Source organism: Ambystoma mexicanum, chromosome 2q, assembly GCF_040938575.1.
Source record: "Ambystoma mexicanum isolate Mex_15411 chromosome 2q, UKY_AmexF1_1, whole genome shotgun sequence".
Taxonomy (NCBI): Eukaryota; Metazoa; Chordata; class Amphibia; order Caudata; family Ambystomatidae; genus Ambystoma; species Ambystoma mexicanum.
The window spans coordinates 468653316-468941673 of record NC_090924.1 but is presented as its reverse complement, the minus strand read 5'-3'; positions in this window follow the sequence as shown (position 1 = coordinate 468941673).

Genomic DNA, 288358 nt, shown 5'->3' with positions numbered 1-288358 from the left:
ACAGACATGCTGCCTGACAGGAGAGAACTCCTCTCCCATCAGTCAGCGTGGTCATGCTGAGCAACGTGAACACACTGACAGGAGAGGAGTCCTCTCTTGTCATTCAGAATGTCCCCGTTGTCAGCTGAATAACGGGAGGCAGCAGGGCTCACTTCTGAGCCCTGCTTCCTCCCATTATTTTGCTGTTTGTTGCAGAGCCAAACGGCTTTGCAACAAACAGCAACATCATTGCACGGGCAGCACAGTCCCCTGTGTGAATAAAGGACACGGGAGGCTGTGCTGCCTTCTCCTTAGGAGAGGGGGCCGCCAGGCCCCCCCACAAGCTCGAGGCCCAGGGCAGCTTGCCCCCCCTGCACACCTCTCGTGACGGCCCTGATCCAGGAAGGTATGCAGCCTGTAGTATTAATACAGGACCTTATGTAAAAGGTACGTGTAACCCATAATAGGCAGAACTCACATTAGCTGCCTCACAGAATGCAAATGTGCTCATGCATGGACAGAGGAGACCAATTGGAAGGAAGGAGAAAGCTACACATACCGTAGAATGGATTAGTGGATGCAGATTAGAAGCTACCAGGAAGGTGTCTTTATCTATACAGACTGAGATTAGAAGTGGGATATGGTTTTCAAATGGTGTTGCCATTAGACATCAAAGGAACAAATGCCTGTGGTGTGTGATACAAATATGCTCACTATTAAAGTCAAAGCAACCCTATAGCCAGTGAACCCACAAATAAGTCTTTTATGAAGATACCCTGAGAAGGAAATCACCCTGAAGGGCTGACGATTTTGAAAGGTTTAGGGATTGGCAATATTGAGAGGTTAGGCAATACAAGATTAACGAGATGCCGAGGATCACACATTGGTTAAGGGGTAAAGCTGAGAGGTGTACCAACTCTGCAATTTCTGCATTCGAACACTTTTTTTTTCCAGTTCTTACCATGAACTAAAACGATCTCATTTTATAAAAATGGACTTGGAAAGTACACAAATCATATTACCAAACATGACTATTTTTAAACAAAATATTATAGAACAGTGTTATGCCAAATGGGAATGGTTCTAGCTTCGTTCGCTCCATCATCAAGGAAAGTATATAAGAACCAGCATACCAATCAATATGATTTACCAAATTTAATCTGGGTTTGTCTTTTGTATTTGAAAGCTTTAAATACTTCCAAAACAATGGCTTGTGACATTTTCATTTATAAACGTGCCTAAAAACCTTTGACTTTTACCAAAAAGCAAACCGTTTTTTGTGTCAAATAAGCAGACCTTAAAATATGCTTGCCTGAGGCCTGCAACATCTGGTCCGCTCTCTTCGGTCTACCAACCCTTCCTCATAAGCCTACATAAGAAGAAAGATCAAGTAATGGGCTAAACGATAACAGCAATGCTGCTGTTATCGTTTAGCCCATTACTTGATCTTTCTTCTTTATGCACAAGAAGGCAAACCTCACAGAAGACAGCACAGTAATGTAAGATATATTAGATGATTTGACCAGGATCACTGTATCGTCTGCTGGCAAATCCAGGATACAAGCATGAACACTTCAGTTCCATAGTCTTGAATTTGGATACTTATTCACCTCTTGGACTAACGGTTTATGCCATTGTTGGAGGTGATTGCCTAGGTTTTACCATACCCCATCTGAACAAACCAATTTCCAGACCTTCACCATTCAGATTATATGTTAGTTTTTATAGCAACCCCCTTCTGGTGCAAGTACATTGCTGATAATACCAGATGTTGTTCTGCAAAACAAAGTACATATGCAGGCAGGTTTATAAAGCTCAGACATAGGAAAGGCTCAGCTCGCTTTGCTGGAATGTGATATTCTGATTTTGCATATGAACACATATCTCTGCAATGGGTGCTTCACACACTGAGCTAACTTCTGAACCATTGTGGCACTCAATTTATCAATATGCATTTCACTATTGCCTATTGAACATGATCAACATAATTCCCATAGGAAGGAAAATATGCTACAGAGTTGTGCCGTAAGGAACACACAAACTGTTTATACCACAGTGATCACAGAAAGCAGTACACAATGAATTGATCAAGGCAGAATGTACTTGTCAAAACAGAATGGCAATGGGTTTAGAGCCTCAGCAGCACCCCATAAAATATCCTGACATGTGCTATTTAAGACTGGTGAACAATGGAATCTTACTTCTTCAGATCAAGCAGCCTTGTGGAGCCCCCTCCAAGGTTGGGGCCCTGGGCAAGTGCCGCTTTTGCCCTCCCATGAAAATGTCGCTGCCGATTGACTATTTCTTTATTATTTAAGGGGCTTAGATTTAGTCACCCTTTTCCTAGGGTCATCCAGACGTGGACCCCTTGTTCACTGTGCGCAGAGAGTCACAGCTCCACCTCACTGATGAGGCCCAACAAGGATGAAACGCATGTATGGGGTTGCTGTTGGTACTCTTGTTCAGAAGGGAATTGCCATAGCATTTCGGTGCTGGACTGCCCATGTGGGCGGGACAAAGACTGATGTGTAAACAGTTATTTCCCATCTGTGAAAGGTACAGTAAGCTAAAGTGTGGCTGCAGACTCTCGAGTGGGTACCTTCCCAAAGAACAGGTCAATGGGCCGTGTTCGTTCTCGCAGAGGGGCACCTATGGAATATGTTTTGACTATATATAGATGGGAGCGGCGCTCAACGATGTTGCTCGGTCGAGCGCTGAGAGCGAAGTGAGCTCTGAATATAGGCACTATGAATATAGGGTTTAGCAGAGTGATGCAGTGATGACGTCACTGAGAGGTTCCGCCTGCTGCGATAGGGAGTGGATATGTATTTTATGTCAAATGGATAACCCCCCAAAGTGTTTGATAGCAATTCTATTGAACTCCAATAACTTTTATATACATTTAATATATTTCAAGAATCCCAAGAATGTTTGCTATACATTTTGATCTAGAGGGATGGCCCTAAGGCTATGATAGCTTGGGGTAGAGCCTTACAACCTGGATATGTAGCCTTTGTGGTAGGGCTGGGAAACACGGGTGCTATTTTCCATTGGCTATTCAGGAAATGACGATTATGAACAGCTACAGTTACGACAAGAGGAATACACCACCTGCCACCCCGGGGATTCAGAGGATAGTTATACCGCTTTTTGCCTAATGGGGTGTGATGAGCTGGACGATGTGCAGGACTTGATGGTGGAAGGAGAGGCCGGTGAGCACTGTGAGAATATGTCTACACTCTCTGTCGGCAGCGAGCCATTGTTCACTGTTATGGTTATGGGGCGCTCTGTTGGAAACTGCATTCAAAACATTAAGGCGCATGTCCCCATAACAGTTGCTAATCTGGAAATGACAACCTGGAATGGTGATGACGTGGTTCTGGAGCAGCTGCTGGGTGTGATACCAGTGCGGCCATCTGCAGCTGATATCGGTTCTAGAGACAGTGGATATAAATCAATGGTTCTGCAGGAGGCCATGATGCCAGTGAGTGACTTCGCCCAACTGGAGCATTGAGAAAAAAGGGGGTCCAAGCGCCCTGGCTATCAGATGGCCTGTTATCTGGTGGGTATATTTTAAAGTGAGCATTTGTATTTTGTAGGGCGTAAGAACTAACTATAGTTAAAACCATGCGTCGCTGTTTTGTTTGCAGCCTCTAACTGATAAAGTGGACGGCATTGCGAAGAGCAAAGCTGTACCAGAAAATATCACTATTTATTGTGTTTGCTGCTCAAACCAAATTGAAAACCTAGGGGATCACTTTAATAGCCTGTGTAAGGCTTGTGTTTTGCTAATGGAGACCGGCAGCATTAAAGATGACACGGTCACATCGGCTGTGACATGGATTGATGTTCTGTCAATACAAGGCTTTACGGCCACAGTAGTGAAACGTGTTTAAAACAACACTTTCACAGATCGTGCTCGGGACATAAAATTGATGACCCCCCAACAGGATACTCATGAGTGTTTGGAAATATATTACACAGATAATTTGCTATGTTAAATATGCAATATGTTGATCTTGATACGCCTTGTAGAAATGATGCAAGTGACACAGCCGTTAACACAGCTAAGGGTTGGCGTAGGGACTGAACAATGCGTATCTAAAACATTATGGGATAAACAATCAGCGAGTAAGCCCCTTTTGAAAATCAAGCAGTTCAGATGGGGATGGCCAATGTGTGTTAGAAGCATCGTTGAGAAAACAGTTTACAAGTGAAGGGGGATAAAGTATATCAAAGACAGTATAGTAAAGCAAAGTTCATGGGGCCCGTAAACTGACCTACGAGAATTGAGACTATAGATGTTTTCAAATGTACTTGGGCTTTTTTTTGCAGGAAAAAAGAATGAATACCTGTTGGAAAGCAATCACTTTAATGTGAAACCCGCCTTTGGATGAGTACAACGATTATTGCTGGAGCATTAAGGAGCTTAAGGAGCATTTGAGTACTATATGTCCAAGGCTGTTGTGCTATCTGGAAGCACCAATGGAAAGATACAGAAGGGAATGTAACAATCCTTTATGTATTGCAAACGTCTGTCAACACCAGCCACCCGCTAATGGGCAACTACTGGCAAAAGCACCACAACGATTTATTTTGCAATTTAAGGTTGCTGGTAGGCCCCTCATTGCGATTGAAGGCGGCCAACCTGCAACAGAGTTTTGAATGCGTTAAAGGACACTGGCTGTTTTTTTTTTTTTTTTTACATCTTTATTTATCAATTTCTCACGAGTACATGTAAGACTGTAATACAAAGCAGATATATACAGTAACATCTGCATATCTTATTATATACATCTATGAAACATCTACCATACCCCAAAAAGCATTCATAAACTAATTAAACATACACTTATTGGGGCAATAAAACTTATTCTAAAAACATTAAATCCCCTACAAAATAATTGTCCATATTTCCTAACATTTAGACAAGAGAAAAACACAAAACAAACACACACACACTAACGACTATAAATACTATTAAGCACTATTGTTAGTATTCGATCACTTAAATCAATGAGATATCCATTCGATGCACCATTACCATATAAATCAACAAAATATTTCCATAAAATCCAATAGGCTTCCTCCTTACCCTTTCTCTTAAACATGATTAATTCAAAATCAGATATTACTACATCATTAATCTAATCTTCCGCTGTTGGTTTCTTTCTGGTCGTCCATACTTTCAATATCTGTTTCACTGCTATAACTAGGATTCTATGTATCCAAGATCCATACAGACGAGCCGTTAAACAATGCCCATTATTTGCTGACAGCAACACTTGAAACGGTCTTCTTGGAAATGTAATAGATAAGGTCATATCCAGCCTATTGAGCACCTCACACCAGAAGGTTAGTACTCTGGGGCAATTCCACAACATATGGAGTAACATCCCTTCTCTTTCCCACATCCACAACATAAATCATCCGTTAATAACCCTAAAGTGCACATACGCTCAGGTATCCAATACAATTGTCCCTAAAAGTTCTGGTGGATAAGTTGTAACTTGAGATCCATTTCGCTACTGTACCCAATCCGTCGCACATATTTCCAGATTTCATCAGTGATAACACAACCCAAGTCTGATTCCTATTTCCACTTCAAGTTATTTCATGAATCTAACACTGGATCATTCTCTGGCATGAGTTTCAAATACGTAGATATATTACCTGGAGACAACCAAAATATGGTCCATCCTGCTGGTTCCTTCTCTTTCGGTACATTCAACATACTGAATACCCGGGTCAAAAGACATTATAATTCCCTAAACCTACTCCTTTCCTTCCCACCTAATTGAAACAATCTTTGAAGTGCCTCAAAGGGCAACAAGTGCCCGTCCCGCAGTAAGTCCCCTAATGATAAGATCCCCTATAAAATCAGCTTCTCCAATACAAAGTCTTATTCCCAAGTTGTAACACAGGGTTATGCCAAATAGATGATTTATGGTTCAAAAACACATTCCCATTAAAATTAAGTGGCCACCATGACGTTAAGTTTTTAGCCACCTTAACAGCTGGTAATTTAACAGACCCTTTAAGTCGTTTTTCCATAGAAAAGGTATTTTCCAATTGAAATTGTAAAAAGGCATACCTCTTAATTGCCAACCAGATTGGTTCCTGTTCTGTCTCTGCCATCACATATAGGGCCGCTTTCTTCAAGATAAATCCCCTGTGATAATTTTCAAAGCTTGGATATCCAAAACCCCCCTCTTTAGTGTCTCTTTGTAAAATAAATTTCGGAATCTTAGGAGCCTTTTTCTCACCCCAGAGAAAATCTTGGAAAACCCTATCAATTTCCTGAAGTCATTTCTTTGAGAAGCTAAGGGGAATTGATTGCATAATATATAACATCTTTGGTAGAAGTGACATTTTTATTGAATTCATCTTTGCCCAGATCCCTAAATCCAGCCTCGACCATTTTCTAATATCTCTCCTAAGAGTTTTTAATAGTCTACATTAAATGTAACCATCTTTTGTACATCTCTAGTAAGGAAGATCCCCAAATACTTAACATGCATCTCAGACCACCTACAATTCCACTCAGCAAAATCCCCTCTTCTAACAGGCATCGAAAGCGGGAACACCTCTGTTTTATCCCAGTTGATTTTATAACCGAAAACTTGCTCACTCTTTCAAGTACTTCCTTAAGAATGACTCTACCCCTCTCAGGATCCGAGAGTACACCACCATATCATCAGTGTAAAAGAGCAATTTAACTTACTTTGTCCCAAAGTTCAGGCCACGTATCCTCTGCTCATTTCATATCGGGGCTACCAAACGTTCCAAGGCAATGTTAATTTAAAAAGGTGATAGAGAACAGCCCTGTCTCGTTCCTCTAGCAAGACTAAAAGCATCCGACAATTCATTATTCACCCAGAAACGTGCCTTAGCAGAGCTCTGCAGACAATGAACCATCCCCCTAAATCTACTTCCAAACCCATTTTCTCCATTTTAAATTCTAGAAAGTCCTAGTTTACTCTGTCAAATGCCTTCTCAGCATCCATGAAGACCAAGGCGGCATTGACAGGTCCATTACTGTGCAGACGTATTATATCCGCTAATGTCCTTATGTTGTCATATCCCAATCTACCCTTCATGAACCCCACCTGGGATTCATGAATTATTTTCCCAATACAGCCACTCAATCTATTTGCCGTTACCTTGGTAAAAAGGTACAGAGAAATTGGTTTATAGCTCTTACATTTTTTACTGTCCCTCCCTTCTTTTGGTATCACTGTAATCATTGCCTCGGTCATTGATTGGCACAAGACCCCTCCCCCTTGTAAAAATGAATTAAACAGCTTACATAATATTGGGGCCAAACATGTATCAAATTTCCTATAAAACTTCACTGGCAAACCATCTAAACCAAGAGATTTTACCAACTGGAGTTGCCCAATTGCTAATAAAACCCCATCAATCTCAATATCCGCCTCCAACACTCTATTATCATCCAATGATAGTTTTTTAATATCAATATGCTCAAATAGGCTCTCCAAATCTTGTTTTGATATTGATTCTTCCTCCATATATAGAATTTTGTAATAATTTCTGAAGCCAGCACAAATCTCAGTATTCTTCCACACTTATCGATCACTTTCATCCTCCATTCCCTGAACAAAGGGTCTCCCATTCATATCCTTCAACCTTTTCGCCAATAATCGTCCACTCCTGTCACCAGTCTCCCAATATTTTTGTCGTGAGAAAAACAGACCCCGTTCTGCCAACAAGTTGGTTGCATTTAGCAATTTTTCCTGAACCAGATTCATCTCAGACCTATCTTTAGTTCTCCCCAGTCGGGCATATTTTTGGTGTCATTTTGTCAATTTTGCCTCTAATAAATTCAGGTAATTCATGGATTTATTCTGAAGGTGGGATGTCCAATTAATAATAAGACCCGTAATCGTTGCTTTAAAACTGTGCCATATAATCCCTTGATCAGCAGAGCCCTCATTAATTTAAAAAAATTGGGTCATACGTGACAGTATATCTTCTATTACATCTTTCTCCTCTAATATCCCTGTCTTTAATCTCCATTTCCTACAGGATGGAGCTTTTATTTCCATCTGCAAACAAAGATCAACTGGTGCATGATCAGAGATTTCCCTCTCCCTAATATTAACATCAAGAGTTTTGTCCATTAACATCTTAGTGATCAATGTATAATCTAACCTAGAGAAAGAATCGTGCACTGGGGAAAAGAATGTAAATTCTTTTTCCAAGGATGTAGCTCCCTCCATATGTCAACCAATCTGAATTCTTCGAGAAAAAAATCAAATTCCTTACAAGTGTTCACATTAGTGTATCTACACAAACTAATTCTATCCAATTTTTAATCACGAACACCGTTAAAATTTCCCCCAAGACAACCATCATTTAATTCAAAAGGTGATCAATTTTTCGACGACCTTTCCCATCCATCACCACCTTTGCAATTTTTTTTTGGAAAATCATATTTTATTAGTTTTTGCGTTATAACAATGCACAACATATTTAAACATGAGTTGACATAGAACCAATTATAACACATCCCCCCTGGCCCTCCCCCCACCCACCCCAGTTCGAGTTCTCATGTACAGTTTGCTTAACGAGTTCTTGAGGAGCGTAGCAGTGTCATTACAATTTGTCACTTTGCACGCCTGTTTTGGGCCAAGCATTAGGGGGCTCTCAGTTGGTCCAGTAGCGGGGGGGGACCCTCCAGTGTGAGTATATTTTGCTAGGCAGGGCGTCCATATTTATCAAAAAAAGGGAGCCATATTTATTCGATATTTGACTTGGACTCGTCAATCAGATGCATGAGGAACTCCATGTCGTAAATGGCCCGTACTTTCGTGACCCATACCTTTTCCCCCGGCATACCTGGGCTTTTCCATTTCTGTGCTAGACAGCACCTGGCCGTTACCAGCATAACCTGTAACATGTGGTCCTGGGTTCCCTCATGACCATCTCCTATGTCATTTCCAAAGAGGTGGAGCCAGGGGCAAGGGAACCTCTCGACTCCGTCAACCCCTTTGATCCAGGATAAAACCTCTCCCCAGTACGTTTTGGACCACCGGGCAACCCCACCACATGTGGATATAGTCCCCGCTCAACGTCCTACACTTCCAGCAATGTGGTTCGTGTCCTGGCCTCATTCTAGCAATCCTCTGCAGGGGGTAGTGCCATCTGTGTAATACCTTAAGGGCCTGGTGACGGTATTGGAGCAAGGCCGTGGAGTGATTGGCCCGCCTGCACATTTCAGACCACCTTTCATTGTCAATGTACTCCCCTAGGTCTCTCCCCCATTGTGTGTGTGCCGGTGGTGGATCCCTTGGGGCAGAGAAACAGAAAGAGTCTGTAGAGGCGAGATATCACCCCCTTAGAGCCCCGGGTGGAAATGAGGAGTTTCTCCTCAAAGTCGGTGAGGTCTCTCCTGAGGGTATCCCCCATGATGGTTCAGTGAGGACTCCCTTGAGTTGGAGGTACCGGAAGGGGGACAGGGTACCTATTCCCAGAGCTTCCTCCAGATCCCTCAAGGGTAGAAATGAGCCCCCCACCCAGAGATGGCCGGTCCTGCTAAGGCCGGCCTCGAACCACTTTTGAAACGCAGCTGGCTCTGCTATTTTGTCTATGAAGGAGGGGGCCCAGATGCAGCTCAGTGGAGAAGGCCAGGTTGTGAGCGAGCGGTAGTAACCACCCTCCTTCCATAGGGACCATAACACTTTTAAGACTGGGTGGTTCAGAACCCTTCTGGGGATGATTTTTCTCAGGACCCAGAGCCATTCCTCTACTGTGACGGGTGCAAGGATCCTGTTATCCATGGCCACCCATTGTTTTTCTGTACCTGGGGTGAAGTGGTCGATCAGTACCCTCAACTGGGATGCTCTGTGGTATGTTTCCAGGTCCGGGTATCCCACCCCGCCGTCTTCCTTTGGCCTGGTCAATACCTCGTAGGAAGGAGATCCTGTGTTTTTTACCCGAACAGAGAAAGTTCAGGAGGACTCGCTTCATTTCCGTGAAGAATGTTTTGGGAATCTGTACGGGGAGCATCTGGAAGAGGAATAGGAACTTGGGGAGAACTACCATTTTTACAAGATTGAGGCATGCCATCCAGGAGAGGCCTAACCTTGCCCATCTCTCTATGTCCCTTCTGATTTCAGACCAAAGTGGGGGAAAGTTGCCTGGAAATAGGCCATGGGGATCACGTGTCACTTGGACCCCTAAGTATCGGAACCCATCTTCCTGTAGTTCCTGTAGTCTGAAGGGGAGCCCACTCACATACGTTGCCTCTGGACCTGAAAGATCTCCCCCTATGAATGCCACCGATTTCCCAAGGTTAACCTTGCACCCTGATAGTTCCCCATAGCGCTACAGACCCTGGAGGATCCTTGGGACCGTCTGGGACAGCCTCGTAATGTAGAGTAGCACGTCATCCGAAAATAGGCAGATTTTGCATTGTGTGTCCCCTATTTGTACCCCTCTGATGGCCTCATCGTTGCGGACAGAGATTGCCCATGGCTCCATCACCAGTGCCTAAATTAGGGGGGACAATGGGCATCCCTGTCGTGTACCTTGCTTGAGGGGGAACATCCTCGATTCTGTCCCGTTTACGACCACTCTAGCTGAGGGAGAGAAATAAAGTGCTGACATCCAGTCCAGCCACCTCAGTCCCATCCCCAGAGCTGAGAAGACCTCCCCCATGAAAGCCCAGCTGACCCTGTCGAAGGCCTTCTCTGCACCGAGAGCCAATAAGAGTGCGCCCTCCTCCCGAACTGCCCTGGAACTGAGCACAAGGAGTTTTCTGCATATTATCAGAGCCCTGTCTATTTAGGACAAATCCCGCCTGGTCAGGGTGTATTAAGCGGGGGAGGCAGCTTTCCAATCTGGATGCCAGGATTCTTGCAAAGATCTTGGCGTCTAAGTTTAAGAGCGAGATGGGTCTATACGACCCGCACTCTGCCTGGTCTTTGTCTTGTTTGGGAATTACGGTGATTAGGGCCTGTAGAAACGTTATTGGGATCGAGTCTCGGTTTCTGATTTGGTTAAACAGTTTGGCCAGTGGGTCTGTTTGTAGAAGTCGGCTGTGCAGCCATCTCCCCCTGGGGCCTTTCCCGCCTTTAATCTCTTAATGGCGCCCTCCACCTCCTCCTCCGATATCTCCCCTTCCAGGGTCTCGCATTCAGAGTCAGACAACCGGGGCAGGGGGTGATCTGCGAAGGTATGTCCGAATGTCCTCCAGCGATTCACCCTCCTGTCTGGAATAGAGTTTTCTATAATAGTCGGCGAAACCCTCTGCTATTTCCTCCCGGCCTCCACAGATTCCACCCTCCGCATCGCTGAGATGGGCAACCCCTCTCTCCACTCTGCAGGCTCGGGCCCTTTGCGCCAAAAGGGTCCCCTCCCCTATCTCCCCTCTCGTAGTACCTTTGTTTGGTGTACCTCATCTTCCTGATGACTTCCCCTATGAGGACCATGTGTAGCTCTTGCCTTTTACCTGCATCTCCACCAGGAGAGCCTCTCGGTCCTCTCCGGGGCGGTCCAGCCTGGCTCACAGGGCACCCAGTTCTGTTAGGATCTTGTTCTCAATTAGGCCTCTTTCCCGCTTGTGCCTTGAGCCCTCAGCTATTAGGAGGCCCCTGAAGGTGGCCTTTGCAGCCTCCCTTACCACGGCCAGGTCCGTCTCCCCATTATCATTCGTCTCGAAATAGGCTATCATTTCTTTCTTCATGAAATCCCGAAATATGGGGTCTCTAAGGAGTGTCGTTACACCTCCATCGCGAAGATCTCGGGGAGACGGGCAGCGACCAATTGGCTATAAGTAGTTCATGGTCTGACCAGGTTATAGCTTCTACCCTCGGTTGTTCGACCTCCCCTCTCCCTTCCATGGAGACTAGCAAGAGATCAATCCTAGTGTAGGTGCAGTGCGGGGTTGAGAAAAAAGTATATCCACCCTGGCCCGGATGTGTCTTGCGCCACACGTCTACCCAATAGTGTTCCCTCAGAAGGGTCTGCATGGCCAGGTTGTCCTTGGAGATTCCCTTGGGTACTCCCCCCCTTCTCCGACCACCAGTCCAGATGGGGGTCCATTATAAGGTTGAAATCCCCACCAAGTATCGTGGCCCCCTCCGCCCATTCGTCCATTACTCTGAAGATCTGAGTAAGGAAGCATACCTGGCCCGAGTTGGGTGCATATAGGGTGGCCAAGGTGATGTGTTCCCCCTCGCAAGTACCTTTAACACCCAGGAATTGTCCCCCGAAGCCCCTCTTGGTTTATATTACTGTGAGGCGGAGCGCCCTGCCCAGGAGAATGCCCACCCCCTCCTTCTTGGCGCTTCTGTGGGAGGCCCAATAATTACTACCAATCTCCTTCCCCTTTATCTTCAACTCCTTTCCCTGGTTGTAGTGTGTTTCCTGTAGGAAGAGGACCATTAGGCGTTGTTTGCGAAACATGTTGCTCGTGAGGGACCTCTGAGTTGAGGCCCTTAACATTCAGCTTGCCTATTTTCCCTTCAATCATTATCGTCTTTTATTTTCTGCTCTTTAAACCCCTTTGGGTGTTTCCTATGTAGAACCATGTTTCAAACTGGCTTTCCCCTTTCCCCTTAACCCTGTCAACAACTCCCTCTCTCCCCCCCTTCTATCTCCCTTACCCATTTTGGAAGGCGTTCGTCGCCGGCGCCCCAGGTGGAGCTAAAGCGAGCAACGAACCGCCAGGGTTGCTACCCTGGCCCCGGGAAAATGTATAATGTGACGCCTTCCAACACGTCCTGCCCTAAGAAGTGTCAAACCCTCTTTGCCGAGAGCGGGGGCCCAGCAATGGCGTCCCCCCACTTCACCTCCCCCCGAGCCCGGCCTGTGGTCAGCTCCGTTTGACCCACATAACACGTCTCGTGGTGCGGGGTCACTATCCTCCGCCATTTCTCAAAAGCAAGTTACCAAGTGTCACCCAAAACAACAATAAAACAGCGTCTTGCCAGTCAACATTACAACTTTAACCTGAATCACTTAAACGAAAACCCACCAACCGCAGTGAAAATCAGCGCAATCCTCAGATCATTGAGATCCCTTGAGGGTCATAAATTGAGCCTCAGCCTGGTGGAAGAACCTTGAATACTACACATGTGATCATGTGGGGCCTCCGCGGTCCGCTTGGGGATGTCTGGTTTTCTGAATTTTCCGAGAGCCCTTAACTTTTAACTTCCCTTGAGTGAGATCTGGGCCCTGAGGGGCACGGCCCTGATCCCAGTTGCCTCCATTCTGGTCTCTTGATGTTCCAGCGAGGTCTCCTGTCAGGTCGTCCGTGGCCCTCTGAATGTCCACCTCTGTGACTAGCTGGTATCTCTGACCCTGCCACTCGAACATTAGGTAGAATGGATGTCCCCAGCGGTAGCGGACCCCTTTCTCCTGTAACCATCTGGTGATGGATCTGCATTTCTTCCTCATCTGGAGTGTGAGGGCCGAGAGGTCCTGATATATTGTCACTCTGGAGTTCCCATATTGAATGTCCCACAGGGTTCTCACCCTCTCCAACAGCCTGGCCTTGTCTCTATAGTAGTGGAATCTTGCCAGCACAGAACGTGGGCCCCTACCGCCCCCGCCCGCCCGATGGACCCTGTCGAGCAGGAGTTTCTCTCCGGAGTCCGACCCCAGGACGATCCTGATGATGTCTTGAACTTTGCTTTCCAAGCCCGCCTGAGTCTCCCCCTCCGTTTCCACCGGGCCAAAGATCCTCAAGTAGTTTCTCCTCTCGCGGTTTTCCATATCATCAACCTTGAGAGGGAGATCTTCCTCATGGCGCTGCAGCTCCTTAAATCTAATTTCCATTTGCGTTTCAAGGAGGTCCGTTGATGCCTGGTTCTTCTCCACCCCCTCCATTTGGTCCTCTAGCATGGAGACCTTGGCCGTGAGGTCGGCCAGTTTGGCACCCACATCTGTCCTCATACCTCTGATCTCCTCAAGGATCGTCTGGATGTTACTCTGCATGGTATTCATGTCTGGGGTTTGCGTGCTGGTGGGACCGGTCTCCATTTTAGGGGGCCCTGGGGAGACCTGGTGCTTCGCCAATGTCTCTTTCCAGCTCATGGGATTTCGGTCGTACTGAGTTGTACCAACCTCTCGGGGCGCCCCCCTGGTGTCCACTCAGGGCCCAGGGTCGTGTGTGCCATTATTTGGGGCAAATCCTTGGGGTTATCTTCAGGTGCTCAAACTCTATGTCGATCCCTGAGCTCTGTTCTGTGGCCCGCAACAATGATCCTACCGATACCACACTCACCCCGTCCCGGTCCCGGGTCGGTGGAGCTTCTGAAACTTCTTTGGTGCCACTCCCATGAGGTCTGGGTGGGTCTTAGTTGGCGTCCAAAGGTTTGATGTTGGGGGTTCTCCTCAGAGGATAGGCCCAGCCTGCTTTGCTCCTCTGTGCCCCCTTAATGCGGTGGAGGGGGAGGCCGATTCCGTGTGGCCTCCTGCGTTACCCCCCATGCTGGATGCCGGTGACAGGGGGCTGCTGGTGGGTGTGCGAGTTCCAGCTAGGCCCCCCCAAGCAGACAGTGTCCCAACCGCTCACCTGGAGCAGCTTACTTGAGTGGTTGGATAGGGCAGCGCCCCAGACGTGTGGCAAGGTGTTGCAAGTGAAGCTCCCTGCAGCGGGGAGCCTGATGTGGCCTTGCGATGTGAGGTGGGGGATCTTCAGCCCCAACACTCACAGGGCAAACACTCCCATGTGGGCCCTTCACCGGCAGCGGGCCGGGGGAGTGGTGGAGGCCACAGGCGCGCTCCCGCGATGGCCCGAGCCTACCCCAGCATTGTCGCGGGCTCCCCCGACCTTTGGTGTGGCTCCTCGGGGGGGGGTTGTTCTGGGCGGGCCATCGCCGCGTTGCTGCGTTGCTGTAGAGATGCGGGCTGCGGAACGGGGGCCCAGGCGCACTCCTGCGTCGGCCCGGACCGGCTTGAGTCTGTGCTGCTTGGGGTGGTGGGATTTCAGGGGGGCACGTCTCCCAGGGCTCCCCGGGTGTGAGTGCGGGGACGTGCGACAGGCTGTAGCAAGTCCACCTCTGCCCGCCTGCCCCTCTCTGATATTAGAATGCTGGGGGCGAGGTAGAGGACCACCGGCGAAGACCTCTGCCGGGCCAGCGGGTCCCCGGAGGGGTACCTCGGCTTCGCTGTGGTGCGTCGGGGGCCTCCGGGCCTCTTCTGATGTGAGCGGGTGCAGGAGGAATGTCCGGCCCCTCCTCCTCCAGCGTCGCCGACCACAGCACGGTCTGCGGCCCGGAGCTTCTGCAGAGGCACCTGGGGGAGGGGGAGGACCGAGGCCCGCAAGCTGCTAATGAAAGAATGGGGGCACCTCCAAAGACCGTTCCAATGCCTCACCGGGTCCCCTTCGTTATTTTCACTGTGAGATGGGGCTTAACGGTCGCCAGAGCATGTTTCTTGGCTTGTTTCCCGGGGCCGTGCAGGGAGCGTGTAGGGACCGTGTAGTTCAGGCAGCCATCTTGCCTGCGCCCACCGGTGGCCTCACAACTTTGCAATTTTATATTGTAAACATTTCCTGAATAGAATACTTACTCCCCTGGAATTGGTAGAGTAACAATTAGATAGTTCTTTATTATATCTAGAGTTAGTCAGCCTTTGCCTAGTCTCATCTACCAAATGTGTTTCTTGTAAAAGGACTATATCAGCCTTGGCCCTCCATAATCTCGCCATCACCTTTCTTCTTTTCCTAGGATAATTCAATCCCTTAATGTTCCACGTTACTACAGTCAAGTCATTCACTCCCATCTCAGTCTATTTCAAGCAATCAATAACACATAGTCCCACAAGATGGCAGTCATAATACCATCCCACTCTTCACCTATAAGCAATATAACACCTATATCGAGGATATAGGCCATCAGTGTACCATGAAGAACATCTAAACCTTGAAATGTCAACAAAATATTTCTAAGCGAGTTGTCAATACATACATACAACATAAAAACAAACATACAAACCACACATCCACGAGACACAACATATAAACACAAAGCAAACAATAACAAGATAGAACCCGGAAGAGATCCTCCAGTGAACAGTGAATACCAATCATCTCTACACATTCCACATTCCAACCCAACCCCTCCAAGGTTGTACCTGCCATATTTACTGCAAATACATTCAATATCTTAATCCCTCCAATGTTAAGTTCAAGAATTTAAGGCCAACCATAAATAGTATAACTAACTATTAGAAAAAGTAAGATAAGTTTCAACCATAACTATTCAAGCTACCACGAAGATCCCGAACAAGTCTAAATAATATGTAATAATATGTGCTAAGCTTTTAAGCGAAAATCCATATCACTCTACCCCTCTATAACATTAGCATATCAGCAGGTACTGTCTTACTTAGCACTCACACCGTTCACATAACAACCCATTAAACTCTAAGCAATCATTAAAAAGGTTTATGTATTGTTCCCCGTCAGAGTTCTCTAATTATACACAGTCAGAAATAACATTTCTAGATAGAGCTTGATGTTTGATGCCTATCACATTCTAGTAATAATAAAATGACATGCATCAGTGTGTGTGTGTGTGTGTGTGTATATATATATATATATATATATATATATATATATATATATATATATATATATATATATATATATAATCACATAACAGATTGGCATGAACATTAATAAGGCCAGTGCAACCACAAATCAAGTCTCTGAAGAGCCAACAGTATCAACTGTATGTATCCAAGGTGTCAATATACAAGCTCTAACCTAACTACAATGGTTCATTCCATTGTTGAAAAACAACCCAGGACATGCCTTACCCTCCACCACTTTAACCTATACCTTGCGGAAACAATAAGTGCACAATGTAGATGACACTATAACCTTCTGCATAATGACCATCAACAGGATATTCATTCATCAATAACAGTATTAGAGTACAAATAAAGCACATATGAAATTATCCCCCATTAATGCTGCTCCATAATATACAGTAGGGCAGGGGTCTGCAACCTTTGGATCTCCAGAGGTTTTGCACTACAACTCCCATGATCCCTCACAGATTACTTTGATGGCTACGGCGTATGGAAATTGTAGTCCAAAATATCTGGATAGCCAAAGGTTGATGGCCCCTGCAGTAGGGTATAAATGAGGCAGACCCCAATATGAAACATAACAAGTGGGTCCATTACCTCACAAACTGGTATTGACTTCAATAGAGGATCTTCAAAAGCATGCCTCAGATTGCCTATATATTCATAAAAATCTTAATATGAGGTGAATTTCATAATATCACCAATTCAAACGGTCCAAACATACTGATGCCACTCCACTATTTAGCATGAAACACAATCTGTCTGCAAACCTCAACTAGTCGGCACACGTGTATATTATGTCATTATCCTGTTAGTTGTGTGCCATCGCAAATGCATAACTCATTCTCAAAAACATATATTAAGTATTGACATTAGTCAAAGGTGTTCCAGTAACTCCAGGATGTATGTCTGTGAGGGAGCTACTCACGCTGCCTGCAGGCCCTTTCGGAGAGGAGTTGGAGAGCCTGTCTTGAAACTGACATCCATTGGACTCACTGGTCAGGTTCTATTTGGAGGCTACCCCGAGCAGGCGTGGCCGCGGGTACAGGTCTTGGCTGCTGACCCCGGAAGTGGAGAGTTCAACAGTAGTCCCTGGTGTTTGACTCCAGAGCCTGGTTGGGGATCCCCTCTTTGTGGGGAATGCACTGCAGGTGGTGGCTATGCATTCGCACTCTGACATCCTACAGGAGGTGCGGATGTCAGACACATGAGTATGCCTGAATATTATTCCCCTGGGCCCTTGGGGTGATAGGTGCCCACAGATTGCCCCCCCTGTCCCCAAGCTTTACGTCATAAGCGCTTCACACGCTTCACACACCGAATACCAACAGTAGTCAGCAACCCGCGGTTATCTTTCTTACCGAGCCCATGTTTTCTCATTAGCATGGATCCATAAGTAAAGCGCCATTGTTGTTCTGTTCTTCCTCGGTAACCGCGTAGAACGGAGATCAGTACACGGAAGTAGTATTCCAAACTCCACGGAAGCCACGTTGTCTCAGTAGATGCTAGGTTCTTTCCTCTAATCACAGCAATGTTATCCATAGCATTATCCCGTGCGCACTGTTCAAATGAAAGCAACAGCAAAACGGATTCAACAACACTGAATCAACATTTATCAACATTCAAACAAATATGAATAAATAAAGCAATTAAAATAAGCATGAATTAAATTAAAACAAAGTTAACTACCGGAATTTCAGACTCTCTGCCGACCGGCACACCATACAGATATCGGCCTCGGGTGTCCAAGCCACCAAGGAAAACAGGGAACCCCAGGCATTTCTGAAAAGAGGACTCCCGTGGGAATCCGCAGAGGTATGATTTGCGTAGATCGGCCCAGAATGTATTACCCAGACACCCCCGCAAAGTCTGAAATGTGGGGAATAAAATGCATTTTCCGCATATTTCGCTCAGCTCACCCATCGAAACACCCCCCAACAACACATGGCCTACCATCCCGCGTTCCCACAGGTGTCCCGATGAAAACAGTACCTCACATGTGTGGGTGCACCTACCTGGGCGCCAAGGGGAAAGCCTAAAACACAGGTAAACCCAAGTCTGTTTTGACACCTGAAATTCACACTTTCTCCGCACACCATACAGATATGGGCCTCGGGTGTCCAAGCCACCAAGGAAAACAGGGAACCCCAAGCATTTCCGAAAAGAGGACACCCGTGGGAATCCGCAGAGGTATGATTTGCGCGAAGTGGCCCAGGATTTATTACCCAGAACCCCAGACAAAGTGAATGTTGTATTTTTTCCCCACGAAATATCACACTTTGTCGGGGATTGTGGCTTATAAAAACTGGGGCAATTTGTGCAAGGTAGACTTCTCTGGATTCCCACGGGTCTCCTCTTTAGGGAAATGTTTTCCTTGCTGGCTTCGACACCTTAGGCCCAAATCTGTAGGTTGCCCACATCAACAAATTGTGCTGTGGCGAAAGGCTTGGGGTTACCAGCGGGTTACCCTTTTCCTAGATTTGGGCCTAGGGTGTCGAAGCCAGCGAGGGAAACGGGGAACCCCATGCATTTCCCAAAAGAGGACACCCGTGGGAATAAACAGAGGTCTGCCTTGCGCAAATTGCCCCAGTTTTTATTAGCCACAATCCCCAACAAAGTGTGATATTTGGTGAGAAAAAAACATAATGTTCACTTTGTCTGGGGTTCTGGGTAATAAATTCTGGGCCGCTTCGCGGAAGTCAGACCTCTGCGCATTCCCACGGGCTATTTTGTCCTCTTCCCTGGGGGCAGATGATCAGCCGTCTGCCCCCAGGGTTGTGCACATATGTGGCCCCATGCATTGGGGGCCAGGTGGGGGGGGAGGGCTGCTTACTTGAAGCAGCCCCCCTCCCCCCAAGTCACAAACCGATCCATGGTGGTCTAGACCAGCAATGCCTCGTATATGTGGTGTCCTTGGAAAGGGGAGAACCTCCTCTTTCCAAGTACACCACTTTTTCCTCTATGCCTGGTGGCCTAGTGGGCCCCAGGGCCCCAAGCCCCCTCCCACCTCCCCCCTTCCCTCAATTTCTATTTATTTATTCATTTTCACCCCTGGGGCAGTGATCATCTGCCCCCAGGGGTCTCTGCCGCTGTGGCCCATGCTTTGGGGCCACAGGGGTAAGGGGGCCGCTTACCTAGTAAGCAGCCCCCCCCGCGTCACAAACGGATCTGCATTGATCTGGTGACATTGCTGCCCACGGATCGCGCGCACTGCGCCCGATCCGCGGACAGCAATGCCACACATTGGGTATTCTTGAAAAGTGGAATATTTCCCCTTTCCAACGATACCCGCCTCAATCTCCGGCTTTAAATACAGCCGGAGATCGAGGCGGAGAAGGGTGAACACTCACCTTCTGTTTTCACCGCAGCAGCCCGAAATGGCTGCTGCGGTAAAAATTACTTTCACTTTCACACCGACCTGCTTTACACACGCCGACATGAAACTTAAGGTAATCCAGCCCCCTGACAGTGAGGGGGGACCTCCCCCTCACATAGCCCGGGGTTTGGATGATAGTTTTGTGCGATCCCTGCTTTGCAGAGATCGCACAAAACAGTGTCTGAAAGGACGAGCTATCTCGTCCTTGGCAACAGGGAGGTAATCCCAAGGACAAGATAGCTCGTCCTTGGCACTAAAGAGGTTAAGCAAGCATGAGCAATTGTGAACACAGCTATAAATATGTTGTGTTGTCTGAAGTTAGATATTCCACAGCATAGCACCAGCACAGACAAGCCGTTTCATCGTCTATGAACACACAGCTGCTCACGTCATATGAATGATCAAATAGATAGGCATGGAGCACATTGGGGTCCGTGATGATGGTTGTGTTGGGCAAATTAACTCTTTGCGCAAACGTACCCCACAACAAATTAAGGTAGTTTTGCCAGCAACCATAGAGCAGGATTGTCCTCGATGTGTTCCATACGCATGTGTCTGCCCTGATGTTTAAAATAATCATCTAAGTAGGTCTGTTTAGAGGCATTGTCCAAACAACCAACAGGAAAGCCAGAGGCTTCCTGTTCTTCTATAGGAACATGCAGAAATAATCACAAAATAGATTGAGGGTGATTGTTTTAGAATGCCATATTTCTTGTGAGTGCCCCAGGTGATATCTCTGTTTCAAAGCCGTCTGTAGCTCGATTGTGCACCAAGTCCCTGTCATCCGTCGCTCTTCATCCGTGTGCCTGCACCCAGTCTGTTTTAGCTCTATGCATGTACGGCAGAGTTGAAACATTAGTTTACAGTCACGGCTATAGGGTAACACAGGTATATAAAGACCTTAGGTGGGTAGACTTTGTACCTGATTAGACCAAAATACTGGTCTATATCAGCAAAATTCCTACAGATAATTTGGATTGTCATTAATCACAGAGGGGTATAGACTGGTAAACTCTAGGTAGTGTATTTGTTCACCCTCTGAGATGCAATGATGTAGCTTTAAAGCATTCGTGTGGGTGCCGTATAACTATCTCAGCAGTTTACGGGGTCGGGCAGATCCCACTCCTTAAGAAAACGGCACACATCAAGATTGCTCTGCACAATCGCACATCACTTGTATTCCCAGATACTGACAACGCGAACACCTCGACTGGTAAGGAAAGTCTGTTTCAACAGGGTGTGTCTATACAGCTGTTCATAAGTAGTGCCCATCAAAGTATTGAAACCCCCTGCAGGGTAACAATTGGGACAACCGTGATAAAAGGAGCTGTTGAATTCATAGGCTGTTTCCACCCCCTGAACCACTGCATAGCCATCCAACCAATATTGCCCGTAGCGTTTCTAACCACCGCCGGTTAGAGCATGTTGTATAGAGAGGTTTTTGTCTCTGAGATGTATAAGAGCCATTGAATTGATGCAGTGGAGTTGCATTAGTGTCACCCATGATATGAATACTGGGGGAGCAGTGTGATTGTTTTAGGTTTTAGGTATAGTTGTCTGTAGATCCGCATACAGCAACTAGCCAACGTAGAGCTTTGAAAAGAATCGATGTATGACACCTGTGTCCCACCCTTTATTGGTGTTTCACGAGGAGTCATCTGAATGATCCCGTCCCTGGAAAAATGTCAAGCTTGTCTTAAAATGTTGACATCTTCTTGACAGTAGGCCCTTAACTCCTGTTGAAAGTCAAACACACTGTGTTCATTCACCTGTGCCATGCCATGAACTGATCTTTCTCGCTAGGCATCATGTATTGAGTGCTATATTGGTCCGGTGGTGGAACTGGACCTATGTAGTTCTGGTTAACCGCTGTGTTGAAATTATGGGGAAAGAAACCCTTTGAACAGGGTAAACTAAAAGCTCTTGGAAGTTTGCTGAGTTTCATGGGTAAAAAGTTAAACGAGTCACTAAAGCTTATCTGTAGAGGTGCCACAAAGACAGCCGTGAGTTTAGCACTCTGGGTGATAAGTTTTACTCTCAATTTTTTCAAAACTAGGTGTTGCAACACAAAGTGTCCATCATAGGATTTGGATTGATGTACTGGAAAGGTGTAGCCTGTGAGTTTGTTGGTTATAAGAGTGTTGACAAAGGCCGCTGCACACATACCACCTGTAAATTCCAAACAGATGTCACCTGTTAGATGTCTGACATAGACATAGATATAGTTTAGTTGGTGGGTTACATTCTCTTGATGTGCCTCCATATCATGAATAATGTAGGCCTCGGTTTTATCTTGAGGTCTAACAGCCGACATGTAACACAGGTGTTCATCTGGGTTGACCCAGTTACAGTTTTGACTCTCGGGGAGACATTTTGTGCAGGCGGGTCAGTCAATGCACAGTTTGCACACAACCAACCCCAATGCCGCTTTCTGAATGTTTGTGTCTAGACAGACCCAAGATCTTGCGGATGCGTGACACCAGGGACATTTTGCAGTTTCTTCATTAAGCTATGTCTATGTTTGTTTTTGGAAAAGTGGTGTCAGTGGTGACAGAGATGTTTATCCGCCAGGAAACCTTTTAGAATGATTACACTGTAGAAATGGTAATTGTGGTATAAAATATACAAAGTGTTGCTGGCTTTTTTATCCGCTAGCTACACCCCATTGTTAAAGTAGAGTGGCTTGATATGTCCATCAAAATATCACACAAACAGAGACTGCTGTCCAAACCTATCTGCGTGTCAGTCGGGAGCCGCAACTCTTCATCTACTTAAAGAGCTTTTGCACGTACATCGGTATCTGTTATGCTCCGTGGCTCGATTAAACCTATGAGACTAGACGCCAGGTAGAATTTTAAGAGCATGTGATCAAAATTTAACAACCATCTGACTTTGGAATTTCTGATGTGGCAGTGCATAATTTTGCTTAAAGGTTTATAAACACTGCCGGAACAAGGTCTGACAACTAGCGCCACGATTCCTAGCTGCGCAAAACACAGGGGTTCATTACGAGTGTGCCGGTCCGGTAACAACGGAGCTGGTAAGCCTACCGGCACCGTTGTTACAGGATCGGCACACTTCAAGTTCTGCGGGTGGGTGCCGTCCCACCCACAGGTCACACACCCGCAGACTTTGACGGAAGCACTGGCACTGTTGCGCACAGTGCCAGTGCTTCCGTCTTATCAGACTCAATGGGAATGTGAATTTACGAATGCCGCTGCCTGACTTACCGGACTGCCGGGGCTATAATGCCCCAGTTATACCGGCAAGTCAGGTGGCGGTTAATCATCACAAGTCCGGCAGCAGCCTGCCGGTTTCACCAGCACGGCTACCGCCGGACTCGTACTGAGGCCCAGGATCTCGGCCTTACTCTGCAGCAGTCTCTGTAATTTTCCAGAAATTGTACGATGCAAAAAAGAATCATGAGGAGATCATCTTGTAAACAAGGGTCTGTTCAAACCCTCAGGCTCCATTCTTATTTGGACAAAATCTTTGATGGCAACAGTTTCCAAAATCTGTGGAACCAGTGTTTCCACAGCCTCCCTTACGTTATTCCATGCCCCAGAGAGCACAACTGGTCCAAGATCATGAATCTAAATTCCTCATAATGCTCCATGGCCGAGAATGTTTCATAACTTCTTTGATAGGTCCACACCCTCTCCAAATAAATCAGGGCCGCCGGTGTTTGGGGGGTTAGTGCCGGGAATGTGCTAGGCTGATCGCCTCTGGATGTAACCATACAGGCCTTTTTGCAGATTTTAAATAGCCGAGGCCTCTGAGCTTGGGACCTGGCCCATTTCAAGTTTTGCGCTGTGTCTCTGGGGCAGCGATGAAATGACTATTCGCCACTTTGAACAATCAGTTGTCTGTCACAATGGTTGTGTATTTAATTTCACCAGCACCCGGGGCACAGGAGGATGTGTGCCTGGTCATGATTTGTCATCCTGTGCAGACGTGCCTAATGCAGTGTTAGGCTGCACCCCTGTGGATGTTTCACAAAATGCATTACAAGACAAATCTGTGCCTTGTGTGTTGGTCTCAACAACTGCCCCGTTGGCTAGGCGGGTATCTGACGTGACCCTATGAATTTCCCACTAGTTTCCACTGATAAGGTGATAGTAGCCACCCTGAAATATTTTATCAGTGTAAAAACCACCCCTTCCACATCTTCAAAAGCGCCCCGAACCACAGATCGTACAGTATTCTTCTTTTTTGCAGTGCGGTTTTAAACTTTTGAAAAGGGCAAGAATTTTCCTGTAGTTTTGTTTTAAAGTGGGTTCCTTTGTTGTATTATTCTTTTGACTAACACGTGTATACCTGCACGCACCCTCAGCATTGTCTATGGTAATAACACTAGTGCCAAGGCCATTTGAAATGTTAATGTCACCAACATTGTGACCCGTCCCCACAGCATGAACACCGCCATTTTGAATGTCTGCATTAGCACCCCTGTTAAACAGTAATTATATAGTGCCTCCTTAATGGTTATATTGGCCTAAGCCTAGTCGTGCTACACGGAAAACTGCCTTGTAAAGTTCTGATTTTTTTTCACCGCCATTTTAATATTCATCCACCATTTTGATTTCTATTTGTGTGTTCTTTGTTCTAAAATGCTGGACTATGTTTTCAACTTGCAACCAAGCCTCCCGACCTTTGAGTTCTGTTAATGTTTAGACTGTCCGAGAGCTGACTGTTTAGATTAGGCAATGTGACTTTGTGCTGCATATGAACTGTTGTTTAAGTGTTGTCTGCACTCACAAGACTCATCCTTGTATACACATTGGGGCAATGAAGAACAAACCTCGAGCGTATACATAAGCCGAATAGAATTGTAAAGAGACATTGCACAAGGCTTACCGTGGGATCCGGGAACATACATCACCATTGTGCCTCCATGGAAATGCAAACCTATGTAATCCTTTGCATAATATTGTATAATCTGTATGTGAACTAGGCACGAGCTGTAGACCACAAATTATTAACGTGAAGAGAGGCTGGACAATATTACATGAAATTGTATAAAAGCACAAATGTTTAGACGTCCAGCACTCTCTCACCTCACATCGTGAGGTGTTGGGAGCAAGATAGCTATCTGTGTTGCTTTATAAACTGTACAGTAATAAAAGATCTGTGAATCTTTTTAACCCGTGATTGGTGTATTTCCTTTGTGGTACTCGGCCTCGATATTTCCTTGTTCTTTCACCCATAAATACCCTTGTTTTACAACCAATATTACTGACACCCGGCTCATGAACATCAAACACAGGCACTGAAATATCACCTTGTTGTTCAGTTGTACCAACAGTATCACTAACCAGAATTGTTAGGGGGTAGGAAGATGTGTTTCAACGGCTATATCGCCTCTAGGGTGCGATGTTGATGAAAGCTCAGGGGGTGCATCGGCCTGATGCTAAACATTTACCAACCGGTCATTTGCATTTTTAACACACCCACACTGTATATTTTCCATCATTGTGCACACTCCCCTCTTGAGTACCAGAAGGCGCAATATTAACAACCCTAACACTGTATTCCTTCCCATCATTGTGCACACACCCCTCTTAAGCGCCAGCAGGAGTAATATTAATAACATCAGCATCGTGAGTGTCAACAGTATCGATACATACACCTGTTTGACTGCCAATTCTAACAATGCCAGCATCCATAAGAAGTGCCTCAAGGGCTGTACAACAATTAGTAGAAATAATGTCTGAAAACTCCAGGGGCGATGGTGTGCCATTAGCTTGCACCCCATTCCCCTGCAAAGCGGTCATCAATGCATCTAACTTGATCAATGTGTTAATATGTATAAAAGAACTAACATCTGGTTGTACATAACCCACAACCCCTTTACCCACCCTCACCACACAAGTGTCTTTCTGCAGAGACGGTGCAAGCTTGCCCTTTTGGATAGATGGAGAATGAAAAGCTGAGTTGTCAATAGAGTTCAATGATGTATTAGCCAGGGAACCTAAAATGTTGTCAATGGTGGTGCTGTCGGTATTATTCTCGCCTTCAATACTAGTAACAGCTACAGACTCACAAATAGTTAATGGTGCAACGCCTTCATCATCGCTAATCACAACCCCGCCGCTCGTAACACCCCCCAGTTGTACGCAGTTGCTTGCAGTGAACACCCACTTCTGCTCAGGTGTAACACCCCGGGCCACTCCCTTGGGGCTATTTTTCCTGAGCCGCATTTGGGACTCACGACCCTGTGGCTGTCTTATGCCACCATGTTCATTCTCAACATTGTGTTGTAACTTTTACCGCTTGGAGCATCCAGAATTTACATCAGCACATCCCCGCTCCCTCTTCAATGCTATTATGGCCTGTGCTTGTATACTTTTAAAGCAGGTCCCCCCCCCAAAACCAGCGGGAGGTGTGCCTGAAGCCGCTGGTAATACAGGGGCCTTGACCCTCAACCTAACCAAAGAAGTTTGGGATTTAAGGATCCGGTAATATCCACCAGGGTCCTCAATTGTGCTGGGGATGGGGGGGCAACTCCATCGACAGGGTTTGAAACCAGACTGCCCCTTGTACTGTTCCAGGGTTGGAGATGTATTAAATGTGCTTCCCCCGTTGCCCGGCCCCTGGTGCTGGTAGAACACATGGGGACAGCTTGCCCCTGCAGAACACCTGTTAGGCATCCATTTGTCAGGCCATTTCCAAGATAGTGGTTGTCACGGGCCAATGCGAGTACAGCAAAGAGACCATAATAGCCCTCCTGGATCTCAGACATTCTTCTCCCACTCGTAGGGGGGCCCGTAATCCAGCTGTGCCCATTCTAGCGTGTGAAGAAAAACGTTGTTAAGTCTAGCCCGTCAATCCTTCAGGCCTTGCAAGTGGCTGCACTCCAGCACTGCCTGTTGCTGATCTGGCAGAAACACGCACCCCCATCCTCGGATCCCCAGAACATATGTGATTTGTTGAACCAGCGGCACAAATCTAAATAGATCCCGGCGCCTGGTGCTGGGCTTCACAATACACATCCAGAGAGACTGCCTGCTGTGCCATCCATTCAGAAACTGCAGCGCACCCCCATCATCCTTTGAACATTGCAGGCCCCAAAATCAGATGGGGCATCTTGCGTTAAATGCAGCAATCGCCATAAATCCAACGGCTGCCGATTGTCGGTTGCCTTTGTCCACATCCAGAGACTCTGCCGACTGCACCATCCAGTTGTTGGAAAACATGTCGGTTGTAAATAGAAAAGATATAGATTCAGAATAGGGTGTCTTTTACACAGAAACAGTCGGCCATAAATATATGACACAACCCCAAACATCTGAAGCCTAGTGTAACACCTTGGCGCATGTCCCTTAAAAAACCTTCATCAGCTCTAGTACTTTGTGCCCAAAAAAACCTGGCTGTACCATTTGCGCAAAATGTGTGATATTTTGCAGAAACTCAAATTGGTTGTTCGAGTTTCTGTAAGATTGTGTGCTTGTTTGATTGATTGTGTGAGTGTGTGATTGGTTGTGCGAGTGTCTGATTCATTGTCCAAGTGTCTGAATGAATGTGCGAGTGTCTGAATGATTGTGTGAGAGTCTGAATGATTGTGTAGTGGCGCCATAAGCACTAAACACTTACAAAACCGTCTACACACATTTTGAACTTGTTCCAAAAGGGCTGTAGTCCAAATCCCAAAAACAGTTCTAGAACATAAGCTCCGCACATAGAAATAGAATCCGGCGCTACCAATATCATTGCACTATCCTAGCCAATATGCGTAACCGCAGAGCATTCTAAGCAAACTATACATTTTCAATCACCTCTTTAAAAGCACATAGCGGTTTAGTTTAAAAATGCACAGTCCGTCTCAAAAAGGGCCTGCCTCGTGGCACGAATCAAAAAGGGCCTGCCTATCGATTAAATGTAGTAAAAAAAGCCTTGTCAAGCTTCAATAAAACCGCATAAATTGTACAAACCACAAAAACAATACATTAAAGTATTGAATAACAGTTGTTGAACATACGTTCCACACATAGAAATAGAATCTGGCATGACCAACATCTATACGCTACCCTGGGCGACATGCAAAACCACAGAGCATTCTAAGCAAACTATACATTTTCAAACACGTCATTAAAAGCACTTAGCTGTTTAGTTAAAAATGCACAGCCTGTCTCAGAAACTACCAGCCTTATGGCCTGCCTCATGGGCTGTCTCAAAAGGGCCTGCCTATCTATAAATACAGTAACAAAAAGTCTTATCAATGCTTGAATAAAACTGCATAAATTGTACAAACCACAAAAACAATACATTAAAGTATTGAAATACCCACCAAATCTTTTTGCTGTTGTTAAAAAAAGAAAAAGCTCTGAATAAACAGCAAGCCCAGTTTCCAATCAGCAGGCTCTGCAGAGGGTTCTCCCAGTGTTTACAGACCCACAATCAAATCCCGCCAAAAAGCAATGCCTTTCAGGCAGAGCTGTAATGAGGTGTCCCAGTTTAACTAGTTGACACTGCAGAGGATCATCAGGCGGCGTTCCGACACTAGGGTTGACAGCACCCCTGCTGGAGTCAGAGAACCCTTTTTAAAGGGTGAAAGCTCAATGTTGTTTCATTTTCAACACACAAAGATTTCATGAACTCATGTACCGGGTTTGTAACAAATCTATTTAACTGTTTCCTGGGCCTAAGCTGTTTTTCAGGCCCGGTGCCACTTTTTCTTTTCAACACATACAACTGTCATTCATACTTGGCAGGCATTACAGAGTGGCACCTTAGATTGTGAATAGTTATCTTCCGTATAGCAACATCTAAAATGAAGCAATGCCTGTGTGTATTTTCATGGACGGTGTGTTTATACAGTTGGCACAGAACATCCTGTATTCCGGTGAACTAAATAGAAAGCCATCTGTGTTTTCTGCTGATGCGGCTAGATTACCTTTCTATGCATCACCACATTCCTGGGATTCCTCAGGCCTTGTCGTAGATAAATACCCCCTGCAGTGTTGCTTTGCAGCTGTTTGTTGGGTCACATAGCAGCAGAGGGCCACACATAGATTGCCGGATTGTCAAGGAAATACTTTGATTTTTGCAAAAATGTCTGGGGAACACACTTTACTTATAATGTAAACTGCTTTCATTATTTCAAAGCCAATAGTTTGAACTTTTGTAAGCACATTTTACTTTAAAAAAACAACTGCTTTTCGTTGTTTATACTTTATGTATTTATTATATTTATTTCAGCGCACCGAACCCTGGGGCATCTGAGAGCTAGTTACATCAGAAAATATTTTTATATTATTCTTTATATAACATTCCATATGAAAAATATGATTTTTAATATTATTTTGTATATAAATTTGTATATCAAAACTATTTTTCATATTATTTATTATAAACATTTTTATATCAAGAGATATTAATTTTTATATACATTATATATGAAACCGATATCAAAATTGCTTTATCAGTTTCTGCTTCTTATCACAGCGGGGCAGGTCCCCTCTGTGACGTCATCACTACGTCACTCTGCGAAACCCTAGATTCACAGTCCCTGCCTTCAGAGCTCACTTCGCTCTTGGCGTCAACCGAGTAATGTTGAGTGCCACTCCCAGCTGCTCCCATTTATATATAGATTCTATATAAAATGTATATTCACTTTATATCAAAACTGATATTAATTAGAAAACACTTTATATCGAATTTGCATTTGATACAAATTGATATCAAACATTTTTATTTTATTTTTATATCAAATGTATATAAAGTTTATATCAAAGCACATCAAAAGGGGGAGGGACTAAGACCGGAAGCAGGGAGCATGACCCCATGTAAAAATGTTGACTTGTGAAAAATAGGACCCATTCTGCTACTATCATCTATGATGAACCTAGCGCGGTAGCTGTTATTACTTGGCTAGAATGGCATTTTGGGGCAGCCAGTCTAGCCCCTTCTTACTCTGGCATGATTTTTTTTATCCTGGGCATCTATGATAAAGTAAGCATGTCAAGTGTTATTACGTGGCGAGACTGGCATTTTGGTGCAGCCAGTCTATTTCTTAATGTGGCATGTCATTTTTTTCTGGACATCTATGATAAAATAGGCATGATTAGTGTTATTACAAAATGCAAAGAACAGCAGTAAACACAAACTATTGGCTTTGCCAATGCCTGTTTTGTCAAAGTAGAGGTTTCAGTACTTATAGATGCTGTGAGACCTGTGCATCCGGCGTGCCAGAGAAAGCTCAGGATTTTTGAATTTTAAATGTAGGCAGGTCTATTTTTTAACAACACCTTCCCAGTGGAGTAGGAGCTCCTCCAGCTTGCCTGGTGTCAGTCATACGTTTGGCAAAGAGGAACCGGAAATAGTCAACTGATCAAAGGTAGTCTGATTAATTTCCAGACACATGGTAGAGGTTGTGCGAGCAGTTCCATCATGCTACCCCTCATTCGTAGCCCACTTATTGTAGTCCACTCTGCAAGCAGGGATGTGCATTGCATTGAACAGTGTGTGTGAACCCTGGATTCCGAGTGGCAACGCAATAAAACAGCAGAAGCCAGAGCAGTTTAGAGTTTAAAGTTGTCAGTGTCTTCTTAAGAACTATCAGTGGATGATTAGAGATATCTTGGACTAATAATTGACATAACCACAAATGTAGCACTTCATGTGCAACAAACAAACAAGACTCAATTCCCTTCAATTTTCCAGGTACACTAAGATCCCAACATCAACTGCAGATTCTATGTAGACATCCTGAACACTCCACTGCACCCCACGGACTCCGGATCACGTTCCTTCTACCCCGATATGGTTTTTATCAAGCACTAGTCGACCAGACACTGACCAGCATTCCCAGTAAGTACTGCAGCCCTTGCCAGAAACCCCTCATTAGCGCCACCTCTATTTTGGGATTAACACAGTTCCCTTGTGCCATGAGACCCGGCCAGAATTGACACCTTGGAACTGGGTGCTGCCAGCTTTCAAATTGCCCCTTTACCGAATACACAAGATCAGTTCCTCAGCAAGACAACAATTTTACAACATCACTATGAGCTGCAACACTGGAACAGCTATCAGGCTTTCTGACTGTGACACCCTACTATGCCCAAAGAGACTCGTTGGGCTAAACAATAGGTTTTTTGTTTTTGGTGTGCATAATTATTTCCAGTCCACAAAATGTAACTGCCACGGAAAGTTTAATGATATGATGTGATATGATAGGATATGATATGAAATTTATAACGCGCCTATACACAAGTGTTTCAAGGCGCGAAGAGGCAAGGGAGGGGAACAAAGGGAGGACAAAGACAACGATCTTACTAGGCCTAGTGACATAGAGATCACGCAAGTGCAAGGGAGAGGGGAGGGGAAAAGTGCAAGGGGAAGGGGAGGAAGGGCAAGTGCAGGACACAGGATCAAGAACAAGTAGTGCGGCCAGCAGGTGGCAGTGCAAGGGTTAAGTACAGACAACAAGTGTCTGATAAGTGCAGGTGAAGGGACTGTAGGGTTGCAGATACACACCCAAGTGCAAGGGTTGCCAGGAGGCAGTGCAGGTGTGCAACTGGGCAGGCAGGGACCTGGGCTCTGAAGTTCAGAGGGTAGCCAGGTGACCAGTCCAGTGTATGTTTATAGATAAGAATTACATGATGTCTGAAAGTGAAAGAGTGGCATCTTGAATTATGTATGCAAATCGGTCAGTAGGTTGTTGCACACTCTATATTCACATGGAGCCCCTGTATGCCCAGGCCTGCAGGGTACCCGGATAGAGAGTGGGCACAGTCATTGTACATTTCCCATCTGTGCCAAACCTGCCTGTGGGGCTTGAGTGCAGCATATTCAATTAAAACAGGTGAGCGCCACTGCAAAGCATAGAGGCTCTGTAGACATTTGTGCTTAACAGGCGTGTGTGAGAGGGCGCTAGAGAGCCGTCGAAGATGGCGGCCTCCCTGTGAGCTCCGTGGAGCTCCCTAAAAATCCTGACTCATCGCGCGTTCCGAGGCATCCAGACAGCCTAGGATCTCCAGCCACCGACAGCCAGAACGTTTCCCCGCAGGCTCCTGCCGGCATTTCACCTGTCCTTCGTGGTCCTGCCCATGTGCGAGAGGTGGAGAGGCCACCCCCTCCCCTCCCTCCATTCAGCTGCCCGGAGAACGCAGCCTCGCGAGAAGCGGAACCGGCCTCCTCAACACGGGCGAAACCCGCGCCTTGCCGGCGTTCCTGCGGCGCTGCGAGGAGCGAGGGACCACGTCTCCACGACGCCCTTCGGCGCTGGCCCGGACCACCCACCGTGAGCCGCCCAAGCTCCTGGAGGGACTGCAGAGGCCGACGCGCAAAAGGAGGGCCGGTGGAGCCCGCTGATGCCGTGAGAGTCGGCGCGGGAATCGGAGCGGCAGCCGGCAGGAAACCAGGTATGTGCGCCCTGCACCCCCGGCCTCAGTCGCAGGGACCCGCGGCGGGCCTGGCAGCTCCCAGATCTCCCATGCTGCAGGCCGGCGGTCCTCGCGGCCAGCGCGCCCTGTAACCCGTCACGTGCTGGGGGAAAAAGCAGAGATCGACCAGGAGTGCGACGGAGGCCCCCATATTCCAGCGCCAAGTCCATCCTAAGGCCGCTCAACGAACTCACCAGTCAGGGGGCCACGCGGGGCCTCCACATTGCATACCCGAGTGACTCCACACGCACAAGGGGAAGGCCAGCCCACACGGATCATCCCATCGCCCCATGACGCCACGGACCCCTCCAGTACTGCGCACCCAGCACCCAACGAGGGATCTCCGGACCAGATAGCTGGCATAATCACACCCCCAGAACCCGAGTGCGGCCTGGTCTGCTCTGCGGCAATACCCAAGACGTGCCCGAAGGAACACCACTAGGCACGTTACTTCGGAACTGCTGGCATCCCTCCTGCGGCCTGGCACACGGGCCTTCTCCGCGCCATACTGGACAGTATAACAGCTCTAGGGCGACAACAAACCTGAGCCCCAAGAACCCCGGCCTTCCAGGCATTGGAATACCCTGTGGTCCTCCAGCTGCCTTTCGCGGGAGTGCCGCACATTGACCCCCTGGCGCTCCGCCATCCGTAGTCATCACAAAGATGGGGAAAAATGACAGATCACAGCAAAAACTAAACTTTGAAGGCTGTTCCTCCACCAAGGCAACCGCCCCAGGCAGCCGACCACAATCACCCAATCAAGAACTGTCTCATGAAGCCGGAGAGCCACATGAACCTGATATCAGAGAAATTCTGCTAGACCTCCAGGCAGGAATAGGAGGCCTAGGCAGCAAACTAGACTCCCTCTCCTATAAAGTCGACCAGCTTCAACATCGGTTAGACAAACATGCTGACAGATTAGATACGATAGAGCAAAGAGTCTCCGACCTTGATAATGGCTCTTCGGCCCTAACCACCAGAGTATCCTTATTAGAAGCGCAAGTGAAGGCGGTGAGCGCCAAAAACGAAGATCTCGAAGGACGCTCTCAACGAAATAATATAAGGATTGTCGGTGTACGTAGAAAAAATCTGCACAGATCTATTCGGAACAGAGATCCTATCCAAACTCTTCGTGATCGAGAGAGCCCACAGAGTCCCCAACATAAGACCTGTCCCAGGAACAAATCCTCGGCCCATAATAGCAAAATTGCTCAATTACCGGGACCGCGACGCCATTCTGAGAGCCGCCAGAGACAAAGGCACGCTTCAATACGATGGCGACAAGATAAAATTCTTCCCTGACTTCTCCCAAACAGTTCAGGCACAAAGGCGTTCATTCACAACAGTAAAGCGAAGATTACAAGAGAATCGAATTCAGTATTCCATGCTTTTTCCAGCGAAACTTTGCATACAATACGGAGGCAAAACACAGTTCTTCAACACGCCGGAGGAGACTAATGAATACCTAGACCGCAAGGGCTGCAGACCTGCCCCAAACGAGGCAAACCCACACCGAGGAAACAGACCGAGAAGAGATCCACCATAAAAGACGTATTCTATTATTGGCTCATAGAGGAGATATCTAGCTAAGACAAGAAACATTTTCGCCGATACGGAACAAGCTCACATTGAGGTTGGGAGCCAGCCTCCACCTGGAGGGCCACTAGCGCCCCCAGCACAGCAATGCTGACTGTTTTGTTCACTGGGAACTGTTCACGATGGGCCAGTTGGGAGTTGCCCAGACCGGGGAGGGTGGTTATCCCGTGGGCCTGTTGGGGGTTGCCTGCGCAGGGGAGGGATCGAGGAGTTTGCAAGTTGTTTTCGTCTTATCAACCACGTTCAAGCACACTACAATCACAGTTCCACATTCCGGAACCTAGAACACGTAACAGGCCCATTAGCCCCTTCAAGTCCTACCTGATCCGCATGAATGAGGTGGCGCCAGCCCCCTCCTTACTACCACTGCAATCTGGGTTTACTACTTGGAACATCCGCGGTGGCAACCAACCCGCCAAACTCAGGAAAGTACTGCAATACTTGCGGAGACACAAGGTTGCTATCGCTATGCTACAAGAAACCCACCTTTCACCATCAGCAGAGCAATTCTGGGCCCGCTCATGGGGCTGTCATAGATACTTCTCCTTGTACTCTTCATATGCGAGAGGCGTTGCGATACTGATCGACAAGAAAGCCAATTTTAGCCTGATCAGCTTCAAAAAGGACGAAGAGGGCAGGTTTCTGCTAGTGCGAGGTCTCCTTGCTGGGAAAGAATTAGTTGTGGTGAACACCTACGCCTCCAATGTCGACGGACCTAATAACTTTAATTGGATTATGTCAAACCTGAGTGCGTATACCTCTGCAACGATCATTTGGGGTGCTGATCTCGACCCCCAAATCGATAAATCGCACAGCTCCAACAGCAGACGCTCCAAGGCCAGCCGCCAGGTCACAGCGATCTGCCAGGCCTTTGATCTATCCGATATCTGGAGACACACCCATCCGAATTCCCAAGACTACACCTTTCACTCAGCGGTTCACAACACCAGCTCCCGCATCGACTACCTACTGGTCTCGACCCACAGCCCATACAGTTGGGGTTCCTGCCAAATCCTGCCACGAACCCTCTCCGACCATTCCATGGTCACACTTGACTTTATGTTATCCGAGGCTCCAAGAACCCCCGTGAACTGGAGATTTAAGTCGGGCTCGCTGTCGGACCCTGTCTTCGCTGCTGAGCTTCGCCAAGACATCACTACATTCCTTGAGAAAAACCAGGGGTCAGTCGATTCAGCCGGCACGTTATGGGAAACGCTGAAGTGCTATGTGAGAGGAGTGTGCATGGCCAAGGAAAATGGCATCCTAAAATTGATAAGGCACGAGCTATCAGAAAGTGAACAATGCCTGAAAGACCCAGAAAACAATCAACATCCCCCAACGCGAAGACCCAGGCCGATCTAAAGATAGAACTGTCGAAATTCCAAGAGTCAGCCGAACGCGAACTGAAATTTCTGGGTCGCAATCACAAGATCAGGCAATATGGGGAAGGACAGAAACCCGGGGCGCTCCTAGCCCGCCTTCTGAGGATAGATCAATCACCCTCTCGGGTGGAATGTATCCGAGACACGAGGGGAAATTTGACATACACTGAAGAAGATATTGTGAGCACATTCCACGATTTCTACTAAGACCTTTCCAGCTCCCATATCACTAGTAACCCCGAAGGGATTCAGAACTACCTTAACGATACCGAACTGTACTGGGTAATCCATGACCTACGCGAACCACTGACCGCACCCATCACACAGGAGGAAATCACTGAGACAATAAAATCTCTCCCAAACACTAAGGCACCTGGTCCCGATGGCCTCACAGGCGAATTTTATAAAGCCCACGCCTCCACGCTAGCCCCGCTACTCCTTCAAGTATACGAAGAGGCCCTGGAGCGAGGGATCCTTCCACCCACCCTCCGCGAAGCCAATGTAATTCTCATCCACAAAGCAGGCAAACCTCAAGATGATTGGGCCTCCTACAGGCCGATCTCACTGATTAACCTCGAGAACAAGATTCTGGCCAAGATCCTCGCAAACCGCCTCCTTCCTCTCATGCCGGCACTGGTCCTGGGTGACCAAGCCGGCTTCGTTCCTGGTCGTAACACGACATATGGTATCCGACGATTGTTTGGAGTTATCGCCGCACTCGACCCCACAAAACAGGCCATCGCAGTGCTGTTAGACGCTGAGAAGGCCTTCGACTCAGTCGAATGGCCATACTTCTTTGCAACGCTCACACAAATGGGTCTGGGAAGACGTTTTATCAGGTTGGTTTCATTACTATATAACGACCCCCGTTCTTACATCACCCTTGGCTCTACCAGATCCCCCGGAGTCAGGCTGGAACGTGGAACTAGACAGGGCTGTCCACTGTCGGCCCTTATTTTTGCCCTAATTATGGAACCACTTGCCTCTAGGTTAAGAGCGCACCGGTTTAATAGAGGCATCACCCTGGGCCAACATAGATTAATCGTCTCCCTCTATGCTTACGACGTGATGCTCTTCATTAAAGATCCCCAAGTGAACCTCAACCCCATTATGCGCGAGGTGGTCCAATTTAGCGGCATCTCTGGTCTCAAAATAAACCATTCCAAATCGGTGATATTTCCGCTAACAAGGGCCACATCTAGGTTCCGTGATGACCACGGATTCAGGTGGGAAAGCACCGGAGTCCGCTATCTTGGCATTCTCATGTCGCTCAACCATGACGAGATCTTTAAAGACAACTACGGTCAAGTGGTCCAATCCCTCCGCGAGCGCATCCAGAGATGGAAGTCGCTTCCCCTAACACTATGGGGGAAGGTCTCGCTGATTAAGATGGTGATTCTCCCCAAACTCCTTTACCTGTTCACAAATATACCCCTAATACTCCCACGCTCTTTCCTTCAGACAATTAGAAGCCTCATCTTAGAACTAATATGGGCGGGCAAACCAGCAAGAGTCGCCTACGCGACGCTGACATTACCGGTGTCGCAGGGCGGCCTTGCAATGCCCGATATAGAAAAGTACTACTGGGCCGCCCAAGCCCAATTCTTAAGCCACTGGTATGCCACAGAATATGTCCGTCCACATGTACAAGTTGAACGCGCCTTGGCCTCCCCCGATTTCTTATCAGCCGTCAATTTCAGCAATCTCTCGGTCCCGCATAACACGCTAAACACAGTCCTATCAACATATGTCATTTGGAAGAAAATTGCCCGTAAATACGAACTACAGATAAGATACTCGCCGCTACTGCCCGTCAAGTTTATCCCCGGCATTCCCCTGACCAACGAAAAAGTATTCTTGATTTGGCTTGTCAAGACCAACATCAAGACCTTTACGGACCTCTTCCCAGACGATATGTTTATAACCCCACAAATGATCATGGAAAGGGGCGGCACCACCTCGCTCGACATTTTTCTCTACTTCAGACTGAGACACACTTGACAGACCCACTTCCCAACATTCCCCAAACAACCGCCGACATGGCCCCTGTTACACAAGGTGATCCAGGCAAAGGGAGAGGGTCGATTAGTTTCCACAATTTACAGTTCACTGCTCGCTGACTCAACTGTGACCGCCGTAAAGGCAAGACAACGCTGGGAGGCGGCCCTACATGCCACAATACCCGAGGACGAATGGACCTATATCCTTCGACAACCCCAAAAAGTGGCCCTAAATACTCGATTTAAACAGATCCACTTCAACTTCATGCATCAAACGTACTACACTCCCCAAAAGAAACGACAACACCACCCCGAAGCCTCCGACCAGTGCGAAAGGTGCGGCACTCCCTTCCCTGACTTTATTCACCTTGCATGGCACTGCCCGGGAGTAGCCTGATTCTGGTCCTCAGTCCTACTACACACGAGTGCCATAATTGGTGAGGAGCTGGCCCCTGATCCGACCTTCGCTCTCCTGAGCATGACAAAACACCTACAAGCCCCTGTGAGGAAGCTGGCTTCGCTGCTCCTGTTGCTCGCCTGCAGAAGAATAGCCCTGACTTGGGGACGAGGCCCCCTTCCCTTACTCACAGCATGGAAGAAAGACATCCTTTACTGTCAAGACTTGGATAATGACTTTATACGGACCCTCCCCCTGCATGCGCGTCCTCCCGACATTTGGGCCCCCTACATCAGCTACTTACAGTCGGATCCTGATGTCGCAAACTCTCAATCCTAAACCCGCAAAGCATATCCAGGTTGAGCATCAGACCCCAGATATGCTCACAAACACTCAGCAGAACAGACTATCTTAAAGGACGATTACGCTACAGAATGCTCGCTCCACAGTAATAGATGTGCATTGTATGTGCTATGAATGTACTATTTTGTCTTTTTGTTAATTGGACCTGTAGGTACAGGTCGCTTCTGTTTGTTTTTGTTTAAAAAAACCTAAAAATAAAGTTTTTTAAAAAAACAGGCCTGTGTGCTTAGGCACACGCATGCTTGATTTGTGCAGTACATGCACATTTTAGTGATTATGGCGAGTTCAGTGGTTAGTATTCTGCTCACTTTAGCTCTATATGTTGGCTCTATACCCGCTCTTAAACAGATCACCTTCGCCTGTGTGATGATATCTGGACTGTATTTGATAGCTATTATAGGTCAGTATTGCTATGGTTAACAACATATACTGCCGGCCAGAAGTGTAAACGTGTGACCCTTGACCATTCCACTTTGAGAAAGTTAAGATGCCTCAATGCCAGCCACAGAATGGCTGCCTGCAGTGTCCCTGACCTGTCAGCACAAGTGACATTGGCAAAGGTTACTACCACGGCAAATGCAATAGCATGTCTTTTGCTACGGAAATAAAACGTTTAATGTTGCCTGAATGCTCCATTTACAGTGGCTACTCCAAAGACAAATATGCTGTCTGCATGTGGTATAGGGCATGAAGATTCACTGATGACAACCATTAACTTGGTCCATGTGCTCAGGAATATTTTCAGGAGAGTAGTAATTCATTCTTTCAGGAGAATAGTAATTATAAGCCCGCCCCGTGGACTCAGAAGGTATCCTCGCTTTTGGAGAACTCTCAGTGCCCTGGGCAAGTGTGGACAGATCAAACCGCACAGGTAATGAAACAACGGAACGTTTTAGATTATGAAAAAGCAATCAGATATTGGAGAGATTATAGTGGTCTGCCACTCAGTTTAATCAGTCGCACAGATGAACCGAACCACAAGGAACGGCAGCATATACGATGCCATCCCTAAGGCAGATACAAGTTGAATTCAAGAAGAAACCCTCATTACGAGTAGGCCGGTCTGGGGAAAATGCTTGTAAAACAGCCAGTACAACCGGCTCTGGCATTGTTCCCGTACTGCCTTACTCCGAATCTGCTGGTAAGGGCAGTGAACTACCGGCAGGCTGGGCCTGTAGTTCAGGCCCCTTCCAGGAACATTTTCACTGAAGCACCGGCACCATTAGCAACAGTGATCCCGTTCCCACGGAGTCGTGCTGGAGAACTTACCATTCCGCCGGAGAACTTACCATTCCGCCGCAACCTGTAATATCCCAGAATCACTGGGATACCGGGCGGCGTAAACAGTAAGGCGAGTTTGCCAGTGAGCTGCTGGCCGTATTGGCGGCTTACCGGCAAACTCATAATGAGGGCATTCACTGTTACAGATCAGAGCTGCTCCTGCCAAGACTCTCCGTGTCTGACGTCTGGTAGTATCCTTGAGAGTACGGGATCATAAACCTCAGGGGCAGCATTTGTGAAGGATTGAAATCTGTTGAGAGTGCGCTAACCCAAGCTTTTTTATTTTTTTATAAATACAATTACGTGGAAAATCCATCTCAGAAAGGGTGGTCTGCTAATCAGACCCCCCTTTCCTAAAGCTCCATGCCAATAGTACAGTAGGCACATGTGCCCTGCCGCATCCAACAGCTGCAACACCTGCTCTTCAATGGCACAGGGCAGGTTCAGTGGGCACATGTGCCCCTTTGACAGCTGCTGTGAACCAAAGTCATTGAAGAAAGAGGCTGCATTTAACTTCTGCACCTATGCTCCAAAACATCATAGTTGTGGCTGATAGTGCACACAATTATTATAGCCACATCAAATTGGTGTAGTGCAAATGTCAACCCTGTAAACCATGTTAGCTATGGAAAGGGTATGTGGATTCATGGCTAGGCTACCTGCCTCTATTTCAACAAGTGAGACAATATGCAGGATGCTGTCCTCTTTTGATCCCCTCGGAGCAGGGGTAACACCTCCCCTTAGGCCCAGGAGTTCTAACCAGGAGATCTCCTGGTAGCCTCACTTCAAGAAGGGACACCTAACAAAGTTCTGACTCACACTAGAATGTTACCTACCAAAGGGCCTTTGGAGATGCAGGCTTGAGAAGGAGCAGGGTTAGAATAACCACAGAAGAAAGAAGGGCTGAGTAGGGTTTCCATTTCTTTGGGGCTCTCTTTCTTTCTTGGCCCTTCAACTTCCTGTGGAGCAAGGACTCTGGGAATAATGCAGGAAGGCAAGGAGCACTTGTCAAAGTGACAGGGATTGAACCCCTTACAGCAGGCTTGCTGTTATCCAATCGCCTGCGCCCCTTTGCCTTTATAAGGAAGGGGTCTCCCACTCTTTGTTTGATTTATTAGGGACTTCGTACAAGAGAAGAAGAATTCTTAGTTCACTGTTTGTAGATCAGCCCATTCCAAAACTGTCTGCCAGATGTAAAGACAGGTTCATCCAAGACCGAGGAAAGCTCTGTCCCCTAACCATCCCCAAGGAACATTGGGCATAGCTGCTGTTTGGACCAAGGCCTGCCACTCTGCCAGCTGCACTGGAACCAGGCTCTTCACTGGAGAGAGATGAATGGACCCCTGCAGTTGCCATCCAAGCTCCAAGTACTGGGAGTAAAGAATAAAAAGGATGCACCCTGTCCTTGAGTCCCTGGAGTGGGACTCACAGCACCCTGAGAAGCCCAAAGCAGCTGGAGCTGTTCTCAAACTGAGTGACCGCATTTGAAGCCTTTTGAAAAAGACAGGACCCGCAGTGCTGCCTTTGGCACTCTTGGCGAACTTCAAACTGCTGATTGTACCCATCGATCTGGTCCAACACCGCGTTGCACCAGCTACGCTGATCGGCACTTCAGCTCAAATAGCAGTTCACAACTGAAAAAGCCTAAAAACTGCAATGTTTTAACAATGCAATAAACTATCGGGAACTTCGCATGGAGGCCCCCACTTGAACCGCTGAAAGCATTGTGTCACTTGCCGACGCAACCCCATGATACCCATCATCTCTAATCAACTCAACCTTTGAACTGGCCCTTGTAGACTCTTCGAACTACACTGCTCAAATGCTGCATGGGATGTGTATCTAGATCTGTATATTATATGTGTTTCTCTACCATTTATGCAACACTGGTGTTTAGGCACTCTGCTACATCTAGTTAGACAGGGTGAGTAGTATAGGATTTAGGTTCCATACCTGTGTCAATTAGATTGACTCACAATTAAAGCCATTTCTCTGTTGCGATACTACGTCTCTGAACTGTGATTTATGTGATCTGGTTTTGTTGTAGAAATAAATGTGTGTATTACATATAAATGTTTGAGCCCGCACAATAGGCTTCTTTACACGTATCATTTGTTTGATTCACCAGCCTGAGATGTGGTTTCATGACTTTCTTATTCATTGATGTATTTGTTTATTTTAAAGCAGATTTTATTACAACTTTGATATGTATTGTTGTAGGACTTATAGCCTACTGAATACATAATGTATTTGATATTCATTTGTGTGCCTCATTAAAGATGTATTCAATTATAATTGATGATAGCCCTGTACTCAAGTAGTGGTGTGGCTCCATAGAATATTTTGAATTTGTTCATTTAGGGGACCCGTCTTTTTTGTGTGACATCTTTATTACTCATTTGTCCCTTCTGTGCGTTTGAGTTTTCCCTTGTGTTTGACAAATGCTGCATGGAACCACACCAAGGTTTGAACTTGTCTTGACACCGACTCAGCACCTCGATCAATGTGACTCACTGCACTCAAACCTGATTCAACCTGAAAAACATAATCGAGAAGTCCAGTTAAATGCTGTCGAACTACCCATGAACTGAAATAAGTTACTGTTAAAAGGCCGGACCACTTGGTCTACTGTTGGGAACATAGTGACTGAGAAGCCACCCTTTTGCACCTTTTTCAAAGTCGTGTTCTATTTTTTGTGTCAAATTTGCAATGTCTTGCCTCTTCAACCCTGATCCTGTACACGGAGTGCTATCACATATATGTTCTCCAATTTCTGTGTTCTCTTCACAGGGTGTTTTTTTAATAGCAATTTTATAGATAGTTAATTGCATTTTGATTTGTTTAATTAAAGTATATATATTTTTATAGAACCCTGATTGATCATGCTTTTATTTTTCAGTATTGTACTAATACTGTTTGATATGCTACTATTGTCACATTCATCCCCATCTCGGCCCATGTTACCACGAAAGGAGGTTCATCTCTTGACCGTGCCTCTTCCTTTTGATTGGGATAACTGTTGGATTTTAGAAGTGTGAGACAGAGTAGGCAGCTTAGCCACTACTCATGCCTATACTCCTGCAGAGTAGTCATTTCATCACAGGCCTTGGACAGAGGAAAAGCGAGAGGTCCATGAACCATGTAGAATTTTCTTTAACCTCTTCTTGCCTTCAGCCCCAGATTCCTCCTAAGGTGCACTATTCAGGGGCTGAGGGTGGCTGGGTTGTAGTGAGTTTTGTTGGACATTACCTTGTGTGCATGCAGTGCTACAGTGTTCCGCTTGCCAAACAGTGTCCGATGGTGGGCTGGTTAATTCCAGCCAAGTTCCAGACATCTCTATTCTGATGGACACACATACCCTTTTGCCCCATGTCCCAGCTCTTATTATCTTCAGATCGACTACATGGCATTTAGTTTATGCCAGGGATTGTACTGCTATTAGACACTCATAGCGTGATTTAGGGCTGTGTTTGAGAATAGAGTTTGTAAATCTTGCTCCAAGCACTGTTTTCAAACAAACTGGGTTTGTACGGGTTCAGCTGGAATGGTTGACTGGAAGATTGCATCCCCCTCACAGTGGTTACTGCTGCAGCCCATGTGATGGCCGCTGCCGGCCTCAACATCTCAAATGTAAGGCAATCTGCACGTGCCACCATGCAGGTGGTGTGCCTAATCCATGCATATGTATTAGCGGTCCTCTACGGCTCGGAATAAATATGTTACCAGTAGTAGTCCAAACGGGAGTGCACACCAGGCAAGAAGTAATGCTTTTTATTACAGCTGGGCGAGCACAAATCAAACAGCACAGTGGAACAGAACTGGTCTATGAGAGCAGACTAACTGGCTCACAACGAACAGTAGTTTTATACCACTAATACAATGTTTGTACAGTTATAAACAGTTGCCCTTCAAACTTCACTTCATCGCGGTTCTCAATAAGCTGACTGGTTAGACTATGTCATACCGCTATAGCTAGAGATACATTAGTTAGACATGATCGGAGCAAATAGACCTACCTCTTCCAGCTCATATCCTCCCCGTGTGGCGCTACACTGCACCCTGCTCCACTCCGCAGCAAACAGTTTGCAATTAGTTATAACATAAATGTGCTGACCTCTGAGTCTTTCTTCATCTGCCACTGGCCAGCACCAGAAAGGAAGGAACACGAGACACCCTCAACTAGTGGGAAGGGAGACATTCACACAGCACCTGCAAGATAGTAACCTTCACAAACACTGTTGTGGACATTCTGAGGGCTTGTTACTTTTCATGGACACCAGAATATACCACCTGATTGGCTCTTCTTGGAGCACCCGTCCATTCCACATCCTCGTTACCATACCCGCTGGCCAGAGGGCGATTTGAAACCACCTTGCTGCATGCAGGTGCCTCTTTGGATCAGGTTGATTTCCCCAGCTCCCCAGTAGCTTTAGTAGCGGTTCGCGGACCTTGATTTTGTATTAGGGGTCCTCTAGGGCTCATAATAAATAAGTCAACAGAGGTCCAAAAAGGAGCCCACACCAGGCAAGAGGTAATGCTGTTTATCGTAGCTGGGCAAGCACAAATCAAACAGCACAGTGGAACAGAACTGATTGATGAGAGCTGACAAACGGGCTCACAACAAACAGTAGTTTTATACCGCTGATACAATGTTTGTACAGTTAGAAACAGTTGCCCTTCAAACTTCACATCTTCTCGGTTCTCAAGAAGCTGACTGGTCAGACTACCTCATACCTCTACAGCTAAACATACATTAGCTATACATGATTAGAGCAAACAGATCTACCCCCTTCCAGCTCATCTCCTCCCCATGTGTCGCCACATTGCTTCCTGCTTCCCCCGCAAACATTTTGCACCAGAAAGGAAGGAACACGAAACGCCATGAACTAGTGGGAAGAGAGACATTCAGACAGCACATGCAAGATAATGACCTTAGCAAACAACCAAACAGTGATGTGGACACTCTGGGGGCTTGTTACTTTTCAGGGACACCAAAACCTTCTGTCTGATTGGATCTTGGAGCGCCAAGCCATTCCACATCCTTGTTCCCATACCCGCTGGCCAAGGGGCGATTTGAAACCACCTTGGTGCCATGCGAGTGCCTCTCTGGATCAGGTACATTTCCCCAGCTCCCACGGGTGGCCGTGGGACAGGCTCGCCGACCTTGATTACATCACCCGATGCTGTTCCCAGCGCCTGTGGTACGCTGGAGACGAGCCGTCTGAATTCTTCTCCCCCCTCCCTCAGCGGCGGCACACATGCCATGTGTCAAAGCCGGCCGATGGGGTGAAGCCCACCTGCGGAGCCTCCAATGAAATTGCTTACCTGCAGTTTTAGCCTTTCTCGAATTTGTGCAGCAGGTTCCCTTGTATCCAAGGTCTGTTATATACAAAGTGTCCCCCCTTGATCCCTCCATCCCTGGTCCTTGGGGCTGGCTACAGCTCCTAGTACCCCACTTGTTTCCCCCCTTAGGAGGTATCCTAGCCCATATCCCTTATTCCCGCAAATGGCAGGTTCATTGCACATAGCTGGGACATTGAGCGAGCAAGCAGGCGGGGAAAGTGGCAGAAGCCTATCAAGTTCTCTCCTCTGACATCGAGCAATCGAAAGATGGTTGGAGGGTCACAACATTTCAGTGTTGGAAGCATGCAAGTAGCTTCCATTTATTGCATTAGAATTGTAATAGATTACTGAACTAGCATAGAACCAGTGGCATTGCTAGGGTACGGCCAGGGGGGGCACTGCACACCCCTCTAAAATGCTGTGCCCTCCCCTCCCCAGGGGCTGGTGAAGGCCTCCCCTGGGAGTGTTGTGAGGTCCGCTTAAAGTGGGCTTGTTGGCTTTGCAGCAAAGCCCGTTACATCTCGCAGCTGAACAGAGCTCCTTGACTGGCCTGCACTCAGCCCTGCCCTTTATCATTGCCTTAATGGCCTGCAATTACTCCTTTGTTTTATGTCTTATCTGATGGGTTATGTATTCCATCTGAGAGACTCCTAACAGCTGGCTTACCTAGTACGTGGGTGCACACTTAAAAGCTATTTCAAATTACACAAGAAAGCTTACTTTTTCAAAGTTAGTAATTAAGTCTGCTACTTTAACATGGAAAGTGAGAAAAGTACAGTTGTGTGAAAGGAAGGCTTTGTTTCAGGCTTGCATTATTTTGCATTCTTCGATTTCCATTTTTTCCTTTAAGGATATGAAAAATAAAACTACAAAAATATTCCTTTGTCCTAACATGTTTCACCAAGGATTTACACATTGTAAATTTACTTTAATTTGAGATGTGTGTATTTTGCAATTAAACAATCCGAACTCTCAAACTTCCAGTGGCCAGCCATGAGAAGGACATCCAGTCCTGGTTTTCCCCCTGTGCATTCTTGGACTTAGAGTTTTTTCTATCCCATTCCAAATTTAGAAATAATACACACCTCACAATTACAAGCATAACAGGACTGGGTCACGTCTCACGCATGGTCATGGGAAACCTGAGCACTCTGCTCTATCAGGCAGCATTATTGTAGGTTTTAAAATCCAAATGTACATATTTGTAGTACGTTGACCTTGAAAGTTATGTGTTCAATTACCTAACTGTAGACTGGGTTAAAATCCCAGTTTTAATGTTTAACCAAAGTGTGTGATCCTGGCTAAATAAATGTAATCTCTGCAATCTCTTCATGTGTAGAGGACTGACCTCAGCAGAGCCAACTAATATTTCCTCCTCTGTTGCTGCCAGTCACCAAAATGGTGTGGGCTGTCCATAGTATGGCCCCACAGGAGAATGAGTGAAACATTTTGTTATGGGCCAGGACCCAGAAGGACACTTAAGGGCCCTGGTCACCGATATCAGCGACTGTGGGGTTTAGCAAGGGAGGGGGAAGGAGGAGGTGAAAAGGGAAGTCTTGAAGAGCTTCCAGAATTTGAGGAGATCTGGCTCAAGATGGAGAGGAATGGGGAGGCTGTTCCAGAGGAGGAAGCCAGCCGAGGAAAGAGATCGGCCACCAGCTTGCTGTTCAGAGAAGTGCTTGACACGCAGAGAGTTGGCGGCGGAGGAGCGTAACAATCTGGAAGGAGAGTACTTGATAAGAGCCAGTTGTAGGTAGCGTGGTTCCTGGCCCCAGACAGTCTTGTGGATGATGCAGAGGAATTTGATACTTGCAGCTAACGGGAGCCAGTTGAGAGATTTTAGGGCTGGAGAGATGCAGTCCCTGGTCTTGAGGCCAAGGATAAGTCTTGCGGCCCTATTCTGGATAAACTGGAGGGGTTGTAGAGAGGAAGAGGGTAGATTGAGGAAGAGGCTGTTGCAGAAGTACAGCCTAAAGAGTGCCAGAGCTCTAGGGACAATGAGCTTCTGGGGGAAAGTGAGTAAAGGAAGATTTCCTTTGAGGAGATAAATTTGAAAGTGAGCCTTCTTGGCAAGGTCGTGGATGTGAGGTAGGAAGGAAAGAGAGGAATTGAAGATAACTCTAAGGTTTCTTGGTTCAGATGGAGGAGAAGGGGGACCATCCATAGAGGGTGGCCAGAGTGAGGGGAAGAAAGAGGGAGCAGGAGCCCCAATGGGTAGGCTCTCAGTCTTGCTGGCGTTGAGGCAGAGATCATTGGAGGCACACCAGAACAGGATGTCATATAGGCAGTCAGGAATGATAGAGGAAGTAAGGAGAAGATTAGAGGTTGGTTTGAAGAAGAGATGTGAGTCGTCTGCATAACACTGGAAATGAGGGGAGCAAGTGGAAATTAGATGTGCAAGGGTAGCAAGATAGATTTTAAAGAGCCAGGGTTGGTAACTTAAATTGTTTGTGATCATTATGTCTGTCCTTGTGGCGTTTAAGGAGTGTGGGGATCTGTGTTGGTGTATCTATGGTAGGTTAGTTTGCTATTTAGGGAATTTCTTCGGGTGCCATGTGTTCTATTGTGTAATCTGTTTTGATTCAGAGAGGAGTTGTATGTGAAGATGGGTTGGTTGTTGGGGGGTGAGAATGATTTTCATGTAGTTACTGTTACCATACATTGCTCAAAATACTACCTATAAGGCTATGTTGGTGGGGAGGCAGGATGCCATGTAGGGGCCTGGACTATGGGAGTCCAGAGACGTTTTTATGGGAGGGCAAAAGGGGCATTTGCCCAGGGTCCCCACCTTGGAGGGGGCCCCCACAATGCTGCCTGATCTAAAGAAGTAAGATTCATTTGTTGACCAGACTTAAATAGCACACATCAGGATATTGTATTGCATGGTGCTGAGGCTCTAAACCTATTGCCCGTTTTGGCAAGTACATTCTGCCTCGATCAATTCATCATGTATTGCTTTCTGTGTTCACTGTGGTATATATAGTTTGTGTGTTCGTTCCTTGTGGCACAACTCCTGTACCATTCTTTCCTTCCTGGTGGAATTATGTTGATCATGTGCTATAGCCAAATTTGGAATCCATATTGGTAAATTGAGTGCCACGATGTTTCAAAAGTTAGCTTAGTGTGTTAACCACTCATTGCAGAGATATGTGTTCCTATACAAGATTAGACTAGCACATTCCTGTAAGGCTGGCTGGGCCTTTCCTCTGTCTGAAGTTTATAAACCTGCCTGCGTATGTACTTGGTCTTGCAGCACAACAGGTGCTATTATCAGCAATGTACCTGCACCAGATTGGTGTTGCTAAAAACGAACATGCCATCCTTATGGTGAACATCTAGAAATTGGTTTGTTCAGATGGGGTGTTGTAAAACTTAGGCAATCACCTCCAACGATTAGCATTAACTGGCAGTCTAAGAGATGAATAAGTATCCGAATTGGAACCAAAGCTTTCATGCTTGTATCCTGGCTTTGCCAGCAGACAATACAGTGATCCTAGTCACATCATCTAATATCTCGTACATTTCTGTACCGTCTTCTAAGAAGTTTGCTTCCTTGCATGCTGGTGGCATCATTTAGCACATTACTTGATCTTTCTTCTTATGTAGGCCATTTGAGTGGAAGGGCTGGTAGACAGAAGGGAGTGGACCAGATGGTGCAGGACTCGGGCAAGTATATTTTAAAGTCTGCTCGTTTAACTCAAAAAAACGCTTTGCATTTTTGTAAAAGTCCAATGTTTTTCTGCACGTTTATAAATGACAATTTCACAAGCCAGTGATTTGGAACTATGTAAAGCTTTAAAATAGAAAAAATCATCCCAGATTAAATCTGTTAAATCACACTGATTGGTATGCTGGCACCTATATACTTCTCTTGATGATGGAGAGAATTAAGCTAGAATCATTCTGTGCTACACCCTTCTATAATACTTTGTTTTTAAAAGTGGTCTTGATTGGTGTCAGTTTTATAAAATGAGATTATTTTAGTTCATGGAAAGAACTGGTAATGAAAGTGTTCAAATGCAGAAATTGCAGAGTTGGCACAAATGCCAGATTCATCCCCTTAACCAGTGTGTGTAATGCTGTGCATCTAATTTAATACTGTATTGTATTTTCAAGACTCTCTTCCACGCACCTTCGGTGTCTCCTACTATTGAGGAAACCATCCAACTGGAGCCTTGGATAGATCTGAGTAATGAAGTGGAGATAACAAAGGGTCTTCGAAATTACCAATCTGGACCTTAAAAAAAACCCAAAGGAATGGTCGATGTTGATCAGTGCAATTTTCAAACGCTGCATCGACTCTAGGTCAATTCCATCTTCTTGGACCACCTCCATCGTGGTCCCCATATTCAAAAAGGGCTGCAAAGAGGAGCCAAGGAACTATCGTCCCATAGCACTTTTGGACACTATTGGCAAGGTCTTCGGGTCTCCTCTGTTACGCCATTTTCAGCGATGGGCAAAAAACGCCCCATGCGCCGACCCGTTCCAGGAACGTGATTCACCAAAAATAACGGAACGTCGACTAACATCATTTATTTGAGCGCACTGAAGAGCAAAGTCATTGACGGGGGGCCTTGCGTCTTTGTTGCCTTCATTGACCTGGTTCAAGCCTTTGACCAGGTCAATAGAGAGACCCTTTGGGAAAAATTGAGCTATTGGAACTGCCCTAGAGACATAGCCCAGCCTATTTGCGCTCTTCACAAAAACACCAAGCTGCGAGTGAGACTAAACCAAACTGGCTTACTTTCTTATGAAATCCCGGCCAGAAGAGGTGTCAAGCAGGGCTGTCCATTGGCCCCGGCCCTTTTTATCGCTTATATCGGCGATTTTAAGTACTCCGAATCAACCATCCGTTCCTTTCCACCGTCTGTAGGCTCGCAGAAAATAACACGTCTGTTGTACGCAGATGATATGATGTTAATGGATTTTACCCCGATTGGCCTCCAACGCCAACTAGATAACTTGACCTCCTACACACGTGCCAATGATCTGCAAATCAATGTGTCAAAAACAAAGATACTAGTCGTGGAAAAAACGAAACTTCCAAAGAAAAAATTGAGCTGGTATCTGGAAGGGGTTGCCCTTGAAAGAGTACAATAATTTAAATATCTGAGAGTAACCTTAGTTTGCTCAAGTGTAAATGCAACCACCCAGAAACTTACTCTCCTGGAAAAAGCAAAGAAACTTGCCGCCCAAGCTCCTTCAATAGACAACAAATTTGGCAGTTTTTCTTTGCCGATGATAAGATTCTATCGTGCAAAGGTGGTCCCTTCCCTCACCTACGCCGCAGAGGCACTGCCGCAAACCCTGCGCAACTCTGGCCTAAGTTGGAAGGCTATTTTTGGCGCACTGTTCTGGGTTTGCCGAAATCATCATCTATGCTACTAATCAGGAGAGAGCTAGGTCTGCTTTCACTCGAAGCGATAACTGAAACCAAAAAACATAATGTTTTACAGGAAAACGCTTCTCCCGGATCGTTCACATGTACTGGATATAATTCAAACTGAAACACTGGGCATGCACTGCAGTGAGTTGAAACACTAGGAAACATTGTGCAAAGTGAAGCTGTCGGAAATCCACTCGTCTGAGGTTGAGCTCATTCGAAATCCAAAGAAAATGAAAAGGTAAATGGCTTAACTAGATTGGATTAAGACTTTAGATGGTGCAGCTAAGGCAAAATCAACCAGCCATCTCCCGCCCCACTTGAGTAAACTACATTTTGTCCCAAATTACTTGAGCAAATTTCCCAGCAAACCAGTCAGAAATTTGTTCATGAGGGCTTGCTTAAATCTCCTGGAAACTCACAAGATCTTGGCAGTTAGAGGGCAAAGCAACTCAAACAAATGCCGATTCTGCTCCAATGAAGATGAGGTTGAAACCATCCGACACCTGTTACTTAAATGCCCTGGCACAAAGTCAATTGGAGAAAAGTGCTTGTTATCACATCTATCTGCTTCTTACACCAGAGATGAGGAGCTGTGGTAGGGCAGGCTAATGAGCGGCGAAAGGACCACTTGGCCAATCGCTACAGTACAGACGTTGAAACAAATCTTAGCCCTCTAACTAAAGTAATGCAACACTTTATTCTTTCTTTCTTCTATGTCTTCTGCTTCTTTTTGCAAAAATCATTAATTTGATTAAATCAAGTAAATAAATAAAAATATTGTATTGCCTAGCTTCTCGAAATTGTCAGTCCCTAAACCTTTCAATATTGCCAGCCCTTCAGAGAGAGATTTCCTTCTCAGGGTATACTCTTCAAAACAGCCTCACTGATGGTTTCACTGGCTATAGTGTTGCTTCCACCATTATAGTGAGCATTGATATATTGCACACCACAGACACTTAATTCTTTTGATCTCTAATGGCAGCACTATTTGAAAACCATGTCCTATTTATAATCTCAGTGTGTCTGGATACAAACACCTTCCTGGTAGCTTCTAATCTGCCTCCACTATCCATGCTACGGTATGTGTAGCTTTCTCCTTGCTTACAGGGTTTCATGTAATAATGTCGCCACAAAAATCTTGCCATGCAAAAATATCACCGAAAAATTGCCGTTTTTTGTGGCGACATTATTGCATGGAACATGCGAGGGACGCCCCCGCAAGCCCCAAACTTTTTTTAAAAAATGTTTTTCCCCTGTCCCCATATATATGGTCACCCAAATAATATCGCCACGACATTTTCCCGGCTATATTATTTACGGCGACCATATATATGGGGATATTATTACCTGATACCGCTTACAGTTGGTCGCATCTATCCATGCTTCAGCATGTTTGCATTCTGTGAGGCAGCAAACGTGAGTTCTCTGTCTGTTCTGGGTTACATGTACCTTTTATATACAGTCCTGCATTAATACTACAGGCTGCATACCTTCCTGGGTTCTATTGATAAAAAGTATTCTGAATCTATGCTAGAACAGAAGTAACCTCTTTGTAGACTGATAATGTTGGCCTTCAAATGGTACTTGTCTATCATTCTGATTTGAGCAAGAATGAAGAGTGTAAGGGGATTTAAAGGGAGTAAACGTCCTTATTTTTAATGCTGTGAGGCAACATATCAACCTATGGGTTGTGATTGCGGTAGTGTGGGTGGGGCAGATATCCTTAATTCCTTTGGTTTGGTGGAGGGGGAGCCCAAAGATGTCCGTGCCCAGGGCCCCAAAAATGCTTAAGATGGCCCTGTGGGAGTGGGGAGGTAGGACGCCTGGTATGCAGCTTGCGCTCTGGCTGTTGAGGAGGCCGGAGCCCGGATGCCATGTATGGGTCCTAGGCTCTGGTGGTGGGGAAGTAGGAAGCCTGGTATGGTGATTGGGTTCTAGGTGTTGGGGGAAAGATGCAAGGTATGGGACTTGGGCTCTGATGGTGGGGAGGCAGGATGCTAGGAATTGGGATTGCTGTTAGGTAAGAAATGGTGCAGTCCAACTAGTGAGGGACTACACAAGATGTATCTCTTGGTATTTGGTAACCCAACTTTTAATATAGGACTGTACTACACAAGTTGGTAGTGTGACTGAGCAGCCAGGCTTATCTTAAGAGGGCTGATGTGAGCTGTAGAGCTCTGCAATGAACCCAGTAAATACAATTATCCAATTAAACACTTACAAACTTAAAGTTATATAATAAATATGTATTTACTTATACACAAATATATTTAAAGCATTCTTTAAAAAGCAGTAATTATCTCTAACATTAATCTCAAGTTATGATTCAATTCGGAAAGTGAACAATAAAGCAGGTGAGTTATTCAGTCATATGTTACACATGTTCCAGCACCCGGAGGTGACATCATTTGGGGTCAGTTTAACATTTATATAGTATCACCTTTGAAATATTGAGTTTTTTAAGGAAGGAAAGGTTAGGGTTGCATGAGAACGGTTATAAGAACATTTAGATTCTCCGAGAGGGATGCAGGCAGTCTATTATCCCAACATTAAAGTGTTCAACATTTAAAGCCTGTAAGGAAACAAGCACTGCCAAAGCCAATAGGTTCAGAAGGAGGCCTTTAGCGAGCCTGGACAGCCAAAGTCAATGGACAAAGTCAAAGTTCTGATGCTCTTCTTCTTAGAAAAATGTTCTTAAATAGTCGGTGCTCAAAAGAGAAATCACAGCAACTCAAGAAGACTCACCTTTAGAAAGCACAAGCTGTAAGGGCAATGCAGGTAAGCTGAGGTCAACCTAGTGTAGGGTTAAATCACTCTCCCAAAGATAGGAAGCACTCCAAATGGCTAAAGGATAAAATACCCCAAACCCCACAGTAGCTTGAAAATGAAGAAAGTGTTACAGCTGGTTGCCTTCACGATGCAATGCAATAGACCCTTGTTCCTGGTCCTTGGTCATTTTGACGAAAGGAGAGATGTCTGGTGGGCTCCTATGGCAGCAATTGAGCGAGGGTCTCAGCAGCAATGGATTTCTGTCAATTTAGTGGCTCTTTCTGGTTTTGGCACCTTTTTCTCAGCGCCAACAAAGAATGAAAAGGTCTGGTTAGGATTTCCTTAATTTCTGCGTCTTGGACTCTGGTGAGGGGACTCTGGATGCAGATTCCTTGCTTCTATAGGGTCTTCTGGATGTCTAAGAAGATCTGGCTGGATTCGGACTACGGAAGACAATACACTCGCAAGTGGTTGAGGTACCCTGGGTATTGGGCTTCTGCAGCCTTGAAAAGTCACAGCAAGTTGGGGGTTGCACCAAAATAGAGAATGTCTTGAGGCTAGTCGGTCCCATGAGCATAAGGGAGGATGTCATCCTTTACGAGTCTTCCCTGTTGATTCAAAAACAGGGTCAACAAAGCTGCAGGGTTTCACCGGGCACTTTGCATTCCAGGAGGGTGCTGCTGGCATCTTCTCTCACCTTCTGCTTCAGATTTTGTCCTCCAGTGGTTGACTCATGCTTCTAGTCCCAAAAACCTCACTTTTAATGTTATGTTGTGTTACTTTGCATTTATATAGCGCCTTATGTACCATTGGTATGGTCTGAAGGCGCTGGTAGGTTGAACGCCCTTGGGAACCGAAGTTCAAGTCAGTGGAGAGAGTAGAGAGAGTCAAAAGGTGCGTGTGAGCACCGGATATGTGTGCAGCTGGTGTGGCATTCGTGTAATAGCTGCTTCTTAGCGGTAGGTGTGGTGGTTGAGAGGTCAAGAGTATGTGTTCGTTCTGGCATGATTTATCCAGACTGATTGTGGCTGCGTTAGGCCTGAGGAGAACGCCTGGCTGGGGGGTGTGTAACCAGCAGTGTTTAGTTAGAGTGATGGGGAGTATGAGGCAGATGTTGGTATGAGAACAGCTAAACCGAATGGTGTCATAGTATCGCTGTGTTCTATTTGAGTGGTGGTGTAAAGAAGAGAGTAAGCGTGGAGATGTGAATATGGTGTTTTACTTTAGGTGCTTGAGATCGCGCCCAACCAATAATTCCATGAACTTCATCCGTTCCATGTACTCTAACTGTTCCGTGTATTACGACTGTTTCAAGCACTCAGACCGTTCCTTTCAATGCTCTTTCAGACGTTCCATGACCTCCAAACCGTTCCATGTACGTCACGCCGTTCCATGCACTCCAACCCGTTCCATGCACTCCACCATGTTCCATGCACTCCACCATGTTCCATGCACTACTCCTTCATTCGTTCTACCCACGTTATCCTTTCTCCATGCATCATCCATACACATACGTCATCTTCGCACTGCTCCTTTCATTCGTTCTACCCATGTTATCCTTACTCCATGGATCATCCATCCACATAAGTCATCTTCACTCGTTCCATCCACTTCACTCGTTCCATTCACTTCGCCGGTTACAAGCACATCACCCGTTCATTCACCCACTTCACCCGTTCATTCACCCACTTCACACGTTCATTCACCCACTTGATCCGTTCCATCCACATACTTCACCCGTTCAATCCACATACTTCACCAGATATAGGGCATCCACTTCACCCGATATATGGCAGACTTTCTAAACTTTGGCACAGTGACGTTATTAGGGACACTGTCAAATTCTGCTATGCCAGAGTGGTGTTATATACACTTCTAGAAACAACTTTGTACTGAGACGATATTAGGCACACTTCTAAAATCAGCCAAGGCACGCTATTAAGCACACTTCTAACTTCAACTTTGCAAAAAGAGGATAATAGGCACACTTCTTTATTCAGCTTTGCAGAAAGAGGATAATAGGCAACCAAAACAACTTTGCAATGGGGATGATATCAAGCAACCAGATTTAAATTTACACAGTGAGGATATTCAACTAAGGCGCGCTAATGGGCACACTTGTAAGGTAAACCAGGGCACGCTATCAGGCACATTTCTAAATTCAACCAGGGCATGCTATTAGGCACCCTTCTAAAATTCAGCTTTGCACAGAGAGGATATTTAGGCGCACTTCTAAATTCAACGAGGGCACGCTATAAGGCACACTTCTAAAGTCAACCAGGGCATGTTAATAGGCACATTTCTAAAGTCAACCAGGGCATGTTAATAGGCACATTTCTAAAGTCAACCAGGCCACGCTATTAGGCACACTTCTAAAGTCAACCAGGGCACGTTAATAGGCACACTTCTAAAGTCAACCAGGGCATGTTAACTTCTAAAATCCACTTTGCACAGAAAGGGTATTAGGCACACATTCTAAACCGGTTTCACTTTACTGCCATTGACACAGTGGCCCACAGCTCCATGCGGCTCGGTGTGGGTGCATTTGTTACCTCTTTCTCGGAACCCAATCTCTTTGTGTAAGCTGCCTCACGGTAACACTCCATACAAAGAGCATTGAGCTTCACCACACTCTCTGCCAGGGGTATAAGGCTCAGGATATTGCCAAATGCCTTTCTCTGAAAAGTTCAGTGGTGGTTCATTGATGAACCATTGTTTATGACAAGTGCTGACATTCCCATCAGATGGTATGCAGTAGCAAGCATGATTCTGTCAAACAAGGACTACAAGAAGGTGACCGCATCATACAATACCTTTTATGTGTGTCTAAGTCTTAAACGTATGTTTACCAAACTCATAGGATTTTTTTTAGATAAACATTGCTTTGCGTTCTTGTAATTTTCCATTCAAGAATGAATAAATAAAGCTACGACCATGGTGTTTGTTCTCAACATGGATTTATATATTTTTCAGCTTGGATGTTGATTTTTTTGTAAGTTTCAAAACATCTCTACGAAACAGTTATTTAAAACCAACTATTTCTACCAACTAAAGCTGGGAAGATATTTAGTCAAGGGCCTTATGTTGCAAACTAGTCTCAAATCCCAGCTTCACAATTAACTAAAATGTGTGATCCATGGCAAATCATTTGATCTCACAGAAGTGCCCACAAGCCATTCCGTTGACATGTGTATGCTACACAATAAAGCTCACCCAACGTACTGATTCATATACAATAATGATAATGCCACTTGTTAAGTTATTTGTCTCTTGGCTAAAACGTTTTGTGATGTAATTTACCATCATTACATTTAGTATCCAAGGCTACATATGAGCTCATTTTCTGTGGTATCGCTTCTAGTGAGGTCAATACATATGCAAATTAGGGGAGGCTTCATCTATTGCACAGCCACTCAAATTATAAACCAGGCAACTTTCAATGGAAAGCAAAACACATTTGTCATGAGTTTAATGCCAGCATTCATATCAAGTTCCCATCCATGGCATGCGCATTAATTAAAAAATACTAGCCTATGCTTTGCATGCTTGGTTCGGACTGTGGAACCTGGTAATAGATGGTTTAACCATAATCTTACCTTTTGGTGCGGTCATTGAATTAAGATGGCGTCTAAATGGTAACATGTGCAATACCCACAGCAACACGTACCATGGCACTGCAGCTTTGCATGAGCAATGCAGACTTTCACATGCACGCAGACCTCAGCCTTACATGTGCACACCTAGCCTTTCATATGCAGCATAGCTTTTTAGGCACAAATAACCATAGCCTTTAACATGCATGCACACCAAAAATGCACATGTGTACTCAGCCTTTCATATACTTTCAGATGCATGACACAATAGCCTTTTGCATGTGCACATGAAAGCCTACCAGGTTTAAGGCCATTGCAGTCTGAGTGGAATATAGAGCTCAGCAAAGGCGGACAGGGAAGAGAGGGGAATTAGACAATTGATTTAGAAAGCAAGATGCCCGAGAATGAAATAGATGAAAGAAGGGCCTCTCGGAAGTGATGAGGGGAAATGGGCAAGAGAGAAAGTTATTGGGTCGGTGTATACATGCAAGCAAAGTGAACAAAAAAGGGGTAGACCTTTTAAGGGTGCAAAAGTGAGCAAACAAATTATGAAATAGAAAAATGCTGGGCAACAGAAGTGGAAGCAATGACAGATCAGAGAGAAAGGGCTAACTTGTTTAGTGCCCTTCTGTGTCTCTCCCAATATTTACAGTGGAAGACAGGCAAGCTCCCACACAGTCACCCTTATCTGCAGTTTCTATCAGCCAAAGTGCTCATTATTTTGAAGTTTGAAATGTTTTTTTATGTAATGTGACTCATAATGAACAAAACTCAATAATGTTGAATTAAAAAAAAGTCAACTTTGGGGTCAGCCTGCAGCCTGGATCTCAGCTTTCCTTTGTATAGGCCCTGTACTGTCCTGGAGCTTAGTACAAGAATAATAAACAATGCTCACCTTCTCTGAAATTACATCGCAGTAAGAGTGACATGATTTACAAAATGAAAAGCAATTAATCATTCTGGTCTAGTGAATTGCGATGCAATACCAGTTATTTTATGCCTTGAAGTGATTACGCTGTCTTATGGTGTACCCTTGCAAATTCGGAGTGACAACGGGTCACACTTTAAAGGCAAATTGATTCAGGAATACGGTCAGGAAAAGAGCATAGAGTGGGTGTACCATGTCCCGTACCACCCAAAGGCATCAGGTTTGATTGAGAGAATGGATGGGTTGTTGAAAGAACAGCTGCGCAAATCTGGCAATGGCAGTTTAGCAGGCTGGTGTCATCGAATGTTTGATGCGGTACAGGTGTTGAATAATAGACCAGTGAATAACCTTGAGACCCCATTGCTGCAATTAATGACTCCTACTTTACAGATTCAACCCAATTTAGCTGGAGAGACTTTATTGTTCTGGTAATTACACCAGGATCTCTAGCTCCCTACCGAGTAACCCCAAAATCAGCAGCGGTAGACTTGCATTCTCATGAAGAGATCTGGTTAGAACAAAGAGGCATAATTAAAATAGGGATTGGAGTACAGATTCCTCTAGAAGATATCTGATGGATTGCCCCTAGGTCTGGATTAGCATTGAAAGGCAGTCAAGTGCTAGGAGGGGGTCATAGATGCAGATTACCATGGAGAAATCAAAGTCATTTTAATGAACAGTGGACACCAAAGCGATTCTTAAGGGAGATCGAGTAGGCCAACTGATTATTGTACCAGTTAAGTTGTCCATGATCAAAAAGTGAGAGCCCCCCACAGTGTTAACAACTTGTGGGGATCGTGGTTTCAGCTCTTCAGGCAGCATAGTACTGGGTGCAATAGTGTGAGTCGAAAGACCAAGTGGCTGGTGTAACTGTGGGACTAGATTGACTCCTTTCGGGGGGAGTCAAACGGCATGCTGCAACCAATACGAAATGTCAAATCTGTGCCAGTGATCCATGGGAGTCGGACGATGAGAAATGATGTCCAAAAGCAGCCAGATGCCGAAAAGCCAGCCAGACCGAAGAACAGGATTCATGGAATGCGAAGGACGTGTCACTTGCAAACACAGACTACATTGAAGAGATGTCCTTAGGACGGCGAAGATATTTATAGATGATTGCCCAAATGGAGAACATGTGGGCGTTCCGGCCTGACTGACGTGCATCAATCAGAAGCTTGGTTGACTACCTGTTTAGTAGCAGTACCAGCACCTGCTCCGATCCTGCAGCACATTTTCAGGGTCATGCACAAAGATTCTTCAGTACATGATTCAAATGTAAGGTAGTCCTTTTCCATCTACGAGTATTGCAAGTTTTGTCAAACAATTCGCAAATGGAGAAACCCGACACAAATTATAACCTACAGTGTTACTCAAGGCGATGTTTGCTATCGTATGACCCGAAAGAAATTTGAACCCAACTAAAAAGAAAAATCAAACTGTTCGAGAATAAATTGTGTGCATGATGTCCAAGCACATGGATGGCTTTTTCATGTGGCAGCATCACATACATGAACATTCCAGCTAACATTTCTGGAAGTACATGTGCCTTAACACAATTGGGATTAATGTTTCCTTTACACACAGCAGTATATGGAATCAAAAGATCAACTTTTGAATCTGTAGGGCTATCCCCAAATTGTGATTCACATGTGCATTTGTTATCAGAGGCCGAGGTATTAGTGGAAGTTTGGGGTTTAGCTGCTCGTGGCTATACATCTTTAATCAAATTAGCATGTTTAGTAGTGAAAGTATTCACCTCAGGCGTTAGAGGAGTTGCTTCTTGATGGCAAAGTTATTAGAAAAGCAGCTTAGCAAAATGGAGCTGCCATTGATTATTTGTTGCTGAAACATAACCTGGGTTGTAACGCAGTTGAAGGTATGCGTTGTTTTAATCAGAGCGATCATTCACAATCCATTGAAAGACATGTTCAAGGTTTGAAAGACTTGATATCCCAATTGTCTCAAGATCATACTGGGAATTGGTGGGACTGGCTATTTTCGTGGATTCCCGATATTGGGGGTACCCTGCGTTATGCCTTTGCATGCATTTGTGATACTAGTTATTATGGATTCCCAGATTAGTTACGATGCTTCAGCAGTCTCAGAAACCGACTCCAATACCACTGGGCTATGGAAGTCAAATATCCAAAGGTGAATCGTAATGCTTGGAGCTCAAATATGGTGCCCAATGCATTCTGGTGCGCTCTGAGCCATGATGGATATTGCTCCATGCCTCAGTGAAAGCTGCACTTGCCGTGAACTGTATACAGATTTTCAGCAGCGTTATCATTATTTTAATGGAAAACATGCATTCCACATTATTCGTTACTTATGCTGGTTTGCATTGCTCATCCAATCACATGTGGTGCAAGAAGATGGCGAACCGCAGGTGCAGGCTGGTACCCGATAAGGTTGCCATGGAGACTGTCAAAGTTGAGGATGAGTTAGAGTTTTCTTTGCTGTTTTGAGAAAGGGAAGAGCTCTGCTCCTTGAGGTTACCATAGGTCACTCTGGCCAGGGGCAAGCAGTGAGCCACCAATGCACAGATGCTTGCGCAGGTTTGAGAAAATGCCACCCCACCTTTGCAGAGTGCTTATAATGCGGTACTCTGGAAAGGTCAGACAGAAAGCAAAGGCATCGGTTGTAGGGGGTCGTGGGTGAGGGGTGGAGACGCTTCGCTCCGGGCCTGTTGATTGATGTGCTCTCTGTCTGGCCGTTTCCGAGCTTTCCATCCGCTTCTGGCAAGATGAAGAGGTGTAATGCACCAACTGTGATGTATTCTCTTTAGATTACTGTCTTTTCTGTGATTTATTCCTGTTGCAGTTTATTCCTTTATCTATAGCTTTTATTTAAATAATAGCTGTATGAGAGCTAACTTATCTTCGAACTGCATGTGTATGTGTGAATCAGTGCCTACCTGCATCCAAGGTTTTCCCTTCAGTGTACTGGTGATAAAAAAAGATATACGTCTGTCCATGCATTTTTTGGCAAGCAATACAGCTTTGAAACCCCAAATGTCACAAACTGACTGTCAAAAAGATGCCATTCTGTCTTGTTAGGCCAAGACAGAACTTTTCACATCTAATTTATGCCACCACTCCTCCTCAGGAGAGGTTGGACTGGGAAAGAAGGACGGAAGCACAATATCCTGTGCCTGATGGACATTCGAAAGGACTTGGGCAGGAAACTGATCACAACCGAGAACCAGAGAACCCGAGAGAAATCGCAGGAACAGAGCTTCAATTTCACCCAGCCTCCTCACAGAGGTAACGCCCACCAAGAACACAGTCTGCCATTGGAGAAACTGGTCATCAATTAACTCCACTGGTTCAAAGGGAGAGTCTTGCAAAGCAAACAAAACCAAGGCACGGTCCTAAAGGGGGGGTGTTGGTGGGGGGGTGGGAGGGGACACCAGCACAGACCATGGGTTTGGACAAGAGAAAACATCGGCTCACACCTGGAACTGAGAATCCAGGGCTCCCTGAAAGCCTGAATCACTGCTAGACCCGTCGCAGCAATCCTGCAGAAACTGCAAAATCAGAAAGTATGGTGCAATCCAGAGCGTTAGACTTCTTAGTGCACCACCTTGCAAAGTTATTCCAATGCGCCTCATGTACCTTCAATGTCAGGGATGCCTGGACTTCCGAATGCAATCTGCCGTGGCATAACCCGGTCTACGCAATACCTGCCTCCCAAATTCCACATGCTCCAATGCAGAATTCCACGAAGCAGAAGGACAAAAGCTGCATCCAGAACGGGCACAGGAACAAGAGCAGGAACCATTCTAAAGCCAGCACCAGGTAGAGAAAAGGGTACCAAAATCACCTTGTAAACCCCCACGCCCAGACCCCCGGCACAACCAGAACCAGCTCTGCCCCCCCCCATTCCTCCCTCTTCTCCCGCAACAATAGAAGGTTGCTCTCTGCCCTGTATCCCAACCGGAACACTAGACTACAGTTGCTGTGACTTCGTACCACCCTGTCGATTAACATATTCCTAGGACGACGCAAGTTTCCATTCATTCACAGCTGTAGGTTGTCAATCGCATAGCAGGGTGGCTATCCTCCAGGACAGCCAGCCAGCCAATTGGAACTGTTTTCACTCACACCCCTAGAGACAAAGGACAGGGAAGTTTCAGGACCCTCCCTCACTTCCTGTCTTTCCAGACACAATGGAGCCTGTGGCAAACTACACAAAGGACTCAAACCTGATGAAAACAACACAGTAAAAGCCTAGAAGAAACTAACCAACAAGAAATAGAGAAAAAGGAAGACAGCTGCCATTTTGGGAAAATGGCCACCTTTGGGTGCAGCACTGCAGCTGAGGTATCAGCCTGCAGATACATGTCACCAGATAGTAAAAAAGAAACCACTGCCACCAGCCATTTAAGTGAGTTAGTGTAACAAAAGGTTACATGAGGAATGAGTCAAAGGAATTACTATGTAACCCCCCCAGCACTCCACATGGGGTAGAGTGTGCTGGACCCATAAAGTAAAGGTAAGTAAGACAGGGGTCATCGTACTATTCTTGGGAACAGTAGTTCACCCAAGAAAATGTAGTTAAACATTAAGTGATGTCCAAAAGTTGCTGTGTGTCACAATGCAAAAGCAGATGCCTATGGAGTTTACCAGACACCATAAAACAGTAAGGAACATAGAAAATCAAAGTCGGAAAAGCACATGAGTGAGTGCGAAAAAGGTCCCATTCACTCAGGAGTAAAAATTAAAAAGCCCTGAGTCCAGCAAAAGAGGTTAAAGGGCATTGGCACAGGAATGGAAATTCTCCCTAACACTTGCGTTCTACCCTCTGGCTGTTGAGGAGGCAGGATGCTAGGCATGAGGCCTGTGATATGGCGGTGGGGAGGCACAATGACAGTTATGGGGCTTAGGCCCTGAGTAATGGGGGGAGGGCAAATAGACTAGGTATGGGTCCTGGGCTCTGGTGGTGAGGAGGCAGAATGCCAGGTATGGGGCCTGGGCTCTGGGCGGTGGGGGTGAAAGGATCCCAGGCATGGGGCCTGGGCTCTGGGGACGCAGGATTCCAGGGGCATGGGCTATGCATGGTGGGCATAGAAGGATGCCAAGTGAGGGGTCTGGGCTGTGGTAGGGAGGCAGGGTCCGAGGTATGCTGCTTTGGTTCTGGTGGTGGGGTGGCAGGATGGCAGGTATGGGTCCTGGGGTCTGGTGGAGGGGAGGCAGGATGCCAGGTATAGGCCCTGTGTTCTGTGTAGTGGGGGGGAAGGATGCCAAGTGCGGAGCCCGCACCAGTTTGGGGAAGTATACTAATAACCCTTTTATAGGTGTCGCCCCCCCCACATTTGCCTGTGGCCCCTTCTGTGCCCCCTAAATTAGATTCCTGGAGACGCCGCTACATAGAACACAACATAGTGCATGTGTAAGCAATATGTTATTTTGACTCCATTAGTAAATATGTTGGATATTTAGAATCTGATTGTGCTATCCAATGCATTTCAGACTAAAGAGTCTTCAATGGTGAAAATCATCTGTGAAAAGCGTCAAATCCATATCTCAAAATAAACTAATAAATATTATTTCAGTGCAATTAGAATATCAAAGTGAAATCATACCTGCTTTGGGCCATGAAAAATTGTGTCAAAAATCTACACAGGAACAAAGTGTATTTTTCACTTTAAACATGGACCATAAAAAGAGATATAAAATAATGAGAAAAAATTCAAACCAAATAAGAATAGTAGAACAATAAGCACATGATAAAGACATATAGTGACATTACAGTGAAATTGATATATGAAATTGACATGTGCTAAAACGAAATACATAAATATGGTTTCATTTAAAGTGGAATCAGGAGTGCACCAGGGCTGTGTCCTGGCCCCTCTGTGCTTCTGTTTGTACATTAATAGTTTGTATGATCACCTACTGAGTTCCTACTGAGTTTCTCATCCGATGTTCCTAGGAGGTGTGACCGGCATTTGCCACTTTTAGTGTACGCAGATGACACTGTTTTAATGGTGTGTATACTGAAGGCTCTTCAGAAGCTTATCTCTGATTATGCTTGCTTCATGGGTAGTCTGGATCTGGTGGTCAATGCCGCGAAGTCAACACTAATGGTTGCCGTAGAGGGTGGTGCACTGTGAAATCCAAGGCAATGCATTAGAGGGGCGCTTGAAACCCCATGGTCGACAATTTCGACTACCTGGGGATCCGGTTCTTGGTCTGAATCCCCATGTGAGCAAACAGGCAGCTAGTTTTAAGCAGGCATTGGGAGGCGTTACCAGGTCAATGCATATGTTTAGAGCTAAACCAATTGAACTGTTGTTATAAGTGTATAATTTGAAAAGCGCCTTCTATCGCCAGATTTGGGATGGAGTTGTGGGGTTATTCTACTGTAAATTTCATCCAGGTAGTAGAGAATAACTTCTTTAAAAGTATCCTGAGTCTGCAATCCTCCACTCTGAATTTCGGGGTGCACTTAGACTTCCTCCACTCTGAATTTTGGGGTGCACTTAGACTTAGGCTGCAAACTAATTGGGGATTTGATCTCACTGCAACCCGTTATTTATTGGCTCATGCTATTGGCCAATGACAAAGCAGTCCTTACCCACAAGCTGAATAATTTCATGATCGTCCGAGATACTGGTGGCAAGGTCCTGTGGTTGAGCTATATTAGGAAACAAATAATGGAACTCAACATTACACATTTGTATCCACTTCTTACTATTACATCACAAGGGGAGATAACATTGCTGACTACCCGCTTTAATGACATATAGGGGCAATGAGAGAGAGCCTGGAGCACTTGAAACCTAAGAATAGAGGGCCAATGACCATCATGTCCGTCGGCATTCAGAAGTACTTATTGTGGGCTGAGTCACCGGAGGAGCAAGTCATCATACCTATGGAAAGGTTTAATTGTGTCTTATAGTGGGTAGAGGTGGCAGCATGATCGGGGGAGATAGGTAATCAGTCCTGTTCCCTGGGCGATGCCACATATGAGGATTTTGTCTTTTTGACCAGCCTATGAGAGAGTGAGAGGTTCTTTGTTACGTCCCGTGTTGCTTGAACTAGGCTTTGTGCAATACGGACCTGCTCTGACTTTTTTATTAGGGGTCGAGTTTACACGTGTTGGGTGGACTCTCCTATCCTACTTAAAAACAGCACTTTTTATATTAGAATATGCCTGCTCAGGGGTATGGTATGAAATGTGTTTTTCTGCATGATTGTTATGGATTTTATGATATGGTGACCAATATATAATAAAAAGGTGTCTTATTTCTTGGCATCTGTATTGTTATGTATTTTATCTTTTTTTTTCCTGTACTGTTCGTATGGAAAGTTTTTTACATTTTCGAAATTAACAAGAGGATGATGAAGATGATGATGACATACATAAATAACTAAAAACAGAATCATTATCAAGCAAGTATGTTCTACAAATGTAGCATGGAATACAAACAAATCTTAGCAGAAAAAAGATAGTATTTGCAAAAACAAATTAAATAGGCATACAAATGAAAACAATATGCAAACATAAAGTAAGGAGGATGAAACAGAAATAGTAATTACTAGATTTGAAACACAGAGAGCTAGTAGCATGATTTACTGCATAGGTCATGATGCTAATGAACAGAATGGAAATATCCACAGGGAGCAAAGATAAACTCATAAAAACAACATAGACAGCAGTCCTCATTCATCCATGCTGGGTTGACCTAATCAAGACTGTCAATTCAGTAGACATCATGTTGATCTGAAATTAGATCAGCGTTCCTCACAACTAATTTGAGAATTTCATGTTGACTCCCGTATGTAACAAATACTTCAATGACTGAATATGCTGTAAGTGAACACTATGTGTGTCGTACATGCCAAATTGTTTGATAGGGGTACACTCTCCTGAACAAGGGTGAAAAACCATGTTCTCTTTTGTATTTTTATTGCAGTTTATGCACTTTAAACATGGAAAACGAACCACATTTTTTGGCAGATAGCAGAGTTTGTGAAGAAGAAATCGGTGGATCTGCCTTTGCTAGGAAATTATTCAACTCAAAATCTGAACTCCAATGTTGCAAGACATTCTTCCGACAAAGGACACCAAATTGCACAAATCTGGCTTGACATTTTTGAACTGTTCACATTCTAACTCCAACATTTGTTGATTGCTGGACCAATGAAAATCAAACTGTATAGACATACTTTATTTGGTCATCCCAGAAGGGATGAGTGAGGAGTGCATTTTACATTGTTTTTATGAGTTTATCTTTGCTCCGTGTAGAAAAGTCCCTTGAATTACCTGTGTAATTCATCATATTAGTTAGATATATTTCATATCCAATAATAGACTGTTGGAAGTTCGACCTCATGTTGTTTTTACATTTTGCTTTCATTTGTATGCTTATGCAATGTTTGACATGTCCTCTTATCAATATCGGGCTATTATTTCTTTACTGAAGTTTCTTTGTGTACCTTACTATATATTTAGGACACTAGCTGTTCCCGGCATAACATACGCCATTCTAGCATATTTTAAAGGTCAATATTGGTTGGTAATTCATAGGGTCCCCCCTTCTTAAATCTCAGAATTACCTATGATCGCTTCCAGGATGGTGCGTATGTCCCTGTGACTTATTAATGGTCATTGAAAAGGCTAAACATATCAGATGGAATATGATAGGTTATTTATAACGCGCTTACTACCCAGAGGTTTCTAAGCGCGGACCCGGGGATCGAAACTGTGTTGCTCCGTGTTGTCTTGCTTCCAAGGGGAGCGCATGGCCCCCGAGCTATCCTCCCGAGACAATAAGATGTATGCACGGTATAAGAATAGTATCTAAGTTCCATCGATCACACATGCCTCTATGATGTGTCTTTGTTGACGCGCAATTGTCACCCTTGTTCCATTGCAGGCATCCAGGCATCAGTTACAGAAAGTGCCTGGTACATTGCGAAGTGCATGAATGAGAGTATGGTTACAGACATAAAGTGGTGTCTGTACGCAGACTGATAAAGCCTCCCCTTAAGTTACAGGGGGGCTACATCAGGCAGGATACTAGTTAAACAGGTTGCGCAGTAGCATAATTACAGCACCTACTTTAGTCTTAGTACGTAAGGAGGCATTTGTCCTACAGCGTTTCACTCTTTAGAGACTGAAACTTTGAGCCAGTCAATAACTGTTTATTGACCCTGGAACTGATGTGCCCTGTGTGAAGAGAAGTGGGGGTGGAAATAAATAACTTCCAAATGTTTGCAATAGTGGAAGGTGAAGGTGACCACGTGGAACCATGCTCATTCTGTTTATTGAAATGCTAGCTGTTGTTGACCTGGGTGAACTTTGCCATTTGGACAGCAGAGGGCAACCTAACACTGAGAAATTGCATCAGCTGAGTATAGAAACATACCTACACATTTTATATATAGGGACCAGCTGTTCCCTGCGTAACATACTTTGTTCTAGCATATCTTAAAGGTCAATAACGGTCTGTCATTTATAAATCACTTCTGTCCCCCTTCTTAAATATCGAAATAACTCTGATTGCTTCCTGGCGGCAGTTACAGAAAGTGCATGGTACATTGTGAAGTGCATGAATGAGAATATGGTTACAGACATAAAGTGGGGTGTGTACGCAGACTGGTCAGACTAAAGCCTCCCCTCAAGATACGGGGGGGCTACATCAGGCAGCATACAAGTCAAACAGGTATGGCTACCCAGACTGGAAAGGTCTCACCTCAAGTTGCGGCGGGGCTACATCAGGTAGCATGTGGGTCAAACAGGTATGGTTACAGAGACTAGCAAAGTCTCACCTCAAGTTATGGGGGGCTACATCAGGCAGCAAATGAGTAAAACAGGTGTGGTTACACAGACTGGCAAAGCCTCACCTCAAGTTACGGGGGGCTACAACATGTTATGTGGATGCCTGTCTCATATGTAAGAGTGGCATGTAAAGGTACCCAAGCACAAAAATCAAAGGTGGTTGCACAGATCTAAAGTGCCTAAATGCAATTGTTACACAAGGTATTCCCAGGCATGCATAACATAGTGGTGCTATGGCTAGTCGTAGACAGGCAGCGGCAGTACTAACAGATGCCGGGTCCAGACAAGGAGGATCGAGCGTTCTGCCCTATGGTTGCTTACTCGTTCGAGTTGGCGATCTAATGGAGCTATGAGTTTTTAACATTCCAGAAAAGATTGTACAGGATCATCCAGGGCCTTTTGTGTGGGCCTTTGCTGGGGGTTTGCCTTCCTCACCTGCTGGCTTGCAATTGGCTACAGGAATCGTGGTACAGCCAATCGGGAGCTTCGTTTATGCCAAAGCACCATGGCAACCTGAGTAGCCCTCAGAGGCACTCCGGTGTGAGGATGAGGAAGGCCATCTGTAAGAGACACAGGAGCAATGAAGGCAATGGCGCTGAGTGCGCACACACCTGTTTTCTAAATGGTGAGGCATGAGGCATTCAGTTCTTTGTGAGCAGCAGGAGCTGCAATCGCACGTTGCTGCCATGGTATTGAGAATGCACATGGTGAATAAAGAGGGAAAAATGCACACACGCCCAGAAAAGGGCTTACCTTATCAGGGGTGCAACTGGATTGCACCAGGGAGAGATGGTAGACATGCTGATAAGGTGTAGTTGCGGTCGACCTCCACAACGTGGCTGCTGTATGTAGGAAGGAGGAACAGGCTCAAGGGTCTTTTGTTGTGTGGGCCTTTACTGGGGGCCGTCTTTCCTCACCTGCCGGCTTGCAATTGGCTACAAGAGTAGTGCGGCAGCCAATCAGGGGCTTCATTTACGCCGAAGCACCATGGCAACCTGAGCGGCCCGCCGAGACACTCTGGTTCCAAGGATGAGGGTGGCCATCAGTAAGAGACACAGAAGTGATGAAAGCAATAGCGCTGAGTGTGCACAAAAAGTTTTCTAAATTATGAGGCATGAGGCATTCAGTTCTTTGTGAGCAGGCAGGAGCTGCAATCGCACAGTGCTGCCATCGTACTGAGAATTCACATGGTGAAGAAAGAGGGAAAAATGCATATAAGTCCAGAAAAGGGCTTACCTCATCAGGGGTGCCACTGGATGGCACCAGGGAGAGATGGTAGACGCTGCTGATAAGGTGGAACTGCAGGTGACCTCCACGCTGTGGCTGCTGGATGCAGGAAGGAGGAACAGGCTTAGACAGGGCCTTTCCTGTGGACCTTTTCTGGGGGCTGGCTTTCCTCGTCTGCCAGCTTGCAATTGGCTACAAGTGTAGTCGGGTAGCCAATCGGGAGCTTCATTTACGTGGAAGCACCATGGCAACCTGATCAGCCCTCAGAGGCACTCCGGAGACGAGGATGAGGGCGGCCATCATTAAGAAATTAAGTATTAAGCAGACCGTTTCAGGGGAGTTATGTTTTTAAAGTTCCCACTTTCTTTTGTAGTTTCTTGGCTATTTATTCAGTCTCATTAGAGCTGCTGGTGGATGAATTAAATTGTTCACAATAAAATGATTGGACTTGTACCAGGGCACTGCCACAACACCTGTAATAAGAAGGGGGGGGGTGTCAATAGCCAATCCAACGTGTATCCCCCGACATGTGTGGGTCCTTTGGACCATTGCGTATATCCAATGGCTTCTCGCACAGAAGGTAGAGATGTGCCTTGCTTGTCTTGATCATCTTCAGCCCAAAGGTTGAAGTCACTTAGTGCGATCAAAGGTCTTTTGGGTTTGGGGACTCTGTTAAGGAGGTTGAGAAATTGTTCCACAAACAGCGCCACATCCCTGGGTAGCCTGTAGATAGTCAGGATGCTCAAGGTTATGTTTGTGTTTATTTTGACTTTTACTAGAAGACTTTCACAGCCCTCTGGACTTATGTGATTAATGGTGTGGCTGTCTTGGTGTTTTTCAAATAAATAGGGCTACCCCTCCCACTCTCTGCAGAGACGATCTACTCAGAAGATTTGGTCGTCTGGTGAAAGAGCCAGAGTAGCGGCTGTGGGCGTTGACTCGCTGAGCCTGGTCTCGGGTACAACAAGCATAACTGGGAATGTAGTTGTCAAGCAATCTTCTATTTCCACTCCATGCTGCATAAGTGAGTGAGTATTCAGAAGAGAGATACTTAGCAGAGCGCCCAGTGGGGCCATACTGCCAATGATGTTCAACCTATCTAGTGATCCATTTATATCTGAGCCAAGCCTTTTGAGCGGGGATGGCTTTTGCTGGTCTAGATTGTTCAATGTCTGCATTTCACTGTTATTAGTCAGTATGTTGGCCTGGAGGCTGTGTGTGTGCTGATGTCAGTACCATCTGATGAAGAATCATAATTTCCGGGAGCATGCAATACTGGGTCAATGAACTGTAACCTTTGTATGTGCGGACCAGCGTCCTCAAATGCAGTGGGGTTTTTAAAAGTGTGTGCGAGGACAGGGCCATTAAGGGATGGGCGCAGCAAATTAGAGAAAGGATCCTCCTCCATGCTGAACGGTGCTAGAATGTCAGCGTGTTCTGACAACCCAGAAGGCCAAGAAAGTGTGCAAGTAGCTGGTGTTAGTGGAGCCCATAGAGAAGAGGGGGTGGGTTCTCCAGCAATGATACAAGAAAGTGGTTATTGCAGAACATTTAGGTGACTGCAAACGGGGAATACTTGTGAATTTAAGGTCCTTACAGTAACGCGTCATGCAATGAATGGGATGTAGAATAACTCTTACATCAAATAACAAGACCGACTCAGGAATTTGGCAAAATTGCTTTTGACTGTTTTATTATCAATTGTCTAAAACAGGGAGTTTATAACAGACATCAACGGACGTTCGCTCGTGTTCCCTCCATCACATTTCATGAAAAACATCTCTTATATAACAAAAATTCATCATATATGACATCTGACTATGTGGCCAATAAGAAAAACCTATGGAGTGTTGTGGTTGGATTAAGGGGAATATCTAAGTATACCTTTTATACAGGGTTGGGTTGTGATTGGGTCTCTAATATTAAGTTGTCAACTTAAGCTCGCCTCTAGTACAAGTCATCCTCAGCACTTATCAGATGCACAGAATACTATTGGTTCAGAAACTATAAGGCTCTTTGTTATATGGCCCTCTATAATTGGGTGCCATGCTCGTGCCATGTCGGGAACATCTGGTACACTAGCAGCACGTAAACTCAGACCCAGGTGCCAGGGGGTAAACTTGACTTCACCTCCCCATCCAATTAACCTTGTATCTGTCATTACCCATGCCTTCTGCCATGCAGACTTGTCTGTGAACTTGGCCTTGCAGCAAATTCTCTTCCCTGGGAATATGAGGCAGTACGGGTACAGGCTATCTCAGTTTCTAGACCGCATGCCCACCTACTGTTTTCCTCCTCGATTCACGTGACAGGAGAAAACAATTCAGCCCAGTTCATAGCCTTTAATTGTCTTGAATTAATAAACTTGGCACTCATGGAGTTCTTTCAACATGCCTTAATCAAAGGATGATCCGACTTCTCACGTTTGCTGCCTTTGAGAATAGATAACCAGTTCTTGGCTGCTTCCAGGCTTGACATCAGGACAAGCAGCCTTTCTCGCTTCCTTAATGCTCTCTGTTAATTATTTACTGCAATACAGTTTGATCCATCTTCTGCGTTTATATCGATGTCCAATTCTTCCATATACAATGGCAGCTTCACCTACAGCCTATTCTCTATATATAGCCAGCTTCTATGATCACTTAACCTACTTGCGTTACGCAGCTGTACAGTTATTAAAAAATTTGCATTGTTCTTCACTGCGATACACACACATGCAGTCTTCTTTTCTGTACAGGGAAATGTACTTGATGCCTTAATTCATCATCATATTCCATAAAGTCCATACATCTTCTTCTTCGACCACTATTCTCAGAGTGTCATGCTAATCTTTATGACATCACCAGCTTCTCCTTTTCTTATTCTCATATTCCTTCAGGAACCTTTTCCAAGAGATTATCATCTCTTCGGGCATACATCTGGTATAGCTTTCTTAACAGATACCTTGTCTCAAACACTTGTCGCGGTATAGTTACAGTTACTGGTGTTAGACATGGCATAGGTTCAGGTTTCCTTCCTGCAGAGGTATTTGGCTCCTCCTCTACATTTGGGTCCTCATGCTAGTTGATGGAATGTGACTTAAGCAGGGCTAATCCTGAGCCCTGACCCAAGAGTGTGTATGTTTGCAGTGTGAAAGAGAATTAGATACCTTCGGGGAAAAGCTTGAAGTGTTTTTGGTCATCAATTAATGGGACTCTAGGTCATAAGGGGAGGTGTCAGTGGTGCCAAGTAGCCCCAGTATGGTTCTGGAGTGGGAGAGCCCACACCATGCGTTAATTGATTGGAGCTCAAACACATAGAGACAACGAAGAAATTAGGGGTGTTTTCTCACAGGAAGGGGGGACAAACCATGGGTCAGCCCAGGGAATTTCATGAGGTTAGGTGTGGGTGTGCGGAGGAACCCAGAGCCTGGTTTATTTGTCTGGAGTGCTTTGTGCTGGACTAGGAGCCACTGGGGAGACAAGATTGAGGTTGGTGGCTTGGGAAGAAGGGTGGTCAGGAACACTGCAGGGTTTGGGGGGACAGTGCCAGTGCCAGAAGTGGGACTAGGCAAGCAGGGAGAGCTTTGGGTACTGGTGTTATAGGGAAGTGAGGGGCCCTTGAAGCAAAATGGGGGCGAATCCCTCACACTGTGTTCTAGAGTGAACTGTGTCAATAACAAAGTCCTGCCTCTGCTTTCACGCCAAGCGACCTCTTTGTGCAGTAGGTGGGGAGTAGGTTGAGTGAGCCAACACCAAAACCCCTGCATGGAAGAGGACACAAGGCAATCATAATGCATGGTTGGAGGTTTCAGCACTTGAGATAAAACGTTTGTTCAGACATAAGGATAGCTCGGGGCCAAGGTGTTTGTCTTGGAAGCAAGACAGCGCAGCGCAACATCATTAATTATAAAAGGGGCAGTATGTTGTTTTTATGTACAGAATCTCTTTCTGTACTGTCTTCCACTCCTGTTGTGTGTCCTTACCGATTTATTTGAATTATTCTTCTCAGCATATGTTTAACTTTTCCTTTGTATTTAGCCCCATGTAGTTGATAATCTATACTGTTAGATACAAATATTTTGCATCAGACCTATGGACAGCCAAACTGTCTCTGCGGCTGTCAAGATGGGGCGCCTCCATCTCGGATGCTAATAACTCATCGTCCTTCACCTTCTTGTTTCAGATTCTACCTTCAATTGCATTTAGTGTCTCAAGTGTTACTTTTCTGGATGTTGTTAATTGTTTTAAAAATTGTATTGTTTTCTTTTATTCTGTCTCACTTAGTCTTGAATTGCATCCTTCTATATACCAGGCTTAACGTTGATGCTTGATTTTAGTTTTTGAGACTGTATATTCCACCAGTGCCCCTTGGGGCCCTGAAGCACTTTATGAAATGTAAAAATAAAATTAATTCATGAAATATTACTAAACAGGGAACTTTCTTGTCAGCCATAACAAAATGTGTACGCTTCACAAGTGACCCCAAACTCAAACATATTTCAAATAGTCAAAAACCTTATTGGCTGTTTGCATGGTGAGAACTGTTCAATATTGCAATTTTGGAGGTGTTCATGGCAACTGAACAAACACATTGATTCGTTTCGTTCTTGGGGTGTTGTGTCACGCCACATTGCGAGCAAGGTGCTTGAGGGCACTAGAGATTGCTTTGCGTACATGCTGAGAGGAGTTGGTGTCTACGTAATGGTCACACCAGGCACTATCCAGCTGTGTAAAATGGATGGGTGGGCCGCAGATACCCCTTCATCATGCGGATGGCCCCTGGAGTCAAGATTACCTGCAAGCTGTCATTGTGAGACCGGGAACTTCATTATCATTGGAACATAGTCGCTAGCACATGTTGAGAACGAACTTCAAAACAAGGATGCATGACGCTGCACCCTGTTCTCTGGAGCCTCGTCAACCCCAGGGCTACGGACACGCAGGTACTGGGTGTTGTGTTGGTGGTTGCGATTTCAAGAGTTTGCTTGTTAACGCCCCCTTGTGACTCTGGCATTGAACTGTCCACTCTAGACACTTTCAATAGTCCAACAACTGACCTCATTTTATCTATCTGAAATACTGTGATAGACAAGGTAAACAGAGCGTTCAAACATATTGGGCCTCATTATAACTATTGCGGAATGGGTTTAACGGCGCCACTAATGGTGGCGGTGCCGTTAAACCCATTCCGCAATATTACGAGGTCCCCTCGCGGGACCCGCTCTGGACGTCTGGTTTCACCAGACGTCCAGAGCGGGTCCCGCGAGGGGACCAGGGAGCTAACAACGGGCTGGTCGTAATCGGCCCGTTGTTAGCTCCCGCACCCATTCCCATTGAGCCCTATGGGGGCTCAAATGGGAATGGGGAAGGACCGTGCCCGGGTTCCCTGAAGGAGGAATTACCGGGCCCTCCAAACTCGGAATGGCCCAGTAATTCCCCATTCAGGGTACCCGGACCCGATTTTGGAGGTAGCCATGGCGCCAATAGCGCCATGGCTCCCTCCAAAGTCGTAATGAGGCCCATTATCAACAATATATTTAACTCAGATAGGAGGAAATCTATCATAGAGATTTCCCCAAATGGAGAACACAATGAAATTAAATCAATTCTGCCATGTGTTTGACACAGCATGACATAGTGCTATTACACCCATAGCAGAGTGTGACACGCCTCCTAAAACACCTGGGCATTTCTCTACTCATGTTCTAAGTTTGCTTTATGTTAGTTGCTTGCATAGCACTGAGGCTACCTTAAAGCATTCAGAGGGAAATGGAGTGAAGTTGGGGAAGGGGCAAGAGAGAGTGGGCAGAGAAGGGGCCCATGTGATGTTGCGTTAGTAATGAAGCAAGAAAGAGAAGAAAAAATGCAGTGGTTTTGTTGAAGCTATATAGGGGTCCGTTGGTGGTAGTATTGAAGTCTGTCACAGATATGTGGGGGCAGTGTGAGTTTTTTTTACATATTAAGTAACTTTGGGTCTCACCCTAAGTTAACAGGGCAATCCAGACATGGACACCTTGCTCACTGTTCTCAGAGAGGCACAGCTCCACCTCACTGATGAGGCCCAAAAAGGCTGAAACACGTGTATGGTGTTGCTGTTGGTACTCCTGTTCAGAGGAGAATTGCCTAGCATTTCGGTGCTGGACTGTCCCTGGGCAGGACCAAGATTGATATGCAGGGGTATTTCTTCTCTGTGAAAGGGACAGTGAGCTAAAGACTTGGTTGAGACTCTCCCAAGGGCCATCCACCCAAAAACAGGTCAATGGGCTGTGTTCGTGCTAGTTGAGAGACTCCCAGAACCCCTTTTGCTTTAAGGTTTTTTTGGGGCTAGATGACTGTGATAGAGGGCGTCTTCCTGAACCTTACCACTTACGAACATGCTGTAGAGGAATGGCGACTGCTGCACATCAGACTGCATAGTTTTGCCATTTTTAGATGTGTCCTAATATCAAAATATTTTGGTAACTCCAAATATGACAGCCATAAGCATCTACAATAGTACATTTTAAATACCGATGAAAATCTCCCCAATTGTTTTCGATATTTTATTCTATTTGTTTTTTTCAAACTTTTTTAAATTTGATTTTGCAATAAACAAAATATGCAAAGAAAACAGTGCACACGAACTCCAGCCCATACAATTTCCATTAAGTGAGTCTAATATGAAGACCTAAAATTCTAAACGGTTGCTCCCATCCTCCCAGCGTATACTTTGGACCAGTGGACAGAGTCAATAGCTGTATGCCCAGTGGGCCATGAAGGGGATTGGCCAAGGTAAGATAGGGAAGGTGGATGAGAGAGGGAGGTCAGCAGGGAAAGGGAAAGAGAAGGAAAAAAGGGGGAAGGCAGGGCCTTTCATCAGGACAAGAACCACATCAATTAACATGAACAGCAAAACTCGGGTGGAAAATATTCAATTTCCCAAGAAGCCCACCCTGGCTAATCAAAGATATAGTTAATTGAGCATGGACAAGATCAGTTAATAGGTGTCCATACACACAGGGTGTAGGTGTGGAAGCTTTTCCGTAAGAAACGTTGTTGCCATCTCCCGCAGCTGGTATGCCAATGCCAACTTCGTCCGGCTCGTCCTGTGTCACAGCACAAGCCACTTTTCAACCATTAATGTGTAGTACAGCCATTGTTTAGATTTCCAAGGCAGGTCCAGAGACTAACAAATGAACGAAAGGTATTCGTAGCACTATAGTGGAGCTCTTCCCTTCCAGTAATTCAGACCAGAAAGGTCTATATTTGGCACACAACCACAAATTATGTGCCATCAACCCCCTTATCTTTTTTGCCCGACCAACAGATTCCTGTGCCCGTGAATATAATCTTGCGCATTCTCAGCAGTGTCCAATATTGCATAAAAATGATGCATTGCTGGATTAACCCAGAGGCAAAATTCACTTACATTCTTACTGGATTCAAACACTGGACTTCCACGTTGTGGTGCCAAACTCTATGCTAAATTCTTCTTGCCATTTCCTTTGATACTTTGGAGGATCAATAATGTTACATAATGTGGGCACGGAATTACACAGGACCTTGATAATTGAGGAGCTTTGAGTGCTGACATTTGTACGGTTCATGTGCAGAGATCAGCGTATTCACAATCCCTTCCAGCGCCGTATATTTGTATTTTATTTATTCGTTTAGCGCAGCCAGGCCCGGAGGCAACCGGCGCATATCTTAAAACAGTAGTTACATAATTGGCACGTTATCAGATATTAATAACAACGAATGGCAAAGTACTGTTAAGGTTACAGTCGGTCATTTGCATAGGCAGAGGCATTAGAGAACCAGAACATTAAAGTACAGGAACAGTGCAGTCAGGCATATACGAATCATGATGAACAAGTGTTCAGGAAGACAGTTGGTCCTGTGTGCTGGCTAGCCAAAGTTTTGCTTTGTGTTTGAATAGGTTCAGAGATGGTAGATTTCTAATGGTAATGGGCATAGTGTTCCACAGTTTGGCCGCCAAGACTCTGAAACTAACCCCACTAGCTGTTTGATGCTTGTATCTGGGGATCATGAGGCGTTCAGTGTGGGCAGATCTAAGTGACCGAGATGGAATGTATTGAGTGAATCGTGAGGCTAGGTAAATGGGGGGCCTGGTTGTTAATGCATTTGTACGTGAGGGCAAGTGATTTCAATTAAATCCTTTGGGCGATTGAGAGCCAGTGAAGGTTCTTCCTGGTTTCAGAAATGTGTGCTGATCTAGGTATGTTGAGGGCAACTCTAATGGCGTTGTTTTGGGAGATCTGGAGTTTGTTGAGGTTGCACTGGTTGGTTCCTTGGTAAAGTACATTACAGTAGTCCAATTTGGACATAACCAATGTCCTGGCAAAGGCGACACGATTCTGAGTCGAGAGGAAAGGGCGACAGGCAGTAATCAGCTTGCATGTGTAGGCCGAGGCGGCAACGACTGCCTTGGTTTGTCTAGAAAGGGAGAGTGTGGAATCTAGGTAGATTCCTAAAGTTTTGGTATCTTTGGAAACTTTGATGGAATTACCATCGATATTGAACGAGCTGAACGAGGGGTTCAGTTTATTGAGTCTCTGTTGTGTACCCAGGATGAGGAGCTCTGTCTTTTCATTGTTGAGACAGAGCTCGTGTTGGGCCATCCAGGCTTGGATGACTTGGTAAATGTCGTTCAAAGATTTAGAATCTACAGTGTAATCACCAGTGATGGGAATGAGTATCTGGGTGTCATCCGCATAATTAATGTAGGTGACGCCCAGATAATCAAGCACATCAAACAGGGGTTAGTGAATACATTATAGAGGGATGCACAGGACCCTTGAGGGACACCACAGGGGACTGATGTAGGGTCTGCTGAGGAGGTGGGTGAGAATACTCTCATGTGTCTATTGTCTAGGAATGACCTAATCCAATTGGTGGCATTGTCGGAGAAGTGGGCTGCAGATTTCAAATGTTGCCAGAGGATTTGGTGATTGACCAAATCAAATGCTGCAGAAAGGTCCAGAAGGAGTAGTAGTGCCAGTTTGCCTTTGTCTTTTAGGTCCTCAATTTGGGTTTTGAGGTCTAGAAGGGCTGTTTCAGTCCCATGCTTGGGTCTAAAACCGGATTGTCTTGTGCCGAGAAGGTTATTTGTTTCCAGATAATTCTGTATCTGTAGGTATGCTGCTCTATCTAATATTTTTAGAAGAAACGGGACTGTGGTGATAGGTCTGTAGTTAGTTGGAATCTCAGGATCTAGAGTCGTTTTTTTAGAAGCGGGATGACCCGGGCATCCTTCAGGTTATTAGGGACCACTCCCAATCGAAATGAGGAGTTGATGAAGGTGGTTATGAAAGGAGCGAGGTCATGAGCAGATTCCTTAATGATCGGTGCCGGACAGGAATCACCTTGGCAATAGGATGGTTTTAAATTAAGGATGATATTTTCAACCCCTGGGATGGGGAGAGGCACAACACTGAAAGGAATGTGGGAGAGGGTGGTGGATGTTTTAGGTGACATGGTTTTAGTAGGGGGCGTGAGAAGGGTGTTTTGTTTGTAATTGATTTTGGATTGCAAGATGGTTATTTTGTTGAGAAGTGAATTTTGGATGTTGTTGCACCACGTACTGTCTTTAATGCAGGTATCAAGGACGGGTGCCGGGGACTCTAATTCTTTGAGAATTTTAAATAGCTCCTTTGTGTTAGATTCAGCTTGAGATATGCGTTGGCTGTAGAACTCTTTTTTGGCATGTAAAATAGCTTCCTTGTAGTTAAGGGAGGTGATGAGAAGGAAGTCTTTGTTGGCCATGCTAGGAAGACTTTTCCAAAGTGCTTGCGCATTCCACTTTTCTTTGTGCAGAACTCTAAGTTGCGATCTATCTAGGATGTTCCTTTTCATCCAGCCCACACTTACATTTTCGTAACTCAAAGGAGACAATCCTCCTATTATGACTCCTGTAGAACAAGGATATGAACATTGAAGATGCAATATCAGTCTTCCACTAGAAACAGGGGGGAATACTAATGTAATAAGGCTCCTGTGGATTTAGCGAATGTCTTAATAGACAATGGTAAAAAATACAGTATATAAACTTACCCATGAGACTACTCTTAATGGAATACGTATGCCAGGTTGGTGTTTCTGGTATTAGGGGCGCCAACAACTGTTTGGGTAAGATGACCGTGTTTATATTATATGTGAAAGCGTACCATTAACATCACTGCATTACTACATTTCTGAAATAGAGATTTTACTTTAGGTGTGTCTTCGAGTTTTTAGGTTTGCTGAGTCTCTACAAGCTGCCATCAGCAATGGCCCTAAGAAAGGGTTGAATAGGTTCCTTTCCTATGGACCAGACCAAGGTGGCCTTTGTGCTATCATATTTGGGAGGTCATGCAGCCAATTGGTCAGTACCATTAGTGAATTGGGACGACCCCATCTTGCATAATTTTGCTGGTTTTCAACGTGAGCTAGACAAGCTCTTTGCACGCAGTGTCAGTCTAGAAAAGTAGACAACCCTCCAACAGAAGGCTTATGCAGGATAATTGGTTGGCCGAAGACCAACCGCCTCATTTGAAGTATAAAGAATATATGCTCATTACTCATTACGTAGCTATTAGTTTAACTAGAGTGCAGCCATTTTAAGGTAACCAGAATCACCATTTTGTTTTCTCTATGTTTCTCTTTGACATCACCACTTTTGCCTCATGTAGAAATGCTTTGCTGTAGATATTATTTCGCTTCAATGGTCCAAGGTTATTAAAGACATGTTGAAACATTGCGCGAGGAGCCAGACAGAAAAGCACGTTTCCCTCCTTCACATATCCTTGGAAGCGGGGAGCAAGGCATTCTTGTCAGTACCCGGATGCCAGTGAGTCTCCTTAAAAGAATAGCAATGTACGAAACTAATATTAAAGGGTTTGAATTATGCTCTTCTTAACGGCCCCCCTTCTGAGTGCTGTGAGCCCCCGGAGAGCAAGCTGACCTCTAGAGCGTGAATCGAAACCAGGAGATAGTAAGGCCTGGAATGTGCCAGTCCCCCTACGCGCAGCTTGTCCATGAAAACAGAAGTGCTGTGTTCTCGCAAATAAAGAATAGTGTCTGTAAATTCAAGATTGCAAACTGTTACTAAATATGGTGATCTAAAATGTCATATTTGTCACCAGTGTCAATCATCGCCTCCACTTCAAAGGGAATGAATTAGGGGCGGCATCGAATGTGTCAAATGTGTCATTACTGATGGTGAGGTGCTCATTTTGTATATATGTAACTGATGTACAACATTTGTTTGCTTGCGTCCCCCGAGGTCTGTTAGACACATGTCGCGGGGCACGTCGCGGGGCGTGGCACCATTTGGCCAACTGGGACTATTTGTTTTTTTGCAATAAACCCTAAATTTTGGGAATACAACCTTGTGTCTGACATATCAGTTCGTGTGTGGTGATTGTGCCTTGTTTCCACATCCGAGGGTCCCCCAGGGGCCCCTTCAAGATGGCGCCCGAATAGGGACCCTCCCCCACTTGTTCCATTGTGTATGTTGCAAACTTATGAAGGCGACAAGAACGGCAAGGACGGGAGCGATCGAGCCGGGATCAAGAGGTGTCCGGGGCGCCCTGCGAAAGTGATGAGACTCCTTTGCAGATCTGCACACAGCAGTGCCGAGATACGTAGACACAACATCATTGGTTGCGTCAGTATACAGACGAATTGTGTCTTGAAAAGACAAATTGACTAATCAGGTGAGTCGTGACCCGATTTGTAAGTGATCCTGATATTGGTTGAGAGTTGATTTTGCAAAATCAAACGCCCAGAGTAAGTTTGATTAGCCAAGGGTAAGGTTAAAACATGCCTGGGATATTGTCCACCTTAGCAGGTTTTTTCCGCTGCGGCGAACAATCTTTGGAATGTGAAGTATGGTGTGGGAGCGATAATGTTTTGTGAAATTTGGCATAAGCAAACCAGAAAGCAGGAAGACCTTCAATGGCCGAGGAATGGTAGTTTTGAGATGGATCGGGTAGATAACCTGGAAAAGGTTTTGATAAGTAAGAAAGCGCGTCCTGCGGAACTTGATATCTTTAGGGAGGAGGGAAGCAATGCTCCGATTTAGAAGTAGAGATAAACATGCGCGCAGTCATAAGCCAAAAGCAGAGAGAGCGGGGGGAAAAAGAGGAGGAGGAGTGGAGCAATAGTTTGAGAAAGGAAAATAGACGCGACCAGTTGAATATTGAAAAATTATATCCACAGAGAGAATTACCTACATCAGACGAATTAATAAACAAAATACTAACCTGGACAAAACCAGGCCCGAGAAGTGAAACTAAGAAGATTATGTCAGTAGCCGTCATCCAACCCCCCTCCTACTGCTCAACCTGTCCCAACTCCAAAACAGACACAGGCAGCGTTAGGAATGGTACCGCCCTCTAGTCAGCCAGCCCCGAGTGTTTCACAACCATCACAGCCCAAGCAGATTTCTCCCGTGCCCACGGCCCCTTCCACACCTTCCACTCAAGGGGGTATTTCTGTTCCGACTGCGCCCCCATAAGCGAATTAGAACAAAGCGAGTGTATGAGAGTGACCCGCAGCGCGATTAGCAAGGAGAGAAAGTGTGAGCTGCAAGAACAGGGGGAAATGTATATAGACGAGAACGATGAGACAGCCACGTTAGCGTCAATACATGACTTCAGGAAGAGCAACGAAAAACAGGTATTGTTGGAATGCATGGGGGAATATTTGTCGGCGCAATGTAAAAAGTTAGTTGGGAAGTTACTACCTCAGCGATTGTTGGATTTGAATGCATTGGCCCGTTGTAGAGGGAGAGATGAGGAAATAGAAGAGCATGTGAAGCGACTGTTTGAATTAAAGAATGAACTTGATGAAGAATATTCTTAAATACTTGCCACACCGGGGTACAGGAGAAAAGATATTGAGAGAAGTAGGAAGAAAGCGACGGGGTTTTATATGCAGAAATCCTTGCCACCACTGGGACAGATAGGTGAAAGGGAAAGATTGTGAGTGTGTATGCGGGAAACAATGAGATGGATGTCAAGCCCGAGGATTTCTGTGGGTGAAATAAATGAGATATGTAATAAGTACCCTTTACAAATAAGAATAAAAGCCCTGCGAACAATAGTGGGAGTGTTACTTCAGCAGGTAGCAGGACATAACAGGGGAAGGGGAAATGTGCAGAGCAGGGGCAATTTGAATATGCATGCAGGGCCTCTGGGGTTAAACCAATGTGCATATTGTAGAGAGGAAGGACACTGGCGGGCACAATGCCCACACTTGCAAAATAGAGGCGGATATGGTCAGACGAGACAGCACAGAGGGCATCCAGGAACAAATGGCCATAATAGAAACCATATGCAGCAGCACCAGAATAGTCAAGGGAATGGTGCACAAAATCAGGGCCAGGCACCAAATCAAAATGCTTTTACTCAGAGTCAAAATCATCAGGCCAATCAAAGTGGAAACAGAGGAAGAGGTGGAAATATTTTTGATACTCAGACAGGTGCATACTATAGTAATAGTAGTGATTACACCTCGGATGATGTGTTGTTACCCCAATAGGACAGCCCAGGACAGGGGTCGGAACCAGTATCCATTCCAGTGAATCATAAAGGACCCTACGTAGAAATGAAAGTTGGGAATGAAGAGCATAGATTCCTCGTAGACACAAGGGCACAGATGTGCTCGATTGATCATCACTTGGTTCCAGATATACCTTTGTCAGGGCAACAAAATATCTCAGTAGGGTTTGCATGCACCCCAGTAATAAATCCTGAGTCCAAACCAGTAGCAGTGACAATAGGGCCTTTTACTGAACATTGTCCATTTCTTTTGACAGAGAATTGTGGGGAAAACCTCCTAGGATTGAATCTATTGAAAACGTTAAACGCGGTTATCCACTGCACACCAGATGGGGTATTTTTGACTATTTCTCCTCAGAGTGGGCCGACTTCTGAATTTGTGACGAAATCTTTAACAGGGGAATTGAGTGAGGTGCCAACTTGTATTTGGGAAGTAAATGACCATGATGTGGGATGCTTGAAAATAGCGCCAATGAAAATTGTTTTGAAAGAAGGAGTGATGTTACCATGTATTGCACAGTATAAACTTTCAGCAGAAGGGGAGAAAGAATTGAAAAGTATTGTTTCTGATTTGGTGAAATTGGGAGTGATTGAAGAAAAAACAGGCAGTGTATGCAACAGCCCTATTCTTCCAGTGTATAAGAAAGGGGGTAATGAGGTACCATACTGTTTCATAATTGATCTCTGTGCACTAAACAAAGTAGTAGATCCCCAATTTCAGTTAGTGCCAGATGTCACTATGATATTGACAATGATCCCTCCATCGGCAGAATATTTTAGTCTTATCGATTTGAAGAACGCTTTCTTTAGCATTCCAGTACACAGAGAAAGCAGGTATTTATTTGCTTTCAATTTAGGAGGACGATCATTTACATTCACATGCATTCCACAAGGCTATTCTGAAAGTCCGAGCATATACAGTAGAGCATTGAAAAAACAGCTAGACATGTTAGAATTACCGGCAGACTGTGTGTTGTTGCAATACATTGACGATTTGTTAATCGCTGTGGACACGGAAGAAATTTGTAAAAAAGGTACTGTCTTATTATTGACCCATCTAGCTATGCATGGCCATAAAGCGAGCTTAAAGAAATTCCAGTACTGTCAGAAAGAAGTGGCTTATTTAGGTTACTTACTTTCAAAGGAAGGGAGAAGATTAACGCCAGAAAGGGTAGAGAGCATTTCTGGTATGCCTATTCCAAAGACGCAGAAGGAAGTAAGAGCTATAATTGGCATGGCTTCATATTGCCGTCAGTGGATTGGGAACTTCGCCTTAATTGTAAAACCACTGGTGAAATTGACAAAAAAGGATGCTGTGATGCCTTTGCAGTGGAGTGAAGAATGTCAGAAAGCATTTGACTCGCTAAAAAGCATTTTGAGTTCTTCTCCAATTTTGGGCACACCGAATTATGAAAAGGATTTTAGGCTGTTTTTGCATGAGAGCGAAGGATGTGCGTTGTCTGTCCTAACACAGGAACAAGGTGGAAGAAATAGGCCATGCGGTTATTTTTCTTCCGTGCTGGACCATGTAGCGCACGCGCTACCACAATGTTTGCGGCTGTTGCAGCGGCTGCTGTGTCAGTGAAACAAACAGAAGGGATGGTATTGGGGCACGCTTTAATTCTAATGGAGCCACATGCCGTAGATGTTCTACTTAATAGAACGCAGACGCAACACCTCACCTCTGCTAGATTGACTAGATATGAAATTGTATTGTTCGCCCCCCACATCCAAATCATGAGGTGTAGCACTTTGAATCCAGCAGAATTAATGCCAATGCCCAGGGAAAACATTGATGAGACTGAATCACCTCCCTATGATTGCTTAATGGTTACTGAGGAAGAAACAAAAGGGAGAATTGATCTACACGATACGCCACTAAAAGAACCAGATGGAGAACTGTTTTGGGATGGTTCTTGCTTTAAATTCCCTGACGGCACTTCAACCGCCGCATACGCTATCACCACGTTAAAAAGCATAGTGAAGAGTAAAAGAATCCCATGCAACTCTGCCCAAGCAGCAGAGATAATTGCCTTAACAAGGGCTTGTGAAATTTCAGAGAACTTGAGCGTAAATATCTACACTGATAGCCAGTACGCCTTTGGCGTGGTTCATAACTTCGGCCGACTGTGGGCCGAGAGAGGGTTCCTAACATCACATGGGGCTAGAATTCAACATGGCCCTTTGATTGTACGATTACTGTCTGCACTTACGTGTCCAAAGCACCTGGCGATAGTGAAATGCGAGGCGCATAAAAAGGTGACATGCAAAGTGGGAGAAGGAAACGCATTTGCAGACAGAATTGCGAAACAAACTGCCACTGATCTGAATACAAAAATTTTAACAGTACAATCGAAGGAAGTACCCTTATGATAGAAGATGGAATTGTAACTGTTAGAGAGATGCATGCAGAAGATACCGCCAACGAAATACAGGGATGGGCCAAGGGCTCTGCAGAACTAGACATGGAGGGTTGTTGGGTGGACAAGAAGAGCGGGAATTGGATGTTGTCGAATTCTTATGTAAATGCGATGGTAACAATGGCTCACAGTCCCACCCACATCTGTGCGAAGAAAATAGTCCAACATTTGGCCACTGTCTGGGAAAATCCTCTCATAAAAAAGAATGCCGAAATGCTAGTACAGAACTGCATAACGTGCCAACATCACAATGTGGGGAAGGGAACAGTGACTCCAACAGGAAGTTTCGGACCTCCCTCTATGCTATTCGAAATGATTCACTTTGACTTCATAGAAATGGAGAGATGCCAAAACCTGAAGTATGTTCTGGTGATCATATGTGCATTCAGCAAATGGGTGGATCCGTATCCGTTGAAAGACTGCACAGCCATGAGCACGGCGAAAGTAATGCTAAAAGAGTATTTCTCTCGCTTCGGTCTGCCCCGTGTCATATGGTCAGACAATGGTCCGCATTTTGTAAGTGCAGTAATATTACAGATTTGTGCAGGTCTCCAGATCGATAAGCGATTCCATTGCTCCAGTCATCCCATGAGTGCCGGACTTATTGAACGTCATAACGGCATCCTGAAATCCAAAATAAGTAAGATTTGTGCAGGCAGCAAGCTAAGTTGGGTAGATGCATTGCCAATAGCGTTACTGTGTATGCGAACATCAGTGCAAGCCAGAACTGGTCTCTACCCATACAAAATCATAATGAAAAGAACGGCGAATGTGTGGTGTGCACCCCAGCCGAAAAGAATGAGAGGTAGAATACCCTGTACTCAGCATTTATTGTAATTTGTTAGTAAAAAAACTGCGTTTGATTCATCAGCAGGCGCAGGAGGCATTACCGGTGAGGTACACTGGTCCAGGACATGCATTGGAGCCAGGAACCTGGGTGCTGATTAGAAATTATGAGCGGAAAACATCGCTGGCACTCAGGTGGCGTGGGCCCTACCAAATCCTTTTGACCATGCAGACAGCGATACGCGTGGATGGGCGCAAAGCATGGATTCACGCCACGCACACCAAGAAAGTCCCACCGCCATTTGACACTTCGACTGATCGGGACAAAGACCAGAAAGAGACAGCAGCGGCTCCATAAACGAAAAATGCAATTGCCAGTTCTTTGCCACAAAAACTGCCTGATCCTGCAACAAAGCCTGATGAGATTGCCATAAGAGAGGAAGGGCAAAGGGCGCCCTAACGTTGTCCAGCAGATTCTGCATCGCTGCTGGCCGATATCAAGCGTTTACCTCTGTGGCGCCCACCATCTTCTGTTGCGCCGCAGCCTGCATTGTCGCCTGGGCATTCATCATCATCTGCCATTGTGCCACAGGCTGACTCCAAGCTTGACTCGGAAGTGCACCTGCACTGTTTGTCGACCACACGATACCGGGAGCAAATCGGTATAACCTGCGGAGCAGAAAAAAGGAGTGATCACATCTTCAGCTTTTTGTGATTGTATTGCCTCTGTTTTTTATTGCCTCTGTTTCCTATTCTTGGATGAAGTAGGAACCGGAGGCCTAGAGAAGAGTGGCGTGAGAGTTGTGCAAGCTAGACAGCTCAACAAACGCAACTCCTCGGTGCTAAATCCATGTGTCCGGAACCCGAGCGGACAAGCGGGGCACACATGGTACAAAGGCAGCTGCTCTGAAACTCTAGAGCAATGTGCAAATGCACGGGAATCTTAGCAAACAGATAAGCAATCCAGGCTAAACGAGAACTGGCATGGAAGGACTGTAGACATTTATCGAACTCTGACATCCCAACAAGCGCATCGGCAGGAGATATTCACGACGAACACGGTGAGAGCAGAACGACGAGGGAAGATGCCGGAGCCAGCCAACGTCTCCTTCTGCACCAATGCTGATAGCGAGTTAAACGCAGTACATAGAAAGGTGAAAAAGGGACATGATTGAAAGAATTGTATGTTGGGTTTAACGATAATAATGTGTATAATGAGTATATTAGCCCCAATATTGACCATATCAGTATTATGGTACCTAGAAGAAATGCACCCCCTTGAAGTACTGTTGCCTACTGTGAACATTTCCACGATGGAAAGTCCAGTCCATGTGATTTCCTATACCTTGTCCCCAATGGAAGAGAGACATAGGGAAGGATATGGGAACAACACATTACTACTGATAATGAACATGACACACTCAATACTAAGAAAGAACAACTGTTGGGTCTGTGCCCTCCTGCCGCAGAATGGTGGTCAGGGAATAGGATGGTATGTACAGCCCCTGCCATTAACTTCTGCATGTTATGCTTCTCTGAGTGCCTTATATTATGGAAAATGGAACGAAAGTGAAACTGGTCAATTAGACAAAACAAACATGAATGAATTCGAGGAAGTGATTATGAAACCGGTGGGTTGCTCCATATTCCATAAAAGACGATTAATTACACAAGCAATAATGCCACAGGATAGATTGTCTGTACCTTATAAATCTTCTGTGATCACGTTCCACATGAACCCACAAGGGAATAAGGATGCGGAACCCCCTTCTTATGAAGTGAATTATAACACTCATTCTGTCCCATTCTGTTTAAAGAAAAAGGGTTCTTTCCAGGTAGGAACATTTACCAGATGCAGGAACATAAAATTCCTTGATAAAGAAGTGGAACCAAGATATGTGGGAGATCCTGTGTATTTTATATGTGGAGAAAAAGCATATCCTTGGTTACCTAGGAACTGGGGAGGCACGTGTTATTTAGGCTTTCTGTTTCCTGGGGTGTTTCTTTTAAAAACATCAGACATAACGAAATTGACCAGGTCACGACCTCGCCGGAAAACTGAAGACGGGTTGATTGTAGGGGACATAGCAAAATCATTCATACCATTTTGGGGCAAGGCCATAAACTCCTATAACATAAGACGACTGTCTACAATATTGGAAGAAACAATAAATGGAACCACTGATATATTATATAATATGACTCTTGAGGAAAAAGGAATTAGATTGATGTCACTGCAAAACAGAATGGCCCTTGATATAATCTTAGCTGATCGCGGCAGTGTTTGCAAAATCGTGGGATCAGCGTGTTGCGTATTTGTAAGTGACTCCTCCCCCCACGATTTTCAAAGCAATAAGAAAATTGCATGTATTAAGCTCTGACCTTCACCCTCCTGAGAGTGGTTGGGAGTTAAATATAAGCTCCTGGTTCTGGGAAGTGTTACGGTCCTGGGGGATGGAAGCTATTTGCAATCTTAGTAGCAATTTTAGGAATATTCTTAACGTGTTGTTGTTGCATACATTGCCTCCCCATAGTATGCACAGAAATTAGTGAGGAATGTGTTCAAATGGTAGAACAAAAACACATTACTAGAGCAAATACCCAAAATAATAATGAATCCAAAACAATTAAAGAATTCATGGCAATTAATATCGATGATGAAAAGGAGGAATCTGAGAGCGTATTTGAGTAAGAGTGTGAATCGGATTCCGAGCCTGATCTAAACACTTAGTCGGAGGAAGATGCAATGTATGGATGAGGCGTTTGGCATACGGCCAAGAGGAGGGTTTGTCAGTCTAGAAAAGTAGACAACCCTCCAACAGAAGGCTTATGCAGGATAATTGGTTGGCCGAAGACCAACCGCCTCATTTGAAGTATAAAGAATATATGCTCATTACTCATTCCGTAGCTATTAGTTTAACTAGAGTGCAGCCATTTTAAGGTAACCAGAATCGCCATTTTGTTTCTCTATGTTTCTCTTTAACATCGCCACTTTTGCCTCATGTAAAACTGCTTTGCTGTAGATATTAATTCGCTTCAATGGTCCAAGGTTATTAAAGACATGTTGAAACATTGCGCGAGGAGCCAGACAGAAAAGCCTGTTTCCCTCCTTCACATATCCTTGGAAGTGGGGAGCAAGGCATTCTTATCTTACACGGATGCCAGTGAGTCTCCTTAAAAGAATAGCAATGTACAAAACTAATATTTAAGGGTTTGAATTATGCTCTTCTTAACGGCCCCCCTTCTGAGCGCTGTGAGCACCTGGAGAGCAAGTTGACCTCTAGAGTGTGAATCAAAACCAGGAGATAGTAAGGCCTGAAATGTGCCAGTCCCCCTACGCGCAGCTTGTCCATGAAAACAGAAGCACTGTGTTCTCGCAAATAAAGAATAGTGTCTGTAAATTCGAGATTGCAAACTGTTACTAAATATGGTGATCTAAAATGTCATTTTCGTCACCATTGTCAATCATCGCCTCCACTTCAAAGGGAATGAATTGGGGACGGCATTGAATGTGTCAAATGTGTCATTACTGATTGTGAGATGCTCATTTTGTATATATGTAACTGATGTACAACTTTTGTTTGCTTGCGTCCCCCGAGGTCTGTTAGACACACGTCGCGGGGCGTGGAACCATTTGGCCAACTGGGACTATTTGTTTTTTTGCAATAAACACTAGATTTTGGGAATACAACCTTGTTTCTGACGTATCAGTTCGTGTGTGGTGATTGTGCCTTGTTTCCACATCCGAGGGTCCCTCAGGGGCCCCTTCAGCAGAAGTCAGTGGCAAGCCTTGGATGGGGAGCTATTGGCCTTACGACAGGGACCCAAAACACTTATTGGTATACATCACTGCATTTAAGCATTGCCGAAACAAATTGGCCAGAAGAAAAGAGAACTACCCTCTTCTACCGAGGTCTTTGCAGTGAACTTAAGGATGTTTTAGCACAAGTAGTCAATCCGCCTGAGCGTTGCTCTGAATGTATAGATTTAGTGGTACAACTAAACCGCTTGTTACAGGAAAAAAAGACGGACTGCTCCTGCTCGGAAGGGCGGCCCTTGTACGTACACCCACGCGAAGTACCATCACGTTCCGTAGAGAGTCTACCGGAACCCATGCAGTTGGGTAGTATAAGAGGGCCGCTGTCCAAGGAGGAGAGAGAGAGACGCCGACAACAACAGTTGTGTTTGTACTCTGGAAAAGCCGGCCACTTTTTGAAGGACTGTTCTAGCAAACCAGGTAAACGGCCATTAGGAGCAATTGATGTGCACCCAGCAAACTCAATGGATCCCAAACAAATGTCGGAAAACTCCATGACTCGACAAGAGTAGGGATCGGCTTGTCGAGAGGAGAAAAATCAACCACAGTCTCACACCTTACAATACCCGTAATTCTCATCAATCCAGGGCAACCGCTGAAGATATACGCCATGGAAGCCTATATCGACTGTGGAGCAATAGGCAACTACATAGACTTGAAGGTCGCCAAGAGGCTTGGCATAACAGGACAACGGAGATAGAAGGTAGACAACATAGTCTCAGTAGATGGCTCGCAACTATCATCTACACCAGTAACTCAGTGTACTGAAGAGGTTAAACTAGTGTGCAGGGACGGTCACTGAAAGCGCATAACCTGATCTGATCTGATCTGATAAATGCGCCTCAGTTAAAGCTCATACTAGGCATGCCCTGGTTGGAGTACTACAACCCTGTCATTAACTGGAAAGCACACACAGTGATCTTCACTTCAGAGTGCCTTCGTACCTGTTAGCCGTTCGTGCCTACCGTGACCAAAACGCCTGTGTCTAGAACTCTAAAACTGGGAGCAGCTGTGCCGCTTAGTCTGGCTGGACAATTACCCACCATATACGAAGAGTACCAAGATGTATTCCAAAAAACGCAGGCCAATACATTACCCCCTCATAGGCCATATGGCTGCCAAATAGATTTAATACCAGGATCACAGGTTCCGTGCAGCCGCATTTACGCCTTCACCGAAAAAGAGAATCAGCATTTACGTGAGTGTTTGGACCAGTACTCAGCAAATGGATTTATTCGACCTTCAAAGTCTCCAGCCTCCTCAGCACTCTTTTTCATACCTAAGAAGGAAGGGGACCTCAGGACCTGCATCGATTATTGAGGGCTTAAAAAGATCACTGTAAAGAATAGGTGCCCACTACCTTTAATTCCAGTACTACTAGACCAAATAAAGAGTGCGAAAATATACACCAAATTGGAAACTGTATGAGCTAATGAAGATCAGTGCTTTATAGACAGTCCGAGCCGTGACATCCTCTGGCCGATGATTCTTCCATACTTGTTTGGTCAGAAACTCTCCAGTAAGTCGTTCAACAGGAAGCACTGAAACACGGCCCATACTCTCCATCTTGCCATAGGGGCGTGTGCATGCATGCAAGGGACGTAGGTGCACACATGTTTTGTGCATCAATGGCATATTGTATGTACCGACCCAGTTGTACACTAGTCTGGTTCTCTCCCTGTTCTCAGCCCCTCTCTTCTGCTTTCTTCCTGCCTCCTTCAGTTGTACCTCTCCCTGCCCCCTTCTTCCTGCCTTTCCTGCACCACCTGTCACTTCCTACTTGTCCCTTCCCCTGTCCCCGTCTTCCTGACTGTTCCTTCTGCTTTTTGACTGCCCATCTCCTCCCATCCTTCTCTTCCTTCATATTAATTTCCCTCAGCTCTAACCCTCACGTTCTGCTTATCCCCTCTGCTTTCTCTGTCTGCCCTGCACCTCTCCTTCCATCCTTCGCATCCTCAGTTCCTATTCCCTCTACTCTACCCCACCCATCTATTGCTGCTTGTTACTTCTGTTATCATCCTGCCCCCATTCATCCTTCTCTTTGTCACTGCCCCTCTCTCGTTCTGCCCCCTCATCCTCGTACTTGCCATTGGCTGGCTCATCCTTGTACTCACACATCTCTACCCCTCATGCCTCCTTCTTGCCCATTCTCTTGGCGGCCTCTTTCAAGATAGGCTGTGACAGCCCCGATGCCCCACAATGCAGGAGCGCATGGGCCTAGGGGTGTGGGGAGGGCAGGAGTGGGCTCAGGGCACACTGAAGTGTGTTCCTATAATAGAAGGGAACCCCTCTGCACCCTCATATTTTAAGGCCTTAAGCCTATTCTCCGACATTGATTGTGCATCGCATCTGCTGCTAGTGTAATCCCAGGACCCCTGCCCCACCCCTGGATATGCATGCACCCCGCTCCACCTACATGAATAATGGGAGAAAGTGGCACAGGCAAGGTGCAAGAGGGGGTGGCATGACAGTGTGAACAAGAGTCCAGACAACACAGGGATAGTAGGGGTAGGAAGAAGGAAGAGCAGTGTGGAGGGGCTGGTAAGGTGACAGGCAGAGGTCACTAACATGAGTACATGTGGGGATGAGTAGGGTGGGGCAGGGAGAGACAAGCTGCAGTTGCTAAGTGTATGAGGAGTTTGGGGAAATATCTTCCAGCCGAAAAAGAGACTAAAGGAGAGGCAGGAAAGAAAAAGTTAATGAGGCTGGAAGTAAGAGAGGGGGGCCTGGGTGAGCTGAGGAGACTGAACAGGGTGAACATGCGATTATCGGAGAGCGCACGAGTAAGGGAGAAAGTCTGAGGCCAATCCATTGCAGTGTTGCAGGGAGTTCTTGCACCTCCCCTCCCAGAGTTGCAGGAGGTGCCCTCGCCCCCCAGTGTTGCAGACAGTGCCTACTCCCAGTGTCGCAGATGGTGCCAGCTCCTCCGCTTGGGCCGTAGGCGTTGACTGTGCCCCCAACTGTGCCAGCAGTGGATAATTCAACCTCTGCTGAAATAATCAGCCTGAGCCAGGAGTCACTTCCATAGATCCAGAAACCAGCATACATTTTATGACACTGCGCGGAGCGCGGGAGACAGAGAGCAGTTTTCTCTGCAGTTCGCCGTGGGAGAAACGGACAGAAGCTGGTAAGTCTCTCTTATATTCAGCTACTCAAATCATTATTGGACATTGAGCCCCAGGCATCCAGAGCCAATAGCCTGAAAGTACCCATTATTAGTCCACCTGTCACTTAGAGTGTGCTTTCAATCAAGCAAACTTAGTAACCTGTATAAGCAAAATGCTTCTCTTGCGATGTCCCGGATAATCCAAATTCGAATGAGAACACATAGGAACAAAATACTCTCTTCCACTCCTCCCATGCCATGTGGGAGCAGTGGAAAAGAGTATTTTGTCCTTATGAGTTCTCATTCGAATTTGGATTATCTGCGACATCGCAAGAGAAGCATTTTCTCAAAACTCATAGAAGCACCAGACAATTAAAAAAAGTAAGCAAAACATCAAACTCCTCTCTGACCACCTCGGAGCTAGGGCCGACTGGCCTCTGCCTACTCCACCTACCTGCAACTCCTACTCTGACCTCGACCAAGTTCCAAAGTGAAGTGTAGGCACTGCAGATGGCCACGTGACTGCATGCAGTGCGATATTGTGCCAGCAAGGTTTTTTAGGCTTGGCCGCTGCCACTTGGTCCACGCCTGCGCATATTGAGACACATGCAGAAATTACAGAATGTCACTGCTCAATCAATGCGCAGGCGTGGCCCAAAAGTGTGTGATCCAGCAGCCTTGCTGTATGTGTTGCTCTGCGTTGTCTTACTTCCATGACAAACGCATTGCACCTGAGCTTTCCTATTAGTGTTGCTTATTGTTGGTGGCAGATCTCTCTCCGCTGCAGGGGCCTCCCTCTGGAACAGCCTTCCTGCCTCCCTGAAACTTGAGGAGAACCATCTCCGGTTCCGGAAGCACCTCAAAACCTTCCTCTTCGCCTCCGCTTTCTCTCCCCCTCTCCCCTGCTAAAGTTACTGAAACTGCACTGAATCTGCAACTGGGCCACTCACCATTCTCGGTCCTTGGCCCAGCCACTCTCCCCTGCACTGCCTCCCTGGCACCCCCTGCACTACGGGACTGTGTCTGTATCCCTACAGCCCCCCTTCCCTAGCACTTGTCTGCACTTACCTCGCACTTGTCACTAGCTGGCCCGCGTTTTCCTGTATGCTATTAACTCTGTACTTCACTTTCCCCTCTCCCTTTCCCCCTTGCACTTTTCCTTTCCCCTCTACCCTTGCACTTGCGCGATCTGAATGACACCTGGCCTAGTAGGATCATTGTCTGTCTCCCCTTGTTCCCCCCCCGCCTTGTCGCGCCTTGAAACATTTGTGTATAGGCGCGTTACAAATGCCATGTCATATCATATCATATTGTTTGGTACAGGACAGTGACAAAGTATGGAAGCTCTACCTTAAAGACGTCAGGAAACCTCAAAATTGTACCATCCTTCTGCGCCCAAAATCTGCTGCACTTATTCTCGTTGCAAATGCATACGCGTAGCCAACTGCAATTTTCAAAAGAGACTGCACATTTCAAATATAGCGCAAGACTCTTCAGCTCACCTGTAACCTGCATCACAAGTCTCAGAGCCTTAGAAAATCATGAGCTCCTCTAAAGCGGGCAGGATGTTGCAGTGTTCGACGACACTGTGCGTGTGGAGCAAAACAAAGTATAGTGACTATGTGCGTGTGGGGCGAAACAAAAATAGCTGTGGCAGTAACTATGTGGACGTGTGGTTGTAAAGCACCCAAAGACATTGACATGCCTGATTACACAAAAATTCGGACATGTGCAATTGACTTGTCCAGAGAAAAGCACTGTAGATCGTCATTCCATATGGCATTGTGCAAGCACCACAAGGTGCCTTGCCAATCAATCGAAAGACAAAAAAGAAAAGTGATTAGCAAATCCCCTGAGTACTGGAAAGCGGGTCCAAAGCAAAACAAGCACTGGCAATATGAATAATTTGGGCTTTTGTGCAGGAATGGAAAAGCATTTTCCAGGCACTGCTGTAGAGGTATTAACTGGTTAGCAGGTGCAAAATGGTAGGAGTACATTGGTATCAAATAGCATGCCTGAATGCCTCCTATTAACCCTATTCTAAGCTGGTGACCACCGTGCGTGCTGTCTGCAGTGTGCGTACTGTTTTCTTTTCGTTAATAAACGGAACGAAAAGAAAACTGTACACAAGCAACTCTTGGTCAGAGCAAAAATGAGATGGTTGCTACACCTTTTTGGGGGAGCAGTTGTAGGCTCACAGGCTCTTTCACTCTAAAGTCCCCAAACTCAAACAAAGTACTTTCACTGTACCTAGGTTCCCCATGACAGCTACAGTGTATGTTCGTATCGGGCCAAATATCTCTAAAGAGGTCTCCCCCCACAGGGATCTGGTTCAGCGCCAAAGGAGGACCATCTGCTGGGGTCTGAAATTACATGGCTGCTTTCAATGAAGGGGCCTCAGGTGAGAGATCCTGAACCTCATTTCAGCCCCTTACTGCTTGAAGGTGTTGTCTTGGTCTCATTCCATGATGCATTGTGGGCGATTGCACATATACCGGGAAATGGCCACTCGCTTGGTGAATGGTCTCATTAGGAGTTTGCCAGTCTGGAAACAAGGGTGCTGGTAAGATCACCGGCACCCTTGTTTCCGGATCAGCAAACTCAGATTCTGCCTGCCGGAGCCACTGTGCTTCACAGGTCTGACTCTGCCGGAAGCGTCCCGACTCCCATAGGGGAATGGGGATTAACAAATATACCGGCGCCTGAATTCCCAGCCACCGGACTTATAGTTAGCTGGTGGCACTGGGAAGTCAGGCGCTGGTAAAATATCACAGGTCCGGCGGCAACCCGCCAGTAGCACCGGCAGGGTTACCGCCAGACCTGAATGGGTCAGCTGTTTTATTACTGTATTCAACATATGTAAAATAAAATAAATACACTGAAACAAAAATAACGGGGTATCGGTGGTGCTTGGCTTTTTAATGAATAGTAAACACAACGTTTTATGGGTTTGTTCCTATACCTTACTGGTAACTAAGAATGCATCCGCGTAAGGCACTTTGCACCTTATACACTTAAAGGCACATTCAGGATGGCTGTAATGGAGGTGAATATAGCAAAGAACTTTGGATAGCTCTGTGCATGTGTTAGCGGTTGTTTGTACATTATCAAATGTGCCCCATAACCTAACGAACAAGCATTGTCCAAGCCAACTCTTCTGACTTTTCTCTAGGCAGACAGGTCCCCTCTATTCGTTTATTTTTTACATTGTAACTTTCATATATTACTGTTTTCCACAAATCATCTCCAAGCCATTAATAACGTGGCCCTACTGGTCATGACATTTTCCCTACATTGATAACCTGAGTTTCCTTGCAAGAGAAAAGCAAATGAGACAAGTTGAGTACTTAAATGCAAGGCTGCATGCAGGCCAGCTCTCTTTCGGGTTGAAAGGCACCCGCTCGCAGAACTCGTAGTTTGCCGGTCCGGAAACAACGGTACCAGCAAGCTTACCAATATTGTTGTTTCCGGACCGGCAAACTCATGATGAGGCCCACTGTTTCTTTTTGAAGTCATAGGGCTTCCCCACCCAATGACATGGAGGCGGGGGGCCCCCCGTTATGCCAGTGTATTGCTTAGAAATCAAGTGGTCGAAAGCACTCGTGGTTAACAAATGCCGTAGGACCAGAAGCTGCATAATAGCAGCAATTAACCCATTAGCTTCCCAACAGATGTTTTTGCAGTCAGAAATCACTTTAAAGTAACAAGAATTTAGAGGAAAAAAATCAGAGAATGCGCCACCGGCAAAACTATTGGTTTGCATGCATGCCACCACAAACTCCAGAAAAAATGTCAAAGAGTACTTGTACTTTATCCATCTATAGGCTAGGCCGCCTATTCATGGAATTTTTGCACGGTTCAAAGTGACTTTGCACTGCTGAAAAGTGACTTTGCACTGCCGACCCAAACCCTGATTCATGGAACAGAGCAAAGAGTATTTTGGCAGTGTAAATTCAGTGCAAAGCTCATTTTGTACTGCAAAAATGACTTTGCAAAGTTCCATGAATCAGGGTTTGTGTTGGCAGTGCAAAGTCACTTTTTAGCAGTGCAAAGTCACTTTGAACCGTGCAATAAATTCAATGAATCCGGCCTATGAGTCTAAACTAAAACGGGGCACCCCAAAATATGGCAAAAGCGAATGTTAAACAAAATGAAGGAGGGAAGAGGAATGAATTGATAAGGTCGCAAATAAGCAAGTAACCCTTGACAGTGTTGCATCAAATCAGACCTTTTATCTGCCAATCAGACTTGAGTAACAATCTGATCATTGTCTTGCACTGCACTGGCACACTGCTTGGCAGTGGGGACGCAGGCAGTGCCCATAGATAAACATTAAGGTATGTGTGCACAAGGCACGAATGTTTGCAATAATGCTCATTTGGTGGCAGCTGACCCCTGGCGCCCACCCTGGCTGCGGACATGCAATAACATGATCTCATGTGTAGTGCGCACCGGGACGGTGACAATATGAGCTCAGATGTTGTGATATGGATGTGCTATGTTTGAAAGGTTTCAATATACATTAGGTGCATATGAGCAAATCCCAGCCATCCGATTCAATTACTTGCTCTGGTTTCTAGTATTACTTTTCAGTAAAAGTAAACAGGGAATTACAAAATTAAAAACCTATCAGTTTGCCCTATATTTTAAAGATGTCAGGGCAACATCCACCTGCCTCCCGCCTCAGAGTCTCTTCACATTAGTCAAGCAAGACACCTGCGGCCCCAGATAAATTGATTTCTCTTCAATTTGACACCTCATCAAGAGGTGTTGTTCGCCGCTGATTGATGACACGTATTTCTGTCATATCAGATGGATTTCCCAATTCTTTCTGATAGACAAAGAACGTGCAGGTGATTAAAATTGAAATAAAAAACAATCAAGCTGGTAAAATAGTTGAGTGAATTACAATTTGCTCAGGGATCTGTGCGCAACTTCCAGTCATACGTTTTAATCTGGGCTGGCCTGGTTCAGCCTTTTATCCATCCGAAGTCAATGTATTTTTATGGCGCCTACACATCAAAAAGTGTTTCCATGCTCCACAAGACAGGGGAGGGTGGGAAGGTTCCATGTGTTAATATCCCTGCAAAAATATCTGCGGCAATATTAAGGCATGGAACCTGCGGGGCACACCCCCGCAATCCCTGCATTATTTTTAAAGGAGCGGGGGACACCCCTGCAACCCATGCTCTGAAAAACCACAAAAATTATCCCCCCAAAAATTACACCTATGGCCGTTCCAAGCTGCCATATATACAGCAATATTTTTGGTGGGGATAATATGTAGCGATACCGGTGGGAACGGGGGAGAATAACAGTGCTACTAGGCCTTGTGACATATCGTGCACGTGCAGTAACAGGAAGTGAGGGAGAGTGGAGGAGGGAGAATTGCAAGGGGGGGCAAGGGGCTGGGTAAGTGCTAAGAGAGGCCCAGAAGGTCAAGTGCTCAGGAAAGACAAAGGGTCAAGTAGTGCGGGGGAGTGGTGATGGACTAGACTCAGTAGGCCAGTCGGTGAAGGGTGCCCGAGGGCAAGTGCTAGTAAGGACAAGGCTGCAGTATTGAGCAACGCAGGTGCGCAGGAGATGCTGCCCGATTATACGTAGCATGCTTCGCTACGTCCACACTCCCGTGTAAGAACTGAGGCACGAACCCGCTGCAGCGAAGCCCTCGCAGGACAGTCTGCAGTGTTGAGTGATGCAGGTGTTTGGCAGAGATGTGGTAGCAATGTAGACAGTGAGTGCGGATGACCTCACCCTCCTGTCTGCGGCCGCAAGGTAAGAAGGTGCCGGGAGAGTTAGCTTGCTGCACTCACGCAACAGCCCCTGACCTGGTGCCCCTTCTCACTCTTGCACACGTGTTATTTCCCCCATGACTGGCCCCATGTCCCCCTCCTGCTTACTTGCGCTCCCTCACATCCTAGGCCACGTGAACTCCCTCACATCGTAGGCCGGTTGCGCTCCCTCGCATTTTAGGCCGCATGCGCACCCTCCCATCTTAGGCTGTGTACGCTCCCTCGCAACTTAGGCCACTTGCACTCCCTCACAACTTTAGGCTATGTGTGCCCCTTCACAACTTAGGCCGTGGGTGCCCCCTCATGACTATGTATTGCATCTGATATCTGTGGTCCATTGCTTCTTGTGCTTTGTTTGCGCCTCTCCTGTTGTGTTCCCCTCTGCTCCCCCCACCTGCCTACTCTGCAGCGCTACTCCCCTCCCATGCTTGGGCTCCCCCACCCTCGCACCCCCCTTCTCTCTGCACCCTCTATGGTGCTCTCTGTCTCACCCAAATCAAATCAAATTGTAGGCCTGGAGAGGGAATGACAAAAAGGAAATCGGTAGGTATCAGTGACGGGGAGGCCTGGGTTAGAGACCAGGATGTCCTTTTTCAGCTTCATCCTGCCAGATTTAGTGAGAGGGATAGGATAGTTTTCTATTGACTATCCTATCCCTCTCACTAAGTCTGGCAGGAAGAAGCTCAAAAAGGAGATCCTGGTCTCCAACCCAGGCCTCTCCGTCATTGACACCTACACCAGTGCTTCCTCCAGACAGACCCTTACCGACATCCTTTTTGTCATTCCTTCTCCAGGCCTATGATTTGATTTGATTTGATTTTTAGCATTTATAATTTATATAGGTGCATATGACAGAGGAACCTGGCATAAAGCTACATCTAGGTACAGATGTTAAATAAAGAGTAATAGTAAACCTACAAGCAAATCAATCAGGATACTACACAAACAGATAGGTTTTCAAGTGTTTACAGAAAACCATTAGGGAGTTTAATTGATGAAGATGTATCGGCAGAGAATTCCAGGCTCGGGGACCTGCGACAGAAAAACGTTGATCACCCAGATGGTGGTTCTGGAAGAAGGGACCACCAAAACACGTTTGTCCACTGAGCACACTACACAAGAAGGTTTGTACTTTCTGATCTTTGACACTAAGTATGCAGGAGCAAGATCAAGGACACATTTAAAAACCACACACAGCAGTTTAAACTGTACTCTTTCCTGGATTGGGAGCAAGTGAAGGCTCCCTTCCGAAAACCTGATAAAGCGTCTTTATGAGACTGTGAAAAAATCAACATACTGCGAAATTCTGTGTCACCTGCAGCCATTGAAGTTGGTGTTTTGAGTAAACCAGCCAACAAGGCGTTACAGTAGTCCAGCTTAGTATTCACAAGGGGGACTACCACAATAGGGCGGTCCTTCTCAGCAGTGGAAGCAGAGGTTTTAACAGCTTCATCTGATAGTAACAGGATTTTATTATCTGATTTACTTGTAAATTGCCCTTGCTGTATTGCTAAACGACACCAAGATTGTTTACTGTCTGCGTGTAGTGCATGATTTGTCCAAACAAGGTCAGGCAAGGTATTGAGTGTAGCTCTTTGTTCAATTTATTTCTGGGACCGAAGACAATAATCTCCGTTTTGAATGGATTTAATTGGAGCATATTGGCCTGCATCCAGATTTGGATTTCTTCAGCACATCTCACTATACGCTCAATTTACGCCATTGGCTGGGTGAGTCTTATGTATATTTGCATGTCATCTGCATAGGAATGATAACACAAATGAAACTGCACCAAAATATTCAATAATGGGCGTATATATAGATTAAACAATATCGGAGACAGGGACAAACCTGGCGGAACTCACCAACTAATAGGCAAGGATTCAGACAGATATGGGTTTGCTTTAACTTGTTGCACACAATCTGACAGGAAGGATCTAAACCATTTACTAGCTGAATCCGACGTCTGTGCCATGGAAGAAAGTCTGGCTAAGAGAATGTCAAAATCTACTGTATCAAAGGCAGTCGACAAATCAAGCATGACTAGCATGCTGATGTCACCTATGTCAGCCGTCTCTAGAATGTCATCCCAGACAGTAAGTAAGGCAGTCTCGGTCCCATGGCCAGGGCTATATCCGGATTTAACACAGTCTAAAATATAATTTTCCTCCAGAAAAGTCTGTAATTGGGAAATAACCACCTTCTCCAGAATGTTTGCGAACCACAAAAGGCCCGCAATAGGCCGGTAGTTTACCAAAACATTATGGTCAATAGAAGGCTTTTCTAACAATGGGGTTATTAATGAATTCTTTAATTCAACTGGGACATAGCCCTGAGCTAAGGAGGTGTTTACAAAATGCTGAATGGGTACACTAAGCCGGAATTGGGTCATAGTTGTGCAGATCAGGTTTCAACTGATTAAACAGTGCTTCAGAGGTCACTGGGGAAAAGACAAAACTATATGTTGAGTCTTGGTACCCATGCTCCGAAACCCTTGTTACAGCCTCTGTAGACAGTGATACCCAGATCCTCAAGGCCTTTAAGAATTAAATTGATCTTTTCAGTAAAAAAGATATTAAATTCATCTGCCATCTTTTGGGATGGAGGAAGACTGGTTTGTAGGCAGGTAGGAGATGAAACATTTCTGGTAGCTGAAAAAAGAGCTCTGGGACGATTGTTAGCAGCATCAATCTCTTACTGAAGGTTTGAGGCCTTACTTAATATTATCTATATAAAGCATCCTTTGCCATGACATAATTAACTTCCTGTCTGGTCCTAAGCCATTTCTTTTCGGCCTTCCTATATTGTGATTTGAATGCTTTCAGCTTTACGTTGAACCAACAATTGACCTTTTTACCTGTTGGATTAAATTTCTTTAGTGGAGCAATCCGGTCACAATTTTCCTGCAATGTTTGCATCAAATTGGTATGTAAGTCTGCACAGAGGTCACCAGACTGTATTACAATATTACTCAAAAGTTCATCATCCGAAATGAGATCCAAATCTTTCATTAAAGTCCAGCTTCACAGTAAACAACACCAGCGAATGGTCGAACCAACTAACTACTGTATTCTTCACATGATGGACCCCCATATCGTCTCTGTTCTTTCTTCCTTTTCCTCCCATTAATGGTGGCACCTGGTGGGAGGTCCTCCTGGCCCCCTTCCACTCCTCCAAGACCATCTTTAATATCTATTTAAATGGCAATGTCTTGGTCCAGGGCCCTCACGCCAACCTCCTTCTTTTTTATCAATGCTTCCTGCACCTTATCAACTTCCTTTCCTCTCCTGCTATCTTTCCCCCATCTGGCTCCTCTGCAGCCTCCATCCTCTGCCACCTCTACGGCACCCTCTGCTGCTTCTCTGGCCACCCTGCTGCCTCCTTCCTCTGCCACCCCTCTGGCACCCTCTTCCTCCTCCCTGGCTACCTTGCCATCTCCTCCTTCCTCCTCTGCCCATCCTCAGGCACCTTCAACACTTCCACAGGGCGTACCTCTGACCTGTACCCTTCCACGGAAGTCCTTCAAATTTGGCAACCTGCTCCACATTGCAGCTCTCAACTCTGGCTCATCTGGCAAACACTCCTCTGACATCTGCCATCTCCTGGATGAACTTGATTTAGATATACTCGGCCTCACCAAGACTTGGCCCACGGCCAGCTCTGTCATAAGCTTTAACACTCTCCTTCTTGATGGCTACAAGATCCTCTCCGAACCCAAAACCAACCATCCCAGTGGGGGTGTAGCCTTGACCTTCCCAGAGTGGATCTCTTCTTCTTTAATTCCTATGCAGGACTACTCCTCCTTTGAATGCCTGGTCTGCAAGCTCTCTATCTCTACTGGCTCTCTCACGGTGGCCACTATCTACAGGTCACCTGGCCAGGTTGCCCTCTTCATCTCTGAGTGGGCTGACCTCTCCTCCTTCCTCCTCGCCTCTACCCCTCAACTTCTCTTCCTCTGAGACCTGAACATCCACCGGGATACTTCTTGCCCTTCTTCGTGACTCTTTTGCCACCTCTGCGACTCTAACTCTCTATTCTTCCCTCTGGCTCAACTCACTCTGCAGGGCACACCCTAGATGTTCTGATCTCCTCAGACCTCCCCTTCTCTAATCCTCCCACCATTCCTCTCCCCTGGAGTGATCACTTTTTCCTTTCCTCCCATCTCTCTCTCCCTACTCCTCAGGCCAAGCTCTGCCACCTAACTTCTCGGTCATCTGACTCATGAAGTGTGTGTCAGTTGAGGCTTTCGCCGTTACTTTCGCTCCTTCTGCACCTTTGGCTGACTCACACCCTGACAAAGCTCTATCTAACCTTGATCTCCCTTTCTCTAACACTCTTGATGTCCTTGCTCCTGTCATGAGGATCTGTTTGAAGCCCAAATCCAAGTGCAACTCTTCACTGGCGTAACAGGGCCCCCCGCAGCCCCTGCGGTGCAGGGGGCCCCGCCAGCACATGTCCATTTTTCTTTTGAATTCCCTCTGCATTTATAAAGACATTATTTCTGTAACAGAAATCATTTCTTTATGAAGTCAGAGTGACTTCAAAAAGAAACGATGAGCCTATTATGGGTTTGGCAGCAACCGTGCCATTGCTACCAGCAGGTTGCTTTCAGACCCGTAATGATTTACCGGCGCCCGACTTCCCGGTAACACCGGGGGATTACAACCCCGGCGGTCTGGGAAGTCAGGCGCCGGCAAATGGTAAGTCCCCATTTCCATAAAGTCCTATCGGACTCTATGGGAATGGGGACCATAGAAGCACCGGCACCGTTAATAACGGTGCTTCCGTGAAAACTATGCGGGTTGGTGCCGTTCTGCCCGGCAGGTCTGACCTGCCGGGCAGGACAGCAACCGCACGCAGAGCTGTAATATGCCGGCCCGGAAACAACAGTGCCGGTGAGCTTACCAGCATCGTTGTTTACAGTCCAGCATAGTTGTAATGAGGCCCAATTTCCTTTTTAAGTGTTAGGGCTCCCCTCAACCCCATGATGTGTGCGTGTGTGAGTGTATGTTGAAAGGATTCACAGTTAAATGTATAGGTGGCTGCCTGTGTGAGTGTATGGTGAAAGGGTGCATACTTAAATGTATGAGTGGGTGCCTGGGTGTGTGTGCCTGTGTGGTGAAAGGGTGCACACTTAAATGTATGGGTGGGTGCCTGGGTGTGTGTGCCTGTGTGGTGAAAGGGTGCACACTTAAATGTATGGATGGCTGCCTGTGTGTGCCATTATGGTGAAAGAATGCACACTTAAATGTATGGATGGCTGGGTGTGCGTCTGTGTATATGGTGAATGGTGTGTGTGCTTGCGTTCAGGGGCGCAACAAAACCTACATTTCGGGGGCTAACCCTTCAAATGTTGGGAGGGGTGCCAACTTCATGGGCGGTGGGGGAGGGGCAAACTTATTTGTTTGGGTCATCTAATTTCTTTATGCATTTTTATGAGACTATTCTAGTGCAGCTTCAATGTTACAAGCAGTTAACTCTCTCCTTTAAGGTTTAAAGCACCCACTTATGGACTGCTGTGAGAATGAGTGGTCTCCTGTTCCCTCTCTACCCTTCCAATCACTCCCCTGGCATGCAAGTATTAAACCCACATCACAATTTCAATTGCCTAAAGAATTTGGCATTTGAATGCAGGTACTAACAGTGAATTGCTTTATGTTAGTAATTGGTGGGTTCTTGTTAACAGAGAAACCCAGGTGCCATTTAACATCTGTGTCCTTTTCTGTCTGGCAACTGCTCTGAAGGTCAGCCAGGTCTGGTCATCATAGCCCAACATTTCATGGGTGGGGGTGCTGAATCCCAGTCAACTCAATGGTGTTGCACCAATACTTATGTTTAATGCCTGGATTACTTATTGGTAATCTTCATTACTCCTAGCCTTATTCTTCCTCGTTCCAGTGTGTATGAGACAGTACTTGTGTATAAGGCACTCTGCCTCATACACAAGTAGTGGGATGAGGTAGAGGTACATGGAAGTAATGCTTGATTTAGCTACCTGTAATCTTCATTACTCCTAGTCCCACTCTTCCTCATCCCAGTACTTACCTATGAGGCAAGGAGCCTCAACCATAAGCTCTGGGGCAAGGAAGAGGGACGTGGAGGTAATTCTGGGCCAAGGAGCTGATTTTGGAGGTTGGAGTGGGAGGGAGAGGGATGTGTGGGGGGGGGGGGCAGGATTATACGAAAAATTATAATGGCTGTCCATGTCCAGGCTAACCAGGCATGATATGTGGTATTAGTGGCTAGAGAGGCATTTTGGTGCAGCCAGTCTAGTCATTCCTCAGTTTGGTATTACTTTTTTTTAATGGGGCATTTATGATAAAGCAGTCCTGCTAAGTGAATTACCTGGCTTGACTGCCATTTGGGTGCTGCCAGTCAGCCGTTTCTTACTGCAGCATTGTATATTTTTCTGGGCATCTGTGATCAAATGATATGATATAAGTCATTTATAATGCACCTGCACACAAGTGTTTCTAGGTGCGACAAGACTAGGGATGGACAAGACAAACGATCTTACTAGGCCTTGTGTCATTCAGATTGTGCAAGTGCGATAACGAGAAGCGCAAGGGGAAAGGAACGGAGGAAGTGCAAGGGAGAGGGTAGGGGAAAAAGAGGGCAGCAATGCTCTGAGTAAGTCCTTTACGGGCAGTACAGCTCTGGGTAGTGCAAGGAGAACAAGGGATTGTAGGGTTACAGTTACAGCCCCTAACTGCATGGTAGGACCAGAGGCAGTGCAAGGGTGACTTATCAAGAAAGAGTCTCGACTCAGTGAGACTCTGAGGGTAGCCAAGCAACCAGTCGGTACAGCAGACAGGTAGGTCAGGTAGGCCAGCAGGGGAGGGAGAGAGAGAAAGCAGATGAGAAGAGGAAAGTTTTGAGCTGCTTCCAGAACTTCAGGTGGTCTGCTAAAGCTTGAGAGGGGCAGGGAGGCTATTACAGAGGGAGGCACCTTTAGAGGAGAGAGATCTACCCCCCACTCTCTTCCTGGAGAAGCGTCTAACCCTTGGAGAGTTGTAGGTAGCTGAGCGAAGGGCTTGAGAAAGAAGATATTTTGGAAGAGAGTGTTGGATGTAGTGCGGGCCCCGGGCCCAGAAAGCCTTGTAGACAATGCAAAGGGTCTTGAACTTGATACTTGCAGCAACTGGGAGCCAGTGGAGAGATTTCAGGGCTGGAGAGATACGATCCCTGTGCTTGAGGCCAAGGATAAGTCTTGCAGTCCTTTTCTGGATTAGTTGCAGGGGCTGGATAGTAGAGAAAGGCAGATTGAGAAAGAGGCTGTTGCAGTAGTCCAGCCTAGAGAGAGCCAGGGCTCTGCAGACAGTGAGCTTCTGGGGGAAAGAGAGAAAGGGAAGAGTCCCTTTGAGGAAGAGCAGCTGGTAGTGGGACTTCTTTGCAACGTCTGAGATGTGAGGAGAGAAAGAGAGTGGAGTCAAAGATGACACCAGTGTTGTTTGCCTCACAGGAAGGTGAAGGAAGAGGGCGCAAGGCGGGCGGCCAGAGTGAGAGAGGGAAAGCAGGGGCAGGAGTCCAAATGAGAAGGATCTCCATTTTACTGGCATTAAGGCAGAGATAGTTGGAGGCACACCAATCCTGAATCGCGGATAGACAGTCGGGAATGAGCGAGAGATGAGAGGAGTCTGAGGGGAGCCTGAAGGAAAGCCGAGTGTCATCCGCATAACACTGAAAGTTAGAGGAGAATGTAGAGATCAGGTGGGTCAAAGGGGCCACATAGAGGTTGAAAACCCAGAGTGAGAGGATGGAGAGGGGAGAAAGGGACCAAGTTGGACCTGGGAGGGGCAGTCCAAGAGGAAGGAGGTCAGCCACTCAAGGGCCTGATCCGTGATGCCCAGGTTCTCATGGAGTCGATTGATCAGGAATGATCAGGATGGCATGGTTGACCGGGTCTAAAGCACAGGAAAGATCAAGGAGGATGAGGACAGAAGGAATGCTGGAATCAAGGTTAGAGAGCAGAACTTCACAGGTGTTCAGGACAGCAGTTTCCATGTCTCTGGCACTGAAGCCAGACTGATGGTCATGGAGACAACCAACAGATTCCATGTGGAGAGTAAGCTGGGAGATGGCCAGCTTTTTCAACAGTTTGCCCAGGAAAGGGGTGATGGAGATTGGGCGATAGTTTGCCGGGCAGGCAGGATCGGCAGAAAGCTTCTTGAGGAGTGGGTGCATAAGGGAGTGCTTAACGGGAGAGGGGAAAGAGTGATTACAGAAATCAGTCAAGGCTGGAGCGAGGGTGTCAATATGGTTCTTGATGGTTCTGGTGGAGCAGGAGAGCACCTGTTTGGATGACACTTTCATAGATCGGACTTGTCTAGAAACCTTGTCAGGTGTTGTCAGAGAGAAAGAGGAGAAAGGAGGAAGAGAGATAGAGATGGCCAAAGGGGGGCCGAGAGAGGAAGAGGAGATGGAGGATAGGATGTCCTGAGTTTTAGCGTAGAAGTGAGATGACAGAGCCATACAGAGGGCCTGGGAGGGAACAGGAGATGTAAAGACCTCAACAGGATTGACCAGTTCTTTTCAGATTTTAAAGAGTTTGGCCGTGTTGTTAGAGGCCACAGAGACACAGGCTTGAATGTGTGTTCTATTCTTGATGAGTGTTATTGCTTCGACTGCCATTTTGGTGCAACCAGTCTAGATATGTCTAAATGTGGCCTGGCAAGCTTTACTATATTGTTATTACATGTCGACACTGGTCTACCTTGTGCAGCCAGTTGGACATTTTTTCATTGTGGCATGGCATTTTTAATAGCAAAGCTTTAATGTTCCTGTGCTCTGTTGGTGACTTGCATCTATTGGATTGGTGTTACCCTACGAAACAATTGCAAACACTCTGGCTTTTTAGCCAATTTTTCTCAGACAGTGTGCTGTATGTTATATTAAAACACATATATCTTTCTCCTAGTGCAGTGTGCGGCATATCTGTTCAGCAGCACGTTTGTGCGTATTGCGCAAGTGTGATAATCTAGGCCGGCCAAGAGTGTGGCGCGACCCTTGATTTGTTGCTGAGTTGGGGGGCCCCCTCAGCATGGCTCGCAGGGGGGCCCCCACATCTTGTGTTACGCCACTGCAACTCTTGGTGCGATTCCGACCTCATCACCCTTAAACGCAAGTGTAGGATGGCTGAGAGGAAATTGAGGGCCTCAGGCACACTCCTTGACAAACTAGCCTGCCGCCTGTTCCAAAGGCAATACAGACTCTCTGCCCTCGCTAGGAAGAGAGCCCATATCCAAGTCTACACCTCTGCAGCATCTAACAACTCAGCCGAACTCTTCAAAATCTGCGAGGAGCTGGCCAATCCTGCTGCAGTCTCTCCTTTTCCTGCTCCCTCCGAAGCCCTCTGCATGGTCCTGGCTTCTCATTTCATCACCAAAACTCAGGACATCCTGTCCATTGTCTCTTCCTCTACCTCCTCCTCCTCCATTCCTGGCCTGCCTTCGGCCGTCTATGTTCCTCCTTTCTCCTCCTTTCCCTTGTTCACCCCAGACTATGTTCCTAGACAAGTCCGATCTATGAAAGCCTTGTCAAAGCAGGTTCTCCCCTGCTCATCCAGAACCATCAAGGACCACATTGACACCCTTGCTCCAGCTTTGGCTAATTTCTGCAATCACTCCTTTGCTACTGGAACCTTCCCCTCCCCCTTAAGCACTCCTGGGAGGATAGCTCAGGAGCAACATGCTCGCCCTGGAAGCAACATGACACGGAGCACCACAGGTTCGTTCGCCGGGTCCGCGCTTAGAAACCTCTGGGTATTAAGCGCATTATAAATAACCTATCATATCCCTTGTGCACCCCCTTCTAAAGAAGCCCTCTGCCGATCCTGCCTCTCCGGCTAACTATCGCCCGATCTCCATCACTCCTTTCCTGGCAAACTCTTGGAAAAGCTGGCCATCCCCCAGCTTAATCTGCACACTGAATCTGTTGGTTGTCTCCACGACCACCAGTCTGGCTTCAGAGCTGCCAGAAGCATGGACACTGCTCTCCTGAACAGCTGTGAAGACCTGCTCTCTAACATTGAGTCTAACCTTCCTTCAGTCCTCATTCTCCTTGATCTTTCTTCTGCTTTTGATAACATGGGTATCACCAACTAGGCCCTGGCCTGGCTGACCTCCTTTCTCACTGACCAACCCTCTCAGGTCCGACTGGGTTCTTTCCTCTCTTCTATCTTTCTATCTCCCTCTCTGATTGTGGTGTTCCCGAGGGGTCTAACCTTTCTCCCTGGCTTTTCAACCACTACCTGTCACCTCTTGCCGACAGCATCGCTATTTTCTGCTCCAACTTTCAGTGTTATGCGGATGACACCCATCTCTCTTTCAGGCTCCCCTCAGACGCCTCTTCCCCTTCTCTCATACCAGATTGTCTGGCCACCATTCAGGAATGGTGTGCCGCTAATTATCTCTGCCTTAATACCAGGAAGACTGAGATCCTCCTCATCGGAAAAACCAGCTCCCTCCTTTCCTCTCTATTTGGCCGCCCACTATGGGTCTTCTTCCTGCTCCTACCTCTGAGGCTAAAAACCTTGTTGCCATCTTGAACTCCACCCTCTCCTTCTCTCCTCACATCTCTGATGTCTCTAAGAAGTCAAATTATCAGCTGCACCTCCTCAGAGGAATTATTCCTTTCCCCACTTTCCCCCTAGATGCTCACTGTCTCCAGATCTCTGGTCCTCTCTAGGCTGGACTACTGCAACAGCCTCTTTCTAAATCTGCCTGCCTCTACTCTCCGACTTCTTCAATTTATGCAGAACAGGACTGCAAGACTTGTCCTTTGCCTCAAGCCTAGGGATCGTGGAAATAAATGAAATAAATGATTATGTATCCCTCCAGCTCTGAAATCTCCTCACTGACTCCTCGTGGTGGCAAGGATCAAGTTCAAGACCCTTTTCATCGTCCACAAGGCTTTCTGGGGCCTAGGAGTACACTACCTCCAACTCTCTCTTCGTAAACATCTCCCTTCTTGAGCTCTCTGCCCATCCACTTCCAACTCTCTGAGTGTCAGACGCTTTTCCAAGCAGAGAGTTGGGGGCAGATCTCTCTCTTTGGCTGGGGCCTCCCACTGGAAAACCCTTTCTCAAACTTGAGCAGAACCCCCTATATTTTTGGAAGCAACTCAAGACCTTCATTTTCGCTTCTGCGTTCTCTGTTCCTCTCCCCTGTTGATGTCCCGACTGCTCCACGCACTTTTCACCTGGCTATCCTCTGAACTCGGACCCAGGCTCCTGCATGTCCAGCTGCCCTTGCACTGCCTCCGGTCTCCCCCAGCAGTTATGGTCTGTACCTGCAACCCTACAGTCCCTTCTCTCTGCACTTATGATCCACTCGCTGGCTGCACTTATTGAATTACCTGCACTTCTCCCCTCCCCCCGGCACTTTTCCCCTTCCTCTTAACTGCACTTGCACGATCTGAATGACACAAGGCCTAGTAAGATTGTTGTTTTGTCCTCCCTCTGTTTCCAGGTGCGTTATAGATGCCATATCATATATCATATATATTATAAGGGGTAAGGCGGAGACTAGCTGAAGGAGGGCCTGCCCCAGTAAGGCTCATGAGGGATACATGCCAACAGAAAAAGAGACAGGTGGAACTATCAGGGGAGTGGGAGGGGGAAGGAAGAGGCGAAATGGAAGGTCTTGAGAAGTTTCCAGAATTTAAGGAGATCTGGCTCAAGACGTAGAGGGGCAGGCAGGTAATTTCAGAGGGAGGCTCCTGCCGAGGAAAGAGATCTACCCAGCACTCTTGCAGTCCTAATCTGGATTATTTGAAGATGGCGAAGGGAGGAAAGAGGCAGATTAAGGACACGGCTGTTGCAGTAGTGAAGGCTACAGAGAACCAGGGCTCTGGAGACAATGAGTTTCTGGGGGAAGTTGAGGAAAGGGAGAATGCCTCTGAGGAGGTAAAGTTGAAAGTGAGATTTCTTGACAAGGTCAGTAATATGAGGTGAGAAGGAGAGAGGGGAATCAAAGATGACACCCAGTTTTTTTGCCTCACAAGAGGGTTAGGAGAGGAGGCCCAAGGAGGGCAGCCAGAGAGTAGGGGGGGAAGGAGGTGGCAGGAGTCCCAATGAGAAGGATCTCAGTCTTACTGGCATTAAGGCAGAGCTAGTTGAAAGCACACCATGCCTGGATAACAGTCAGACAGTCAGGAATCATAGGAGAAGGAGACGAGGAAGAGGAAGGAAGTTTAAAGGAGATCGGAGTGTTATCAGTGTAGCATTGAAAATGAGGCGAGAGGGAGGAGATCAGGTGGGCGAGAGTGGCAAGGTAAATGTCAGACTAGGAGACCCACTGATGAAGATGCTTTCCTACAGTGAGTGGGGCACTGCTGGATCGATAACAACACTAGCAATGAACACATGTGTGAGCCCTGGGTTTACCCTGCCAGAATTGTCTCTTCAAGGTCGCACAAAGTCTAAACTGACTACTCACTCCAGCGGTCTGTAATCCGGCTGTGGGTAAAGACGATTGTTACAAGCCACGTGAGTCTTGGAGGTCCAGTGTTGTTCCTCGCCACACCCCAAGCAGCTTAAAACCAGGCTGTTTGAAGCAGCAGGCGTGTTTGAGAGTATTATATCTTTTTCCGTCGAGGCAGTAACTTTTGTCTTTTCTTGATAAACATGGTGGACTGGAAAAATGTGAAAGAAAGCACAGAATATAAGGGCAGAGTTTTACGATTATTTTAGATCATCAGGGGAAAGGGTTCTCTTCGCTATGAACACAATCTTGAAGGCTGGAGGAGCCGTCCGGATTACGACCGACCAGCCCCCAGTCTTCCGGAAACCCCTTCTCTTTGTGAACAATATTGTGAAGTGTGTAGGAAGCAAGGGGGTGGTCTCAGACTCTCCGTACCCCCTGGGTCATTTGGATGTTCCTTCTTCCCACGATTTAAACTCCTATTAAATCAAAGCTCTGCTGTTGGATCTCAATATTTAATACTTCTAAGCGTGGGTTGGCGTTTACTCTGTTGTTTTCAAATCTTTTAAAGCGGTAACATTTTACATTTTGTTTGTATCTGTTGATGTAAACACTTGACACTCGAGGGGGATGGATTCCTCAACTAATAATTTCTAAAATAAAGGCTATTTTCTCAGTGTCCCCTAAAGACAGAGGGGACAAATTGTACAAAATGCTCCAGCTGATTCAGGAGGTGAATATCCTCATCTCGGAAATTAAGGATTTATTATCTGATATTGAATGCCCAAGGGAATGTAAATATGGTGAGAAAATCGAGTGTAATTGTTAAGGGTGCTGCCTCTAATTGTGTGACTAGCGAAATAGATCAATATCACATTTCTCAGACTTCCAAAACCCACCCACAAAAACGAAAGTGAAAACTTTAATTCGAGGGCATCCGAAAGACCCCCTCCTCCCCTTTGAAGTAGACAAAAGCCCAGGACAAGTGGGAAAGGTGGGGGATTATGTTTTGCCTGTTAATCAGGGGGCAGGGGAGGATCTAATAGAGGTTTATGGGCCTGTGGATTCTAGTGCAGCAGTTTGTACCCGCGCTAGAGTGATCACACCCATAGCGGGTGATCATGAGAGACAACAGGCGGAAAGGGGTCAAGTGATTAATCTAGATGAGATAATCATGATTACCCACTGCATAATAGATTTTCCCCACTTGACACTTTAAGTACTGTTAAAAAAGCATGAGGAAGGAGCAGGCTAAGCCCACTAAAAGGAAATGCTCAACCAAGAGACAGGGTATCAAACCATTGAGGACTAAATCGAATTGTAAGCTCTTTGATGTTGTGATAGCTAGTGCCCCCCTAAAGTTACAGAATTCAGTGCTTTCAGATACTTCTCCACCGGAGAAGTTGATATAACTAGGTCCGAATGTTGCAGACCTAATAAATGACATTAAAACCCTAGTGACAGATATAATTGGGAACAGCCTACATGAATTGGTCAGCGAAATGAAAACACTAAGGAAAAACATAGGGCCTCATTACACGGACGGCGGTAAGGGTTAACGGTCACCGTTAATGGCAACGGTGACCGTTAACCCTTACCGCCGTACTACGAGGTCCCTTTGCGGGTTGGAGGATTTAACGCCTGCTTCTTGCAGGCGTTAAAATCCAACCCGCTAAGGGACCTCGGAGCTAATTACGGCACCGCAAAATTGCGGTGGCGTAATTAGCGCCTTCCCCATTTCCATAGAGCCCTATGGGGCAGAAATGGGAATGGGGAAGGGCAATGGCGGAAAGGGGATTTACCGCCCCTCCAACCTTGAAATGGGGCGGTAAATCCCCTTTCCGCCAAGGCGGTGCCGGTATTTTACCGGCATGAGCCATGGCGCTAATAGCGCCATGGCTCACCGCCTACCGTGTAATGAGGCCCATAGTCTTATTGTCCTCTAATGTCAAGCAGTTTGTTAAACAAGCCCCCCCAGGAACGAATGTTGGGAGCCGGGGTAGCTCTACCCAGGCCCTATTTGTATTTCGAAGAAGGACCTTATGTTAGATGGTAGTAATTCTAAGCTATTGTGTAGACAATCATGCCCTCGAAGCAGCTCAGCTTTATCACTTTTAGCAAAAGCCCTGGTTTTGACTTTGCTGCCTAACTCAAAAAGTATTCATCCTACTAGTCCTAAGGTGCAATACTCTCTGTGTGACTCCCAGGCACGGCCCACTAGTCCGATACTGGCAACTATTGGCCAATTTGAGGCTAATAACCCCATTTCAATAAAACACAAAATGGCATTAGAGAGAACTAAGCTGCAAATTGGCAAAGCCCCTTCTGTGACAATGTTTAATGTCCAAGGACTCTGTCAAGATTCCAATGACGATCAATAATCTTTAAAAAAACAAATGCGTACATTGGATTAGATATGTTAAAGGATGTCTATCAATTATAAGAACAGACATTGGGACCTGTAAACGGGTACACTCAACTAACGGCACATCTAACTGTAGCCACATTTCTCTTGGGTCTTGGGGGGTTTGGTAGATGGCCTTTTGACCACCAATACACGGATTTACCCACCAGTTGGCTCCACAATGACGAGTAGATCATGTGCACCAAATGAGAATCATCTCGGGAGTAGTACACGGTCTAGAATAGGCCCAAACAACTCGTCCAGAGATCAGGGTTTGCCCTCTCCAGCTGACACAAGTAAGCCTGCCAGTAGGATAAAGGTGGTTGAGCTTGTGCAAGAGGGAAATCTAGAGGAAGTAGATTGACATATTGACTGAAGCAGGGAATTATTGGTCCTGTTAGTGCTCCCTTGTGTAAAATACTTTCATGGATCATTGAGAGTGTTGCACAGCATCTCACAGAACCTGGATAGGTGATTTTATAAGAGGCGTTCATGTTATGTTTCAGGAGACATGGGCAATGGAGCCAGTTGATGTTCCGGGTTATCATTCCTTCCAGATTGCAGCTAAGAAGGGGTCCAGGGTGAGGCCGAGTAGTGGCCTAATAATTTGTCTAGATTCGAGCCTAAACTGGACAGCAGATGTGAAATCAACTGCTATGGATGATTTACAGCTTTTGGTTGTACGAACCCCAAGGGGAGATTGTATTCTTCTGTTTAACATGTATATCAGACGGGCTCAGTTGCCAGGGCCGGCTACTATATAGCAAATACATGATATGGTTCCTTTAGATGAACCGTTTCACCAGCAGGATACATGTATAATGGTGGGCAGAGATTTTAATTTACAGTTGGAGCCTATTACTGAATTAGCTGGCCTATCGGAGGGCCAGGAAACCGCCTGAGATATTCCTTGCTCATGGCTACTAAACTGAGAAGGGTCCACTGTAAAGTGATTGATACTGCCCGAATTATATATAGTTTGAAATTGAGGGCCTATAATGGTCGATTTCCAAATCACCAACCTGTCAGAATGACTTAATCTGGCCCCCGCGGTACTTCCTTAATTAACTATATTTTAATCTTAGCCAAAAACTGGATTAGGATAAGTACTTTTGAAGTTTTTGCTAGCTTTAATGGTGACCACAGGCCACTGGGAATCAATTTTAGGCTTGATAAGGAATTTTTTGCAATATGATTTGGTGGCGTCTAGGGTTGGCGGCATTGATGTGAGTGGTCATGCTCGTAAAACAGTTAAATGGCCTAGGATCGTAGAACATTATCTGAAGCCAATTATCTACAACGCTGCCTTGGACAATATAGGTGAAATCTGTAGAAGGGAGGCATCCAACAAAATTATCCTTTCAGAGTATGGTAAATTCATTGACAATATATTACCTCATATAACTAGCTCGGCTCAAAAGGTCAAAAAGAATGCTGTAAAAAAAGTTAGTTGTTACGACAAAGAATGCAGAGAAGCAAAGTAAAAGATAACGGCGTGTTTAGCAACAGGCCTTGATGTGGATAATGTCTCTCTCTGGTGCCTGAGACAGGACTGCAAAAAAATGTACATCGAAAAAAGGAGATTTATGTTAAATCCAAGTGGACAAAATGTAACTAAGCGCATATAGATGGTGATTTCGTAACTTATTGGAAATTCATTGTAGGGAAAGAAGTAAACGCGGATGCCACCTTGCACTGCTGTATCCCAGCAGTCACATGGGAGAATCACTTTGCAGGGTTATACTGTGGGCTCCCTGCTAATCAAATAAATCAGTATAATTTAGGTATCCAGATCTGTGAAGAATCTCTTATGAAGGGCCAAATCCAGCTAGACGTTGAAGAAATGTGTAAACCCCCAAAATCTCAAAAAATGTGAAAGGCCTCAGGCCAGACAGGGTACTAATTGATTTGTATAAAGATGAGTTAAGTATCTGGGACTTATTCTATATAAACCTTTCAACGCAGTCATAGATCTCAAAGTATCATCTAGTATATGGCACCACTCTGTTATAGTCCCTATCTGCAAGAAGGCGGGCAGGGACACACCTGCCAAATACAGACCAATTTCACTTCTGGATAGTGCCGGGAAGATATTTGCTAAGGCCATTTTACACCATCTGCAAACCTGGGCAGATGAAAATAGAATGATAAGTACAGGCCGGATTTCATAAAAGTACTGTGGACGGGACCTTTAGGCTTTTTCCGTTGATCCTAAAGTATACTGTACTTAACTGGATGAATCTGTATACTGTATTTGTGGACCTAAGGACCACTTTTCCTTCGCATTTCTTTCTTTCCTGAAGCCCATGTTGGTTGTATCCTGCCTGCAGCCCTGACAAGGAGTACAGATGGACACCTGATGACTGTGTGTTGCACCTGCAAATGTAGTAGGAGGAACCCAGGCACAATGCAATGAAAATAGAATAGTCATTTGTTGAAATTTGATGTCTTGTCAAATTTCGAGGGAAAAAAAAGGAATCCTGGAGTGTTTCTTTTTATTGAACAAACTATCCTTTGTCTATGCACATCCTGCTTGCTGCCCACCAAGCCCTCTGCTGAGGTCAGAGCCACATCAGGAGGCCTTCTCTGCAGCCTTGTGGCATTTCTAAAGATGGCTGCTGCATTTTCGGAACTCTGAAAGGCTCACTGCAGTCACCAGCATCTGCCTCCTTGCCTGCCATTGTCCACCTGCAACACTTATTGGCCTATAGTGGGCCGGCAGGCTCAGCCGGCCCACCCCTTTCCAGGGCCCACTTTCTAAGGCCCAGTCTGTTCCCCTGTCTGATGCCTGGTCAGTGGGTCCTCTCCTCCCGCTCCCTATTATGCACATGGAGGCTGAGGAAAACTTCCATGTTTTCTGGGCACACTGAAACAATGGGCCACCTAACATTTCTTTGAAGGGCAGTTCCCTATCTATCCTCTCGATCCCTTCCTTCACACATGGAACTGTTCTACCCTCACTTCACCTCATCTAGACTTCCACCAATTTAGTGTTGCCCAGTTGCAGCATGGAATGTAGTTATCCTGCCCTGCTGAAAATCGTTTTTAGCCTTGCCCAGTTGCTGCATGTATTTCTCCTGTCCTGCTGAAAGTCGTTTTAACCTGCCCAGTTGCTCCATGTATTTCTCCTGCCCTTCAGAAAATCGTTTTTAGCCTGCCCAGTTGCTGCATGTATTGTGGCTGCTGTGTTCTTCACTAGCTGGCACGTATCCCACTGTCGCCTCCCTCCTCCCTTGTGCCCTCCATCTCTCCCTACCTCCAAGTGCATCTGTGCTTCTGACTGGTAAGTGCCCCCCCTTCACTGCACTCAACCATGTCGCTATCTATATAGCCTATCCTCTCCAACTGCTTCACTATCTCCTATCACTAAATTTAGCCGGAAAAAACTTAAGAAGGACACTCTGGCCTCCAACCCAGGCCTTTCTATTGCAGACACCTATGTCACGGCTTCCGCCAGAGAGACTATCGCTGACATCCTCTTCTTCGTTAACTCACCTGATTTATGGACCCGCTACATGGTCGGCTTTCTCTCTCCTATCACCTCTTCTCCCATTAATGGTGGCACTCGCTGGGAGGTTCTCCTTGACCTCTTCGCCATTTGCAGAGTCATCATTAATGTTTATTTCAATGGAACCATCATGTTTCAGGGTCCTCAACGCAACCTTCTTCTCTGCGACAGGCTACTCCCTCACATCTCTAACCTCACCTCTACCTCCATCCAGGCTCTCTTGCCTTCTGTGCCTTCTTCCTCTGCACAGGATCCCTTGCCTTCTGTGTCTTCATTCTCCTATGTACAGGCGCGCCTGCCTTTCTGTACTGTCCCGGCTCCCTTGTCGGCCTTGGCTCCTTTGCCATCCTCCACTGTCCCTCTGGCCCTCTTACCACCCTCTGGGGTGACCACTGTCCCCTGTGCCCCCCAAGGAAGACCCTCAAAGATGGCAAGCTGCTCCACATTGCCACTCTCAACACTCGCTCTGCTGTCAAACAATCGTCTGACATCTGCAACCTCCTCAAACTCATGGATCTCAATGTGCTCGCCTTCACTGAGACTTGGTTCAGGGAGAGCTCTGTCACAAACTTTGGCACACTCCCCCCTGAAGGCTACAAAATCCTCTCTGCACCCAGGCCTAAGAAGACAGGTGGGGGAGTGGCACTTATCTTCCCAGAATGGATACTTGTGTCCATCATCCCTTATCAGGCCTACTCCTCCTTCGAGTGCCTAGTTTGCAGACTCTTACTATCCCCAAAATCTTCTTTCATTATGGCCAACTTCTATCGGCCACCAGGTCAGTCCACTCACTTCCTCTCGGAAATGGCTGACCTGGTCTCCTCCCTACTCTCCTCTTCCTCTCAACTCCTCCTGATGGGTGATCTGAACATCCATTTGGACTTTCCTGACTCCTCAGGTCCTTTTCACAACCTTTGCGACACTCTCGTCCTTTCCATCCTTCCCCTGACCCCAACACACACCGTGGGCCACATCTTGGATGCTCTCATCTCTACTGACATCCCTCTCTCTAAACCTCTCACTACATCCCTCTCCTGGATTGACTACTCTCTTCTCTCCACACACCTTTAGCTCTCCTCTCCTCTTGCTGAAATACATCTGGCACAGCCACTGGGCTTCAAAGTTACCAGACCCATAAAAAAGTGACAGTGGCTGTTTTTGCCTCCGCCTACACTCCTCCACCTACTCCCTCGGCTGACTGCCACCCTGACACAGCCCTCGCTAACCTCAATCTCTCTATCTCCAACACCTTTGAAACTCTTGCCCCTGTCATGAGTGGCAGAAATGGAGAGGCAGAAATGGAATGCGTCCGGTGAACCATCTGACAAACTGGCTTGCCACCTCCTTCAAAGGCACTATGGACTCTGTATCAGGACCAAGAAAAGAGTCTTTATTCAAGCCTGTATCTCCGCGGCATCAAACACCATGACCGAACTCTTCAAAGTCTGCAAGGAGCTGGCCAATCCTGCAGCTGCATCTTCTTCTGTCACACCCACCCAGGACTGGCTGCGCACTTCACCACAAAAACCCAAGACATTTTTTCCACCATCACTTTCACACCACAGCATACACCAACACTGGATTCTCCCTTGGCCCCCCCTCCACTTACCCTCTCTACTCTCTCACCTGTCACATCGGATGAGGTTACCAGACAGGTCCGATCTATGAAGGCTTCATCTAAACATGTGGTCCCCTTCCATTCAAAAACCATTAAAGACTATATCGAGTCCCTCACCCCAGCCTTGGCTGATCTCTGCAACTTCTACTTCTCCACTGGAGTCTGGAGTTTTCCCAACTGCACTGAAGCACTTCCTTGTGCACCCTCTGCTCAAAAAAACCCTCTGCCGACCCCTCCATTCCAGAAAACTACCACCCTATCTTCATCACTCCCTTCCTGGGCAAACTCATGGAGAAACTGGCTATCTCTCTGCTGACTCTACACACCAAATCTATTGGTTGATTCCATGACCATCAATCTGGCTTTAGAGCATCCAGAGGCACGGAAACTGATCTTCTGAACACCTGTGAAGTTATGCTGTCAAATCTTGACACTAACACCCCATCTATCCTCCTTCTCCTTGACCTCTCCTCTGCCTTGGACACGGTCAACCACAACATCCTGATCACACGTCTCTGTGACACCGTGGGAATCACTGGTCAGGCTCTGGCGTGGTTAACCTCCTTGCTCTCTGACCGCCCATACCAGGTTGAACTCAGAGCTTTTCACTCAACTATCACTCTCTCAACGTCTATATGGCTGTCCTGGCATGCATGATTGCCACCTTGACCTCTAACATCCAGTGCTATGCGGATGACACGCAACCATCTTTCAGGCTACCCTCAGCCGCCTCCTCCTCCTTGCTCATATCTGACTGTCTGTCCGCTATTCAGTCATGGTGTGCTGCAAACGACCTCTGCCTCAACGCTACTTAGATTGAGATAGTTCGTATTGGGACCCCTGCTCCCACTTTCCCACTTTCACTCTGGTCGGCCTCCCTTGGCCCTGCACCTGCACCCACCTGCAAAGCAAGAAACCTTGGGGTCATTTTGATTCCACTCTCTCCTTCTCCTCTCACATTTCAGACATCTCTAAAAAGTCTATCAGCTATACCTCCTCCTTTCTCACTTTCCCCCAGAGGCTCCCTGTCTCCAGAGACCTGGTTCTCTCCAGGCTGGACTATTGCAGCAGCCTCTTCCTCAACCTCCCTTCTTCTGCCCTGCACCCTCTGCAACTCATCCAGAACAGAAGCACGAGACTTATTCTTGGCCTCATGAAGGCTTCATCTAGGGACCGCATCTCTCTGGGACTGAAATCCTTCCACTGACTCCCCGTGGCTGCAAGGATAGATTTGATTGTTCACAAGGCTTTCTGGGGCCCACCTACCTTCAACGATGCCCACCTAAATACGGTCCCTCACAAGCCCTCCGCTCATCTACCTCCAACCTTCTGCCAGTGAGCCGGTTCTCCAAGCAGAGATTAGGTGTGAGATCCTTATCCTCAGCAGGTGTCTCCCTCTGGAACAGTCTCTCTGCCACCCTATGTCTTGAGCCGGATCTCCTGAAATTCCGGAAACCCCTCAAGAACTTCCTCTTCTCCTCTTCCGTCTCTCTCCCACTACCCTGCTAACCTAGTTCTCTGTCCTTTCCCTCTCTCCCTCCAATTTCTTACAGCATGCTGACTGGCCACCTGGTGTACGTCAGAGTCTCACTGGTCCCGGGCACCCCTGCCAGTCCTCTCTCGCACTTGCCTCAGGGCCATACACCCCACCCACACTCAATGCACTGAGAAATTAACCTAAGAGAGTGGCTCCTTCTGCACTTACCCCAGTCTCAATTGACCGGGGGCACTTGATCCTCCCCTCCCTGTGACCCTCTGTGCACATGCACAATCCGTCCGCACCACGCCTGAAGATCATCTGTCTGTTTCTCCTCTGTCTTCACCCTTAATTGTACTGTTAAAATTGAAGAATCGTTGTGGGGCCCATTTGCTATATGCCATACTGTTAAATATATTTTATGTAATTACTCTGCCTGTGCAGACTATTATCGTCTCAGATTTTCAAGGGCGCTGAGCGACTGTTGTTTTTTTCCCTATGTTCACACTCTCCTAGAGCACTTCGAAACACTTGCCTGTGTATAGGCTCTATATAAATAAACAATACCATACCATACCACTTTTGATACGGTCCCAAGAGATTCCCTTTGGCAGGTCTTGTGAAAAAGAAAAGCCCCCCCATTTAATTTCAACTATCTAAGAGATTTACAACAATAGCAAAGCTGTGGTACGCTACGGGATGGCTGGTGAGACATCTGCCCCTTTTGATGCAGGTATGGACGTGAGACAAGGCTGCATCCTTGATCTGCTTTTATTTATTATATATATCTATATATAGAATACATTATTATGTCTTTACTGCAGGATTGTATGGAATGCACAACGATGGGCCTGGACAGATATCCTGCACTCTTCTATGCATGTGATGCAGCACTCTTGTTCACAACTGCTCAGGGACTAAAAAGCTTGCTAGCTTTTTTCTTGAAGAAATGTGGAGATCTTGGCCTGAGTCTGAATGTTGACAAGACAAAGTTCATGGTCGTCAAACCCCAATTTTAAATATTGCAGTGGCAGGGCGTACCTTTAAACCAGTCCTATTTTTGATTATTTAGGAACTAGGTTTAAAAAAAGTGGACTTTGGACTGCACACGTCGAAAATTCCTGCGCCACTTTGGAGAAGTACGGGGGAGCCGCAAGATCTTTTTTCAACAAGCATGGGAGAGGGGCAGTCCGCCCAGCCATTGAACTCTTTTGGAAACAAGCCAATTCGGCGTCCCTTTATGGAGCAGAGCTTAGGGTCTACACCAATACAAGTTTCAATAGGGGAGAAAGAACATTTTTGAAGCAGCTTATACAGCTCCCCCAAGGCACGCCAAATTCCATATTGCAATTAGAACTCTATGTAGGCCCAGTGGGTGAACAAGCTTTCCTCATCGCAATACTACACTGGGGTAGGCTCTGGAGTACAGGGGGCCTGGAGACATGTAGAGGTGCATTGAAGCATTTCTTGAGGGTGGAGGCGGGCAAGAGAATCCCTTGGGTGGAACACATTAAAAAACCTTGTTTATTTTGAATGAATCTAGTTTGCGGAAAGACCCGCTGTGATGCTGGAAATGCATTGGAGGGACATGGCCTCCTTGTCCTTGTCCTGTAGTCCTTTTTAATTTGTGTTCTGTATTTGTTTCTGCCCAGGAGTCCATGTGGGACTCCTGGCAGTGCAGCTCCTCCTGCTTTTGGTTTTGGTGTACAGACCTGTGGGATACTCTTATGGCACCCATGGGTAGGGGTGCAACCCTGTGCCCCTAGTGTATGTTTTTGGGCACCCGTGTGTGGCCCACAGAGCAGGGTATGGGCTGGTGGCAGCTCCATGCTGAATTTGACAAGTGCTCTGAGTATCCTCCATTTTGGGATACCCAGGCCCTGGCATTTGAATCAGTTTATTCCTAATAGGAAACAAGATGGCCCCTGTGGCCTCTTGCTTTCTATTGCCTATTACCTTGTTTTCCCAAAGTCCTCGGAAGCCCTACTCTGTCCCTTCCCCCTGACTGGCTGTTGGGTGGAAGTTCCATATATGGTGGTGTTGTGAAGTCCAGGCCAGACTGGCTGGAGCCGTCTCAGTGACTGTATGTTGTGGGTACACCCTCTGGGTGCGACCTGGGTAAATTGAGTATGTGATAAATATGCACTTCTTGTTGTGGATATCTAGTTTCTGGTGTTTGACACAATGACTGAGACAACCCTGCCCGAAACTGGTATGAATGCAGTGTGGAGTCTTGAATGGCTGGGTACTTGTCCCAATACACATAACTTGTTGTGAGTGTCTGGAGAGAAGTGAATGGCCTGAATGCACTATGCACCTGCATGAATGCCGTTCTGACCGATTGGTTGCCTGAGTGTGACCCAGCAGAATGCATGGGAGATCAACTAGTATATCTGGGGGACTCTCACTGCTAGAATTCGTGTTCACCAGCTGAAGAGAAACTGGAGTTGAAACTGAAGCTAAACCTTGAAGCCCTGCTGGAAAAGAAGTATTGCTGCTGCTCTACTTCATCGATCCGAAAGCTGCTGTGTCTCCAAGGACTGACCCAGAGAGGACCTGGTTAGGCGCCCTCTTCCCGAGCTACGAGGAACCATCGTGCACCAGCTGATCTTTGCCAAAGCTCCCTGGTAGACAGACCTACGACAAGCTGCCGACCGGAGACGGGGACTGCCGCAGAACCACAAGAAGAAGCTCCCGGACACTGTTGTCCATCACCGTCGCCGACCATAGCCTCTGTGCTCCCTTTGCCTAAGTAACATTCGATCCAAAGACGCTCTCGCCTGCACCGTCGACCGCTTTATCCCGCCGGAGAAAGTCGAGGCCGCCGACGTACCGAGGAGCATCCGCTGGTGGGTTTCTCGCCACCTGACGACCGTAGAGACGCCGGACAACTCAACGCCCTTGCTGGGCCACAGTTCTTCACAATCTCTTTGCAGTCCTGAACTATCATCATCGAGGTGCCCCGCACGCCTCTTCCTTGCAGGACGCCAACGCTCCGTCGTCGCCGAGCACCGCTAGGAACAAAGCTGCCTCCTCGCCATCATTGTTCACCCCTTTTTCCTCATAGGATCTCGACGATCCGTGGCTCCTGCCTTAAAGGGAGCCGCTCAAGAAGGATCCGTCGATGACCCAACAACGAACTCTGCTTTTCCAGGTACATTGGCGTTTTAGAACTATTTTAGAAGGAAATAAGACTTCTAGAACAATATATGGAGTGGGCTTGTGATATCTTTACTTTACAGGTTTTCCTCCTATGTCTATGGTTGGTTACCTTTTATTAAGTGATTTGTGTGACATTTAACCAGAGTACAGTTGATGCACTTTAATGGAATCTAATAATAATTGTGGTACCACTCAGAACTGTATATATTTGTCATTATAGATTAACTAAGCACAAAGTGAGTTATTGTGATTGTATATAACCTTGAACTTAATTATATAAAGATTGTGTTTTAACAAATACAGTGTGTGGACATTCCTTTGTGGGGGCTTGGGGACTACACTGTACTTAAGAACCAGCCTGCATCACCTCCTGAGAAGCTAGGCCTTGATTGCTCGACCACGATACCAATAATAGAGAATCTTGGCTGGGGTCCTCTGTGCCTCTCCTCTACCATATAGAGAGCAGAAGTACAGTCGCCCCCCTCCAGTCTTTACACCCGCACAGTGCTGATAAGAAAGTTTTAAATAGAATTAAGGAAGCAGCCATCATTGTGACCAGGACGAAAATAATTGGAGTAGTGAACAAGTTGAAGTTAGGGCCTGATTGCTTGGATGCAAACTGGAGTTTGGTCTAGAAAGTTAGCTTAATTATTTAACACCATCCTATGCAAGATTTCTCTATGCCATCTTTAGTTGTGGGGCATCATGGAAAGCTACCTTTACACAATTGTGGGGGCAGAGCGGGTCTCCTTTGAGCCCTTTATGTGGTCTGGGTTATGAGGCAGTTATTCAGTTTATTTGTGATAAATTGAGACTGTTGAGAGTACGATACTTATGGCTGAGAGGGGTCGGGATTTGCTCAACTGCTGATCCTTTGGAATTCTGTGAAGGGATCACAAGCCCAAACATTGTGATCTGTATTGCTCTCTATGTTCATCAAGCTTGATTTTGCAGGCAAAAAGCAATTAAATTGTCCAATGAAGTAACGCAAACTGATTAGGGAGAAATTGGCCATCGGGCAATCTGCACCGTGGGTAAGGATAGCTAGTGGGACTGCGAGTATACTCTCCCCATCTGACATTGAAAAAAAAATGTATGTTATGAATTTAATGTTGCAGGAATTGTATCTATATTTCATTTTTGTTCATTTGTATTTTTTGTTTTTTCACAGATGGAGTTTTAAGATAATTTCTTTCAAATATTATAAAATAAATTTTTGCTGTTCCCTTCTTCTGTCTGCATAAGATCAAATTGCATGTGTTGTCTTTTACATGAAGTGTGATGGCTTTTTGCACCGTGTGAAGTGTTATTGACTCACTGACCTTAATCAATCGAACAGTAGTTGCACATTTTTGACCCAGGTGCATTATCTGATAATCCTGAAGAGTTTACAAAAGCCATCCATTGAAATGGCAGCCATCGCACACTCTAGAGAAAGGGAGTGGTGCTTCTACTATGTACTGGGGCAGCTCTTATCACCTAGTTCATGATCAATAAGAGCTGCTGAAGCCTGTGCCCTGGAGATTGCATTGTGGGCGAAGGGACCACTGCGAGGCACCGGGCTGACCACTGCGAGGCACCAGGCTGATCACTGCGAGGCACTTGGCTGATAAGTTGGAACCCTTCTGGGCTCGTCAAACTTTGGCTCTCCAGATGTTTTGGACAAATACCTCCAGGCCTAGCCAACATAGTGAATGGTGTGGGATCATGGGAGTCGTAGTCCATGTGGTCTTGACAAGGGGTACATTCTCAGATATGTTATGCTCCAATGCTCAAAGGGATAGGCACGTTGTTTGATTTTCAAAAATATATTTCCTGTGAAAAGCAATGTACGTGTTACTTGGGTGGCCCCTCAAAAAGCTACTTTTCTTTCCAATCTTTGGAAGCCAATTAACAGTTGGTCTATGTTACCTGTTATTGGCAGACCATGGAGAACAAGGACATCGGTTTGCTAAAGGGCACCCCTCATTTGCACAATATAATTTGCCAGAGAAATTCCAAACACCTATTACCAAAGGAGGATCTAGAGAGTAAATTCAGGTGAACAATGTATACTGCAGACACCATGAGACTCAGAAGACAAACTAACAAGAACTGCCTGCAAATAAGACTTGAAGGATTGATATCCCTCCAAATCACGTGACATGACGTTATCCCACACCTGATTTTGCTGCCCACCACATTGAATAATTTCTGCTCACTGGATAGTTAGTGAGCCTATTGGATGAATACTTTTGAAGCGTTGGTGTAGCAACACCTAGAAGATTCCCTTTAACTCAGCATAAAGAGCTTGTGCTTGTGTAACATCTCACACAACAGCTCTATGAAACTCAGGTAGAACGTATTTCTTTTCGGTTCAGGAAATAAGAGATAGTATTTTAGAAATAGAAACATATGATACGAACTTCCCCGTGCTCTGACAAAGTAAAGCGTTTTTGAAAATCATGTTCATGCCCAATATTAGTCCACCCAGGGCATCCGAGCAGCAATTTAGTTTCCTGCAAGTCGTTAAGAAGGATGCAGTGCAGAGGAGAGCACCGCCTCTTTGGCACTAGAAATAAACACGGTGTCAGTGGGACGGTAATTGTGTGGTAGGCTGCACTGCAACTTCCAGTACATACAGTACATGACCTCCAGCGAGGAGCCTGAAGAGCACCTTTTCCATCATATCAGAAAGGGGCGACATGCCAAAGTACAAGAAAGCAATTCTGAGTTCCCCTTGGCACCAGAACCTTGGCACCAATGAGAATGCTGATGCGAAATGCCATCTCAACATTATATGGTCTTACCTGACATTGGTAGAGCACCTTTTATCTGACAATTAATCAGAAGCCACTCTCAGGCTGCGCTTCCTAGCAAGCGCAATGTATCACTAATGCATCATCACATGAAATGTGCTAATGTCAGGCCGCACATCACCCAAGGGACACTCTAGCAAGGCACTGTCCCAGTGCCTATTAATCGCAGTGCAATCCTGCTCTACCATGCAGGGGACTAGCGGAGCACTTTTATTTATCTATTTAATCTGCTTGCATTTTCGTTTTTTGATTTGAACACCCGCCTCTTCCTATGAGGCCTCAATTATACATCTGGAAAGGAAGCAACCATGTTGAGCTGGACCTAGAAAAACAGGTTGTAACTTGCAGTTTATGACTAGTATACAATGCAAATTAACCTCGAACTTCCTCTCGATCCAGATCACGATAGGCTATGTTTATTGCTGTTAGACCCACAATGCAATAAAAAGTCAGTCCACGGGCACGGTACAAAAACATTCTCCAACATCCTCACGCTTCAGGCTACAAGAACATTTAAGCTCAGAGACATTTCCTAGGATGGTTTAGGCTCCAGAGTGAACCAGTCAAAATATCCAACAGCATAGGCCACCCCAGATTCTTTTCTGTTTGCAATATGCATATTTGAGCAAAACTCCCAAGCCACAGGACATTTCCTAGCACCATAGTCTAACAGAATGCTATCTGGTGAGGGTGGGATAGCCTAAGCTTTTTTACTTATTTTTAGTGATGAAATGATGTGGGTAATTCTGTTTCTAAATGTGATGTCTGCTAATCAGACCCCACTTTCATAATGCCTGATGGCAAAAAGCAGATGGCGACCATGTATCTTGATGTAACAATCTACTGATATTCCAAGCCGCTGTTTAGCGGAAGCAACCAGACTGGATCAAAGGTCTCATGTGCATTCTTAAACACAGCTGCTGGAACACAAAGTTCCAACAGAAGAAATTGGATAGTTAACTATGCACCACTGGTTAAAAATATCATAATTGTCACCACTAGCTGTCTGATGGCAGTTGATACAAATTAAATATAAGTCATATCTGGTTTTGACATGGTAGCTGCTGAGATTACACAATTATACAGCAACAAGCATTTCATGCAATTTTTCTGTCAGCTTGGTGAACAGTGACTCATTCATGACAGGGCCCAGTGTGTGTTAAACTGCCTGGGCTGGCTGTACCCCTTACAACCACCCAAGAAGCCACTTCAATGGTTACCTCTCACCAGTGTGCTAATTAGTGGAGTCATTTTTGATGAAGGCAGGAAAGATCTTGAGTCCACAGAGCAGTCTCACCATCTTGGATTTTGCTAGGGCTCACAAACTTCCTGTCCCATCTCCGCTTCCTGCAAACAGAGGACTTTGGGCATGATATCAGAAGGCAAAGTACATATGTTAGAGCAGTCTTGATTAGACCCTTAACAACAGCCTTTATCTGGAACAATCCAACAGTGCTTAATTGGTGCCAGTGTTTGCCGTGTCCAGTCCTGGCACTTAATTTAAAGGCAATGCTGAGCACCGGCACGATTGAAACTTCTGAATTATGCATTGTGTGAGGTCTGCAGTACATGCTTTGTTATCTGCCACTTCTAAGAGTTTGGGCCTGCATCCTGCCAACACGAACCCATGCCCCTCCTTCTGCCCCCCTGTCTATTTTCGTATCTGGGAATGTATTGACAAGGCCGTCCTGTGCGTACTGACAATAAAGGGTCTGCAGTTATGTTTTGGGCTTGTGATAAGAAGCTGTTCTCATGGCCTCTGACTTTTGCTTTACATTTTAAATGTCTGTGGTGCTCATTATGGGCCTTCCTGTGTGCTCATCGTGAACAATGATTTCAAAGGTAATGTATGTGTAACGATCCAGCTAGTCGCCCCCATGTACATTTTCACATGGATGTGGCACATTTATATTTATAAATATATGTCATGAGTAATTCTTGGTTTTTGCACAGCGCTGCACATTAAAATGGTAAGAGAAATGAATTTGTCCCGGCTTACATATTGTTGTTATCTTGAGAATTCTGCATTCATTAAGAAACATAGTTTAAGATGAATTAAGTGGTTTGTATAGGTAGTTGTACAGTAGTATTTTGAACACATATTCCATGTGTCCATGTGTGCTCTGTTACTATAAATAAGAAAAGGCCAGCTATAAATATGCAACTCTTGTTTAATTGTGCATCCTCGATTGGCTAATAACTCAATGATCTAACTTTGCTGTCTAGACCCCCAACATAATGATTGGGGGAGGTTTGCAAAGGACCTGCATGTATGACCAAAACACTGCAGAGGCCCATGCCATGCATATTGAATGACAGGGGGTATGTTTTAACTGTTTAAAGTCATGATGTGCCTTTTCTACATGAAGAGAAAATGTACTGCTGAGGCACATGCTGTGCCTGTTATATTAGAGGAAGACCTGCACTGTGAAGGCCCATGCGATGACTTTCCTACATGAGCAGAGCTTGCATGGCCGCTGCTTGTAGCACTATGTTCTATGCGAGTGGACCATGGACTGAAAGGCCCCTGCTATGTCTAAACTACGTGACTGGAGCAGGAAATGTCAAGGCCCATAATTTGACTGTTAGAAGTGGGGTGCAATTGCACTGCCAATGACCAATACTGTACCTATTCTACATGAGGGGAGCAGGCACAACCAAGGCCCATGCTGTGCCTGTTTTTCTTGGGGGAATGTGCACTTGGGACACCCATGCTGTGTCTGTTGCGCTGCTGAGGTCATTCCTATGTTCTTTGTGAGTGGAGCTTTAACTGCTAGGGCCAATATTATATATATTGTATGTGAGGGTAGTGTACACTGCTGAGGCCCATGCTGCAGCCATTCTGTTTGATGGACGCTTACACTGCTGATTCATCCTATTCTAAATGATGGATGTGTGTCGGGGGTCGCCTCGAGACTCACCAATAAAATTTACAAAAGTAATTAAAAAAAGAAGTGTACGCAGGCAAAAAGTAACGCAGGTTTATTCATGGCCCAGACGCAGCTGGGACAGCTATATTCAAACAGATTGCGGAACAGAACTGTCTGGAAAGGCGCTGTCAAAGAAACGCCCCTAATTCTAAAACTTTTATAACACTCAAGCTAATTAACATTAATAACTTTGCAACATGGAAAAATCTCCCCACACCAAGAGGATTGTTGCTCGCACATTATACCCTTATAGAAAAACATACATTATGTTCTGTAAATGGGTCCACAAACCTTCCCACACTGCCCTAAACGAAAATTCATTGAAACATTTGAGATGACCAGCGGGACTTAAGTATTGGTTTCGGTAATCTCATCTAAGTTCTCATGAGAAACGCTCTCTACCATGGTACTGCCAGAGCCTCAACCACAATGTATACTCTTATACAAACTCTTCGGCCTTCTTCCCAGGCGAAACATACTAAGGGGCAATTTGAAACCGCTATGGTCCTCTTGATTCCATCTAAACATTGTGTTTTACAATTAATTTTGACCTATAAAATGGTTATGCCATCCTTGCCTGTCGGGGGGGGGGGGGACTCATGGGTTCTAATCTGTGTCCTCGAAAGAATAACAACTATTGTTTACTTCTTACCATTCCAGCCTGGGATCGTGGGGCTTGCAAAGTATTAATAGCCACTGCAGCTCTGTTGCAAATTAATATGACACCAACACATTTTTTCTGCAAAAGCATGCTGTAATGCCTAATTACTTCATTTAAGCCTACCCCTAAGTTTGGTTATACTTACCTGTCCCCCTGAATTTCTTTTTTATGTGAGTTACTTTTATTTTGGGCTTGACTTGTATAACAATAAAAAGGAGCCCCCTCCACTTTAACAGTGCTACTCTCACGATTGATAAGTTCGAACCTTTTCACCGTGCAGAACTGGCATTTTTATTACATTATCACCCCCTTTTATTGATCTATCAATAACTAACTCTTTTTGTGCCTCCCGGTCTGTTTCTGCTACTTTATCTTTATGAATCCAATTTTATTTCGAATCTTGTCATTTCTCCCCCAATCTCCTCCCAAACATCCAGAGTTTCCCCAACCAGATACGCCCTGTTGCGTCCTCTAGGCATGAAATCCAAAATTGTTGATAGTTTTCTAAATCTGCTGGCTGTGTAAAGACCCACTCTTCAGGATCCCCTTCTTCATTTTCCCCAATTACTTTATTATCACCCTTCTTTTCGGTAGACTTGTATTGTATAGTATAGGTATTTATAGAGTGCACAAAGACCGTGATGCATCAAGGGGCTAGGGTACGAGGGAGGCTGTTAGACAGTAAGGCTAAAACAGATACGTTTTTAAAGCTTTCAGAAAAGGGAGGTACTCTGAGAGATTATGAAGGTCCAGAGGCAGGGTGTGTCAAAGCGTAGAGACAAGAACTGAAAAAGATCTCCCTCCCGCTCTGGCACAGCGAAACGTAGGAACACATATCAGGGATTGATTTGTCAAACACAGTGGTTGGTCCGGAGTGTAGGGCACAAGTTTAGAATGCAAGAATGATACCCCGATGTCGTGAGTAGCACAGTGAACGAGACAGAGTACCTTAAACTTGATATGGCCCCTAGTAGGAAGCCAGTGTAGTTGATGTAAAATATCTCGAGAGTGAGCTAGTCTGGGAGCTCCTAGAGCAAGGCATGCTGATGCATTTTGGAGTGTTTGAAGGTGTTGGAGTAGCATCTCAGGTTGGCCAAGGTAGATGGCATTGCAATAGTCTAGAGAGCTCATAATGGACCCGGTTACAATTTTGGACCTACAGGTAACCGGAAGAAATGGTAGAACTTTTTTAAAATCTTCAGTTTTGTGTAGCTTGTTTGGCAAACTGCAGAGATTTGGGCTTCTCTGGAGCTGTAGCCATTCATTTAATCCCTAGGCTCTCCACTACTGGAGTAGGCTCAGGGCATGGCCCCAGGGAAGGAGGCCAATAGTCACAGGCCCAGGCTGACCCATAATATTAGATGCCACCAGAAGAACTTCAATTTATTCTCTGTTCAGTTTGAGCCAGTTATTGGCCATCCAATCCCCAACTGCAGCAAGGCAGTTTTTCAGTTTGTTAGGGGGGTCAGATGATGGCACATTCAAGCGGAAAAGGATCTAAGTATTGTCTGCGTAAGAGTAAAAATGAAGAATATCTAATAAAGGGCACCTGGCAATGCCCTGATATGCCCAGGGGGGTAAATAGTAATAATAGAAGAAATCAGGATGGGAGATCAAAACAGTGGTCTTTTGGATGAATTTATTTAATCTCAAAAGAATTTTTCAACTTGTTTTACAAAACGACAGTAAACGGACAGGTTTTACACTTTAGCAATGGGGGTACAATGGGGATACATCATTATTCATTATTGAGGTGATTTTCCTCATATCAGTGCACATTCTCTAGTGTACAAATTGACATTTGGTGATCCATGGGTTTTAGAAAAACATAACACACAACAATATGTACAAAAACAAAAGAGTAGAGCAAGAAATGGTGACACAGGTTGACACTGTAGTGTTTCGGCCAACTGTAGCGGTTGTTGGAGGCTAGCTGTTGTGGTGGCCTTCTTCAGGATAGGAGTGAAGAGTGACTCTGTCCGTAGGGTATCGTCAAACAACGATGCAGCGGTAAAGCTGCTACAAAAATTGTCCCTCAGTGTTCCTTGAGGGAGACTGGTCAAATGGTGTACTGAATACACTGCTCTGGAGTAGACTGGACTTCCTGGGGGTAGAGGGTTCACCAGGATGTGGCAATGTCTATTAATGGCAAGCCGATAGTCCAGGTTATGAGTCTCTGAGATCGTCTGATTCTTTCTCCGGGTCTACCCCCAGGAAGCTGTTTTATGAGGAAGCAGGATGCCTGATGCACATGTCACTCTGCAAAACTAAGGGAAAAAGGTAACAGTTCGGTGGGTTGATGAAGGGGAAAAGGTTTATGAAGGTTAAGACACAGCTTGGGGTAGAAAATGTGTGGGCGCCCCTATCACATGTGGGATGAGATGGCAAATGTAACAAGTGCCATTCAGCCTTTCTCACTCCACATGTAACAAATTTTCGTACCAAACTATTCCAGTTGATGAATCTGGCTCTCATTCAAAAGTATTAATCCTACACTAAAACATATTAATATCATCACACTCCAAAATACTGAAAACTTCCTTTTCTTCTCAATGAAACATTTTCTTTAAAAAACATTTTTATCATTTTCTTTTGCTGGTTTTTGATATAGTCTAAAGGCAGAGAAAAAACGTAAAGAAATCTCCCATATACTTCCCATCATGTTGTGCTTGGGGAAACACAGTTCTTGTCTTTGCGCACATCGGTGATGGGGAGCCATCCTCACTGCCCTTCTATTTTCACGGCTGTGGGTGTTGAATAGATCACAGTATGTGGGACGGTCAAGCGCTCCTCCTTCCATTTGCAAACGTGATTCTTGACGAATATCTTGCTGCTTGTGGGAATTATTCTCTTTGATCACCTGATTGTCCGGGTTGAGTTTTTGGCCTTGTCTGCAAAGATATGTATCAAAGGGATTTTGTAAGTTCTTTGAGATGCGTATCAAGTCCCCCCCTTAATTCAAGAAGAAGAGTGTGCATCAGAGAGTGTACCTGACGGTGGATAGGTGCATGCATTCGCCGCCCTGTAACAATCTCATGAGGAGTCAAGCGATGGTCTCCTCCAGGCGTATTGCGCAGTGCAAACAAAGCAGAAAGCAAGCAGTGAACCCTGGATGTTCCAAGCCTTTGCATAAGCTTTGCCAACCGCTTTTTAAGCAGTCCATTCATCTTTTCTACTAAACCGTTGGCTCGTGGATGGTAAACCATGTATTGTTTATGCTTTATCCTCAGGAGCATTGTCATCTCCTTAATACAATCATGAGCAAAATGCTGACCATTGTCAGAACAAATTTCATCTGGAATCCCCCACTTTGGGAACACCTCCCTCACAAGAAATCTTGCTGCAGATCTGGAGTCATTATGGGCACAGGGACCAGCCTCAAGCCAACATGAAAATGGACACCCCACCAAAAGCAAGTACCTATAAGAGGTACATCTCTCCTGCATATCAACATAGTCAATAGGCAATTGCCAGATGGGGCTTTCCACTCGCAGCAATGTTCCTTGAACATCTCTCAATGTGTGACCTGGTTTCAGGCAGAATCCTGTGCAGTGCCCTTAGGGACCACTACACACAATTAAGACTTCAGGTGGCAATACAAGTTTTACCTTTGGTACAAGCCTGTACTACTAGGTCACAGTGGTAGCAGTGGTGGAGCAGCCAGGCTTATCTCGAGAGTATATGAGCAGTAGCAGAGATTACACAAAGGGACCACAATTACTGTGACTCAAGCAAACACTGACTCAAGGTTTCAGGTAAAAAATATAAGTACATTTATTTTTAAACCCTTTGTTACAAACACAACACTTCTATTAAACTTAGATAAAATCCACACGTTAAATATACTACAACTAACCAATTCACTTTGTACAGTAAGTCTCAAGGTAAGTACCCTGTGTTTGCATGAACCGGTGTTACAAACAAAACATGTTACTGCGAATATGATTGCGATCACTTTTTGACAGTTCGGTCTACTAAATAAACACGTATCTGTGACATGAAATGCTACTGGGGCAAAACACACTTAGCACCTGAGATACCCAGAGGGAGTTGGAGGCAAAAATCACAGGCAATATTTTGGTTCGGCAGGCAGAATCAAGAAACACTCAGAGACAGGAGTTCAAAAGTCAAAGGGCCGGAGCCAGGGTCGAAAGACACCAGGGCCTGTTGCCGAAGATCACACAGTCAGACAGTTCACGATTCGACGTAGCCAAAAAGTACTTCGATATTGTCAATGTTCGGAGCAAAAGTTATAAGAAGGAGGGAAGACAAGGGCAAACCTTGGAAATGAAGAACAGGGGTTCACCCAGTTTCCTCAAGTAGAACACAGTACCTTGTTCCAAGGGTGCAGCTGGTGCCCTGGCATTTGCTGTTGGTGTCCCGCAGACCCACGATTCCTGGAGCTTCGTTGTAAAGGAGGACGTCTGAAGGGGGTCTGCACCACACAGGGATGAAGCCGGCAGCAGCGACGAGGAATAAAGGTGTGCTCCTTAAAAACATGAGAGGCTCTTCAGATGGCTATCCGGATCACTACAGTAGCGTGCAGAGATTTCGACCAAGGAAGAGGTTCCTCTGGCTGTAGAAGATGAGCTGGTTATCCCCACCAAGCTCAAGGGAAGAAGACTCTGGACTGGATCTTCTCTAAGTCGTTGAAGGGAAGATAGCTCAGGACTGCAGCAGGGCTTCACCGGTACGGGGTAGTTGCAGCAGCCATCGTTCTCTCTGCTTCTCTTCGGTTCCTTGTAGTTCCAGTGGCGACTCTCTGACTTCTAGCCCAAGAGACCTGCCTTTTATGCGAAAAACCCCCATTCACACAGCCTGGCTGTCAATCACCCAGCCCGGAAAACTACCCTGGCCAATCATGACAAAGTGCGACTTGGGTTTCCTAGGATACCCTGTGCAAGGGTTGACTACACCCCTTCCTCACATTCAGCCCACCTAGAGACCCAGGCGCCTTGAGGAGGGCTTTTGAGCAGAAGCCCACCAAAAGACAGTGAACAAAGAAGGCAAACCTAGTTTGCCGTGCAAAGTAAAACACAAGAAGGACTTTACAAAAAGAAATGGCGAATAAACCCAACCGGAGCCAAAAGAAAGACGATTTGGTCAAGCGGGTTTATGTTCGAGGCTAATATAATAGCCAAGAACAGTACCACATTTATCTAATATAATCGCGGTAGAAATGTTAGGGTAGATACCACTGCCACCAGCCAAGTCTAAATGTTAAAAGAGCGAAACAATGTTCTAGGAGGTACAGATGAAAAGGGATACGAATTAACCCTTTCCAGTACTCCATGGAAGATGGGGTGTACTGGATCTGTGGTAGATTGACTAAGTAAAGTTAATGGTAATTTTACCTTTTTTCTGGGGGACGGTAGTCGCCTCAGAAATGGAGTCGGGGGAGTCTGAACGACAACCCTGTGCCACTGCACAGAAGGTGCTGGGTGACGCAAACAAAGAAGGGGGCTACTGAAGTGGTGTACTCCAGAGCCCAAAATCACAAAGAAACAGGTAGAAACACATAGCAAAACACAGGTAAGAGTGGGGGAAAAGCTCTCACTCTTACCAAGTGGAAAAGAATAAACTCCAGAAGTCCAGCAAAGTTGCTGGGGGACTCACTATGTGAGGGAAATTAGCCATAAACGAGAATTCTCCTTAACACCTGGCAAATACTTTTGGCATATCATAGTTATTCACAAATTCTACAACATTCTCATGCAAATTTGGTACGAACTAGACCTCACTTATCCCTGGAGCCACATGCTCTTTAGATATGTGGGCAGGATAGAGAAGTCTTTCCAATGCCACCCAAAGCACTGTTAGCACTGCTTGTAGGCGTATATTTTTTTCCTTTTCGGCAGGGGACAGCACATGTGTTCCTTCTGGTAGATATGCTGCTTCTTTTGCTGCTCTGACTGCTCTTTTCCTGTGCTATCATGCCGCCATACCAAATCAGTTGGGAATAAAGAACATCCTCTCCTCTTCCACAATTCTTTGTCATCATCTGATGCTTCTCCCCGCAACTCAATTGTCTTCATTATTCAGGTTGCATTAAAGTTTTCTGGTAAAGCATCTTTTTCTTCGCTCACTGTTAGCACTGCTTGTAGGCGTATATTTTTTTCCTTTTCGGCAGGGGACAGCACATGTGTTCCTTCTGGTAGATATGCTGCTTCTTTTGCTGCTCTGCCTGCTCTTTCATCTCCTAATTAGTAAAATCTTGCCCTCCTGTGTGGGCCTTTCACTTTATTAAATTTAGCTCTACCAGGAGTGGTAACATTTCTAATAATTTACTCTGTAATCCTGCATGCTGAACAGGTGTTCCATCACTTCTTTTGAACCCTCTCCTTTCCCATCATGCTAGTCCCGAGTGAATCGTAGAAGTAACGTAGGCCGAGTTCTTCCACGTAGTGAGAAGTAGTCCAAGTGAGAATGTTCACTACTTGGACCTCTGACATGTTCAGTGCCTCAAACAAGGCCAACAGTCCCACTGCCTGTGCAGTACCCGGGAGGGTCGCTGGCGTACTTGAAAGATAATGCAGGTTTCTTCTTGCCTGCGATTTGGCTGTCTCCACGTCTCCTTCACGGGTTCCCAGAGGCAACAACCTCCTGCAGGAAACTTCATAGTTTCTCTACCCTTTTCTCTGGTTCCTCGATCATTCGTCCTGCTCCAGTAGGTTTTCCTTCGCCCCAGAATATCTGCTCCTTCTCATGTTCTGCCTTGCTCAGAGTGTGTCTCTATGTTCTGCCTTTTATCTGTGTGGGGAGAGCTAATGGGTATCAGATATATGCGATTAAAGTCAAGTACCTGACTTTTCCTAATCCAATTAGTGGGACATGTCCAATGAGATATGTACAGGTTAGCCTCTTTACTCTCAGTCGCCCGGTTCCTCTGGCCAGTGTTTGTGCAGAAAGAGGGGGGAGTTTGGACATTGGAGAATCTTATAAAATAGGATGAGTCATGAGGACTGGAAAGGGGGAATACTACATCTCACTATCGCTTCTCACAGTATTCACATTGAGGATGCAGAGTCAAGAGGTTTTAGATAGGGTGATGTATTTTGTATTTAGCGGTAGTATACAGTGTTATGTTTTAAGGGATGTGCAAGTAGGTAGCTGACATAGGCAGGGGTATGAGTTAGAGTCAGAGAAGTGTTGCAGTAAAGGTGAAGTCTGGGGGGCTAAGGTAGCAGGAGTTCTGCCATGTTGGATTTTAGGGCACGTTACAGGATACGTTTTGTGAAAGTTTGAGAAAGAGCCCTAACATTAAGCTGATGCTCTGTCCAAATTATCCTGAGACAAGTCCCCCTTTCTTCCCCCAGCGAAAAGTTATGCTTTCAAGGCCATACGCAGCCACGCTGTGCTTATAACAGTATATTGAGTCAAGCTGCAGAGCTCGGAGGAGCTGAGAAAAGAATGTTGGGTCCAGGGATGAAGAGTAGGAATGCACCTTTTGAAGGTTTAATTTATGTGAGCAGGGCATGTGGTTCTCTGATGCCAAGAAAGCTAGTGAAGATTTAGAGAACTACTGCCCTCACCCAAAGAGCGGTCATCCTATTTTAACTGCAGGCACTGCACTCTAGGCATCAATAAATATGTGAAATTCAAACACAAGAGTGGTGCCCGATCCCATCATTCATGGGCACCTGGGTTCCCAGAGAGATAAGGGGGAGACGTGCTAGAGCTGTACAGTGATTTGGGATCAGAGGAGCAGAGGTGAAGTCGATAAATGTATCTACAAGCGCAGGGAGCTGTTTGTGTGTGCCACACAGTCTGGTATAATGAAAATGCCCATGGTATTATCAAAGCAGAGTTTACCTGGCTATTCATACTTTGATCAAGCTCCGAGGGTGGGGTGCACATCACGTGGTGGTCAAGAATATTTACTTGTTAAAGAAATGTATTATGGTAACAATGTACCTGGTAGTCAATCAACTCCTAAGTTTCACAATGACGATGGGGCAGGTCAAATGTCTAGGTCAATGTGTTTTGGATAATGTGTGATGGGGTAATTGACTAGAGGGGATCATTTGAATTGTTTGTTGGTGTTAGCCAATGGGGAGTGCAGGATCATGTTGTAATCTTTTTCATGCATAGTTTTAATTTGCAGTTTTCCACTATGAAAGATGTAGCTCCTTTGGGTGAGGCGAACTCTGTGTTAGTTCAGTTCCATGGGACCATGCGATACCTTTTGCATGTAATAAAATGTTGTTTTCCTTGCAAAAAGTGCATTGATTATTTGGACTGTTTGGGATTGTTTTTATCATTCAGGTTTTGGGTCATTCACCTTACAAGGTGGGTGGAGAAACCTCAAAGCAGAGGAGATCAGAGTCAGCAAAGGAAGATACAGAGAATTGAGGGAAGAACACCAAACAATTTCCATACTTGGAAGAATAGAGTAGAGCAAGTGAGGAAGAAAGTGCATGAGGCGGGGCATTACAAAGGCATCAGGTGAAGACATTGATAACCTAAGTGCTCGGAGCAGGAGAGCGAAATAGGTAAGGTTAGAGACAATCACAAATTATTGGAAAGGAAGAAGAAGAGACGTAGGAGATGTCAATTCCAAGATCTGTTCTTGCATTCGATGTTATAATCTTCCAGAAAAGACTTAACTATAGCATAATTATATTCATTTGTCTGCCATGTTTCACATTGGAGAAAACTCAACCTGGGACATTAATTTGGGACTTCACATTGTTTATTTTGGTAAGGCACACAACATATTTGAGAACTGATTCTTTCCTGTATCTTGGTTACCTAACTGATATCTTCTCAGTTAGGACCGCAGTCTTGCATTCCTTCAATAGAGCCAAGAGTAGTGGTCTCGTGCAAATGGGGTGTGACCAAGCAGTTTGGGCTGGACTTCTCCTTTTGGGGTAGGACCAAGCCTGATTTGCAGATGGTCTTTCCCCTTTTGTAATGGCTTGGCAGGTGAAGAACAATCGTCTGGAGGGTTGCCCAGAGCAATGCCAAAGTTTGAGATGTATTCTAAACCTTCTAGCAATCACCCCTTTTGTTTTGCTATACCTACTATGAGTAGGTCAGAATAGTGTGTAGCAGACTGTGACCCTCGTGCAGGTTTATGAGGCAGGAGAGCTATAAGCTTGTTAGATTCTGAGTCCCTGGTGAATGTGAGGCACCAACCCCTCGGCACAATCACACCACAGCGCGACCAGGAAATGATTGAGTCAAGTGACCTAGACAATCCACATCCTAGTGAGTGGACCCTAATCACTAAATCACATTTTTACCAGAAAGGGGTTTGTCTAAATCAAAATGCATATCCGCACAAAAGCAAAATGTGTATGGGTAGCTTGAACAGGCCAGTTGTCCCAACTGCATTGGCAACATTGGAGTGAGCAACGAAATGCAAGTCAAACAATGCTAACATTCATGAAGGAACCCAATACTAGAAAACAATCACTGATTCGGAAAATTGCAGCAAATAATTTGATTCAGAGTTGCCTTATCCCAAATAGAATCAACCCAAACCGGAGCACAGCAGGAAGTTTACCATTCACATTGCTTGAGTGTGTCAAAAGCCTTTGAACCTTTATTAATCCTGTGGATCATGCTAAGGCTAATGCGGAGTCGGGGAGAAGTAACAAAGGTTTTTTTTTTTGGTTTTTTTTGGCTGGCTGGTAAAATCAACCTTTCAAATACAATACACATATAGATACATAAACATTTTCAAGCACATCTGTTATTTTCATATACACAATTATTTTGAATAAAACCATAATAATTATATGAGTTGCAAAGCACACTTGTTTCATCATGAGATTAATTTCCGTTGTTGTCTCCATAAAAATACGAATCGTATATTGATCAAAATACATCTGTTTCAAGTTTCAAACAAATGTCAATCAAGTTTAATATTCGAGTTACTACTTGGGTTAAATATTGTCCATTGACAAAATGGTGTCTAGGTAATGTGTTATGGCGATCCTAATCGCCAGTTTCTTACTGCTGAATATCCTGAGCCATATTTCGTTTTCATTCATTGGGATGTACAGACATAACAATTTACTGAAATAGATTTTTATCATCGAAATTAAGGCTGGACAAATTACTACCAAATGCTGCAGTGTTTCTTAACAAGTCATGTTATGAAAAAATCGACAATCATTTAATTCTTTAGGAAGGATTCCTCTCCTTACCATTATTTCTGTTGTTGGTAGAAGATTGAATCTAAATCGCAAGTATTGTTGTCTGATATAAGGTGAAGGGAACTTTACCAAGTAATCCGACATTACCCACATTTATTTTTTGACCCAAATAGCTGTTCATTAAAGTCCTTATAGGTGCAACATTTGGTTCTATTGCATATCCAATTATATTGGTATAGTTTCAACTTTGCTCAATCTGGGTTTGTTAACAAACTTTCTATGGGTATGGAAGCATCAGATAGCGCATCCAGTACACAGCTTCTCCATTTATATGGAAAGGTGTGAGCTGAGCCAACAAGATGGTATGCAACTGCGCTTAAGATGTTATTATTCGCAAGGCCTAGTAAGCATTTCGAAATAGACTATACATCTTCCATATTAGCTGCACAAAAAGAGAAACTAAGCCCAGTTTGAATCGGATCATAGGAAGCAGAGTGCATTTCCGTAGATTTAGCACAGATTTCCAGAATCGAGCTTCAAACAAGTCCCAGGTATTGTGCTTCATTGGAAGTTTGGTTTCAACTCCATACTAGAAGATAGGCACCACTTTAGCTTGATAGAATATCATTATGTGGTTATACGAAAATGTGCCATATTTAAACACCAGTATCTTTGTTTGTGACTTCAAAGTTTGCAATTTGAGATTCAGTGTTGTAATGTAAGTGGTTTCAGACAAGGTGTTGTAAATTATTAAAACTAGATACTTATACTCTGGGACATTCAGTAATTCCTCATTTTGCAGATGCCACCTGTATTTTCTTTGAGAGGTGTTTTTGTTTTTGTGACAGATAACAATTTGTGTCTTTTCCAAGTTAATGATAAGATTATTTTCCAATGAATATGCGGATAATTTGTTCAATAAAGTTTGGAGCACACTAGGGGTTTTGATAACAAGACAAGATTGTCTGCATATAACATCCACGCTATGCACTAGGTACCCAATTTTGGTGCATCACTTGTGATGTTTGAGAACGATTCGCCCAGATCAAGGATGAAAAGATTCAATAGAAATTATGCCAAAATGCAGCCCTGTTTGAGTCCTCGCCATGTAAAGATTAATTTAGAGAGTAGGCCTTCCATTGTAAGTCGGACTTGCAGAGATGTAATGGTGTATAATTGTTTAATTATGGTGATCAGAGAAGATGGACAGTCATAGCAAGCTGATTTTTTGTAAAGTAATTCACAGTCAACAGAGCAAAAGGCCACCCGGAAATCAACAAATGCCAAGTACAGTGGCTGATTCAGGGCGGCACAGTGAGATTTTAACATGTTCAAGGTAATATTTGGTGAGGTCCCTAGCCCAGACACAAAACCTACTTGAAATGGATCTATTTTTCTTAGACTAGTCACCCAATTGTTCAAGTTCCTGAGAACAATACTATTAAAGATTTTTCCCAGGGCGTCCAAAAGGGCAATATGCCTGTAACTCACTGGATCAAACCTATTACCCTTTTGATAGATCGGCAAAATAATGGAATGTTTCCATGATTGAGGTAATGTTTGTGTTTGGTTGATGTTAGAAAACATGTGGTATAGTATATCAGACCATATATCAGGGTGTTATTTAGAGTTATTTTAGAGTGTAGTTTGAGAGGCCATTTGGCCCAGGAGCTCTCGACTGGCTTGCTTTATTATTTAATAAAGAATGTCCTCTTTATCAAAGGTTAAGAAAAACTTGTCAGCGGTCTGTGTTGTACTTGGGCAGCATAAGTTTGTTGGTGGTGAATATAAATTCAAATAATGTTTAACCCAAGCCTGTTCTGTGACATTATTCGATTGATAAGCAATTTGATGCCCTGAGGTTGATTGATTAATGATGGCCCAGATTTGTGCTGTGTTCTTCCCTGCTAATGCACTCAGCATTTTTGAACCATCATTTTGGTACGTAGCTGCCTTATGATTCCGTAACCAATTCTTGTGCCTGGTTTTTAATTGAGTTATGACCACTCCTCTGATGTTTAGCAGGCATTTCAAGGCTTGTTGTTTTTTTGAACGGAACATTGTTTTTGCTGTTTCCACTTCCTTATTAAATACATGTAATGTTGGAGCTTTTGTTACCATTTGTTTGTTTGTCTTACATTGAAACAATTGCATTAGGTCATGATATACGATTTCTTGGCATTGACCCACATTTGCTTTATGCAATTCTAGGGCATAGAATTGGTTAAACCTTCTCAAAGATGTTTAACTCCATCGCAGTCTATTACATCCAGCATTAACTGTTATAAGGTTTGCCGGACATTTAACTCTAGTGTCATTTACAAATTCCGTTATATTCCAATTCATTAACAAGCTGTTGTGATTGCTCAAAGTTGTTGTATTAATACAAAATTTGGGGATTTCTGCAATAAGGGGCTGATTCACATAAATGTAATCAATGTTGCTGAGGTGGTACCTCTGTGCCATGTCGGTTGTGGAGGTATGTCATCTAAAAAACTACCATTCAACATCTGAAGACTGTGTGATTCAACAAAGTGATTCCATAATGTTAGTCTGCTACTGATCTTAGATGTTCCCAGACAATGCAGATTTAAATCTCCAGCCATTATTACATAAGTTATGGTTTTGTCAATACATATTAGGTGCATTAAGCAAATCATGTCATAAAAGTGTGATCAGAGATACCAACAGGGTTCCAATATACATTTATCAAGGCATATGATGTGCTACCAACATTGAGGTTTATCATCTGCAAAAACGGATTGGGTGCTATCCAATTCTCTGTCTTAAATGACAAATTTTGTCTAACAGCTATGAGTAGCCCAGAGGTTGGTCTGCCGTGCTTAGGTTTTTGAGCTGGATTTAGGTATACATCATATTTGTCCCAAATCGGAACTGTAGTTAGCTACATCTCTTGGAACATGGCTATATTAATGTTCTCTAAGTTGGGGTTAGAATTGTTTATAAGATGATGGAACCCTCTTGTATTCCAACTAATAAGGGAGACTAGAGTTCGCTTTATAGGCTGGCCTAGTTAATGCATGTTTTGATTAGAATGACAATTGCAGGACTTTTTAGTAGATTCTCTCAAACTCACGTCAGCATTATTTATGATACCCCTCCCTTGATTGACTACAGAGGGAAAAGAATTTCTTGAGGAGATTTTTAGAAGTGAAGTAATAAAGGGAACAATATGGTAAGTTATGTATATGTTGACATGAACACAACCATGAGCCCATACTATTAGAGGATTCGTCATACTTAATGATGAAAATTTCAATATATTATGCCAACGATTGGGCAGAAAATGATCCAGGTAAAATATTGCATGTCTATGCAGGCCACGCAACCTAATGAATGCTGGAGCTTTGTGTAAACGAACATGGCTCTGACAAAGTTCTCCAACTTGATGGAACATCTTGGTATGTCATGAACCTTGAGGAAGTCCTTAACGTGTGAAACACGTGTTGACTGATTAATCAGGTTACATAAAGATGGCAAATAAATAATATCAGAATGGACCTCTGACCTTTTTTCTTGTTATAATTTCATTACAAATTGTGAGAGCTGTGTGGGAGTGAGCGGTCGTTTAGACCCCCCCTCATGCATTCAGCACAACATGAACCACTTGCTCTCCCAATGGTGGGGGGTGCTTCCATTGCCCTTATGCTAATGTCGGCCTTGTGCTGGCATTGGCATAGGTGGGATTATTGAGAGACACACTTGGCATCCATTTTGTGCACCCTCGACTCCATCTTTGGACTAGGCCTCACTGTGATAATACGAAAATGCTTCCCTCCCCTCAGCAGCGCTGCGCACACCGTGCTCATGGCCCCCACCTTTTCCCACTATGCCTGAAAACTTTGTAGCTCCATTCTCACGCTTGAGCCGGAGGTAATTGCAACAAAACAAATGTAACATCTCGCTCTTCCTCTGAGATCACTGTCCCATGTGTGAACCGGCCTGAACCATGCCTTGAAGCTCATCCATCTATACAAACCTGCCTGTGCCCTCTTACCCCCGCTGTTGGAAAATTACTGCCAGTGTAACCCTGTGTCCTGCAAGGTGTTCCTTTGATGTACCAGACACGCAACCCTGCCATGAAGCCCACCCCAGTGGGCCCCCAACTAAAATCAGACCTCTGTCACAGTATATTGCACCCTAGAACTAACAAATGTCAGCATGCCCCCTAGTTTCTTTGATGCGCTCAGACCCACCCCACGATCAATATTATCACACTTGCCAAGACCCCTAAGCCCGGTACTCCATATAAGTCCCAATGAGTGATGCAGTGATTATATGTATACAATTTATAGGTTTATGATGATTTTCTCAAAGGAGCTGTAGTGACTATTATTTAGTACATGTCTAATGGTAGTATCTCATGTTAGCTTAGTTAGTGGCCACCATGCTTCTCAGCGACCTGACCCTCACCCCGCCTGGACACAGACAGATGGACCTTGTGACGCTCACCCTCCCGCCAACCGAACAGCCAATCCGGAGAGAGCAGCACCTAAAGCTACATATGTTACTCAGTTTTTATCCAATCCTGTGTCTGTGTAGTCCCTTATATTGTTGTTAAGGATTTCAATCAGGCGATACACTCTGCTCTCGGCATAGTGTACACGCAATGGAAAAACTTATTTGATATATAGATTTTATTATTTGAAAGATGTACCACTCGTATCACACCCCTTACTTAAAAATACCCCGGGTCATGCTGGACCAGAAATCAGGCTGGTTTGTAAAAGGTATTATTTATTTATTTAAGATCAAAATCACAATATATATTTTAATAGGTAAACAACAATCACCAATGGAGTGACAGAACACTGAATAATATCTTTAATACACTAGGACTAAGTAATGAGCAAAACAAATGCAGCACAGAAAATAATACTTTTGTGTTGGTTTCAGATCAGATAGCACTATGGTTAGAAATTCCCCCTGCAACACACCTCCACCCACCAATAAGCACATTTAAATAAATGTGAGGAGATAGCAGGTATTCAGAAATAGTACAGATCAACAGTGTCTCACTTCCCCCTTCCCCCATTTCCACAGAACGAGAAAAACAAAGTGGGCTTTTCAACTGTCAGATTGACTTTTGGCGTGGCTGGGCAAGAACTCTAAATGTGTGGAAAAATGCTTAAATTATTATAAATTCCTATGGGAGCTTCTTTGAACAGTTGCACACAATCGCCAGCAATGGTTTAGTCAAAAGAAAACATTTGAGATCTTAAAGTCCAGGTCGGAAGCAAATGGAAGCTATTTCACATGTGTAAGCATTTCTCAAAATGGGAATTCACGGCCAACTTTTCTGTGTGCAATATTCGCGATATCGGGAGAATCGCACTGTTTTGGGGTCTAGGGATAGCTATGGATGTTAGATACAAGTAGGAATTGAAAAGTAGTTTCTATCACAAAAACTGAGAGAGTTATAGAGGTTTTAGTAAAGGTTGATTTTTGCGAGATAGGTGCGAGAATGGAAAGAGGCTTCAGTTTTAAAATCAGAAAATATTGACTATGGACTAGAGCATCTAAGCTAAACCACCAGGATGGCACAACGTAAGAGTCAGGAGTGATTTGTGACTCAATCCTGGTTCCTCGATGTCCACATTGGAGCGCTAGGCTGGTCACTCGAATGAAATTAATAGATCAAAGTTGACAAAATAACTAGGAAAGGGATGCTTTTACAGATAGACAGAATAAGATTTCACTACGGATTTATACAATGTTACTGATTATGGAAGTAAGGATAAGTCAGAGGTTAGGAGGGGACAAGATAATGCACAGTAATGAACAGTTTCTAGCTTCCTGTTAATACTCACAAAACAAATGGATTTAAGATTTTGGACCGTAAGGATTCTGGGCCATTGAATCGGATCTATCAGGGACAGACAGCTGGGCACATCGGACTGTGTTAGCAAGGCTCTCTGGTCACAGCATGGCACAGGACTGCACGGGATCTGCCCTTCTTGGTTCTGAGGATATTTCAATTCAGCAGGCAAGCATTAACAGCACCCCTGGCTGTGTTATGATGCTTCCCCTAGGCTTTTGGGATTCTTTTCTAGAATTTGAGGCCTAGCTGAGAATGGTTCAGCTATGCATAGGCCTTTGCTTTGCCAAGTTTCTGGAGTCTGGAACAAGGAAGATTTAGATTTCAGCAGCAGAGCGCTCCGCCAGCAGTCAGGAGATAGAAAAGTTGCAGAAGCTCTATGTGTTGTCAGCTCTCCTGATATATTACATAAAATGACATCACAAAGGGGGTGTATGGGCCGGTTTAGCTAAGCTTGCCCCTGGGTCAGAGTCTACTCTCTGCCTTGATAGGAGGAGAGAAACAGAGTGTCATCTTTATGGTATAATTTTATGATGCTGAGAATCCACCCCTAGCCACTGGAACACAAAGTCTAATTTTGGCAAACTACATATTTACACATGTGCAACCTCTATTAAAATCACATACACAGATTGCATATTTTATGGAGTTTCTGCTCCTCAAAATCCCCCAGCTTTGCGACTTTGTTTTGCCTTTCTGCAGAATTTTGTCAATTTTGGAATGAGAACAGGTTCCAATATTCCTGTAGATACAAATATGCATGTTTACCATGGGAATGCGTGTATGAGGTTTCACAATTCTAGCTGAAATAGAGTCCCCATAAACCCGAATTTATTGCCATTCTTGTCTTACTAAGTTTTCAAAGGTAGTGCTAAAAATTAGGTTAATAAATCTACCATATTCAGAATTTGCACCCCTTCTGGTAATAGGTTATACACCTTCTAAAAATGTCCATTACATATCCTGTTAACACCAAATGGTCAGTATTTGTCAATCCTTGAAGCATGTGGTCGCCCCCTCCTTTGGAATGTTCTTCTGTCAGCCAGGAGTTTCCTGGGCTGCAGCAGTTTTACGACCCTTCACACCTTCAATATCCTGGGTTGGAGGATGTCCATTGTTTAGTCCTGGGCTAACCATTAATTAGCACCTCCCTGTGAGTTTCAGCTGAGAGGAAGTCCCTCCTTCTGGGGGAAACCTGCTTCTCCAGTTCTTGCAGCCCAGCCAGGTTTAATGTAATTGTTAAATTCTTTTGGCTTTACTTTAGCACAAAACAAACTTGTTGCATCACATAACAGATAGAATTCTCATTCAAGATTTTAAACCTATGGGATCAAAAACAACTACAATATGGGTTACTATCAGTAACAGGCCTCTTATATTGCAAACATTTGACTTTCAGTTTATAACATGTTAAAGTTTAATCAGGAAGGCCGCTGACAGCTGTCATCACAGGTAGTCCTCTGCTGCACAGAGATTTTTGTACACATCGACAGGCAGGCCACTTTTCCTGCGGAGATCTCTTTATGCTCTTAGCCTTTCAGGACCTTGTAAGTTTACAGTGATTCCTTAAACTAAGTGAATTGTAGCACCCAGCGAGAATTTTTAATATTTGGAAGGTGTTCTGTACCGGCATTCTGAAGTTTCAGCAGCAAAGAAAAGGTGATTTAAAGCAATATTTGGAGTTTCATTTAGCAAAGCAATGCGTTTTCCTTCTGCACTCCACTTTCAATTGTTGCAGAGCACAGTGACACATTTCAGTAATGAGAGCTCTGTCCCCCACTGACAACATGCGTGGCAGATTGGGCAGCCATCTTTTTGTGCATTGAAAAGCGCGATTTTCAGGGGTTTTGGCGCGCACAAGGGTTTTGCGGCCATTTTGCTGTTTCTGGCACCACCATAACAGAGTGATGCAGCATAGCAGAGCAAAAGTGGGTCAATACATCCCACATTAATATGTCACCAATGACGATTTTTGCCTTGATAAGTTCATGTAATTGTAATGTTTGCCAGAGCGCTCTCGGGCATCAGAGTTCTCTGGATGCCAATTTTACATAATAGAAAACTAACTCTCGCAGCCTGTTCTCTTAGTCTCATTCCCCGTTGGGGTGTGTCTTATTTCTTTGCATTGCTCGTTTAAGAAGGGGATGGGCCTTTACATTTGGTGACCCCCTGCGACGTGATTGGGACAGGCGCCCCGAGGCCAAGTGCGGCAAGATCCGGGACGCCCCCCAGCAAAACCATCGCCTCCGCAGTTGACCAGTTTGTGCGCACAAACGAGAGAGTCCAAGGGTTCCCGTTTTCCAAATACCCAACTAAAAACTGCTCGCTCAGGCGGGTCACGGCTTGGTTGGGGTGCAGACCAGATTGGGGATAGACCGTGAACGGTGGCTCTCGGACCACCCAACTGAACACGTGAGTACCGGTTGCAAGACTTTCAAGGGAGAAATGAGGGTTTGGGAGAAGTGGAGCAGATAAAGGAGCGGACAAATATAAAAACTAGGGCAAGTTCAGGGTCTGTGTGAATGTCACTGAGGCTTTTTCATATCTATCCTTTATATGGCCATTAGGTTTTTTGGAAAAAAGAGGTAAAGAGGAATAAGGTAGCCTAGCCCTAAGAGGGTAGAAGGTGGCGCCGCGTAGCATTGTCTCATCCGGTGCAGGGAACAAGTGAAGATAAAGAGAAAAAGGAGGAGTCTCATATATTTAGTAGACTTGGAGTAGTAATATAGAATATTCTTTTTCTGTGTGAGCAGAATTCTTGGTAAGGTAGCCTGAGGGGGCTCACAGGGGGGAGTGCATGAGAAAGCAAGAGCGAGGGGAAATAAACTGAAATAATTAAAAGGGGAGTAAGAACTGAAGGTAGTTCATGTTACATGTTCTATGTGTTCTATGTGTTAAAGTGTTACATGTTGTTTTGTCAGTAAGTACCTATGTATCTGTGAATCGAGATTAATAGGGGTTGATGAGAAATATTGGTAATGAAATTTGTGATTCATGTTGAGAAATAATTCAAATATTGGTAAATTATTAATACTTCCTGTTGAAATAATTTGTGGTTCCACCAAAAGGTTGTAAGTAAAAGGTTGTTGAAATTTGTTGGCATTAAGAGCTAAACAAGGTTGAACAGACGTGTTACAGAAAGGATATTGTTAAGTGATTGACAGTGTGTATTTATACCCAGAAAATAAGGTGAACACAAGTACTAGCAAAAAATGTCATAATGGGAGGGACCACACCATTAGCACATATTTGTCAGCATCTCCATTTGTATAGTGAGAAAATCCCACAATATCATGGTCAGTGGGTAGTGGAAATAAAAGGAGACAGTGTACTGCCCATATGGCCAGAGGGAGGGTCATTTGATAAGAGGGTATTGGATCTAGTATCGACACACCTGCTCGCGAAATACAGGGGAAAGCAGTTGCAGAACAGAAGGGAGGTGCTAGATTTGTGGCAGATGTTTGAAGAAGTAGCACCTAGTGGTGAGGTAAACAAAGACACAATTGTTGAGAAAGAGAAGGTTCCAGGGGGAGGAGATGGGGCTACAGCGGGAGAATGCACGACAACCACAAAGGAGAATTACCCCACTAGAATATACCCACCACTGACAAGGCCTGCAGTAGGATACAGCGAGCCCTTGTATGTGCCAGCGTGCACCACACCACTTGCCCCGAGAAAAGCATCAGCCACCGCCCCGCTTCCATACGAAACAGGAGGGTTATACAGCCCAACTAGTGCCCCTCCAGTGAATCTAGCACAGTTAACAGGAGACCTAGACAGGCAGCTTGCACACGCACAAATGGAGATCACGCGATTAAGAGCTTTGTATGATAAGGACCAGATGTTGCCAGGGGGAGTGGAAGTACCACATTTGACAGCGGTTGATCTCACATCTCCACCAAGTGTGGCAGGGGGATCCACACCCTGCCCGCCACCGTTGGCGCCAATACCAAAAGGGCAGGAACAAGAGTGGCAATCAGGTGAGTTCCTGTTCCATTTAAATGGCAAACCCGTAAGAATAATACAACGTACAACCCCAGACAACGAGAGAGGGGAAGGGCAAGGAGAGAGGGAACCAGAAGAGGAGGCAGAGGAAGTATGGAGTGATCTAGATGAATACGAAGAAGGAGCGGCAGCGGCGGGATCTCCGCTGCCATTCCACTTTGACTAAGAGGACGAAAGGGCTGCACCAAGATGGCAAGGGAGATTAAGACAAAGAGTAGGGAACATGCTGGTGAGTAAAACGAAGAAGGGAACGATAAGTAAGAAAGGAGGAAAAGCAAAACTACAAATGCCTCTGATACACAAGGGAGCAGAGAGGCCCCACTGTATACCGCGGGCTCAGATGGACAAGAATAACTTGTTGAAACTACTCCCTCCACTTTCGGGTGGGGCAGGGAAGTGGATATATGCATTCGAAAAAAACACAGCAGGTGTACCCTTGGCTATAGGGGATGTGAAAAGTTTGCTGGTGTCCACTGTTGGTGTTCAAGCAGACTCAGTGTGGGTGAAGGCGGGGTTCCCGGGAGTGACAACGAACTGTGGCCGCCATGATGGGTCAGCATTTAATAACGTTAGAGAGCAAGTATGGGATGCATTGCAGAGAACGTTTCCAGACACTCCAGACTTACACTTGGTGATGCAATGCACTATGGGCGATAAGGAGGAAAGTACGCAATTCATCCTCCAGGTGCAAGACCTGTGGAGAAGTGAAACGGGTACGGCGTGGGACCAATCTACTGCCTTGTTCTACTTTATAATAAAAAAAGGGCTCCCAAAGGAGGTACAGAAGGCCTTGGATAAAATAGCTGGGATAGAAGCCAAGGGATGGCCAGAGATTCAGAGCATAATTGTGCACCATTGCAGGAGGATCAAAGAAAGAGAAAGGGAGATAGCACAGCGAAGGTTGGCAGACGAGGCAAAACTACTGCAAAATAAATTAGTGGAGGTTGCAGCGCTGAATGCCACAACATCAACTGAAAGACAGGGCGAAGGAGAAGAGGAAGTAGGAAATACGCCAGCCAGAATGGTGGCAACATGGGCTGCAAGTTGACAGGAGCAGTGGGACAGAGAGGAGCAGTATGGAGGGCCCCAATGGCAAGGGAGACCAGCAAGGGGATGAGGTGGGTACAGAGGATCAAGAGGGGGAGTAGGTGGAAGGGGAAATAGAGGATTTTGAGGGCCTGGGATGAGGGCAGGACCACAAGGGTCATGTTGGAACTGCGGGAGGTGGGGGCATTATTCGAGAGAATGTAGAATGCAACCTATGGGTTATTATCAAGGACAGCCCCCCATAGGAAATGAATAGCAGTATGGTCACCCACACCCAGGCAGTCCCTATGGGTTACCTATGGGAGGGAATGGGCAGAACGAGCAATGTTATAATGAGCCCCAAATGCAACAAAGACAGCAGCCCCAACAACAACCACAGCAGAGAGGTATGCCACAACAAATGGCAAGGCAGAATACGATGGCCAAAGCGAATAATAATATATTTACAACATCTGCTAATGGCTCACTGGCACCTTTTCACGGTGTAGCGGTGGTGGGAGATAATGTATTCTTGGTTCCAGGAACTGAGACATATGCAGATTAGGACAGCCCACAGAAAGCACTTGCGTGTCCAGTCCTATCCCCTACCCTACGTGCAGAAGAGGAACCACTAGTGGGAGCGGAGATAGGCAATAAACAGTTCATCTTTATGATGGACTCGGGAGCTGAAAAATCATGCCTCATGGAAGGCCGGTTCCTGCTCTCGGGAAGAAATTTGGAAATGTAGGGGTTCTCTGCGGCTATTTTAAAAGTTCCTTACACGAAAGATCTTGACATAACGGTGGGGGGGAAACAGTGCAAGCCCCTCTACTATATCACGAAGACTCGCCAATAAATCTGTTAGGAAGAGACCTCCTGAGTAAATTGAACATGACGATCTCCTTTACTGAACGGGGAATAGTCTGTTGCACCCCAGGAGTGTGCCCGGTGCGGGCAATGTTGATGATTAGTACAATGACAAATGAAGTGGCAGCAAGAGGGGTGCCCATTGACATGGATATGTTCATTTATGGTATCCGGGTGTTAGCAAGAGTGATGCCAGAGATGACCAGAAAAGAATGGAAGGTACCATCAGATTTTGTCTTCCGCCCCATTCTGAATACAGATATTGTACCAGGAGCAATCTTGTCCATTGATCTAGAAGGGGTACAGGTGTCGAGCAAACGTATTGTGGTGATAGGACTGGACACACATGGGTGCGAGTGGAGAACAGTTCTGTGCATAGACCCAAACATATTGTTGCGTGATTTAACTGATGAAGTACTGTTCACTGACAGTGAGAGTGATGGGGAAATAATAATGGAAATAAGTGTACCATGTGACATCATTATATAACAGAGGGAGATACACAACCCTCTCATGGCCAGTGTTAGTGCGCCGCCTAATATATTTGAGGAAGATATGGAAAAACTCCTGCCAGAAATATGGACTACAGGCCCCCATGATGTAGGGTTATTGAAAGAAGTTACGCCAATCAAAATAAAATTTAAACCAGGTGCCATACCCCCTAGAGTGAAACAGTACCCACTATCAAAGGAGGCGGAGGAAGGAATACTAGAAACAATAAACGCACTACTAGAACAAGGGATAATAGTACCATCTAATTCACTGTGTAACACTGTGATTTTTCCGATCAAAAAAGCGAAGGGTGGAGCTCGGAGGATGATCCAGCACCTACGCCCACTTAATGCTGTCATACAGAAAGAGTTCCCATTAGTACCTAATCCAGCATCAATATTGTGTAGTATACCTAAAGATGCCACGTGTTTCACAGTAGTGGATTTGAAGAATGCTTTCTTCTCAATACACTTGACCCAAGCTCTCAGTACCTCACAGCGTTCACGCTAGGGGGGAACCGATATGAACATTGCAGAATTCCACAGGGATTTGGCGAAAGCCCAAGCATTTTCAATAGGATTTTGCACAAGTACTTGGAAACATTGATGTAGAAAGTACAATAATACAATGCGTAGATGATTTACTTGTCTGCAGTAGAAGCGAAGAACAGTGCAGGGCCGATTCAATAATATTGTTAAATTTGCTGGCTACAAAAGGTGGACAAAGGTAAGCTGCAATATTGCCTAGCAGAAGTACTCTACTTATGACAGCTAATTTCAAAAGATGGCAAGAGAATTTTACCAGACAGAGCAGCAGCAATACGCCATATCATACGATCATACCAAAAACAGTAAAGGACATGCAAAAATTTCTCGCCATCTGTAATTACTGCCGTGCATGAATACTCGATTATGCAGCACACACGCCCACTGTTACAGGCTCTGAAGGAAGCACAAAAGAATAATGTCCCATTAAAATGGACAGATGAAATGATGACACAGTATTTCAAACTGAAAGACCTCATCACACACGCACCAGTTTTGGCGACCCTAGATTACGATCGGGAATTTTACCTATTCTCACACTGCAATGGTATTTTAATGACTGCAGTGCTGACACAGAAAACATCCCTAGGTCACAAGCCATTGGCCTCTTACAGCGGTACACTAGACTCAGTAATGCAGGGCCACTTCGCATGCAAACAAGCTCTCGCTGCAGCGGCCTTCGCAATAGAATAAAACGCCACCATCGTAATGGGGTGCTCAGTGACCCTATACACAGAGCACTCACTATTTGCAATTTTAGAAGGGTCAAAATCAACACTAACAACACAAAGGGCTACAGCATACGAAATAATAATATCAAGCCTGAATGTTCATGTGGTCAGGTGAAGCCAGCTACATTCATTACAGAGCCCTGCACAGTAGAAGATATCCAGACACATGATTGTGCTACATATGAAGGGGAAGAGGAGGGGAAGAGGATGATATTCCTAAAGCAAACGAAAATGCACTACAGGAGGGAGAAATATACTTTGTGGACGGGTCAGCATCAATAGACAGTGAAACAGGAGAAAAGCACGTAGGGCTGTCGGTTGTAAGAATGGAAGAAGAAGAATATGGGATTATTGTACAGAAACGCCTCCCCTCTCATTACTAAGCCCAAGCAGCAGAATTGACAGCGCTAGTTGAAGTGCTGCACACTGCTAAAGGATGTGCGGTAACAATATACTCTGACTCAGCATATGCTACTACAACAGTACACTCAGGGCTGTCATGATGTCAACGGAGAGGGTTTTGAAGGGCAGATGGTTCGCCAGTACAACATGCAGCATTGCTGAATGAACTGATAGAAGCATTGGCAGAACCATCAGTAGTAGCATTGGTGAAATGCCAAGCGCATACCAACAACACAGATGCAATGTCTTTGGGAAACGCGGCAGCAGACGCAGCAGCGAAAGACGCCACGTATTTCAATATCCCATAAGTAATAGAATGCATTGTCAAAACACAGAGCACAGATACATCAGATACATCAGAGGAGGGATACAGCCATACACCAATTTCCCAAGTAATAGAGCTCCAAAGACGTGCACCTGTAGAGGAACAAGAGTTGTGGGCCAAGAGCGGTTGCAAACAATCGTCAACAGATTTAATATGGAGACAGGAACTAACAGGGAAGGTAGTGATGCCAGTGGAGTTACTAGAAATAGCATTCCAACAACTGCACTTTCCAACACATGTAACTAAACAGCACATTGCAGCGGAAATACAGGAACAATGGTTTGTTCCAAACCTACAGGAACATTTGTCAAAATTCATGATAGAATGTACACCATGTCAGACATATAGTTCAGGAATGACACTGAGGAGACTGCGAGGAACACTACTGTGTCCTGTGGGCCCGTTTAGAGAGCTCCACATTGACTACACGGACATGGGGAAAAGATGTAACAGAGCAAGATACCTGATTGTGATAGTTTGTCCCTTCTCAAGGTGGGCGGAAGCTGGACCATGCCCCCACCCAGGCGCGAAGTGTGCCGTGAAATTCCTGGTGCGGGAGGTGTTCTCAAGGTGGGGCATATGTGATGGAATAAGATCAGATAATGGCACACACTTTGTGAATGAACTCTTCAAGGAAGTAACCTTGTCACTGGGGGTTAAGCACAAACTGTGTTCCATTTATCACCCGATGGCTAATGGAATGGTGGAAAAATTCAACGGCCTGCTCAAAAACAAGTTATCAAAGTTGTGTAACACGCTTAAGAAAAACTGGGTGTATTGCTTGCACCTAGCACTGTTCCACCTCAGAACAGTAAAGACCATCATTTGAGCCTGCACGAAATAGTGACGGGAAGGCGCATTCATACGCCACTCTCCCCAGTGAGAGGAGCTTCAGACACTCACAGAGATGCCACAGTGCTGGGGAATGAATTCAAGGAATACCTCACCCACTTAACACGCGCAGTGCGTAGCATAGCAAGACAAATTGCACCACCATTTACCGAAAATGATGCGACAGACACTGCAATGCTAGCCCATGACAGCGCAAAGGGTAAGTTGATGCCAGGAGAGAATGTGTATGTGAAGAGTTTTGTTCGGAGATGGAACTGTCCAAGATTTCATGGCCCATATGAAGTAGTTTACTGCACACCTACTGCAGTGAAAGTAAAGGGATTGAAATATTGGGTGCATCTATCAGATGTGAGAAGAGCATGTGATGGTGCAATCCCTCAATGCCAGCAAAATTACAGCAATGAAGTTGCTAGTGGGTAAAAGAGAAGGTATGAAGAAACAAAATTTGCAGAAAAACAAAATAAAGAGCAATGATTAAAATTAAGAGTGACTCTCTCTCTCTCTCTCTCTCTCTCTTTCTCTCTCTCTCTCCATAAATTACAAACAATGTGATTGACAGCTTGTACAGAAAAATGATTCTTATTACTGAATTAAAATATGAAGTATAAAATAAGGTTATGGTAATGAAATATAAGAGAAAAGTAGCAGAATAGCATTAAGGTGTGCACACCATGGAAGTTATTAATTTAGTAATAGATTAGTGGAAAAATTGATATTATGACAGTAAAATGATAACGTGATGAAATAAAAAATGTATGCATGTCACTTAACAATTTCATATCACCCCTCCAGGTGACAAAATGGCAGAAAGGAGTGCACTCACCGATGACGAGACAATTTTAGTTAGTGATAGGGCAGTTAGTAGAGTTAATAAATATTATAATATAGAGTGTGGCATAAAATATTCAGCAATACTGTTTTCTGCAATGTTATTTTTTATGGCATGGTACTATACTGTGTCTTTCATTATTGATGACATGAAAGAAGGGGGGAGCGGGGTAAACCTAATATGAGAGGGCTCAACACTTATATGGGCAGGTGGGAAAACCATGTGGAAACATAATCACTCTGTTAATACAAACCTCACTGCGCTGTACAAGAATCGCACAGCAACAGTCCCCCTTTTTCCACTTGGTGCTATCAGGCCAAATAATGAAAACGAGACCAACCAGTATGATGGGGATTACTTTTGGGAGAGTGAACCTAATTTGATAGATATTGATGTACAGACAACCACAAAACCTACCTCACTAGGCACTACCATGCACTTTAATCTTGCTGCTACCAGTATACAAGAGACCCCAGAACCACAGGCCTGGTACACTATGAATGAACACAATGACACAACATGGGCAGGTGTTTTTCCCATAAATTATCGAAAAGTGAAAGCGATCAATGACAGGGAAGGGTGGAGGAGGAGACAGAAAAGGGGTGCGGGAGGGAAAAGATACGATTCCTACCATGGCCTGGGATTAGATGAAATAGAAGACCCCCGCCACCCAGACCAGTCAAACAAATGGTACTTAGACATGAGTGCTACAGCGAAACAAGCCACGAACGAGAGCTGCTATGTTTGCTCTCTCATACAGCATGCATCAGGCACACCTAAAATACTTGTACCACAAGATGTGCCCTTGTCCGACGCCCAATGTTTGATTCATCTTGTATTATGTAGGATTCGGAGCACCTTTCAGGCACACACAGTTACAATAGAAATGCTGCAGAACGAGAAAACCTGCACGAGCAAGCGCCAAGGAGTGATTTGTATCAAAGAGCCATTTTTTGTCATAAGAGGTACAAGATTTAGAGAGAATAAGTGGCATAACGAAACAATCAAGTGCAAAGCTGAAGCACTCAGAGTACTAACTGAAGAAAACTTTCAATGGGTCAAAGAAACGTGTGCTCCCATCTGGTCCCAGCACATTGCAAAACTCACATGGGTCACCGATCTCGAAAAACCTATCAAAACCCAAAAAGACATTTCACATGAACTTTGTTTTCACGGAGAAGGGAAGGAGCCGATGGGTGCCAAAACGAGATGCAACAAAACAATCATCATTCCAGATATGAAAAGAGGTACAGCCGCGCTCATGGACATGTACTGGTTGTGTGGCAAACAAGCCTACCTGCATCTACTGGCATCATGGAGAGGTACTTGTGCCCTGGCCACTCTGCATTCGGCACTGATGGTAATACCAGAAAGCAATATCCAAGGGGGGAGAGGTTTGGCTGGCATGTCTGCAGCAGGGGAATCGGCTGGCATATCGACAGCAGGGCAATCGGATAACACTTCGGCAGCGCCCCAACCACCAACCACAGAGCTTTACTCATACGACATTCTGTCTGAAAGTGACCTAAAAGACAAACTGTCCCTCAAGAGGAGGTCATCAAACTATATTTCCAGCGAATCATCCAATTTTCTCGCTGAAATTCCAGCAAAGTACAAGCTCTTTAACTCAGCAGAGACAATCTTTGCCTCCCTCCTAACGCCAGGACTTCAGACGCGAACAAACGCCAAATGGTTACAAATAGTGCACTGGGAACTGATCCAACTGGCCAATGACACTGAAGAGGGATTCAACCTGATCAAGGTGGAACTTCGCGCCTTGCGTCTAATGACAATGCAGAACTGGTACGTCCTAGACCTCCTCACAGCAATGGACGGCGGTGTTTGTGGAAAAATCAGGAGCGCATGCCTTCTGAAGACGCAGATAATGGGACCCTCTCCCACGTCATCTCAGCAGTACACAGCCTGGGGGAAAGAATGCTGAAAGAAGGAGAAATAGAGCCAAGCAAATGGTTTGACAACATGTTCAATTAGATACCATCCTGGTTCAGCATCATGATGAAAATGTTTGTCCCAGTCATCGTTTTTATTTTATTATTTTTCTGTGTGTGCCAACTAGGTATCCGATGCTGTGCAATATCTATGCCTAATTCAACAATGATGATGGTAACGATGGGCCGACAGACAACGGTAGCCACTATTATAGATGCACAGATACAAACTGGAGAACCAAACCCACCGAAATACTGCATGACAGCTGTCTACTGCCAGAATGGGGATAGGGTTCATAATTTATATCACACTACCATAAAAGAACCATGGGAGCTGCAATGGTACAGGGAAGTGTGGGTGGACCTGGATGAGGATGGAGGAATATACATGACATGCACTCCTGATGAATATGGAAGAGGGGGGCACAGCCTGGGAAGCGTATGTTGGGCCTGGATGCCAATAAAGGGTACACCTGCTTGGGATGAAGCGGTAGCGGAAGCCGAGTATTATCGGACTGAGAATAACGGTAATAAGTAGTTCGTTACTTTAGATGTAAGGAAAGGGGGGAAATGTGTGGGAGTGAGGGGTCGTTTGAACCCCCTTCATACATTCAGCACAAAATGGACCACTTGCACTCCCAATGGTGGGGGACGCTTCCATTGCCCTTATGCAAACGTCGGTCTTATTCTGGCATTGGCGTAGGTGGGGCTATTGAGAGACACACTTGGCATCCATTTTGTGCACCCTCGACTCCATCTTTGGACTAGGCCTCACTGCGATAATACGAAAAGGCTTCTCTGCCCTCTGCAGCACCACGCACACCGCGCTCATGGCCCCCACCTTTTCCCACTATGCCTGAAAACTTTGCAGCTCCATTCTCATGCTTGAGCCGGAGGTAATTGCAACAAAACAAATGTAACATCTCGCCTTTCCTCTGAGATTACTGTCCCATGTGTGAACCGCCTGAACCATGCCTTGTAGCTCATCCATCTCCACAAACCTGCCTGTGCCCTCTTACCCCTGCTGTTGGAAAATTACTGCCAGTGTAACCCTGTGTCCCTGCAAGGTATTCTCTTGATGTACCAGACACGCGACCCTGCCATGAAGCCCATCCCAGTGGGCCCCCAACTAAAATCAGACCTCGGTCACAGTATATTGCACCCTAGAACTAACAAATGTCAGCATTCCCCCTAGTTTCTTTGATGCACTCACCCCACGATCAATGTTATCACACTTGCCAAGACCCCTAAACCCGGTACTCCATATAAGTCCCAATGAGTGATGCAGTGATTATATGTATACAATGTATAGGTTTATGATGATTTAAGTTCCAAATGCTAATTCTTTAGATTTCAAAATGTTTGAATACAACCTTATGGAGTGTTTTTGGTAGATTGTGTTAAAAATAGCGCATTTAGAGCACATTTGGTCAAAACTACCAGCTGTGCACTGCAGCAACTCATCAAACTGGCCCACTTTTTCTTTTTTTTCTTTTGTTTTCCCACTTTGGCCCTAAAACCTGACCCCCTCTGGTATGTTGTGCCAGTCCTTCCTATAGGGGAGTCGGAGCCTGCATTTATCAGCCTGTCATATAATCCTGATATCCCATCTGTTTCCGAATCCGAAAGTATGAAAATGATGACAATTGCAAGTCTCAAAATGTATGCAAGAAATCCCAAATAGCCACTTTGCACCAGGTAGCCTGACAAAGGGGACATTGCGAGAAAGCCCAGCAGTGGTGACTTATTGGAAACGTCCCTCTTCTCCTTCCCTGCCCTTGTAGAGCACAAAGACTGCACAGACTAGATAGATTACAAGAAGAAAGGGCTGGGACGTGGCGTAAATCTAATTGACAATAAAAAGAGACCGGCATTGCCGCGATTTATTTTTTAAGGCGAGAAATAAAGTTCGAAAAAAAACTGCACTCTCGCGCTGACAGGAAAAGCAATGGCATTGGTCTGCACCATAACAAAGGTTTAAAACTTCTATCAAGTTGATCCATGCTAGGCAAAGAAAAGAACACGTCGATTAGTGCGTCCTATACTTTTTAATGGCACTCTGTGACGCACTTCCCACATGTAATCAGTTAACGGCGTTCTTCGTCCAAGAAACAAAAATACAGACTGTGACAAAATGCAGAGTGCCTTGTAATTTGGCACTACACCCATACCCATTTAAACGGTATCATGAATAAATGAGCAAATACTTAAAATGGGCCTTTCAATAATGGAACAGTGGAAGAAATGGCGCCTGCCAAGAGTAGCTCTGCTGAGACTCAAAGGAGTGATGTATGCTATGGCATATATAGGCCTCCAAGCAGAGGAAAGGAAGGGAGAGAGCTATCACGCCACTCGGTTACAGCAAGGATCATGTTTAATATACACACAGCCAAGGCTTTCACTTGCATCTCTCATTCTGGATACAGTGGGTAAACACGGCTGAAAAAAAGACTCCCGGGAAACGAACTGCACATGGTGAGCCAACAGCAGCCACTCTTAGTGCAGCATAACTACTGCTCAAACAGCAACACTAGTGCAGCATTTTGTACTCTTGTGTAAAGTATATTTTCAAAGAATTTTAGTCAGCTACCTGCCCCATATGTCCTGTTAGGGAGCCTGTGTGATGCAGCACATGCCTCATATGATGGTTCAGTGCTGCAAAAATCCTTGGCCATCGTTTGCTCTAGCACTTTGCAGCTTCTCTTGTGCTAGATGGAATTACAAATAAAGGTCTCAGGCCAAATAACTCGACAGACTCAAAGAATATGGAAAAGTATTACTTTATTCTCATTTAATAAAGCAGGGAGAACTGGAGGCATCGGACTGATGCATGCACACACACACACAGTAGCTTGATTACATAGAGGTTTTATTTCCCAATATGCGCTATGACATCATCCTGCGTGGCAAATCATAAAACCTATCAAAGGAAGGGATTGGTTAAGGGAACATATCTACATATACAACATACACAAATTAATATATCATTGGCTGCCCCTTATCTGTAGGACACACCTCGAACACCCTCTAACCATGTATAGTACCGACCAGGATAAAATAGCAGTGTATTGGTCTACGCAACATTGTATGTAATGTTGCCCCTTAGACCCACTGATTGGTTGGCATACTATCCCAACCTTGGACTTTCAGCTCTCTAGCATCACATACGTGAAACGAATCCTAGGTGCTTTGAATTGCATGAGATTACTCCCCGTTCTCCCAATTAATCCATCATCCCTCATCAGTCGGCCAAGCCAAAGTCTTCCGTCTGTAGTTGACCTTCTTGACTGCTCACTGTCCACGAAGATTTGAGGGAGTGTGAGCACACCACTATCTTCGGCTGAGGCTCTAATGAATATCCCTTCTCTTCAACTTCTGAATCGCATGTGAGGAGAACACGAATTTGTCCATTTCAGCCTCTTTTTTAATGCTATTTGATTCAATTAGGCAGTATACTGTTGCTCCTCTTGACCTCTAGAGACTTGCTCACTCTATCTTGCATGGACTTCATACACTTTTAATTGTCCATTACTTTGGCTGTTGCAGATGTTTTCTTCTTCCTTAATCTAAGGGGAATGTCTCACTTTCATGCATTATTCATTTAACTTCCCTTTTGACTTGTAATTATTCCTTAAAATAGTATCCTTGATCCTATGCCAACCTTGACTCATTGATGTTTTGCACAGAAGCTGTATTTCTTGTATGAGTGTACGAATCCTATGGTATTGGCACTGTGCCCATCAGTCGTAGGTGATCAAGGTTGAGAGTTGAGTTGGCTTGTTAGATCATACTTCAATGAAAGAGAGCCAACTAGCTGCAGCCTCGTTCTGTCTCTGAGGTAGCTCGGTTAAATTCGACATAAGCCAGTGTCCATTTTCCTTTCATGGCCGACCTTGCCACATTATATATTCCTCTATAGCAAGCTTTTATTTGTCTCATCTATCTTGAGATACTATATATTTACGGTTATTAACCAGTAAGTTACTTCATTCTTCTTTATATCATGATTACTTCAGCTTTAGGATATTTCTCTCGGTACTTCAGTTGTATCGTCACTCTTAATTATTTTCATATTGTTTCAACATAGGTTCATATATCTTCTTTATGACATCACTCTGTCCTCGTCTATACAACTTGGGTAAACTCCTTCTTTTTTGGTTAACAGGGAGCCCTTCTCGCAAAATGGGGAAGTACTTTTAGAAAAATAAAACTGCAAATTATTGGCTACCCCTCCCTCTCTTGTGCAGACCAAGTAGTCAAATCTGGACATTTTGCAGTTAGAAAGCAAAAGCTTCTCCAAACCTCTACTTCAAATCCTTCATAAAATCAATGTATTCAAAATACATATATTAAATTTACTCATTTACATTAAGAGACATCAAAACCAAATAACCACTACCTTTAGTGGTGGACAGAATTAATTCATGAACAGTTAATTCATAAAAGCAAATTTGAACATAATCTAAAGAATTGGTTGACACATGATGTGTTCCTTAGTGGGGTTAGTGCAAAAAGTGCTATAACTGCAGAATCGCAGACTTGTTTGAAAACATTTTCTATTTTTGTAAATGGGACCGTCCATACATATATAACCTGGAGCGCCTAATAGGTACATCTAGGTATTATTGTTCAATCCAGGATAACTTTACTGGCAAAATATTGGTTTCTGTGTACAGTCCCCTGCGGTCATGTTATTATTTAACTATTCTGCTCCTAAGAAGGATATATTGTGCAGAACATAGTAGTCGACAGGAGGTGTTTTGGCCCAAAATGTGGGATCCGCCCCTTCTTGGCGTTCTTCTTAGAATGTATAGTCTTGGAGCTTCATCAGGACAGATGTTTATTTGGAGTGAGATATGTGGATCACAGACTACCCCTTTGTCTTGTCTTCCTTGGTCTGTTAATTAACCAATGCAGAAATACAACTAGTGAGTGAGGCTACCTAGGCTCATGTCCTTTTCCAAATAACTTTCCATCTTGGACTACTGACCTTGGCTTGTTTCACATTTGGTATGGTAATTTACTTCTTTTTCTAGAGTACTGGTTCTCGCTTTGTAATCAAATTTGCTTCATTTGCCGGCAGGCATGGAGAATAACTTGCCCACCTACAATGATAATATGCTGGTAGTTTATAACCCTGCATATGTTTTTTGGTTTCCCATTTATTTCTTCAAACTCTCTGACCTCTGCACAAAAATGTATTGAGATTTTTGTTACTGACCTTTTTTACTGTTCCATGGGCAAGTCCTTATTAAATGAGACTGCTGTGTGTGTGAAGGTCTCATTGATCTCTGTTTCCATTCAAACAGAATCTAATCAAGAAAATACATTGTGATTTAATGTCTGCATTTGACGGTGATTGCGACTCGATGGGCCTCATTACGAGTCAGGCGTTAAGGGGTTAACGGCGCCGTAAACGGCGCCGACCCTTAACGCCTGATTGCAAGGTCCCTTAGCGCCATGGTGATTTTAATGCCTGCTTTTTGCAGGCGTTAAAATCCATGGCGCTAAGGGACCATGGTGCTAATTACGCCACCGTAATTTACGGTGGCGTAATTAGCGCCTTCCCCACTCCCATTATGCCCTATGGGGCAAAAATAGGAATGGTAAAATGGGAAATGGGGATTTACCGCCCAACTCACCTTGGAATGGGGCGGTAAATCCGCCATCCACCATGGTGTAAACATAGTTTACAACATAGTTTACACCATGGTGGTAAGGGTACGACCCAGGCGGTAACTTACCGCCTGGGTCGTAATGAGGCCCTATATCTTCATGTTGTTAGAGTCCGCCCACTGGGGCACCACTGTATTGTGCTCCAGTAAATGTGCTATATGTATTATCCATATTTTTGTGAACAACAGCTACTGTTCCACCAGTGACCCCAGAATTCTACTTATCCAAACCATGTCCTCGCTGTACTGCATGATGTTACACTTGGATACTTGTTTTAGAGTTTCCATTTGAAATATGCAAAATAGGAGCCATCTCAGCCCCGTATTCTTGCTAGCGTCAAGATGTAAAATACCATGTGAGAATTTCTAGTGGGGTACCATGTGCCTTGTCTCCCCCAAGCCATTGGGTCTCCTGGCATTTCAAATAAATATAGCGTGTTCGACTTACTTGTGCTTGGCTATTCAGTCCTTGTTTCATTTCTTCTGCGTCTGCTGCACAGTTAGGTAAACAGCGGTTCTGTGTGCTCCTCTATGTTTGTCCATTTTCGCGTTCTCCGTTATTACGTTCCCTGATGCTACGTGAATGTGGTCAGCCATATTTGACAGTGCAACAATTCCTATATGTTCATACTGCTCATCAGCACACACTGTCAAAATTCCTATTGTTGCATAGCCATACTAAAGATTTCAGCAGGTGTTTGTATTCTAAACTCAGGGATGCTACAATTTTCCTGTTTCCTAAGATATTTTTCTTATATATTATTTTAAATTACAGGATTTGTTAATCCCACTGGGGAAGAATCCATTGGTAGGTAGGTGCATTATTACAATCAAATATTTGGGTGTCTGTGTTGTGTATTATCCTTCTCACAGATATGCAGCTCCTTCTCCAAAACAATTGTGATCCTGGGGGGACCTAGCCGTGCATGGTTTGGACTGTACTATAACTGTGTAAAGTGATCTGCAATGTAACATATACTTAATTAGGACTGCATGCCTAAACCATCAGAAACTGATTAAATAGTAACAGAAATAAAAATCTGTTCCCTTGCATGATGATTACACAACCACTTTTGACGGTAACATGCGCATCCCATTCAAATGGAACAACTTCATTTTTACATTCTGTCCATTCCCAAGAGCTTACATTTTGATAAACTGATTTCTTCATTAGAGATAACCAATGTGGTATGTGTTCTTTCTATTTGGAATGACAAACATCACATGCGTTTTACAACTGCCAGACCTTGACATGAGGGCTGATCATTAACTAGAGCTCGAGACACTTTTTGGGCAGTAACGAACACAGCCTTTAAGATGGAACATATTGATTTCTATGTATAGTGCCTTCCTAACCAATTCATTGTAGCTCCACAAATTGCTTCATTGGGAATGGCCCATATCATATGCATCCTGTGGACGCCTACATGGTCCATAGAGGCAGTTGGTTGTACAAGGCTCCCCAAATACTCATGTGTTGTCACATGATGTTACTTGTACTTGTTCTATTAGATTAACATATTCCACTCAATGTAAGTGTTCAGCACTTTGTTCACAGTGTCTAAGCCTTGAATCCATCATTGTTCTAGTTTTCTTAGGGCCTTATCCCGAAATAATAATGGATGTACTATCTGGATAACAAAACAGCTGTAATCATTGTACTTATGCTTTTTAGCTTGAAAGTGGTACACCACAGTTTTCTTTTTACCTCCTTCTTTAAGCATGATCTATGCTCACAAATTCTCTCTCAAACCTCTTTTTGTTTTACCAATATAGATGAGGTTACAGGTGAATTTGATGGCATTAATTACCCAGGGGCTTTTGCAATTGGAGAAATCTTTATAGTGCCAGGTCATAGTCCCTAGGTTAACCTTTTTCGTGTTCATTGTGAATGCACAGACGGAGCAGTTTCCGCATTTATGGTGTCCTACAATTGGGGGTAGACCCCAAGCTGTACCTACTGTCACAGATAATCCGTGTTGATGCTCATTTATTTTATTCATTTATTTATTTTTAATTCTTCAAGCGCCACACGCCCATAGGCCTATTGCGCATATATGCATATGTATGAACTAGCATCTGTCTTTGATTTTGGGCTTTCTTAAATGCAAATCTTGATTTTAGAGGTTTAAAATCCAGGGTGTGTATGATGTTCCAATTCTTTAAGATGACTTTTTTCAGAGCATTGCTGATTGGACTGTAAGTTGTTACGCAGGTAATGCTCTCTTGTGGCTCTGTGTTGTTTCATAAGGCACATCTCTCTTGTTATGTTAATCATCTCTCAACTGTATCTGAATGTATTTTGAAATCCTCCATTCGAGTACAGTTTCTTCTGATTCGAAGGAACTGCCCAAATGGGAGGTTGGTTTTGACACTGAGGGGATGATAACTGTCATAGTGTAAAAGGGTGTTTTTAAGAGGTCCAGGTCTAAAAAGGGTACAGAATTAATGTCTTATGTCATGGTAAACTTGAGGAACGGATCACACTCGTTTAATCACTGTCAGAAAATGTTCCGATTTGTAGGCATACTGCACCAGATCATTATTACATCATCTATATAATGATGCCATGCTTTTATATGGGTCGGAAAAGGATTAATGGCATTGTATATAAACTTGTTTTCGCAATTGTCCATTTATAGATACGCTATATATAGGGCAAATATTGCTCCCATTCTTGTTCCATGAATATGTTTAAAATGTTTTTTCTCAAATAGAAAAATGTTTTCCGTTAGTGCCAGTCTGACATATTCTAGTATGAACTTGGTTGGTACAGTCTCTTTCGTCATTGTGCGTTGGTCCAGGAAGTATCGCATCACCTCTAGGCTTGCCTCTTGTGGGATGCTGGTATTAAGGGCTTCCACATCAAAAGTGACCAAAATATCTTGTGGGTCAGTTATAATAGTCGAGGTGATGTTAATCACTTCCGTGGCATCACGTAAGTATGATTTCATTTTAGTGACGAAAGGATGCAGGAAAAAGTCTGCATACTGGGATAGAGGTTCTAAAACAGAGCTTATTGCTGAGACAATGGGCCTTCCTGGCAGTTGGGTTATGTTTATATGTACCTTTGGCAACTTGTAAAAGGCCGGGGTGATGGGATAAAATTGTTCCAGAAATTGTTTTTAATTGCTGACATCCTTCCATGTGTCATCCTTCCACATTTTCAGTGCAAGGGTACACATTCTATATGACTGTCAGAGTGCATAACGGCTCTCATACACTCGATGTGGACGTGGGATTACACAAGTGGTCCCATCCATAGTCCTTTGTCTGTTGTTTCAATATGTTGGTGGTGTTGAGGGGGTGGGAGCTAGTGAGAACGCGTTTACCTGCTCCTCTAGATCAGCAATCTGACAGCTGAACTATTTAAAGTAAAGATACTTTGATGTTGTGTTGATTTTAGTAGCTGGGTTATTCTGCCTGTTATCACTAATTGTTTATTAACATGCTGAAATAAAACACTCACAGGTGTCAAAGATCATGTGATGTTAGTTACTTCCCTTTATTTGAAGAAGAGGACTGCAGTGGGCAGGCCCATGTGACCAGGTGAAAATCCAGCGGACAGGGAGAATGCACCCCTTGCCTCAAAGGGCATACCAAAGTAGACAAGCCAATGAACAATGGAAACTGAGAGGACAGGAGGCACACCCAGCAAATCCAGTGAAAAGAGTTTTAATGAGCTCTGAAGGCGTTTCGGGCAAGACTTCAGTGAGGGGTCAAGGGTTAGTTAATGCCATTTCCTCTGGCCATATAGATTTCAGTGATTTTACTACCCTGTGTGACACCAATTGATGGACATCCAACAGCCAATTTGTTTGTGTGCCTTTCGCGAGAATGACATGACAATGCAATGATGAAAATGAGTAGTGTGTATTCAAGTGAGGCTTATCTAGTGTTCTGAATTGTGAATGCAAACATTGCCATCGGTTATATGGAATAGATGTGCATGTCATATTTTCTATTTTCAGAATTGTCTTTGAAGGTGATCTGAAATATGCAAGCATAAAATATAAAAGATGTAGATGATGGTAAATGTTGGACTGGCAACTCGAAGAACTCTCCTAATTAAAAGAAAGTAATGAACTGGAACCATTGTACCTTTTGTCAAGCAGAAAGGTCTGAAGTGTCAGTACACCATGAAGGAGCTGACGTCCAAGTCAGAAACAAGATCTCACTGTATGAATTGGTCGAAGAACAATGACTTGGATATCCATAATCTAAAGTGCACACCATTAGCAATCAATTAAGAAAGACGTGCTAATGACCCTGGCAAAGAAACAGACACAGATGAAAGGTCTGGGTGCCATGAAAGTTGTATCAAGAAGAATCGGGAAGCAAAGTTAGAAGGTGCCCAGAAGGGACAGCTTGTAGCAGCTTAGAATGCAGATCTGGACAGTAAAAAAGTAGCCTCAATGTGTATGTGGCAATATGTGAATTTTTAAGAAAAAAGAGCATAAAGCAGACATTTTAGGATATCCTCACTTCACCCCCTCCCTCTGCCTCCTTACTCCTCATTTGTCCTACTCACTCCTCAGACACCGTCATCACTCATCAATCATCAGTCCTCACTCATCACTCAATCTCATCACACCTCATTCCTCCCCCTCAACTCTCCTCCTCACTCATCACCCACTATACTCTTTAGAACATTATACATCATCTTTGTTCCTCATTCCTTCTCCTCAGACCTCACTGTGAGGAATTGCCATCTGGCAAGAGTTTAGAAGCCCTGACCTTTCTGATTTTTATTACCCAATAAAATGATGCGGGTAATTCCTCCTCAGAAATGGTGACCTGCTAACTAGGCCCCCTTTTCCAAATCACTGTGCCAAAAGCATAGTGTATACCTGTGCCCTGATGGATCAGTATCGTAATGTGCAGTGCCTGCTCTCTAGCAGCATAGGGCAGGTTCAGAAGTCACAGGTGCCCTTTGGACAGCTGAAGCGGCAGCCAAACTCCCTAGAGCAGAAGAGCTGCATTTAAGATATGCCACCCTGTTCCAGAAACTGCATAGCTATGTGAATGCTGTCCTGATGGCACACTAAATTGTAAATATAAGCTGTACATGAGTTTAGGGCATGGTGGCCTGCATCTCTCAGATTTATACAAGCCATATCAATTGGATATCAGATATCCGTCAGCCCTGTGAGCCCAGTTTAGCTGTGGAAGTGTTATGTATATTCCCCCCATACAGGCTGTCCTTGCTTCTGTAAGCAAGACTCTAGGCCTAGGGGTTTGAATCTCTTTGGTCCTTTGTGAGGGAAGGTAACACCACCCTCTACCCCCAGAAAGACAGCCGCTCCACAGGAATCTGTCCTTAGAACAGGAATCAAAGGGCACCGCCATTCACAAAAGGAGTAGCTGCACACCAGGGTACTGCATACAAAAGATGCATTGGATTTATTGGCAATGGAAGATGGTGGGGTTAGTGTAGACAAAGGGAGCTATATATTGCTGGAGAAAGGGTCCACCATCTTGTTTCGCTCTGCCTCTATTATTCTTTCCTTCCACTTTCTGTAGCACAAAGCACTCTGGGTGTGATGTCAGAAGGCAAAGTCCACTTGTTCCAACAACAGGGATTGTACCCCTAACACAGGCTAGCTTTAGTCTTATCGCCTGGGGGGATGTTGCCTTAAAAAAGAGGGTTCTTCCACCACTTCTTTGAATCATCTCTGTAATTCAAACTTTCGAGACGATTTTGTTGGTCCCTTTTGGGAGAGCAGTTCTTTCCAAAGTCCTTAAGTTGTAAGGTAAAGGCAGGTGTTCCAAGGCAGAGGCAAGCTCTGTCTCCTAAACACCCCCAGGAACCACTGGGGGTGAACTGCTGCTGGAAATGTACCTGCTACTCCGCAAGCTCCACTGCTGCTCAGGAACTCACCATTCTGAAAGACTCCTGGAGGTGCGTGCCAGCCTGCCCTGTGTTGGGGAACCTGAGAAAAGGACTCATCCTGTCCCTGAGACCCTGGAGTGGGACTCACAGCCCCTGAGAGCCAAGCAAGCCAGGATTCCTGCAACTTCTCTGTGAAACTTCTGCAAGCTATAGATTCAAGTGTGTTTGACACAGATCAAACCACAATGACCCTCCAAAGCTTCTTTTGACACTTGCTGATCTTCTAACCACTATCCAGCACTTTGGAACCCATTTGCCACTGTACCACGCTATCTTAATGGGAGTCGTTGCTTCTGCTCAAAGAAAGATGTACAGCTGCATCAGCAATGCATGAACCACAGATCGCATCTTCAGTTTCTTCATCACCAAAAGAGTCCCTGATCAAATCAACCCTGGTGTTCTTACCGAACTTACTACGTCATTCAAGTCCATGCATCGAAAAAACACACCTCCACAATCCATCATTAGCCCATCCATCATCGAACTCGACCACCAAACCCAACCTAATGACCACCACAAACCACATTGCTTGAGTAACGTTACGAACCATCGTCTTCTTCAGTTTGACCCCACTCAGACATCTGCTTGTTGTTGGAACATTGAGACTGATGCCTTTCGAAACAAGACACTGGAATCAGTAATATTGCCTAATAACTTCCCACCTGGTCCAGGTTCGGCCCCAGAGGCTGACTAGGTCACATTAATCGTGTTTTGCAATTCACGAACAAATCCCTTTGAACATTGTGGTTGCTATTGACTTTTCTCCTGTATCTCATTACCCAGAATGCTGCATCTTGCTATCGTGCATATTTAGTTTTTTTTACAGGGGTGGGTTTTTGTAGTGTTCTCTATTTAGTTATTATTATACATGGTATGTTTAATTAAAGTATATATATTGTTATAGAACTTGATTGGACATTTCTTTATTTTAGACTGTTATACTTCACTGTTTGGGTTTCTAGTGTTTGACATTCAGACCTGTCTTGAGAGTATAGCCTTCCCTCGGCCAAGGTAGTCACAAAAAACAAAGGAGGTATATGTCTTAACTATGACTGTTTTACCTTTATGACTGTTTTGGCTCTTGATTTTTAGAAGTGAGCGGTCTGAGTAGGTGCTTTATCCCCTGTTCATCCATGTATTCCTGCAGGTTAGAAGTCAATACGTCACACACACCTTATTGTGCCTGTTCACAATGTGTGCATTAGTAATCACTACTGTAGACTTATAGGCAGAAGGAGGGATTGTGAGTTAATGACCTGCTCCCAAGTTATGACCCGAGGCAAATCCAAGACCTATACGTTGGGAAAGGGTCATTACCCCCAAGTGATAATGAGCCCACCTGAAGTCTATCAGGAGTACATAGTGCAGTAGCAATGAAGGTTGTGAACTTACGGTAGTGAAGTAAAACATGTTAGTTTAATAACAGGTAAAGTTCACAAAACATGTTAGTAAATTACACATGGTTTCTTTTTGAAATGTTTAAATAACTAGATTGTCCTTATAAGGTAAGCTTTGTAATTGTAAACTTCACTGAACTGGAGTAGCTTTAGCATCACCTTACTTTAGGTATAATGTTAAACTGAACAGTTTTTCTTCACAAAATTGAATTGTACAATGTTTTAGCTTTCACTTTGTTATTCTAAATTAAGTAGGAGTGACTTGTTGAAAGAAATCTTGCTGGGAAATTGCATTGCTGTTTCTTGAATGTAGAGAATGCACTCTGTTGCTTCCCTGGCTGCTTCTGAACTCGGATTGTCTGGAATGCAGTCTATACCAGTAACTATCGACTGCTTTTCGAACATTCTGATCGGTAGTGAAGAGGTTTTCCATATGCTAATTCTCTTTAGTTATCATTCCTCCTGCTCAGTCAGCATTCCTTCTCCTCAGTCGTCAGTTGTCATCCTCAACACTATATTGTCCAAGTTGAGGACTGGATAAGGACTAAATGAACACGTGAAGATTTTGGACTGTACAAGGACAAATTATCGCTAATCAGTAAAGAAATAGTAAAGTTCAAGAATGTATAAAGACACCTATCAATGTGTAAAATGGGTGTCTATTCAAGAAAGCGAAGATCGTGATTAAAAGTCGCATGGGAGTTTGGAGGTGGAAATGTTCATGAAATCCTGAGAAGCCAAAGAGATCTCTCCAAACTGTTTTCTATGTGTAGAAATAGCACATAAACGAACCTAAAGAAGAATAAAATCAAACAATATCATATGGAAATCAGAAGGAAATCTTCCCCTTCTAAGACTATACCAGACGTATTTTCAGGAATTCCATCTACAACCATGAAACCGCCCTTCTCCTTATCCAGAACTACAATTACTGGTGCATGGGCAGAAAGTGGAAAAAAAAACGATAACAAGGGATTCCCCAAAGCAAATCCTTTATTGACTGAAGCTCCCTAATCAGAGTCCCCGCAGGTGGCAAAACATAATGTTGACTCCAAAAGACAATGGGCCTCATTACAAGCATACTGGTCCGGAAACAATGGTAAGCTTACTGGCACCATGGTTTCCGGACCGGCATACTACAGCTGTGCCTGCCAGAGCTGCCGTGCCCGGCTGGTCTGACCCTGCCGGGCACAGCGGCCCTGGTAGGCAGACCATCACAGAAGCACCAGCCCTGTTAATAACAGTGCCAGTGCTTCTGTGTTCCCCATTCCCATAGAGTTGAACTCTATGGGAATGGGGAATTACTATTTACTGGTGTCTGACTTTCCAGGCCGCTGGCGTTGTTATACCCCGGTATTACTGGCAAGTCATGCGCTGGTAAATATTTACGGGTCTGTCAGCAACCCGCCGCTAATACTGGCACGGTTACCACCGGACCCGTAATGAGGCCCAATATTACCACAGCCGCTAGCTCTAGAAACATGACCAGCAGTGACCACAACAATCCCATAGCCAGTGATAATCGCATGGCGAAAAAGCTGCAGCAGAAAAGGCCAATTTCATATGTGGGAGGTGGGTTATTGCTATATATATATTAAGGGGAAAATGGGGGAGCTGCAGGGGTCTCCCATGTCACATAAATGCGTGGAAAAAGGCATTTGAAAAGGAGGCATTTTCTGCTGCAGCATTTTCGGCCACGACATTATCACATAGAACCCTTTATCATGTAATAATATAACATAATTGATGTGGTGATTATAGTAAATTGGAGGATTGCATTAAAAACGGAATTCTCCCCAAGGAACGAGGAAAGACAGTTGACATACAGACTGCCATGTTTACGAGGCATTATGGAAGTGGCAATTGTGCTGTTAGGAATATACTTTCTCCTTATTTCCCTAGGTGTTCTTTAACTGCCCTCTGCTCTTGTTAGTGGTATCTTCCCAGAAAGCCTATTCCCACCAAAAGTTAAACGAAGACATATAGTAACATGATGCATCGACATACCTTCGCAAATGCCAAAGCACCACAAGAGCCCAGGCCTGTATATTTTGCTTTTCAAGCAATTCCATATTATTGTTTGTTCCAGGGAATGACTGCATATTACAATATCAGTTCCCAAAGTTGAAGACATAGGCATTCTGATCTTTGTAAACAGAAACCTCTATGTTTGCCACCCTCTCGAGTACGTAGAGAGATGTCATTGGGCATTTGGTTGCATGAAGGCTCGTTGAAATCTCAAACAATTTTTTGGAATATACTGACAACAATCCCCTCCAGATGACTGTTGCTGGGAATATAGTAGATCTACCCTTCCCGATGTGTGCACCCATTTTACACATCTTTGAGGTTGGGAACGGGCAGGAAATTGTGGATCTAAGATATGGCAAGGTTGCCTTCACCCTCCAGCATGGATTACAAACAAGACCCAGTGGAACCGCCAAAGAGAATCAAGGGGATTGAGATTCCCACCCACATTTAAGTGTAAGAGACTGAGGGCCTCATTACGACCCGTGCGGAATGGGTGAAGGGGTTCCGCTAATGGATGCGGACCCGTTAACACCATTCCGAGCGATTACGAGGTCCCCTCGCGGGACCCGGTAAGGACGCCTGGCAAAACCAGGCATCGTTACCGGGTCCTGCGGTAAGATCCAGGGAGCTAACAACGGGCCGGTCGTAATCGGCCCGTTGTTAGCTCCCTCTCCCATTCCCAACGAGCCCTATGGGGGCTCAAATGGGAATGGGGAAGGTCCGGGCCGGGTTCCCTGAGGGAGGAATTACCGAGCCCTCCGAACTTGGAAAGGCCCGGTAATTCCCCATTCAGGGAACCCGGTAAAGGGGCCTGGTTTGGCGGCAGCCATGGAGCCAGCAGCTCCATGGCTGCCGCCAAACTTGTAATGAGGCCCTGACAGTTGGCATTAATGAACCTGAGCTGAAAGCACCTGCAGACAACCGCAACATGGCTTGACGATTCTAAATAGAAATGCTGTGTGGACGCCAATATTTTATGCTTTTCTTCATTTGTGCTGCACTCATCATCACTCTGGTGGTCTCATGGCGCCAATGCTTGTCCGGATGGTGGAATAAGGTGCCCCCAACCGGGGTAAACCAAACCGTGATCTGAAGGGGAAAAGGAGAGAAGATAAATCAAGTAAAAGCGGGTCAGAGACAAATAAGCACTCAGTGAAGGCTGTTTGAGGAACCAAAAGGTATCTTGTTCCAGAGAATACTGGTAACACCCAGCGCTCCCCTGGATATCATTTTTCAGACGGAATATTCTTGTAGGACTAAATAACTTTTTTTGGGACCACAGCGGGATCGTCCTCTTACAGTGTTAATGCCGGGGAAGGTACAACTTCCAGGACTGATACCACCCAAAAATGGTAGGTTATTAGTGCTAAGAACATGTAATGGCCTGGGGAAGATGGGATTTTCTAGGATATGTTGAAGAAGTCTTCATTTCTATAGAGATGTTTTCTTAGCATTGGTTGACATTTTCCTTAGGCAATTGAAAGTAACAGCTGATAAAATAGCGCTCACAGGTGAGTTTCTCCAAGTAACTTCATCTTGTAACATCATGGCCGTTCTCCATAGGACAACCTACATGAGTGTGAGTGTAATGTTAGAAGATCTGGCTGGAGGATTAGATATTGACAGGGTAATTCATAGAATTTCGCAGAAAAGTGTCGCAAGCGGCTGGCGCAGAGTGTCCGCGTGCGATTGACTGCGCCAGGCACGTGCGCTAAAACCGATTTCCGCGCACAGCGTATTCATGGATTTCAGGCTCCCAAACCAGCCGTGGCGCAGAGTATCGCAGCGACCCTGCAGCAGCGCCAGTAACGCCCCCAAGAACGCCCTCACGCAAGGAAAAGCCATCAAAATCGCTAAATCATCGCAAAGGGCTGCGCTAACCCTGGACCAGTTTACAGGGCTGCCAAACAAGGAACGCAAAGCGGGTAACGTGCATATCAGGGGTACGCGTGAAGTTATACACGCGATTAGCCAGGGTACGTGTATTACAGGGGTACGCGGGAAGTTTAACACGCGATTGGCCAGGGTACGTGTATTACAGGGGTACGCGGGAAGTTCAACACGCGATTAGCCAGGGTACGTGTATTACAGGGGTACGCGGGAAGTTTAACACGCGATTGGCCAGGGTACGTGTATTACAGGGGTACGTGGGAAGTTTAACACGCGATTAGCCAGGGTACGTGTATTACAGGGGTACGCGGGAAGTTTAACACGCGATTGGCCAGGGTACGTGTATTACAGGGGTACGCGGGAAGTTTAACACGAGATTGGCCAGGGTACGTGTATTACAGGGGTACGCGGGAAGTTTAACACGCGATTAGCAAGGGTACGTGTATTACAGGGGTACGCGGGAAGTTTAACACGCGATTGGCCAGGGTACGTGTATTACAGGGGTATGCGGGAAGTTTAACACGCGATTGTCCAGGGTACGTGTATTACAGGGGTACGCGGGAAGTTTAACACGCGATTAGCCAGGGTACGTGTATTACAGGGGTACGCGGGAAGTTTAACACGCGATTAGCCAGGGTACGTGTATTACAGGGGTACGCGGGAAGTTTAACACGCGATTGGCCAGGGTACGTGTATTACAGGGGTATGCGGGAAGTTTAACACGCGATTCGGCTGGGTACGTGTATTACAGGGATGCGATTTGGCCAGGTACGTGTATTACAGGGGTGCGCAGGAATTATCACACGCGATTTGGCTGGGTACGTGTATTACAGGGGTGCGTGGGAATCATCACACGCGATTTGGCTGGGTACGTGTATTACAGGGGTGCGTGGGAAGTCACACGCGATTAGGCTGGGTGGGTCCTCACAGGTGTTCCCTGTACACCCTCCACGGCCCCTGCAGGCAGCCTACAAAACAGGGGACTACCCTGCACACCTGCTCATGTCCCCCTGCACCCCCACCCCCCAGCAGTGCAGGGGCAGCCTCCACCAGGCCCCCACTCATGTCTCCCACCACCCCCACCCTCCCGCCACCAGGGGCAGCCTCCACCAGGCCCCCACTCATGTCCCCCTGCACCCCCACCCCCCAGCAGTGCATGGGCACCCTCCACCAGGCCCCCACCCATGTCTCCCACCACCCCCACCAGTGCAGGGGCACCCTCCACCAGGCCCCCACCCATGTCTCCCAACACCCCCACCCACCAGCACTGTGGGGCACGTGGCCAGCAGGCAGTCAGGCAGCAGCAGATGGCAGGTGGGAGCGTGCTCAGGACTCTGGGGGGCAGTAATTTGGCCTCCTGGCCAGGAGCGTGGTCTCTCGTGTGTGAACGCGTGGACAGCCTGATAGGGAGTGAAATCCCACACGTCAGCAAAGGCCCTTAGCGCGTAAACCCGTCAACAGCATATGCGCGCCTATAGTCACCTGCACGTGCAGGAAATTGTTGCGTGACACGTCCCAGTGTCAAAGCGTGTGATTGGTGAAAATGGATCTACACGCAGAAGTGACAAAGCGTGTGATTGGTGAAAATGGATCTACACGCAGAAGTGACAAAGCGTGTGATTGGTGAAAATGGATCTACACGCAGAAGTGACAAAGCGTGTGATTGGTGAAAATGGATCTACACGCAGGAGTGACAAAGCGTGTGATTGGTGAACGTACACGCCGCGTAAGTGACGCTGTACGTGTGGGCCTGTATATAAGGTACATGTAGAACACCATTTCCTTGTACGTGCTTTCCGTGGAGAGCGAGTGGGTGAATTCTGTACTTCTTGTCGTTTCACACGCGATTTACTTCACGGCGTTTCCAGTTCGTATTCCCTGTTACCTCTGACAGCTTTTTCTCTTTTTTCTCTTTTACTGGTTTACCTGGGCCTGTTCCCTCAAACAGTGTCCCCTTCTACTGTTGTCCTGTCTTCTCAGACAGCGTACACATCTTCTTTTGGCGGGGGTTTAGCCAGCCAAACGCGCTCATTTTTCACGCTCTTTTACCTGGCAGACGGTGAGTCACGCACGTATCCAACTTCTGTGCTTGCCCCGTGTGTAGCCTACCCCTTCAGAGGTCATTCTAGGCTGCGTGTGACACGCATACGTTCATTCTTGTGTTACTGGGTGCCACAGCGTAGTGCAGGTTTTTCTTTCTGCACACGTGGTCTAGGAGGGGTTGCGTGCACGTCATCTCCCTTTTTTGGGCCTCCTGTGCGTTGCGTGACCCGTCATCTTTCCCCAGGGGTTACAATCAGCCGTGCTAGAGCACTAGGGTACAATTACCATCTGGTACCCAACCCCTTTGACCCCCAATTGCCCAGGACAATTGTCTACAGCCACTCCCATACGCACATTAACATCAGTGCCATGGCTGGGAGGCGAGGATTCCGTAAGGGTGGCAAAGGTGGAAGAGCCACAAGTGGTGGCCGTGGTGGATCCGGTAGGGGACGTGGTCGTAACTTGCAGGGTGAGCCTGTCCCCCCATGTGTGGAGGACCAGTCAAGGGCACCCATCATCCCCCCCCCTCCCCCCCCCTCCCCCCCTCCCGTTGAGGCTGAAGTGGCTGACACCATCCATGCTCAGCCCTTGTTGGACCAGCCCATTGTGGCACCAGACCTGGCTGACTCCATGGCTGACTTCCAGGTCAGCAGGGCTACGACACGTGCGCTGGTGCACGTTGATGCCATCATGCCACGTGGATCTGGGGCAGCAAGGTCATCTGCTGCACCAAGGAGGCAGGGCGGAGTGGCTGCAGGGGCAGCTGCGGCTCCATCCACCCCAGCCCTCACACACCCAGCCAGGACAGTGTCGGTCCTAGTCCATGCTGCTGACATTCCCCCTGACACCATCACACTAGAGCCAATGCCTGCACCAACTTCCATGCTGAGTGTGCAATCCCACACTCCTGATACAGAGTCCACCAGGGCTCCTGCCCCTAGTGTCCAGAGCGGCGCAGGACACTCAGGATCACCACCACCTTCCAAGCGGAAGAGGAAGAGTGCTCGTCCGGCACAGGCTGATGCCCCAGACACGGCTACACAGTCCGGCCCGTCCAGGAAGCCCAGCTTCACGGATGACGAACTGAATGCACTTGTCGAGTATGTGTCCGGACATGACAACGAGATGGTCATTGTTGCAGGATCCAAGACCACACCTGCACAACGCCAGGCACACTGGCAGACCGTTGCGGACATCGTAAGTGCCCTTGGAATCGTGAGGCGCACAGCCAATGATTGCTATAAGCGCTGGAATGACCTAAAGCGCAGGGCAAAGAGTAAGCTGGCCTCAAGTCATGCCGCAACTCTAGTGACTGGAGGTGGGTCTCCAGTAGTAGACATGGAACTCACTCCACATGAGTCAGTCGCTGGGACCTACGTCACGGAGGAACAGATCCAAGGCGTGGGAGATCTGGCTGATTACGAGGCATTGTCCGGTGAGTGCACATGCATGTGTGTGTCATCCATGTGCATGGTGTGTGTGTGAGGGCTTCTGTTTGGGTGCCAGGTGAGAGTGTGTGCGCCTGAGTCGTATGGGTCAGCCATGTGCTTCATGCAATACTTCCTGCGCAGCTGCATTTGGCCATAGCAGTATCCCTTCTGCCAACAGTAGACATCTAGCACAACTGCACGCCAGTTGCCCTTGAAGTGTCACCTTGACATAACATATTTGCTTATTTTTCACTGTTCATTCAGTCAGTTTGTTTGCATTCCACCACTTTCACTAGGCATGTCGCTGTCCACTAGTCACATGTCTGACATGGGTATGGTAAAGTGGAGTGACTTTGTTACCTGGATATCATTTGTACACACATGTCCCTGTGCAATTTGACCATTTCAGACTGGCAGCTCCAGGTGAAAAATCTGACCTGTTAGAATTAGAAAAGCTATTACATGCGGGAACTGGACTGAATGAATAGGTGCTGCCCTCCTCTCCATCTTCACTCAATAGCAATGGTACATGCCATCTGTGTGATGGCATGTGTGTTTCACCTGCCAATCACAGGCCAATGTGTGATGCCACTGCCAGGCAGCATGCAGAAAATTTGTTCATCTTCCATCTTGGTGTCATCAGTGTGTGCCATTTGCCTGCACTTCATACGCAGTGAGGGTGCATGCATGGGAGGGTTTTAGTCATGTGTGACATGTGTCAATCAAGTACTGGTTCTCTTGGTTCTCAACCCTCAATGTGTGCAATGGTGCTAATGCCTGTTTCCATTACTTTGTTTTCATGTCTTTGCAGGGGAAGACGCACCTGATACTGCTGGGGTTGTGGAGATGGTGCAGACCCAGGAGGTGTCCCAGGGCCGACCAACCACCAGTGAGGGACGTGGTGTGGTGGTGGGGGAGAACCCACAAGTGCTGCAGGTCGTGCTCTCAAGGGGTGTCTCTGGCTGCACCTCCCCCGAGCTGTACTCAGGTGTTGATTCGGATGAGACCTACGTGCCGTCGCAGGTGAGTGTTCCAGGGAGGGATTCTGTTCTGTCTCACCCACCTGCACCAGGGTCAGTACCCTCCATGGGGATGTCAGTGTTGGCAGCTACGCCTTCGGTGGTTACAGATGCAGGGTCACACTCCGCGACATCTGATCCTGTTCCTGGGCCAGCAGATCAGAGGGGGAATGCAGTCCTGCAGCCTCAGGCAGTGCCGGCACAGCAAGGCGCAGTTCGCCTTGCCCCAGACAGGTGTGGTGCCCGCCGACGTGGTGGGCGTACGCCACCCGGCAATACCACATGGGAGCAATCCATTTACGGTATGGCTACCCAACAGGCTGCATCATCCGAGATGATGGCTCAGGCCATGGATAGGGTGGCCACTTCCATTGTCCCCCCAGAAAGGCTGATGGAGCGACTAGAGCAGGCAACCGACTCCATCTGCCAGTCACACAGGGAGGACATGTTGGGGTCCAACAGGGACAGGCGGGCGGCACTGGCGACTCTGCAGGAGGCCATCTCCATTGAGTCCCAGGGCCACAGGGAAGCCCTGAGGCAGGAGCTCCTACACCTCAGGACGACTCTTGTTGAGCTTGAGGCTTCAACACACCAAAGGACAGAACAGCAGCTGGAGCGTCTCACCCGTACGCTCTCAGCTGAGATGCAGGCAACGAGGGCGGAGGTCCGGGCATCCCGTGAGTTGTTGCATGGGGACCTCCGCACACTCATCCTCCAGAACCAGACCTACCACACCCGCATGCTTGCAGCCATGGAGGAGCAGACTAGGGCCTTGCATGGGCTGCCTCCCATAGTGCAACCACCTCCGGATGCAGCTGCACAGGGTGATAATAGCGACAGCAGTGATACTCCCACAATAGGGTAGCCAGGTGGGCCATGAGCCCATGGAGGTGTTTTATCTTCCCAGGATCCACGCAGGTGGGTTCTGGTGTGCATCCTGTCCTCGGGCCTCCTGGGTGGCCTCCCCAACCCCCCCGGGCCCATCAATGGCCATTTTTGATTGTTTCTTATTTTTATTTTTATTTTGATTTCTTTTATTCCCAATTTTTTTGGGACGATCTGTTGGCTTCGATGTGTTGGCTTCGATCTGTTGGCTTCGATGTGTTGGCTTCGATGTGTTGGCTTCGATGTGTTGGCTTCGATCTGTTGGCTTCGATCTGTTGGCTTCCGTGGTTCCTGTGGGCATACGCTGCATTGTGGCTGGGCACATGCAGGCTTGTAATGTATTTGGTTCAGATGCTTGGGTTTGAGTCACACACACCCCTCCTGCTTCCCGTTTCCATGGGCTTGCAAAGGGTGTGCCCAAGTGACAGTGAATTACACAGTGACGTTGGACTCCCATGAGCTGTGTGGCCAGTCTGTAGTCAATACTGTGTATACATTCATAGTGCATATTGCTGTTGTGTTGTACACTGCATGTTGCATTGATGTGTAACTCTTCTTCTGTGTCTACCTCCCAATTTGCAGGTCCCTTCCTCAAGTCCACACAAGGACCTCTAGTCTGGAGATGGGGACCATGTTGGCAGCAGTGCACCTACAACTCTACATGGCGCCAACACTGCACAGTTGGTAGTGGTGGGAGTGCAGGCATTTCCAGGTGGTGAGACTACTAATATGTAACATTTGTGATGTCATGTTAATGGTACTACGTGCTCAAGTATGTTGTTGGTCCGGCATTGCTGTGAGCATTTCAGGTGTTGCAGGTTTCTAATAGTGCCACTGTACATAGTGAGAGTGATGTCATGTTGTGGGGATTACTTTGTTTACCTGCAATTAGCATGACATGGCACGGTGTGTCGTGTGGCAGTGCTGGGGTTGGGTTGGCTGACATGGCACTGTCCTCTTGTTGCATTTTGCAAGTGGGTATTCATTTTAGCTGCTTCAATGTGTAACTTCACAAAACTGCATTGGTAGTGTCTGTGTGGGTAGGGATGCACACATTGTGACACTTCCAGGTGAACAATCTCAGGCTGACATGGAATTCCCGGTTCATTCTCCAGACATTCAGGATCAGTGTCAGGTTGAGTCATCATTGATTGTCAGATGGAATGTGCCAGGGCAGTGTGCACTCCACAGGGGTGTGATTTCTATGTGAAGTAATTAGCCACTAGCTGTGTACGGGCTGCCTCCCCCCGTGCCCTTTCCCCTCCCATGCGTAGCGGCTGTGCATGTGGTTGGGGATGTGGGGCCACCACCATGTCCACGGCCAGGCCCCGGCGTGTTGCAACGTTGTGCAGGACACATGCTGCCACTATGATCCTGCACACTACTGGGGGAGCGTATAACAGCTGCCCGCCAGAACGGTCAAGGGAGCGAAAGCGTGACTTTAGCACTCCGAATGTGCGCTCCACTATGCCCCTGGTTGTAATGTGGGCTGTGTTAAATCTTACTTGGGGTGGCGTGGTGGGGTTCCGAATTGGCGTCATCATGTGGGGGCTGAGAGGGTAGGCACTGTCCCCTGTGGAGGTGGGGATTGGTATCATTGGTGAGGTTGTGACCTTGCTCAGTATCCAACATGCATGCATGTGCAGTGGCATACATACTCACCAAGCAGCCATGTATCGCCATGCCGCCCAGCTTCTAGGTCCCGGCTTAGGGTGGACATTCGGTAAATGAAGCTGTCGTGGGTGGAGCCGGGATAGTTGGCATATACTGAGGTGATGATTCCCTTGGCATTACATGCTACCTGCACGTTGATGGAATGCCAGTGCTTGCGGTTCCTATAGATGTGCTCAGATGCCCTGGGGGGACGTATAGCCACATGGGTGCAGTCGATGGCACCTAGCACTTTGGGGAATCGTGCCACTGCGTAAAATTCCAGGGCGGCAGCATGCCTTTCTGCAGGTGTTCTGGGCAGGTATATGTGCCTGCGGACTGATGGGCGTGGAGTCATGATGTTCAAGACCTGGTGTAGGCAGCGTGACTGGGTGGCCTGTGACACCCCACCCACTATGGCACTTGTCCGCTGAAATGATCCAGTGGCTAAGAAGTGCAGTACATTGAGGACCTTCTCCAGGGGGCTGAGTGCTTGGGAGCACAGGGTGGGTGATGTGAGGTCATCCTCCCACTCACTCACCAGGTCCAGTATGATGTGTGGTGGAAACCTGTACCTCCCATACACCTGGTCATCAGGCATCCCGAAAAGGCTGGTTCTGGGTGTGAATATTCTGGCCCTGACTATCCTCCTCCTCCTCTTTTGGTAGCCCACTGCCACTGCTGCTAGGAACGGTATGTTCATCCTGGCGTCTGAGCTTGTTATTGTTAAAGTCCGCAATTTATGCTTAGCGCGTGTTCTAGGCGAGCGTGTGACCCGCGCACCCCTGGAATCCAGTTCCCAGTCCAATAGCGTGCGGAAATTCACACGCACCACGGGATACAGCGTGTGACCCGCGCACCCCTGGAATCCAGTTCCCAGTCCAATAGCGTGCGGAAATTCACACGCACCACGGGATACAGCGTGTGACCCGCGCACCCCTGGAATCCAGTTCCCAGTCCAATAGCGTGCGGAAATTCACACGCACCACGGGATACAGCGTGTGACCCGCGCACCCCTGGAATCCAGTTCCCAGTCCAATAGCGTGCGGAAATTCACACGCACCACGGGATACAGCGTGTGACCCGCGCACCCCTGGAATCCAGTTCCCAGTCCAATAGCGTGCGGAAATTCACACGCACCACGGGATACAGGTTCGCTGACGTACTTGCGTGTGTAAGTGGCCGCGCACCCATTAGATACACGTACATAGGCCAATCGCGTGTACGCGCACTTTTGTCCAATTACACGCGATGACACTCTGACGTGCAGTATCTCCACGTGTGCCCCGTCATCACGTGCTGAGTGGGGAACACCCGTGCGGGTCACGTCACAGACGCGCTTACGCGCTGAGGGACTCTGGTCCAATAGAATCGCGTATGCGTGCTGACGCGCTTACGCGCTAAGGGCCTTTCCTCGGATTTCACGCTGACGTGCAGGATTTTCACGTGCCAAATCACTCCGTATCAAGCTGGCCACGCGAAAACACACGGAAGCCCACGCTCCTGCCCAGAAGGCCGAGTTACTGCCCCCCAGTGCCCCGAGCAGCCTCCCACGTGCCATCTGCTGCTGCCTGCCTGCTGCCTGCCTGCTGCCACCGTGCCCTGCCATTTGGTGCCTGCACATCAGCCATCTGCAGGGGTCCAGTTGCTGTGTCCACCCCTGCTGGAACTGAAGACTCCCGACTGGGATTACATCGCTCCACAGCCCAGCCCCAGGACCCAGTTGCCCACCCACACCTGCCTCTGGGGTTGCCATGTCGGGCACTTCCACATCTGGCACCAGTGGCAACCCCAGGCCAGAGGGGCAGAGGGGCACCAGCTTCACTGTCACCGAAGTTGGTGTCCTGGTGGAGCATGTCCTGGGGCAGTATGATGCCCTCTTTGGATCGTCCCGCGCTAGCAAGGAAGGACGGCAGAGGATCTGGGCCGACTGTGTGGTTGCCATCAACGCGGAGGGGGTGGCAACCCGCGACGTCCTGAAGATCAAGAAGCGCTGGGAGGACTTGAGGTCCAGGACCCTTGTGAAGGCCCGGCGCCTCGTGGAGGGGGGCCGGGGCCGCATGAGTTCCATCCAGATGAGGGTCCTGGAACGCGTACGCCCAGCGCTCCACGCCCAGATCCTTGAGAGGGAGGCCCGTCTGGAGTTGAGCGGTAAGTGTCCATGCATTACTGTGTGAGACAGGGCATGTTGCGGTGTGCTGGTTCTATGATACTTGCCTGTATGTGTGCCATAGGCCATGTATGCATGTATGTGTGCAGGGACATCATGGTAATGCATGTGCGACCAGTGATGTGTGATGCACATGGTTGTTGCATGTGTTGAAATGCCGCATGGGGAGCCCTATTCAGATTTTTAACATGATAGCATGCCAGTCTCTGTACCTGGACATGGGTGGGGGTGAGGGATGGGTGCTGATGCCAGGTACATATATGGTAGCCATGTCTGTGTGCCTGACCTGCGTGTCTGTGACTTGTGCATGCCATGGATGCATGACACATGTGTGTGACAATGCAGAGATTCAGTAAAGCAGCCAAATTACCCTTGTATCCGCTGTGTTTGGTGTGTTTGGGGCCAGATGGATGTGACTGAGGTGAAGTGTGTGCATGTGATGGGCATGAGCCATGATGCATGTGAGTTACATATCATTGAATGTTTCAAGAGTCCATTGGACATGCATGGAAATGTCCATGGCATGCACCATGCCTGTTACTGTGTGTTTTGCCTGGACTGACCCATGTGTTGTGGAGGGACATGATGGAAGTGTACTTTGACAGTGGTGCTCATCTGCTATTGCTTCCTGTCTAGGGGACCATTGTACAGTGCCCTGATGCTTGTGTTCTTTGTCTCCCTCTACGCAGCGGCTAGTGAAGAAGAGGACGGAGACGGCGCTGTGGAGCAAGGCGGCGGGGATGCCCCCACGGCTGCAGCGGAAGGGGTGGGTGAGCCCCCACAGGGGCCTGCTACGGTGGGAGACGGTGAGGAGCCATCCAGGTTGGTGGTTTGCACAGAGGAGGAGGAGGCCGCCACTGGGGCACACATGGGGCCTGGTGGGGGCATCCCTGCTGGTGCAAGTGGTGCAGTCCAGGGCCAGGGGCAGGAGGCAGCACAGGTCACCGTGGAGGGGCCTGTGCATGTCGCTGTCCCTGACCCTGTGAGTGCACCACCATGCACCAGCAGGGATGCCCCGTCCCAGGCCTGTCCGCAGGTAGAGGGGATGTCCATGTCACCTGACTCCCCTCCACCTGCGGACGTGGGAACCCCTGGCCGTGCGGAGAAGGTCCTGATTGGGGTCGCGATGCGCACGGCGGTGATTCGTGATGCCTTGCGTGCTTCCCGGGAGGAGCAGGCACGTCATCACGAAGTGCACCGTGCCGACGTGGCCCAATTGGGATCGGCCATGTTCGGGGGTTTCCTGCATGTGTTGGCCAATGTGGCGGCCCTCTCCTCCTCTGTGCAGGCTATCCACCAGTCGTTCTCCTTGCCGTCTTCCAGCCCAGATGCCACCAGGGCCCCCTGTGGACCTGCCCCGACCAATGCAGCCAGCTCGGTGGGGATCCCATCCCTGCCACAGTCGGGAGTCAGAGATCCAGCAGGGGTGGACACCAGAGCAACTGGACCCCAGCAGATGGAGGATGTGACGGCATCATCGGGCAGGGCACGTGCACGACGGCGTCGGTGGTTTCCATCAGCCTGGATGCCGTCGTGCTGGCACAGGCAGTTGCGTCGGAGGCAGCAGCAGGCTCAACGTGGGAGGCATCATGGCTCGGGGCCATCAACATCAGGGGTGCAGGCATCGGCCGGAGGGCAGGAGAACCCTGGAATGGGAGTGGCTTCCGTGTGGGAGAGGTTGTGCCAGCGGATAGGTGCGGAGCGGCAGCGGGCAGAGGAGGAACGGCTCACGATGGTCAGGGCGGAGGACTCCATGCGGAGGGCGCTGAGGCGGGCTGAGTGCCTCGAGGGTCTTCGCAGGGAGTTTGAGCTTGACACTGCGTTATCCCTGCGGGACCTCGGGGCGAGGGAACATGCCCGCCTCCAAGCCATTGACCAGGAGTTCGATGATGCCCTGGCCCATGACAACAACCAGTGAGCCGTCCGAATAGCCCGCTGCCTTTGTATATAGTTGTATAGTTAGTGTTAGGTTTCCTTTGTTTTTTTTATTTTTTTTTGGTTGCGATTGGACAATGCACCACTTTTTTGTGTATAGTTCACTTTTTAGTTAGTAGTCAGTTAGGTTTAATTTGGTAGGGCTCATGGACCCAGATGATCTTCTTCATTGCCTTATTTTAATTTTTCAGATTATTTTCTTGGACATTCATCTTGTTTTGTTTGATTTGCTTTGTGTTTTTTCTTATTTCATTTCCATTCTACTTGCTGTTAAATACATATTTTTTTTTTTTATCTTCAATGTGTCGTATCATCTCATTGCTTTCAGGCATGTCATGTTGGGTGTTTTGTCATTCACTTGCAGCCATTGTGTGTGACAGACATGTGTTAAATTGCATTATTTAATTTGGGGGTGTAACATGTAATTGCCTTTGATATGTGGGTGGGTGTGATAGTTGGTTGGGCCTTTTGGCAGGGGAGGATGGGCATTACGGACATGATTGGGGAATGTTGGGACCCAGGTGCAGGGGGGCATGGATTGGACATGGGTGGGGGCCTGCTGGCAGGTGCCGCACAGTGCTGGGGGGAGGGGGGTGGGGACATGAGTTGGACATGGGTGGGGGCCTGCTGGCAGGTGCCCCACAGTGCTGGGGGGTGGGGGGGTGGGGGACATGAGTTGGACATGGGTGGGGGCCTGCTGGCAGGTGCCCCACAGTGCTGGGGGGTGGGGGTGGTGGGAGACATGAGTGGGGGCCTGGTGGAGGGTGACCCTGCACTGCTGGGGTGTGGGGGTGGTGGGTGACATGAGTGGGGGCCTGTGGAGGGTGACCCTGGTGGCTGGGGTTTGGGGGTGGTGGGAGACATGAGTGGGGGCCTGGTGGAGGGTGACCCTGGTGGCTGGGGGGTGGGGGTGGTGGTAGACATGAGTGGGGGCCTGGTGGAGGGTGCCCCTGGTGGCTGGGGGGGGGGTGGTGGGAGACATGAGTGGGGGCCTGGTGGAGGGTGACCCTGCACTGCTGGGGTGTGGGGGTGGTGGGAGACATGAGTGGGGGCCTGGTGGAGGGTGCCCCTGGTGGCTGGGGGGTAGGGGTGGTGGTAGACATGAGTGGGGGCCTGGTGGAGGGTGGCCCTGGTGGCTGGGTTTGGGGGTGGTGGGAGACATGAGTGGGGGCCTGGTGGAGGGTGACCCTGCACTGCTGGGGTGTGGGGGTGGTGGGAGACATGAGTGGGGGCCTGGTGGAGGGTGACCCTGGTGGCTGGGGGGTGGGGGTGGTGGGAGACATGAGTGGGGGCCTGGTGGAGGCTGACCCTGGTGGCTGGGGGGTGGGGGTGGTGGTAGATATGAGTGGGGGCCTGGTGGAGGGTGCCCCTGGTGGCTGGGGGGTGGGGGTGGTGGGAGACATGAGTGGGGGCCTGGTGGAGGGTGCCCCTGGTGGCTGGGGGGTGGGGGTGGTGGGAGACATGAGTTGGACATGGGTGGGGGCCTGCTGGCAGGTGCCCCACAGTGCTGGGGGGTGGGGGGGGTGGGGGACATGAGTTGGACATGGGTGGGGGCCTGCTGGCAGGTGCCCCACAGTGCTGGGGGGTGGGGGTGGTGGGAGACATGAGTGGGGGCCTGGTGGAGGGTGACCCTGCACTGCTGGGGTGTGGGGGTGGTGGGAGACATGAGTGGGGGCCTGGTGGAGGGTGCCCCTGGTGGCTGGGGGGGGTGGTGGTGGGAGACATGAGTGGGGGCCTGGTGGAGGGTGCCCCTGGTGGCTGGGGGTGGGGGTGGTGGGAGACATGAGTTGGACATGGGTGGGGGCCTGCTGGCAGGTGCCCCACAGTGCTGGGGGGTGGGGGTGGTGGGGGACATGAGTTGGACATGGGTGGGGGCCTGCTGGCAGGTGCCCCACAGTGCTGGGGGGTGGGGGTGGTGGGGGACATGAGTTGGACATGGGTGGGGGCCTGCTGGCAGGTTCCCCACAGTGCTGGGGGGTGGTGGTGCAAGGGGACATGAGTTGGTGTTCATTAGTTCAAGGAGACATGTGCCTTTGCTGGGGGGCATGCCCATGGTGGGTGGGCTGCCTGCGGGACATGACCAGGGATGCAGGGTAGTCCCCTGTGGTGTGGGCTGCCTGCAGGGGCCGTGGAGGGTGTACAGGGTACACCTGGGAGGACCCACACTGTCAAATCACATGTGGAACTTCACGCGCACCCCTGATATACACGCGCCCAGGCTATTCGCGTGTGGAACTTCCCGCGCACCCCTGGAATACACGCGCCCAGGCTATTCGCGTGTGGAACTTCCCGCGCACCCCTGAAATACACGCGCGCCCAGGCTGTTCGCGTGTGGAACTTCCCCCGCACCCCTGAAATACACGCGCCTAGGCTGTTCGCGTGTGGAACTTCCCGCGCACCCCTGAAATACACGCGCCCAGGCTGTTCGCGTGTGGAACTTCCCCCGCACCCCTGAAATACACGCGCCCAGGCTGTTCGCGTGTGGAACTTCCCGCGCACCCCCTGAAATACACACGCCCAGGCTGTTCGCGTGTGGAACTTCCCGCGCACCCCTGAAATACACGCGCCCAGGCTGTTCGCGTGTGGAACTTCCCCCGCACCCCTGAAATACACGCGCCTAGGCTGTTCGCGCGTGGAACTTCCCCCGCACCCCTGAAATACACGCGCCCAGGCTGTTCGCGTGTGGAACTTCCCGCGCACCCCTGAAATACACGCGCCCAGGCTGTTCGCGTGTGGAACTTCCCGCGCACCCCTGAAATACACGCGCCCAGGCTGTTCGCGTGTGGAACTTCACGCAAACCCCTGAAATACACGCGCCCAGGCTGTTCGCGTGTGGAACTTCCCGCGCACCCCTGAAATACACGCGCCCAGGCTGTTCGCGTGTGGAACTTCCCGCGCACCCCTGAAATACACGCGCCCAGGCTGTTCGCGTGTGGAACTTCCCGCGAACCCCTGATATACACGTAGCCCGCTCCCCCAGACCCGATCGCGTGTGAAACTTCACGCGAACCCCTGTGATGCACGTACCCTGCTGAAATCGCGTGTTAGACTTCCCGCGCACCCCGGTATACACACACACGTATTTTTTGTCAGCGGGTGTCCGTGTTTGTGGGTACCCCTTTGCACGTCATTTTTCCTGGAGGGCCACAGTATGGGACATTCATCATGGCAGTATATAGGTGCGATTTGTTGGCGCACCTTTTGGCGCACATTTCTTACAGCCGCAGAGACGCTACCGCCTGCTTTCTTGTGGCGGTCGTGTTTGTGCCTGTGCGCTGGTTTGAGCGTGCGCTTTTTTCCCCTATTCTATTCCATGAATACGTGTTGTAGGCGAGCGTGTGGGCGTTCCGCGCACTTGTGCCCTGTACTTTCCCCGTGACGCCCACGTTTTGGCAAGTTGTTCCCCATTCCGAGTGTTACGCCCGTGTTCCGCCTACTTTTGTTGCGTGCGCCGCGCTATGTGCGATTTTCGCTGTGGCCTGTGCGATTTTCGCAGTGACCTGGCGCACGCTGTTAGATGGCCTGTGCGCCAACGTACGCCGCGCACTTTTTATCGCACATCCGCTGGTTTTCTCGCGCACGGCCTTCCATGAATCGACGTGCGCTGCTTTTCGTGCGATTTTCGCAATTGCACTGCGATTTTCGCTATTCCACTGCGATTCGCACGTTTTTGCCCACTTGCGCCGCGCTAATTATTCCATGATTCGGCCTCTTAATATGGTGTACTGCTAAGATCATATTTCATGAAAAAAGTAATCATTCTAGAAGAACATGATGAAACAAAAAAAAAAGGTTCACAGGCATTGATGTACAATAGAATCCAAATCCAAGCTGGGAGCTGCGGTGTCAAAACAATGCAGTCCATAAGCCGAAAATGGCAAAAACAATCAAACAACGGGAAGAGATGGTGAGGACCCCTGTGGGGGCATCAGCAGTAAATAGACTAAAGTTGAGAAACCTATATAGAACACTGGTATGCATGCGGCTGGTGTGGCGCAGTAAGGTCATCGTTCCTAAGATTCTTCCGCTGAAGAAAAAGTACAAAATGTGTATCCAAGGCAATAACAAAAATGTTCACTTTGGCAAGATTGAGAAAAGGACTCAAGGGATGGCGACTGAAAGGTGACTGACAGACCTTCGCAGTGGGCGAAGTGTCTGCTACCATGATCTGTGTGCAATATGCAGGCCACAAGCACAAATGCTGGCAGGGACAGCTCCAATAATGTCCCTCTGCAGCAGGCCGCGAATGACACCATTTTCACAAATACATTGTGCAATTGGAAGACCCATATTCTGCACTTATCTGGCACACCCTGCCTTATATCCAGCACTTGCCACTTGCTGGCTGCACTACCACTGCTTGTTGCTCAAAGAAATAAAATTATGGAGAATGACTGGATCAAGACCTGCAACACCAAAAAACAATACGCGCGGAACATTCAATGTCCCACTGATATGAGAGCAATCAATGAGACGCCAGAGTATTTAACAGTTTTTCCTGATCCAATAATTCAGGCAATATACATGAAGATAAGATTTAGGGGGTAATTCATAGAATTTTGCGCACAAGTGGCGCACACGGCTGGTGCACAGTGTGCGCGTGCGAATGTCTGCGCCAGCCGTGTGCGCTAAAATCCATTTCCGCGCACAGCGTATTCATGGATTTTAGCCTCCCAAACCAGCCGTGGCACAGAGTGGCACAGCGACCCTGCAGCAACGCCAGTTATGCCCCCAAGAACGCCCCTAGTGCAAGGAAAAGCCATCAAAATCCCCAATCCAGCGCAAAGGGCTGCGCTAACCCTGGACCAGTTTACAGGGCTGCCAAACAGGTAATGCCAAGCGGGGAACAGGTATTACTGGGGTTCACGTGAAGTTTCACACGCGATAGGCCCTGTGCGAGTGGGGTACGTTGACAACTGAGTTTCGCGTGAAGTCTCACACGCGATTTGAGCAGGGCACGTGTATTTCGGGGGTGCGTGGGAAGTTTCACACACGATTGGCCCTGTGCGAGTGGGGTACGTGGATAACTAAGGTGCGCGTGAAGTCTCACAAGCGATTTGAGCAGGGCATGTGTATTTCGGGGGTGCGCGGGAAGTTTCACACGCGATTGGCCCTGTGCGATTGGGGTACGTGGATTACTCAGGTGTGGGGGAAGTCTGACACGCGATTTGTGCAGGGTACATGTATTTCGGGGGTGCGCGGGAAATTTCACACGCGATTGGCCCTGTGCGAGTGGGGTACGTGGATAACTGGGGTGCGCGGGAAGTCTCATACGTGATTTGAGCAGGGTATGTGTATTTCGGGGGTTCATGGGAAGTTTCACACACGATTGGGCCTGTGCGAGTGGAGTACGTGTATTCCTGGGGTGCGCGGGAAGATTCACACGTGACTTGAGCAGGGTACGTGTATTTTGGGGGTGCGCAGGAAGTTTCACACGTGATTGGCCCTGTGCGAGTGGTGTACGTGGATAACTGGGGTGCGCGGGAAGTCTCATACGTGATTTGAGCAGGGTACGTGTATTTAGGGGGTGTGTGGGAAGTTTCACACGCGATTGGCCCTGTGCGAGTGGGGTACGTGGATAACTGGGGTGCGCGGGAAGTCTCACACGCGATTTGTGCAGGGTACGTGTATTTCGGGGGTGCATGGGAAGTTTCACACACGATTGGGCCTGTGCGAGTGGGGTACGTGGATAACTGGGTACTGGGGTACTCGAATAATTCTTCCAAAAGAACATGAGTAATTTGTTTGCGGGAAGTTTCACAAGCGACTTGAGCAGGGTACGTGTATTTTGGGGGTGCGCAGGAAGTTTCACACGCGATTGGCCCTGTGCGAGTGGGGTACGTGTATTCCTGGGGTGCGCGGGAAGTTTCACACGTGACTTGAGCAGGGTACATGTATTTTGGGGGTGCGCGGGAAGTTTCACACGCGATTGGCCCTGTGCGAGTGGGGTACGTGGATAACTGGGGTGCGCACGAAGTCTCACATGTGATTTGAGCAGGGTACGTGTATTTCGGGGGTGCGCGGGAAGTTTCACACGTGATTGGCCCTGTGCGAGTGGGGTACGTGGATAACTGGGGTGTGCGGGAAGTCTCACCCGTGATTTGAGCAAGGTATGTGTATTTCGGGGGTGCGCGGGAAGTTTCACACGCGATTGGGCCTGTGCGAGTGGGGTACGTGTATTCCTGGGGTGCGTGGGAAGTTTCACACGTGACTTGAGCAGGGTACGTGTATTTCGGGGGTACGCGGGAAGTTTCACACGCGATTGGCCCTGTGCGAGTGGGGTTCGTGTATCCCTGGGGTGCGCGGGAGGTTTCACACGCAATTTTGCTGTCAGAGTGGTGTACTGAATTTCGGGTGTGAGCAGGGAGTCCTACACGTGAATTGGCAGTGTGGGTCCTCCCAGGTGTTCCCTCTACACCCCCCACGGCCCCTGCAGGCTGCGCACACCACAGGGGACTACCCTGTACCCCTGGCCATGTCCCGCAGGCAGCCCATCTACCATGGGCATGCCCCCCAGCCAAGCCACATGACAGCTTGCACTACTGATCACCCACTCATGTCCCTTTGCACCCCCACGCCTCAGCAGTCAGAGGCACCTGCCAGCAGGCCCCCACTCATGTCCCCCTGCACCCCCACCCCCCAGCAGGCAGGGGCACCTGCCATCAGGCCCCCACTCATGTCCCACTCATGTGCCTTTGCACCCCCACCCCCCAGCAGTCAGGGGAACCTGCCAGCAGGCCCCCACTCGTGTCCCCCTGCACCCCCACCCCCCAGCAGTGCGGGGCACCTGCCATCAGGCCCCCACTCATGTCCCCCTGCACCACCACCCCCCAGCAGTTCGGGGCACCTGCCATCAGGCCCCCTCTCATGTCCCACTCATGTCCCCCTGCACCCCCACCCCCCAGCAGTCAGGGGCACCTGCCAGCAGGCCCCACTCATGTCCCACTCATGTCCCTTTGCACCCCCACCCCCCAGCAGTCAGGGGCACCTGCCATCAGGCCCCCACTAATGTCCCACTCATGTCCCCCTGCACCCCCACCCCCCAGCAGTCAGGGGCACCTGCCAGCAGGCCCCCACTCATGTCCCCCTGCGCCCCCACCCCCAGCAGTCAGGGGCACCTGCAAGCAGGCCCCCACTCATGTCCCCCTGCACCCCCACCTCCCAGCAGTCAAGGGCACCTGCCAGCAGGCCCCCACTCATGTCCCACTCATGTCCCCCCCTACACGAAATAAAGATGCACAGTCATGGCCCACTTCTACACCAAAAAATACCACATCACGCCACCCCATTCTTGAGACGCAATGATTTCCCAATCCACCCCACACTGACATGCCTATCTCAAGACACAAACCAAAACTCAACTATGTACATCAACACATGTCCATAACACACATACACTGGTTGGCATTGCTTGTGTAAATCCACAATTTCACATGCATCAACCCAATGAGCAAATCCCACACATGGAACTAAAATATGAAAATGTATTATGTACATAAATAAATAAATGAAATGAAAGCATACCAAAATATCAAAAATGAAATGAAAAGCATGTGAAAAAGATGAGTGAATGAAAATGATAAGCAATGCAAATAAAATTGAAAGAAAAACAGTCCAAACTCTCCCTCCACCAACGCAAATCCAAAAAAAGGTTAAAAAAAGATATCCATTGTTTCATGTTCATAATGTTAAATAAAAATGCGAAATCAATCCATAGTCCAACTATTTACAATAAATTGTCCTGAAAAAAAAAACATTACTCCATGTTCATAATGAAAAACATGATGTAACTATATACAATCCATTGTCCAAAATAAAAATCCATTAATCCATGTGCAGAAATCCCAAAAATAAATCAATCCATTGTCCAACGATGTAAAGGGTCCATGAGCCGAACTAAACAACTGAAACCTACCTAAGAAACTACCTAAAAATATAAGTATATACAAATGTGTGTGGCATTGTCCATTGACCACAAATAAAAGGAAAACGAAAAGGAAACCTAACTCTAAAAACTATTTACAATGGCAGCGGGCTAGTCCGACGGCTCACTTTTGGATGTCCCGGGCCAGGGCATCATCGAACTCCTGCTCAATGTCCTGGAGGCGGTCCTCTTACATGGCCCCGAGGGTTCGCAGGGACGACGACATGTTCTCCTCCAATTCCCTGCGAATTGCCTCGAGGCCCTCGGCCCGCCTCAGGGCCCTCCGCATGGAGTTCTCCACCCTGGCCATCGTGAGCCGTGCCTCTTCTGCCCACTGCCGCTCCGCATCCATAGCATGGCCTAACCGCTGCCACACAGAAGACACTTCCAGTCCTGGGTCCTCCTGCCCTCTGGCCAATGCCTGCCCCTCCGATGGCGAAGGCCCCGAGCCATCATGGCTCCCACCTTGTTGCTGCTGCTGCTGTTCCTCTGCCTGTGCCCTGGCTCTTGCTGCCTGCACATCCTCCTCCGGCTGGGGTACAGTTGTTGATGTGGCCACCCCTGCTGGACGTCCGACTCCCAACTGTGGCAGGGATGTGTGCTCCACCAGCCTGGCCGCAGGGTCAGAGGCAGCTCCACAGGGTACCCAGATGATACATGGGTGGGAAGATGGCATGGAGTACGACTGGTGAATAGGGGGTTCAGTTGAGGAGGGGGTCGGAACAAGGTCCAGCAAACAGAGGAATCCGGCCCTGGTGAGCTGTCCCAGTAGGTCAATGCGGTCAACGAGCCATTCCAGATGACGTGCAGTCTCCTCATGAAAAGAATGCAGGTCACCTCGCATGGCCTGTTGACGCAACGCCACCCCACCCAGGACAGGCTCAACCCGTTCCCGGATAGCCACGTCTGCAGGGAGAGGAAGGCCAGTTGTTGTAAGCGGATCCCTCCCTGAAAACAGGTCTGGACGTAGGCATCCCTGCTGGTGCGGGATGATGCAGTCACAGGATCGGGGACAGGATTACACACAGGCACCTCCGCGGTTGCCTGTGCTGCCTCCTGTCCCTGCCCCTGCACTGCACCACTAGCACCAGTGCAATCCCCACCTCCAGACCCTGTGTCTGTCCCTTGCACAGCCTCCTCCTCCACCAAACCCCCCACCAACCTGGATGACTCCGTGCCATCTTCCTCCGTCGGACCCTGTGGGGTCTCAGCTGCCCCTTCTGCTGCTGAGGAGTCCAACCTCCGCCTCTTGGACCTTCCCTCGGAAGCTGCGGCCTGGGACGCGGCACCAGACTCCTCACTCCCCGACAACATGACAACCTGGGAGGGGAGCCGGGCCTTGCATCTCCGGCTGGCGGGACGATCCCTGCCGCTGTGCTCCACAGCACCCTCTCCGCCCTCTCCTTCAGTTGATGCTGCAGATAGGGAGAGATAAAACACAGGCATCAGGGCACTGTACAATGGACTGATACAGACATGACAGTTGCACATGAGTGGCATTGTTTGACTACAGACACAGCATCACACTCCACAACACACATGTCATTTTAACTCACACACATGAACATTTCAACAGCAATATTGCACCAGGCAGCACCATCCATACACATACAACAGCATGAACAGCCAAAGGTGAGCCTGACATCACATGAAACACAGACATGCACACACGCCACCACACTTACATGCATGTCTACATCTCCTCCAACTGTTGCAGTGATGAGATCGCCATACATGTCACATCTGCCATTCATCCTTCTACATATCAGTGTCATGTGCATCCATGTTGCATCACAGTTGCACACTTGTCAGATACACATACATGCACATCTACACAGTGCAGATACATGCATTATTAACCATCATCCATGCCACAACCATGCCAATGTACATACACAGAAATTCAAACATGTCTACTCTCACACCTGCATTTGCCCAGCATGCTTACCAACACACATACAGCATCAATGTGTCTCACAACTGAGAGGACTCACATGTGGCAGCCTCACGCCCATGTTCATACACATCCCTACATGGCCCTACATAAACACATGTGCAACCTGCACGCTACTGGCACACCACGACACGCACAGTGTACTATCAACATGCATGTACACTTACCGCTCGACTCCAGACGGGTCTGCCTCTCAAGGATCTGGACGTAGAGCGCTGGGCATATGCGTTCCAGGACCCTCATTTGATGGTTCGACAGCTGGCCCCGGCGCCCCTTGTCATCCGCAGCCTTAGCGAGGTGCCGGGCCTTGTTGAGGGTCCTGGACCTGAAGTCCTCCCAGCGCTTCTTGACATGATGTAAGTCGGGAACTGCCACCCCCTCTGCTTTGATGGCAGTCACAATGTCCATCCAGATCCTGGTCCGTCCTTCATTGTCGGCGCGCAAGTTTCCAAAGAGGGCATCATACTGCCCCAGGACTTGCTCCACCAGGACACCAACTTCGGTGGCAGTGAAGCTGGTGGCCCTCTGCCTATCTGGCTGGGGGTTGCCAGTGCTGCCAGATGGTGTTGTGCTGGACATGGCAACCCAAGAGGCAGGAGTGGGTGGGCAACTGGGTCCTGGGGCTGGGCTGTGGAGCGATGGAATCCCAGTCGGGAGTCTTCGGTTCCAGCAGGGGTGGTCACAGCAACTATACCCCAGGCAGCAAATGGCAGGGCACGTGGGCAGCAGGCAGTCAGGCAGCAGCAGATGGCAGGTGGGAGCATGCTCGGGGCTCTGGGGGGCAGTAATTCGGCCTTCTGGGCAGGAGCGTGCTCTTCCGTGTGTTTTCGCGTGGCCAGTTTGATACGGAGTGATTTGGCACGTGAAAAAATTGCACGTCAGCGTGTAATTCGAGCAAAGGGCCTTAGCGCGTAAGCACACGCACGCGATTTCATTGGACCAAAGGCCCTTAGCGCGTAAGCGCGTAAGTTACATTACGCACGTGGCCGTTTCCCTCATAGCACGTGATGACAGAGCACACGTGGAAAAACTGCACGTCTGAGTGTCATCGCGTGTAATTGGAGGAAAGGGCCCGCGTACACGCGTATCTGATGTGTACGTGTGGGCCAGTTTAAAAGCTATGTGTAGGACGCCATTTCCTTGTACGTGCTTTTCGTGGAGAGCGAGTGGGTGAAATCTGTACTTCTTGTCGGTTCACACGCGATTACTTCACAGCTAGTTCGTACTCCCTGTTACCTCTGACAGCTCTTTTCTGATTTTTTGTTGGGCCTGTTTCCTCAAACAGAGTTCACTTCTCCTTTTGTCCTGTCCCCTCAGACAGCGTACAATTCTTCTTTTGGCGGGGGTGTTGCCAATGCGCACACGCGCATATTTTTCACGTTCTTTTTCCAGGCAGACGTGAGTTCCGCATGTACTTAGTAACTGTGCTTGCCCCGTGTGTCGCGTTCCCCTTCAGAGGTCATTGTAGGCTGCGTGTATTACGTGTACGCTTATTTTTGTGTTTCTGGGTGCCACAGCGTAGTGCGGGTTCATTTTTTCACGCACGTGGTCTACGAGGGGCTGCATGCACGTTCATTTTTGATTTTGGGCCGCCTGTGCGTTGCGTGACCCGTCATCTTCCCCCAGGGGCCACAGACAGCCTAGTTAGAGCACTAGGGTACGAATTCCATCTAGTATCCTACCCCTTTGACCCCCAATTGCCCAGGACAATAGTTTACTGCAACTCCCATACGCACAACAACATCAGTGCCATGGTTGGGAGGCGACCAAGCGGTAAGGGATGCAAAGGTGGCCGTCCTTCAAAAGGTGGGCGTGGTGGGCGCGGTAGGGAACGTGGCCGGGTTTCGCAGGGTGCCCCTATACCCCCATGTGTGGAGGAACAATCAGGGATACCCATGCCTCCCCATGGTTGAGGGAAATGTGGCTAATACCATCCCAGCTCAGCCCCTGTTGGACCAAACCATTGTGGCACCTGACCTGGCACAGGATGACTCCCAGGCTGACTTCCAGGTCAGCAGGTCTAGGCCACGTGTGGCGGTGCAAGTTGTCACCAAGCCACGTGGATCTGGGGCAACTATGTCATCTGCTGCCCCAAGTATGCAGGGTGGGGAGGCTGCAGGGGCAGCTGCAGCTCCATCCGCCCCAGCTCTGACTCTCCCAGCCAGGACAGTGTCAGTCCAGGTCCATCAAACTGACGTTCCCCCTGCCAACATTACCCTGCAACCAATGCCTGCATCAAGACCTATGGTCATTGTGCATTCCCACACTCCTACTACCCAGTCCACCGGTGATTCTGCCCCTACTGACCAGAGCGGCGTAAGCCACTCTGGCACCGCTCCACCTTTAAAGAAGAGGAAGAAGGGTGCTCTGGCACGACAGGCTGAGACCCCAGACACGGCTACACACTCCGGCACGTCAAGGAAGCCTTGCTTTAATGACGCGGAACTTGATGCACCTGTGTCCTATGTGTCGGCACATAGCCACGAAATGCTGGTGACTGCAGGGTCCAAGACCACAACTGGTCAACGTAAGGCAGACTGGCAGATCATCGCCAACTGCATAAGTGCCCTTAGATTTCTGAGGCGCACAGCTGATGATTGCTACAAGCGGTGGAATGACCTGAAACGCAGAGCAAAGAACAAGCTGGCCTCAAATCATGCCGCTACTCTGGTGACTGGCGGAGGGTCTCCACAAGAGGACAACAAACTCACTGAACATGAGTCTGTTGCTGGGGCCTTCATCACAGAGGAACAGATCCAAGGTGTGGGAGAACTACCTGATTATGATGCATTGTCCGGTGAGTGCCCATGCATGTGTGTGTAATGCATGTGTATGTTGTTTGGGTGACAGGTTCTGATTGAGTGCCAGGTGAGGGGGTGTGTGCCTGAGTGGTATGGGTCACCCATGTGCTTCATCCAAAACATTCAGAGGCCTTGGATTTGGGTGTGACAGTATCCCTTCTGCCCACAGTAGTAATTTAGCGCAACATTATGGCAGTTGCCCTTGAAGTGGCATCTTGCAACAACATTGTTTGTATTTTTCAGTGTTCATTCAGGCTGATTGTTTCAATTCTCCCACTTTTGCTACGCATTCCTCAGCCCTATTGTCACATTTGTGACATGCTTCTGTCATTGATGAACCCCACATTGGCCCACATGTGTTACCTTGTTAGGTGAATGATTTGACCATTCAGGCTGATTGAGTATTGGCCTGATCACATACATTTTTGGGGCCTGTTTGAATGTGGAACATGATAGTTGTTTCCTGTCATGTTGAAGTGCACAGCCATTGATGTGTATATCGGCCTGCAATCACTGTATTTTTGTACACTGGATGTGTTGCAGTGTGTGGCACATGCGTATTTTTTCACACTATGTAGCATTTTTCATCTCATCATGTCCATCTCACATGGATGGCTGACAGTACTAATTCACTGACATATGGATGTACTTGTGGAATGTACCATGGCTATGGTACATGCCATCTGTGTGGTGGCATGTGTCATGTATGTGTATTGGACATGCCACTCACAGGCCAATGTGTGATGGCAGTGCTACCCAGCATGCAGCAAATGTGTTGCTCTTCCATCTTGGTGTCATCAGTGTCTGCCTTTTGCCTCCCCTTCCAACTCAGTGACAGTGCATGCATGGGAGGGTTATAGTCATGTGGGACATGTGTAAATCATGTACTGGTTCTTTAGCTTGTCAGGCCTATTTGTGTGCTATGGTGCTAATGCCTGCTTCCATTATTTGTCTTTCACGTTTTTGCAGGGGATGACTCACTTGATGCTGTTGAGGTTGAGGAGATGGTGCAGACCCAGGAGGAATCTCAGGCATGACCGGGCACCAGTGGGGGACGTGGTGTGGTGGTGGGTGAGAACCCAATCTTGCTGCAGACCATTCTGTCCAGGGGTGTCTCTGGGTGCACCTCCCCAGACCTCTATTCAGGTGCTGATTCGGATGATAATACCTATGTGCCGTCGCAGGTAAGTGTTTCTGACAGGGATTCTATTCTGTCCAACCCACCTGCACCAGTGGTAGAACCCTCTATGGGGATGTCAGTGTTGGTAAGTCCGCCTTTGGCGGTTACGCATGCAGGGTCACACTCCACAACATCTGATCCTGTTCTTGGGCCAGCAGATCAGAGGGGGAATGCAGTCCTGCAGCCTCAGGCAGTGCCAGCACAGCAAGGCGCAGATCGCCTTGCCCCAAACAGGTGTGGTGCCCGCCGACGCAGTGGCCGTACGACACCAGGCAATACCGTATGGGAACAATCCATGTACGGTATGGCAACCCAACAGGCAGCATCAGTTGAGATGATGGCTCAAGCAATGAAGAGGGTGGCCACTTCCATTGTCCCCCTGAAAGGCAGATGGAGCAACTACAGCAGACAACAGACTCCATTTGCTAATCACACAGGGAAGACATGTTGGCGTCCAACAGAGACCAACGAGCGGCACTGGAGACTCTACGCCAATCGATATCAATAAAGTCCCAGGGCCACAGGGAAGCCCTGAGGGTAGAACTCCATCACCTCAGGGAGACTCTTGTTGACCTTGAGGCTTCCACTAACTTGAGGACAGAACAGCAGCTGGAGCGGCTCACACGTTCGCTCTCAGCTGAGATGCAGGCAACTCGGGAGGAGATCCGGGCATCACGTCAGGTGCTGCATGGGGATCTCCGCACTATAATCCTCCAGAACGAGACCTTCCACACCCGCATGCTTGCTGCCATGGAGGACCATACCAGGGCTTTGCATGGGCTGCCTCCCATAGCACCACCACCTCCTGATACAGCAGCAGAGGGTGATGAGAGCGACAGCAGCAGTTCTCCCACAATGGCATAGCCGTGCAGGCCATGAGCCTACGGAGGTGTTTTTTTTTTGCCAACTTCCACACAGGTGGCTGTTGGTGCGCACCCTGTCCTCAGACCTCCTGGGTGGCCTCCGCCCTCCTCTGGCCCCCACATGGCCATTTTTGATTTTTGATTTTTGATTTTTGATTTTTTTTTACAGTGCGTTGCCTTGTGTGGCTCCCGTGGCATTCACTGTATTCCGGCTGGGCACACGCAGGCTTGTCCTGAGTTTGAGTTAGATGCTTGGGTTCGTGAGACACACACCCCTCCTGCTTTCCGTTTCCATGGGCTTGCAAAGGGTGTGCCCAAGTGACAGTGAATTACACAGTGACGTTGGACTCCCATGAGCTTGGGCAGTCTGTAGTCAATACTGTGTATACATTCCTAGTGGATATTGTTGTTGTATTGTACACTGCATGGTGTATTGATATGTGCTTGTGCATCCATGTCTTCCTCCTAATTTGCAGGTTAATTCCTCATGTCTTCACAAGGCCGTCTACTTTGGAGATGGAGTTCATGTTGTAAGCAGTGCACTTAAACATTTGCGTGGCAGCAACACTGTACAGTTGGAAGGGGTCGATGTGCTGGCATAATCAGGTTGTAAGACTACCACTACTTTAACTTAGTACTGTCATGTTTTTGCTATGTTTGAGGTTGTGTAGCTGCATTGTATTGTTGGTAAGTATTTGGTCATGTGTGTTGTTAGTTTTACATTACTAAGAGCATATTGTGTGTGGCCAGTTTCCATTAGGGACACTGTACTTTGTGACACTTGTGTCAGGTTTTGGGGATTGCTTTGTTTTCTTTCACATAGCATGACATGCCCTGGTGTGTTGGGTGGCGGTGCTGGGGAGGGGTTGGGTGACATGGCACTGTTGTCATGTTGTATTTTGCAAGGGGGTAATGAATTTAGCAGCATGGAAGTGTGTCTTTTGATGACACAGCATTGGTGGTGTTTGTGTAGGTAGGGATGCACACAATGTAACACTTCCAGGTGACCAATCTCAGGCTGGTATGGTAGGGACAGTTGACTGTCCCTTATGTCATCATCAATGATTGTCAGCTGGTATCTGCCAGGGCTGTGTGCACTCCACAGGGGTGTGATTTTAGGTGAGGTAATTAGCCACCAGCTGCGTACGGGCTGCCTCATCCCGTGCCCTTTCCCCTCCCATGTGCAGCGGCCGTGCATGTGGTTGGGGATGTGGGGGCACCACCATGTCCACCGACAGGCCCCGGCGTGTTGCAACGTTGTGCAGGACACATGCTGCCAATATGATGCTGCACACTACTGGGGGTGCATATAACAGCTGCCCGGCAGAACGGTCAAGGGAGCGAAAGCGTGACTTGAGCGCTCTGAATGTGCGCTCCACTATGCCCCGGGTTGCAATGTGGGCTGTGTTGTATCTTACCTCGGGTGGCGTGGTGGGGTTCCAAATTGGCGTGATCATGTGGGTGCTCAGAGGGTAGGCACTGTCCCCTGGGGAGGTGGTGATGGGTATCATTAGTGGGGTTGTGCATTACTCAGTATCTGAGATGCATGCATGTGCTGTGGCATATACTTACCGAGCAGCCATGTATCGCCATGCCGCCCTGTTTCTAGGTCCCGGTTTAGGGTTGACATTCTGTAAATAAAACTGTCATGGGTGGACCTGGATAGTTGGCGTATATGGAGGTGATGATTCCCTTGGCATCACATACTACCTGCACGTTGATGGAATGCCAGTGCTTGCGGTTTCTATAGATGTGCTCTGATGCCCTGGGGGGACGTAGAGCCACATGGGTGCAATCAGTGGCACCTATGACTTTGGGGAATTGTGCCACCCCGTAGAAATCCTGGACGGCAGCCTGCCTTTCTGCAGGTGTTCTGGGCAGGTATATGTGCCTGCGGACTGATGGGCGTGCAGTCATGATGGCCAAGACCTGGTGTAGGCAGCGTGACTGCGTGGCCTGTGACACCCCCCCCCCACTATAGCACTTGTCCGCTGAAATGATCCAGTGGCCAAGAAGTGCAGTACATTGAGGACCTTTTCCAGGGGGTTGAGTGCTTGGGAGCACAGGGTGGGTGATGTGAGGTCATCCTCCCACTCACTCACCAGGTCGAGTATTATGTGAGGTGGAAAACTGTACCTCCCATACACCTGGTCATCCGGCATCCCAAAAAGGCTGGTTCTGGGTGTGAAAATTCTGGGCCTGACTATCCTCCTCCTCCTCCTGCGGTATCCCACGACCACTGCTGCTAGGAACGGTATATTCATCCTGGCGTCTGAGCTTGTTTGTTGTTTGCGCGCACTTTTATGCTGCACGGGTCCACGTACGCCTGCTTCCTGCTGGCGTACGTGTTTCCGGATTAGCGCGTCTTTTTTGATGCACGCGTTATGATTCCATGAATACGTGTTTTGAACGTGCGTTTGGGCGTTCCGCGCATTTGCCTCCTATACTTCCCCCGTGACGCCCACATTTTCACGCGTTTTTCCCCATTCCGTGTGTCACACCCCCTCTTCCTCCTACTTTTGTTGTGTGCGCCGCACTATGTGCGATTTCGCTGTGCACGTAGCGCACGCTGTTTGGAGACGTGTGCGCCAGCGTGCGCCATGCAGAATTTTGGCGCACATCCTGGGATTTACACGCGCACGGACTTCCATGAATCGCTGTGCGTGGGTTTCGCTGCGATTTTCGCACTGGCACTGCGATTCGCACACTTTTGCACGCTTGCACCGAAAATTTCAGCGCACATTAATTCCATGAATCGGCCTGCGAACATCCTTCCAACCAGAGACTATCTATTGTCAGCACGGTAAATAGTCACATTGGAAAGAAACTGCCGTTTCTGTGGGCAAGAACTGCCAGAAACAATCTACTCATGGTATGCCCGGAACTAACAAGCAAGAGGCTGATTTTTGGATCACATTTTAATATTTCAGCAAATCAAATGGACACAGAAACGCGATGGAGAAGCATTATGAATGGACAAGAAAAGAAACTTATTTATACAATAGTCCGATTCTTACAGAACTTTTCGGAACTAGACAATAAACCTGTGAGTCTAGTGATCTAACACTATGATATGCAACAACTGACATTTGAAAGTTGTAATTGGAATATCAACAAATGAAAAGTTTAAACTAAACTATATCATTTTAAATAAATAAAAATATTTATTTATTTATCGATTTATGTTTTATTTGCCCTCCCATGCACTTTCCCCTTCTTCCTCTTCCGTGCACTTGCGCGTTCTCAATGCCACTGGGCCTACTAAGATCTCTTTTTTTGTTATCCATTGTTGCCCTCCCTTGACTTGTCACGCTCTCAAACACTTATGTACGAGCGTGATGCAAATAAAATATCTACATCAATATATTCAATGGAGGGAATTAAACTTAAAGCTCCAACGTTCAATTGTGCAAAAACCAGGACTGACTGAAGACGCCACACATGAAATGGGATCACTTGCAAGTTAGGCTGTTAGCCAGTCACGCAATCAACACTGATAACATAGATACGGTTCCGTTTCACTTCTGACAATATTCTAAGCTCCAAGAAGCGTTCATTGGGTGGGTGAGTGCTGCGTAAATGATCCATGCTATAAAGGGATGTATACATGAAAAAGTACCACAAACTGTCTGGCAGAAGGATATTGCTACTCACCAAGTTCTGTGACCATATAAAGACATATGTGTGCCCTTAGTTCCATTTTATTTGCTCTACCTTTACTCATTTTCCACGGTTATCAATTTGGTATCAATTTTTTTCTGCACCTCTTCTGTTTGTCACCTTCTAGTTTTCTGTCACTATCTTTCCTTTAATCTGTTTTTACAAGTCGTTTACCCTCCCTTTTTTCTCTCTCTCTCTTCTCTCTCTCTCTGAAGTTTATTTTCTCCATTAAACTCTCCCTCCACACTTCTCACTTCCTTTCTTTCTTTCTTTTTGGCTTTTCTTGTTCTTTCTGCATTTGCAGCGTTATTTGTCACTTAACTTACTGTAAGTCTGGTCCAGTTGGAAACCTCTTTGGAAACAGGCACAGCAACTGAGATGAATGAAGTCAAAGCAGAAGGGGTTGCCAAATGTACTTGACTTAAACATGGCTGCCGCTGCAAGGGGGGAATTCCAATGGAAAGGCTCAAAGCATTTCTCTGCAATTAAGTTTCCTCTGTAAACGCTGTAAACATGTACAATGAATTGAAACATGTATTTGTTTTCTGAGCACAGTTGTCTTTGGGATGATTCGGGAATAAAAAGATGCATAGCTAATAAATGCATAGTTAAAAAGGATGACAGATATTATCGCAAAGGATTTAAAGATGGCATTGGGATTTGAAAACCTTTTGAACATCAGCCGTGTTGTCTCTTCTTTTGTGAGCAGTTTCATTGCATTAAAGGTTAGATATGACTATTGCAATGAGCCCGCAGGTAAACAATCGGCGATATTTACCGCATGGCCTTGTGCTTCTTTTGTCATGCCTCTGTGAATCTCTGATTGAATTGGCAGGTCGCCTCACACGCATTACTGGTGCGGCACCGGAAAGACACGATGGAGTTGAGGGGCGGAGCCGTATGCATCATATTGGCGCCATGAGCGGAATGCTCTTCTGGCACTGCCCCACTATGTATGTCACGCAGCAGGAGCCCCGTCTCAAGGGCTTTTTAAGGATGACTGGGACTGCTTTCAATCCGGGCCCGCGCCGCCTTGAAGAGCCCGTCTCAATCTGCAGCTGTCGCCATCATCTCTCTGCAGCAGCAGCCGACGGGCAAAGATGCCTCGGGCAGTCAGGCTCAGTGATCTAACCTGCTCTGTGCGAGCCCACGCAGAGCAGATTACATTACCGAGCCCCCAGCTTTGTCGAGGGAAGGTTAATATTGTGGGGCCGGCCGTGGTCACACGGCCGGCCTCATGGGTGCTAGTTGGGCCAGTACCATGTTGGTTTGCCGGGGTCACCCGGACTTATAGATGTTGCAGGGCAGGGCACCTTGGATGGCGGCAGCATCCTGGATGGTGGGTGCCTGGGCTGGAACATGGTCATCAGGCTCGTCAGGGGGCCACTACAACCACTGCTAAATAAAATGAATATGTTTGCGATTTGCGCTCATTTCTTCAGCAAATCTGGCTTCATTTCGATCAGTTTTTTTTGTTTTTTTTGGAAGAGCCAGGAGATAACCCCTTTTCCCCCGCCTGCTTTATTTTCGACTTGAGTCATGTTCTTAACACCTCTGGCAGTGAATCATGAACTCATTGGCTGATGTTTCAAATGCACGAATCGTGTACACCTCGTCTTAAACAGAAGTTGCAAGACTGTTTCATGGCTCACCCAATTTCTGTTTCTTTTTGGACTTTGGCTAGCCTACTGCACACACAAACTGGTTCTAAATGTATGTGGTAAAAAGCAAATCCCGCTGTTTTGTTTGTGAGTAAAACCACGCCTACAATTGAAACGTAGAGGGTGATGATTGTAAGACCAGAAGTGCGTTTGCTTCATTACCTCACACGTGACAGTTCATACAATTATTGTAGGGCCTAAAATGTGCTTGCCTTCTGCAGGGTTTTTTTCTGATTTATTTCTGTATTATTTTCGGTACCAACCACAAACAAAGCTTTAGGAAAGAATTCTAATCAGAGTGGAGTATGCCACAGGTTAACCGGTCAGCTGGAGGCTCAGCAATACTGGGCAGCATCAGCTCTGCTCAGTAACTACTTCAGATCCTTTTGTGGTATTGTTAGGCAACATTGCATCATGCATGTGTGATGCATTGCCATGCAGTATGACCAGCATGTCACATGTCACAGTCGAAATGGCCGCCCCCCCCTGCAAATTATCTCCCAATACGTTTTTAATTTTCTGCTATGCTTTTTTTGATCCGTTGCTGCTGCAGGGTCCATGAGGAGTGAGGCCTGTAGGCCAGTGCCTACTTGGCCTAATGGATAATCCGGCACTGCTCCCAAACATTGGAACTCCCTTCCCCTCTCACTTCCTTCTTCCTCATCTCTCTGTATCTTCCAATCAAACCCCCCAAAGAATCAGCTTGTATCTTCTCCTGTCTCCTAATCCTCTGGCTTTTCCCTCTTCTGTTTCTAGCTATGTGTATATTTTATCACAATTGTACCGTTTTCGATATATTTTGTCCAGCACCTTTGGCAAAAGGTGCTCTATGAATCCAATGAAATAAAAAATGAAAATGAAATGTAGCAATTGGAAACAATAGTACTTCAAGTTCATTCCGTCCTTCAATCCCCAATCTGTCCAGTGATGCTGTGGCTCAAATGCACTTCTAAAAGCACAGTTGGAAACAAATTATCCCAAATATTATTTCCAGCGGATGCTGGTAGTACTGATGGCAATTCACTTCAATCCTCTCCAATAGTTAACCTTTAGCCACTACTTTCCCTAGAAATCTTTTGGGAGGGGTGACCCACATGCTCGTCTGCTGATGCAGTAAAACATGATGTAGGGCAGCTGGGAAGAGCTACTGTTGGCTGTAATAGGACTCAACACATTGGAGGCGATATGTGACGGTACGGCATCCTTTCATCGCCACCGTTTTTGACCAAAAAAGTTTCAAATTGTTTGGAGGGGGGGTAGGGTGTGAAAAGGTAAATAAAGGTCTGGGGGGGATCAGGAATGACAAACAATAGGTAGAGGGCTAGGGGCTTCAGGGAACCCCCCAAAAATAATAAAAAAATAAATTCGAAGAGTTTTTCCTGGCAAAAAAAGTTGTAAAAATAACCGTCATAAAAACGGGTGTCGATGAAATGACATAGAATTTACGGGCCTCCACAGTGTTTAATCCGGCAATGTTTGAGAGCTAGAAGAGCTAAAGAACGGAAATGAGAAGAACACACAGGGAGGTTTGGGACCAGTTCAAAGAAATAAACATCTACATGCTACATATCGAAGGAAGCACCCTGTACCGAGCCCATCAATGTAATAGGTCCAATGTTAGTGCTTAAACATTCCACACCAAAAACACAATATATAAGAACAAAATGTCAGCAATCCCCAGTCAGCACAAAGCCATGTTACAAACTAGCATCAATGCCAAAACATAATTTTGCTTAGCAGCAAATGGACACTTATTTTGTGCAATGTCCTTTAACATATATTGTCAGTTTCCACAATGGCCCAATGAAGGTGCAATGTACATGTTCCTCCAATTGGCAATGCACTCACACCAATTGGACTCATAATGTATTATTTATCTCAATGTCAGTTGCAGAGACCCGTTGTAGCCTTTGTCCGTTTTGTGACCTATCTGGCCATAGCTTATTCATCGTGCATAGGTCATTACACTGAACCATACATCTGAAGAGTGGGCTTTACATCTAACTTTAAAGTATAATCGATCCTACCACTCAGGGCTTGAAAAAAAACTGTCCAACTTTATTCCCCTCCCACCTTATCAGGACATCGCGATCCTTCTCTATATGGCTCATTCGCCTGAAAAAATGATGATGAATGAACCTAGGCTATATTATTTGGATTTTAATTTTAATTTGACCCAAGCGCATAATTTCTCCTCTTCGCCTCCTATACCCTTCGCATACATATGTCTATGCATGTCTAGCTATTGGTGCTAACAGTTCTGTTAGCTGGCTTGGCAAAGCTTGTTCTTGCCCTGACACAGGAACTGAATTTTAGAACCTAACCTGTGAAACTCCTCCACACCATTAGGTACCGCATGAGCACCTCTGAAGTACATCACGCAACCACACATCAACTTAATGTAGTTCCACGTACCAGCTAGTCTAGATATTACCTTCAGGATTTAGATACTCGTACATGTTAGACTACGGTCTTTGCTGCTATTTAGTTTTAGAATATTTAAAACTTATAGAACTGCTCGCATTGCTCAGCACTGATTTTAGCATTGCTTAATTGTGTTTTTAGGAGGAAGGTATAATTTTTAACTTTTGCATCCAAATTGTATTTTCTAAGTGCATGTTAGCATGTCAAGTGATCTGGCAGAGGCAAATCCAGTTCCTTTACTATTTGGGGTTCCACGAGGAGCCTGTGTTTCACCTTGTTTTTAGAATATGTTCATGATTCTGTTTTTTTTTATGTTAGAGCAAGAAGGGATCGTTTTCGCCAATTACGCAGATGACACGCATTGTGTTATCCCAATTTCAGGAGTACATTGCGATGATGAATTATTCATCAATCAAATATATCAGAAGATCCAAAAGTGGATGGTGGCTAATGGCCTGGCACTTAATAGCGCCAAAATGGAACCCATGCTTGTTAGCTCTAAAATACAATCTAAATTGCATTTTATTGAACACTGTGATTTCAGTTAGACTTAATTTTAGCTAACTTCGTGATTCAAGTGCCCTCAGCAGTTTATGGGCTGTTTTGCATTTGGGAAGTTCCCAGCTACAATTGTAGTTCTAGGGAGTACTTAACTTCACGTCAGGTGCATGAGCGCCGGCGGGTAGGAACCGGTTTGTTCCGGTTTGTTCAGGGAGGCAGGGAGTACGCCCAGTACTGTTTTGCTTGGTAAATTATTGTTTGATCATTATGGGAATTTTTGAAGTCCTAAATGCGATTCAGAAGGCCAGGGAGAGACTGGATACTAAATGTTTGTCCCAGTCTCCAAAATGTAATGTTGTTGGTGAGGAGTCCATTGTGAAATTTCACACCTTACATTCTCATTCCCCAAGACACAATCTGCCTGTAGACGAGTCCGCACACAAGGACTGGATGGAGGATGAACAGGCAGAGGTGGCACCGCTGGTACCATACACGTTGGTAAAACAGGCACGCCAAATATACGTTTTTACCCTCTCAATACCACCACCCCCCCCGTGAGTTAGCTTTAAAGACCCACGGGGAGGTGGGACAGAATGAGGGATCTCCAACTATACAAGCGCCTCATCTTTCATCTCAGTCAAACTCCCCATCTGACAAAACTGTAAATACCCATACACAGTTTAGGATGCCCAACAGACCTAGGAAGTCTAGGTTCAAACAAGCCCGAGCTTACAAGACGATAATAATTCAGTTAGAACCTCCTCCTGCAGGCTGAAATTCATGTTAAATATGAGGTAATTGCTTAAACACGCAACAGAAGTGTCCACACTCATTGACGAACATAATTTGGATATCTGTGCCCTCCCAGAGACATGGAGCTATGAGGCCGCGGGCCCCATGCTGGCATTAGCAGTTCCGGAGGGATATTGTACGATAAGGCATGACAGAAAGTAGGGCGGGGGGGTTAGTGGACCTTATTATTACATCAGAACTAAAAACCTGAGAAAATAAGGTTGATGGTGATTCTATTCCAGGAGTGGAGTCTGTTCTGGTTAAAGTGGGCATTAGTGCTGAAACTACACTTAACATGTTACTGCTTTACAGAGCCCTGTCCATAGCACACACCTTTCCGTCTCAATTTCAATTGAGTAATTGTGGACTGTCCTTCCTTAATCCCAACACTAAACTTCTTTTGTTGGGTAATTTCAATCTTTGGTTAGGCAGTGACTTGGATACCAATGCAGGGGTTATGGAGACTACATTAGACTCGTTCGGCTTTGCTCACTTTATCAGAGAGCCCACGCATATCAAGGGACACACCTTAGACTGGGTCTCCACCCACAACCTAATCCTGTCGGATAGGGAAATTCTACCTTGCCCATGGTCGGATCACTTTTGCATATTTTTTCAGATACACATGAATTATTTCACTAAAAGATTAAAGGAGCCTAGAGTTTCTCAAACCATTATAAGCCCAAAACTTGAGTTCATGGGCCCTGACCTTGAATGCTGAAATTAGTAATACCAGAAGTTTGGAGGAAATCACTAGAATCTTTGTTAATTGACTAAACATAGCAACGGAAAGGCTAGCCCCCGCTAAGGTTAAACTTCAACCCAAACATATAAGTAATGCATGGTTTAATGATAACCTTGCGGAGCTAAAGTCCAGTAAAATTAAACTGTTCTATGCATGGCGACAATGTCGTCATTCATCTAGCCTCGAAGCATACAAAAAAGCTGTTGGAATTTTTAAATCGGCTATGACGACAACAAAAAAGGAGTCCTTGAATGTCAGAATTGTGAGTCAGATACAAAGGAACACTTCAAGATTTTAAAAGAGCAAGAACATGTAAAGGGTCCTGCTCAAGACTTGATTCTGAAAAACTATTTTGGTGCTCAAATATTCAGGAGGCCATGTTCAGCAAATTAGAGGAAATCAAAGACTCTATTGAAGAGAAAAACTATCCTTAGTAAAAAGGATCTAGAGGACAATGTCCTCTCACGACCATATAAGGACAGGGAAATGAAGACATTTAATTTTTCACCCATATGAGAAGTGGAACTTGCCAAAATTATTGCCCAACTAAAAATTACAAGTTGCAAGGGTGACACCTGCTCTTCAATGATGATCAACGAGTGTGCACCCATTTTAATCCCTGCGCTCATGAAATTTGTGAATGCCTCTTTTGGTCAGCATAGCCATCCTGATGACATAAAAAATGCATGGATTACCCCTCTGCTAAAAAAACAATTATGCCGACGACACACATTGTGTTATCCCAATTTCAGGAGAACATTGCGATGATGAATTATTCATCAATCAAATTTATCAGAAGATCCAAAAGTGGATGGTGGTTAATGACCTGGCACTTAATGGCGCCAAAACGGAACCCATGCTTGTTAGCTCTGAGACTAAATTGGAGAAGTTGGGTCCCATGTACATGAGCTTTTGTATAGATAAATGTTTCATTGAGCAAGGTGAAGACGCTAGTCATCATATTAGACAAGAACCTCATTATGAAGGCTCAGGTGAGCAGCCTGGTCTCTTCCTCCTCCTATTCTATTAAATTATTGCATCATCTTTGGCCTTTGATCTCCGAGAAAAACACAGAGACTTTGGCAAGGGCCATTATTTGCTACAAACTGGATTACTGTGGCAGCCATTTGACGGGTATCACCACAATAAATTTCCAACACCTTCAGGTGGTTCAGAATGGGGCAGCGAGGGTCATCAAAGGACTTGTCGGAGGCGAGACGGAGCATGCATTGGCTCCCTGTACAGGCAAGGGTCCACTTTAGGCTCCTGCTCATAACAAACAAGTGTATGAGTGGTCATATGCCATTTTCCTTAATGGGAGCCATTGTTAAGAAACCCAGCACTCATCTTCTTAGATCAGGCAACATAAATTTGTTGAAAACATTGCATTGTAAAACCAACAAAGCATGTAATGGAGTTTTCAGCCTAGCGGCCTCAAACTCAAACTGGCCCCCCCAGTTTTCTTAAACACTGATGTTTAACGGGTTGCCCTAACCCCATTCACTGCTTCAGTAATTTCGTTTTATGTCCTGTCTTCTGTTTTTTTATGTCTGCGCCCTTAAGCCCTCGGATACCGGGAGCGCAATACAAATGGATGAATAAATGAATAGAGTAAACCTAGTGACAGAGAGTGCCATGAAGAGTGAGCAATGATAAGTGAGACAAAGGGCCTCATTACGAGGTTGGAGGTAGTCATGGCGCCGTTAGCACCATGACTACCTCCAATACCAGTACCGTGTCCGGTCCCGTTCAATGAGGATTTACCGGTCTATTCTGACCTTTGCGGGACCCGTTGAAAAAGCCATTCCCCATTCCCATTTCAGCCCCCATAGGGCTCAATGGGAAGGTGCTAATAACGGTACCGCAAATTGCGGTACCGTTATTAGCTCTGAAGTCCCTTAACGGGTCCCTTCCATAACGCCTGGTACAACCAGGCGTTAAGGAAGGGACCCGCTAAGGGACCTCGTAGTAGGGCGGTAAGGGATTACCGGCACCAGTGCCCTTACCGGTGCCGGTAATCCCTTACTGCCCACCTCGTAATGAGGCCCAAAGTGTGAGGCACACACACAGAAAATCAGTCGAATGGCGACTTACATAAACAGAGAAGGACACAGAGAGTGGGACTAATTGAAGGGGAGCGGGTAGCCCTGGCAGTGCCCGAGCATGAGTGACATTTTTGGACTCTGCCGGGGCTCAGTCACGGCCCAATTAAACGTAGACTGTTTAGAAGGTGCACTTCTTTTTTTCCATTTAAAGCACTGGCTGCATGTGCACTGGTACGTGTGTGTGCGTGTGTGTGTGTGTGCATAGTTGGCAGTATTTACTGTGGCTTCATGTGCATGGGTGCTTGCATGCATTTTGCCTTTGAGCATGTATGGGTACCTGTGCCTTTTCGCTTGCCAGGATGGGTGTTTCAGTCAACATGTGTGCTTGAGTGTGAAACAGTTTGTCTGATGCAGAAGTGAAAGTAGAGAAAGGCTGTGCAAGGCTACACGTTCTTCTGTTGTCTGTGTCTAGTTCCATGGATGTCTGGATCTGTCTGGATGGACATCAGGGTAGGGAGAGGGAAAGAAGTGCACGTGTGAAGGTGTGAGGATGAATGTACACTTTAAGGTGCCAATGGGTGAATGAATGTGGTGGGAACACATGTCCATATGGTGTCGTTGCCTGACAAACGACCGAATTACAAGGGAAAATTATGAACATGTCTGACATCTGAGTGCAGTGTCTAGCACTAGCAAGTATACTGTGTGAGTAATTGCTCAGATGCCAATACCTAGTACCCCAGCATCTACCGGCAGTTCCTGGGCATTTGATGGCTGGCAGTTGGTAGGAGGTGTTATGCTAATAAAATTGAAAACGTCAACTCTGACAAAGCAACCAAAACATCAAACTTAATTGCCATTCCTGTGATCAAAGTTGCAACAATGCCCTGGTGCAGAGGTTTGCAACCTATGGCTCTCCTATGGATATTTTGAAATCCGACTCCCATGGTGCCTAACCACTGACTATGCTTACTGGGGGTGATGGTAGCGTAACCAGACGTCCCTGCTTTCCCGGTTCACCCTCTGTCCCCGGGTCCCGGGAGTTTTTTCATATTAGAAACCCCGTCCTGGGTTTGCATGGTTGGGTGGCTACGGTCCCTGTTTTTGCCAGGACCCAATTTCGAAATTGGGTCCCGGCGCAACTCTTCATGCGTGAATGGGGAAGTTAAATGCTTTTCACGCCCCCATTTACTCCCCCTTCCCGCCCCCCGCCAACAGGGCAGCGACATAGAAGTAGAACTACAGTTTTATTTGTATTTACGTTAGTCCTACTTCTATGTCCATGGCCTGTCCCAGTTTAAAAAAAAATATCTGGTCACCCTAGGTGATGGGAGTTGTAGTCCATAACATCTGGAGAGCCAATAGGTTGCAGAACTCTGTCCTAGTGGAATACCTCAGAGGTTTTTCACCCTGAACTGTAATTGACCTCAGGAGAATTGTGATCATCAGCAAATGCTCTGGGTCAGGATTGTTCTTCTGCTAGCGTGCCATCACGTGGTATTAACACCATACCCACATAACATTAACATACCTGGTCAGCATGCACATAAAAAGCAGCCCAGTGCTCCCTTTGCTAAAAAGAAACACCATATTACAAGAGGAACTCTTTCAACAGTGCCTTACCCTACAAAGGCACTCAAAATCGCTATGTTACGGCAACTACAAACCTTCCGGCAGCGAAATAACATGTCGAACCATTGCCAAGTGGACACCGAAGCTGGCAGAGTGACCAGGTCTGTTATTGTGTCTGTGTTGGACGACCCAACGTTCGTAGGAATAGATTGTGAGCAGCCCACTGAGGTAATATTATAAGACTGACTTGATGAAAAAATTAGAAAGTGTCATTTGGAAAGGTGTGTTATACTTTATTCCCAAGTGTATATCGATTGAATTAATCAGATACGAATTTGGCTTACAGTCGTTGAAATCTATTATTGTGTGGAAGAAAATACTATTATGGAGGAAATGTTCATTGATCAATATAAATTCACTCTATACGCTAGCAGGGAAAGATACAACAAATGTGTTTTGTACAAATTTGAAAGAAGAAATTGAAGAAATCCTGGGGGATGCAGGTATATCTCTTGAACTGCTCGCTAATAATCCTCTGAAAGTAAAAAACATCTTGAAATGTAATGATTGGCAACAGACTCTGGACGCAGCAGCGCAATCTAAAACTGCGAATCAAGCCTATTCATGCTGGAAATTTAAACCCCGGTTGGAGTATTACTTGGAAAAATACCCGTCAAGAAATTTTAGAAATACTTATATGAGAATCCGCTTTGATGTGCTTAAAACTAACTGTGTCTTAAAAAGATGGACTATGCTGAGAGATGAATGTCGTTGGTGTAAATACTGTAAAAAAGAAGGGGTGGAAGAAAACTTGAAGCACCTTATTTTGTTTTGTCCTGCACTCCTGAAAGAACGAATACGATATTTTGAGCAATTTATAAGTTACTTACATTGTGTAGATACTGAGCTGTTATGGTTCCAGATTCGACATAACAACTCAATGGTCCTGAAATTAAGAATCATTGCCTTTTTAAAGAATTTTTGTGCACTTTCATGAAATGTTATACTATGAAATTTTAAATTCATAAATTCATAAAATTATGATATTAGGTTTGTTTTAGGAAAATCAAAGGATAATGTATTACCGTAGTTTTAAAACGATTGTTTATGTAATATTTATTGTGTTTTTCTTTGTTTTCTATGTGATTTCTTTTTGTAAAGGTTTAAACAAACCATACACAAATAAATAAAAAAAAGAAAAAAAATATTATAAGACACCTCTGTGGCATAAGGCATGCATGGAATGCATAGCATAGATACAACATATATGGTCAATCAGTCCATCAGAATGCTGCTTGTCTTCATTCATGACTATTGCTCCCGGTGTCCACCCTGACAGCAAAACCTGCCTCAGCTCTGGGTTGATAGAACAGGAGGCAATCAGAGATGTAACCAGAAAATAACACTGGCCTTGACCTACTGCAGGCCTAGCATCAAATTACTAACTTGTCAAGCAGAAGCGTCAAGGCCATCAGACTCCTTTCTCCTTGACAAAGAACTAATTGAGTGCCCGTCACTTTCCAATGAATCTATCTTGGTCCTTATGTTCGTCCTGAATTCTTATGAGTAATCATGTGTAGGCTCCACCCACTCCCATGTAGTCTCCGCCCACTCCGCAGTTTAGTGGTTCTAACTACTAGCTATGAGCTCTGACAAGGCTCTTAAGAAACGCTCTATTCACCAACTTTCTTGCCGTGTCCTCAATACAAATGTAGCAAAGTGAAAATAACAATATACTACTTTTTATTTTAAGTTCACAATTAAACGTTGCTCAAGAGAACCTTTTGCTGGGGCTCGTTTTCTGAGTCCTGTACGTGCAGCCTTGGTTCAGCCGTAAAGCAGCATGCCCTCCGTTACCATACTTCGTGACACTGTCACTTAGAAAAAGCTAACGCGCGCCCAAACACATGTTTTATACTAGAACTCTAATATAATATACAAGGTCTCGTTTTCTAACAGGCATAAAGAGATGCACAGTTTATTTATGAAACAGTCATTGTAAAACCAAGGATGAGGGTCACAGTTATGAGGTAAGAAACACAAGGTCAGTCACAACTCTCCCTTCAACACATCTCCCTGGCCTTCAGCCTTCCCTACTTATCATGGCGGCCGCATGTCCTTCAAGCTGTCTAGACGTAATACTGATATAAACTGCGCAATGCCTAGAGAGGCTTGTAACAGAGCGACATCAACATGTTTTGTGTGACAGAGGAACAAAAAGGGTGTGGCAGGGTGCACAATTTGTCTGATGTGATTTGCTAAAGCTGGCACGCACTGTCCATGCAGGATCGAGCAGTGTGTGCCAAGAATACATATTCTTCATTGATACCACTAAATATCTTACTTGTGTTCACCTTCATTTTATTTATTTGGTTTTATTTATTGGCCCATGTATATGGTGCGTTAGGCCCATGGGCAGATGCGCGCGTATACAGACACTGTTCGTAACAGACAGACAAAACAAGCCAACAGCAGACATATAGAAACACAAAAACACAAGTTACACCTAAAAACAGACGAATAAAAAACAAAGCATTGTGACTGGATTTACAATGACTAACATAAAAAACGACTCCAAAACAAAAATGCGCACCTCAAACATCCATCATAAACAAAATCAGCAACGATATGAATCATAAAAGTCCCGACATTAAAATTTGAAAAACAATTCACCTGCAACCCCCAAACCTGGCACAAAAACTCAATCAAATCCATCATAGCAGTTAAATAACCTGTGCATAATGAACCACATGTTGCCACCTTATAAGGATTCTGGCCTGTTCTTTGACCGAAGTCCTAAGGAGCTCATATTCGAGTCTCGCGTATTTTGACGGCGGGAACCCGTTCTGTTTGCACTGCAACGTAAATGGATCCCTGCTGCCAAATTTTCGTCATTTACACAGTGGGGTGCAAAAGTGCAGGGCTAAAGGTGGCGTACAAGAGTGCACGTTGCTTTTTTTCCCACACTTTTGTACTCACCGTGAAAACTGAGTAAACGTCACCTGCGATGTACACTTGGCAGGCAGCATTTACAATGGATACCTATGGAGTTCACCCTCTTTTTGCTGATGCAAAGGGCTTGCGGACCCGCATAGGAATCCACAGCATTTGAGTTGGCATGGACATGTATGCTGGTGCAAATGCTGGAGGATTTGCATGGTGGTGAGGAAGGGAGGCGGCGGGAACGTAAGTCGTTTTCTGCACCTCCTCTTCGCCATAGAAATCCATGATAATTTGGCTTGGCCTGAATGAAAGGCGAAAACACCTTTCACAAAGCTTTTACGCCTTTCAATCACATGGTACCTTTCAATCAAAAAATGTGTTATTTATTCTTTCTGCAGTCAAGATTACAAACACAAGAAATGTCATTGTCCTGCATAAGTGATGACACTTTACCCTTCTTCAGTACCTGCACTATTAACACATTGTTCATTATATGGACTACCACTGGGGATCCACTTGAAAGGGAGAGCAGAAAACACGTCAATAATTCTAGGATAAGCAAATTGCTATTTCGTATTGCTGTGGTCCAGGATGCACATTTTTTATAACAACTATCACAAGGCATAGACTCCCTATGTTACCTCACTCCTTCTGAAACAACTTCCCTGAGTCTGACTTCTTGAAATAGAATAGTAACCTCTTACACTATCCAAGCAGACTCCTTTATCCCATCCTCCGCTCCACTACAACTCATTAGGCCATTAACATGCATTTCAGAAGTTCCTCCATTCAACGCGGATCCCAACATTTCTCCATGTGACCCACAGTTTTGCTGTCTGGAGAATACCTGCATGCACACATCACTGAAGAACTTTTTCTTAATCTTATTGTCTCTGGTGTCAAGTCTGAGAGCATCAAAATCTTCTGGCCTTTATAATGCTTGGGGCTCAGGTCTCTCAACCTGAATACCAGTGTGGGCCCCCTCCCTTCACTCTACCGCCCATAGCATTAACCTGGTAATAGTTGTACGTGTACATTGGATCTTCATCCACATCAGGTGCAAAATCTCAGTGACCACTTGGCAATGACTTAAGCGGGAACCATAGACCCTAACCTATCCCCATTATAAAAGAGGGGGTATCCTAAAGGATACTTGGATAGGTGGGGACAACCCACAAGATGAATAATAAGGGATAAGTGCTGTGACCAAAACTACACCTGCCACAGGGCAGAGGGATTAGCGGATATGAGTGAGACACACAAACCACTGGGGTCACACAAAAGAGAGCTCCCACCATCCAGCTTGCCTGCCAACTAGACAGTCAATGTAGAGTACTAAAAACACAGGGATAACCACAGAGGTTGTGCGCAAAAACGCAAAGAGAAAGTGGTAAGAAATCGACAAATACTTGAAAACCATTATAACTGTTCCTTTAAATTTCAACTTTCCGCTTACTCATCATACAGAAACTCACACAACCACCTCTCTGCACAGCAATCTGCACGCACTTCACCACATTGCTTTAACAGACTAACCACACATACCCCGCCACAAAAGCACATGGAAATTCTGGCACCGACCGAAAACTGCACTTAAGCTCAGCGAACGGTACAAACTGATCTGGTGCAGCCAACAGGACATCACAACTCTCGCTGTCCTATTCCCACTACACACTACTAATCCCCCACCCCCCACGTCTTCTTGACACCCTTAGCATAGAGCCCTTTGGGTATCGTTGCTTGCAATGGATGAGGATGCAGAATAACTCCAGCACCAAATAATCGAACCAACTCAGGAAGATGGCAAAGGTTGCTGTTTTAATATCAATTATCTAAAACAGGTAGTTAAAACGGACATCAACGGACGTTCGCTCTTGTTTTCAATACATTTTACATAAAAAACACATTTATATACTAAACATTCATCATAATTGACGTCATACTAGGAGGGGGTTGTGATAGGCTCAAGGGGAACATCTAAGCATACTTTCTATAAGGGGTGGGATTGTGATTGGATATCTACTGTCAGGTGGACAAATTATGCCTACCTCTAAAACATGTAATCTTCTTGGCTCACTTGACAGGAGACCACGATTTGGACCATTTTGCAGTATTTAAATGTCTTAAATGAATAAAACTTGGCACGCATGTTGTTCTTTCTTTGCACCTTAACACGGGATGATTCAGCTTCTCTTGTTCACTGTCTTTGAGAATAGATAACCGGCCTTGGCTGCCTCAGCTTTGACACCATGCCAGACAGCCCCGCTATTCGTATCCACAATCTCAGCTAATTCTTGCTGCAACACAGTTCTCGGCTTTTCCTCTCCATGGGTCCGGGCTTACTAAATTCATGACACTAATGTCCAGCTTCTATACAATGGTGGCTCCACCTGAAGTCTAATCACTACATATATAGCCAGCTTCTAAGATTATTTAATCTACTTGCATTACTGCATCTGTACAGTTATTGAACGGCTTGCATTTTCTGCAGTGCGACACACACATGCAATCTTCTTCTCGCATATGAAAGTTTACTCGATTATTAACTTCGACATCAGTTCCTATAAGCTCCAGGCATTCTCTTCAGTCATTATTCTTAGGGCCTCACGCTTGTCTCTTGTGATGTTACCAGTTTCTCTTTCACTCTATTTCATAATCCTTCGGGACCTCCCTCAAATTGTCGACTCTTCGGTAGTACATTTGACAAGGTTTTCTCAGAGGGTACCTTCTTTTGAATATTCGCCGTTGTATGGTCACAACTGCTAGTATCAAGCATAGTACAATCTCAGGCTTCCAACATACCAGAGGTAGGGGAAAGGATTTCCTGCAGCAGCGTCATGCATCTGCTCCTTTACATTCTCCCCTCTGGTCGAGTCATGAACCACTTCTTCAATGGTCACCACATCTTAATATTTTCTCTTGAAGAAGTGCTTTCTTGGAGTCCAGATCTTCATCACCCCCCCTCAGGGTGCCGGCTGATTTAACATGTTCATCCACATTCCAGGCCATATAGCTGCACTGTCCATTCAGATTACAATAGACCCATCGTACCACATACTTCTTTTGATTCTTCGGATACAGGAACTTCGTCCCTTCAGGTGCTTTGATGCTGGCCTCTATGAATTTTCTGACATCTTCATCAATCTATTCCTTGGGTCCAAACGCAGATTTGACATCGATCACGATCTTCATTCATACTGCCTTCTTTGCTGTTTTTTTGTACTGGGCAATTATTATCTTGATCACACAAAATCCAAACATCACCATGATCAATAGTGCTCCAAGAAACTTGAAGATGTTTGCCATCCAATGCGGAATCCATGAGAATATCGAAGCAAACCAACTGTCATCTATAATTTCCTCTGTCTCGTCTACCATTTGATTATACATGTTTGTCAACAGCGTTATGGCCACTGTCAAGATCCCAATTTCGTCATAATAGGAAGGTTTGAACGTGCAACATGATGGCCCGATTTTGACACAAACTCCTCCTTCCATCGCTGTGATTATGTCAAGGACATATCTGTTCTGGAGGGTTATCAGTTGTATGGCTCTCTGCTCTACCTTGATAGCATTGAATCCCTTTATAGTAGTGGTGATTGCCTGCAGAAGTTCCCAACTGATCATTTGCAACCATTTGGCATTGGCCATCATCTGGATCACAGGCATGAATATAATCATAAATATTGAAGCAGTCTTGCTGAACAACCTGTCCTCATAAGGAATAGAGTCATGCGCTCCTATTGATTTGGCTGAGATGTAATTCCCTCTTCTGGTTCGATTGAGAAATTCAAGTGATCTTCTCTTTCTCAAATGGGCATCCACCTTTGGAAATTCTCCAATGTTCAGGTCACTCTGAGGAATCACTAATGCTGGAACATGGATATGCACCAAGGAACACATTCCTCCCCAATCTGTGGGCAGCTTCATGTAGGCCCTAGGCTCACAAGACCAATATCAATCCATAAAACGGCTGTCCCTAGTCCCATCCGGGAAACATCAGCTATAGTTTTGCAGCCTTTGTTGTCTCCCACATGATTCTTTCCATGTCTTCGGAAGCACATCACATTTGCCAATGGGATCACAACCATCGGACCTGATTCATCTTCTACCCATGTCAGCAGTTTGGCATGCTTAGCCCATGACTTCAAACACCCATTGTTCACTCTCTGCACCTCTTGTACATACTCTGGCTTTAGTAGATGAGCTGCACAGGACATCAGTCTTTCTTCCCATCCTTTCTTGGATTTCACTCCACTATAGACTAAGACTTGAGTTTGTTCCCAACATCCAGGCAATCCAGCTACTTCTATTTTATCAGGGCAATTCCTTCTCTTCATCTCTTTAATGATCACCTCTTCCTGTCCTGCTGCAGGATGCTCAAGCATCTTGCTCTTCCATTCGGGTTCTTTTCCATCTGTGTAGTCTTGATATAATCATCCTGGTATGGAAACGACCATTTGGATCGCCATCACAAATTGGGCCAACTTCCCTGAAATTGTCCTTTGGTCATACATACTGCAAGATGAACAAGACACCTGACATCGTGTTCTGGAACTTCTCTGGAAATGAAAGTTTGCACTGTATTCATGTCATAGGGTAAGAAAGCGCAGACTTAGCAACTCTCCTCAGACATTCTCTCTCCCACCTTTCTCATTTGCTGATACCACATGTTATTACCGAAGTGTGCTGCATTATCTAGATATGTGTGTATCCCCTCATTATCTTCCTCTGCATTTCTCATAAATCTCACAAACGTTAAGGTTGTGAAGCAAATCAAAAACAGTTCACACAGTGAGGGGAACCATAGAAGCCTCTGCCTCAGTGGAAGTAAGCAAATCAAAAGCAGTTCCCACAGTGGAATTACTATTATGATAGTGACTGTGGAAGAGAAGAAACAGAAAGACAAAGTGTGTAATTGTGCATGTATATAATATGCACCAAAACATTGGCATCCACCTTTTGCACGATCCTGGTACTCGTGGCCCTTGTTCATTCTCTAGAACCATGCCAGCTTCTAAATTTCTAATTTTTAATACAATCTTCAAATTTCTTTTACACCTGTAATTTTAAAATGTGCTCAATAATTGCAATGAGGAGCCTCCTTATCACAGGGCCATTTTTTGGTTCCTGTAGAAAAGTGTGAATATCAATGTCTCTTCTGACAAGATCAGGATAAGCTTGAAGTATAAATATAAAAACAGCAAGCACAAGCCAATGAACATCACTGTCAGTAAGTACCATATGTTTAACTGCTTAGAACAGATATGCACCACGAAATGAATCTGTATACTGATCTCAATTCCAATTTCTGATCAAGAAGTGTCATTTAGGCATAACTTGGATACGTCAATGTATTTCTAAAGTTCATTTTTGGCCTACTAAAATTCTCAGCAAGTCCTTGCACTCCTATTAGGAGTGTTCTCTGAATTTCTGTCCAAGATAAATCTGTATCATTCACAAGTCGTTGCTTTACCATCCTTATTCTTTGGCATCGAACGAGTATGCACAAACTGAAATTATTCTTCTTGTCTTGCTTCTGAATTGGAAATGGTGGGAGGGAGGGTCTCACCTTTGCAGACTTTTACATTCCCCAAGTGAAGCCAAGCTCGTCTTCCTTGGACCTTCACAGCTGGAGGGGTTATATTTTCAATGCAAAAAAGAGGCCATTAATATGGGACTCATGCCAATTTCTATTAACATTTTTACTAAGCACTAGATCACCTATATACAACTTGGGTGCCGATAAAAGTCCAGTTCGGCTGGTTGTTGAATTGTCTTCATCTTTGTTCTGAGACTGACCCCCATGGCGCTTGAGTTGATCTGAAAAGAGAGAGATTCTAGAGGTCAAACATGTCAAATAATCATGCAGTTCATCACCTAAATTCCTAGCTACACTCTGGGCATCACTTCTACTCCTAGACGGAGGTGGGAGGGGTGTTCTCATCCGCCACCCTGTCACTATCTCATAAGGGGTGAGGTGAAGGTCTGATCCTGGCTGATTCCAAAAGGGCATATAATGCTAGGGGTAGGCAGTATAGCCATCTCTTCTTCAAAGTCAATTTAACTTGGCAATCCTTTCTTTAAGAAGGCGATAGAGTTTCTCGCATATTCCGTTTGCTTGCGGGTGACAAGCCAAATAAAACGTGTGTTTAATGGTCAATAGAAGCCCTGTTTTTTGAAATAGCTCATTAACAAAATGTGGCCCATTGTCAGATCTCAGCACTTCACAGACACCCCATCTCGGAAAGACCCCAAGCACTAAAAACTTTGCTGTGCAAGTGGCACCAGGGTGTGTACACAAACCTGCCTCGATCCACCTAGAAAAGAAACACACCACCACTAATAGAATGCATTATCGCCATTTGCTATGGGACTTCCCTCTTTTCTGTCCTTATCCAGTATGTGATGGTCATAAAGAACACAACTTCATCATCTGTTTGCTCTTCCCTGAACATGTCATCAGTTATGTCAGTTAGTCTATACCCTTACTCGAGAGCTTTTACTGTCCTCCATGGTCTACCCTCGTCATCTACTCCTGCGAGCATTGCCATTTCCCTTTGTACTATGGCTGCTTATAATTCTATAGGGATAGTCTGCCCCCCCTCTTCATCCATAGGTATTTGCGGTCTAAACAAAAACTCATCAGGTATCCTCACAATTTTTCCCACTAAGCCAGGTAACCATAAAAGTAAAAGGCTCACCCCATACAGAAAAATCTCTGGATCTACTAGAACGCCGCGCAGAGCCACTTGCCCTGTGAACACCAGTATACATTTGCCCACATTTGAATAGTGTATTTCTGGAGTGGAACACACTATTCCTTGATCAGTGAATGAAATTGTCATGTTAAGTTTCATCATTAAATCTCTTCCTAAAATGTTAACTGGTGTCTGTCGTGAATATAACAAAGGAACAGACAAGTCACCACACTCTCCTATAGAAGCTGTAAATTATTTAGTAAAATGAACTCGACTCATAGCTCCAGAGAACCCTTTCATGGCAAATCCTGACATTGGATATTTTCCCTCTCATAGACATGAACGAGTAGCTCCAATGTCTACAATAAATGGAAATGTTTTGCCTCCTATCGTCACATTGACCCTGGGTTCCTCTTGGGGGTCTGATGTCAGAGATAGTATTGAACACATCAAGTAACCCATTGAGCTGTCCTATTGTGGGCACAGGCTCATCCATGTCCCTTTGAATGGATTTCCTCCTTCCACAGTGATGCCTCCTATTCTGGGTGTCAGCACTTGTCCTGTGTTTGCATACTGCTTTGTCTGCATAGAGGCTTGTTGCAACTGCCCTTGTGGTTGATTAATTTGCACTCGCTCTTTCTGCAGTACCTGCTGCAGTCACGGCACTTGTGTCTGATACACTGTATGATCGTAGGCGAACCCTTTTCAAGTTTGTGTGCTATAAGATGTCCCTCTCTTGAGAATTGGACAATGTGCACATTCCCTTGGCTCCCACATATGTGTGCAATTTGCCCTGTCATCCCACAAGTCCAACATACTGCGGGTGTTCATCTGACAAGTCCCCCTTTGTGAAATCCTCCCATTCTGAAACACACCTTGATTATTTTGGAATCCTCCTCCTCGTCCTGTATAGCCCATACCTCTGCCTCGTGGCAAGAACCCATATCCTCAATACAATCACCTTGGTCCATCGGGCGCTGATTACTCACATGCAATGTACCCATTGCTGCCTGCATTCCCAATCCTTCTCCGCTTGTCAATACTGCCCCTTCTATGGCAAATGTTGACAATTCTGTTAAACTAGCTTGACTTCCTAGATTTTCGTAGTCTCATCTTTCTTCCTATTATTCTCTTGCAATGGACGACAGTGATGCACTATTGTCAACTGTATCTCAGCCCACAGCTTTGCTTCCATCCCTACTTGTTTCTTCATTTGTCTCTGTACTGGTTCAGTTAACCCCTGACATGAAATGTGGTAAAATAATGCCACTGTTCTTTCCCACAGCTTGTGAGTTTCAAGCTTCCATTTCTCCTGAATGTCCAGAATGCAAGCTATAGGGTCTTCATCGTCCTTCATCTTACGTGTCATAATTGCACCCATATCTGATGTATCAGGGTACTGTACCCTGAGTGCTCTACATATGTCTGCTCTGCAGTTATTAAAAGGTGCTGTGTTGTGAGCTGTCCCACTTGAATATCCTACTCTCCTCCATATGTCATCAGCCCTTTCCCCAAGAATAGCTGCGAGTAGACCCTTAATGTCCCCCATGGCCAGTACATTTCCTCCTACCATTTTTTCTAATTCATATATCCATTTCCCAGCACCCGACATCAAACTCGGGAGCTTACACCTTAAATTATCCTTATCCATCTGAGGCCTTGGAATTTACTGTGGCCTTGCTCCCCCTTTTTCCAATAAGGGAAACTGCGTAAACCCCAACCAGCAGTCGGTTCCCATCGTTAGTCTACCCATGGCAGGGTCAATCATCCCTGCCCATCTCCTTGTTGGTAGCGTTCTTAACCTGCTCACATATGGTGGTGATTCTCCCTTCTCACTATACTATCATCCTCTGGGATGCTCTGGATATGCTATGGGATCTGGCGTCCTGTCCTTAGGTTGTTTCAGATCCGACCATCTTACTTCTTTATCCATTTGAAGGCATCCTTCAGGAGCACATGCGGTCCCTACTTCATCCCCAAGACTGGATTCTCTCTCCTCGTCTGATATGTCTTGTCCCCAACTGGTGTGACTATCATCCCCGTCATTTTTGTCTAAGTTCAGTCTGCTTAAGGACATTGCCCTACGTTAGTCACTGAACAGGCTTCCCTCCTCTCTTTGTTTTTTTAAATACTTTTTTTGTATTTTAACAACCAAGCAAAAACAAACATGGAGTCCGATTCTCCTCGCCGCCCACACAAACATGAAAGTATAGATTTGCAGAACACAGGAATTAAACATCATCATTGCTTCATTCATCATTGTTAGCCCGCTATTGCAATCGGGTATTAAATGTATGGGCCCCACACCTCTGGAGGATGAGCATAAAATGGTAGAGTCTGAATTAATGGCAATAAGCAATATCCTGGAGCCACCCTTGCACACTGGGAGGGCAGCCCCTGCCCCAGGCTATGGGCATTAGGCACCAGCACAAGCAATAGTCCTGCCAAGCATGTCATTGTGGACTGCAGGGCTCATCGTGGGCTGCAGGGCCCTTGTACGTTCCAACAAGGCCATGGTAGGGTCCGGTTTCAGTGGTTCCCCAATAATCAGAGACATTTTGGTTAACACCTCCTACCAGAACATGAAGCCCCATGCCAAATAGAGAAAACCAGCCAGGGCAAAATCACACCTGACTCATGCAGCTGGGGTGGTGGGGAAGTGTTTGTGGGTCCTGGCTGGAGTGTTATAGACCTGGTGTAGGAAAGTAAAATATATTAGCTAATATTTGGAATTTAGGGACACTTTTTGAGTTTGTCTCAACACATACGCCCAGTCTTCATCACTGATGGTTCCCACCAGGCCTCACCCCTTGCAATAGTGGCCACAATGGGGGTTGCGTATGGAGTGACTATTGCAAGAATGCCTTGCCTCCCGCATGCCGCAATAGAAAATGCAAAATAAATCCAGCTCTGAGTTGCCCCCAAGGCTCTCTTGCCTGTTGGACTGTAAGGAACACCCCATCCACGAATAGATCGCTGAGGGTCTCAATACCCATTTTGTTTGCCCACTGAAGATATACACGTTCACTGGTTATAGCCAACCCAGGTATGTTTCATGCTGGAAGGAGAGGTGAATACAGAATGGAGAGACCCACCATCCCGCCATTTTTTTCCAGACCGTGCAGGTAGTTTTAACAACGTTTAGAGTATTGAGTGATGTCTGAGGATACCCTGAGAATCGTTACCCACAGCAGGTTAGGGGCCACTGGTGCCCTCTCCACCTGTAGGTGCAGTCTCACAACATGTGTGGCATACCAGTGTCCAAGAAAGTGTGCCTGCGCCGCCCAGTAATAACGCTCAAGATCGAGTAGAGCCAAGCCCCCTTTTGCTGTCAGCTGTGTCAAAGTCATGTAAGCCATCCTTGCCGACATCCAAGCCTATTTCAGATCGAGGATGAGCCTGCGCAGTCACCGGAAAAAAGCTGCTCGACAGTAGTAGGAGAACGTTGAGAAAAAGATACAGAAATGTGATGAGTATGATCATTTTAATGATAGATATTTACCCGATTAACATAAGCGGAAGCAGCTGCCATCTGGCCACCGCCTCTTGAAGTTTCCCATTTGTCCTCCCATAGTTGTCGCGAAACAACTCCTCCCGATTGCGAGACACCGGCACCCCTAGATACCGGGCTTCAATGGTCCCCCACAACTGATGCCAAACTCGTCTTTAAACTCCATGTTTCCTTCATAGACTTCATAGACTTGCTATGACTAATTCTCAGGCCTGAAAATTCCCCAAAGCGCTGCACCTCCCGCATCACAGGGCACAGATTGTCCTCTGTGTTGCCAATGTTTAGGGCCACATCATCTGTGTATAGAGATGTAATCAGTCTGTGCGGACCAAGACTGAGCCCCCTCCAGATGTGTAGCTCTGTAGCGGTTCCATTGAAAGGGCAAACAGGAGCGGGGAAAAAGGGCATCCTTGTCGGGCCCCCCTTCACATCTCGAAGCCGACCAATCTCGCTCGCCCCACTATAATTTTCGCTGAAGGGTTGATTTATAAAAGAGAAACCAATTTAATAAAGTAGGGGCCAGTTTCTGGAGTCTTCTGCAAAAAAAAGGGTCATTCAAGTGAGTCAAAGGCTTCCTTGTCATCTAAAAAAACAGCAATCGCCTGGGGTGTGTGGTCGAGTGCCTCCATGACCCGAAGAGGTTATGTAAGCCAAATGTGGTGCTGATCCTGTCTGATCAGCCAACACCAGTCCAGACATCAGTGGCAGCAACCGCTTTGCAAGGATTTTGGTAAATATTTTATTGTTGATGTTGATTAAGGAGATTGGCCGATATGAGGCACAGTCTTCGGGTGGTTTCCCCTGTTTATGTAACAGCACTGTATTTGTCTCATGCACCTCATATACCCAGAGGAGCATCGGTGCCAGGAGAAACCTCTCGGTATTAAGCGTGTTACAAATAACCTATCATATCATATCATAACCCTTGGGATCCCTCATACATTCCACGTGTGGGGGCCGTTTGTTGACGGCTGTTAGTCATGCCAGTAGTGCCCCCGGCTTCCGCCCTTTGCAGTGTTGGCGAATATGGTGGCCACGGGCCCGGAACCGAATGTCCCGGTCAGCGTTGTCTCTGAACCTATTGAGCTCCTCGCAAAGCTTCTCCTGAGTAAGGGAGTCTGAGGTCGCTGCATACTCTATTTCTAAATCCTTGATCCGGGATTCCCCTACCATGAGTTTCCTCCTGATGCCCCAGAGAATCCCATTTTCTTTGGACATACACAACCTTCTAACAAAGCACTTAACGCTTTCCCAGAGCACCCCCACTGAGGAGACGGAGCCCTCGTTGTCCTGAATGTAGGTCTAGATTTTCCCCCGTAGTTACTGACAGAACACCGGGTCCTGCAACGGGCCAGGTTTAAATCACCAAAAGTGGCCCCCATTTTCCGACCTCCGCAGTCCACAGTCCAGAAATACAGGAGCGTGATCTGAAAGAGTCTGCAGAAGTATTTGGTAGTCGCCCCATTAGAACCCCCCCTCACAGGACACCAACAAATAGTCAAACCGGCAGCTTGATCCGTGAACCCAGGAGTGACATGCATAGTCCCGATCCTCTCAGTGTTGATGCCTCCAAGGGTCAAAAAGGTCATATGTTTTACATATTTCTTGTACCTGTAAGCTTGCCTTAGGCACGCAGCCCTGCCCCACCCCGGTTCTATCCTGAAGGGAGTCCAGCACAGTCTTCAAGTCCGACCCCACAAAACAGTGGCAGCCTGACACCCATCTAAGTGCACCATGATCCAGTCAAATTCATTTGGACTGTCCACGTTGGGACCATAGGAGTTCACCAAGGCCACCCTCGAGAACACCATACACCAGAAGAGCCCTCCCATCATCATCTCTTTCCTGTCGAGATCAGGCAAAATTTGATGCCTCTGCCGATCATGTTGGTGACCCCTCTAGCATAAGAGGAGTAGGAGGAGAAATATCTCTGGCATCCCCAGTTGGCACCCCATTTGTGTTTGGAAGAGGGGGTAAGGTGGGTTTCTTGGATTAAAGGACACTTCTATCTGGTGTCTTCTAAGGTACTGCACAAGCTTCTGGAACCTGGAAGAGTTGTTTCCCCCCTAATATTCCATGTTGCTACCCAAAACCCCAGTAGTCGCCAAAATATCCAAGCATTGGGGGATGGCTACCCCCTGCCCACTCTTTCATTTTCCTTAACAGTATCTGACTGCTCCATATGATATAGTGGTGAGACGCCCTAATGAGAATCGGACTCTCAACAACCAGAACAAACCCAAACCCCTCTTCCCTCTCAAATGACCTTCCATTTCCTTCATGCCAGTAACCCCCACACACCCCATGACCTTACCCTCCCAGATCTCCCTCCCCCACAGGCAACCTGTGCCCCACCCATTGGAACTTCCCCTTCCCCCAATCATAAACCAAAACAGTGCTGTGCTCGGGGTGCTAGTGACCGGCCAAGCCTGCGAGGGTCCACCACCTATGGGTGGTACATGAATAACTGAGGCAGTCTAGCTTAAATATTAAGGTGCCAATGTTCATCTCGTTGCTATTCACACTGCCCCTTTTCCTTGTAAGTGATCTGAGTCCCATCATCCCGGGTCCCTCCTATCCCCCGGTCCCGGTCTCGATCATCCTCTTGGGGTCTTGGATTGTTATGGGGAGGGTGTCTGACGATCTCATCCGGTGTTGTGAAGAATTGTGTATTTCCATCAGACTAGAATCGAAGTTTTGCAGTGAATAGCATAGAATATGGAATGATGCGATCTCTCAGTCGTCTCTTAACCCATGCAAAGGACAGTCATGAGGCCTGGAGCGCCATCGAGAAGTCAGGATATATCTGGACTTTATCCCAATCGTACTGAAGATCTCCTTTCATTCTAGCCCGACGGAGGATCGTGTCCCGGTCCCTGCAGTTTAAAAAGTGAGCGATGATGGGGTGGCAGGCAGCTCCAGGTATTGGTCAAGCCACTGGTATATGGTGGGCCATTTCCACCACAAACAGAGGGGAGAGCTTGGATCCTCCAATCAGTTCCTTGCACAGAGCTTCAACAAATTCCTCCATCCTGAGCTCCCCATGCCATTCTCTGGCCCCACCAGACCCCCACCAGACGAATATTATTTCTGCGGGCCCTTCCTTCCGAGTCCTCATTTGTGGCCATTGCACTTTGAGAGATGACACAGTGGCGACAAACGAGGCTGACTCATCGTCCAGCCCAGACACTCTCTGTTTTACCTCGTCCAAGCGATCTCCATGTTTGTCTAGCTGATGCTGCAGTAGGTCGACCTTGAAAAAGAGCAAGTCCAGCTTGGAGTCGAGACCTCCAATGCCCGACTTGAGATCGAGCAATATTTCCCTGATTTCAACTTCTGGGATCATGGCGGCTCTCTCTGTTTGTTTCATTATTTGTAATGCTTGATCATACCCTAGGGTAACAGGGCGCAGCCTTTACATGAATTTGCAAAGCTTAGTTACAACACCAATAATATATACATAAGCACAATGAAGGTACACATGATAATATACATATATACAAGTAGGCACACATGGTTACAATGCGTGCAAGTGGCACGAGTCGGACAGACTTGGACCTGAGTGTGTTTGGAAGCCTACGTTTTCAGCCATAAAACTACCTTGGATCAGACGTTTTGATAGGGCAGGTCCATTCTGAGCGTTGGCGGTAAGGAGTTCCTTGCTGCTTTCACAGTCAAGCTGTTACCCCCTATTGTAGAACTTTTGAAGTTGGGGACAGAAAGGCAGTTTTTGTAGGCTGTTCTAGTGGGTCTCAAGGAGCACTGTCTATGAAATCTGTCGATCAGCTAGATCGAGGCAGCGTTGTTGAGGGATTAATAAGTGAGTGACGCCGTTTTTAGGAGAATTTTGTCTTTGATGGAAAGCCAATTGTTCTGTTGGCTATGTCCTGTGATATGCTCTCTTCTGGATATGCCCAAGCCCCGCTCTAAGAGTGTTGTTCTGAAGAGTTTGTTATTTGCTAGTGGTGGCTTTAGAAGATCCTAGGTAGAGGGCGTTACAATAGTCCAGGCGGGACAGTATGAGGGCTCTAGCGAGGGTAAGGCAGCTGGTGTCAGAATTGTTTGGCTGCACGGATCAATTTGCATGTGTATGCCATGGAGAATTGCAGGGAGCTCAATTGTCTGTTGAAGGAGAATTTGGAGTCCAGGTAAAAGCCTAATGTTTTGACCTCTTGTCCCACTTTAATATTGTTGCCGTCAATCAAGAACGAGCAGTAGGCAGGGCCTAGTTTTTTAAGCTAGCGGTCGTGCCTAGGATGATGAGTTCAGTTTTATCATCATTCAGGCATAGTCCATGTGTGGCCATCCATGCCTGGATGATGAAGTAAACTCTATTTAGCAAGGCCAAATCCTTCCCATAATCTCCAGAAAGCGGAAGGAGGATCTGGGTATCATCTGCATAGTTGGTGTAGGTGATACCGAGATGATCCAGATCAATGAAAAGGGGCTTGGTAAATATATTGTACAATGTGGGGGAGACACAGGAGCCCTGTGGCACGCCACAAGGGATGGGTATGGGGTCTGTTGCCGCTGTAGGTGAGAAGACCCTCACAGTTCTACCGTTAAGGAAGGATCTAACCCAAGTGATGGCCTCAGCAAAGAAGTGGGCTGATGTGTGGAGGTGTGTGCATAGGACGGAGTGATCGACCAGGTCGAACGCTGCAGAGAGGACAAGGAGGAGAAGTAGGGCGGCTTGGCCATTGTCTCTGAGCATATCGATCTGTGCTTTCAAGTCAATGAGAGCAGTTTCGGTCCCATGTTGGGGATGAAAGCCTGATTGTCTAGATCCCAAAAGATGGTGTTCTTCCAGGCACTTCTGTATTTGTGCCTAGACGACCTTATCCAGGATTATTAGGAGGAATGGTTTGGTCATCATGGGTCTGCAATTTGTGGGTGTGGCTGGGTCGAGTGTGGGTTTTTTTAGTAATAGGAGTACCCAAGATTGTTTTAAGTTAGTGGGGATAGAACCAGTAGAGAAGGAGGCATTGATTAGTTTTGTGATGAACGGGGAGAGGTCACGGGCTGCATCTTTGATGAGCTGAGCCGGGCATAGATCACCCTGACAATTGGAGGGTTTCAATGACAGGATGATTCTTTTCTACTTCAAGTGTGGTGACTTTGGAGAAATTGAAACGAGTGATTTCTCTAAGAGTAGGTTTCTCTGGTAGATTTGAAGCGAGAGGATCGTTTAGGGAGGCTTTTTGCGAGAGATTTTGTTTTGTAAGGTATCAATCTTATTAGCTAGGGCGTTTTGGATTTCTGAGCACCAATTTTTATCTTTGGTACAGGTATCTGGTGGTACTATAGGAGTTTCTACTTCTTTAAGGATGGAGAATAGTTCCTTCATGCTTGATTTTGCTTGGGATATGCAGGAGTCAAAGGAGGTTCGTTTAGCCAGGTAGATTTCTTTTTTGTAGAGGGTGGCTAGTTTTGAGAGTTTGAGTTTGTTAACTACTGAAGGGAATTTTTTCCAGGTGGCCTGGCAGTTTCTTTTTTGGTGCCTTAGGTTTTTAAGGAATGATGTGTACCATTTGTTTAGATGTGTTTTGGGTTTGCTTGGTCTAAGTTTGAGAGGGGAAATTAGGTCCAGCAAGGTGGCCATGATTTTATTATATTCTTCAACCAAGGTCTCTGGATCCAAGTTATCAGGAAGTGTGTTAAGTGTGGGGAGTAAGTGAGGAATGAGTCTCTCGACTGTGATACTCTTCTTGTTTCTTGTGAGTATGAGGGGAGCCCTGATGATCGGCGGGGGTGGGGGTCGGATGGTGGAAAGCATGAACGATACCAGATGGTGGTCAGTCCAGGCTAATGGAGTGATGTTGTTGATGTCTGCTAGACAGTTATAGCCGGCCACCCAATCAAGTATTCTGCCTTTAGCATGTGTGGGTGCCATGCTTCTTTGTGCAAAACCCAATTAAGTGAGGGTATTGACTATAGTACTGGCGGTTTGGTATTCCGGGTCATTTTAACCTATGTCAAAGTCTCTCAGGCTGAGTACTTGGGTGGAGCTTTTAAGGTTGCTAGATGAAATAGTGTTAATATCCTCATCAAAGGTGCCAATTTGGCCTGGTGGGCGGTAGATCAGGTGGATGTTAAGCGTTTGGGCATTGGTGAGAGGGACTTTGACTGAGAGTATTTTGCAGGAGAGGACGTTGATAGTTGTTGCTAATCTCATGGTGAGGCTACATTTGTGAATAATAGCGACACCCCCTCCTCTGAGGTTAGGTCGATCTTGTCTCAGGATAGAGTAATTGTCTGGGACTGCAAGCATAAGCATAGGACCTGCTGCCGGATGAAGCCAGGTTTCAGTGATGGAGAAGAAGTCAAGGACTTCTTTGAGGATCAAATCGGCAATTTCTGTTGCATGGGCTACTAACGATCTGACGTTGATCAAGGCTCCCTTAATTTGGGGGCTGGCTGTAGTTTTCGTGGTAGTGGTATGGCAGTAGTCCTGTGTTAATTCAGGAGTGCTCTGATTAGAGGGATTAAGTGGAAGCATGGAGTTGGTGTTCTGGGGTGAGTTGTTTTTTCTTGTAGATAAGCTAGATCGAACCGGCAGAGTCTTAGGTTTCTGTATGGTAGGCAATGAACGGGCAAGGGGCTCATACATTTTAGCTAATCTGGCTCTGAATCCTAAATTCCTATCAGTAATAGAGCGAGGGAGGCTAGTAAGTAGCAGTGGCTGAGGGTCATTTATATCTAGGTGTGAGTTACTGGATGACGTGGTGTTTAGCATAGTCGAATACATCGTGATAGGTGGGTGCGGAACCATCGTAAGCTGTGCTGTGGTATTCAAGAGGAGCAGGACATAGGCGAGCAGACTTGAGATCAAAGGACACATGCTAAGTGGTATTAGCAGGTGTATTAGGTAAATGGCAGGTTGGCCTGGCGCTTGGAAGGGTATTAAGGTAGGGCTGCTGTAAAATTGGGCCCTCTTTATACAGAATACAGCAGGGTAGGTATCGGAAGTGGATACAAATTGGCTAATATGCACTGAGGTAACACAGTTGAGTAGAGTGCAATGAGTAGCACCTAGATTCGAAATCACACAATATGGCAAAAACCACCGCTTCTGCAGTTTAAGGTGTCTCTGCCTGATGCTGTGATTTGGGTGTCTTGGAGGAGGTCCCCCCTCGAATGTGAGTTTTTGTTGTGTTTTATCGGACTTCCCCATGTTGCGGGAGGACCCTCTCGGACCCCGCACCGATTCAGGGTATTTGCAGTCCCTCACAAGGCTTGACGCCGTAGATGGGATTGATCTGGCAATCGGACACCCGTCCGCAGCTCTGATTGTGCAGTGCACTCCAGCCAGGTTAAAGTGGATCAGTCCGGTGGGCTCATGGGATCTAAGAGCCTCTGCTGGCGCCGCAATGTGGTCGCAGGCAGCGGAGGAGGGCTACTGCCAAGCCGACCTCCCGTTCAAGGAGAGGGGGCAACAAGTCACACCATCAGGGTGGGTATATTGTAGAGGCCCGCTCTGATCAGCAGAGTATCAGGGAAGGTCCTTCCTCTGCACCATCTTCCGGGGACTGTCAGCGCTCAATTCCACTCCGGTCTACCCCGTCTGCCAATACCAGCACTGAGCTGTTTCCTTCCCTGTTTTTCTTCTCCATGTAGACACCACTCTCTCCGCTGTCCAGATACAGGGAGGGCTCACAGGCTGAGTGTCCCTGCCTCTGGAGTCCCTTCCTGCGCTCTGCGCTAATCAGCGGCCCAGCCCGAGATTCCCTCAAGCTGGGAGCAGGCTCCAAACTGCCTCTGCCCCCAAGATGTGCAGCAGTAAACTAAGGAGGCATTGCCATCCCGTTAGGCCACCTGGCTTCCCGGAGCAACTTGCCCTCCCCCACCCACATTTAGGCCTGTGACCCATCTGGTGTCGCCCACGACCGGATCCATTTGCCAGGCCATCCGGGCATTCCAACAAAGATATAGGGCCCAGTAGCGGGCTCCAAACTGCCTCCGCAGTCGGGCCATGCCTCACTGTTCCCCGGGACATTCCATGCAGATTTCAGCCCCTCCTCACCGAGGGGGTGCCGCTCCGCTTAGGTGTTCATACGGGTTGGAGGGTGAGGACGAGCCCCCTTATCACCCAGTGTATTCCTCTGCTGCTGCTCACTTTCCCCGCCTGGGCCGTCAGGCAGTTGTGGTCTGAGTCAACGGCTCTCTGGAGCGGGCTACAGACTGCCTCTGCTCCCGGGCCAGGTCGCGTGACTCCCAGGCAGTCCCTCCTCAACGTTGCCTGGGCCGGGCCATGTTGTCCTCCAGCACTCCTCCTCGCTGCCTCTAGATGCGCTCTGCTTGAGCAGGTGTTGTACATTTCTTCATGCCACAGTAGAAGCCGGGTCCAGAGCACCCACTGCTGTCCGCTAGCTCCTCTGCCCACCGTCGCCTCATTCAAGGCTGCAGTGTGTGCACAGCAGGGTCCTCTGCTGCTCCAGATTTCAGAGCACAGGAAGGGGGCCCCCAAAGGCTTCCAATCACACTGTGGTTGGGGCTGCCTCAGAAGCAGTTTTTTTATCAGGATTCATGGGAGCCTCGAGCGGAGCTCAATGAGAGACCGACATCTTGGTCAGGCTCTCTAGTGCCACCCTTCCCTCCTCTCTTTGTGATCGAGACAATAGGGATCGATCATTGTTCCATTGAGTTTCATGCTTACTATTTCTCCTCAACTGTTGATAGGCCTCATCGATCCTCTCTCCAATGGTTTCGGCATCAAATCTTTCCTCGTCTAACGCAACTTTAGATTCCCATGGCGTTACTTCATTTATTGGAAGGAACTCTTCTATTCTATCTCATTGTATCTATGGGCTTGGCCCTACTGGATCCTCACGAATAAGACTAGTATCAAGACCCTGCTGTCGTCTTCTCCATTCTATTTCCTCAACTAGTTCTCTTCGCTTTATCGCATCCCTTCTAATTCTTTCTTTCTCTTGCCTTTGTTCCTTTCTCCTTACTCCTTCCCTTCTTTCCTCATCTTCATTTCATCTGTGCATTCTTTTGTCCCTCAATTTGTGACCTTCCTCCTCTTCTCTCTTCCTTTCTGTTCTATACCTGTCTTCTATCGCTCTCTGTCTGTTGCCATACTTTCTTTGCTCTTCTGCCTGTTCTTTTTTCTCTTGCTTCTCCTGGTACATCCCTGGTCTTCCTTTTCTGCTCATCTTCTTTCAATCTCTTCTCTCGTTCCTCATCTCTTCTTACTTGCTCGTCCTTATCTTCTCTTTGCCTAACTTTGCCTAACTTCCTCAATGCTTTTCCCATTGATTTTGAGTAATATCTGTCCTCCCATCCATTCGTTCTGCATGAGCGCTATCTCGCCAGCTTTATCCTTCTCTTCTTTCCATCTCTTAATCTTCCTTTCTATTTCTGTTGACATATTCGACCACTCACTCTTTTCTTCTTTATCTTGCATGATATCTTGCATGATCTTACAGAGCTCTTCTTTTCTCTTGTTATCTTCTGGACTATCATCGCTGCTATAAGAGGATGGTTCCTATATTGGACTACTATACCCCGTCGCCGCTTTCAACTCCTTTAAAGGGTATAACCCTATTTCTTCTGTACTAGCGTCTTTTACTTCAGGCGAGGTAAGGGGTGCTGAGGGCTCAACACCTTCCTCCTTACGCTGACTTAGCATCCACTCCTCAGGTGGCGGATCCTCTCTCTCTTTCTGATACACTGTCCAGAGCTCTAGAATGGCTAACCTTTTCTCTAATTTCTTCCCCGTGTACGCAGCGTGCAAGTATGTGGTCATGTGTTGCAATAACGTTTTTGACAGTGATCTCCCTTGTGGCCATGGCATGAACAACATTTTATCTGCCGCGCTTTTCACCCATTCCGCACTATACTGTTTGAGCTTGGGCATGTACTTTGGCAGTGTCTTGCATAGGTACATGAGAGGTGTGTCTCCCATAATGACAAGTCTCAATTGACTATCAATACTTACCAGACTTATGAAATAACCTTTATACTTTTGCTTTAAATTACCACTTTTCAATGCCTTTAATACAACAAATATGAGCGTGCACCATCAATTGTCGCTCAAGCCTCTAATTCCTTAATTAGCTATCTCTACCATTTGATTGGTACCAACCACTTTGCTGGGGTAGTTGCTATACTTCTCAACTTTTTTCAATTATGTCACAAATTCTATCACACTTCGATATTTTTACTCAGCAGAGAACATAAAGACTAGTCGACTTTACACATTATAAAACACAGTTTTTTCACTATGATCACTTTTTTTCTCTCTCGCCGTTACCTATACCCTATACAGGGTTTGAGACATCACCTTACGTGAACCTGTTCACGCGTTATATATTTCACTCTACTCCCCTTGGAGTTTGAGACGTCTCCTTCTAAGCTCCCTTGAGCTAGGACTCTAGGTGCTATCTTTTCTACACACAATTTCCAGTTACTTAAAAAATGTTTATTTATTTATTTATTTGCATTTATAAAGCGCACAGAACTGCCCTGAGGGATCGTGGCGCTGTTACAGCAGGCTTAAGCTTAAACATACATCGGTACACAGTAACAGAGTAACAGTTGGTTGCAATAGAACATTGATAGGTGGTATGACACCGAGTGGATTAGAGGGTTATGCTTTGCTGTGGGTACAGTGCAGGCATAACTGTGCATGTGGTTAAACTTTAGCGGAATAGAAAGTTTTTAGGTTTTTGCGGAAGGTGGTGTACGATTTTTCATTCCTTAGTGAAGTTGCTAAGGCATTCCAGTTTTTGGGTGCGGGGTGTTGGAAGCTGGATCCTCCAGCCCTGGATCTTTGGAACGTGGGAACATAGATCATGTTGGTGCGGTGTGCTCTAGTGTGTCTGATGGAGGCTTTGGGGGTGATTCTTTCTGCGAGATAGGGTGGCGCAACCAGTGTGATGCATCTATGTGTGATGGCCATGGCTTTAAATGAGTATGCGTTCCTTTACCGCTAGTCAGTGGGCATCTTTCCTTGCATGAGAGATGTGTTTCCTTTTGGGAATGGACAGCACTGCCTGGAGCGCGTTATTTTGCGTGATTTGGTGTTTTTTTATGTTGTGGGCAGAGGTGCCTAGGAAAAGGGCATTACAGTAGTCAAGTTTGGTAACTATTGTGGCTCTGGCGATGGATGGGCAGTTTTTAGTGGAGAGAAAAGGCTTGACAGCGTTGATCACCTTGGTGGTGAGCACTGAGGAGGAGGCTATGGCGTTGACCTGGCGGTACATGGATAGTGAGGCATCTAGGTGAACACCTAGGGCTTTAACAGTCTTAGAGACTGTGATGGTGGAGTTGTCGATGTTGAAGGATTTGTATTGAGGGTGGGGTTTGTTGAGAGTTTTGCTGGTCCCTACTATGAGGATTTCAGTTTTATCCCCATTTAAGCAGAGGCCATTGGCTGCCATCCAGGTTTGGATAGCTGTGTAAATTTTGGTTAGGGCTGTCACATCTTCTTCATAGGTCCCAGTTAGAGGGAGTAGTACCTGCGTATCGTCTGCGTAGTTGGTGTACGCTATGTTATGGCAGTCAAGGTCATTGAAGAGTGGAAGGGTAAATATATTGTAGAGAGTAGGGGCGGTACAGGAGCCCTGAGGGACGCCGCAGTGGATGATGGTAGGGGTTGCCGAGGAAGTGTCTGAAAAGACCTTCATGAGTCTACCATTTAGAAATGAAGCTACCCATGCGATAGCTTCTGGGGAGAATTGCACTTCATTTTTTAGGTGCATGCCTAAAATATCATGGTTGACAAGGTCAAAGGCGGTGGACAGATCCAATAGGAGAAGGAGTGCCAGTTTGCCTTTGTCCATAATGTCTCTAAGTTGTATTTTTAAATCGAGTAGGTTTCCAACCACATCCCCTTAATTTGCCATTCCCCTTAGTCTACTCACCATTTGTTTGGTAATCGACTCGAGGCCTTCGGTATCGATTTTTCCTCCAATCTGACCACTTTGCCTTCCGTCCGCAGAGCTCCCATGGAAACCGGGCAGGGTTTTCATCAAAGGGGGACCTGCCCACCATCTCAGTTCTTCTTGCAAGTTTATTTCTATCGGTCGCACTCCACAGGAAACCCTGCAACCTTCCGGCCAATGGCAGAGGTTGCTCGATCGTCCAAAAGACTGAGGACAAACTAGTTTGGATCTTTTAACCATCCGCACCGTTACCACGTGAGCATAGAGCCCTTTCCGTATCGTGCATGCAATGGATGGGCATGCAGAATAACTCCAACACCAAATAATTAAACCAACTCAGGAAGATGGCAAAGGTTGCTCTTTTAATATCAATTATCTAAAACAGGGCGTTATAATGGACATCAACGGACGTTCGCTCGAGTTCTAAATACATTTTACATAAAAACACATTTATATACTAGAAATTCATCATAAGTGACGTCATACTATGAGGGGGTTGTGATAGGCTCAAGGGGAACATCTAAGTATACTTTCTATAAGGGGTGGGATTGTGATTGTATATCTACTGACAGGTGAACAACATCTGCCTGCCTCTAAAACATGTCATCTTCAACACTATTAAATATTCTGGCTCCAAACTATAAGGCCGTTCATCACATGGCCCTCTACAATTGGTTGGCACGCTCGTGCCATGTCTGGAACATTCGGTTCACTTAGCCGCACGTAAGCTCAGACCCAGGTGCCAGGAGGTGGACTTGACTTTACCTCCCACTGAATTAGCCCAACGTCTCTCATCACCCAAGCCTTCTGCCATTAAGGTTGTCTTTGAACTTGGCCTTGCAGAGTATTCTTGTCTCTGGCAATATAAGGGAGTGTGAGCATGCACTATCATAATTCTGGAATTCTATGCTCAACTCTATTTCTATCCTTGGCTCACGTCACAGGAGACCACGATTTGGACCATTTTGCAGCATTTAAATGTCTTAACTGAATAAAACTTGGCATGCATGGTGTTCTTTCTTTGCACCTTAACAAGGGATGATCCAGCTATTTGTGTTCACTGCCTTTGAGAATAGATGACCGACCTTGGCTGCCTCAGCTTTGACACCAGGTCAGACAGCCTCGCTATTCGTATCCACAATCTCAGCTAATTCTTGCTGCAACACAGTTTGTAGGCTTTCCTCTCCATGGGGCTAGGCTTACTAAATTCATGACACCGATGTCCAGCTCCTATACAATGGCAGCTCCGCCTGCAATCTATTCACTATATATATAGCTAGCTTCTAAGATTACTTAATCTACTTGCGTTGCTGCATGTGTACAGTTATTGAACGGCTTGCATTTTCTGCAGTACATCACACATGTGCAATCTTCTTCTTGCATATGAAAGTTTACTTGATTCTTAACTTCGTCATCAGTTTCTATAAGCTCCATGCATTCTCTTCAGTCAATATTCTTAGGGCGTTACGCCTGTCTCTTGTGACATCACCAGCTTCTCTTTCACTCCTTTTCATATTCCTTCGGGGAGCTCCGCCCTCAGATTGTCATCCTTTCGGGAATACATTTGATTAGGTTTTCTTACAGGGTACCTTCTTTCGAGCATGGAACAATCCCAGGCTTCCAACATACAGGAGGTAGGGAGGCGGGATTTCCTGCAGAGGCTTGCAGCTGCTCCTCAACAACCCTCCTTTTCAGATTCGCCATAGCGCCTGGGGACAACAGCAGTGGTGACGGTGTGCAGTACAAATACCTTTAACATTAACATTGCCAGTGAACACACAGGTTGATCCCCCCTTCGAGTACCGATACGCCGGGATGCAAATGCAAGCCCAGGGTCCTGATCTTTCTGCCAAAAGACTACACACAACTAAGATAAGTCTTGGCATGCGCAAAGGAAATGGGGCATGTTAGAAGTAACAGAAATAAGTTGGTTTTTACTTAAGATTTTGCCAGAGCAATCAACGGAAATGGGAGTTTCTGTTACTACAGCCAATACTCAAGCAACCGAACAACTAGTTTGGTTTCACCCCTGCAATCAAACAGCAAAATGATCCCTGCAACCTCACATATGACGTCAAGAAGGACAATATGAAAATGGTCTTGCTATAGGTGAACGTCAGAATCTCTATTACAGAGAATGAACAGGCTTGGTCTCGTTCATATGAGGCAATGTGGATTTTCACTTTTTGTAGGCTGCCCAAAAACAGAAATTTTCACATAGAACTGGTTCTTTCTACCCAATCTCTATGGTTCGCAGAATTCTCTTTTTCATGATTTGGATGTTGCTTCCACAGGACCAGAAGTAATTTTCCGTTCTTGTTTCAATTTTACCGTTAGTAAGGAGGGACTGTTCTATGTCTTCCTGTCCCTTTCCCTGATGAGCTATCCCAATGTCATTGTATCTTTAACTTTTGTGACCAATCCATACCACATGCCCCTTTCATGCATGCATATATGACAATACCATTTTTCATCTGCCATGCTCACCGTTGGCTGGCAATGCCCCGTATTATAATTAGATGGTGTATTAGGGAGAATAATCACCCTATCAAGTGACAGACAATTATCTCACATTTGTACAAATGCAAAACCTCAGAGGCTTTACTGCAAGAAACACACCTGAAGGACATAGCCACTGCCTAACTGAGAGGAGCATGTGTCCCAGATGTCATTGCCTCTCAAACTAACAAAATGAAAGGGGGAGTGCCTACATTGAAAAATAAGGGGTTAGGGATGAGCCTTATAAACTCTGAATCTAACCCTGTGGGAAACTGGGTTTTATCAGAACTCTTTTATATAGGGGTGTTTGATTACCATCTCGAAAAATTACCTACCTACCCAGATTACCTACCGAGAACAAAGGACTTTTAACGATAACATGAATATCCTTGGAAAATTGAAAGAAATTGAAAAAAATATTTTATAAATAAAATATTTTCAGCAAAAAGTACATCAAAAGAAATAATTAAGGTATTGAATGACCGCCATTCCATCATATTTCTCAATCAATGCATCAAAACTTCTCAACATCTTTGTGTGAAGATAGCTAATAATTTTTTCTAGAACAAAATCTTGACTATCCGTACTAAAACTCCTGTACAATTTCCAATCCCTGATGAATATTTCCTTAACAAGTGATTGACCTCTGGGTCCTGTGAGAAACCAGAAGGTGTCTAACTCACTAGTCCCCGGGGATCTCTCCCTCGGGTGGCCAGGGCACAGCCATCAACTTTGGATCAAGGCACTGGGGCTGGACCAGTGCGAGAGGATCACCTGGGTGAGGGGTTTTCAGGGAGTGGAAGTGAGGCAGCCAATGGTGAGATGCAATAATCCCACCTTTTTGGTTAATCTACCCCATCCTATTTTATAGAATTTTATGAGGATGACTAAGAGGAACCAGTCTAATTCTCTCACATCGTACTGTACAAGTCCCGTTAAAAGGTTCAGGCAATGTCAGGTACTTTCCACTAAGTGTATACACCTGACACCAGTTAACTCTCTTCACACAAATAAAAGGCAACACCTAAAGACACACTCTGAGGAAGGTGGAACACGAGCACAAGCAGAACTTCTGGGACCAAGGACCGAGACCAGTGTGCCGAAACCCCAAGGGTTCCCTACCGGTCGTCGTTGCCTCCGACAGACCACGAAAGACACATGGAGAAGGCCATATCCCATAAATGAAGATTGCATTGAGTTCAAGGACACCAGCGACCCTCCCGGGTGAACGGCAGAGTTGGGGAGGTGATGCCAAGCCTGTGGTATTAACCTTGACTCGTGAATTGAAAATAGCAAAACAAAAAAGAAGCGCATACAGCCGGTGAGTTGGCAAGCAGCCAGAGAGACTGGTGTATGTTAAAGCAAATGAAGTAGCAAGCTTATATCACAAATGAAGACTGCACGCGTGTGGATGAGATACAAAGAAAGGCAGATTTGTGAATTAACTTTGAAGTAAAAAGCAGCTGTGAGATCAGCGATACTAATTAATGGACGGGTCCATCAAAAGGAATTAGCCCATTTGAAAGTCTCAGTGAAAGGTACATTGGAGTTATAAAGCAAACAGACAGCAAAAGCAAATTAAGTGAAAGTAACCCTGAACTTTGAGTCGAAGTGGACCTGCGGTAGTCTGGTAAAAGCGCTATGCACATTCGAAAGTCTTTGAAAGAGGTCCGAGCCCCATTGACTGAGTCCCAAAGTATAATAAACTTGGGCAAGGGAGCCCCCTTGCAAGTTTGTGTTGAACTGTGATGTGAGAGGTCTGGGCCCCGCAGAGGGGGGCCTTTGTGAACTGTGTGCTGTAAGGTCTGAGCCCGGCAGAGGGAGACTTTTGTGAACTGTGTGCTGTAAGGTCTGAGCCCCACAAAGGGGGACCTTTGTGAACTTTACAATGGAAATACAATTTTGCAAAGTCCAGAAAAAGACTTGCGTGTAAGACGAGACGGGCCTCAATCCACGGTTTTGAACTGCTTTGAATTTTAGAAACCAAGCCAGTGTGTGTCATCCCGCCTACAGGGACAGCCTTACTCCGTGAGGTGTAACGTGTGGCAGAGAGCTGATTCAACTACCTTTATTCTTTTATACACTGATTTCTCCTTTTGCATACATTTCTCCTTCAACACATTTTGTATAAGAAATAGGGCGGGAATTAGGTTTTGTTAGCAAAGGCCATTTTAATTTGACTGACGCCACTAGAGCTGTTTTGTTTGACCATTTTACAAGTTCTAAAAGGTGCTAACACCACTACCCTAGATTCAAGACTTTTGAAAAAAGAACAAAGAAAAAAGAACAAGAAATTATATATAGGATGAGAAGTGATGTGCATGGACTGAATGATTCAATTGAATGGCACAAGATTAAGAACTGACCACTCTAGCCTGCACGTTCTGACAGGGTTTGAAGTTATTCTCTGGCCTCATTTACTCCAGAGGTTTCTAAACAGGCCTTAGTCACACTAGGAGTATCTCTCAATCTAAGCTTTATTAGTTTAGATTAATCTTTCATGTTAACCATATAATTTCTTCCCTGTTCCAAAATGGCGGCCATATTGCACACCCTTTACTGTTCCTTTCTCTTGTCATCGCAACTTATGATGGACTCTGTGTGTTCTGGTAACCATAGTGACCAGAATGCGAGCACTGCGGTTACTTACAACTTCGCAGCGACCTGCTTATCTCTTTACCTCTGCAGTCTTTTCTAAATCGCCAGTGCACTACGGAGATGCAGGACTGAATGAGACTTGTACAACGCCATTATCAGCATAGTCCAGTTACTACTAAGAATGCTATATTTACTTTGTAGCCACCGCGATTTCAGCGGTTCCATGACACACGAAGCACAAGCGTTTCTCACTTCGTCGTTATGTCATTTCTTTGACAGTGATGGCCCAGCGAGGTTACACATAACTCAGTAACTCAGTACCTCAGCATCACGGTGTCTATTCTGCTCTACACTAGACCGCCGTCTGTCCATCTTGCTAACAACCTATGTCAGGTAAACTATTATTTTTTTGATGTCCTGGCTTGCTCGTGCCTCTACACTATCTGAACCTTGAGAGCAATATGTCATTTATGACGAACACACGCTTTTGTATACCTCTAGTACATTTCTGAAACATTCATACTATTGGGATTCTAATTAGCAGCACTACCAAGCCGCCAGGCACAAGCTAAGCGTTTGAGCTAACTCGTTTGGAAGGGACTTACAACTAATGTGGACTTCCACCCCAAGACTACAGGTGGGTCCACTACCTGACCTTTTGGATAGTAGGCACACACTGCCTACTGTGTTTGTTATATTTGAGAGACCATTATAGCACTATTAGCGACTGAAAAGCTGTTTATTTGCTTTTCTTGCAGTTACGCAATCACAGATTAATAAGAAATCCCTCTACAGCTTACCTAAGGAGTTGTACACCCCAACATGAACCGTTCCAGGTAATTTTTACCTTGGGAGGTTGGTTCTGTGTTCGTTTAAAGAACCCAGAGAGTAATTATGCACTTATAGCTGACCCTGCTCTCTTCACTTTCAAATCTGACAGGTCATGCTAATTTTAACTCTTACTCCAGCTGTTTTCTGAATAGGAATCCGATTTGAATCTTTTTCTCCTGAAGGAAGTTCTGTATTCAACACATCTAAGAACTGAAACATGTAGAGACTATATTCTCTATAGTTTAACAGAGCTACTAAACTAACAATATTCGCTAAACTCATGGACAATTGTATGCATTGATAAACTGCCCTGCATCAACTATACTCATTATTTGAATATGTGCCAATTGTAGGCTTTTTTTTCTGTAGTCCTATAGATTGCTTTTTAGCAACTTAATTAGCACTTAACTGCTTACCTATGTGTTTATGGATTTATTACTGTTTTATCTTTGTTTGAACCTATTAAACATATGTGTTTTTGATATGTAATATTTATTTATGCTGTTTTAGCACCTAACTAGACCTGTCAAAACCTGTTCTATTTCATTGGTATTTATTGGCCAGTAGCCATGGCCTTCAGCCACAGGCAGTAGCCACGACCTTTGACTGTGTCCACTGTAAATGTTCCCCCAATATGTTTGTTTTGGACCCACTAGGTGAACGCAGCCTTCGGCCTGCTGGCTGTATATTTTAAAACACGACCGGGCCACTAGCCCCCAAGGCCTTCAGCAGTGTCCACTATATATGTTCAGCCAATATGTTTTTTCTGGGCCCACTAGGTGGCCACAGCTTTTGGCCATGGCCGCTATACATATATATGTTTTTCAGGCCCACTAGCCAGGGGTTCTACATGATTTCGCCAACCTATTTTTGGTTGTGGTACTTTTCATCGCCGGATTTTACATCGCCAGAAACCCTGTTTTTGGTTTTCTTTTTATTCTGGGGGTGGTTCAGCCCTCCAGATCCCCCCTTACTATTATAATAATACCCTAACCCCAACAAAACACCCCCCAAAATAAAAAAAATTTAAAAACGGGGTTTGTGGCGATGTAAAGTCCGGCGATGAAAAGTACCACGACCAAAAATAGGTCGGCGAAATGCGTGTATACCCTAGCCAGGGTCTTCGGCCGTGCCCGCTGTATATTTTAAAACACTACCGGGCCACTAGCCATGGCCTTCAGCCCTGTCCACTGTATATATTCCCCCAATATTTTTCTTTTGGGCACAGTAGGTGGCCCCGGCCTTCAGCCATGGCCACTGTACATGTCTTTCGGGGCTACTAGCTATGGCCTTTGGCCGTGCCCACTGTGTATTTTAAAACACTACTTTTCTTTCTTATTCACTAGCCATGGCCTTCACCTGTGACTATAACGCAACAAAGCCCTTGAAATTCAGTGGCTGTGGGAAGTCATGGCCAGCTTAACTTAGCGTGCTCCCGTTGATGTCCCCCCAAATTGTTATGTCCCGAAAAATGCCATTTTGTATGTCATTGTGATCCCTTCTCTTATAATATGTATATGCGTGTGGGCTTTGCAAGGGGATCATAACCTCCAACATCCGCTGAATTTCAAGGGTTTTTTTGCGTTAAATCTGTGCAACTTCACTGAGGTTTTTTCAGTAAATTTCAGGGGTTTTGTTATACCATAATTTATTTATGTGCCACTAGCCATCGCCTTTGACCATGGCAAGTAGCCACGACTTTTTGCTGTGTCCATTGTACATGTTCTCCCAATATGTTTTTTTGGGCCCACTATGTGAACACAGCCTTCAGCCTTCCAACTGTATATTTTAAAACACTACCAGACGTCTAGCCACCAAGGCCTTCAGCAGTGTTCACTGCGTGTGTTCCACAATGTGCTTCTTCTGAACCCACTAGGTACATGTACATGTCTTTCGGGCCCACTAGCCACAGCCTTTGGCCATGCCCACTGTATATTTTAAAACACTACCGGTCCACTAGCCATGGCCTTTGGCCGTGTCCACTGTACATTTTCCTGCAATATGTTTCTTTTGCACCCACTGGGTGTTAGCCCTGGCCACTATACATGTCCATTGAGCCCTCTAGCTAGGGCCTTCGCCCGTGTCCACTGTATATTTTAAAATACAACTTTTCTTTCTTACTCACTAGCCATGGCCTTCGTCCATGACCATTGGCTCTGGCCTTCGGCCGGAGCCCCTTTACATTTTGCCCCAATAGCTTTTTTCCGGGCCAACTAGCCCTGGCCTTCGCCCATGGAATTCAGCTGTGGCCACTCTGTATTTATTGATCCAATATGTTTCCGAAATGGGCCCACTAGCCATGGCCTTTGGCCATGCCCAGTGGCCCCAGTTTTCTGTGCTGGCCACACCACTAGATTTCTTTTGAGCACATTAGCTATGGCCTTCAGCTGTGTGAAAAATGTAGCTACAATTTTAGGAGAGGGGGCACCCCCTACTCCATCAAATATTGTAACAACTACTGGACGGAATAAACCCAGACTGCTCCCGGATATCGCATCAACACATCGTACCCAGGTTGTTTCGTAGCTGGTCCAATTGCATCCAGCGTTTTTTGCCGTGCAGTGTGCAGAAATTCTGACTTTTTCTCAATAACCCTTTCATTTTTTAACAAATCTTTTCCACAATTTCCAGTCTAGGGGCAGGTGAAAAACAGTTTGTTTGCAAAACATCTTCAAAATCTATCATGCAAATCAAAAGTCATTAGCAATTACATTTTTGGGTTTCGTATGGAACTTGCGTATCAACTTAACTACTTAACTATAGTGCGGCGACCATATATGTATGTTTATATGTGAATATATTACAGGGCCTGTGGTAGCAGCCCTGTAGTTATGGTTAAGTTGCTCAACGCATATAAAGAGCACTTTTTGGGAGGCTTATACCTTTCTCCTGACCCCCCCAAGACACATCCTCAAAAAACTTTGCAAAAAAAGTATATAGCCCCCTCAGAACTAATCTGCAAAGATTGGTGCGGTTTCGTCAATGGGCGACAAAGTCATAGGCTTGGTCCCGAAAGCTTGCTTTTTAAAAATGTTGTGTAAATCGGTCCAATAGTTTAAATGGCCAAAAAGTAAGTTGAAAAAGAATTAGTGATATCTGTGTCCAGTCCGCAGACTCACTTCCTGATTTAGGGTCCACGGACATGCCTGGGCTAATCAGAGGGCGGCGTGATGTCCGCCGACACTGTGCGTGCCCGCTGATTGGATGCTCAAAAGCGTGAGGTGCATCATATTTTTTTAAACGGTCATCATCATGGATCTGCAGACAGCCGCTGGTGTCCGCGGGTAGTGGTGTGGGGAAAAAGACTAGCAAACACTTTTGGGGTTATTTAGTGGCCAAAAGAGGGGCTGGAAAGGGTGGGGAGTGGAATATAGTAGCTAGCCGCCGATTCCACCGACACCACGGTAGTCCGCGGAAAACACTGTGATGGAACAGTTTGGAAAACACATTTGGCATTGTTTGATGGCTAAATGAGGGCCTGGAAATGATATTGAGCTGTTTATGGGTGTGCAGGTGCCGTTGAGTCCGTGGTAAATGTTGGTGTCCGCGGACATTATTTTAATTGCAGGGGGTTCAGGGCGAGTTTTGTTATTTGAAGGTGTATTGTACATATTTGTTATATGGTTTAATTCTACTGTGGTGGTTGTGGCCAGTGGCCAGATTCTTGGTGTGTATGTGTATAGTAATTATAGGTAATGTAGTGGGATTATAGAGTATTTGTAATATGGTGTAATGATATAATTGAAGTGTATACAGCATATACCACCTCCGGTGGGAGGCCCTTTTTGTCCCCCTTCCACTCCTCTAAGGTCATCATTAATGTTTACCTGAATGGCACCGTCTTGGTCCAAGGCCCTCAGACCAACCTTCTCCTCTTTCATAGACGCTTCCTCCGCCTCATCGATTTCCTTTCTTGTGCTGTCCCTTATCTCCCTTCATCAGCTTCCTTGCCTCCCTCTCAGCCTCCTCCTTGGCTATCTTGCCCTCTCCTCCTTCCTCTTCTGCCCTCCCTCGGGCTCCTTGTACACATCTGCATGGTGTACCTCTGATTTGTACCCCTCCCCGGGAGTCTTTCAAGGTTGGCAACCTTCTCCTTATTTCCACTCTTAACTCTCGCTCAGCTTTCTTTCACTTCTCTGACATTTGCCACCTCCTGGAAGAACTTGATCTCGATGTCCTCGGTCTCACTGAGACATGGCTCATGGCCAGATCTGTCACAAGCTTTGACACTCTCCTCCCAGATGGCTACACGATCCTCTCTATGCCCAGATCCAACCGTTCCGGAGGGGGTGTAGCCTTGATCGTCCCAGAGTGGATACCTGCCTCTGTCATTCCAATGCAGGCCTACTCCACTTTCGAATGCCTTGTCTGCAGGCTCTCTCTCTCTCCTGGCCATTCTCTTACCATGGCTACTATCTATCGGCCATCTGATCAGGTCACCTCCCTTCTCTCTGAGTGGGCGGACCTCTGCTCCTCCCTCCTGGCCTCGACCACTGAACTCCGCCTTGTTGGATACTTTAACAACCACCTGGATGCTTCCTGTCCCTCCTTTGGACTCTTTTGCGACCTCTAACACTCTCTCTCTCTCTTTCTATTCTCCCCTCTGGCCCGACTCACTCTGTAGGGCACACTCTGGATTTTTTGATCTCCTCAGACATCCCCCTCACCACTCCTATCTCCTGGAGTGATAACTTTCTCCTTTCCTCCATCTATCCTTCTCTGCCCCTCAGGCCAAGCCAACTTCAGCACTGCCACCTACCTTCTCGGTCATCCAACCCATGAAGCATGTGTCAGTTGAGGCTTTCGCTGCCCCTTCCTCTTCCCTCTGTCACCTTTCTTGAGAAATCAAGATACTATAAATAAATTACATTTTAACTGTTTACGATTAAAGCCAGTGTTTGCTTTGCAATATTTGTCTCATCTGGCTGATCACCAGATGGAGAATGGCTTTTGCCCATAATTATTTTGCCCTAAATACAGTATAATAAGACAAAGTACACTAAAGCCTGTACTAAGACAGAGTGACATGAAGCAATACGCAGCGGCTTATGTATATTTAGAGAGGGGTATTTCCTCTGATTGTACTAGGGCTCTCTTACAGGTTTTACCCCACGCTTTGGCCCTGACAAAATAGAAGACAGCAAATCTATTTTAGTACTGTAAAGAATATGTAAAGAAGATGTAAATAAGATGTGTTATCTTAAACAAACTTATTTATTGTATTGGATTTTATTGTATTGTAGTTGTCATTTATATAGCGTATTTTACCATTAGTATAGTCTCAATGCACTGGTGGTGGAAACGCCCTCGGAGATCGAAGCCCAAAATGTTGGAGATCAACGAGTAGGATTAGAATGCATGTGCATGTTTGGCCACGATAAGGCTTAGCAGGGCTGGCCAGGTTCTGGTAAAAAAGCAACCCACAAGGTCAGGCATGTGAATGGGTGCTGAGAGGGTCCAGGAGATGTGTGAGTGCAAGAGACTCGCTATGTGTCCAGGTGGCCTGAATTTGTAATAGGTCTTTGCTGCATACTGATGTCAGAGGTGTTGAGGCGTAGTCTGGTGTTATTAGGCAGAACAATTATGTGACCAGCGAGAACAAATTTGTTGTTGTCATGCTGTGTTCTGATGTGTGTTGGTAGCCATGCCTGCTGGGTGAGTGGTGCATTTGTTCATACCTAGAAACTAGGATAGAGATCTGTTGTATATGCACCCAATCAGATAGTGCCATCCTCTGTCGATATTTGTGGCTGCAAAGACATGGTTAACGACAGGCTAGAACTTCACAAATTGCCACTAGGAGAGCGCAGGCTATACTTGCATACTCTTCCTGTGGCGAGCATGGCAAATCTTCACAGATAGTCTGCACGCACCAAACCTTCACAAGTGTTACCTATTCCATGAAAGGGCAACCCTATAATTCATCCAAGCGCAATACCTGGACCCCCTCTAATCCTTCCAGTATGATTCCGGGCAACTCCTCAATTTCATTCAGGGGCAATACACACAAAAGCAACACCTGCCCTACTGGCGCGAGACATGGCCATGGAGCACAATTCCTTTCCAGACATCAAAATCTATGCAAGTGTGGGAGGGCTGTAGTTCTAACTTCGATTGCGATTTGCTTGATTTCCTTATACTTAACAGGTGCTGCGACTAATACCTTTTGTGACATTTCATGGTGTGAGAACACGATGGTGGCCTGTCCAGCTAGTGGTGCTTGAAAAATTCAAGATCATGGTCAGTGGTTTATAGTGTGTGAGGTCTGGGCCACTGCGATAATGGCTAGTACCTCCTGGTGCATTCTGGTTGTGGCTGACGCCTGGTGGTGACTGTTAACATGCTCATATTGGGAATTGGAAGGTTGGCGTCGGGTTCAGGGTATTATGGGAAATAGCCAGGTTTTGAGGACTTTTTGGGAGGAAAGGTAGTCCTCTGAGCAGCAGATGCGGAGAGAAAGCGTGTTCCAGATGGTGGGAGCTAGGATTCAGAAGGCTAAGCCAACTCTAGTAGAGTGGTACGGGGGAATAGAGAGGAGGAAAGCCGAGCCCAATCAGAGATATCAGGGGGGTTGGTAGTGGATGATTTCTTCCTGTAGGAACACTGGTCCCCGTAGTATGGAGGGCTCTGTGTGATGCACATGGCTTTGAAGGTCACTCGTAGGCTGATAGGGAGCGAGTGTAGTACTCTGAGGGAGGGGGTGATATGTTCTGTGGGCGGGAGGGCAGGGAGTAGTCTGGCTACTGAGTTTGATGATTTTATTCTTCTTATTTATAGTATGTATTTTATTGGGCAAGTGCACATTTCTAATTGTGATTAATTATATATAGGCTGGTATCTTATAAACATTTGAAACTTGTATAGCATCTTTTTTTCCAAAATAAGTGATAAAGTGAAGTGGATTAGAGTACATCAAGTAATTTAAAAAATCATGCATGTCACAGCACCCACTAATAGCCATAGCTGGAAGTTCAGCTCCAGTTCAGAACCGCGTATAAATACATTGTGGGTATGCAAACTAAGTGAAATGTGTATATTAAACTCATGCTATGTGAGCACTTTTGTCTAAAAGGGCAGCACTATTTTAGACCTAGTGGGGTTCATTACGAGTTTGGCAGTGCAGGAAAAAGTGACAATTCAACTACAACCACTTTTTTGGGTGGTAAAAGAATTACTGCCATTTTTCCGCACCAGCAAATGATAGTTTTGGGCGGATTTACCATCAGCAGAATTAGCGCATGGTAAATTCGCCAAATTTTGTGCTAGAAAGACTTCTAGCACAGGTCCGGCCCTTATTAGACATTAGGAGAAAGAGCCTATTTAGAGCTGGCTAGAGATGTCCATAGAAAATGCTGGAGAATGGGGGGAGCAGAAAATAGAAAATTAGAGAAGAGGCCCAGGAGGCTGTGGTAAGAAGTCAAGAGGCTGTGAAGAAGTTCCACGAGGCTAGGAAAAGACAAACCAGGGAGGTGGTGAATAAAGAGACCATGGGGTTGGAAGAAGACAGACCCAGGGAACTGGAGAGAGAAAAGCTCATAAGGTTGGGACAAGAAAGAACCAAAGCAATAAGAGGAGAATGGTGTCCAGAGGGTTGAAGCAGGTGGAATCAATAGTAGAGACTCTGCATTGGAAGAAGGGTGGTGCCTAGAGGAGATAAGAAAGTGGAGAGTTGGTAAGCATTTCAAGAATACTAACTGTTTATAAGAGGTGCCCAAACAGATGAAGAAGATGGGAAAGGGGGTAGACAGCTGGAGATAGAGGACATTGATAACAGGTGGATCAGAAAAGAGAAGGAGGAAAGAGATAAAAAGTTGTTGACGAGGTGGAGGATTGAAGAGACATCTCAAAGGAGAAGGAGGCTGTGGTAGAAGGAAGTAAAGAGTAAGAAGGAGGATGTGGTTGAAATCATAGAAGCAGAGAAGGGGCAAATATCAAGGAGGTGAAGAAGGAAGTGATAGAAAGAAGTGCTGGTAAGGAGTGGAATATTGCTAGGGTGGAAGAGGGAGATATTTTATACACAGAGAGGACGGAGCATCTCAGAACATAGAACGAGAGACAGAAAGAGATGGAGAGAGAAAGAGAGGCAGAAAGGTCTGAGGAACAACCCGGTAGAAACAAGAATTGATGCAAGGCAAGAAGAGGGGGAAAGAGACTGAAATAGGTGAATGGAGCAGCAGGACTCTAGGTGACAGGGGGTAGTGAGAGCCATAGTCAGAAACCGGGCAAGAATCTAGGGTCACCTCCTGTTATGCTGCGGCCCTGGTTCTTGCTGAAAGATCCGTCCATGACCACATCTACTTAGACCAGTGAAAGGCTCTAGTCACGAGCTGAGGCCCAGAAGTAGCTTTGGCATTTTAGACAATAGAAGAAAGGTTCAGGAACCCCATATGCACAGGACAAAGAACCAAGAAGAACAGACCCTGAGAAGACCACACAAGATGGGTGTGAGGCCCTTCAAGGACTGAGAACCAAGGGGCGGAGCAAAGGGAAGACGGTTGGGGAATCCCTAAAGCCTGGGACTGTGAGCTCACAGTTTATTCTGTTAATCTGACAGGAGAGAGTAGTTGTCGGACTTACTTATGAATTGGAGAACTTTTTGTAATGCTATCTGAAAGCACTATCCACTGGAGACAAACCAACCGTACAGCTTTAGTTTAGTAATTCAGACCCTCCGAGTTACTTATTTTGCCCCATGTGTCTACATTCATTAATAAACCATCTTGTTAAGCACACCCTGGACTTAATGTGTCCACCACTGTCAACCACGTGGTATGGTATGGTAATGTTTATTTGTAAAGTGCCTATACCCAATGCAAGTGTTTCAAAGCAGTCAAGGAGGGAGGGAACAAGGGGAAAAACAACAGTCATTCAGAGCCCTTGAATTCCTGAAAGATCCAAGTCTGCACAGGCAGATTAAGTGCATATAATACAATTAACAGACAAGATAACAGCAAATAGGTCTGACGACGAATCTGCAGTTTTTTCAAGTGCAATTAAGGCGCCACCATGCAGGAAGGGAAGACAAGGGGGAACGAAAAGACGATCTTAAAGAGCATGAACGGTGCAGGAGGGAGCGTAGTTAGTTCGCGTGAGGCTGTTACAAAAGTGAGAGTTACTGAGTCACATAAACTACATGAGGCAAGAGTTATAGATGCTGAGTCGAATTCTTTAGCATAGACTTCCTTAAAGTCAACATTAATTCCTAGGGCATGCTTGAAAAAGACAGGACTGCCAGAAATGGGCAGATGTTTTTCTTGTATGCCAAAATAGTGGAGCTAAGTTTAAAGGACTTAGAGCAGCATGCAGGAAAAACAATCTAAAATGACTGTCCACCTTCCTAATGAGTTAGTATTGCCTCTACCCTGCACTGCCCCAGTATCATCACATGCCAGAAATGGTAATCTGAAGGGTGATGAAGAAGAGGTTGATGGCCCATCTTTCAGAGAGCTGTCACATGCACATTAATAAGAAATACAGGTCCTTAGATAATGTTGATGAGCTACGTTTGGTTAATTTAAGTAGGTCTAGATGGTTTGCCAGCAGCATAGCAGCTGCCAATGCAGTAATACAGGTCCTCTTACAACACTTCTTCCAGAATTAGGCACTAATGATGTTGTAGAACTAAGTTTGAGCGCAGGGAACTGAGCAACCCTCTTTTCACAAAACAATGGTCTCACATGCCTTAAGATGGAGGTTGCTTTCTAAACCAAGACCTGTTACAGAGTACTTGTTGAGACCCTTATCTACACCACTCTCTGTCTTGATTTTGAGAGCTAAATAGGGGTCCTTTACAAACGTCTAAGCACATGTATATTTAGTGACATCATTGGAAATAAGCAAGAATTCCCAGCTCAGCTTTCACTGAAAAAAGGTCATGTGTGTGTACCCACTCTAATGTAGTGAGCCTTTGGGAAACCTTGAGATCCACCAGTACACTTTTATCGGGCCTCGTCGAGAGCGGCATATGCAAAACCCAAAGGTGATCCTTTGGTACCCGCAGATGAGAAGTCCTACAAAATGTATTTTAATGCCACTATTGAGGTGCTGTATTTCCATCATAAGTGGAGACCTTCAAGGAGGTACATCATGAGAAGCTTTTCTACGGTGTACTGCACCTGAAAGCTTTCCCATGCCTAAAATATGTATGTGTGCCACTTGTAATAATGTTTCCAATACTAAGAACACACATCAAAGCCTACATTGGTGCACTTGTCAGACAAACCGGTGTCTGAAAATCCATGAAGAGTTGAATGCAGACTGTGTGGAATTTCCTGCAGCTCCACACATTCCTAAGTCTGCTAACAGAGAGGTTGCTAATGAACCCCACATAGATCCCAGAATATGTTCACGCTATGTTGTGCCTGAACAAACTGTTGAGGAGGCATAGGCAGGAAATGTGATATGTAGTGTTAAGTGTTATGTGATCTGCATAAAATGACTCTGATAACTCTGCTTGGGAGTTTGTGAGTGGCAGTTGCATGAACGATTTAATCAGCATCTTCATAGACACCTTTTAAAGTGGATGCATTTTAATAGCACAAAATTACAAAGGCTACAACAGGTCATTTCTTATGAACCAACTGGTTAATTAGAACATTGATTTATCCCCATTAGCGCATGGTTTTAAGTTCATAATGTTGACAGGCACCCCTTTAAAGATAAAGTTGATTGAATCTTTAAACTTTGTACCTATCAGCTTGAGCAAATTTGGGTTACTCACAAATGTCCTTGTAGTGGTTGATGTACAACATTTGGCTGTGTTGCTTTCTGTCGATTCACAGCTCACTGAGACCTTATCCACACAAATTTAACAAACAACTGGTGACTCTCAAGACACGAGAAGCGCACTAAATCGCATTTATTGAAGGTAACAATACGTAACTAATATGATGTTTGATATTTTTCAAGCATAGGCAACCCTGAATTGTAGAGAAGGCGAGGAAACAGTGAACATATAAATTGTGCCCTTAAACAGCCTATCTACCTACAGCTGTTCCTAACTCACTTGAGGCCGTTAAGCAGGGGCTTTCGTTTTCTCCCTCACGATAAGTAATTGGAAATCAGGGTCTCGAGGAGAAATACAGCCTTGGATGCCAAAGGAATAGTGGGGATTCTTCACTGAAAGCAGTAGGTTCTATCACATGTACCAGCATGTGAAATGGTACATTTATTTAGGGAATGTAGCAACAAGGTGACCCACTTAATTTACATTTTTTTATTTCATTAATTTTACAGACCTGTTTCCACTTTAAACTCGGGAAACCCTACAATCCAAACAATGCCCTGAAGAAGATAAGAAAGGGTGGAGCGCTCATAAGAAGGCTTTGCAGAAGCAGGCATTTAAATGGAAATATTCTCTCTACACAACTCCTAAATTCAGCCAAGGACTTTTCTCCACAACTCCTCAACATTGAAACACGTTGTGGTGTTTCTAGATTCCAATGGATTCATCAGAGATAGTTTTCTGTATTGGAAAAATAAGAAATAACCATAGGTACTTTTTGTAATATTGTAACTTTGTCTTTCTTTTACTAAGTGTCAAACATGTTTATGTTGTTTTGACTAAATCGTGTGATGCTTGTGAATAACGTCATTAAATTGATGAATTGCTCATAACCATTTTTGGCACGTATATACACACACAGAAACAGGGTTGGGAAATGCACTATATTAAGTACAGCATCTACAAGAAACGGATGTAACTGGTATAATTTACCAAAAGTGAATCTTCTAATTTCTTGTATTTATTTAGTTGGACCCATGATTCACTGGGCTGTGGATCCAGCCCAGTTGTTTTTTATAATGGTTTCAGCCACTCCCAGCATAGTAAGTGCAATAAAATGGCCATATGGACCTGCGTATACGGGCATTTTATCAGTGTCTCATTTGTTGCCTGCACTGTATCTGATTCACTGCATCAGAATCCAATATGTGTATGCTGTACTTTTCAGTGCATTTCTGATTGTATCCACTGTTTATTGAAATTCCACAGAAAACTAAATTTAAAAAAGTTACTTTCAAAAGTACTTACGTATAATGTTTGGATGAGTAAAATTCTCTGTATTCCCAAAAGGAAATAGAAGTGAAAAATACAAGTGTAACTGTGAATGGCATGTGCATTTTATACACTACTCTTGTTTAACTTAATTACACTTACATTACAAAGAAATGCGGTGTAACCAAGAGATATCCCAAAAATGGGCAACAGTGGGCTATGCAAATAATGCTACTCGCGCATGAGGTTCGCAAGCAGGTTTGATGCACAAAACGGAAGAGCAAGATTTGCAACTTTTTTAAAGTTAGCAAAGTACTTCTCATTCAACTTGGTGTAATTCAGAAATTTAGCAATGGCAAAAGTGAAAAAACACTTTTTCCTAAAATGGTAAGTGTTCTTTTGAAAGTTCAGGGAAACAGATCACACAATGACACTTTCATTTGGGCCATGGGAAAGCCTTTATTCTCAATGGTCAGAATGGTGTAACGCCTAACTTGGCCTAACTCTAAGATGGAATGTTTCCTAACGGAAAGAAAACTAAGGGAAGTCTAAGCCTGTCAGTCCAAAATAAATGACTGTCTGTGTCAAAACATGGCAGGGTTAATGGCATATGGCCAATTCAATAGTGTTCAAAGTAAAGTTAATGTGACAATGGAGCCTTTCTACAGCTCCCTTCCCCAGGTTTAAGGCACTCAGAATTATAAAGTTCCATAAGTCTCTCAGGTTTCCCTTAGCAAAGAAAAGTTCACTTGGCACAAAGTTCACTTGGCACAACATTCACATGGCAAAAGAAGTTCACTTGGCAAAAGATGTTCACTGTACCTTTTCCTGGTAAGTTCTTTAGGCTTCTCTGGGTCTCCTTTCCATGAACCCAGAAGCCCTCCTTCAATGGGTCTCTTAGGCTTCCCTTGCCCAAGCTTAGACCCTTGTGGTTACCTCTGTTCAACTGGTTTAATTGTATTTCCTTTAACACAAAAAGTTCAGCTCACCAAATGTCCATTAGTTAATATCAAATTTCACTTGGCTTCTTCCGGCACTCCCTTCCTCATTCTTAACCAAGCCCTTTTAGCTTTTCCTTTTATTAGATCATGCAGCTCCTTGCTTTCAGCTGGGCTCCCCCAATCATGGCGCAGTTGTCAGACCGCACGGTCCACCCATTACAGGTCATGCAACTAGCTGCCTTGTCCTTAAAGGAGTTCTATTTATTTTCCTTATACTGGGATCTCTGAAGCCAACCTGGATCGATCTCCCGCCTGGTAGCCACTGTGTTGCTTTTCCAGCACTCTTTGCTTATTCTGGGGTCTCTGCGGCCAGCCTGAATCAATCTCCCACCTCAATGCTTTTCCAAACCTCTTTGCTTATTCTGGGGTCTCTGCGGCCAGCCTGAATCAATCTCCTGCCCGGTGGCAACTCCAAAGCTTTTCCAACACACTTTATTTAATGTGAATACTTTTCTATCACTTTTAGGGATTTTGCTCCCACTTCATTTCTCGCACAGCTACCCCTTTTTAGGATCTCTATTTTGCTCAATATCCGTGTCTGTGCACAGCTCCCATCTTTGCAGACACTTCCTTTCTTTACACAGAGTCATTCAAGAACGTGTAATCATATACGCAACCACTTTGCCTCTATGTATCCTTGTACTTCTTTTTGTCAATTTCACCTAACACTCTCCAGTCTTACGCGTTTGTGTTGCAACGTTGTATCTTGCTTGCTTACTTCAATACACACCGGGCTCTCACTGTGTTTCACTCACCGGTGGTGTTTTCTTCATTCTTGGGTTAACGTCCTTGTTATCTGAGATCAGGGTCTCCCCACCTGCCCCTTAGAAACTCCTGGGTTCCTGATCTGGCCCAGGGGAACTAGCATTTTATTTTAACAATGTAACAAGGAAACAGCAGACCTCTCGGCTTCCTTCTTTGGACTTCACTTCTTTGCCGGAAACAGGGGTCTTTAGCCACACTTCTTCAGGATGTTTCCTCACACAGTCCCTCAACGTCTCGGCATCCCTGTTTCTTCCAGCTGCTCCTGGGCAGCCACGGCTCCTCAGCTCTACTCCCAACTCGCTCTGCTTTTCCTGGCAAAACTGGCATGGAACTGAGAAGGGATGCCCTGCTGGACTCAGCCTCACAGCCTCCCTTCTGCTCTCCCAACTGCTGCTCTCTGCTCTGTTGAGTGCTCCGACTTTTATACACCTGAGCCCTGTCAATGGGTTACAGGTGTGAGTTCTTGGCCTCCCTTGCCTGACTCCAATTAGGCCAATTAATGGGACATGCCTCACTCTTAGGTTGCTTTTCTTCATCCAAGTACTTGAGTGGTAGGTAATAGAGTGCAGGTGTGTATAGTTGTTGTCAAGTGCCTGACCTTTCCTGACCTCGTTAGAGGGACATATTGGTGGTGTGGTGTAGTAGGCCTCTCTAGTCATCTTCCTCCTCACAGTACTATACAGACATTTACCACAGGTAATATTTCTAACTCTCGGTCGCCTCTTCCTTGTCTCAGTATGTATTGAAAATGGGGAGGGGGAAATGGGACAGAAATGGTAATATCCTGTAAAAGCTGAGGGGGAGTAGGATGATGGACATTTGGGAAAGGGGGTATACCGTGTCTTACCCTCAGAAATCCTCTTCCCACTCCCCATCGACCTCCTGCTCAGGTGACCCTCCCAAGCTTGTCCCCCCCCCCAGTGTCGGGATCCACAACCGATGGCCCTTCTGTGGCCACCTGAGCAAGGAGGAAAAAATGTGAGGACACCTTCAGGTTTCTCACAGGATGACTAAGTAAACACATAACTTAAAATACACATACATACATAACGAATAACTAGTAAAGTGAGTATAGGATATGCGTACATTACATTTGCAGGGATCTAAATTATGATTGGATAAGCAGGAGCTAAAAGCAGCTAAAAGCAGCTCCTGGGTATTCTGCATTAACTAGTGAGCAGGAGCTACCACTGAGGAACTGGGAGCTAGTACATAGCATTTTGCAAATCTAACTTCAATATAATATGCAAATGTAAGAAAAAAATCCATTATTTCTGACCCCTTATGCTTTATATCTCATATAGATGTGTCTAATTCTTATTTATAGATTTATGGACATCATTTGAGGGTCGCCAGGTATCGCAGCTGTGACCCCTGGCTTCCTCCTTGTTACCGCTGGCTCTGTTCATGAGACTCCTGGATATGACAGAGGTCACAAAATCAGTGCGGTTGAGAGAATGCAAAGCACAGCTCAGAGAGCAATGTTTACATTCTAAAATTGGGCAGTGGTTTCAGCAACACCAGACCTCAGCCACAGGTAAGAGATATGTGCTTTTTTGAAATGTTAAATTGTGAGTTGGGTCGGTACAGCAGCATTGGTTTTCATGAATCATTTCATGAAGGAATTTACAAACGGTCACATTTATAAAAAAAAACAAAAAACTGATGAGTCACCAAGATCTGATTATGATGAATGTATGCTTTTGCATTCCTAAATGTTTGCTGTTGCATATAAACTCTATGTTAACTCGAGAGGTGCTTACTCATTCCTTTTTTTCTGTAGATTCTGGGATTTGCAGTCCTGGATTTAATATGGGAGAAGCAAATCCAACAGTCCTGAATTGTAACATAAAGGACTAAAGGAACATCTTCTTAATTACCTGGGTGTGTTGGGCTGCATGCTACTGATGACAAGCATTGCCTAAGTAGGGTTTAAGAGGCCTTTTGAGGTAAGAGTGATGGCAGGAGAAGGTAATTCATAATGGCAGAACCAAATGATGTTACGCTGTACCGTACATACGAAGGCTGTATCATACATATGAGCCATTGACTGTCATTAGATATCAATACTGGAGAATGTGAGGCTATACTTGGTATACAGTGGCTGCACATTGACATATACGGCTGTACCTGACATTTAGTGACCATGGCAGGTATATGAAGCACTGGTTAGCATTGTATTATAATAATAGGGATTTTGTGGATGCATTTAGCATGCCAGATACCAGTTTCTGTGACCGATTTCTACAACAGCAATCGGTGGCATATCTGGCATTGGATGGGATTGCTTCAACATGCCATGGGTCACGTGGCATAGTACGTTATTACCTTGCCATGTCATGCATATTAAGACTCCTTCTGTGGTGTGAGGCTATAACTGGCATTAGACATCATTACCCACATATAAAAGATTACACACATGATGTGTTTTATTTATTTATTTTTTCGATTTGTGGAGCACACTACAGTCCAAAGGCATTGAGGCGCTATAGCAAAAGATTGCATGTAGGCTTGGTTCAGGGTGACATTGGAGGCGGCCCAACAGTAGGTGTCTTAGTTACAATTACATGTGGTTGAAGAGAATTCATACATAAGTAATTACAGCATTGGCAAAATACAGTTTCATGCGGGCTTCATACTCACTGGTGCTAACATCCGGCCACATTAGGCGAGATATAGGAAGTCTAGGAACAAATACAAGGGTGAAGAATCATACAAATAACCTAGTTTTGATTGCTTTGTGGAAGGCTATGTGAGAGTCAAACATCCTGATGTGAGTGGGTCGGGAGTTCCAGTGCGATGCAGCCATAGAGAGGAAACTGGTACCGCCTGCATGAACTCTCCGGGTCTTAGGGATGGAAATCCTGTTAATCTAAGCCACTCTAATAGGCCTGGATGAGGTAGGCTTAGCTATTCTTTGGACCAAATAGGGGGGTGCCAGTTCATGGACATATTTATGCATAAGGGCGAGGGTTTTAAAGACAATCCTCTCTTTAACGGGAAGCCAATGAACCTGCCTCCCCACCTCAGAGATGTGGTCCCTTTTAGAGACACCGGTGGCGGCACTAAGGGCATTGTTTTGAACCAGTTGTAGTTTAGAAATATTTGTGCCCAAAGTCCCTGCAAGGAGGGCATTGCAATAATCCAGTCTTGATCCAATTATTGCCCTAGCAATGGTAAGGCAGTTCTGTTGAGATAAGAAGGGTCTGGCTGCAGTAAGCAATTTGGAGTGGTATGCTGAAGAGGAGGCAATGGCATTGACCTGTCTGTTCATAGTCAGGTTGGAGTCTAAATACACACCCAAGGTCTTGACTTTTGGGGACACCGTGGTAGGTATATTATTAACAGTGAAGGAGCTATATGGTTTATCCAATTTACCCAGGGGGGCCGGGGATCAAATTAACAGAAGTTTGGTTTTCTCACTGTTGAGGCATAACCAGTTTTCTGCCATCCAGGATTGGATCGTTGAGTAAATGGAGTTGGGGGTGTTCATTTCGGACTTCTAATTAGCAGAGAGGGGGATAAGCACCTGGGGGTCATCAGCATAGCAAGTGTGTGAGATGCCCAGTGCGTCCAGAATGTTGAACAGAGGCCTCGTGAATAGGTTATAGAGGGTAGGCGCAATGCAGGAGCCCTGTGGGACTCTGCATTTAATGTGACTTGGATTGGCACAAGCTGAGTCTGAAAAGACTTTCATAGTGCTTTCCTGTAGAAACAAGGTGATCCAAGCACTTGCCTTGGGGGAGAAGTGTTGCCACCTTGGAGAAATGATGGCAAAGTGTCTTGTGATCCACCAGGTCAAATGCTGCAGATAAATCAAGGAGCAGAAGGCGTGCAGGTTTGCCTGCATCTCTAAGGTTGTCCATTTGATTTTTAAGGTCTAACAGTGCTGTTTCAGTGCTGTGTCATGGACGGAAGCCAGACTGGCGAAAGCCAAGGAGGCGGTTGTCTTCAAGGAATTTTTGGACTTGCAAGTAGGCTGCCTTGTCCAGGATTCTTAGTAAAAAAGGGACAGTAGTAATGGGTCTATAATTCCCTGGGACCGTTAGGTCAAGGCAAGGCAGGGTTTCTTAAGGAGCGGGCATACCCAAACTTCCTTAAGGCCTGTCGGGACATAGCCAGACTGGAAGGATGCATTAATAAAGGCAGTAAGGAAAGGGGCAAGAGTAGGTGCACAGTCTTTGATGAGCTGAGCCGGGCAGGCATCCCCTTTACAAGTGGAAGGTTTAATGGATTTGAGAAGGGCAATGACTTCGGCTTCACTCATATCCTTGAAGTCAAAGGGCAGGGATTCATCAGAATTGGTAACAGGGGATGGGTTACTATGAAGGTTGGCTGTTGATGAGCTAGGATGTTAGACTGCAAGGTATTAAGTTTATCTAGCATGGCAGATTGAATGTTATTGCACCAGTGTTCATCCTTGAAGAGAGTAAGAGTTGGGGTGGAAGGATTTTCCAGCTTTCTAGAAATGGCAAAAATGGCTTTAGTCCCTGATTTAGCATTTGCTATCCTCGTATTAAATGATGCGGCTTTGGTCTTGATTATGGCAATTTTATATTTTTTAGAGATAGCTTTAAGAACGAGGCACGGGAGAGAGGGTAAGTGCAAAGCCGAACTTTATTACAGGCCCGCTAGGACTTTCTTCACCAACGCTCAGCCTGCAACTGCCTCGCCTCTGCCTTGCACCCACTGACACTCGAAAGTAAACACTGGGCACGAGGCAGACGCGAGACAGAAGTCAGACACGAGACAAGATAAACATGTGAATAACATGAACTAATAAATACAACTTCACTACACATCTACCCCCTCATAACAAACTAAACACTTTAAATTAACGATATTTTGAGAATTAAAAACCCCAAACCCAAATATACTCGCAACTAAAATTTAAATAGCTAAAAACTCAATGCACATATTCTTTCAGCCATACATGTTCTTTGGTCACTCTTCCTTTAGCAGTAACACTCTCCTTACGCACACCAGGTTCTTCACCTACACTTGCACGATCAATCAAAAACTGGATTTTGCTCATTATCATGTATTGGTTGGTCTCTTACATTACCCCTTCGTACTTCTTTGACTTTTGCCAGTCTCGATTTTGACCATACTTCACCACCCTCCAAAACAACAACTCCATTCCTGACAGCACATATTTTCTTAGGTCCAAGAAATCTGCTCTATGTGCACTTCTCCACAAACCGGGGATTCTTTATGAACACTTCCTCAACCACATTCCATTCACGTACTTTCACATTATTCTTGGTATCAAACTGCTCTTTATTCCTTCTTTGCCCTTCATCAATCAACCTCATTATCTCTTTCCTGTCTACATTAACACTCCTTGCCATCCCGGACAGAGTTTGGTGCCTGTTTCTCTCCCTTTAAGAGATATAAATGGAGCAACACCTGTTATAGAGTGAGGAGTCCTTACATAGCTCCACCCTCAACACTTCTCGCCAAGGTTGCCCCTGCATAACGCCATCTGGATCCCACCTTTCAAGTACCTGTTCACTCTTTGTACCACGCCATTCGCTCTAGGGTGGTACAGTGCTGTTCTCGTGTGTCTTATTCCATAATTTGACAGAAATGTCTTCATTCTCATTGACACAAACTGGACACCATTGTCCGTCACTAACTCCAATGGAACACCTTCTCTCATAAAACATTTCTCCAAAAACAGAATCAAATAATTTGCTGTCACCTCACTCACTGACTCCCACTCTATCCATTTAGAGTGGTAGTCTACTAATACCAGCAGGTATTTACAGCTTCCTCCTAACCCTGCGATGGGGCCCATTATGTGTACCGCTAACTTCAACCATGGTTGGGATGGAATAGTGTTGGAAATCATGGGAGTTTCACGCACTACCTTGCATTTATCACTGGACTGACACATCATACAACTTTTAACTCTCAATTCTGCCATCTTGTCAATACCCGGCCACCAATAACTTTGCCTCAGTTTTCTCTTCATAGCTCCTTCACCTGGATGCCCCTGGTGTGCCAAATCTATCAACATGGTTCTTATACCCTCCGGTGGTACACAGAACTGTCCCCTCCACAACTTACCATTTGCCAGCCACAATTCTTCTCTGACTTCCCACCATACTTGGAAGTTCTTATCTAAAATCTTTTTCTATGGCCATCCTTCCACGGTCCATAGCTTCAACAATTTCATGTTTTCATCCTTCTGTTCCTCTAGTGCCCATACTTCCTGTGTCACTGCACAATCTACTTCTGCCACAACACCTTCATCCATGTCATCCTCAACCTCTTCCTCTTTATCTACAGGTAATCTGGACAAGTAATCTGCCACTACATTCTTCTTACCAGGAAGATAACTAACCTCAAAGTTATACATCTGCAACCCCAGGCCCCACCTGTTTGTTCTAGGGGATACCATTGCCCACCTAGAACTCTCAAATAGTTGATCCATGGGCTTCTGGTCGGACCTCACTACAAACTTTCTCCCCCACAAGAAATACTTGAAGTGATGAATAGCCCAAAACATTGCTAGTGTTTCTCTCTCGATAAAAGAATAATTGACCTCAGCACCTCTCAGGGAATGCAAAGCAAATGCAATTACCCTTTCCACATTATTCTTGTCATATTGTACAGGGGTTGCACCCAACCCAGCGCCACTAGTATCCACAACTAGGACACACTTGTCATGTGTCATGAATTTACCAATTGAAGGTGCATTTATTATTGCCCCTTTAATTCTATTGAGCGCTTCCTCACATCCAGCGCTCCACACAAATTTCACTCTCTTTCCCAACAGAACTCTCAGCGGTGTTGACAGACTGGCAAAATCCTTGACAAATGTGTGATAGTATTCTGCCAGTCCTAAAAATGCTCTCACTTGTTCCTTATTTTCTGGTCGGGGTGCATTCTTAATTGCTTCCACCAAGCTGTCTTTAGGCTTCACACCATTTTTGTCTACGACATGCCCTAAGAATTCCACATTCTTCACATGTATCTTGCATTTGCTCCTTCTCACAGTCAACCCAGCTTCATCCAATCTTTTTAACACTCTCGAAAGAATCCCATTTAGTATAGACCAAAACATCATCCTGGAAGATTGCGACATTTTGCACCCCTTCTAACACAGTCTCCATTACTCTTTGGAATACCACAGCTGCCGACGCCAACCCGAATGGCATTCTGCAGTATTTAAATGTTCCCAACGGAGTAACAAATACTGTCAATTGTTGGCTGTCTTCAAGTATTGGCACCTGGTGGTACGCCTGGGATAAGTCTATCACAGAACATACATTGGCCCCCTCAAGTGTAGTAAGTTTTTCTCCGATGTTGGGAAGAGGGTGCCTTTCAACCAAGATGTTTCTGTTCAGATCTCTTAGATCCACACATAGTCTGATCTCACCGTTGGACTTCGCTGCTACTACTACTGGTGAGAGCCATTCAGAGCTCTCCACTCTCTCAATGATCCCTCCTTGCAATAGTTTTTGTATCTTTACTTTCACCTTCTCATACAAATGGTGCGGAACAGGCCTGACTTTATGCACCTTTGGCACCGCCCCCTTCTTGAGGACAATTTAATGCTCAAACTCTTTGTCACAACCCTCGGCCAAAACCCCCTCTGGCAAACCCATTGGCCAGGTGGAGTCAGGACTCGGGCCTCTAGAGCCTGGCATCCTCTTCAAAAGCCCTCATGGGGCTAGTCCTGGCACCTATGGCACCAGGCTCATACACCATGAACAACAATGTGCTTGGGAACTACTTTATTGTATTGTCAGCCAACATGGAGGCATCCACATAGCTTGGTTCCCTAAGAACCAAGCTATGTGGTCTAGTGTTTTGGGTGTGGCAGGCCTGGAACTACTTTCCCTGGTACTACTTTACCTGGGCTATATAAACCACACCCTGACTGCAGAACATGCTTCATGTTACTTTGCAGCTTGCAACTGTGTCTAGCTATTCCCTCGAACCTCGGAGAAGCAGAACCTGCAACGAGACAAAAGGAACATCATTAGCAGCAGCATCTTACCTCCAGTCTTCATCTTTAAACACTCTCAGCTACTGAGAACAGCTTCCTCGAATGTGCACGCCTCCCGGACAGTACGACCTGAAAGAGGTAGATAGAGGCAACATTAAAGAAAGCCATAGAGATATTTACAAATTACAAACTGCTCAAAAGGCTTACCTGGCTGGTCGCCTCTCGGCTGGCACCACTCCGGACATTCCACTCATGCTGAAGAACACTGCGACCTACAAGGAAGGAAAACACTTGTTAGCAAAGGCAAGACTTGCAGCTCTGCACATAGCGCTTACTTACCGCATCATAGCGCTCTTAATGCGCCATCATTTACCAGCGGGGCTCAACCAAGCCAGTTTGACGAGCTGAAGCTCTGCATGCCTAAGGGAGTAAAAAGAGACATTTTAAACAAAGAAAGGCATGTAGGATAGCAACAAAACTAAAGAACAGCAATAAGACCTACCTGAACAATATCAAACGGGCCGGCGTCAGTGAAGTAACTGGACCACACTCGCCCATGAAAGACAACGCGCCCCTGCAAAGAAGGCAGGACGGAGAGCACGCCTAATTCTACCACAAGGCAGAACCTTCCCCGCAGACCACATCAGGGCAAAGCTAAGAAGCATACCAGCGAGTAACCCGGCTGGGTGGTGTCCCTGTGGATACCAGGTGAGCTTAACACTCTTTCAACATTCCCAAATCTTCAGAGAACACCCTGGGATATTCCTGTTCCCATTTGTCCCTTACTTCAGCAACATATATGGGACATTCAGCATTGGCCTGTATTCTTATACCCAGTTTCCTTTGTTCTGCCCACCCCAATAGGGAGGAACCTTCTTGTGTTACGTATACCTCAGCATCACAGCTGTGACCCTTGTACTTTATGGATACTTGGAACTTTCCCAGTACCTTTATCTTTACATTGCCATAGGCATATGGTTCAGTCGAGTGTTCACTTAGTTGATCCATTTTCCCTTGTACACATCCTTCAAAAGTGTTTTTGAAATGAGAGTCCAGGGTGAGCAACTATTAACCTTCATGGTCACTACTCTGCCTTAGACCAAGAAGACATCTGTTGGTCCTTTCCCTTTGGGATATAGCTCAGCCACTTCTAATACGTGTTTGCCTTGGTATGGGACAGTGTGACATTCTTCTTGTTCAGGAACTCCCACTTCTACACTGTTGACTTGTCCAGCCTCTTTGCATACTCTTGCAAAATGTCCCCTCTTCTTACATTTCAAACAATTTGTGTTCCTTGCTGGGCAAAACATACTTGAGGCAACATGACGGTTGCTGCCGCACTTGAAGCACTCATCTCCCTGACAGTACTGGGCCTCGTTGGGTTTAAGCCTTTGACTGCTGCAACTTCCGCTGCTGACTTATCCGCTCTCGTATTCAATATATACTTGCTTGTTTGTTCAATGCTTCGTGCCATCTCTACAGCTGCTTCCAATGGAAGATCTCTGGACAACAACCTTTCTTGGATCTTGAGACTGTTCGTGCACCTCACCAATTGATCTCTTATCAATGAGTCAGTGAGTGGACCAAAATCACAAGAATGACTTAAGGTCCTCAATGCGGCTATGAAGTTTTCAACTGGCTCCGGGGTTTCTTGCACCCTTTTGAAAAATGTATGTCTTTCAAAGGTGGTATTCTTCTTAGGTTCAAAGTGCTCTGCTCTATGAATCAATATCACCTTACCCTTCTTGTGGTGGTTCAGGTAAACCACTGTACACGCTGCAGCCTTCAGCGCCTAGGTTGTGCAAAAGAATAGCTTCCTTCCTGGCAGGAGCACATTTGTCCCCTCCTATTGCCACAAGGTAAGTGTCAAAAAGTTTCTTCCACCTATCCCACCTGATTATAGGTGTGCCAGCTTCTGGCAAGAATGGCGGAGGCGCTGCCATGCTTGCTGCAGCCATGTTGAAGTTTGTGTGCCCACACCTGACAGCAAGATAAGTAAAGTTTTATTTTACCAAATGATGGGGCTTGTTAAATTTCACTTCTGTCTTTTGGGAGTGTGTGAACACCACTGACATTAAATGCCCTCCCAGCTGTAAATGGTCTCTTTACTTTGTATAAAGTCTTATGCTTTGTGAGTGCATAGGAGTCCTTGTTGTCTCCCCAAGCTTTTGTTTTTGGAAGATGATTGTGATACTGGGAGCTGTTCTCTAATTTACACTGTCTTTTCTCCTTTTCAGTGCCATAGTTTGAACTAGTGGGGAACTTTCCAGTGATACATTAAACTTTTCCCTTGATTAATGATGACCTTGAAGGTTATACGTTCTGAGGGCCTGTGGTTTAAAATGCGAACTTCACCCTTTGTACTTTTCACGTCGTAGCTTCGGTCTTCCCCTCCCCCTCAACTCCTCACCTTTGTTATAACATCGAGGATGGGAGGCGGGGCCGAAAGCTGGTGCCGGCCACACGCCGGCAGTGCCTCCCGCGATCCCTCGCAGTGGCAGGCTGTGGTCCAAGGAGTCGGGGGCGGGGCTTAGAGCTGGTGCCGCACCCACGTCAAGAGCACCTCCCTGCGATCCCTCGCAGGGGAAGGCCACTGTCCACAACGGCTTTATCATCTGATTGCAAGCCGCCGGGAACTCAAAAAGTGTAGCTGACGGTCGCCTTCAGCTCCGCTCTATGCCCATGTCTCCGGGAGTTGGATTGAATATCACACTGCTACCAGTCGTCCGGCGGGCCTGTACTCAAGCACTGAATCCCATCCTCGTCGCCATTGTAAGAACAAGGCGCGGGAGAGAGGGTAAGTGCAAAGCCGAACGTTATTACAGGCCTGCTAGGACTTTCTTCACCAACGCTCAGCCCGCAACCGCCTCGCCTCCGCCTCGCACACACTGACACTCGAAAGTAAACACTGGGCGCGAGGCAGACGCGAAACAGAAGTCAAACACGAGACAAGATAAACACGTGAATTACATGAACTAATAAATACAACTTCACTACAATAGCCTTGAAAGCTACCTTAGAGGCGTCATTAGGGTTTGCTTTCCAGGTTGAGAGCTCTACTCCCTTCTTGGAGCATAGTTCCAGAAGCTCCTGAGTGAACGAAGATTTGGAATGCTTAGTTTTCTTAGCTTTTCTTAGGGTGAGTGGAGCAATGGCCTCAACAGCTTGGCTGATGGCCAGTTTGAAAGCACTCGCGAGAATTTCAGGGTCCTTTGGAAAAGGGGGAAGGAGGGCAGGCACCATAAGTAGTGTGATGTTGTCCTTGGTAAGCTGACAAGAACTTCTCGTGAGTGCTGCAGGGAGAGGGATCACAGGCTTAGGGGGGCCTTTAGAGGTGTTTAATCGGATGCAATGGTGGTCAGACCATAGAATAGGAGCAATATCAGTGACCCGAGCAGGACAGTTATGGTGGGTCACCCAGTCCAGAGTGTGAACTTTAATGTGGGTCGGCTCAGAGAAAGCTTGAGAGAATGTGTGACATTATAATTGACATAAGATGGCAATAACATGCCATTCATGGCAGCAATGGCATCTGAAAGCAGTGCTGCAGACTTATGCTGCGTATAATGCATGTACCCCTGTCATATCTTTTTATTTTATTTTTAATTTTTTTAATTTATTCATTCATATACAGTTTTAAGAAAAAAAAACGTTTATCATTTACATCCAATATCCTCAAGGGATTACTCCCTCCAGTCTGGGTACTCCGGAGTTTCAGAATCCATTATGCAATCAATTAAGTCAAAGATTTTCAATTTGCGCAAAAGATTCCTTTAAAACATGTATCAGGGCGATTGTTATTGAAAGTCCCTCCCCCTGTGACATCATTTCCCACCACTCATCAGCAGAAAACGACGGTAGCTCAATAATGAATTTTCCAAGCCATTTAGTCCTTATTTCAGTGAGTCCTGGACAAAAGACAACCAAGTGTTGTAGAGTTTTCTTCAAACCCAAGTGAGGACCCAATCGGCAAGTTAGCTCCTCGTCAGACCCAGTAGATCTGGCGCTCAACACCTTTGAGTCGGATAGAGATTAAGTCTAAAGCGCATGAACTGGGCTGGATGATGGGGGGTTTGGAAATTTCTAAAGATATTTGGGTAGCACGTTTAAGCGGCGAGTTTCGAGTTGGGTAGCCTCATACAGTGAAAAACCAGATCTTTTGTTTTGGGTGCAAATCCAATCTTGCACCCAGAGCTTGTGTTTCACACTGGTAGGGTTGGTAACCAGTGATGCTTTGGAAACCCCAAGGCCCTCAAGGATTGTCGTGCAGATAAGCTCCCATTCACACAATGTGCCACCCAACGGTCATATCATAATCCCACCAATGGTATAGCAAGGCAGCTCTCCACCTTTAATATGGTTGGTAACTAAAGTCTTCTGTCTAATTTTATAGGCGTTTGTTATTTTATCAATGGCCATATTAATTGTCTTTGTTTGCACCTGAGTGTCTACTTTCTGTGAAGTCATCATGGTCAAACATCTTATTGTGCTACTTCTTGTGATGTCAGCAAGGGGACCGGTTGTGTCATGCCAGTTTCTGTGATGTCATCATCGGGTAAGTGATGTCACTTCCGCTATCCCGGGCATTTTGGTGAATTGGCATCCTGTATAGATTTATTGTCACATAGGTGTGTTTATTCGCTATCCATTGGTCTGGGGAGCCAGGGATAATTCTCAGTAGCTGTTGGTATCAAGCTAAACAGGCTCTTATGGTCTGCAAGCAGGAGCTAAATAGCTCCCGCTCTCCTCAGTTTCTAACCCTGCATCTGACGTTAGTTTTATCAGATTTCTATGAGCCTTTAGGATCTGGCCTCACTGCATGTCTATCCTTGTCAATGGAGAGGATGCTGGGTAGTCACTTCAGCCAGACGGTCGCTAATGCACGCGAGTGCCAAGATAACAAAATGTGTTTTGCTTATGCCTACACATGTTTACGAACCTTTCAAAATGTAATCATTGAGTGAAGCAATAAGTTGGAATGATGTCATGTTTACTGTCTATTCGAGCATGCTTTGAAAGGATTGGATTGCGTGCCAAGGTAGAACAGAACAAAATCTGCGCAAACAAGCACGTGAGAAATGAAGTCGAACGAAGCAAAGCTTTTTAGAACCTTGTAATATGTCTGCTTATTTTTATGCGTTCGCTTAACTGAAGTGCTGCTTTTTTGCATCACAAAAAATGGCTTTAAACCAATGTTTGTAGCCTGATCTGGCGAACAATTCCACTACGAACCAGAGGAGTTTAATGTACAGTGTTTCCAAAAAACACAAGCAACAGGATTAAAGAAGACATTTTGAAATTGCACAATTATTATGTGTCTGATTTTAGATTACTGTTGTTTTCCATGTGTTGTCTGTCATATGTGAATTCTTTTCAAATCATATTTTTATTTGCTTTCAACATAGGGACTTCGTCTATTAAGTCCAGGCCCTTAACATGTACAAATCTTCACGTTTCATCGTTGGTCTAAGGCTTACTGAATCATCCACATTCGTGAGGCATATTGCGGTGGTGGACAACACCTGCCTTTAGGGTTGCAGCTTTTTGGGATTCAGAAACCAACATGAGTTGGGCACGCCACTTGGCACACAGGTGCCCAGGCAACCGTACCTGAATTAAAGCTCTTGCTACTAACATTGAGGACTTGGAAGTAACCCTAGCTAGGACACGAGATGGATCAACTGGAGGCAGTGATGGGGAAGCAGGAGGAGCAGATCTTGGCCCCCTTCCAGGGTGTTTTCCATTTTATTGGGGTGACCGGGAAACCTGACACAGCTCGTCTCTGCAAATAGTTTCTCTGCAGAGTCTTGAGTGGGGCCCATTTCTGTGCACTGGGGGAGTGGCGGTGGTGAAGGTTTTCATAAATTAAGATATGTATTTTTGTTCTCTTTGATCTGACACTAAAGTTAACTTTTATCTTTGATGTGGCACAACAGCTTTCTTATTCGTGCATTTATCAGTTCAGTGTTTAATAATTAGAGCTACTGACTTGCATGTGCCAGTGTACTTTTCCATATCATCCATCACTTCCGCGGGCACTGATGGTGATGGCAAAGCCACATTTGGCGGCTAGACTCAGGAAAGACTTTCTCCTCTTACAGCACACCTTTTGTTACTACTACTACTGCTAGTATTACGGATACTACTACTGTGGTTGCTGTAAATGGATACATCAGGCGTGTATTGTACAGAATATAAGAAAGAGAAAGAGAGTCTGATAGATAACACATACATTTCCTTATGGCCTTAAACACCAGCTACTATCTAAACCCAAGTTTCACAAATACTTATTTTTATTGCTTGTAAAATGTCACCAGCGTCGGGTTATGGGGGGGCGTGCGGCATGAAGACGTGCTCCCATTGAGCTCCTTGCTACGCTGCCCACCGGCCTTTTCTAACACCCTTTCAATGTGGACTTTGGCTTCTTGGATTGACCATAACGGGTTATGAAGATGGTTGAAGTGGCAGCCCACACTGGCATTCAGAGGCGGAGAATGCCCGGGCATGGTTGCGGCCCACATGTCCGGGAAGACCGCAACAAGATGGCACCTGGGGTGAGGCAGCACCTTAGCTGTGAGGAAGCGCAGGGGAAATAATAGCCTGTAGGATGTGGCTACAAGGCGGGGAAGAATATACAGCCGGACGACTGAGCAAGGGCACAGCCTGAGCCCCACCATGCGCACCCGCGCACACATGGACAGCAGCACTGATCGTCCCTATGGAGAATCATATCAGCAGTAAACTCGCCGGCGGCTGGGCAGGCAGCTCTACTTCTCAAAATGGGTGGCACTGCTGGTACGCAGGAGGGAGATCAGCGGGCCAGACTGGCCTTGGAAGAGTAGAGGCTACAGTAAGTGATGGTGCTGAGCAGGCAGCAGCGTTGAGGAGGGCCCTGACCGTACAGGCATGTACAGTGTAGTGCATAGAGCAGCCCACTGTACATGGTTAAGGAGGTGGTGACTCCCCCCTGGTGGAGTGAATGAGGCAGAGGACCCTGCTGAGACACACACCCGTGTGCTCTCTATCAAAATCCATCAGGAATAGAAATGGGGAGAACAGTCTGTTTCAGTTGGAACAATGCTTGTTGAAGGGAGAGGCAGGAGCCTGCATCCACCCTCACTAGTGGTGACATACTGGTGGTGACGACACCCCTGTGGAGACAACAATCAACTGACAAAGGAAGATGTGCAAAGGCAGCCCCTGTCCCAGTACCCTGGTGGGGGCAGATCTAGATTGGAGGAGTGCGCAGTGCAATGGCCAAGCAGGCGGCAAAGGGCAAGGTGGGAGACATCAAGGCGATGCTTCAGAGGCAGGAAAGGGCCAAGAAGGCAAATGGTGTTGGTTTAAAAGAGGGTGGAGGAGGTTGGGACTCCTCCCTGTGAGCAGAGTTTTGAGCAAGAGCAGACCTCGAAGTGGCTTCAGGAGCTGGCACAGCAAATGGAACTGGTGCTAAACAAGCACATCAATGCAGAAAACATGTCTAGGCGTAATAATATCCAGCTGCAGGGTATCCCCAAATCAGTGCCCAATGCTGAATTTGAGGCTTACGTACCACCCTGTTCAGGCATATCTTGGACGCCCCAGAGGAGGACGGAATAGTCCTGGATCACACGCACTGAGTTTACACAGGCTTTCAGCAGGCTAAGAACGTGTTGCCGGATATGCTCACTAAGGGCACCTAAATCAGCTGAAAGAAAGGATAATGGGTGCAGCACAGAGGTGGGTGGTAATCAAGTTTCAGGATGCCTCCATAAACCTCTACCAGGATTTGGTTAATGTGACCTCACAGAGGAGGAAGGGTCTGCGCATAGTGTCGGGGTGCATGAGAAAGGTGTTCGGTATGGGTGGACATTCCCCTGTGGGCTGCGATTTGAATACGGAGGGAAGGCCCACTTTATCACCAAGGAAGATGATGCAGTGGAGTTCATGGGTGGTGAGTGCCCGACCCCGTAAGACAGCGATGCATGCAAGGGAGTCGAGGAAGGCAGGGATGACCACTGCAGCAAGATGGAAGGCTTGAGGGCTGCTTCGCCGTATCCCAAGGGGCGAGGGAGGGGCCCTAAGGCTCCACCAGTCATTTGAGGACACTTGGAACTGTATGATAGGAAAGGTATAAGTGAGCCCTATAGAGGATGAGGTTAGTTGGAATTTCGGGCAATGACTCATTGGGGGTTCTGAGACTCAATTGCTATTCATTTCCCATCCATGACTGCCATAATCGAACATGGTGCTGACAGGGGGAGGGGTGAGGTGGGGCAATAAGGAAGGTTCCGGACCCGCTCTATTTATAGCCATTTGCTATTCTTCAGGTGGCATTGGGAGTGGGGGGGCAGGTGGTGGAGGCATTAGACTGGCCCTGTGGGATTGAGGATGGAAGTTCAACCCCAAGGAAGGGGGGCTGGCCCCGGGTGTGATGGGACAGAGGTTCAGGTTCAGGGGGGTATGTGGGGAGGGTGGGGACTGGGGTCAATAGGTTGGAGGTATGTTGGGATGTGACATGTTCCGTAATGTTTTCAGTGGCATGATGACAGGTTGTACAGCGTGGGCGGTGGATAGGCTTTTTAGGTGGCATGGAAGAGAGGTACAAATGAGAAAAACAAATGGAGATGGCTGAGCTAATAATGGTTACCCTGAACGTTCAGGGGTTGAACACCCCTATCAGGCTGTTGGGGGAGATGGAGGCCTATATAGGTTTTTTTACAAGAAACTCACTTACTGGCAGTTGAAGAGAGGTGGATGAGTCACAACCTTTTTCCCAACAATGGTATGCATCCTCTTGCTCGAAGAAAAATAGGGTGGGAATATTATTTGGACATTCGGGTATTTTCACGAAACCATTTTTGTACAGGGACCAAGAAGGAAGGTTCTTGATACTGAAAGGTCTGATTGAGGATCAAATGTATACTCTGGTGGTGCTGTATGACCCTAATGACCGCCAGGAACAATTTATCAAGAGAAAGAAAAACCTGGCGGCTAAACTAAATGATGTTGCAAGACCTATCTCTCCGAGCCCACATGGATGCTACCATCCGCAATTACTTTCAAGTCAATGATACGGGGTGGATGGACTGGAGGGTGGTGTGGCATGCTGCTAAAGCTGTCTTACATAGGGAACTCATATACGAAACAGCAAAATCTCTACAGGCACGGCAGGCGGTACGAGTGGCACTAGAACAGGAGGTGGATGGGATGGCAAAGGCTCATGCACGCAAAAACACATTGCGCTCTCTGCGGGAGCTTCAGCAGGCCAGATCCCGATCGTAAGCGCAGACCCGGTAATCCTATTATTGCAGCGGGAACAGGGCTAACAGCTTTCTGGCGGCAGAACTGCGTAGGCAACGTAATAGGAACTACATCACGCAGTTACAGGCAGAGTCTGGGGAATTATGTAGGGAGGATCCACAGAAGTTGGGTATTATGGAAACATACTGTAGACAGCTGTTAAGGGCAGAGGAATTGGACTCACAGGTACAGGAGGCCTTTCTTTCAAAGGCTGAACTGACTAAGCTATTAAAGGATGAGAGGGGGGCCCTTGAAAGCCAGATCACGGCAGATGAAGTGGGCCAGGCTATCGATTCTCTCCCGCCTAATAACACTCCAGGTCCGGATGGGTTCAGAAATGCCTTTTACAAGGCCTTTAAGGCCTAGTTATTAACACCGCTGACCAAACTGTTAAATGTGATTAGAGAAAGGGATCAGATTTCCCAGGACATGGGTACACTACTCCTTAAGCCCCAAAAGGATCCAGCAGAATGCAGCAGCTATCGCCCCATATCGTTGTTGAACAATGATGCAAAGAACTATGCAAAGGTTTTGGCTTGGCGGCTGACAAGGGTTCTTCCCAAGGTTATTCACCCTGATCAGGCAGGGTTTATAGAGGGCAGGCATATGCAGGACAACACCAGGAGGGCGATCAATGTTATTGATTGGGGTAGGCGCATGGGGCAGATGTTCATAATTGCAGCCTTGGACGCAACACAAGCCTTTGACTGCATGGATTGGGGTTATCTGCGGAAGACCCTGGAGGCCTTTGGCTGTGGTCCCACCTTTATTTGGATGGTGCTAGCCCATTTCCAGATTCCATCTATGAAAGTAGTGGTCAACGGGTGACTCATTGGGGAAATCGAAATACGGTAGGGTATGTGGCAGTGGTGCCCTCTTTCCCCACTGATATTTGCAATGGCAATGGAGCCTCTGGTCAGAGGGATAAGACTGGGCGGAAAGATCAAGGGAGTGTGCGTAGATATTAAGGACCATAAAATTCCCTATACAGTGATGATGTGTTGTTGTTCCTTAAGGATACCTCTGGCTCTCTGGCAAAGGTGATGGGGGTGCTGGAGAACTTTGCAGGAGAGTCAGGGTTTCAAATTAACGATGATAAATCCAAGGTACTAAATATAACAGAGACTCTGGAGGCAGTGGAGGGATGGTACAGAGAGTTGCCACTTCAACCTGGGGATCAGGCTGACAAGAAAGTCACTATATAATGCCAATAAACCACCATTGTGGGCGAAGCAAAGGACGGCCTTCAGAGGTGGCATAAACACGATCTCACAAGGTTCGCATGTGCAGCAGCACTTAAAATGACCTTACTGCCCAAGCTTCTCAACATACTAAGCTCACTCCCACTCACGGTACCATTGTAACAGATTTGGGCATTACAATAAGAGATGTTCTCCTTCATCTGGGGGAAGAAGAGAGCTAGAGTCCCGATAAAGGCCGTAATGTGATCCACATTTCTGGTTGGGCTGGTAGTCGCGGATATTGTGAGATATCTGTTGGCGCCTCAAATAGCCCCCGTGCTGGAGTGGGCAGTACAGCCTTTCCCCAGGGGCTGGTGTGACCTGGAGAAGGGAGCTACATCCATACCGCTGGGAGCGCTGCTATTTCTTAGCGGTCCAGCCCGACAGGTAGGGGGATCCCTTCTATCATCCACTAATTAGTGGCTATATTAGTGGCATTGCAGCACTGGGGTCAAGACTCAGACGTAGGGGGTTGGTGCCTGGGTTGGGCCTGTATACACCAGAACTGCGTAATTTAGATTTCAGTCCTGGCTGGGCCGATGGGTTTTGGGAAGGCTTGAGCGGAGGCCCTAGGTTTACGCTTGCAGAGCTATATGGGGGAGAATCTCCCCCCTCATTCGAGGTTATGAAGATGAAGTTCCAGCTCGATGAGCGGGAGTGGTTTTGTTACATACAAGTTAGGCACTGGATCCCTCAAAGGAGAGTCCGAGCTGCAGGGATCAGACCCCCAATAGGGTTGTAAACAACAATGAAGGAAGGCATGGGTAGAAAGAGGGTCTCACACATCTACAAGTTGTTGGAAGTTGCATCTCCGGAAGATAGGCCCCAATATCTGGAGCAATAGGATTGGGATTTGGGGACTACTGTCTCGCCCGAGGTCTGGGGTCAGATCTAGCACAGGGTGCATAAGGCATCTAGATGTGCCTCAATAAAGGAAGCAGCAAATAAACTCTGCTTCAGGTGGTAGCTCAACCCGCAGAGGCTTCACAAAATACAGCATCGGTGGAGGTTGGCACCTATGCAGCAAGTGGACCCCGGGCAGGCTTACTTACACATATGCTTATGGAGGCAAGAATGGTCCTGGCTCATCAGTGGAAAACCTTGGGGCATCCGGGGGTGGCTTTTTTGGAGGGTACGACTGTGGGGGTATTATCCATAGAAAGGTTCCCTTTTCATGAATGGGTGGAGGACAGAGAAAACCATTATTATAGGCTGTCTTTGCTATGGAGCTTTTATATATTGTAAGGGGTTTAACATACCAGGTTGGGGTGGTAGGCCTGACCCTCAATGGCTCATATTTTGGGAGCGTCAATGCCACAATGATCAATCTCTGATGTTAATCATGCCACTAATGTTACCTAAGTTTGTTTAACCTGGTTATAATGTACAGTTCAGAAATGTATAAGCTCAAGAACTTGACTGAGATCCTTACGCGATTGTGTTTGAGTTATATATGAGTAATCTATGTCATAAGGAATGATTCTATGCCTGGAGCTTTACCAATAAAGACAGTTTACAAAACAAAAAGTTCACCGCCCAAACTGTTAAAGAATGGGGCTCTATTCAGAAAGATAATCATTGATCATTCAGTTTTGGACATTGTTTGCTCTTCATCAAAAGTCGCTATAATAAAATCCAAATTGATAAGGTACAAAAGAAATTCAAAATGGAATGGCAGCAGCAGATTTACCTTTTAGTTTCAATTATTTCGGACAGAAGTGTCTCTCAAAAAGCAGACAAAATGCAGTCAATGTCCAGTTCATGGTCAATGCAGCATCTCTCCTTCCTCATCTACATGTGAGGGATAAACATGTCTCATGACAAGTTCAAGGCCACGCCAGCACAGCCGGGACTCTGCAGTCATCTAATTTTGAGGCAGCAGATACTTGTTTAAACCCAGTGTTGTCTGGATCTTAATACTCTTCATGATGACACACCACCTGCAGAACATGTCAAGGACCTACTCGCTACTTCAGTCGGTTATGGAAACGGATCCATCTTCTCATGCCATTTGAGCAATATATATATAATGTAACTCTTCACCTCCACAATACCCTAATTAATAATGTGCCACTAGTTACATGACAGCTTCCACCTCAGGTACATTGCTTGATCAAAATAAATATACGTGTTGTGTGCCAACACCATATGTCCATATCTATAACATCACCACTTAGTTAGCCATGCACAGTGTATTAACAGTCAAAAAAGAGAATGCCAATCCGCTATTGTCTCAAGCAACAAAAGCAACAAAGCTGCTGGTTGAAACCGTTCCATGACCTCGGTATTACATTCCGGCAGTTTGTTGGCTCCTATCTGAGACGTTTCCATGCTGAACATATCAGCAGCCACATGCTGGTGAATACTCTGTATGGCAGTGCTGGCATTAATTTGTAAAACATTTTGACTAGAAATGCAGAAAATAGGATGCATCACAGATAACAGGGCAGTTCTTTGGCAGGGTGGCTTTACACAGCTGAGAGTAAGCCAGTTGGTGAAAGGGAAATGCAACAGTACATAGACATAGGACAATATGCCACTGTGGAACAAGCATGAAACACAATTAGACCATGGGTCAGTATTTACACCAGTGCGATATGCATGTTTACATTTGGATCACAACTAGGTAAGGCCAGCAGGGCAGTCAGGTGGGTGGGAAATCACTGGGTTTAAGGTTGTCCTTTGCAGCAAAGTAGTTGAAGCTTGAACCTGGTATTGACTGGTGTCATAGAATGCATTGCTTTGATGGCTGCGGCACGAGCATTCCAGTGGGTACCAGTTGTGAGAAGGAGCAGAAGCAGGAGAAACACAGGGTGTGCAGAAAACTATGTTGAAAGTTGGTGAGCATCACACAGGGGCGTTGCTAAGGGGATCTAGGGGGGCTATAGCCCCGGGTCTTTTGGTTGTAGCCCCAGAGGGAAGCTCAGGGGCTACAAACAAAAGGCTAGCTTGCTCCGAGTCCTGACAGTCCCAATATTAGTGTAACCACGGATCTTTCTCAGACCTAGCAACATCCCTGGCGTCACCCATGAGAGGTAGAGTAAAGGGAGACACTGTTGGTAAGGTAGTGGGGGACAAGGTCTTGAATTGATTTAAATATGAGAAGTAGAAACTTGAAGAGGGAACAGTTTTGAAGAGAACCAGCGTTGTGGCAGTCGGTTGAGGTGAGAGATGTCCCAGGTATAATATACAGACTCTGATTAGAAAGTTAGAGATGTGGGTGAGATCAGTTTCATTAGGGTGCTTATTGTGAAATCCAGGTTGGAGGGGGTTGAATAGGAGTGTTCCTCAAGAAAGTCCACAACATAGTTGAAGACTACCCTCTTGAGGGTTTTGGAGTAGTGGGGCTATTGAGTTTTTTTTATATTTCTGGCTAGTGATTCACTCAGACATGACACACTCCAATTTATACTATCCCACCCCACAATTCAGGGCAAAGAAGAGACAGTGAGGTATTCAAAATCGAAGTTTATTTAAAGGAAGAACTGGGTTTACAGCTTTAACCTGGATATCACTACAATATAGTGTGTATTCAAAACAAATACCAAAACAATACGAAATTAGACCTGCCTGTATGAATCTCACTAGTATACGTCCACAAAGGCATTCACTTTCAATCACAAAGTCTTCCTCTAAATATTATGATACTCTAAAAGACACTAGGCATTTTGTTAAGGATCCTAATCGGGCATCACACACCAGACCAGGAATCTTGCTACTAGCAAAGGATGCAGCGCACAATTAAAACTCTTTTACTTAATTTCCTACAATTCGGATTGAGCTGGCACGCAACCGTCTCACACCCCCTTTACAAATACCCTGGGTCACAATGGACCATGAACCAGGCTGGTGGGTGGTGATACAATATTTAATTATTTTAAATTCAAAGAAAATCGCACACACTTAATAGTGGGCAGCAATCACCAATGGGGTACTAATTACAAGGTAAATTGATGAAATACACTTAATTTTACTTTCTACTATAACATATCCAAAGCACAAATGAATGGGAGAAATTTTACTGTTTGAGTAGATAGCACCCGAGTTAAGATTTCCCCCTGCAATGCTTCCTCTAACCCCTATTAATCGAATTTTGAGTGGATAGAAAGGAGCAGCAAGGAGTCAGGTATGCTAGGCAGCAAGCAGAATTAAAATCCAGGCATACAGTTCAAAAATCAACGTTCTCAATCGGAAAGGAAATTCAGTTTTAAAAATAAATGCAGTTGACAGAGAAAATCGGTTTGGAAAGGAAAGGGCAAGTTTCACTTAAACTACATTTTAGTGGCTAGAAAAGAGAAACGCCACCCGTGAATAGAAAGGTTACACTGCAATTGTAACCCCTTCACGCAGTGTGCCTCTTTTTGGGGAGAATTCATTTATTTAATCAAAACAGTACCAAGAACTTACACAAGGACAGAAATGAGTGGACGAATGGCACTAACACTTAGAGATCAAGGACAGAATGCACAGAGGGTTCTGACAGTTCTAAGGATTTCTGATCAGGCAGTTATGGGATTTCTATGGGGTGGAACCTCATACAAGGTAACAGAGCAAAGGTAGCAGTTTATGGTTGTTGGGGAAAGAAATTCTCACAACGAGCACTTTACTGGGGTATTTTGAACAGCAGACTGAGTTTCTGGACAGCGAGGCAATATCTGGTCACTGGTCACAGCGGCAGATTTTCCTAGCAGAAAACTGCTGGGCAAAGGTCTGGTCATTACACAGCAGCACCGCAGCTGGATGGATCAGGTACCACAGCAAGCGGGCAGCACTGGATAATCACAATGAGTGTTCAGCCACCTTTCCCCTTTCTCCCTGAGTTATTGTGATTTTTAGTGGGGTTTTTCTGGATCACTTGTCCTGCCTGGATAGGGTCAGCTGTACTCTAGCCTGGCAGTGGAATCTGGATTCTTGCAGGATGAATATGGAATATCTGGATAAGCAGGAGCTGGAAAATTCAGAAGAGAGTGTCCTTTGTCTCTGTGAGCCTCTACCTTTTATAAGGCGGGTGACATCACAGGATTTACGATGGGGCAGACACTTAGCTTGACATGCCTCTAACAACGGGATTGGTCAGGGGTTACGGTTACCGCCTTCCTGTCAACCGATTGGACTTCAGCGACATGACATCAGTTTTATGGGGTGTGCTTACAATGTCCATGCCCTCCCAGTTATTTTTTCCAACAATCAGTTATGACATAAATTGCACATTTTTACAGTTGTGGCACTTTTGTAAATCACATAGACAAATGACATATTTCATACAGAGCATGGCAGTCTAACTCCCCGGTTTGTACGGTGTTTTAGCCCTCAAATAATCTTTCGCGATTTTCAGTGGGAAATATTTCGCCTACAATTCTACAGTTTTATATATGTGTACCTATTATCACGGAGCATGTTTGCATTCATTTTTAACGTTCCACCATGTATACTTTTCCCATAATTTACATTTTCCTGCTGTTTGCGTTCCCTACATACTAGGGACAACTACAATGTCTTGTTTTAATGACACAAAAAATACATTTAAACTGTTAAACGTTCGCATTCTTGCATGGTCCGGTTGCAGAAATAAAAGTCTTAAAGTTTATTTAATAAAATAGTCTTTTGAGCCAGGTGGGCTGGTTTTTGTCTTCCAAATATGGTCATTCCTTTCCAGGCCACAGCCAAATGTCAGTTCAGCCCTTGTTGCCATGGAGTTTGTCTTTGAACCTCTCCAGTTGGAGTGGAGGGGAGGTGCTGCGAAAAAGTCACACCTCTGTGTCCCAGAAATCTATTGTGCCAGGCTGGAGCACTGCCACAGAGTCTGATGGGGGTGCAAGGTCTTCCCCTTGGCCCATTCATAGTTTCCAGATGCTGGTCTCCTTGGGGGGAAGCAGGTCCTGTTCCCAGGAAGCAAATGTCCTTTGAAGCCAGGGCCTGGAAAAACCTGTCCTGCTGGTGTCACTGTAAATGCATTTATTTATTTTATTTTTTCTGAACCAGAAGCAAGTCTGTTGGAATAAAACATCCTATATATCTATTCAAACAAACCCCCCATCACATTCTATGCAAGGACAGGGCCTTAATTCAACATTTCACTTTTAATCAGATATTTTTCTTGTTTGTAAAAGCACCACTTGTCACATGGTCAATTTTCCTTGGCTGTCACTTGACAATGCCGCCTTCTCACATTCATTTTCTGAATCTTTCCAAAGCCCCAGTCATGTTTCTAATGTACAGGCATCTGTCCAAATAAAGATCCCTTGAAACTGACATGAGCTAGGAGAGGGAGGGGGCTTCTTATAAAGAATTTAGCTATGATATTGTGTTGCCACAGTCAAGCATTTTTTTCCGTACGGCTTGGAATGAAGTTCTTTGTGATTTCACAGATCTTGCCTGACGTAGCCTGTCATTCAGTGAGAAATGCCCCCTTTTGCTGGAGCACAACCTGAATATTGGTGGACATAGCTGGGTCTCACTGGATCAGATCTGTGTACTGTTGAACAGATGAAAAAGAGCATCGGAGCACAGTCATTTTAAAAGGCAAAATCATTTCTTTTTCAGTGAAGTTTTGGGCTGACCGCCTAGCCGCGCTGCCTTTAAATTCTTTTCTTTTTGGTACAAATGAACTTTTCTCTGGTGCCACTGAAGAAAATACTGGCAGCAATTCTCGGGGTATTTGGTGTTTCATCTCATCCCATGTGTGGCTGGTCAGACTGCGCAGCCTTTATCTTGGTGACTGCACAACGCAGTTTTTGAGGCAAGGTGATAGAGCTCAACAGCGCAAGCAGCCCTTCTGCCGGTAACTGCTGAGATGTGGTTTGGTGATGTAGGGGAGTTCTGCTGGGCGATAGATGTATCCCAAAATTCTTACATTCTACTTAGCATTGGCTACCTTGTAAACATCAGTAGTTTCTCACTAGAACATTTTACATAATGCAAATATGATTTTCTCCAGCATCAAGAAAAGTATGGTACTGGAGAAAGTTACAGGAAAAATGGCAATTAAAGACATTTTGCACTCCACCAAAACCATATGCAGGCATGCGGCGGTGAATGTATTAGCTATGTTGAAGCCACATGACAAACAGACAATGACTGGCTAGCATAGGACTATGTGTTAAGCCATGGACATACAAAAGGTGACCTGCAAAAGCAGGTGTTAAATTCCCCAACCCGCAAAGGGACCTCGTAGTAAGGCGGTAAGGGTTTACCGGTACCGGTAAAATACCGGTACCGGTAAACCCTTACCGCCTACCGTGTAATGAGGCCCTATGACTGTGGATGTCATTTAAAAAAACAAATGGATCAAGGCTTTGACACTGTTAATAGTGATGTATCCATGAAGGTTTCGCCTTCCTCATCCGCAAGTACGGGTATCTCATGTGTAGCCAGAGCATCTTCCTGACTGTTACACTCAGAAATATGACCTGTCCTATGTTTCTAGGGACCTCCTTATTTTAACCTCTTTCTCCAGGCCCTTGTACGTTCACTTAAGGTGTTTCAATTTCATTCAGTGAAATGATTTTCAAAGCTGTCAAAAAAGATTGGCTGCAGATTTTCTCAATCACATCTTTATTGGGCGGTTCTCCGGCTACTGCTATGTCTTGCAACTCCTTCACTTCACCAAAGAGGGTGGCGATAGCGTCATTAGCAGCAAAATGATGCTGGCTTCTCGATGCATTCCTCACTGAATCTGAACGTTCCTGGCTTGACACAAGAATACCTTGCTGTTTAGAGGTTTCAGAAACCAGTGGTGCAACAGTTTTCCTTGGCTTGCTGCCGGTTCTGTTTATGGGCCCCTTCATTTTCTTTCTGGCCAATGCTGGAGAATCACAAATTAATTACTTATTCTCTTCCCATGAAGATTGTGCACAAGGAAGGTCTCACGTGTTGAATGTCTAAAAGGAAGTTAACACTGAGGTCATCATTAGTAGTCACTATTCACACAAGTGGGATTCCCAAAATAATGAATAAATAAGAGAGGAGCAAGAAAGTAACAGGAACCCACACACACACACAACACCATAATTTTTTTTATCAAACTTGTTATTAACCGTTTCCAAGAATGACATATCAAAAATGTAATGAACGTTATCGTTTTTCTACCCCTACATAACATATAAAACATAATTTAAACTGTCCAAGCACTTAGTATTCAAGGGATTTTATTTTCGTTGCATTTCGTTTTTGCATTTCGTTTTTAGCACTGTATGAAGATCTATTGTGTAATGTCATGAAACTACAATTGATTATAAATTGAATTTTAACTTGTGTCATCATTAGTTGGGGCCATTAGATAACGTACCTGCCCAAAATTTAGCATTTTATTAACACAGCTAAGATTTTAGCCTGTTTGTTTCCCTGCATGTGCTGCCTGGGCAGTTGAACTACACAATCCAGCAGCCTTGTAGTTCTCTGCTGCCTCATTAGTTTAAACCCGGCGCAAACGCGCCGGCGCGAAGGGGGCAAGCCGGTCTCTGCCGGTCTGGCCGGACTATAAAGTCCATTGATTCGCCTTCATCTTCAGGTCTCTCTTAAACTACGCCGTTTTATTTTCGTTGCATTTCGTTTTTGCATTTCGTTTTTAGCACTGTATGAAGATCTATTGTGTAATGTCATGAAACTACAATTGATTATAAATTGAATTTTAACTTGTGTCATCATTAGTTGGGGCCATTAGATAACGTACCTGCCCAAAATTTAGCATTTTATTAACACAGCTAAGATTTTAGCCTGTTTGTTTCCCTGCATGTGCTGCCTGGGCATCTGAACTACAGAATCCAGCAGCCTTGTAGTTCTCTGCTGCCTCATTAGTTTAAACCCGGCGCGAACGCGCCGGCGCGAAGGGGGCAAGCCGGTCTGTGCCGGTCTGGCCGGACTATAAAGTCCATTGATTCTCCTTCATCTTCAGGTCTCTCTTAAACTACGCCGTTTTATTTTCGTTGCATTTCGTTTTTGCATTTCGTTTTTAGCACTGTATGAAGGTCTATTGTGTGTAACGTCATGAAACTACAATTGATTATAAATTGAATTTTAACTTGTGTCATCATTAGTTGGGGCCATTAGATAACGTACCTGCCCAAAATTTAGCATTTTATTAACACAGCTAAGATTTTAGCCTGTTTGTTTCCCTGCATGTGCTGCCTGGGCATCTGAACGACACAATCCAGCAGCCTTGTAGTTCTCTGCTGCCTCATTAGTTTAAACCCAGCGCGAACGCGCCGGCGCGAAGGGGGCAAGCCGGTCTGTGCCGGTCCGTGGCCGGACGGGTCGGAGTTGGTGGAGCCGGGACTCGTCACACCTGTGTCAGTACCCGGGATTTGGGGAGCCTGGGGCTTAGGTAAGTCAAGATCTGCGCCATGTTGACTACAGGAGTAGCGAGAGAAACAGGTCAACATGAGAGGGATGAAGTTTTAATTGATGAGGTGGAGGGAAATTTGGTCACTGGTTCAGTACGGGAGGATACGGGGAAGTTCTCAGACCTTAATATCGGCCTACTTAACACACGATCGTTAACCAAACATGCTACCAATATTGGGGAGTTGATTACTTCCAACAATTTTGACATTCTCTGTTTAACAGAAACCTGGCTCAAGGACCCAGTAGGTCCCACATGTGAACAGGCTGTACCAGATGGCTACAGTATTTACTTTGAAAACAGACAGCAGGGTAGAGGCGGCGGGGTGGCAATTATTGCCAAAAACAGCCTTAAACTTTTTAAGGTTACTCTAGGACTTAGTGGATGCGAAGCTTTGCACTTTAAGTTAATGCTCTCACCCAATAATTGCTTAAATTTAATTGCTATTTACAGACCACCAGCTTTGGTCTCAGACTTTTCTTCGGAACTTTGTTCATATTTAAACACCCTGAGATCTGATAACGTATCTACAGTTATTATGGGTGACGTAAACTTTTGGCGAGGGAATAAGAAAGATAAGGGAGCTATTGCCCTGGAAAAAGCATTGAATAACCTGGATTTTTCTATTCTCAATATGGATCCAACCACCCCTCAGGGAAACCAGTTAGACTGGCTGTGTGGTTATAAGGTACTATTACAAAATTGCAGAACCACTCCTTGTATATGGAGTGACCACTACTTAATATCAGTCAATTTAAGATTACCACTCTATGCACATAAACCCAATCCTCATATTAAAATAGTTAAGAGAAACTTCAATAATCTAAATGCGCTACTTCTTAAGACTTGTATGGATAAAATAGCGGACTCATTTCAGGATCAGGACTCATGTACTAACCTTCTAGATAAATATAATAAGCATCTTACAGAGTTAGTGGAATTAGAGGCACCGCTCATCTCAAAATTAGCTAGGAAAAATAACAACAGCCAAAAATGGTTTAGTCCAGAGCTCAACTCTTTGAAGAAAGAAAAACGCACTTTGGAAAGGAAATGGACTAAAGATAAAACCACAGAGAGTAAAAAGAACTGGAAATTGAAGGATAAGGAATATAGAGATAAGATTAAGGTAGCCAAGGCTGATTTTCTCAATAGTGAAATTGAGCAGGCAGAAAATAAGACAAGCAAGCTCTTCGATATTTTGAAGAGCATGGAAAAGCCGGCCTCTCTCACCCCGCCTTTCATGCCCTCCGAGGAGGATTGTAACAAGGTGTCACAGGCCTTTCAAGCAAAAATAGAAAAAGCAAGACAGAACATTATCAAAGCCAGACTTATCGCTAAACAAGACACTGATCCCCCACTAACGGAGACTCTTGTCAGAGGACAGTTCTTCAAATTTAGCTCCATCTCAGAGGCAGAGATGTTAGAGGTGTTGAACAACATAAAACCAACCACTTGTGCAGAAAATATCCTGCCTCCTAGCATCATTCTCCAACATAAAGCTACCTTTGCGCCCATTCTTCAGAGAATAGTAAACGCCTCATTTAAAGAGGGCACAGTGCCGAGAGACATTAAGAAAGTTACTATCACCCCTCTTGTCAAAAAAGCAGGTCTGGATCCTAAAGATCCTGCAAATCTTCGCCCAATAACCAACTCAAACTTTGTTCTCAAGCTATTGGACAAGGTTGCTACACAACAACTGCAACAATTCGTTGAAAACGAGGAGATCCTGCATCGGCAACAATCGGGATTTAGAGCCTCCCATAGTACGGAAACAGCCATGCTGGATCTGCAGAACCAGATGCTTAGCTTAATAGATAAAGGCAAGTTAGGAGTGTTAATGCTTTTAGATTTAAGTGCCGCCTTTGACCTGGTGGATCACCATCTTCTCATCAAGGCACTCAGAGAGAATGTGGGATGTTCAGAAGGAGCCATAGATTGGCTTCTGTCCTTCCTTTCGGACCGTCAAGCCAGAGTCCATTGGGGCAGTAGCTTCTCCGATCCCTGTGATATTTTATTTGGAGTGCAACAAGGGGCCAGCCTGTCCCCAATGCTGTTTAACATATACATGCGCACTCTGTGCAGCTTACTGGTGAAGGAGGGGGTGTCGTTTACAAATTACGCAGGCGACACCCAACTCATATTGGAACTGGATGGCAGCCATCATGACGCAGACAGTGAAGTAATAGCCAGGGTCTATAAGATAATTAATGCTTGGATTCAGACAAATTGGATGTGTCTGAACGACTCCAAAACTGAGCTTATGCTGTTTGGATCTAGTCGTCAGCTTGCCAATTTGGGGGCAGAGTATAAGTCATTTAAAATCAAGAAAGCCACTATCCAGGTAGTCCAGAAAGTGAAGACCCTGGGAATGATGGTTAACGCAGTGGTAGACTCTCATGCTCAGACTAGCTATCTACAAAAAACACGGCATATTACTTAAGGCTCATGAAAGCCATTAAGCCTTACCTTAATGAGGGCAACATGGCTACCATAGCCAGAGCCATTATATTATCAAGACTTGACTATGGTAATGCCCTGATGCTAGGGGCTTCCTCTAGGGATGTCTCTAGTTGTCAGGTGATTCAGAATAACGCGGTTAGGCTGGTCAAAAATTTGAGGAAAAGAGACCATGTCACTAAAGATAGAATGGCGTTACACTGGCTAAGAGTAGAGGATCGTATAAAATTTAAAGCTCTCTGCCTGGTTCATAAATGCCTTTATGGCTCTGCTCCAGAGTATTTAAAAAAGAGGTTAGTGCTTCACACCCCCAGTAGAAGTCTTCGCTCCGGGGGTAAATGCCTGTTGATCGTTCCCAAGTTCAAGCTGAAATCGGGGTTGGGCAGCTCCTTTTTGGTTCAGGCGCCCAGCTTGTGGAATAGTGTTCCGGAAACACTCAGGTCTGAAA